Below are 240,321 nucleotides of genomic sequence, written 5' to 3' on the forward strand. Positions count from 1 at the left end.
CCACGGAGGAGGCGGTGTCCTTAGCGAGTGACCTTGGGAGCGCGTGAAAATCAGGGGACGTGTGTTCGCCGAGTTGACGTGCCAGTCGGCCGCTCTTCTTTGCCATCGGTTGTCGTGACTCGGTCCCTCGACGCTGCCTCGAATTTGTTTGACAAAATATTCAAACTACGCGAATCGAGCGGAGACACGAGGCAAGCGGTGTGCTTGCTGCAGTTTGCCCGAGCCACTGCCCCCAGCCTCCGCTTATCCCTTCGCTAATCCCCATTGTTGTCGTTGGGCTGCGATGCATGGTGCGTGCTTGACATTACCTAACACCAGCTATTTACGCTCGTTGTTTTATCTCTGTGAGATTGGAAATGAGTAATCTCCATAGCATTTAATGCGATTGAGTCCAGACACCAAAACACTCTCGTTGTTTATGCCCGTTATCATCTTTCTAGCCAGACTGCCGCGGCGGATAAGCGTCTCCGCTCTCTAATCCGCTAACTGACCCCGATTGTTGTTGGCCGCTTGCGAGTCGCTTGCTGGCCGAAATTATACCTTCACCAAATCCACACCCTCGCTGTATTTTAAATGCCAGTGATCCATAAAATATAAAGATTACATAAAGAATATAAAGATCCATAAAATATAAATATTGGCGGCCTCGGTGGCGACGGGGTTATGTCCTTGCCTGCCAAACAAGAGGTTGCGGGTTCGAGTCCCGCCTGGGTAGTTTCCCCTATTCAGAGTATGGTTGTTAGTGCACCTAATTGTTAAGACTATTAAAAACCTCGATGTAACTGGCCAATTTGCCCTATTTTGGAGTTATGTGAATAAATAAATAAAACTACTACAAACACGACGTACTGCTGCCATCATAATAAGTGCTCACTCACTCAGTGATTCAACGCGAAGGTTGGTTTGGCAAAGGTCATCCAAGACCACGGGCATATGGAATTCACATGTTTGATAATATCGAATGTTTCAAAATTAATCGTAAAAGATTTCCAGCATTGACAGAAAAAAAACTGGAAAAGAGCATTTTCTCGGAAGGAGTATCGGGAAACTATTCAGGGAATTAGAAACTGACGCGGCTCATAAAGTGGTATTGATGACTTCTGAGGATGCAGCGAAAATATTTAGTGGACCACCGTATGGAATTTTATGAGATGTGTGAAACACGTGAAGTAGAGATTCAAACACTTGGACTGCTGAAAGAACGCGCGAAGTGTGCGCTTAAAAATTGAGACTCCGAAAGTGTCTTACTTCCGTGATGATTACATTTTTTGCATCTCAAGTTGTTAATTAGTGCGGTCATCAGGTGAAGGATTTTATAACTCGTTCGTGAGATTTTCACCGGGGTATTTCGGGATTACAATTCCATTCCGCCACCTGTAAAATCTTTGAATGCAGGGACCATTGCTTAATTTCGACAGGAACAGCGTACCGGCACCTCTCGTAAATAGGGTCGTATAAAAATTTCATCATTTGTTTTTATATCTGGTGTAGCATCATTCCTCATTGTAACTTTCACCACAAGTTTTTCAAATCGAAAATTTTTGGGGAATGCTTATACTTTAAAATCGTATGGAAAAATGTGCAAGTATCTAAAATCCGCTCCGGTACCTACCTAAAATTTTTGAAATTAACCACTAGCAAGGACCATACCTCTATTACCTTAATTTCGACAGGCACAGCGTACCGGCACCTCTCGTAAATAGGGTCGTATAAAAATTTCATCATTTGTTTTTATATCTGGTGTAGCATCATTCCTCATTGTAACTTTCACCACAAGTTTTTCAAATCGAAAATTTTTGGGGAATGCTTATACTTTAAAATCGTATGGAAAAATGTGCAGGTATCTAAAATCCGCTCCGGTACCTACCTAAAATTTTTTGAAATTAACCACTAGCAAGGACCATACCTCTATTACCTTTATATTATAAGCGGATGAAATGGTGGAGGAGAGATTTAATCGACGAATGCAGGCAAGGTAAAGCAAGTACTTCAGTGACGAATAGTTTGGTTTCGGGAGAGGGAAGTCAAACTGCAATTAGAAGCAATGTGGACCCTCGTGGAGAGGAGACCACAATGTTGTATGTATGAATGCTTCGCATTTTTGTTAAAAAAAGCAATGATATAGAGGCATGGGTAAGGCTGACAGGAATTATTAAAAAATTATGCATAGATCGGAAGGGCAGGCAACAAATTCGAAAGGCGGCATGAAAAAACGGGTATGTGGAATCTAGTAGAAGTTTGAGAATAACCAATAGGTGCATGGGCGTACCCAGCGAGGGGCAGGGATGCAACTGCCCCCCCTAGAAGCAAAAATCGCAAAAGTCTTTGAGCAAAATCAATACTGAATTGAAATGAAAATTTTCAAAAAAATTTTTAACCCACCAAAGATGACATGCATTAGATATGTAACTAAAATAAAACTATTTTTCAAGGAAATAATCTCATAAACTAATAAAGCGCTGTTATAATTTTCTTAAAATGTTGGTTTCATTCTCCTTTTCCATGCTAAAATGTTACAACTTGGCTTGCCCCCCCCTTAGACCATGGCTTGCCCCCACCTAGACCATGGCTGACCCCCCCCCACCCCCCAAGTTATGATCCTGGGTACGCCCTTGAATAGGTGGGGGCAATAATTGACGCGTTAACTTACTTACTGGATTTTGAAGAAGCATTTTATTGAGTGAGCTGGAAAAAGGTAATGAGAATCGCTAAGAAATAAGGCATTCATATCAATGCAGATGCCTTCTTCGTCATCTATAAATGGCTAAGACCTCACTAGTGAGGTTAATCGACGGAGAATCGAGGTAAACAATGATAGGTTGGGTTATAGATGAGGATATTCGCTGTCGCCCTCCATGTTCAACTTCTATGCCAAATAAACTGCGAATGAGATGTGGAGGAACTAGGTGAAGAGGTTACAGAGGGCGATTTGATTTTTAGGTCACTTAGGCTTGCAGATTACAAGCCATTCATTAGCCAGACGGCGAAAGGATTGAAGTCTCTTGATGACGCCTTACTGCCCGTTTCAAAATTAAAGCGACTCGAAGTTGTGGGCTTTTATCTAAGTGAAAATAACCACACAAAGACTAAATAGGCATCAACAAAAAGCTTTTTTTATATTTTGTGGAGGAAGACGGAGTCAAAAAATATTTGTCGCAATCAACGTTTATATTTTTGCAATATGATTTGAAAAAGATCCAATTTTTTGTCTCGGTGGCCGAAGGTGACGCGAAACTTCACTGTTGTCTCGTGCAATACAACATCCCTATCAAATAAAACGTTAGCATTAATTTTAATAAGATCAAAATTTTTCTATTCTTTGTTTGCTATCAAGCAATTGGAAAAAAAAATTATTTCCGGAATCGGCGAGTCCACCGTCACGGGAAATAAAACTGAGCAAGAGCAGAATGATTGTACTAATACTATGTTAAAATATTTACCTCAGAGAAATTAAGATGATCAATACTGAGTGGCGGATCTAGAGAGGGGCTATGGGGGGCTGTACCCCCCCCCCCATAGTCTATCCAATTTATGCTAGATAAAATGGCAATTGTGTTCAGTTGTCGGATATATAAAGGAGAGGAAAGCCTTTTTGGACCTTTTATAAGGAGGAATTAAAACTTTATATGTCATAGAAACTTAAAATGAGGTAAAATTAATTAAAAAAATGACATAAATATTTGTTTTAAAATTTAATTATTCGGAAAATTAGCAATGAGACAACCTTTAAGTGTTGTTACAAGCTTCGCAATTCTCACAATTTTCGTAACCTCCCTGACCCCCACTACTGCTGGGAGGTTACCCCCAGCCTCCCCACCTAACTCCCCCATTGTCCCTATCCTGGATTCGCAACTGTCAATACTGGATTTTTTCACCTGCGTCCTAGGTTTTTAAACTGCTTCTGCCCAGGTAATGCTTCTCACATGAAAGAAGGCCTGTGCTACGGGTTGGGAGGGCCTTTAATCCGGCCGCTGCGGGGTAATCAGAACAATCAGTGGGAATCATGTGGTATGAAAATTAATCATTGGAGGCCCAAAGTCATGCAGTTTTGTAAAGCGTCGAGAGCAAATAACGTTAGGCTCAACAAAAGTACGAGGTCATTAACTCGAATGGGTAGAACTGTGGACGGTAATAAAGTACTTCACCTGAAAGAATCACTGTTGACCATGGCAATATTCTTTTTCCTATACAAATATTGACGATGAGCCACTTCGAACTTTCACTGCACTCTTAAGAGGAAATGCATCATTGTATTCACTACGACAAATATTCCATTTTAGTGCCGATATTGAGGAAAAGCGGACTAGCAATTGATGCTTTATTTCGTCTGTCAACATGATTTCATAATATTTCTAATCACAAAATGAAACATATTACGTTGCGAAGTAAAATATCGATACTTCATCTTTGTAACAGTTTATTAGGTATATCCACGAAATAGTATGAATGAAGTAATTAACCAATCATTAAGGAAACAATTCGCAAAATATATGACAAGAATATATCGGAAGGCTAGAAAATAATAATGAACGCCTGACCTTCACCAAATTATAAAATATGGATTGCGTCAAACGTATGTATCCTTCTTTACATAATCTATAAAGAAATCGTGGAGAAAAATAACCGATGTGTAAGGCAATATGATCCTCATAGTGTGTGTAAGGAATGTTTACATTAAACATGCGCTTGCACAACCAGGGTTTCTCATGAAAAATATTAACCAAATTTCATTTCGTAAACTATCCTAGATTGGCGCAAATATTTTAAGTGCAGCAATGTAGCCAAATCAATCAGTAAATTAACTCCGAAAAATGGAAAACGCTTCAACGCCAAAAAAGGAAGACTTTTGTGGTGGGGTCATTTGATCCATCGATTACCGTTCCTCATGAAAATATTTTGACGTTTGAACCAATAATTTGCCATAGAAACGCACCAGTTGATGACATAATCGAACGTTATTCATGCGAATACGTAAACGGTGTGACGTCAGTTGTAAATGGTGAAGTGTATCAAGGGGCGCATCTTGCATGCATAATCGAAGGTTATCACAACAACTCCATTCCCCTGGCGAGGAATGGGCCAAGGAAGAAAGGTGGCAATGGCTGCTTATGCGGACAAATAGCCAATGGATAGGTGAGTGCAGCTACAAGCTTCCAGGCAAAGCCTTTCCAATCTGTCCGTTGGCGGCTGGTTTGAGACGGAACAAATCAAGTCGTTTCCAAGGTATAATACAGAAAACATATTTATGAAGGTACTTTTGCCAGAAGTATCACTGAGAAACACTAAGATATGACACCTGATTTAGACTAATCTTGGTTGCTTCTCAAGTTTGCGCGGATCAGGTACACACTTGGCAAAGTTATGTTAAGGGGTGTAACCCGATCAATAGAAAATCAATATGGTTTTTATTTTGAATCCAAAAACGCCCTCAATTTAATGTCTATTAGGCCATAGTTTTAGTTGGAGGATACCATCACTTTGTTCAAAAAGCAATTTGAAATTTACAGTATAAGTAACATTAAGAAAATATTCACAATTTAAAATATTTTCTAGTAATAATTTCATCCAAGAAATGCTAGATATCATAACGATAAATCAAATTGAATCGAACTCAGCATTTTATAAGCATATAACTCGCCATAATTTACATAAAATGAACTCATTAAAACTAAAAGAATCTACAGGTAATAACTGTTATTCCCACATTTGAATTTTACATCAACTAGCATAAGAAAGAAAATAAATGTGAATTTAATAGCGATTCTTGACTACAAGGTATCAAAGATATATCCTTATTAAATTTGTCGGAATCTGCTCGCAATGGTCGCTAATTCTAGAACATGGTCTAAGAAGCGTATTATTTTTATTTTATTTTTTATTTTATTCTCAAACCACCGGATACAGCTCTTATTGGCCATTTTATACCGGGGTGTTCAACAAATGTAACAAGTAAACGTACACAAACGACCATGCCCTGGACCGGGGAAACCTACCCAGGCGGGACTCGAACCCGCGAATCATTGTTCGGCAGGCGAGAACGTTACCCCGCCGCCACCGAGGCCGCTCAAATTTTATCCATTCCAATAATCTCTCATCAAACAAGGATTATATCCTAAATTAATTATAATGTTCCTATATGCAAAACTGGGGGTTGAGCTTCTGCGGCCGGGAAACTGTAAAAAGGAAAATACTCAGATGGCAGTATAATTCTCCCACGGCTCGTCCACCTTGCAAGTCAAAATTGTCACTGTGTTGGTGTGCGGGAAGGGGGAGAAATTCACCGCAGGGACCAAACACCAGCCTCTCAACTGGAAAGCCCAAATCACACAAACATTCACTGACAACAAACATACAAAACAAGATCCTTTGTGGGGGCTTTAGGGACCTCCACTAAGGATTCTTGCTCCACAAAAAACCGGGAATCTTCACAGGTCAGGCCTGCTAGGGATAACCAGTGATTTGCGGAAACACACGTACTCAATAAGTAGTCACACTCACATTCACTCACCCACAGATGGCTTTAATCTTCCGGGAGAAAAAATAGCTCCAACGAGAGCGTGGTCGAGGATCAGCAAAGGGACGAGGAACCACACGTATAGGTACGTATTTCGGCTACAAGGAAGCCCTCTTCAGCGTGCTGAAGGAGAACCATCAGCACTTCCAACACAAGGCTGAAAGTGGAGAGGACATACACACATTTACATAATGTTCCTATCCTTATCATACGCAGGCATGGATTACAAGTTTTTAACGCATAGCAGTTAGTAACTACTTCAAAAACTCAAACGTTCTTTAAGGAATTATTAAAACGACTCCTCCTGAGGAAAATGAAGGCTGATAAAATCACTAAAAAGAGTCAGCTGTTAATTACACAGTTAAAACCCAAGACAAATTTCAATACACAGAGTTGATTACAAATCCTTGGTGTTTGGTTGGTATTTGCTTGAAATGGGCGTAAAACATGTGAACATTTCAGAGAAAAGCCTGTACCGTGTGGCTGGATTCTAACGTGTGTACAGATAAAAGCCCAATGAAACCTACATGATGAATAAATATAGGAAGAATTCCCTGGAGTTGTGAAATTAGAATATCAAACGCGTATATTATGCATATGCACCTATGGCGCACCTATCTTCAATTCTATTATATGCCGTCGGGGTGATTTGATGACTAACTTTGAGGACAACTGCCGCTAACACTAATCACTGCGTAAAATTTTATCCCAATCATTAATGTGAAAAAACCATGAACGCTCCCAATTAGATTGAGTAACTAAATGGTAATATGTATTTAATATGTAATAATGCATCGCTAAAGTTCCAAGTAATTAGCTACTAATATTATGCGACAATTATATTCTGATCTGACTTGCTACTCCAATATTATTCATAAAACGGAAAACTGAGCGGACCAATGTGATTGATTCCCTTTTGGCACCACTGCAAACTGGCTTTAGACTTCGATGTATATACACTTGTATACACCCTTGAATATAGTTGTACATTTTTAAAGTACTACATTTATTTTATTCAATGAGTGACAATATTCCCGCTAGTACCGGTAGTGATGTGAGATGGCGAGATGCTTGATGACTCCTACACAAAATTCGTAGCTACATCAGACGATAAAAGCACAGATGTAATATGGAAACACTTCCTATAAATTCGGCGCCTAAGAATCAACGAACATATTCCGCAAAAAACTGAAATGTAATAATGAAGAACCACCCTGGTACAACAACGATGTGAGAAGGCAACTTAGGAAATAGAGAAAACTATACAACGTGTACAGAAAGCCCATTGAGTTATGTAATAAATTGAAGGAACTTGAAGCTAAAGAAAGTTACTCTACACAACGTTGAATAACCAAGAAATCAATACGAACTGCAATGCGAAATTCCAAGAAAAAAGTAGTCGTTGAATTACTCGAAGAAAATCCGAAATCCTTTTGGTCGTACACGAGAGCGCTTCAGGGAAAATCTTCAACCGTAGACTCGCTATTTGAGAAAGATGGTAAACTTGCCACCGAAAATATTGACAAAGCTAACACGTTAAATTCCTACTTCGAAAGTGTATACACTACATACCATACTGAATTTAATTTAGACGTCCCATATACTGAGGAATCGATGGAAGAAATCTCTGTACAACGTTATGGGATAACTAAACAACTACAATCGATTAAGAATGGTAAATCTCCGGGTACAGGGGGAATACCCGCGCGTGTCCTCAAGGAGTTAGCTCCACAGATCGCGCCTTACTTAGGGATAATATTCAGTAAGTCACTATCTGAAGGAAAATTACCGCTAGACTGGAAAATTGCTAGCGTTACACCCATATTCAAAAAGGGAAACAGACCTGACCCAGGCAACTATCGTCCAAATTCATTAACATCGATTATAGGAAAGATATTTGAGCATAACGTCGTTAACATTATCATGACTTTCTTGCGTAACTTGCTCCATGGCTGTCAGCACGGATTCCGAAAAGGTAGATCATGCGAAACACAGCTCGCGTTCTTTCTTCACGATGTTCTAAAATCTGGTGAATCGAAAAGACAAGTTGACGCATTATTTCTAGATTTTAAGAAAGCTTTTGACACGGTTTCTCACAACAAACTTTTTTACAAATTACAGTCATGCCGATTGAAAGAAACAGTGGTTAAATGGATACGCGACTTTCTGAATGATCATAAACAAAAAGTAGTTCTTGATTGAAAGTAGAATTAGCTCTTATGCAGTTAAAGTGACATCAGGTGTTCCACAAGAAAGCGTAATCGGCCCCTTTTGTTCATTATATGCATTAATGACCTCTTCTCCCGAATTAGCAGTAAAATACGTTCATTTGCTGACAGCGCTGTCATCTATCGCGAAATGAGTGATTACTCTGACTATGAAATTCTATCATCGGATTTCAGCAACGCTCATTTATGGAGCCAAGAGTGGGGACTCGACCTTAATTTGAGCAAATGCATGTCGGTACATATCTTGCGGTGTTCGTTCTACTACAACCATGTTTATGCTATGGATGACATTTACATAAAGGCATCAGACGAAGTGAAGTACCTGGGAGTAACAGTAACCTCGAACCCCTCGTGGGGAACATATATAAGGAATATTTGCGGCATAGCCCTGAATAAGTTGGGATTCGTCAAGCGTATTGTGGGAAGATTTTCGGATGAGAAAGTAAAAGAAAAGTACTATTTCGCATTCGTCCGACCGCACCTTGAATATGCAGCGAGCGTATGGGATCCGGTTCAGAAAGACTTAATCCACGAACTGAATAAAATACAAAGGAAGGCTGCGCGGTTCGTCAAAAACTGCTACGAGCGTACAGACAGCGTCACCCAGATGTTTAACGAATTAGGCTGGGAGCCGCTGGAGACTCGGAGGCTGCGCGCTAGTCTTAGATTGCTTGAACAATTTAGAATGGATATCTTTAAGAACGACTCGGAGAAGATATTAGAGCCCCACTATATTTCCAGGTCCGATGGAAGCGATAAATGAATAGAGATGTTTTGCCGAACGGAAAGATATGGGAATTCGTTTTTCCCCCGAACCATAAAGGATATTAATAAATGCTAGTCGTAATTTCGTTAGAGCACTTCATTTTTATATGTAAACGGCAGGTGTCCTAATACCCCCAGCCACACGCCTTTTAGGCGGCTTGCGGGGTATTATGTAGATGTAGATGTATACTATGAAGATCCAGTCACAAACATAAAACCGGAACATCAAACTAAAATGATCACTTTGATGAGCATTGCTATTTGAGTCATAAACTTAACTGTTCTCCACTAAAACTAAAACTAAATTTTGCTATTTCCTTGCGTTATGAAGTACATTTGTGAGCAGCTCTTAAATCTAACAATTACGTCGCGAAGAATAAAATTGATCGCCTTTTTCACAAGATTTTTAATGTCATAAATTATGTTTTCTGAACGACCTCCTTACCGGCTAATAATTCATGGATCTCGTTATAATGTTAATTTATATATGAAAACCGAAGATAAGGTAGACAAACGATTTGAGATATTTCAACTTTTAATCAAGGAAAATTCTGATAAACATAAGCATTGTGTTACGCATATCGCCACAAACTTAAATAAAATATTCTTATTAATATTTTAGCATTATAGCATTTTATCATAGCAGCATAAACATTGAGATTGAAATTTGTACCAACGTTAAAAAATATTTTTTGAAACTTTATTGAACCAACAGTCTCACTCTTTTCCGTTAACTGTTTAGTGAATATTATTGGACCAAATTGGTAATTTTTCGGCTTGGTCATTTTTAGCTAAATATTTAGCAACTTCAATAATACCTATCGCCGCAAAACTCCTATAATATTTGCAGTATGAGTATGATTTAAGTCTGTTCCATTTGATAAAGGAGAAAAATCTTGATCCAGCCCATCTTTGTTCTCGCGATTAAGTTGGGCGGTTCTCGCATCCCTTTATTACGTGCAATTACCTTTACTGCATACTTGTCGCACAATTATTTATTTATTCATCTTAATTACACTAGCGAAACCATTTCTCCCGTTGGAAAATTATACAAATCTATTCCCTGAGCAGTGAAAAATGCAGCAAGGCGGGATTCGAATCGAGTCGTACAGGTTAGTAAACTAGGACTTCAATCATAACTCACGAATGTGAACTTTTGAACATTTCACATTGTGAAATCATCCAAAGTCTAGTGTCGCAAAACAGCATTGAAATAAAACTATGATTACGATGGCCACTATTCCCCTCTCCATCCAGATTAGTAAAGTTACTTGGAATATGTGCACATGTGACAGCTTAGAAAAGGCTTTTCCAAAAAAATGATACCTATCTAAGAGTTACCGAAATGTTGGTGATCGTTTGCGGGAATGAAATTTATGAACAGAATCTTATGATATTCTGCTGGGGAAATCAACGAGGCGTCAATATCAGCTCACTATGTGTACTGCTATGGTTATAGAAATATTATACGAATAGCGCCACTGCCCGCGAGAACGTTTTAGTATTGGTAATGTTTCCTGATTGTCTCCAGTCATGCCCTCGATTAGATGAGTATGGGCTATTTTTCTCTTAAATGACGTCTGTGCTACACAATGCGACACTATCCCAGAAGTTGGCGCTTCCTTCGTCCATTCCATTTTTCACAACTTCACTCCTTTGCGGCAGAATTCGGTCATTGTTTCCTCTTTTCCGCGTACATTAATAATGCTTTTCTTCTACCTGATTTCCATATTGTAATCCTGAAATACTTCAATTATGTTCACTGAGGTCTCAAGATGTTCCCCGTTTTCTGCATCGATAACGATATCATCAATGAAGTGTGGCATTTTTATTTCATATCCAATTACCTTGAATCAGTTTCTTGTCCTTAAACCTCCTTCATTTTTTTCTTAAGATTAACAATGTTGTTAAATTTCGCGGATCCGAAGTCACATGATGAGCCCGAGATTCTCTCCCGCAAGATCATAAGCATTCCATCATTTGGCCAGGTTTGGCCCGCGAGAACGTTTTAGTATTGGCACTGTTTCCTGGTTGTCTCCAGTCATCTTTCTTTTAGCTGAGTAGCCGCTATTTTTCCCTTAAATGACGTCTGGGGCCTCGTTCTCGCAGGCCATCATCCAGGTTTGGCCAGGTCGGCTGGTTGGCGATCGCCGAGGGCCCCCAGCTTAAAGGGCCCCCACAACGCTCATCTCTATCTTGAAGCGTATATGAAAGACGTAATAAAAATACTTAGATTACTTAATCCCTATTACTATTATTACTTAATCCCTATTACTATTTTTGCCCTCTAAACTTCCTTATTCTAGCGTGCATATTATAGCCACATGTTACCGGTAGAGCTGGTAAATTGGACCCATTGTTTTCGTAGTTTGAATATCTTATTCTATTGATCCTTATCAAAAACCTTATCAAAGTTCTAGAGAGCTCTATCAAATTGTTTTTTTTTCTGTGTGGGATTTGCTACTAGATGTTACTGATTTTTCCGTCCATCATGTTGCCATTTCCGTTTCGCATTAGCATTCATCACAGTTCTCTTTCCCTATTTTTCGATTCTCTATTGGTTTGATTCCATCGCTTATAGCGGAGCCTTCCGTTTATAAGGAATTGGAGGAAAAATCCTTTCTTCTATAGAGAAGAGAAGCAGCTCGTATACGAATGTTGAGAGTGGAGGAATCGTCTAAATAGCCACCATAGAACTCTTGAGGAAAATGTAAAGAATGTGATTGAATAAGATTAACAATGTTGTTAAATTTCGCGGATCCGAAGTCACATAATGAGCCCGACATTCTCTCCCGCAGGATCATAAGCATTCCATCAGGGGCGGTTTGGCCAGGTCAGCTGGTCGGCGATCGCCGAGGGCCCCGAGCTTAAAGGGCCCTCACAATACTCCCCTTTATCGTGAAGTGTACATGAAAGACGTAATAAAAACACTTAGATTTATAAAACCAAAGATTATTTGCAGTTATAAAATACTACGCTTTCATTTGTTGCTTTATTTGCAGCATAAGGTAAAAAGATTATAAAAATTAATAAAATAAAGGTTTCAAAAGAACAAAGAGAACCTGACACTTTTTGAAAGAGGTATTCGCAAAGGCTATTCTAAAGGTTTTAGTTTTTTATATTTCAGCGCAGTTTCGAACAACAAATTCACTAAAAAGATAATATAACCATAAGATAAGGGGGGGTTCAATAAGTATTGCAACAATTTTTTTCACGGCTAATGTTGGTTGAAAAAACACAATTAACTTCTTGTGGAACATTTTCCAACAGTCCCGCTTCGTCTCGCATAGTCGCATTGACTTCCGATCGGTGATCGCGCTAATCGGAGCTGTTAAAATGGCGTATGTAACCGAGGTTCGTTAAAAACAACGGGCAGTGATTGAGATTTTTTTGGCGGAAAAGCAGGGTATCTCACATATTCATAGGCGCTTGAAGCATGTCTACAGCGATCTGGCAGTGGAAAAAAGTATGGTAAGTCGTTGGGCAACGCGTGTTTCGTTATCGCCGCTTCGGGGATGATGAAAAAGTAATGGATGTTGTACTACGTTGGCTCCGACATTGACCAGTGGAATGGTACCGTGCAGCAGGGGCGCAGCCAGGAATTAAGGATAGGGGGGGTTTCAAGCACAACTAATACTGGGGTGTCCTGGGGTATGGCATACCTGCCAGGGTAAGCGGGAGGTGCGAGGGCTCTCCGCCAGAAAAAATTAAGATAAACGGTTAAAAATTGTGAGTTTTACGGCCTTATGAGGGATATTTTATTAATACTTAAACTATTCTATCATTAATATTAAGTAATCCAAATAAATAAAATAGATTATTATTATTAGTATTCTACCGATTAAGGTAGGTTTTCATGGAGTATTCAAGAAGTGAGCTGGGAGCCTTCCTTTCCTTCCAGCACTACCTTCTTTAATTCACTGTAAGGCCTACTCCCTTTCAATCTATCTAAAAATCCTATTCTTTTCCTTCCCCTCCCTCGTTTCCCTAACATTCTACCCTCTAACACCATTTTCAACATCCCCTCCCCGCTAAGTACTCGCTCCATCCATACCTTCTGTCTCCTCCGTATCTCATCTAAAAGCTGCCTCTCTTCGCCAACCATATCCAGCACTTCGTCATTCCTTTTCCTCTCCGTCCATTTCACCCTCTCTATTCTTCTCCATACCCACATCTCGAATGCCTCCAATCTTCTCTCGTCTTCTTTCCTCAGTGTCCACGTTCCCGCACCGTAGGGAGCTACACTCCAGATCAAACTCTTCACTAACCTTTTCTTTAAACTCTTACACAACGATCCTCTCAGAAGCTCCTTCCTGTTCATGAATGCCTCCTTCGCTAATGCGATTCTCTTCCTTATGTCCTTATTACTGTATCCGTTTTCCTCTAACGTACTGCCTAAATAGTTGAATTGCTCAACCTGCTCAAGTTTTTCACCACCCACCTTTATCTTGAGTCTCACATTCCTCGCTCGTGATGCTTTACAAAACCGCATTACCTTAGTTTTCTTGTGATTAATCCTCATCCCATACTCCTCGCAACGCTCGTATAACGCATCCACTAGAGCCTGAAGCCCCCTAGCTGACTGGCTAATCAACGCCTGATCATCCGCGAATCTCACTGATTTGAACATCATTCCTCCCACTTTTATTCCAGCTTCTAACTCATCCCATGCTTCCCTTACCATCTCTTCAGCGTACACGTTAAAGAGCAGCGGCGATAAAGGACAGCCTTGCCTCACACCTCGGCCAATGCTTGCCCACCAAGATTCTCCGTCCGCTATCCTCACTTGCGCAGTCTGGGCCATATACAGATTACGAATCAGTCGTCTATCCCTCCAATCTACATCTATTCTCTTGAGAATGTCCATTAACTTAACCCAGTTCACCCTATCAAACGCTTTCTCAAAATCCACGAAACACGCATATACGTCCTGCTCATATTCTAGGTTCCTCTCCACGAGGGACCTCATTATTGCTATTGCATCACGAGTTGATTTCCCTTTTCTGAAACCAAACTGATCTTCGCCCAAATACTCGTTTGCCCTCGCCTCCATTCGTCTGTTCAATATCCTCAGCACCACTTTCGCCGCATGCGATATTAGGCTGATAGTCCTATAATCTCCGCATTCCACAGCTTTCTTCTTTTTCGGAAGCGGAATTAAAACCGTCTTCACGAAATCCTCCGGCCAACATCCCTCCTCATAGATCCTGCGCACTAGTTCGAAAAATCTTTTCTTACCTTCCTTCCCTAGATTCTTCAGAAGCTCACACGGTATATTGTCCACGCCTACTGCTTTCCTAGCCTTCATATCACGGAGTGCTCTCTCTATTTCCGAATCTAATATCTCCAGTCCAAGATTATCCTCCTCCACTGCACTTTCCTCCTCTAGAGTCAATCTCTCTGGTCTGTTCATTCCGTCATACAGGTCCTCCACGTATTCCTTCCATCTACCCTGTACCTCTTCTCGCTCGGTTAGTATCCTCCCATCTTTAGCCTTAATTTTAGCCATGGCTTGTCCTCTTTTGCCGCCCGATAGCGACTTCACTTTGGCGTACAACGCGCCTACTTCTCCATCCTTCTGGAACTTTTCCATTTCCTCACACTGTCTTTTCCACCAAGCCTCCCTTGCTCTCTTTGTTTCACGTCGTAATCGATTATTCAGTTCCCTATACATTCTTTTGCCATGTTCTGTGTCCACGTTCTTCCACTTCCTCCTCTCCTCCATTTCCCTTATCATGTTCTCCGTTATCCACGGCTTCTTTATCCTTCTACTGTCAGCGTAACCAATTGACTTCTCCGCCGCTTTTACTATTTCCGTTTTAATATTATCCCATCTTTCCTCAACAGTCTTGGTGCTGTCAATGTCCCGCATAGTAATGTCCACTAGTTCCTGATATTCTCTCCTCATACTCCCTTTCAGGGCTTCTACGTTCCATTTCTTCGTCTTCCTAACTCTTATAAGTCTTTTGAATCTTACGCTGCATTTCATGAGCACTAGATTGTGGTTCGAATCCGCATCCGCTGCAGGGAAGCTGCGCGAGTTTTTCACACTATTCCTAAACCTCTGTCTTACCATAATGTAGTCTATTTGAAATCTCCCCACATCCCCTGGACTTTTCCATGTGTACCTTCGCCCTTTATGATGATTGAACCACGTGTTTGTGATGAATAATTTGTTTCTCCTACAAAATTCTGCTGCTTTCTCTCCCCTGTCGTTCCGTATCCCTAGACCAAAATCTCCTATTTCGTTTCCATCCCTCCCTTCCCCAACTGAGGCGTTCCAGTCCCCCATCACTACCAGATTTTTCTTACCCGGTGTGTCTCTAATTATTTCCTCGAGCTGTTCATACACCTCATCTACTTCTTCCTCCCTATGATTGCTAGTGGGCATGTAAACTTGGATCACCACAAGGTTTGTGGGCCGCGCCTCAATTTCTACCACCAGAATCGTATCGCTTACCTGGTCTATGCCTACCACACGCTTACCCATCTTCCCGTTTAATACTAAAGCTACCCCTCGCTGGCTTTCCTCCCCACCACTATATATAACTCTATACCCATCACTCCAATAGTCCCCCCCATCCCTCCACCTCACCTCGCATAATCCTAAGATATCTATCCTCCCTTTATCCATTTCCCTTTTGATATTTTCTAACTTCCCCGCCCTCATCATAGTCCTCACATTCCACGTCCCTACATTTATAGCCGACTTCTTCTTCTCCATCTTCTTGGTCTTCTTTTTTCTTTCTTCATTGCTGCTGCTGATGATAATGATGATGATAAGTCTCTGCAAGGATTTCGCATGTTGGCGACCCCGAGGACCTTGCCGACCTCGCTGCCGTGCCCGACACCCGCCCTTGCGGACGGGTCCCGGGCGATGAGATTCCGAGGCTCATTTGGTTGTACTCCATGTTTTCAGGGAAGAGATAGTTGGTAGGGTTTCCCATTTCCATTCCAACAGTGTTTTTCACGTGACACCATCACGTGGACTACCTTTCGTCTGGCTCCTACCCTTCGACCTATCTGGTAGCCCTACCGGGAATAATTTAGAATTAATCCCGCCAGTGCAGCTCTAGGGGTCATAGGAACGCGCAAGCCTTTCCACCGCGACAAGGTTGTAGCCCAAGGGAAAGGTAAAATAGATTAAACTTAAAAATTGTCTGAGCTCTGGGGGAGTTTTATCCCCCAAAACCCCCCCTCGCTGCGCCACTGCCGTGCAGCAGTGGTATCATGGTGCCGGAACGCCGTTCCGGCACTGGTTAACGAGAGGAATAATAGTAAGATAAAATACTATCAATTTTTTCGCCGCAAAATTTCTAATACTTATATAAATTCGTAACCAAGAACAAAATATTTTGTAATAAAATGTAAATGCTAACTTGCAATAAAAAGCACACATTAAAATTTCTCTTCTAAAAAAAAAGTTAATAAAAGCGCGCCCAGGCAATACTTATATAAATTCGTAACCATGAACAAAAGATTTTGTAATAGAATGTAAATGACAACTTGCAATAAAAAGCACACAGATTAAAATTTCTCTTCTAAAAAAAGTTAATAAAAGCGCGCCCAGGCACTGCTAATTTTGCCATGACGTCACTGCCGCGCAGGCATGCAGGCCCTCCTTTCAAGGTGGCGCCAAGCCCTTTGCATTGAATGGAGTTTACGTCGAAATATAGTGTGGTGTAGCTAGAAGATTGTAAAATAACATGGTGTATTTGAATGCTGAATAAAACAACCCCTGTTTCAGAAAAAAATGTGTTGCATTACTTACCGACCTCCTATTGTACATTATTAAATTTAGAAGCTGTGAAATTTTCACTTTTCACAGTATTTTTTCTTATGAAATTGCTATTTTTTTACTAACTTTTAACTGGTTTTTAAGAGACAGAATAGCGTCAAAATCCATTAACGAGCATGCAATTTCCTAAATATTTCCAGGGGAGGTCCTCCGAATACCCGTTTAGGAGGGCCCCATAAGGAGACACAACCCAGGGCCCTCCATCACCCCAGACCGCCACTGCATTCCATCAATACAAATAACAATTTATTTCTATGAGAATAATTATTAATTTAAAAAAAACTCAATATAACATTTACTTACAAGCTAAAGACATTTATTACTTGAAAGCCATGTCGCCATATGACTCCGAGTCTAGAGCTTGGCAAAATTTCTTCGTTAAAACTTTCACGGGTGCTCGTCATTATGATTAAAAACTTTTGGGCTATGTCGCCGCTTCAATGCTTTGGGTGGCCCCAACGTTTCCCGACCGATGCTGGACGCTTTTTCAAGGAATTAAGATCCCTTGAAAAAGCGACCAGCATCGGTCGGGAAACGTTGGGGCCACCTAAAACATTGACGCGGCGACATAGCCCAAAAGTTTTTAATCATATTGGCAAAATTTCTTCGCGATCGGTTTATCGTATCATATGATAATCGGATTGGTAACATCGATTCAGTAAAAAATTTTGAAGAGGGAATGGATTATTTGAATTGTCGGTAGAATGTCATAGTATTCTACGCTGGATAACACAGGTCAACAAAAAAATATTATTTGAAAACTTTTTTATTTTAATAGCTGATCTTTATAGATTTTATGTGCCGAATCCAAACCTAGCCTTAGTTTTTTTGTATCACCCATAGTTTCCAAGCAATATGTATTTAATATTTAGTGTAATACCCCTATACGGTATGTAGGGAAATCAATGAAACACTGTGTTAAGTACATCATAAAATTGTCTGTATTTACTGTTCACTACATCGTGATAATATTGTTTGTATTTACTACAGTGTGATAATACAGGGTTCACTTGTCAACTGGAATTGGTGTACATTTTCTTTCCCTTTTTTCCTTGAAGCGTCTTTTTTTTCTTGATTTCAAAAAGGCATTTGATAAAGTACCCCACGGAAAGTTAATAATAAAACTGAAATCTTATGGTCTAGACGAAGATGTCATTTCCTGGATTGGAGAATTTTTGAGCGACCGCGTCCAAAGAGTAGTATTAGACGGTGCAGTCTCCAATGAGGTTAGAGCCACTTCTGGCGTTCCTCAGGGTAGGGTCATTGGCCCACTCCTATTCCTTCTTTATATAAACGACATTGGCGAAGTAGTGCAGAGTAAGTTACGATTATTTGCAGACGACGCTGTAGTTTACAGAGAAATCCGTTCCAGCAAAGATAGATGAACTAACGAATGACCTTGCTGCTATCCAAGCTTGGTGCGATGCTTGGCAGTTAGAATTAAATTTGGAAAAATGCGTCGTAATGAATTTCTGGAAGAAGAATAACTCCCTACAGCGTAACTATATCATTCGGGGCATCCAGTTAAAGGCAGTTGAATCCGTGAAATATCTAGGGGTTAGACTCAATAATGATCTATCGTGGAATAAAAATATTCGAGAAAGAACCGGTCAAGCTAATCGTAAAATGGGTTTTGTTAAAAGAACATTAGGAAAGTGCGACGACAAAGTGAGAGAAATTAGCTACTTTTCCCTCGTTGGACCACATTTAGAATACGCTGCCAGTGTTTGGGACCCTCATGAAAAAGGCTTAATAACAGAGTTAGAACGCGTGCAAAGAAGAGCTGGCAGTATGTCAGAAAGGTCGTTACGATAGTCTTGTTAGTGTAACTGACTTCTTAGATAAACTCGGATGGGAATCTCTGTCGGACCGTAGATTGAAAAATAGACTACTTAAACCTTTTAGATAAATTCAAGAGCAGTGTCTTTTCTGACGAAGTTAACCATATCTTGCGGACGACAACGTACTACGGAAGATCAGATCATATAAATAAAATAAGAGAGATAGATTGCAGAACAGACAGATTCCGAATGTCATTTTTTCCACGATCAATAAGAGATTATAACGGCAGCAATAGAACTCGTAAATAGATTGCATGACTTGTAGCCTACTAACCTATGTAAAACTTAATGCATGTTTCTGAATTTCTATTCTATATTCTATTTCTAACAGCATATAGTAGTGTAGTTTGTTATTATACGGGACGTTTTTTGGACGGTGTGGTGTGCATGTGGGAGTCCAAATGCATGCTGCATGCTGGTGATTGATCACCCCCTGCCAAACACCATAGAGGTGGCTCGCAGGGTATTATGTAGATGTAGATGTGTAGCTTTTTCTGCGATGAATCGCTAGCTGAACTTCTCGGTGAAGTACCAACAGCAATCCCCCATTAGCTTCGTTCATTAGACCTACTTTTTCAATTTTATTGTAAGTAACTATAAAAATCAGTTTAATTCTAAAAATATTGCTTGATTTCATAAATTTAACTGTAAAATGTGAATAAATGGTGGATGATACAACTTTAAAACCATCATATTTGGATTCAGCTATTTTTAAAACATAAGAATAAGGTATTTTCAGTAAAAAAGTTTTTTCGTTGTTGGCCTGTGTAATCGGTGGGCAATCTCATGATTTATTTGTAGAAAATCGCTTGATGGATCATATGATTTTTCTTTGGAAAATTGGCTGACTTATTCTATGATTATTCTGTGGAGAATTGATCGACTAACAATTTGATTATTCGTTGGTGAATCGGCTGACGGATAATGGCTTCTCTTTTGAGGGGAGGCAAGCTTTTCGCAAGATTTTCTGCGGAGTTGAAGTATCGTATAATCTTATAATTTCTTGGAGCGGAATCGATTGACTTATAATGTGATTTTTTCTTTGGAAAATCTGTCGACCTATCATGTGCTTATTGTATGGTGAATCAGTTGACCTAATACATGGTTTTTCTGCGGAGAATCGTTTGTGAAGCCAATGATTTGTGTTCTGTTAAAAGCTTTACCAGCGGAATAATTTTGATTCTGGTGGAATATCGTAAAGTATATATAAGTCACCCTACGGTTTAGACCATTGATTATTCGAAAAATCAGTGGTAATTGTTTGATTTTTGTTTATGTGAAGAGGTTCTGTGCGTGATAGGTCATTAGGCGGGGCCGAAAGGGATAAACCCTGAATTTTAGGCTGAAGCCATTGAGCGGGCGAAAACAATTAAAGTTGTAAACGCTCATAAGGTGCCTCATAAGGCGTAAACTCCTCTTTTCAGCTGAGTAACTGAAAAAATATATGATGTTACATCGAATGTGGTGGATACAAATTCCGCATATTTTAAGTAGAGCACTGATATGCATAAGTATTGTGATTTTTCTTCTTCTAGGAATTGAATATAAGGTTATGTCGACTTTTATACGACATCTAAATCCTTCATCCTCTACAATCTACATTAGAGTAAAAGTTCTTTGCAGATCATATGAATTACAGAGTTGGTGATTTTCACATTTTTACTACCACTATGTGATTGATAAGAAGAATGGATAATAACTAATAATTGCTATGGTAATTAACGTATCAACCAGGGACGGTCTGGCCAGGTCGGCTGGTCGGCGATCGCCGAGGGCCCCGAGCTCAGGGGGCCTCCAGAGTCCTCTGGATTGTCAATAATACACTACCCAGACGGCACAGGAATTTTACGTATCTGAATACGAGGGTGGACCATCAAGATACAGGAAATCGCGCTTAAGAAGTTGCTAAAAAGTATTGTTTCTTTATTTCCTTTAACGACGAAAAAATATACAAGAGAACTGGCAAATTCATATGCATCGAAATTTATTTACTACAAAATATTTTTACTATCGTAACAGAAATTGCCATAACCTTTTATATATCACAGTTACGTACTCGTATTCATTCATAGCCATGTTGAAGGAAGGCAAAAACTTGAATTGAAAACTCCTCAAGACCTTTACTGCAAGACTGAATCAACATTAATTGATTATGTTGCACTACCCCTTTGAGATATTAACCCATTATTCCCCAGACTGTAGGTAGGGCTTTTAACTTCGGTAGTTTCTCATTTTCCGATTTATTCTAGCATAATTAGGACGAATTTTTGGAAAAAAAATGATTTTCATCATTATTTTCATTATGATTTTCATAACACTGCGTATACGCAACGCTGGGAAAACTCCGGTAAATAAATATTTAAAAAGTAATTTTTTAAACTTGGGTTACATCTTTTATTTTTTATCTTGATTTGCACACTCGACATCTTCGCCGGGAGTTATCAGTATTCCTTTGGACGAAATGCCCCATTCTGCCTTGACGGACATGCTGGGGTATGTGTCTCGTATGTGCACGCCGATTTTTATGCTGAACGCCATCAGTCATAAAAATACAATTATGTAAATGAAAATGTTGGTGAAAATGACAAAATTGGTACTAGAGATGCTTAAAAAAGTCAGTAAATCGAAGAAAAAATTATTCCTAAGTAGAAACTTGTTCTGAGAATGAGGATTCAATAATGTTGCGTTTGCGCAACGCTGGGGATTAATGGGTTAAATAAATTGTAAGCTGCTTTGGAAACTCCAAATTTGGGAATCAGAGGAGGAAGCCCAAATTAGAAAAAAGCGAAAGGCAGAGAGGTTCTAATATTCAGGAAGAATTTCCAGAAGATACTACCCAGACGGCACAGGAAGTTTTCGTACCTGAATACGAGGGTGGACCATCAAGATACAAAAATCGCGCTTAGGAAGTTACTAAAAAGGTTTTGTTTCTTTATTTCCTTTAATGACGAAAAAAGATGCAAGAGGACTGGCAAATTCATATGCATCGATAAAAAAATATCTCATCGATAAAACTGTATTCGGTTTGGGACTATTTTCTTTCGCGGGTGATGCCATTACTCCTAGGAAGAAGGCCCGATCAAAGCCTGCACAAGCTTAGGAGATGGCGATGTTTACGAGACGTCTCAACAATTTCAGGGATTTTTGTGGTTAAGTTGGTGAATAATAGAGTGTCTGGTAATGGTGAAGTTTCCCTTATTTTTTAATTTCATTCACTGGGCTTCAGAAACGTGTTTGTGAGGTATTGTTTTGTTAAAAATGCCTTTCGTGCATGACATTTTCTCTAGGTGGCTGTGGTATTGTCGGGGTGTAAGGGAAACTCTGGGACATGGTTCAAGTTTTAGCTTTCCAAAAGATCGTTAGTTGAAGAAGAAGTGCATTCGGGCGATAAGAAGAAAACATTTCACCCCTACGAAAAACAGTAAGGTATGTACTCTTTCTCGCTGTAATTATTTGGATGGAATTGTAAGTTAGTGGCTTCGGGATGTTGATGTGGTGATGTGGTGATTCAAAATTTTGTAGCAGCAATTCATTTGAAAATTCTTGCATTTTAGTTGTCTTTTTTGTACTAATTCATTCGGTAAACGTGTGGTTAAGGGAGAAAATAGGAATAAGCAGGCAAGTATATAGAATCGAATATTGTTTCATAGCTTCCCCAATGGTTTGTTATTCGTCGGCTTTCATCATTTCAAATTATCTTATACTATAGTTAAAAACAAAGAAATATACAGGTTTACAATTATTTACTCTATTTACGAGCCTAGTAATTTGATTTCTCATGCAGAAATACCAAAAATTGGAAATGATGTTGTTGGAATGTATAATAGGTTGGCAATAACCTCAGTGGGATAATTTTGTATAAGTAGGGTTGGTAGCACTATTCTAGTGTGTGTTTTGTTTTACAATGTTTACATGTTTATCAGTGCGTGTGTTCTAACAAAGTAACTACATCAGTGAGTTGTTCTCTATAAGTGTTCCCTACCTTTATGCAATAACTGTGCCAATTAACAATACTACGACAGATGTGACCTAGTAAGTTACATGGTATTTTTATTAATTATTAGTTTCAGGTGTGAGGGCTTCACATCACACCTTGTGATATCAGAAAATAATCTGTGGTCTTGGACGAGAAGACGGGGAGAAAATTCTTGTTGAATTGAAGGCGCCCAGATTGGAGGAAGGTGCCATTGCTTCGCTGTAACCTGTCGTCAAGAAGAAAGACTCGTGGCAGTAGTGACATATAGATCTAAAGTGGATGTGGAATTGTTTTGTGCAAATGGATACTGTGATAGTGAACGTTCATCGGAGGAGGCATTGAAGATAGTTATTATGTATCGGCCGGTCCTCTTTTAAATAATTTTCATTTCGAAGAGAATAAGAGTAGGTAATTGTTTCGCCAAATTAGATGTGGGTTAGAAGAGAAAATTGGAAATGTTATTGTGATTGACTAAAGAAAATAAATAATATCTGTAATGTATTTCTGTGGTTTTTTTCTTTCCTGCCTCGTAAAAGGGCCTAGGGTATATAAGGGCCATGGCAGGTAGTTATCGATTGTGCTGCGTTCGACACATTTTTCGATCGTGCCGTTACGATATATCTAATTTTCGACTTAAACGATTGAGATTAGCCTAAGCGCTGTGTTCCTGCGCGCTTCGTATCCTTTCGAAAGCACTTCGTAGCGGACATTCACATGCTACGTACGCGCTTCGTCGACAGGCCGTGAACGGAAATTATCCATGACGAAAAGCGACGGAGCGGCATAGTATCCCCGTAGTCAATGGGTACTATGCACATACGAATTAGATACGGAGGTTTCTGTGCCGTCTGGGTACATAGTTCATAACCCTATGAGGGAGTAGTGTATAGAACTGCCATCCAGAAGATACTGGGGACCCCAAGCTTCGGGGGCCCCCACAACGCTCGCGTAAATAATGAAGCACCCTTTCAAACCTATGGTTCGACAGGTTGGTTGTCACGATGGCCCAACGTTTACCTCTATGACCTTTGACCTCCGTATTAACCTTGGAGATCAATGAGTGGATTATACGGGTATTAGGACAATACCATTGACTTGGGCACCCTTTAAAATCCATGGATCGACACCTTCGTCGGTATGCTATTCTTTTTGCCATCCTTATGACCTCGGCTGTGACCTTACTGGGTCAACGGGTGAATTTTCGCGATTGAAAGTGTTATTTTTGGCTTTCTCGTTTCCGAAAACCTAAGAATTAATATCTTTTTTCTATCTCAATTTTTTTGAGACTGAAACCCTGAAACCCCATAAGGCAAATTCAAATTTTTGGTTTGGACCCATATTGTGAAGTCAAAAGGTAAAGATTGTAAAATTTTGCTTACACTCAACAAAACTTATGACCTTTCTCCATAAGTATGCCAATTTTCATTAATATTGCTCAATGCAAAGCTACTAAAATTAGGGGTCAAAAATGAAACACGACCAGTGGGACAGTTTGTAAACTTTGGGTGCCACCTCGGATCATGTGACATTCCATTTTTTTCCTCGTCCACTCTTCCCAAAGTCTCTAGTTCCATAACGAAACCCGATATCCCCGCAGGTGCTTCTGGGAAGTGGATAGTAATTCATTCATCGAGAAAAATATCAGGTTACAAAGTTTGGTTATAGTTACACATCTCACTTGTCTGAGTTTTTGACTAACAATAAGGGGTATCAATTACCGTGGGACTCAGTGCCACGGACGGTAAGCGTTATTGGAATAGGGAAGTTGCGCGACAAATATTCTCTCTTTCTCCTTATACAGCACTCGAAATCCTTAGTAGTTCAGTGAATGCTGGTTTGGTTAGTGAGAGTTTCATCCTCTTTGAAGTTTTAATATGAAACGTGTTTACAAAAGCGGTGCGCAGAAAAGAAAAGAGAAGGAGAAAACTGTTTTATACTAATAATATCTCGAAAAAATTGAGTCCTTCTCCGAACAAGAACAGTGGTTCATGTATCGATTTACTACACAATAAGAGTTTAGATACAGATTCAGGTAAGTACGTAGGAATATTCGTATTTTCATTTAAATAATTTAAAAAATACCGTCTTGTGACGTTCCTCAAGTCAACTTGCCGCGCATCCCTTTCTTCTCTCCAAAATTAACGTTATTTTTTTGCTCGTTTTATACATATATTTTAATTTTTTGTGCGCTTAGTTTCAATTTCCAATATATTGCGCCAAACGCAAACAAAGGAAAGAAACTAAGTATCTACAAAGCCTGCAATAATACGCCTGATACCAGAGGCAAGTCTAATTTTGGACCAAAGAGGGGGGAACCCCCTTCCAGTGGCGCAGCGAGGGGTCCAGGGGGTCCGGACCCCCTTCCGAAATATAGAAACGCAGTTAATTTGCTTCATAAAAGAAAACATAATATTGAAAAATAATGAATTTACAAAAGATTTATTTGAAAAATGAAGTTATTTCGATTATGAAAAGCGTTAAAATTAGTTAAAAACCCTCTACTTACTATTCTGTTTTTCCACAAATTTCTCCTCTGGTTTTGGACCCCCCCTCCCGGCACGAAATTCCTGGCTACGCCACTGCCCCCTGCCAAAGGGAGGTTTGGGGATATAGGATATTTGGGGTTTTCAAGACTCAAAAACTGCTGTTTTTGGCTAATTCTTTGATAAAAAAGACACTACTGTGCACATGTACGTAAAAGTTTATAGTGGTTATCTACATCTACATACTATCCCGCAAGCTGCCTCAATAGGCGTATAGCATTTAGGGGAGACCGGGGCACGTTGGCCCGATTTTATTTACTTTTTAAATATTTTTTTTTTGCATAGTAAACTTTATGAAATTATCGCTAAATAATAGAACAACTTTTCTGAATCTGGATGGCAATAATTAAACTTGAGTATATGAGCTATAAATTTAAAAAAATTAATTAATACTGGGCATATGACAGGTGGGCCAATCTGCCCCTACATCGGGGTAAGTTGGCCCAGCGGCTGGGGCACGTTGGCCCATGTGTTTTTTGATAAGCTAAACTAGTATGATTTTAGGAAATCAAAATAAAACTAATAGTTATCAAGAAATACATTTCAATATATGTAACCATTTTACTAAAACAACGGGAAAGCTTTAAATTATTAGGATTTATGGCGTGCTAATACAAGCCAGTTAACTTTTGTGACTGTCCAGATACAAAGGATCAGCACAGTTATTGCACTTGTGAAATAGTACGCGGATTTCATTGTTCAAACATGTCTGAAGAGCCCAACGCTTGCTATTTGTGCACTAAATACATTGCGCTCAGGCTGACCGTCGAAAAAGGCACACTTTAGGCTCAGTGAATCTTCATCTTCGGACTCGCGTATTTTATTTTTTTTAGCTCCAGTTGACATGCGTTAGATTGTGATACTATGTTACGTTAAAATAGATGTCTGCCTTCACCACTGCGCTTATATTTTAGTAGCCTCTGTGAATTTAATTTGAGCCTTTGTGTCCAATCAGTTCAGACGCAGCCCAACGCTCCCAAAGACGACTAATCGCAGACCCAGCGGCACCTTTGGAGTGGACTATTGATGCTAGCTTACCCTCAAATGTATCTAACAGAAAATAATTCATGTAAGTGGGAAAGGGGTAATCCAGCTTTCGAGCTCAATTTAAATTGTAATCCAATTCTTCCTACTGAAGAGGCAATAAAATGCGTAAGTCCACTCGACTTTTTTATTTTTCTCGGACGAACTGCTTAAGCACATTTGCATTAACAGTGACATATATGCTGACCAGAAAAACGTAAATCTAACTTTGGAGAAGGAGGAACGTATGACATGATAAAGTCAGGCAATATGACATGTAATGCTGACGCCATGCTACGATAAATACCCTAATAAACGTATGTGTTGGTCCATAAAGGTAACAAAACTTAATAAAAGGTACATCCCCACACTCTTGTCGGCAAGTATGCATTGTAACCAATTTGAAACAATATTAAGTCATTTACACCTGAATGACAGCTCATTTGATGATGGAAGTGACCGTCTATTCAAAATTAGGCCATTTTTGATGAAGGAATGTATAGGACGGGGTATGTTGACCTGGGTGGCCAACGTGCCCCGTCGTCGCTGGGCCAACCTGCCCCATCGCCATGTTTACAATAAATTCTATTCGTTACAAAACTCAGTGAAGCAATTTAGATTGTTTGCCACACAGAAGTTATCCTTAAACTATGATCTTTAATTATAGTACTCAACTAGTGGACCCAAATTGATCAAAACTGAAATAACACGCATTTAAGCTGGGAGTAGAATTTTACTGAAACACGCGCAAATACAATTAATCACTACAACTTGTCAAAAACTGCTCCTCCAGTCATAATGGTTTTGTGGAGAATGGGGAAGTGTGCTACCAACCTTCTGATAGATTCCTAGCACGATTCAGTGTCTATTGTATGAATTAGCTCGACTGGGCCATCCTGCCCCTATGGCCAACGTGCCGCGGTCTCCCCTACTAAAGTCCGTCGTGCGGGGAAAATAACGAATTCCCGCACCTATCCGTTCGCTAATATCTCTCTTATTTTATCGTTTTTTTTCGTACCTGGAAATGTGGTGGGGTTCTTACAGGATGATCTCCGTGTCGCTCTTAAAGATATCCATTCTCAATTACTCAAGAAATCAAAGCCTAGCGCGTAGTTTCCGAGTCTAGCGGCTCCCTGCCTAATTCGTTTAACATCTGTGTAACGCTTTCTGTACGCCCAAAGCAGTTTTTGACGAATCGGGAACCTTGAGGCCTTCAAGAGGAAGGACTCCATGGAAACCTCTGCGGTCTATCTTAAATCTATATCTGAAAAAAATTATCCTAAAAAGGTAGGAAATTGACCTCCTGAAATATTCTTCTGGATTTTCAGCGGGCGCGTTGCTTGTTTCTTTGACGTAGGCATACATGTTCCCTGTGTTGATATTTCAAACCCTAGCTCATCTGCCACTTGAAGGGAGTTTTCGGATAGACTGTTGAATCCAAGTACGGCTTCGCTTCAAATATCAGAAATATTTAAAGAATTTCAATATTGCAGAGTTGACCTTAATTGCTTATTTTGTATTTGCTACCTTAAGTGTTTAGAAGTTGGTAGTATTAATAAAGTTGTATTTATTTATAATGCGAGTGTTTTTTATGAGTCCCTGTACACATAATCGCTAAGAAGGAATTCACGAAAATAATTTAATAATCAATTAGGTCCAATAATATTTGACAGTTACTGATTAAAATATTTTTTAAACTGCAGCTTCTCTAATAAATAAATCAAAATAAAAATAAATAGAAATATTAAAAATGTAAGTAGATATACTAACTAATATTTTACCTGTTATTTTCTTCTCTACCCGACAGCTTTAATAGGGTAGTTTCCTTCATCGTAGAAAACAAAAGGAATTGATTGCGATTCGTTAACCACCATTAGTTTATTCATAATACAGTGGAACTTAGTTATAACGGCATAGGCTGTAACGTCAACTCGGGTTTAACGTCACATTTTATACAGACCAGCCAAAATTGAACATTTTATGTTGTACGAAAACCCGTTTATATCGTCAGCAAATATTGCGACGCTCGGGTATTGCGTCAAATATTTTGCGGTTCTTAGGTTGCAAAAGTGGTAGCGTGATTTTATTATGTCCCAAAGTTCATAGAAACCATGTGTAGAAACATCAAAAGCAAAAACAGGTCACAAGCTGGACGTTGAGCAGGTGAAGGGATGCAACTCTTTTGTTTAATTGGTGTCTGGAGGGAGCGGGGGCCCTCCCGCATACCTGGGTCTTATCCCTTTCCACCCCTACATTCTACAAGGTCACTGACACAGGCACACTGCATTGTATTGTCTGTTTCGTTAGTTACGGTAGATCATCAGTCACATCACTACCTACCTCCGTTTTAGCATCGCGTATGTTGACAGTTGTTTTATACGTCGTTAGTTGTGTTGTGTTTGTGCAATGTCAAGTTGTGATGTCACTCAGATTTAAGGCTGCTTTTTTATAGCGTCACTCGGATATAACGTTAAAAATCTTCTGGTCCATTTGATGACGTTATAGCCAAGTTCCACTGTATACAAATTATTTAGTTTTAGAAATCCCAGTTTATACCAATGTTAATGGTCAATTTTAGCCTCATTTGAAAAAGGCCAGATTGGCGCCCATGCGATTCCACTCCATGTGACATCACAGGGACCTAGTTTCTATACGAGTAGATTGGAGTTTTACATCGTCTGAGATTGCATGCATGAGGCACAGAGCTCAGGGAAACGTCTCTTAATAATCATCTATTAAAACTGCCTATGGTCGGAAATTTTCCTTCGCTTGATAGGGTAATAATAATCCTTATTTAAGCCAAGCGCTACCTGCTAGCTGGGTACTCTGCTACCTGCTAGCAGCTTCCATCGTAGCGACGCTCAAAGGCTCGCACCAAGGTGGCCTCACACGGCGGCAGCAGGAACCAGAATGACGTCACACGGGCTTTTCCCAGCATTCATACTTAGCCGTCGCATTTTCGCGCGATTGAAAATTTTCACTTTTCATTTAAACGCGAAAAATAGATATCGCCAGTTAAAAATTTAAAAGCATGAAATATGTACTCCGGGGGTAATAATATTTCGATTTTGGCAATAAAAAATAATAAGAAACCTCCCTATTGGCCAGCTGATTTATATGGACGAAACAAATTGTAAATGATTATCCTTAAAAAAAATAGTTTAAGATATGTTTGTTAATTCAAGCTTAAATTTTTCTACAAAATTAGTGCCTCAATCTTTGCAAAAGTTTTCATCTACACTTTAAAACAATAACCAACCAATATATTAATATATAAAAGCCACGTACTTGCGACTATATGTCATGCAAAAATTAATTAGACATAGTTAATTCATAACAGCCAAAAGTCTTTATCTAGCCCCAAAATGTGCTTCGTAATATTTTACATTTTTACTTTTGCTTTTTGAAAGGATTATTCGAAAAGGTTATTTTAGAGGTTTATTAAAGTTCAAGGAACAAATTCACTGAATATATAATCGAACCATAATACTTAATTAAAGTTTATGAGCTGAGAAGCTAACACCTCGCGGAGTATTTTATGCCACCCCATACGGCCTCTACTTCAGTGTGACGAAGCACTATTTGAGCCAAAGTTTGTTTCAAGTAACTAGTAAGGATTAAAATGCTGAGAAGGTGAGTATGATTCCCCTTATCCTTGAACTACTTTTCCTAGTTCCTATAAGTAAGTAAAGGAAGTAAAAATTGTCACTGTGCATCAATACCTTAAATTTTTGATGGCAATGGCTCATGCCTTTAAGGATGGGTACGACTTGGATTGACAATACATCACTATAGACACTACATCACTACTATACAGTACGCTATTATTATTTTTTGTTTTTATGTCTTGAATTCATATTCTTCTCATGCATCGAGGGGCCGAGATAAATGATAATGTTATTGCTAAGAAGAAGTTTCATACATTCGGCTGTATCCAATTATGACCCCAACCAGGGGCGGATCCAGGATTTTTTTCTGGGGGGCACAAGGGTCAGACAGATTTTCTCACATTTGAGATTAAAGACAAAATACAACAATTACGGTAGAAAATATTCTCTTTTCTTATGTGAAAGTTATTAATAATAAATTAATTGATTGAGGCTCCGTAATGGAAAAAATTAAACAAATTTAATGATAGCCGTATTAAAAATCTTGTCTATTTTTTAAGCGTCAGGGGTGGGGGGCACGTGCCACCCTAAATCCGCCTATGACCCCAACTGATATCAACTATTCAGTATGTATGCATAACAAAACACAAGCCTTACCTCGCCTCTCATTACATCTGGATGTATCCTATTCATGTGGATTTTTAAAGTATTAACATTTTCACACGTAAATTTGCCACATGTGCGAAAATTCGCACTTTTGTCCAAGTTTTTCTGAAATAATCCCAAAAAAGGCTTTTTGGTGGTATGGTATTTGGAGGAGGCGACCGACAGCTGAGGTCATTTGCGCCATGAGGGAAGGGTAGGTGAGGAAGGGTGGAGAGAAACCCGGCGTCGGCATTAGCCTGCTCTTAACGAAAAACGCCAAGGGGACCACGGCTTAACGTTCCATCCGACGGACGGAGTGTTGCGCTTGAAATGTCCTCCACACAACATTCAAGCAGGGATCGGGCAGTCTCTGAAAATTCACTGACTCTGCCGGGATTTGAACCCGGGCCCACCGGGTGGGAAGCCAACACTCTAGCCACCACACCAACCCTATCCCCAAATGGCTTTTTAAGGGTGCCATTTGAAATATTTGCTGTCGCCAGATATTCAAATACTTCGATATAAAATCAAGGGCGTACCAAGGACCAAAACTAGGGAGGGGGGGCAAGCCATGGTTGTTCAAGTCGTAGGTAAGATTTGAGCATGAAAAAGGTGAATGAAATCAACATTTTAAGGAAACTGTAACAGCTCTTTACTAGTTTTTAAAATTATTTGCTTGAAAAAATATTATTTTCCTTAAAGACATTTGCGATTTTTGCTTCTGGGGGAGGTGGCATCTGCCCCATCCTGCCCCTCGCCCATGTATGATAGCATTAGATGCTGAAACCCGGGTCGTGCTATTTAAAATAAAGTGTGGAATAAAAGTTATTTTATTCAATCTATGACCTCTGATGTATTTATAAATATATTTTCAAGTAGTGAAGTGGACACTGATAACAGTGCATTAGAGAATGAGTATCCCCATATCAGTTCAGTTTTTTTGCTATCGTGATTGGCTTTCAGCGGCGGTATTGTGAGCGCTAGTTGTGTTGCCACTTCGTTGTGATCATAATCAATACGCCTTACATTTAGGTGGGGTATAGGAACATTGGCCAATTAAAGTAGACACATTTTCTGTAGCATCAGAGTGATCCTGAAAAAACTTGGGCAGAGTCATTCACGGTGATAAGTAGTAGTAGTAGTATTTAAATTTAGGGTGCATCGACGGCTAGGTCATTTCGCACCACTACTCTGTTATTTATTTCCAAAACTTATGTAGAAATAGAGCCACCGCATATAGTGTCTTCGTACAAAGAGTGAGCATAATTAGATTTTATTAAATATATTTATTTCTTTGAGGAACTGAAATGTATAGTTTAAGTTGTTAGGGTGTTCTCCTAAAAGGGCTTCTAGGTTTCCCCCTAGATTAATCCGTCTTCGCGCGTCGCGGTACTTAACACAATCTATCAGGATATGTCTAATATTTAACGGGCACCGACAATCATCACATTGATAACACATCAAGGTGACAACAAAGAACATTGGGTGCATTCAGGGGAAGTGAGAGCCAAAATTTCTCCCATTTGCTATCAGTGTGGTGGAGCTCATTGTCAGTGAGAGCTCTTAGGCCCGTTTCACATGGACCCGGACGGACCGCGCTCAGCGCGCGAATAAGGTTCATCTTCCACATTAATTTACACTCATCAGTGCGGATTAATAAAATGGCTTTTGGGTATTTTTAGAACTTATATTTTGTAATAAATTAATGAAAATATTTAAACATTATCTTGTCCCATAGTTTACCCCGAAAGATAAAGGAAGTTGTAAATGGAAAAAGAATGGAATCCAGAGTTGGTCACAAAAAATGAATCGCAGCATTCTTTGATTTTATTCTACGCCGTTGCTTGCTTTTCAGAAAAAGTTGAGTCACAAGAGGAATGTTCCGCGGCTCTTGATTTGGAAACTGTGGAGATAGAGGAAGACGTGTGGATCAGCAATTTCCATTTAGTTGGTTTTCAGGATAAACCAAGGATCCATTTAAAGGTTGTCAGGCCATCGTATAAAGATAGGACTGATGTGCACCACAGGGGAAATGGGGTGTTTGAGGGAAAGTCAAACTCAAAGTTGCTCAAAGAATGTGCAGTTCTATGTTGCTCTTTCCCCAGTTAAAACCAATTAGAAATTGGATTGAGATGATATTTTCACCACGGGTTCCAGGGATAGTGAAAGTGCAGGTGATCACGGTCATCGTCGAAGGTCATCCCTCAAGGATTTCCGATACGGAATTTTTAAGTGACAACAATGACGATGAGCTCGCCTTTAGAGTAGGTTTCAGATATATCGTGAGAAAAGCTCCCAAAATGTATTAAATACTCTGTTTGGAAAATATTCACATTTTAATGCTACTTTATGAAGGCTTTCATTACAAAAGTAACTTCTTAACACCTGAAGACGTTGTGTTTATTATATTGATCGAAGTTCGATTGACCGATTCTTTCTGCAGAATAGGAAGTGGCTTCGGGGTTTTTGAGTCACAAGATGGTAGATTGTGTTGGAAGTTCGTCTATATTATCGCTACTAAATTGAAACATTGATAGTCTGGCTTCCTCAGAGCTTCCTGTCGCCCTCCAGGCAAGGTATTTTTAAGTTGAAAGTATCATCGACAGCTTCGAGGTGGAAATAAGTTCACCATAAGAATCTCTACCGGACTGCCAAAAGAATACACATTTCACATGAGTATACGCTTTCGTCAATATTATACGCAAGTCTCACTTTGTTATGAACAATAAAACATTTCAGATGCACATCAGCTACCTTTCCATTTATCGGCATCGACTTTCGGCGTCGACGAAGTCTACAGTTTCACTAAAATACCCTGTTATCATGATGGAATCTGTAATAGGAAGCTTTCTAGGATCAGCCTAAGAATAACCATATTCCTTCATCTTTACGCAATCTATCGCTTTCAATGGAGGAGAAATAGATCAAATAATAGCCCTGAAGTCACAATGAACAACTCCGATACGTCTGCACTTCAATAAATGAATCATAACCACGCCGTCGCATGTATTCAAGTATGCAACCTCTACTATGGCCGTGCCTCCTCGTACTGAACTATGACGTCACTTTTCTACCAGCCAATCATCGGGCGTTTTCGCTTCTCACTTGCATTTGAAAATTATCGTGAACTTTGATGCATTAAATATCGCAAACCACGTCATAAAATAATTAAAAAACTTTCACCGAGGTATGCAAACATATATTTTTATATAATTTTGGGGCTATTGATTATATCTGAAATATATGCAAGTTCCCTATTAGAAGCTCATGTGGCACATAGCTCACTTCAAAAGTAATGTCAGATTTTGTTAGTACGATAACACCAGCATTTTTTTTAATTTGACCGGTTTACCAGCACTTCCTCAAAACATCCGCAACACTACGTCCCATAATGCTGAGATATAACTTCATCATTAGTCACCCAATGTTTACAAACAGTTTATTGTGATAATAATAACAACGTCTACTGACGTCTTTGATCAATTATTAAATCTCATTCAAGGAACTATAAGACGAAGCGGATTTCACGGAATTAGCAAATGTGAAACTATTGCTTTCTAAACATGGGAAAGACGTCAATTTTAGTGCAAAGACCTCTTTTTTCAAGACTTCATGTCAGCCGCCAGATTCTCAACGAAATATTTGGACGATTGACACAAAAGGCATTTCCAATAAATATCACGCGACTCGTAAAGAACTGTTAGCGATAAATCCTTAAGGCCCGTACATTTAGAGTGATATATATTCGGGGCAGAGTCACAAGGTATGAACTTATCACAGGAATTAAAGGATATTTCGCAGCCGCTACACGAAAGTATACACAAGTGCTGGGCGCCATATTGAATGTTTTGCATTTCAAGTTCCCCACCAAAGCGCTCACTGAGCATTCACCATCGACGTTAATGGAAGTTTAACTACGAGTACGGACCATCCCCAAGTGGAGGAGCCACCCACGTGGCCCCTCCGCCCCGCGGATCATCCGCGCGCGTACGGGCCACGGAGACAGATTTGCGCTTGCACACAGTGCTGTAGTTGGAAAAAAATTTAGGCGGTACTCACCAAAAATTCCAACAGCTGAAAATGTATTATACATCCGGCCACGAAGGTGTTTTAACCGGTACGCTTATAACGAGTTTGGATTTTCGGGGGTACGCCGTACCGGCCCAACTACAGCTTACACTGCTTACACACGAACGCGGACGGCTGATGCGGACCAAGTAGATTTGTCAGTAGAATTAGAGCGAGCTTGCAGATAGCATGGCGAGTGCGTCTTTTCGCTATGGATAGTCTAATTCACACTAAGAAAATAATAGGGTAGTTTCCTTCATCAAAGAAAACAAAAGGCAATAATTGCGATTCGTTACCCACCATTAGTGTATTCAGAATATACAAATTATTTCGTTTTAGAAATACCGGTTTAGACGAATGGCAATGGTCCATTTTTATCCTCATTTGAAAAGGGCCAGATTGGCGCCCATGCGATGCCACTCCACGTGACGTCACAGGGACCTAGTTTCTATAGGAGAAGATAGGAGTTATACATCGTCTGAGGTTACCAATGCATGCATGAGGCGCAGAGCTCAAGGAAACATGTCTTAATAATCACTTATTAAAACTGGCTAAGGTCGGAAAGTTTTCCTCGTTTGATAGGGTATTAATAATCATTATTTAAGCCAAGCGCTACCAGCCAGCAAGGTACTCAGCTACCCGCTAGCAGCCTGCGACGTATCAGCGCTAAGCCTCGCTTCAAGGTCACCTCACCGGGCGGGAGGGGGAACCAGAAATACGACGTACGGAGTGATTTCCCGGCATTCATACTTACGCGTCGCGTTTTTACGCGCTTGAAATTTTTCACTTTTCATTTAATCGCGAAAAATAGATATTGTCATTTAAAAATCTAAAAGCGTGAAATACGTACTCCAGGAGTAATAATCTTTCGATTTAGGCAATAAAAAAATGATATTCATCAGCGCTTAGTTCAATAAATAAGGTCACTAAAGCGGCTTTTAATGTTCTTCGTGCCACAATAGGGTGCACCTAAAACCTCCTTTGACGGGCACTTTTCTTCCGTTTTTTCGAACTTGGAATACAGCAATAACTTGGATTGCACTTGGCTGTAAGACGTTCTTCTACCTTGGCAAGCTGCACACAGCTGATATTGTGCCGGACGCGGACGGATTTCGCTCGCGCCTACGTGAACAACGGCGACCGCTTTCCGCGCCCCGTGTGCGTAGCGCGGACCGTCCGCTTCCACGTGCAACGGGCCTTAGGCATTTATTGAAGTCACTCCATTACCTGTTGTCTCACCGCAGCGCTCAGCACTGATTGGTGGGAGCTCAAATATTAGTTATCTGTCGCCTATGATGAGTGGCAGGACGATTCAAAAGCCCCTACATGGTGCCCACTCAAATTTTCCCATTCAGGAAGGCTGAGATTATTCTATGTAACGGTCCACTTTCTTGGTGAGCAAGAATGCTTCATCCCCATTCATGCTTCAAGACTCCTTGGGCAGCCCTGGTTCAAGCAGCAATTTACCCGAGGAATCTCCTCTTCTTGGTCGAAATTTCAATTCCTGTCTACATTATTTGAAGCACTTATTGAAGATAAATCGTCTAAATAAACCAGTTTTCATAAAAGGAATGCTTCAACATACGCTATAGCAAATAAAAACAAAAGGATGTTTCCACAATTAGAGCAATTTCTCCTTCAGCCTAAATTACTAATTTATTGACACCAAAGTAAACTTTCAAACGTTCAAAGATACAAATGAGCACTTGCGCCTCAACAACAATATCCCTTGGTCCACTTCATCCAAAAATAATTCATTACAAATATATATCTATATACAATTAAAATTTCACTGGCACTTGAAACTGGATGAGGTAATCTTCATGGATTACCATTAACAGAAGAAAATCACTTTTTCAACCATTCCAGAATTAATGGTGTAAAGTAAGTAATGATGACATCTCCACCTGAAATAGGTATCATAATGTCAATATTCATATAAAATAGCTGATAAAATATGAGAGAGCAGATCTAGACTAAGTTTGGGACCCTGTCCTCACTCACAATGAGCACCGAGCATCATACATGTGACTAAAGGCTTTCCGAGAAGCCTCTAGGGTGGTAAACTGGAGCCAACGCTCCATTAATCAAATCATTCAATGAAGACATGAAACCTCTGCCATGAATATTACACTCCTGTGACTCAATGAACCACTTGAGACGCTCCTGATACACTCAGCTGAGTCCCAGTGGCACTCATAACTTACCATTAGTATAATTAATTTTCTCTTCCACTGCAAACTTAATAAAAGGAGGAATTTACCCATCATATATGCTCAGTTACATAGTCAGGTGGAAGGCTTTAGTAGCACTCCCATTGCCCCTCTGACACTCCATTTATTGATATAATTACAGTTCATAGTCTGCCCATAACCAATAATTAATTTAACTTCCAACATAAAACATATTAAATATATAACTGATTTAATGAAGTAAATGGTATTCTGATGCATACATATAAGATAAAAATCAGTTGAGACAATCTACATACCACTCAAGCACATAAAACAAAAAGGGTATAAAGCACTACCTAAATATTTAATGGGAGAGTTTCTTATAAGAAAACCTGCACCCACCTGCTCTTCTCATGCAAGTCAGAATTTCCTGGAGAACTGACTTCAGATCAAAGCACCCAGCCTTAGCACCATGATGAAGCATAGCAAATTCTCCAGAAACCTAGAAAACATTTAAGATAATAAAGTCAGCCCAAAAATAGCCTCATAGGTCATTTATAGGACATTACATACAATACAAAATATAGCCTTATAATATCAACCACATTCTTAGGTTTCATGTTAAATCATCTGAAACAGCCTAATTATCTGCACAAAAGTAATTTTGTCGGCATAATCATGAGATTTCACAAAGAATTACACTTCAAACTCAAATCCAAGCTATTTTTGGCAGAGGATTCATGCAGATACTTTATTTTAAGTACCGTATAAGCTTGTGTAAGAGGCGCACACGTGTAAGAGGCGCACCCCTATTTTGAGGAAGGAAGCTATAAAGAAAAAAAATTTTACGGTATTTTTTTATCCTATCGTGCGGTGTTGCAGACGTATGCCTGGAATTTCGACAGTTATCGAAATTTCCTCTTTCAGTACTATTTGAAAGAGGAAATTTTGATAACTGCGGCGGTAATAGCGGCATAAGAGGGAGTAGAAAGAGTTCCGATCCTCTCTTCGCATACGTCATCGCTCTACGTTGCTTGTCCTACTCACGAACAATTTCGTTTAAAAGCTCTCGCAGGAGTATTGCAATAGAATTGCAGCCGTGGAAATTTTTAAGGCAAAACACGACAGGCACATAGCATGAACCTTCCCAAGAGATAGGACAACAATCGGGGCAATCTCAGCGCCTTAGGATAATAACCACGTCGTAGATTTAAGGCCCCTTGCACACACACCGATTTTGGACGGCCGGTAAAATATCGGCCGTCCACATTCCAATAGTGAACAATGGGAGAGCATTGGAGCTTGCACACGTACCGAACACGCGCCGGCACCGGCTAAATGCCGGTTAGCTGCCGGCCATTGTCACTGTGGATCGCCGTCGCCGGCTCAAAAACATAGCAACTTATCGTTTGACCGGTAAAAATCCGGCGTGTGTGCAAGCATCGCTTCGCCGGTAAAATATCGGCCGATATTTTACCGGCCGTCCAAATTCGGTGTGTGTGCGCTGGGCCGTTTTTTTTCCTTTCCGGGACTCCATAGGAAAATAGGAAATTATCAAGTTACAGGGGATCAATGGAAACGCGTTTCATCCCTACCCCATCTCACCAACTGACCTTTTTCGGTCTACCAGGTTCAATTCTCCGAGTTTCTGGAGGTCAAATGCTAGGTGAGTCACCTTCTGAGCTCGAAGATATCTCGATATCTTTCAGCAATTGTATGACACGCACGAGGTTCTAAAAAGAATTAGACCTAACGCGACGTATATCTGACAGCATTTAAGTTTTTTGAGCTCTAATTGATTGACACAAAGATTTATAGCTAAAACAAGGCTACTAATATTCAACATAGTCCAAACAGCACAATTTCGGAAGAAACAAGCGTAGCATGAGCGCATTCAAACAAGACGAGACGGACTGGAAACTTCAGGCAACGCAAACTGCGTATATCACATTGCTGTGCCTTCGCCTCTTCACTTCAACGACGTCACATGCAAGATCGGACGTGTTCTTCCCTTGCTCCTTCGCTCATAGCCTCGTAGCTTGAAATATGGAGCGCGCTCCTTCCCCTCGACCTCTCCTTCAGCGCTAGTCCAACAATGAACACACTCGTTCGAATTTTTTAAACCGCAGGTTTTGACACCAATATAATTTTCAGTTACAAAAATCCTCATATTAGCGTCTGAAGATAATTTTTGAAAAATCAGGTGCTCAGCGTAATGGAAATTGCTCGGCAAGATAGATGTTGACGAATCAGGTATGTCCTTCAAAACTACGCGTTTCTATACGTTTGATAAGCGATTACTATATGCAGTATAAATGCCGCGGGATACCCACTCGTGGCAGTAAATTTAGCGCGCGCTCCGGAGCGAATCACCCCGCGCGATCTTTTCAATGTTCACCTCTGGGGTACCGACGTGACGGCGCGATGCTTACGAGAAATTCAAACAGGAGCATTTTAAAAACACGTCACTAAGGGAGAAACTCCCCTACCTGCCGCTTGATTTTGACCCAGGGTTTCAGATGACTGACTCACGCTGTAAACCAAGGCCCCTCAGTTCCCCTTGGACTTGCGACCGGGTAGGGGAGGGGGGAAAGATAAGAAGTTTGTGTAAGAGGCGCACCCCCATTTTCCGCTGCAACGTTTGGGAAAAAAGGTGCGCCTCTTACACGAGCTTATACGGTATTTTTTTTATACCATAGGCAATAACAAAAAAAGACACCGATGAGTCATTCATGATGCATATTTCGATTGCTAATCAGGGCACAAAATGCAGTCAAATGAAATAAACAACATACGTAAAGACCAGGAAAGATTGAGCATTGAGTTACGGTGATCAAATGGACCTGATAATCTCTTCAAGACAGGGAACAAAACTGTGATGAGGAAAAGCCAACTGACACAACGTATACCTGGCAGATGGGTACTGATATTAAACATCTACATCTACATAATACCCTGCGAGCCACCTCTAGGGTGTTTAGCATGGGGTGATCAATCACCAGCATGCAGCATGCAATTGGACTCCCACATGCACACCACACGGTCCAAAAAACGTCACGTATACCAAAAAATTATACTACCACATGCTGTTAGAAATAATAATAAACGTCGTGAAAGACAACCGTAGAAGACTCAAATTTTGTATTAGATGAATCTTATAGAATATTAATTTATAGCTTAGGGGTGTGGGCAAATACCCCGAATTACATTAGTCTGCATTCACTGAAGACTTGATCAGAGTTGAAGTCAAATTTTAGTTTGGTAAGGGGGGAGAGTTTTTGCTGAGGTATACTACATGGATATTCATAAAAAAAGCTACTTCAATTGCTCCATATTTATAATTATTTCATGTTAGCTTTTGGCATGAGCCAAGCATGAGGAGTGAGGCTCATTTTTTTTTACTTTTCTCAGATTTACAATTTCAATATTTTAAAATATGCTGCAGAGCAGAATCAATATGCTAAAGAAATCATGCCAATTGAGAGACCATGATGAGGTCCCTCAAGAACCATAAGTTCAAAAAAAATATTGTGCTGATCATAAAAAGAATCAATTACTTACAGAGGTTAAACTTGGAGTAGCAAATCACAGTCACGGTCAGCTGATCGTGGCTGAACACCCAATTACCCTATAATCCCCATCTAAATTACCCCCAAGGTACTACTACCTACTGAGAAGAAGAAGCTACCAATCAAGGAAGCAAATGCCTGAAGGGAAGGCTCAATGCTTCAACCCGAAGGTTGGCTACGATAGGTAAGAGAGAATCTCACTCTTGACTAAGCCACAGACATTTGGATTTCACATGATTCCTTGGGCCCTATCAGATTGTGAGGATTGTTTTTTCGATGACTGGACTTGGTGAAGCCAAGCACTTCTCCCACTTCCCTCCACCTGTAACTCTTCATAATTAAAAATGTCCAGATTTTGTGCCATTGCAAATGACTAAACAGCTATTTATGAGGCATTCTAGCTCAAATAAATACAGATACACTACAGTGGAAAACCTTTATCGGCAATCATTATAATTTACTTCTACACCATAAGTCCATACATAAATGGTGAGAACAAACTCTAAAAAATAATGAAATTGTAAAAATATTGTAAAATACTGAATCATCAGGGCATACCTGGTATACAAAGAGAGGATATTCTGGATACTTGTCCTTTGTTTCTTTTACTACATCAAGATATGCAATACCTGGTTTAACCATTAACATATCTGCTCCTTCCTCCACATCTCTTGCCTGTAAGTAAAATAATTACAACAGTTTAAAGGACATCATTAATGTTTAAAATGAAGGAAAAAATCAACTTTAATCTTTATCACCTCCTCAAATGAGATATCTTATTAGCTATAACAATGATATGCACATTCAAGATACTAAAATAACTTAGTTATTATGCATTTACAATTAATTACAGACACATAATGTTTACACATAACAGCAAAGAGTTAATATCCACAGGTATTTCTGTTGGAAAACTGTGCCCCAGCATCTTCCTCCTCAAAACAGGGCGGAGTAAATGATAAAAAATACTAACAACAGCTCTTGCAGCCAATCCTGCACTTCCAGGAGGTAGCTGATAACAACGACGGTCACCAAAGGCAGGAGCTGAACCTGCAGCATCTCGAAATGGTCCGTAAAATGTAGATGCAAACTTTGCAGCATATGACAGGACTGCAGTGCAGTGGCTTAGGTTAGCACTTTTCAGGGCAGCTTTAATGGCACCAACTCTTCCATCCATCATGTCAGAAGGTGCGACAACTTGTGCACCTAGTTTCAAAAGAAGGTATCATTTTCATAAGGAAATACTAGTTTTTCTGGTAATTTTCACTTTTGGTAGTTGAGGCTACTTGGTGTAAACTTGCACTTGCGACATTCAAGTATAACGTCAGCACCCTAAGGCGATGTGTGGTTGTGAGTTTGCTACTTTTGGTGACAATGGAAGAAGGGGGAGGGATGGGGAATTGCTTGAGTAGAACAGGAAAGCCTTAATCCTCGTGGTTATGAAAACCATAGGGGTTCCCGAAGTAGAATAATGAAGATCAAATGGATAAACTGTATGAGTGATGAAGAAGTCCTAAAAAATGATGGAGAAGATGAAAGCCTTCCAAAAAAAAACCAGAGGAACATGGGAAAATAATCTGCCACACAATATGGCATGATGGACTGATGAAGATAATGGTCAAAAGTCAAGTGAACAAGAAAAATTGCAAAGGAAGGCCCATATTTGATATATAGATCATGTGATATATGGTGCTAAAGATAAGACTCTGACTGACAATGAGGATTTGATCCTATGATGAAAAGATCAGCCTAAAGAAGACTTAATAGGAGAGATGCATCAAGCCACTTTAGAATAATAATGACCGAGGACTATAAAATTAAATCTTACCAGCTTGAGCATAACTGGCCGCTTGTTCAGCAATCCTTTTAATGCTTGCTTCATTGTCGATGGAACCATCTTTGTACAATATCCCACAATGGCCATGGGATGTGTAGGCACATAAACAAACCTTAAATAGAAATTAAAAGTTTTTATTAGTATTCTTGAAATGAATTTGCTAAGGCATATTTTTAAGAACTTGATTAAGAAAATGATAGATCCTTACATCACATGCAATAACGAGATTAGGAAACCATTCTCGCAACTTGGGTATTGCTCTTATTACTGGATTTTGAGAAGAGTCTGCATGAGTGGCTTTTTCATCCTGTAGATGAGAATAAAATCCTTTATTTTGATGTCATAAATTAAAATATACAAAATAAACTGTAAAACTGAATCTTCAATTTCCTAGATGGAATTAAATTTAGCTTAAACCCTTGCTTCGCATATAAAATAAAATTCAATCCTTCAATTGTGTTAAAGCAAATTTTTTAAGTTATTTATTTCCTAGTAACCCAAATCAGGTCTTTACAGCCTTTACATTGGGGTTAGCAACAAATTACAAGGAAAATTATAAACACCCATGCCCTGGATAGAGTTAACCTACCATGATGTGACTAAAACCAGTTCAGCTGGTGAGGACTTTAACTCACTGCCACTGAGGCTGGCAATTAGATTCAAAGTTCAGAGTTTATAAGCTGTCTTTTACGAAATGTACTTAAGAATAGTAGGGGAAATTCTTCCTCAAAAATTACCCAAAAAAAAACTAGATGATAATATGTAACCAAGACTTGCGAGAGTTTTCCATCCTCAAAGAACCTCACTTGGACCAGAGAGAGGTCATAGCTAGCAGGGGGAAAAGAGAGGTGACGGGGTATAAACCTCCCAGAATTTTGGGGCAGACAGTCCACCATGTACTCTCTATGTGGATACGCCCAGTGGCATAGCCAGGGGGGGCACAGAGGACACATGCCCAGGGCCAGTTCTAGACATATTTCTAGTGTAAGTGAACAAAATTCCAGTGCCCCCTCAAAAATGTCCTGAGGTGTAGTAGGGTTTCTCTCTGGACACATTTTAAAACAAGTACAAAAAATTGAGGAATATGTGCTTTAACACGTTAATTCTATGCTCTTGTAGGCGGCAGAAGAGAAGAGCGGTGAAAAATAAACAATTCCATCTGTCAGCTGTGGCTGAGCATACTTTGCCTGAACTAGGGCACAACATCAACCGGGAAGAGACAAAAGTTATCGCCAGAGAATCCCGATATTTTCCCAGGATCATTCGAGAGGCGATTGAAATATCTAAACATCCTCATAATTTCAATCGAGAGGATAGCTACCAACTCCACAGCACGTGGAAGCGACTCTTTGCCCCATACTCCCATGTTATTGGGTGCAAGGCGACCAATCAGCGACAACACACACCACCAGGCTGCCTGTATAACAGCGGCCAAGATACTGCATCTAGCACTTCAACCAGAAGATGCCTGTTAGAATGCAGGAGAAACTGTTGTCTCCATAACAATGATGATGCGGTGAAACCCGAAAAAATACAGCCTTCATTATCATTGCTCCACGGAAGCCTTCGCACCGACCCATCAATAGTGTAATATTAAGAGCCAAAATAGCGCCATATAGCCAAGTTGTGATTTCTACAGATGAAAATGTTCACACATTCCAGAGAGAAATATATCACTTGACCATGAATCGCACCATGGATTTAGGTTTTATGTGATCTGTACATGTACAGTGGAGGTCTAAATTTGAATTCAGAACCTCTTTCCTGGAGCATAGCTGACTCTCTGGAGCACCAGTTCACACTGACTGCAAGGGCTTAGGACTGCTTACTTGAAGCACAAGATTTTTTAAATATTATTTAATTTATTCAATACAAGTTGCCGACATGACTGCATACAACCTTAATAGTTCAATACGATTCTTTGGAGCCATTAATTTGGTTCAATTAAGGATTATTTTCATTATTTCCAGGGTTGCATACTGTGCTAATTTTAAATATTCAACCAGTAAAATCTTGATGCATGATCTTAGGTTTTCCCGGCCTATCACTTGCAGAAAAGTTTCTCAGGTTTTCCACCGGTTGATTTCCCACCGTTTGGTCTCCCATGGGAGACATGTACAAAATCAACCAGTGGAAAACCCGAGAAACTTTTCTGTAGTAAAATCTTGATTTTGACAAATCCATCCCTAGTTATCAGTGTATCTTACAATCATTTAAACCATCTTTTTTATACCCCAAACCTATGTCATGCCATTTTCCATCACCTTTTTTTACAGATCATTAAAATATTTAAAATTGACAGAGATCATGGGATAGTCAAAATCCCATCCAGAACACATATCTTAACCCAATCCAATCCACCCTCATTCTTAATCACCTTACTCTTTGATTGAACAAATCCATCAGTGAGCAGTTAGCCTTGTAATTCTCCAGCCAGCTCCAATTTTCATTATCCCCTTGATTAATATTCCTGAATGAAGTATAGAAGAAGTAAAATCTTGATATCATAAAATACTTTGATCATATTCCATATTTGTAATTAAATGGGTCATTCCACGATGACTTGAACTGGAGCTACCCCTTGACCTTTCAGGTTGTGATGAAAATTATTATACATGCACGCCTCCACAAATGAAAAAAAATCCAAGTGTTTTGCAATAATCGAGAAAAACAGCTAAATGTTGGGTATCCTCAAACCTGTGGTTTTTCAACTTGAAATTTGAGACACCACATAATTCAATAAGGAACAAATGTTTGAGGATTTACTTTCTTATTTACTGCATTCTTAAAAAAATCTAGAAGTGTAACCAAAAATGTGGATGTTAATGTTCAAACAATTTATCGTTGACAGATAAAAAACTTAAATTATTGTCATTTCAACAATCTTTCTTTTACTAGCAATGATGCTTTGATCCAGAAAGAATATTATAACAAAAATTTATGAGAATGTTTCTCCATTTTGGAGATAAAAATTCTTCTAATCTCTCAGTGCAATGAGCATATTGAGCCGATATGTAGATGAAGAAACTCTTCATTTTCCTAGTTGTTTGCCTTAACTTACGAGTTTCTACATCCACAAGATAATTTGACTGACTAGGGCAATTTTTGCGCCCATAGACATTCATTGACTACCACTGAATGTATTTCTAATGTGTGAACCGTAGCACCACACAGCAAGATTATTGTAAACTTTGAAATATTTTTTTAAACTCATGTATGAGTGGCAACTTAATTTTACATTTGCAACAGCATGAAGTATTTATCTAGATTTTGAAATAAAATTTTTGGCCGATTATGAAATGGTGTATTTCATACAATTTATTGAAAATTAGTGTAAACATAAATATCTGACCATTAAAATCAATGGCATAAAGTCTATTTAATTCTTCCATGGTAATAGCTCAAAGATTTTGTATGTCACCATTCTAAGAACTATGACAAAGTCAGAAGTGAATGAAAGGATGGGGTTCTTGTGGGTATTATATGATTGACTGTTTATGAAATGACCTTCATGGCTTTCATACTTTTATTTTTTGGTATTGTTTGGGATATTGTGCTTTGGAGATAACTGCCTCAATTTCCTTGGCTACTTAAGCTTTTTTCGTAATAGTGAAAAGGGAGATTGTAGAGAGAGTAATGAGCACAGCAAGAACAGCAATTTTGATAGTAAAATTTATCATATAATCGAATGCATTTTTCTGATGGATGTGCAAACATTGCAATACCAAAAGCTATTGAGCTGATTTAACTATTAGAAGATCCCTAACGATTCAAGAGATAAGGATGAAAATTCTTAAGTAAATAAGATAAGACAGATTTCCCAGAGCTAATATGGAAATTTCTGGGATAAAACCAGTACCTTTAAACCTATACCTAAATCAGAGTCATACAAAACTGACAAAGGAAGTTCTTTCTGAATTTTTTCGCGGCCTTACGGTGATCTGATTCTTACTGCAAGAGTATCGACACTAAACGAAAAAATATAGTTAGTTCTGGAAGGACATGACCTTTGGTAAATGCGATGGTACTCCGAATAAAAGAACAGCCACTAAACCGAGGTCCACTAACGGCTTTAAGGCTTCTTTTAGCTTGTTAATCCCATATCTGGATACTCCTGGCATACTCTGTATCTCAGTGATAGCTTCATCATCGTCACTAAAACAAAAGGAAAGTATTGTAGATGCCGGTGTATTTCCACCGATTTACACGACTATATTTAAATACTCACAGGATGAAAACTGGATACATTAAATTGTGCGCTGCTATACCAACGTTTGCATTTTGCCAATTACGAAAAACTGGATGGAAATAGCCACTATGAAGATTGTGCTTCGGATCTACACTAAAGTTCATGTTGCGTGGCTTTGCTGAATGAGACTTGCTACGACGTGAAAAGGACACTACTCAAAAATTGGCTAACTTCCTATTCTTGCTGTTCTTTTTCGAAAAGTGTGGCAGTATTTAAATGGTTTGATTAGGCCCGTCAATGCGCACGTTCCATGTTGGAAATATTCACGACCTTGACATTGATATCAAACGCTATTACTAATCCGATGCCCTCACGAGTCTCACTAAATCACCGAAATCACTTTTGAAAAGGTCAACAATGACTAACGAATTGAAACAATAACCCAAGGAGACTGCATACAGGAGGCTCAATTCCATGAACATACACATGTATGTTCATACTCGATTCCAACCCACAGATGACGGCTGATTCCTGTCGCCAACCAACCAATCACAGGCCCACAGGACCTTTGACAAAAAAGCATCGCCAAGCGCTGACATACGCGTTAAACCATTTTATCGTCTGCATGATTGTTGTAATTAATAAATATATTTTATGGACACAAAAATAAACGTCGTTGTATTCCACACAGTATGCATTAAAAACCCAACCGTTGGGAGACTCTACCTACCTAACTCTGAGGAATGTGGATGTATACGACCGAGAATTTAGTTCTGTTGTTGTTTTCCGCACAGTATGCATTACAAACTCAACTGGCAACTGGTTTCGACCTATTCAGGTCATTATCATTAACGTTCAACTCTTGATAATAACCTGAAAATGTCGGAACCGGTTGAGTTTTTTCATAAATACTTTGTGGAATACAAAAAGGTTTCCTTTTGTAATGTCACCATACCGCCAAGTGAGCTCGCAAAACATTGATTTTTACGTATACACGTTCATGATCGTCTATTTCATCGCCTGGTCTTCCATGGCCTGGTGTGGTACCAAAAGTAAAATTGAGCAAAATATTTACGTACGTATCAACTACTCGCTTATGAGAGAAAAATGTGATGTCAATGCATGTTTACGGAACTATTCATAACATCGTCTCAAATAATTCTCATCTCGTAATTTACTTGTGAAACTTGGATCAACGTCCATCAGCGACGCGAGTGGCAACTTTTGTAACTCATTTAAATGCGCCGTGGGTGACAACACCAGAGACAATTGAGTATCCTCTTTTGTTATATTCGTGTTATAACTGTAATAACCATTGAGGTTCACTCCCTCCTTTTTGGTAATGACCATTCACTGGCCTGGTGTAATCATTAGCAGAGAGCCGCATCAGTTGTATTTACACGACCATAATAAGGGACTCGCAATCATTGACCTCTGGCGCTTAATGATATCGCCTAAATGAGAATAATTTTCCTCTGGAGTCCTATTCGTCTAATAATTTCTCACATTATCGCCAAAATATGCAAAACTGTTGATTACTAAGACGTGAATCTGCATTAATTATCGAAAGTAGTAGAAATGGTCCTTTTATACTGGTTGCTAATCTCCCGACATTTTCTGGCTCTGAAGTGTTTGGTGTTGCCTCGACGGACGATTTTACCCCTCTAACACAACTCTGGGCGCAGTCGCGCCACCACTAGGGGAATTATGGAACTAACTGCGCTGTACAACTCTGGGCGCAGTCGCGCTATCACTAGGGGAAATATGGAACTAACTGCGCTGTGGGCGGTGCTATATGCTTTCGACAGCGCAGTTAGTTCCATAATTACCATAGTGATAGCGCGACTGCGCCCAGAGTTGTGTTTGAGGGGAGGCTTTTGAGGGGTAAAAGCATAGAGCTTCTATGGGTAAAAGCGTCCGTCGAGGCAACATTCTAGAGCCGGAGATTAGTACCAGGGCCATGGTAGTAGATGTTAACTGGAAGCTAATCGATTGAATAATCAAAACAATCGGGACCGAGTAATCGATTGTTACCCAAGAGTCGATTATTTTCGCCCGTCACAATCCACCAGAATCACAGGAAAACAATGAACCTAAAATGAATGTTGTTTCGTTCACTTCTTTGTCACAATAGGGTGGTTTCCTATTAATTTTTTCATTGCCTAAATCGAAAGATTTTTACTCGTGGAGTATGCATTTCGCACTTTTTAGATTTTTAAATGACGTTATCTATTTTTCGCGATTAAATGAAAAGTGAAAAATTTCAAGCGCGCGAAAACGCGACGGCTAAGAATGGATGCCGGGAAAACTCCCGTGTGACGTCGTTCTGGTTCCCGCTGCCGCCAAGTGAGGTGACCTTGGTGCGAGGCTATGAGCGCCGATACGATGCAGGCTGCTAGCAGGTAGCGCTTGGTTTAAGTAAGGATTATTAATACCTTATCAAACGAAGGAAACTTTCCGACCATTCGCAGTTTTGTGTTGGAATCATCCAAATACTCAGTGAATCAATTTGAGGGTTGGTTTGAATAGTTGAGGATAAAGCTCAGCAGATTCAGGGAAGGGGGACAGTACCTTTCCTAGGTTCACCCCAAACTTCAAGAATTTTGACTAGAGATTCCCAAAGACTCGTGAGGGATTTGAACCAGATACTCGTCGTATGGCAGCCAAGGGCTACACCCAAGTAAAACTGCCACACTCCTTCATACTTATGAATACCATCTTAATATTTTCCCATTTAAATTAGTCGTAGCTCTTGAAATTTATTCATGACTTTAATTTTTGTTTCTTTCCTTTTCATTTGCCATGGATGTTACGGATAAAAAATAGCCAGATAGCACTCATTCATGGAATCCATTGAAGTAGAACTGAAGTCTTATGAGATCACTAAAATGACTTCAGTTTCGTCCATAGAGTTCTAAAGTCTAACTTAAATGAAAAAAATCAGCAAAGAAAATTCGCATCAATAAAAAACATTCCATGTTTTAATGAGATAGATAAAATAGTGCTTCTCGGTATTTTATTGCCCGCCAATCAATTCTGTTATAAATTAAATCCTGTTTGGACTTGAGCTTATACAGGACATGGACAACTCCGACTCGTCCAATTGTGTCAGGAATCCGATCGATGTACATGGAAAACCCATCATGGCAATGCTCATGGATCCGTTTGTGTTTCTGTGAGCAATTTTTATCTTTATGTGTAGTACCAATCAATAATGGATACAGAAAAAACTCAAGGGGGGCAAAAAAGATATTTTGAGCTACCTATATACTTTTACTGTAATGAAAAATAAGTTTCATGCAAATTTTGAGATGCTTTCATTTAAACTGATTATATGCATATTCAAGACAATGCTATCTTATGATATAAAAGAATCAGAAATTGTGATACGGCAATGTGGGCAGCCCCGCTAGCAGGGGAGGGGGGTGCCCAGTGCACCCCCCATATGTATCCACCACTGGTTCCAAAAATGATTGTTTAAATGAAATCAGTTTTTATGGGTGGTCATACGTGCTTTTATATGCATTGAAGCTCCACCAAATTATGTGTATCGAGTCTTACAAAAGGTTAAAAAGGAAAATATACCTCTCTCCGCTAAATATAGGAACGACTAGAAGTCGCCAAGAAAAATTGAGGGGACTTTTTGCACAATCACTGCTGTGCTTTGTGATTTTCGCCTTCTGTTTGTAGAATATGATCCAAGGAATCGTCACTTAAATCTCCTCGATACATTCGGTAGAACTATAGGGCTCCACACCTTGTGGTCGAAGTCATCTGATAAAGCCATTGGTAATGTCTCCTCAGTTGAGACGACACATTGCGCTCAAAAATCAACATGAGGCTCAATTTAAGATCTTCCTATGTGACGAGGAGGTCAAAAAATTAAGTTCAGTTGCACCGCAGCTAACACGATTTATTTCTGCCACCAATAACTTCATCATGGTTTCCTTGCACTGACTGCCAAGCCAACGATCGCACGTCACGTGACCACCACATTTCCTTGCAACAATTTGATTGTTTTCCTCGGCAATTAAAAGGAGATGCATTCTGCTCCCAAGCAGATATTATCAACGGGTAAACAATGTGCTACAGAGAAACGACTTATACAAAAGGCAAACTCATAATTACCATACAGTACGTATGAAGATAGTTATTGGAGTTAAGCAAAGTTGGTCTTGAAGTTAAGTGGTGGCTAAAAAATTAGTTAATGCCGTATTTTATAGCCATTTATTTCTGCAACTACAGATCCACGTAAAAATCAGTCAGAGGAAGTAGATGCTATTGAAGAAATGCCTATGATTAAATCTCATGAGGAAGAAAAAGTTTCTTCGATCACCTCCTTACGCCATAAACTTTTTATCTTCTCCAAATTCATGGAAGTAATGAATTTTCATTCAATTTATTGGGAATAACTCTGTAATAATTACATATAAATTCAATGTGTGATATACTGATATAATTGGGTGACAGATATTGGTACCTGATTCACTACCCGTAAAAGATGCTCTTTCGATGTGTGAATTTGAAATTGAACCGCCTTTTCAGTCTATAATAAATTTTCACTCATTGGCCCTTCACTATAATAACCTACGTGATGGCTGTCTCTAAATGATAAAACTTTTTCTTTACAATCTTTATATCCAATTTCTGATACTTAATTGGATTATGATTCTTACTCAGAACTCACCTTTTAAGTACCATAGTCCTTTGATGATATTAAATCTCAAATGCATATCTTTGTAATAGGGAAAGAAATTTGTTATTTACCTCAGACACCCAATCAAACTGTTGTACCAGTTCCCAACAAAAATCACAACTGAAATTGGTCAGCACAGATAGGGCTGCCCACAGACTTTTTGTGGCCCAGGGTATAGTTTGAGTGTGAGGCCCCCTTTTACTAATCTAAATTATCGGCCCCTTAACTTTGAGGCCTAGGACAGTCCCTGAGGGCAGCCCGGAACACAGATTTGTGGGCACTATAAAAAACTGGTATTATTTTCCAAATTCATTTCCATACATTTCACATCAGTTCTATGCTGTTTGTCAACAATTTTCACAAACAAACATTTCATGTTGTCCAAATTCAAATATGAATTTATTTTTGATACAATAGTGACTAGTATAAATATTTTTTGCTAAAATAACGAGTTACGAATATTGGCTAGGCCTTTCTAGGGTTGGAGGGCATCCCTTAAAAAAAGATTCTATTATAAATACCAGTAATAATTTCAGACATCTGATAGTCTCTCTTGAAATATCAGACGTTAACAGCCACTATAAGCTTGCTTACTTTCTTATTGCGAAGAGTAAGATAAGGTAATGACTAGATGAATACATGTAGCACATCTGTTACATAGTGGAAAGTTAAAGACAGGCAGGTAGTAAAGGAAGTTACGGGAAAATGATAATGAAAGATCAAAAACAAAAGTTTCATCACCACTACAAATTGATATTCCTCCATAGGATAATTAAGCATTTACATTGCTGAGGCATAAGCTGAGGTTCTATGAGTAGGCAGAGGCTTAAAGAGAACATGGACATGAAATAGTTTCATTAAACTAAGATTATCACAGGAGATAACAGTTGCTTTCTAGAATTCAGTTATGTATCAGTGAAGATTGCCAGGAACACAGAAAAGTTCATTAACGTTGACTGGTAGACCCTCTCTAACCCTTGAAAAAGATTCCTCTCAGATAATAATAATAATTTAAGGACCATGGACAAGAGAGCCAACCACAAAATACGAAAAAATTATTAACTCAATTAAACAAATTAACTATTAAAAGTTATGCCAAAATTCTTGTGTCCTCCTTTTTAATACCATATTATTGTAAAAAATATTGTTTGTAACCTTAAATTTTATTGAAGTATCAATATTGTACACTCGTTTTTCATTTAAAGCCCTGAATGTCGGCATAAAAGTTTTGCATCATTTTGACCTAAACTCCAACATACTTATGATCATTAAAAAATAGAGGTCAAAATATGGAGAAGAAAGACAAAAAATAACTTACTTCACATATAGCCCACTAATATACCCTTTTAAGCATTATAAAGTGTTTTAAGTCCTAATTTTACAAGTAGGATGTACTAATAATCATCATCATCCATCAGCACCTTAGCCCTCCAAATTTCTCCTCTCACCCCTACATACTTGCATTTGTACATTTACGGATATACAATGCACATCCACCTGCTGGTGTCACTGCGTGAAGAGAGCTGGTAGTGAAAAAAATTCCTAATTATTGGAAAGTTACAAAGCTGATATTTACATTCATAACCACCGGACCAAAAGGTTAGAGCATTATGTACTTTGAGCTGAAGCTGATTCCTGGAAATTCAAAGAAAAGGTTTATCACTCAGAGACATATGATGCAGTGGAGTACTTGATACCACACAGACTCTCAATATCACTTTTTTCCAGCAATTACACAGCCATCAATTTAGGAGATTTCAATTTTAATTCATTATTAACATGTTATCACACCATTATATTCACCTCCCACATCATGTAACACCAGCAAGAAGTTTCAACGTCCCACTTGTATGGCCAGCTCCATGAGGGGAGCTTTGTATCTTCCATTTAGCAACTCTAGGAATGGCTGCACTAACCATGTTAGGCCTCTCTGAACCCTGACTCAAATATGACACATATAGCCAGAGTGGCAAACCAATTGCATGCCCCTAAGAGGCACATGGAGCAATTACTTTGGCATGCAGAGCTGAGAGTGGACTAAGGTACACATACAGGTAAGTAAGGTAAGGGTCGGTACATGAGTCAAACAAATATTATTTATTGTCCCGTGTCCTCTTGTGTGGAAGGCAAGGACTTAACCCAAACGCCACCTGAGGCCAGTGGAATCGAGAGAGAGTAGGGAAAAATTCTGAATCATTTCCTGTCACCAGCTCCTGTGCAAAATTTCAGCCCTCCAGTTTTTTTGCAAGTGGTCAAGAATTACATCTATCAGTCAATCCTAAGTCATGCAAGGGGCTGAATATACAAATTGAACAATGGAAAAAGCAGATTCATAAATAATAAGTACACATTTCCTTGGAAAATCATAATGCAGGCTCATAAAAATGAGTAAAATATACACATATACATGGAATGACATGATAGTATGCACTTAGAATTTGCCACAAAGTAAAAACAAAATTAAAACTGGAAATTAATTTTAATCTGAATACTATAATATACAGCATTATTACAAATGAGTTTTAAATATATAAACATTAACTTTTTAACTCTTGAAAATATACAATTTTGTCACAAAGTGAAAAAATCACTGGTTTTGTGCATCCTCAATGTAGCAAAGTTCCAAATAATTCATAAATAGAGACTCCATAGATTTGTGTCCCCTTCAAAAAAATTTAAAACTGGAATGTCAAACAACCTTTTCCGTGCTGCTACTAAAATACTGGTAATTAAACTGTGGGGTAAACCAAGGCCATAGCAAGCAGGGGGGGGGGGGGTCCAGGAGTTCAACCTCCAGAAGTGTTAGGGAGATGAGGTCTTAAGTGTACCCTCCCCAAACGTATCCTCTCCCCACATAAACCCCCCAAAATTTATTTATGGCTATAGCTTTGGGGTAGGGAGGGCTCAACACTCCATACTGAATGATAACACCAACATCATAACACTTCAACACAAGCTGCTAGACAGCAGCCACACAACAGGAGACATCGACACTGGACTCAAAAGCAGGGTTCTCATCAGCAGCCACACAGCCTAGTCAATGACTTCCACTTCACTCCAGATTATTTATCACAAATTAACCTTAAATATAGCTTACAATAGCCTTCTGGGTCTCATAAATTAAATAAACAAATCAATCAACCTGCCTTAAATTACTTACCAAGCTCACTCAATATCTCATAACAATACTTTATCCTCTTTAACAATAATTCATCAAGTCAGCACCCAGCATCTAAATACATAAAATAAAAGACCTGTACAAAAGAAGAGGGAATATGCTGCACCATACTTGCAGCCTAACCAATGAGTACTCAGACATCAGATTGGTAGAAAGAAAAAACTGTATAAAGACCAAATGTTCAAAAGCTGTTTCCGTTGATACGTTGACCAGGCAAATTTTAGAGGGAAAACAAATTCAAGTATTTTTGCATTTATAGTAAGAATACATCAACTCTGCTTCTGCAATAAGTTATGCTAGCCCAATATTTAAAAAACAAACTTAAAAAGTATTTGGTCTACAAGTAATACAGATAATAGTTATCTGTGGCTCAAATGGCACTTCCGACAAGCACCATTCCCATTATTGATGGCTCAATCCAACAGAGTGGTTTATCCATAACAAAAAAGTGTTCCGAACCAGTAAATATTACACAGAAGGGAAATAAGATACTTCCAACACTAGTCTAAAAGTTCAGGGTTTTCACTAAGTTCATGCAAATTTTTATCACCTACTTCAAACAATTAATTTTAATTTCAAGGGACCTGACCATAAAAGGACCTGCTCCAGACGGGAGTCATTTTATGACAAAAACCTCATCTCTAATTTCCAGATGCCTCATAGTGATTATCAAATAACAGGAAGACAGGAACAGTAGAATTTATATATTACAGATAACATCACCCATGTTAGTAGAGCAATAAAGCTGAATCATGTGCAACTGGCACATGCAGAACATTATAGTAAAGCAGCACACCTACAGCATGTACTCCTGTGATGAGCCTTCAAGGCTTAGCCAGGTAGAAAGAGGTCAAACACAAGACAGCAATGTGGGGCATTACTTTTAAGATGCATGCTTTTTGAGAGGAAGAGATATGAAACAAATTGAATTTTAAGTCTCCGTTTTTGCTTGGATAGCTGACACTACTACAAAAAGCAATTGATTACATAAACTGGATTAAAATAGTAGTGACAGAGCTTTTTACAGTAGTCATCCTGAAGAAATCTTTAACAGTATATTTTTTCATTTAACAGACTGACTCTGTCCGACAACAAGGCTCTAAAAGAAGGAAAACTCACATCTCCTGTGTTCTTTGTAGAAATCATTTGCATTGAGGATGCACTGGATTTCAAGAAATATGTAAACCTTGATTTAAAACTTTTATCACACAAAAACTTGCATGGGATTTGAATGCCTGTCAGCTGAGAGAAATAAAAATTCAATATATCTTCACAAAAAATAGTAATAGATTTTTTGTATAAAGATTTGAATTGGTTACCATGTGACTTTTAGGTGCAGCCTGAAAGTCATAAGAACTCAATATGGATAAATACACTTGAGGGATCAGCACCATTAAACACAGTCCTCCATTGACATTAGGAGTGGATTGACATACTCGAAGCCCTCAAACTCAGTCTGATCAATCTTGTCAATGACACGTCTGGAAGGAAAAAGAAGATGAAATAATGCTTACAGCAATCAAGAGGCCTTTGTAAAAACAATAATAATATAATATGGGAAACTACTAGAGATCCTTTAAGTGGTTTTAATTTTTTGCTAAATTGCATTTTAAAACTAAATAATGGATGCATTAACGAAAATTTGGCAGTGATACTCATTTTTCTATACTAAGAGAGTTATGTATTGTTATTTTATCATATTTGTCAATGAATTCATATAAAGATTAAAGTCATTAACTAAGCTGATAAATGAATAATCATATTAAGACTTCTCTTAGGCTACAGGAATACCTTTTTTAAAATTGTTCTTGATGATAGGTACAATACGAGGGCTTATTCAAGATAAAGGGAATTGTCAAGCCTCTTGTCTTGGACCATTCACAACCCACTCATTACAATATAACACTGACTACATCAGCACTTTTTTGACTGAATTCTACATTGTGTGGCATAATAAATCCATAGATTACAGAGAATTTCTTTTCTTCAGAATTACATATTTATAGTGCAACTTTTTTCCATGGTATAAACATACCCTAATGCTAATTGTGGATTCTAGGGGATTAATATGGACTTACATAGAGCCACCAATCATAGACAAAATGCTAGCAATGTGTCATCTCGCATTTAGTCTCAAGAATTTGTACCACAATACCAGGAGTGAAATGCACTTCTAGGCCAGATGAAGTAATATCATTATTTATCTTTTACAACAAACATGATTTTTCCATATCCATACACAATGGAACCTCGATCTATCATTTTTCAAGGGGATGGAGAAAAAAAACTAAAAATGCTGAAATGTTTGACCAGGTTGCATATGTCCCAGGAAACACATCATTTTGGTAATTATGATATTCATTTAAGGATTCAAACAAGATTACTGCTGTTTACAGGAATATTAATACTTCATGGAGACACTTAGGGCATATTGTTGATACAACTAATATCCTTTTCAAATATCCTAAAGGAACAAGCCACCTTGCTAAAAAATGTTTGCACTCCATCTCCAAATTGGCACTGCTATTATGGATTTCTGTCTGATGTAAACATTCTTATCCATCAAATGCCATTTCAAGTACACGTATTTACGAGGTAAATGTGCATGTCATGCCTAAAACAACCGCTCTTCCCGGCACAGTGATTGATAGTGAGATGGATCACAAAGGTCAAAGGACAAAAATAGTCCATTACATATCCGAAATGTTCCTTTCTGATAAGTAAATTTGAAATATAGTTGAGGCAATTGTGTAAAGCATTAACAATGTTATGTTAATCGACAGCGGCATGCCCACCTGATCCTCGGCATCATCCCACTTCTTGTTTTCACCAGGTAGCTTGCTCTACCCTCACCCCTATCGTCATATGCTAGCTGACAGCCTGAGGCGTTTTGCAATATTAACATGCTTCTAGCCCCAATGCTTCTCTTCTTCTTCAGTTACTTTTAGACTGTCTTTAACATTCTCACTTGTCTCTTCAGAAGGGCCATGGTCCAAAGACGAATAAAAATAAAACTAATAAAAATGAAACCTGACTCTATTAAACCCACACGGAAAACACTCACTGGTTTGAAGTCAACCCACCCTGGAAAGTACAGAACCCCTTGTATGAGATGAAGTTCGGAACTGATGCTATCGGGTGCAGCATATGCAAAGCCAACTGCAGAGGGTGAAGCAAGACCACATCACTGTGCCATGAAATATTTTGTCCTAAGGAGAAGGCACATTACCCACCCATTTCTAAGTAGCGTAGCACCAGATAAACAGATAAATTCAAATTGCTATTAGGGAGAAACAAAAAAAGCTGAGAAGATATCCCTTCCTCAGAAACTCTGACAAGTGAACTTTATAGTATAACTCATAAATTGTAACCTGACATCCTGTTTTCGGAAAAAAATGCTGCATCAACTGCTGAGAAGCTCAGTGCGAGTAAATCAAGTGTAGCAAGAAAGCTAAGTCTCCGTTGCATTTCTTAAAACTATTGCATTCCTTACTTAAAATTGTTAAATAATGTCAGAAACACACCGTGTATGGTCTCATTCTTTTATGAATTATGTGTACATAACTAATATTTCAATCTAATAAAAGTAAAATAACAATTGCCGAAAGTCATTGTTAGACACCATTAGAGCTAACAGATGACTCATGCAGCAGTTGACCTCCAGACACGGGGAACTTTGAAGCAGGTAGACTGAAAAAGGTCAGTGGGCGAGAAAGGGTGAGGCATGAAACTCGCTCATATTGCTCTCAATTAACTTGATATTTTCTTTCGAAGCCAATCATTTATGGTCTTTGTAATACGATCCTTGCGCAAGCTGTGACACTTTGTTTGATTTCTGAGATGAGGAAAGCAACAGAGGCGAGGACTGCTGATTGGAGGGGGATAGTGGATTTTGGGAAATGCACAAATGTTTGCGTGTTACTATTATACGGCACTGGGCTTCTCCATCTCTTGGGGGAGATTCAAACTAAATGCCTGTCGTTATTAGCCATAAATGAAACATTGTATACATTTCGTCTCATTTTTGTCAAACGAAGGATGCAGGAAAATTAAACGTTGGCACCGCGATCTTCAAACAATCATGCAGGAAAATGGTACATTGGGGAACGATTGATGCAGGAAAAATTACATTGTCAGTATAGAACTTAATTTTGGAGCAGGAACAGTGAACGATGAATGCAGAAACGATAGATCGGGGTTCCACTGCATTTATTTTTTGTTTCTAAAATAAATTTTATTAATTAATTTAAATTATAATTTAAATGAAAAATTGAGCTTAGCGGTAACTTACAGGAAACTCATCAACAATGGGGAATTCCTCTGAAAATGCGATGCGATAAAAAAACATCCTCCATGCTGAAAATTACAGTGAAAGCAGTTCTCCTCTAATCTGTGTATTATTCGTAACCTTCCACTTTGAAAATTGTGTAGTAATCTTGCGCTCCAAACGACCCATCGCCATGTTGGCTGAGTGTGACATCAGAGTCCAGTAAACAATACGTTTACGTGGTGCCATTAGACTATTTGTCCCAGTTTTAGAAAAACCTCTGTATTTCTCGGTATAGTTAATTTTTTTCATAGCATAATATGTCAATTTCATCATCGGTAATGTGAAATATTTATCCTTAATTATGGAGAGGTTTAAAGAAAGTATGCATACTGGAAGATGAAGCACAGTCTTGACAAATAGCGCTTATTGCTTTTTCATCCTCCTCATCCACAGCGATTTACACAGTATAAGATTATTGTTCTCACTTTATGTTCTGGTGTCACCTTAGCCCCAAAAGTGCAAACTTTCAAATTTATTGACAGTTGAACCTATCCAACAGCTGAATCACTGTATGTCTCTCTTCCAGACCTTGGGAATGCTAAGTTAATCGGCATCAAATATGTTTCATTGTATTTCTCCAAAACGTTAACTTCACATATTTCAATATTGCAACAAGTACACATTAAAAGCAATGAGTAAATGACAGTAGTTAAATGAGATACAAACCAAGCTTCAGATTACAAGCGAACGAGATGGTTGATTTAACCTATGTTACATTTCAATTTTGCGGCTTCTCAAATCCGCACTGAGAAATCTCCTTCACTGGAGAAGAAATAAGCGACCATGAAATAATCTACCTTCAGAATGTTTCCTGAATGCATCTTTACGAAGTCGGAGTCAGCCATTGTGCAATGCGTGCACCGCAAAAACTTTTAAACTATTCACAACTGTTTTTGACACACCCTTCAAGTTATGCATCAGTATATTCGTAGATGTTTGTTATCGTTGTTACTGTTTTGTTATTGCCATGGAGCAAATCTGCTAACTCGCATTCCGACGTCAGAGGACATTCTTGTAGCACAAAAGAATTTAGTAATTTTTGCAAACTTTGAAGCTATGTAGCAACAAGAATATTGAGAATTATGAAGTCATATTTGGCATAAGTTAATGACTTTAACATAATTATCTAGACATGTAAAAAAATTACCTTTTTAATTTTATGAGAGCACCCCATTAATATGATTTACCAAAAAAAGAACACCATCAATTGAGTTGCATAATACAATTTTGCACTTGGACCTGCATTGCTTCTGATCTTTTTCCTTTAATACATCATCATGGAAAAGCCCCATTAAGTTACAGTCCACTATGTTCATTTTAACAATCAACACCAATACTGGCCATAGCCAAGTGCAGATTCAAAGTTTTTGGATGTGGCTGCTCACTCTTTTTTATCTTTACAGATTTTTAGATTTAAATCTGGTTAGCATAGGTGTATAAAAACATTATTTTTTCGAAGGAAATCTGAAAGACCCCTAATATTCTGATATTGAATAGAAATTATCTCTGCATTTCTTCAGGGTTTTCTTCCGCGACAGCTTGCTTAGAAATATTAATGAGTAATAAATTTGAGACAGCATTTTTAAATCTATAGCTACATTTCTATGGCATCTAATATTTTAACCATTTTTGATAGCTATACTTTCAACAGCACAAAAATGGTTGGTTGGCGGAAGTTGGCAAAACTTTCCTTTGAGATGTGATTCCCACCAATACACTTATCAGAGAAAGTACTTACATTAGGGCTAAAAATTGGAGAATTTTCTAACAAAAAATACCACTAGCAACTGAGAGAAATTACAAGAACCTGAGATAGTGTGGGATTCCCCAAAAATTAACAGACTTGACAGGGGATTATCAAAAAAATTAGCACAGATAGGTTTAAGTTTTAAAATTTACATGTCGTTTACCAGTGGGTAAATTATGCCAGTGACATAGAAGTCATGTGTGTCAGTTGTCATCAGTATGGACTGAGTAATTCCGAAAGTCAATGCACAATTCATTTGACAACCACATTGTGACAACAATAGATTTCATGCTAAAGAAATTTACATTATTGACCCACAAGAAATCGCCTAATAATAGCAAATGCATTATAATATTTATATTTACTTACATGTCATCAGGGGTTAAATGTACAGGCTCATCAGTGAATTCTGGTGGGAAATTGGCCAAATCACGATCAGATTCTAATCTTGGCCGATGGGGTGGTGCCACTTGCTTCCGCTCCAGCTAAAAAATAAAAAAAAATCATTAGATTCATAACAAAAACATTAACAGTGAAAGAACAACTACCAAGCAAGTGAAGAATAACTACATACATGTCAGATATGTGGGAAAAACAGGTTTTTAACTCAAGTCGAGTTGGAGTAGACTCTGAAATCACTATTTACAAGTCAAGTTCAAATTTAAATACATACAATACTTTACATTTTCAGTGAAAATGAAATAACTTGGCCTATTTGAATCAAGAATAACCTCCTATTCACCATCACAAAAAGACCACAACCTTACATCATTAAATTATGCATCAAAAATAGCATGTTAAGATTGACAGCCTGTAAGTTACTTGCTTGCCTACTGACTGAAGGGTCCCAGGTTCAAGTCTGGGTGGTAATTTCAGACACCCTAATATATAACTAATAATTTTAATTGCCAGGAGGCACAGAGAAAAGGTACCATGAATATGATCATGCTTAGGCCATTTCCAAAAGTCTCAACAATTTTATATGCAGTGGCATACCATATCTAAGGCCTCAAGCCACACACTTGAGTTGAGAAAAGTTGCCTGAGAGGCAACTGTAGTAGGACACAGTTCTGTGATCACAACTATGTGCTTCCTCAGCCTGCATTGCTGGAAAACCAGAAATACAGTTCTCCCGCAAAGACAACTAAAGTGCAATCGATCAATTGTACAATCCGAAATGGATAAAATTACTTCAGAATTTGAGTCGTAGATATTTCCATTGGAGGTCATTTTTCTGCTAGGGTAAGGCTTCCGTTAAAATTCTATTGAAATAGTTATCAAACTTGGAGTGGGGATACTGAATCCTTGTAAATGCATTATATGATTCAGTCTTATATTAATATAATTAATTAGTTGCTCTCATGATTTCCAGGTTTCCACTTAGTTTCAAATCAGATGACGACAGTTATGATGGCATCTTCGGTTGAGAAGTGAGTTTTACGACAAATGGGCCATTATGCACGCCAAAGTGGTGGTTATTCAGCAGTTGTTATTCAGTTCTACCACTTTGGCATCAATATCCAATTCTGACATGAAGATGCAGGGGTGATTGCAAGCAAAACTGTCATCATGTAAAACTGCGGTGGAAACCCAGAATTAGAGTACATACTGCTCATTGCAAAGACCTTTGCGAGTAATTAATAAGTTACCTATCAACACTAATCTCTGCTCATGGAAATAAGTGAAGTTTTTTCTAGTAAAATTCTTCGAAAATATTTCAAAACATTGAAAAATGGTATTATCTATGATAAATTTTTTTATGATCAATGAGCTTATGATCCCTCCCAAATCAGTTCCAAATCAAGGGTGGATACCTGGTGACCTATAGTAACCCCAGTCATACATTCAGACAAAGCCCTTGAAGCTCTGTCACTGGAAAATGATGCCACTGAGTCTCATTTGTGTTTCCACGTTTTATTTAAGGCATGAAACTTATGCTTTGCATGCCAGACCAAAGAATTTATTTGGAAAAACTAACTTCAAAATGATAAACACTATGTACAAGGTGTGTTCCATAAGTAATGCGACCAAATTCATAAAAAATTAATAATAATAAAAAATATTCAAAATAGCACCCCCTTGCATCGATACATTTGAGGAGGCGGTGTTTCCATGCCTGAAAGGCATCCTAAAACCGGCCTTCACCGGAATGTCCGTTATAGGTGAATTAACATGCGCCTTGATGCTTTCAATTGTGTCCCAATGTTTTCCTTTCATGGCCTCCTTTCACCGGGGAAACAAAAAGAAGTCAGCGGGAGTAAGGCCTAGACTGTAGGGGGGCTGGGGAACCAATTGGTTGTGGGCCCTGCCCAGGATGCCGTTGACCATGAAGACGCTGCGACTCGGCGCGATGTCATGATGAACTTTCCACGTGACATTGATGTCGCTTCGGCAGCTTGCGACCCTCCTCTTCAGTTTTTTTTAAATCTTCCGTCGTCCTGACCCTCCGGCAGCTTGCAGCCGAATGAGACCGGGCACATTTTGAATCTAACAACCCCCTTCACCTAGCCCAGTAGGTAAGAACACCCTACGGCAAACTGTTGCGTCAGGAAAAATTGGGTCACATTACTTATGGAATGCACCACGTACGACATGAGTTTGAAAGATTCATTCTGTTGGTAGTCATGGAGATGAGCAGACTAAAATTTAGTTCTGCCCCACCCTTTATTCAACTGCTTTGTTCAATAACCCAACCCAAGTTTCAAAAAGTGGTAAATTCCTTTTGTTTTAAACCCTACTCAGATTTCAAGTTGCTCCCAAATCCCTAAGCATAATAATAAACACACTAAACAGAAGACACATTGGGCTCACCATTTCCCAATCTATACTCTTAAAGAAGGAATGATTTGCTATGTCCAAGAATCCAGACTCAGGATGGCAGCCCAATCGGTCCACAGGACTTTTGTTCAGGAAACCTTTCAAGACTGAAGCAGCTTTCACAGATAGAGAGCGTGGGATACGGATGGTCTTATCCAAAATAACTGCAAGAGAGGAGATGCAGCAAAATAAAATAAGATATGAGTTTTTAGTGAATATGACTAAATAAATACAGGCAAATCAAAAAATCATTCAAGCATATTTAGTACCAACAAAATTACTAATCAATATACAAAATAAAGAAAATAAAACAAAATTTTGCCTCGAAGTGGTACATCAGAAAAACTTCAGGACTTTGCTCTGTCACCAAAAGCATCCAATCCAGCAAGATTTCTACAATTCACTTGAGTTTTGTATGGCTAATTAAGATCCTGCCCTGCAGTAGCAACTTGAAGAAAAATGCAGTCACCACAGAGGGAAAGTATAAAAATAAACTGCACAAATGATAATATTTCATCAACACACTAATATTTATAAAGAGAACCTCAAGAAGTAAACCCCAAAAAAATCTTGATTACTAATAATACAAATAAAACTTATGATCACATGATAGCGAAAAAAGATGATCACATAATGAAACCACCAATAATTTTTCATTTGACTAAGTAGCCGCTACTATTCATTTCATTACACAGATATTTAAATCAAGAAATTCACCTTGAAAGAGATAGTCCTCTGTGTTCTGGTCAGGATTTTCTGAAGCACCCGCTATATCAAACGGACTCCTACCAGCCAACATCTCATATAAAAGCACACCCAAGGCCCACCAGTCCACACTGCCAAAATAGTAACAAAAACCATATTGATCAATACGCAATCATACAGAAATGTGACCATGCACCTTAAACTATAGCTAGCATGATACAATCAACACGTACTCAACTGGTATGACAAAGAATGGACACATGTTCTATTAAGATACCAAGGCAGTAAAACTTCAAATAGTATACAAACTCAGAGCTGCACACAGATCACAACATTGAGGTGGAATCTGATAAATTTTAGCCCAATCCATATACCTATTGCTATCTTCCTAGCTAATTTACTGAAAAAAATCAGAGAAATAGGGTTGAGAATGGAAAGATTAACACCATTATTTTCTGCACAAATAACAAAAGACCATAACAGAAATTACAGTGGAACTTGGTTAGTACGTTCCCCCTTAGTACGTTTTCCTCCTTAGTACGGCGATTTCTCTTGATCCCGGTACCATCTGAACAAAATACAGGTAAAAGTATTTGGTTAGTACGTTTGAAAAAGTTGCGCTTTCCTGGTTAGTACGCTCAATTGCTTGCCGCGACACAACCCTCAATTCGTTCTCTAGTATCTGCTTGAGGGTTGTAAGCCTCCGATTTCATGATTTAATTTATTATTATCAGTCATTGACTTTCTTACATTCATTCCACATCTCTCTTTCTACGACCGTGATTTATCCAAAGGCATATCTCAATTCTTTTGATGTGATGAATAATAAAATGCGGCCATTTTTCGGGAATGTCTGACTATGCAAAACTGCAGCCAATGAGAAGCCCCAATTCTCCCCACCCCGAGCTCCTCACCTTCTGTAGCCTTTGGAGTGCCACACACTGCACAAATTTTGCGAGTGGGCAGTTGTAGCTATTGCACGAGTTATTAGTGATGGGTCGATCATGAACGATTCGATCAAAAAGATTGAATCACTAGGTGAATCAAATAACTCATGATTCATTTCGTTAAACAAGTCGATCATCAATCATCAATCACTCTGACTTCCGGTTTCATATCAATCATCCTGGTTTCCGGTTTGTTTCAAAATTTGGAACGATCGATGCTTGATCTCTTTTCGTCAGGGCAGAAACAGTTGTGAGAAAATTAACTACAGTGGAACCTCGTTAAAGCGAGTACGGGCTATAGCGACACCCCCGCTATTACGAGAGATAGCCGATGCACCGTCAATTGACCCTATAATAAGCGTGTTAAAAAATTCGTTTTAACGAGACCCTTTCGGTGTTGGCTCTCGCCATAGCGAGGGTTTCACCGCCGGAAGACTTTCATGAAGACTCCTTAACCTCTGTAATTGCTAGCGATCTGTTAGAAATGAAGTTAATGGAGTGCTCAGTCTCAAATTTATGTGGTAAACTGTCGTTCAATAAATATAATGATGACGAAACAATGCTTTGCATGATTTTTATTCAGTGCGGCGCTTATAAATTGTTTGAATAGTTAGTCGTTATTTGAGTAAGGAAATTTAGTGATGCAAAAAAACATCGCCTTTCGTCTGGATTTATGCTTACGTTCATCGGATAGATGTTTATCTGTCGCCGCACCACTCCTGTTCCTGTATATCTGTTCGCAACAGGCATATTGGCTATTATTTGCTCCACCTCCGGTAAAGCGACAATTCGCTATAGCGAGTGTTTATTAGTGCACCGTGGGGTGTCGTTATATCGAGGTTTCACTGTACTATGTTATAAAGAACTGAATACTTGTGTAATCTTTTGCTTATATGTTTTCCAGCAGTTATTAGTATTAATAACACCACTACACACAAAAGGAAAATATTAAGATGACTCTTGTAGGAGAATGTTAAGAAGTAGAAGTTGCAGCTGTTAACATTTTATTGTGCTGTCCATAAAATTATCCTGCAGATCAGATTCATGCAAAGTTTGTGGTGTATTTTGTGTTGTAGTTTGAAATTATTCTATTAGTGTTAAGAAACTGTGGCAGTTTTGCCTTCCCAAATATTTTCACGACACTACTTCCTTCATTTTTGCCATCTCATTTACTCATATAGGAATTCACAATCAAAATAGTATATGAAATGATAATATGGATAGCAATCAGCGTTACCAATGCTCTTCGCAGATGGGGCAGTATTTATTCGATTATTCAAAATGATTTATTACATCCATTGATTGAGTCCTTCAATCTTGATTCCTTTGAGTCTTTTCAATCATGATTCCTTTGAGTCTTTTCAATCTTGATTCATTTGAGTCTTTTCGATCATAATGATTGAATCAATTGATTGAACCATTTATGTGACTCGAGTCAAAATGATCGAATCACTAAAATGATCGACTTTGCCCATCACTACGAGTTATCATAGCTAGGGCAGTTAAATTACAATTGAAATGGAGAGAAAATGAATAGTGAAGCAGATTACAACTTTAGAAAAGATTGAAATTCTCGAGGAAGTGGACCGAAATCCTTGCTGAAGAGGTGAATTTCAACGAGTATTGCGAGTGTGATGATGATCTCACTGTTTGCCAAACCATGCCAATCGATGAAATTCACGAATAGGAGTTGAAAGAAAACAAAGATGGAAGTGATGAAGATGATGCTGAGGAAGGAAATGAGTATTATCCAATTCCCACTTTATCTAATGCAGTCGAGTCTATGGAGTACGCGCGTTATTATTTGACTACTATTGCGGGAGCAGACGATGCTCTGGATCTCCACGCGAAGCTTAGCGTAAAAATACTTGATCTCGGCACGAGAAATAGAAAGCAGACAGCATTAGACAAATTTTTAAAATAAATTTCAACTGTATAATATAAAAATCTTCATGTAATGATGTTGTAATGTAATTATCTCGTAAGTGAGTTATTGATCGATATATCGATCGATATCTAACCTAAAAAATCAAACAGGAAGAATTAATTATTGCATGTATAAATTACACTCTTTATATCTCCCTCAAAATTATGACTAAGGATTTAATGGTTTCCACATTCCGTTCAAACATTCCAAGAGAATTCCATTTGAAACCACAAACTTTCAGTAGGTAGGCAAGGACTTAACCCTGTCAGCACTGAGGCTGGAGGAACAGAGAAGCAATAAGGAAGGAGTAACCAAGTCAAATGATGTAATCCACACAAATGTGTAAACAGCACTTGTACAATTAAATTAGTTCTTAAAATTACCTGAATCCATAGTCCTCCCCACGTAGAATCTCTGGAGCTATGTAATTAGGTGTGCCACAAAATGTGGACGTGGTATCTCCAGGTCTGATGCCTTCCTTACACATCCCATAGTCAGTAAGTTTAATGTGACCTTCATGGTCCAGTAGCACATTGTCAAGTTTCAGGTCACGATAAATTATTCCTGAGAACAAATAGAACAGTAATTTTTCACGAGCAAAAATAGCAATGAGAGCAAAATATTTAAATAAAAGCATACTGGGCATGGCTTCGTCATGGCCACATACATGAAAAAAATTAACCCCAGTTATTCAAGGGCTAGAATTTGTTTCACTCTTATGAATTCTTAATCAGTGAATCAATCAAAATTCCAAGTAAGAACATGCAATGAGATTGAGAGCATAACACTTGCCTTTCTCATGCAGGAAGTTCAGAGCCAGGGATATTTCTGCAGCATAGAAACGAGCATGCTCTTCAGGAAGGCGTCTTTGCCTCTGCATGTGAAACATAAGGTCACCCCCACGAACAAACTCGATAACAAAAAAGAGCCGGCTTGGAGTCTGGAAACAGGAATGTAGGCCGACAAGGAATGGATGATTGGAAGCAGTTTCAAACACATGTTTCTCTGTCTGGACCCAGTCAATGTCCTACAAAAAAAACACAACAGTAATTTCAATTACTCATTTCACAAAATGTGCACCATTGGTAAGATTAATCTATAAAAAATACTAATTAACAAGACAATAACATATGTATTATAATACATATATTGCTATAAATCAATATGACCAATATAAACAATATAAATAATAATATTTAAAATCAAAGAATCCATCAATACTAATTTAGTAATAACAAATTAATACATATTTCTTTTGGATACCTGTAGCTTTTAAAGCGTTTATGATGTACTAAGTAATTCCTTAATATTTGTGAGTGCAGCATGGATGGCAGTTTTAAATATGCACAGCTTATGTCTTAATGAACTCGCGAATATTGTTAGTGCGTCTGATTTCTAGTATAGGAGTAAGTCTGCATTGGTTTGCGAGGTAGCATAGAGTTTTATTTTGGAATTGTTCAAAGCGTTTGATGCTACAGTGCGAAATATTGCTGAATATTTTGTACCCATAAAGCAGCTGAGATCTGATGGATGACTTGTACAGTGCCACCTCATTCTGTCGCAAAATATGCAATCTGCTGTTGAGCATTAGGGTGAGCAATATTCTCATTCAAATAGCATTCAATTTACATTCATTCGAATTGCATTCAATTGCTCGCTTTACATGTCAAGTCCAGAGTAGTTATGTGTCAAAGTGCAACCCTAAGAATTTGTTTAATATCCATTGGCATTTTTGAAGCATAAAAGGTTATTGTTAAGAGAGGTTAGGTAAAGGTAGAAACCTATAAAATGCGAAAACACAAAATTTTAGCAAGCAAAACCAGCCATTTTAAAAATACATGTAACCTGTTCTTTGCAAAACCTTTGGAATGCTAAATGCTATAAGGAGAGGTCATTGATTGCACAATTTATATCAACACCTGAGAGGTCAAGGGTCTACTCCAGTCTCATGAGGCGTGGCATAATATTGATACATTTATTCAAATAGAAATTATAGCTTCTAAGCTTCCTTTCTTCTTTCATTTTTCATGCTCAAGCGATTCAATAAATCAATGAATAACATCTTGCACAACCATATGAGCCTAAAATTTTTGATCATTCCAAATGGGCAAAAAGGTAAACCTGTTGTACCTATTTTCCATTGTTGCGAATGGAAAATAGATGCAACTGTTAAAATTTGCGAGAATACAGAGGCACAATGGGTTAAGCTAAATATCATACGCTAAAGAAGAATATCTTACCTCATCATCAGTAACAAGAGCTTTCTTGATCACTTTCATTGCATATATTCTTCGTGTTTTTTTCAGCTCAACCATTAAAACCTTAGCATAGCTGCCACGTCCAATGACTCGAATCAAATCAAAGTCATTCAATGAATACTGACGCTGACCCTCTGGTTCTAGGGCTTCTTCTTCTAAAATGAGATAATCAACAATTGACAAAAAATCACAGCAATTGAACAGATATAATGCTAACCATAAAGTGAAATACAGATACATAGAGCCATGATACATATAAAGAACTTGTAAAAGTTAAATCAAACTTAAAATTTTTCCTTTTTGTGCTGAAATTTTATTCTCATAGCTTTAACATTTTAAATTTTAAATTTAAAAAATGTTAGGTAGTGCAACTAGTTTTTAATTTACAAAATTAGATTTAAAATATTTACAGTGGAACCCTGATCTATCGTTCCCGCATTGATCATTTTCCCACATTCATCGTTCGCCGCTCCTGGTCCCATCTTAAGTTCCATAAAGACAATGTAATTTTTTCCCGCATCTATCGTTCCCCGAAGTATCGTTTTCCCGTATTGATCATTTGAAGAACGTGGTCCCGTCGTATAATTTTCCCGCATCCATCGTTTGACAAAAATGAGACGAAGTGTTTACAATGTGTTATTTATGGCTAATAACGACAGACACATAGTTTGAATCTTCCCCAGGAGATTGAAATACGATAGGGAGAAGCTGAGTGCCGTGGGATAGTTACAATAGCGCATTTCCCAAGATCCGGTATCCCCCTCGAGTCTGCACCCGCCTCCCCCCTCTGAAGCTTTAATCTTCTCCGAAATAAAAAAAAGCGGTCCCAGCTCGTGCTGTGATCGTATTACAAAGACCTTAGCTTCTAAAGAACATATAGTTACACGAGAACAAAAGATACCTTTTTCACGCCTCCCCCTTTCTCGACCGCTGACTTTTTTTTAGCCGACTCGCTTCAAAGATCCCCTATTCTGGGGGTCAACTGCTGCATGAATTACCAATTAGGCCAAAAGGTGTCTAAAAATGCATTTCGGCAATTGGTATTATACTTTAAATAGATTGAGATATCAGTGATGTGCACGTAATTAAAAAAAGAATGATACTAAACACGACGTATTTCTAATGTTATTTAAGCATTTTAAGCAAGGAAATAGTTGGAATAATACGATGGTGATTTCTGGCGAATATCGATATCCTCGCAGATGATTGTGAGCTTCACGGCAGTTGATGCAGATTTCTTTTTCGAAAATAGGACATCTGGTTACAATTTACGAGTTATGCTACAAGTCTCACTTGTCTGAGTTGCTAACGAAGCGATGTCTTCTCAGGATATTTTGTTTCTCCCTACTAGCAATCTAAATTCATCTGCTCATCTAGAGCTACCCTACTTATTGTTAGAAATGAGTGGGTAAGTAGCCTTCTCTATAGGATAAAAAATTTCATAGCGCAGTCATATGGTCATGCTTCACCCTCTGCAGTAAGCTCTGCTTATGCCGTACGCAATAGCATTAGTGCCGAACTTCACCTCGTATGAGTGGTTCCGTACTTTCCAGGGTGGGTTGACTTAAATTCAGCGAGTGTTTTCCGTGTGGGTTCAATAAAGTCCGGTTTCATTTTTATTAGTTTTATTCTTATTCGTCTTCGGACCATGGCCCTTCCGAAGACACAAGTAAGAACTTTAAAAGATGGACTGAAAATAATTGAAGATGAAGAAAAGAATCTGGGCTAGAAATGCGTGAATATTGCAGAACGCCTCGGTATGTCTGCTAGCACATGACGGCAGGGGTGGGGGTAGAGCGAGATCCCTGGTGAAAACAAGAAGTGGGATGAAGCCAAGGATCAGGTGGTCATGCCGCTGACGATTAACGCCACATTGCCTCAACCATATTAAAAATTTAATTGCTAGAAAGGAACATTTCAAATAATAAACTATTTTTGGCCTTCTTGATCCATCTCATAACCAATCACTGCATCGGCGACAGCAGTTGTTGAGGCGTAACATGCACATTTCTCTCGTAAATACGTGTACTTGAAATGGCATATGATGGATAAGAATTTTTATCGTGAAATAGCAGTGAAAATTCCAAGTGGAGTGCAAACATTTTTAAGCAAGGCGGCGTGTTCCTTTAGGATATTTGAAAGAGATATAAGTCGAATCAACAATATGACCTACGTGTTTCGATAAAGTAATAATATTCCTGTAATCAGCTAAAATCTTGTTTGAATCCATTACTGAATATCATCATTTGAAAAAAATCCAGCGTTTCCTGGGACATAGGCAACTTGGACAAACATTCCCACATCGATCGTTTTCCCGCATTCATCGTTTTTTTCGTCCATCCCCCTGAAAAACGATAGATCGAGGTTCCACTATATTTGTGCAAGCTGAGAGCCCATCTGAATGGAAACTCAGGATTCTAGCCATACTAAAAGCTTGACTCACCTATTGTGTCACAGAAAAGAACACTACAGAAAGAGAAAAACTTATCCCTTCACTTGAAATTCAATGGATAAAATGCATTTGCAAATACCAACCTTTTGATGGGTCTTCAACTGGCACAGAATCATCTCCGACATCAGAAACCTCAGGAAGATCTTTTGATATTACTGATGCAGCTTCAGGAGCTGGGGCTGAAGAAAAAATAAAATTATCAATGAAAGTAATACACAACAGAGGTGGGCCATATAACTCCTTCTAGTAACACAAGTCACACCATTCACATCACGTCATTGACTCATTCATTTGAGTCACCTTTCTGAAGAAAATAATTAATGAGTCCGATAACTGAATGAATATAAACTAACTAAAATGTATTGTAACTCTCTAAAAAAATATAGAAAGAATAACTACACATACGAAATCTGATAAAAATGCATGTGTTAATAAGACAACTTGATTGAGAATAAATTATATTGAAGTTCATGAGCAGGAAAAATTGCAATAAGCTTGATAATAATTCAAGCATGGCATAATGCTATTCTCCCTTCATAATGATAGATAATATACAAAACATTATGTATGATCTCTAGAGTGAAAAAAACAATGATAATAATTAAAATTCCAAAATATATTATTTTATAAAAAAAAGCTTCAAAATTCTACCAACCCCTTTATCCTACTTTTACAACCATTACGTAGATATCAAAATTCCACTTACCAACAGGGACCACTTCACCATTTGCATTTTCATTGACAATTGGTTCTACACGCTCATCACTGCAAGGTCTCTGCACCAATTTATGGCATTTCTTATGCACTAGAAGTTTACACTGGACACATTTAAATCCTTGACGTCCTAACCCCCAGATGCGGTCTTGACAGAATGCACAGAAGGCCCTCTGCAAAAAGATAATCCTATTTTTTTAGTTTCCAGACAGAACTCATACTGAGCTGTAATTGCACTAAAGATTCATTGCATAAAATTAAAAAAAAACACATTTAAAGGTTTCATGGTATTCTTTTACTTCCTAAGTACCAGTTTAAGTACCATAAAGTGATGATGGCACCTCATGATGTACTTAAGAATATTGGATAAGATAAATTAGTGAGAAAAAAATTATCTTTTGGCAATTTACCACATTTTTAGCAACCAGGTTAATCAGGTTAATACTGGAAGGATCACAAAATGGGTCCTCTATTGACAAGTTTGATAAACTGCTGAATTTGCTTACTGATTACTGTACCAGACCAACTAAGACATTGGCTGGAGATTCAAATTGTTTGCTTTTAATTAATGGTCATGTAAAAAAATCAGCTTTTGCATGTCTTCCACAATTACAATTAATGAGACTGCTATCAGGATTACCCTCAGTTCAACCGCTTTGCAAGACAAAAGTACTGCAAACCAAAGGTAAATCCAACTGTTTTTGACACTGCAGTCTAGGGCTAATAAATCTATTCTATTCCAATACCCTATACTACCAAAGTGAATACAGGGGTAGTTTTAATAAAGCTGCATGAACTTTTTTTGAAAACACACAAGCCTCTTACATATAGTATCATAGACATCATACCCTATTAAATCTTTTAGCCTGGAAGTTGTGTCCATTTACTCTATACAGCTTGCGCCATCTCCTGGCTCCTCGTCTGTATATACTTCCTGAAAATGACCAAAACATCCAAGCATTAAAATCCTTTCACATATCCAAAACAATACTTGGTGAACCAAAAAGAAATTCTGAGACTAAGTAATCTTCAGTTTTAAAGCTATATTTGGTTTGATCAATGTGGGCAAAGCTCATTCATTAGCCCATCTGTGTATTTAAAATCATCAATGATCACACTTCCCTTACACATTTTTGAAACAAAAGCAACTGTGGTGTTCAGCTATGACTGACTCCACCAAAAATCATAAAAACAAACCAAAAATACAGTAAAAGAAATTACATAATCATATAATTTGATACTGAAGCAAAAAATATTATCAAATGATTTCAATTGTTTCATGTTCTAAAAAACCATGGCCTTAAACACTATGCATAAGAAACACAACCCTTCACACACACACATAAATTATAGAAAACCCTTACACACACATTTCAACACCAGTGTGTCCCCAGACAAATGCATGGCAAGTCTTTTGCCTTTGAAAGCTAAATTTATGGCTGATGCTGAATGAAAGATAAACGACAAATTTAACCTCTTTTCTGAGCATGGTACGGATCCAGATTGGGCCAAGGATAGGGGATATCTCCATATCCATGATGAGGATATCTCATCATTCTTCGATCTTAGGGTCAGTTGTAGGCATTTAAAGAAGTTATTCTTGCACAATTTCTCAAGCTATCCATCATTTACTCATTAATAAAATACAGAAACAGAACACACTGATGTGTTTCTTGTATTACTGGAGCAGCATTGCATATAATGACTTTCTTTGAATTCTTAATATATTCATTTTGCTCTCCTGATTTTGTGGCTGCATTTTATTGCAAAATTTCTAAAAACAATAATTTGCACATGATTGCAACCTTGTTAATAAGCCACAATGTTTTCCTTTTTCTCCAGGCTATGACACAATCTTCTTTTGAGAGTGAGCCTACACTAACTACACGGTGAGATAATATTGGAGTCAAAATGACCCATTACATCTACAAATCCAAAGCATTTTCATCAATGAATCTGTCACTATTTATGGGCCACTTCATCACCGACAACTATGGTACTCTGTCATCAAAGCTGATGTCTAGAAAATCGGAATCACACTGTTTCTGCAAAATAACTATCAGATGAAGCGCAAAAGTTTTGATTCTCAAGTACTCAAGTGCATTAACTATTGGTAATTCAAAGATGCATACTGTCTATTATCAGCACTTTATCTGGATAGTATATGGTTAAGGAGATGTAGGCTAGAATGGACAGAGCTCTGTGTTTGCATTCACAGGAATATATTTCACAGAATTAAAATGTTTACAGAATGATGTTTTTTTAGATTTCCCGATTTTCCCTGTGAGATAAAACATGAGCAAAGTACTATCACCCTTTTCCTCACTAAAACAAATAATGATTATTCAAAAATCAATTTAAGAAGTTACATATTTATCTGATTCAAAATGCAGTTCTTCAACTACAATGTATATTCTTCATTCATTGTAAAGTGCAGATGAAAAAGAATTCTAAACAAATTAAAATTTCCAATACATATTAAAGTAATCTTCCATTCTCTTAAAATATAATTTGTGAAGTACACGACAAAACACTTAAATTTTGGCATGAAAGGTTTATAACAAATTACAAATGTATACTGACCACAATACTGACCGCCTGTTACACTTTGAGAAAGATGCTGCCATTTTTGATAAAAATCAGATTACAAAAAATAACAATAGCATAATATTTCCACCATAGCTATTTTCCATTTTCATTGACAAGTACGGTCCAAATCAATGGAATTGCAATCCTTCCTGTAGCTGCTTACCGGTAAATTTCACACCAGACTTCAAGAACCAGTCTCCTTCATTAGTTATCTCAGGAAAAATTTCAAAAAATTGAAAAATAGAAGTTGATAACAGTAGCCTGGATATTTTTGAAGGGTTCAGAAACCCTTATAGATAATCACATTGCAAGTTCCAAGAGCTTCCAGGGAGTTGGCAAATACACACTAGGAAACCTAATATGTACTGGAATTTCCCCAGAATTAATATTTATTTTTGGTACTAATAAAAGATATGGATGCATTATTTTTTCGACAAAACTGTTCTCAGTGACAAAGATGGACATCATAATGAGTTCAGTGAAATGGCATGTATATTCAGCTCATTATTTTGATAACATTCCAAATATTGAGAAAAATCAGCATTTGAGTGGTTTGCATCACAGTCTGCAATACTAGGATCATAATTAATAGGTTGTCTATTGCTAAAAACTATGTTAGTTTAAAAACTGTTAAGCAGTACCACCATCAAATTTTAACATATGCCATCTTAAATTACATGAAATGCAATTGGGAAAAAAATTCTAATAGACCGGGAATCGAACCACAAACCTCACGATCATTTTATATTTTCACCTGAGGAGCCCATTTATGGCATGGTTTCGGGGTATATATTTCTGCATTGAGCATATACAGCCAAATTCATGAGCAATGAGACAAGAGTGGTCCAAAGCAGGTTCCGTCCTCATGAAATAGTTTTGATGTTGGAACAAATATTTTTCCCTTGTACCACAGCTACTGTTTAAATGATTAATTTAGGGAAATCAGAGATTTTGGATGAATTGAATATACTGCTTGAAAACCATCCAAAACCTTCTGTGAAAATAAAACAAATTCTCCTTACTATGTACCTACAGTGCTACTTGCTCACTCTGGCTTGGGATGTCAAATTGCCAAGGTAGACAGATTTCTACATTTTTCAGCAGTCTCAGCAACTCACCCCACTATGTTGCATTAATTCTTACCAGGAAGGTAAAAATTGCACTAAAGAACCCTTTCATGTAAAGCGAAAAATTCTGATATGTCATACTTTTCTAACAAATTATCCACTAATTTTAATGAAATTATTAAGGTATATAATAATATTACTAGTCCCTTGAAACATGAAGTAGCACTTTGAATACTTACTATCTTCTCCTTGACAGGGCATGCCTGGAGCTTCAGGTATATTAGGAAACACTGTAGGAAACAAAGAAAAACGAGATTAACTCTCCATAATATAGAAGCCAAACTTTTAGACATCTTCCATGCAGAAAAAACATAAAAATGAATTTAAACTTCCACAAATATATCTAACTTACAAGTATCCACTTGATTTGATAAAGGCAAAAATATTACATCATGATAATACATAATTCAGTAGCTAACAAATCCTTATGGATAGTAATTTTTTATCATTGGGTGTAAGGTAGCAAAGTGACTAAAGAATGGTAACGGTAAGCTACCATAGTTTTTCTCAACAACTTAATCAATATGTACTTACTTAAGAGTACAATTCTTTACAGAGTTTTACTTGGAAACAGAAAAGCCAAATTTTAATATTTTACTAATACTCAAGTATTATCATACAAAAACTGGCAGAGCCACAAAAACACACTTTGGCACTCCAAACTACTCAGATCTTTCTACCAACTGTCACAAGTATAGAGGAACAAAACTGGATGCTTTTCCCAATCTCTTGATATATGAAACGTAAATCCAACAGGTTTGATATGATGATAAATGAGATACAGATACATCTTTTATCAAAATATGTCCTTTTTATTACCACTGAGGACCTTTACATCTATATTACGACCAAATATGGTTGAAAGAAAAATTCATGATTCAACATTTTTTTCTATGTAATGGCTGAGTTATGGCGAATAACAAACCAGGGTCTCTCTTATTTTTATATTTTTATCTGATTTTATGACCACACAAGGCCGCAACTGCTATAACTACAGTGCCTATGGTGCAATGAGCTGCTAATTCTACAACATTCCTTAAAAAAAACTGGCCCGGAAACCGCAATGATAGAATTTACTTTGGAAGACGCAACTTGATTACACTTTCCATAATTTTCTGGGAGAGTAATGGCAATTTGCATATTTGGACAAAATCTGACAAATAAGAAACCACTTCTCATACCATAGTACACTACATATTAGGGGACCAATTCCCACTTCTTGGACACCTTTTGTTGTAACCGTAAATCCGCCATGCAGGAAATTTTCCCATCTCTATCTACAGGAGCTCAATTTTAGCTTTATTTTTATTTCCCTTTCAAGTTTCATCTCATAAATGAAGTGCATGGATATTAGGAGAAATAAAAATAAATTTCGCTAGTCACAACCACTCTATACAGCATTATAGCACCTTCTTTCTTCTAAAAGTCGATAGCAATGGCACAATTCTAATGTTACACAGGAAATGGAACAAGAACGCCAAGACTTGTTTCACTGTAATATGTCAGATGGCAATGATGTTTGATTTTGCAATGACAATCTTTTATTGTCGAGTTAACAAGTTCTTAAATACAGTGACATATTTTGTAAATCATATCACTAACGGCAGACTGATGAAAATTGTCACATCTTTTTGCTAATGAGGAAATGATTGTTGAGTGATATATATCAATTATTATTTTGAAGGGTTAATAGTTTTCCTGGGGCCTAAAATTAATCAAGTCCAAACAATCATTGACCACACTGTTACTATACTTTTCCAGACAAGATTTTTTGGTAACCGAATAAGAATTATTTTCAGCTATATCTAGCTTCTATTTAACTATCACTTCACTGTTCCCATGACTGTTGTGGTCATTACCTCTAGCCTAGCCATCCTTACCACCTTGTAAAATTGCTCTGCACCTCTATTTTTTCTCTGGCATAAGGAAAGTTTTCGTTTCTCGTAGATTCATTATTTGATAGTGATGGTAAACTTGTCACCAAAAATATTGACAAAGCTAACACATAAAATTCCCACTTCGAAAGTGTATACAGTACTGACGATACTCAATTTAATTTAGACATCCCAAATAATGAGGAATCGATGGAAGAAATATATATACAACGTGATGGGATAACTAAACAACTATAATCAATTAAGAATAGTAATACTCGGGGTCCGGAGGGAATACCCATAGGGTGTCCTCAAGGAGTTAGCTCCACAGATCGCACCTTAGTTAGAGATAATATTCAAGAAGTCACCATCTAAAGGAAAGTTACTGCTAGACTGGAAAATTGCAAGCGTTACACCCATATTCAAAAAGGGAAACAGAAATGACCCAGGCAACTACTGTCCGATTTCATTAACATCAATTATAGGCAAGATACTTGAGCATATCCTCGTTAGCAATATCATGACTTTCTTGGACTTCCTCCATGACTGTCAGCATGAATTCTGAAAAGGTAGATATCATGCGAAACATAGCTCACGCTCTTTCTTCACGATGTTCTAAAATCTGGTGACTCGAAAAGACAAGTTGACGCACTATTTCTAGATTTTAAGAAAGTTTCGACACCGTACCTCATAATTAACTTATATACAAATTACAGTCATGCGGATTAAACAAAACAGTTGTAAACTCGTTATGCGACTTTCTCAGCGATCTTAAACAAAAAGTAGTTCTTGACGGAATTAGCTCTGATGTAGTAAAAGTTACACCAGGTGGTCCACAAGGAAGCATAATTGGCCCCCTGTTGTTCATTATATACATTAATGATCTCTGCTCCCACATTAGCAGTAAAATATGTTTATTTGCTGACGACGATGTCATCTATCGTGAAATTAGTGATCACTCTGACTATGAAATTCTATCATCGGACTTAGACAACATTCATTTGTGGAGCCATGAGTGGGGACTCAAATTTAATCTGAGTACATTTACGGTACATTTCTTGCGGAATTCGTCCAACTATAACCATGTTTATGCAGAGGATGGTATTAATATAAAGGCAACAGACGAGGTGAAGTACCTGGGAGTTACGATAACCTCGAACTTCATGTGGGGAACACATATAAGGAATATTTGCGGCAGAGCCCTGAAAAAATTGGGATTCGTCAAGCATATTGCGGGAAGATTTTCGGAAGAAAAAGTAAAAGAAGAGTGCTATTTCGCACTCGTCCGACCGCACCTTGAATATGCAGCGAGCGTATGGGATCCGGTGCAGAAAGACTTAATCCGCAATCTGAATAAAATACAAAGGAAGGCTGTTCGTTTCGTCAAAAACTGCTACGGGCGTACAGTCAGCGTTACCCAGACCTTAAGCAATTTAGGCTGAGAGCCACTGGAGACTCCGAGGCTGCGCGCTAGGCTTAGATTGCTTGAATAATTGGGAATAGATGTCTTTAAGAGCGACACGGAGAAAATAATATTGGAGCCTCAATATATTTCCAGGTGCGACAGAAGCGGTAAATAAAGAGAGATGTTTTGCCAAACAGATAGATATGGGAATTCGTTTTTCCCCCAAACCATAAACCCTGCCACACGCCTTTTAGGCGGCTTGCGGGGTATTATGTAGATGTAGATGAAAGGTTAAAGAGTAAGTTTCCCTTACCGAATGGTTTATAGCCCATCAAAATAAAAATGTAGCATATGTTTAAGTAGGCACATAGTACAAAAGGAGTCAATTTGAAATATTAAGCTCAAATTATTAGATTGGTATTCAATGTCTTTTTTGTAATACTACTGAAAGATATGATGAACCTAGGGCACAGAAATGCAGCACAAGCAAAAATTATAAACTAAAAACATTTCTATCTAAACATCAGCTGATTTACATCTAAGATGGTCTAATGGTCAAATGGTACTCAAAAACCACAGCCATCAAATGAAAGGATATTTCATCTAACCCGGAGTGGAATTAAAAGGTATGCTTGTACATAGAAAAACTTAAATTTGAAATGCTCCTTCTCTTGCTAGGGAAAAATTTGCATTGCAAGTACAGTAAGCCTTCAAAAAGTGAAAATATTCAATGACAGCAGATGCTATTAATGTTATTCGTAAATGTAAACCTGACTCTACCTGTATAATTGGAAAATAATATTTTAGAAAGACTTCAGGAGGAAATTTACAGAGAAAATTCACATACTGGCACACTGCCAGGGATCAAGAGCAGGTATGCCTCAGAATTTTATATTCCAATGTAAGTGAGGCATAAATAATGCAATTATATTATTTATTTATCTTCAACTCCCCAAAAACGGCACATTTGAGGCCAATACATCAGGTAATTCTAAGAATCAATAACGATGAACAATCACAAACACCCATGCCCTGGGTAAGAGCAACCTCCCCACACAGGACTTGAACCAGCAATCTTGTTGCAGGTGGGTACGTGAGGAGTTCACCCCAAGACAAAAATTATTAAGATTTCCACAATAAAGCATCATTGAGACCCAATAATTGAAAATAAGCAAATTTTTAGGAACTATTTCTGAATATGTTAATACAAATAACATACCTTTTAATTGCCATTTAATGCAGTGTTTGTAAAAACCAAGAAAAGACCTTACAGCTGATGGTTATCTATTCAGAGTGAGAGTTTGACCTCAGATTGGATGAAATGCTTAGAAATCATGGCAGAAAGATGTAATCAGCAAAATGATAGGGACAGTAAAATATTGAAAACATTAGCTGAATGAAAACTTCAAATTGTAATGTGGGTGGCCTAGTTGAGAAGGCCTGTTGTTTCCAGTCTGCCTTAACACAAGCATGCATGAATAGTTACGTAGTGAGCCTAGAAAAAGGCCTGATTAGCTTTCAGTCAAGGTTAGAAAACCATTAGAGGGACAGAATAGAGTTCATTTACCTTAAAAACTGAAGCTGAAGCAAATTACATGCACATTTTTTAGGGTTCCTACAGAAAAATAGTAGCTCATGCATTCAAAACATCACTCTTTTATGTTATGAGAAGCAGAGAAAATAGAATATTCACCAGAACTCGGCTAAGAGCATAGGTGTTTGGCAGACTGGAGTCAAGAAAGAGGGAGAGCAAGTCAATGGCACATGTATCAGCACTCAAAACTGTGGTGTACTTGAGAAAGGTGAAAAAGGAAAAGGGCAATCTCAATCAGTTTAATAAATAGAGGAAATATTATGTAAAAACAATTGACCAAAGTTGCATATGGGAAACAAAGAGAAGCACGAGATATCTTGGCTGCTGACCATTCTCTTTTCTGATACAAAAAAAAATTAATAACTGTCATTAACAAAAAAAATAACCCCTATTTTACCTCACTTTATGAGCCACCGCGCAAGTCGAGAGTGTGACTATCCGGTGTAACTAAGGCAGAAAATTACATAGGGTTAGCTAGTTCTATTGTCCAGGACTTTAATTGTAAGATGCAGTGTACTGTATCTACAGTCCAGTAAGCCAGATATGTCCCACGACAGGTAGAGGGGTTGAGCTAAGAGTTCAAGGTCACATAGAGGAGCACCCACAGCCAGAAACAAACAAGATGCTCCACCAAAGAAAGGGCTTGGTAAGACTGATACTGAAAGAAATAGCATATCTGATGATTCATTTCCAAGTGATGACGGTGAGCGGCAAGGTATGGCTGTGGGTTGCAAACGGGATAACAACTGACCAAGGTCTACGGGCCTCTGTTTGTGCTATGAGAAGCTTGCAAATGAACATATCCATTCAGTGGACATCTCCTTCGGTTAATACTTCCCTCCAAAACTTACCCACTTTCACTTTCAAATAAAACACTATTTCTTACTTCCTGCCATGAGTGATTTTTGGTCACAGCAATGACTGCTCAAGCGGGTTTTACTTCATTATCAATAGTATGTGACAGTAAAATTCTAGAAACACAAATAAAAATGCGAAATGTCTACAGATTCCCCATCATTTATTCTAAAATAACTGAATATAACATAAAACAAAAATTTCTGAAAATATTACTTTCAAGAACCATGATAATTATTATTACAGCATAGAATGCCCGTAAATGTTTAATATTTAACTTTTACTTGGGGGAAACACTACCCAACTATATATCAAGATGCCTACAGATTCCCCATCATTTATTCTAAAATAACTGAATATAACATAAAACAAAAATTTCTGAAAATATTACTTTCAAGAACCATGATAATTATTATTACAGCATAGAATGCCCGTAAATGTTTAATATTTAACTTTTACTTGGGGGAAACACTACCCAACTATATATCAAGATGCCTACAGTGCATGATTTATCAAATTTAAGAAATGACAATCGAAACAAAGGAAACAAGGATACAATTCCCAAGAAAACTGCACAGATTAAAAGCAGTAAGTTATTCGCATCACAAGAAAAAAACAGCTAGAAAGGGCGAGAAGGGAAGAATAAACACAAAAATTGGTCGACCCTCGCCACATTCACCGATGCTTTCGCGCGCCCGCGGAAATACTGACCGATACCCATTAACGAGCTCCGGGCCACTTCGGCGGGGCGGGGAGACCCGGGTTCGAAAGGCGCACATAACTCTCGTGCACCCGCGTGAGCACGGCAGCAAGGGGCACGATCGGCCAACACTCAGAGCAGTGGAGCCCACGCGGCCGGCCGCGGGCCGTACCTGGGTGCTCGTCGGGAGGCGCGGGCCGGCGCGCCGCCTCCCGCCGCGGCGAACGGCCGCACTCGCTGCCCGCAGCCGCGCTCCAGTACCCCCACGCCATCGACTCCGGGACGATGCCCGCGCGCGCGCGCGCCCGGCCCTTACAGGGGCCCGTCCCCTACCCTTCCCTCCGCCCCGCCAACTTCCCCTCCACCCTCCCCTACATCTCTGCCTCCCCTCCACCATCAGAGCGCCCGGTCGATAAAGACTAGAGCTGCGTTTTTCGATTCGTGTCTGTGATTCGAGTCATGCGATTTGGTTCATGCCATTGAACCTGATGACCACTGCATCAAAAAATGAAAAAGCGAACCAAATGGTAGCAGCGATTCAAAATAATACAAGCAACGAATTTATCGCATTTACATATTTTCTGCGTGAATTGGTTTCATGCGATAATTCTTAATAAACCACGAGATCGATATGAACCACATAAAATTCATTATGAAGCATTTAAAACGAATAACGCAATGCAATTAATTCGGTTCATAAAAGCGAATCATTCATCAATTATGAACGAATCATTGTCATGAACGACACAGCTCTAATGAAGACACCACTGACGCAGCGAAATAGACTCATCCATGGCCTTCATCGCCCCCGTCCCGGGCTCGAGGCCCACCACCACCACGCACTCTCCTCTGCGCTGTTTCGGATGTCACTCAGAGAGGCGATCGATATCAGTGGAGGGGATGGATGGGATTCCTTTAGATCGATATGCGTCTCCAAAGCACACCCACGCGAGGCTGCCGCATTGACCTCCGCGATCGAAGCATTCGGCCCACGCTAAAATAAAGAGTGCGGTGAGCTCTACCCTCATCTGTCCTTCCAACCTCCGGGATGAACACTGAAATCGTGAGTAAAATTTAGGATTCCCGGGCGAATGCGGCAACACATTCCGGCGCAGGGGTTACGTTAAGTCAAATGAAAATAGTAGTTACCCTAAAAAAAAAAGTAGTTGGCAACAGACTTTGGAAGGAAAAAAATACGACGGTAGACGGTTTATTTGAACCGAACCGGCAGTAACAATACAAGTGACCGTAGGAGGGCCTTGACGAAAATGAGGACGACGAACACAAGCTGTAAACGAGGAATTTTCGAAGAACTTGAATTTTGAATAACTGGATAACAATGATTAGAATAGTTTAAAATAACAGATTAAATCACTATGCATAAAACCTTGCTTTAATTACAAGAGGTATGTTCAAGGATAGACTCCAGCCGCGGTCACAATGCGATAAAATTTTAGCGCCGCAAAAACGGCGCTTGTACGGCGGTACAAAATTTTTCTCGTTTTAGGCTATTATGTTCGAGCATTCGTACACTACGAGCAGCTTCCGCCAATTTCGAAGGCCATTGCCAAGACAACAATGCCAAGGGGAGCGCGCTTCCAACACGTAAACACGGCTATGAAAATCCTTTTTCTCTTTTCGGTCACCAACTCGCTTCTTCGCTGAGAGAACTCTTACAGGTCCGCACATTCAACACATGTCCCAGGCACCGCAACGGGGCTCAAGGGACGAAATGTCGACGAGACAGACGAGGCGCAGATCCCGAGAGGCTCCTAGGTAACAAACATAAAATTCCCGAGTTTCTGGAGTACATTTTAATTTTTTTCACCGGTTATTTCGCATTGTGTTCCTATACGTTTTCCATTCATAAGGGAGAAGGGAACAATAAAGGCATTAAGTGTTACTCCCAATTTACCTGATACTCGAGTGGAATAGATAGCGACATTTATAAGGACAATAGCTAATTATTTTTAACGTTGAGTTGTTGGACAGTATGCTCTTTAAATTTTCCAGATTTACTATGTGGAACCACGAAATAGGAAATGAAAATTCATTTCGTACAAACCAAACTGACAATTTATTCCAGACCATGGTTTCATGTCATATATATTGATAATGGTATAGTATTGTCAAAACCACCGTCGAAAAAGAAGTATTAGTGTGGCATGTACGAGGTAAATTTTCATTTCCTTTGCCAGTATCATTTCAAATTTTCCAACGACACGTACGGCAAGCAGTAGTGAGAGAAGCAGACAGTATAATTAGATGGCGATAATAAAAATAAATCAGAATTTTTTTCAATAATTCCACTGGATTCCTACGTTTCTTTCGAATTTTTCTCTCTTTTCTGGAGTGGGTGGCCCGACTGCAGATTGCTGACGTGGCCGAAGACTCGAGAGCGTCGCTATAATGGCCCAGGGAAGCGAAACGCGAAAGAAAATTCTCTCAAGAGGTGTAGTCGGTTGAATGCGCCCCCACTTGAGAGGAAAAGGGAAAGGGGAATGCCCGCGGTGACAAACGCCACATAGATGCGAATCGAGCCTCTTGATTGCTCCACGTTCATTCCCAGACGTGACTGAATAATTGAAACCTGGAAGACCAAACGACCGCATTCATCCACCTTCACAGTGGCGTATACAGATCCTTATATTCAAAGGGGGGTTTGAAGAGAGGGGCTCCCTTATATTCGCGAAGGAGGGGACTACCATTCGTAACTCTAAACAGTGGTTTGCAGAGCGTAACGTCGGTGACGAGAGTCATCGCGCTAGGACACTTCAGGAATATTTCTAAAATTTAGTTTGGCGATTAGGGCTTGCCTTTCTAAATCGCTCGCACGTGCTCAGTCTAAACAGCAAAAACTTAAGATAATGAATCGATAAGAGTAGGAAACCACATGATATTTTGTATTTAAATATACCTGCGAATAATAATATATCATGTGGAGTATTACTACAAGCCGCGGTCATGACCTCGCGCATTACAAATTCTGAATACGATGCTTGTATTCTACTATTACTTAAGCGTCACTACGCGTGTTCATGCATGTTCAACGTTGGAGATAATATATCAAAAATATATCCAATAAATTAGAGCTCAAAAGTAAATATTGGGTAACACATGGTGTAAGTTAAAAAATGAAGCATTCTGATGAATAACACCCCATAAAAATGATTTACGTCAAAATTGAGTGAATGCTTGACAACAAATACGACTTAGATACGATAAGTTGGATTGTAAATGCTGTTCCTTATCGTTTTGAACTTTTTATGATAACCTATCATGACTAGATGAGGATGAGTACCTATTCAACATGTCATTGCTAAGATAATCAAAGTCGTCTGTCCAAAATATGACCAAATTCACCTAAATATGACCTTGATGAAACTGTCCGAAATAATTTACATTGCTGCCATCTCTCTTCAATGCCTCGATTCATTTAACGTTACTGCGGCCCACCTATCCCTCTAGGTATTTTAGTTTTGTAGCGTGCCAGTGGGTCATTATGTATATATTTTGTTATTTTCTCTCCATTTTCTTCTTTTCTCACTCAAGTTTTAAACTTTAGTAATGAAGTTTGGTGCGTTTAATGCAAATTATCTCTCTTCTTGAGTTGGTTGTAGTTTTGGATAGTCATTAATCGATGGAGCAGAGGATAATGTAAAATAACGTGATAATTTTACAGTGGAAATGAGAACGTATTGCGTGACCTGCAACCCGCGAGACTTTCCCTCCTTGTGGGCTGTCTAATCGCCAGGAAACCCGATCCCTCGCAATTTCAAGCTACGCTCTATAGCTCACAATTTGTGAGAGTGCGCACAGAAAAGTCTTTCGGCCCTGCGGGTTTACGCTGGGCCAGAGGCCGAGTCCATCACTCATGGAGGTTTTCTCCCAGCATCCTTTGAAGATTTGGGAAAGATTAACGGTAGGGGTGGCCGACCAAAATGACCTCGCGAGCCACTTTGGAAATACATTCCACATAAAAAATGATCTATTTTGCTTCACTGCTGTGCCTTGGTAGTACACCAGGGAGAGTCTATCTGGAAAGCAGGTATCAGGTCTGCTAGTAGGTCATTCATTTTCCCACATTATCTACACCGTTTGGCGTGAGTATTTCGGTAAAATGTTTTACCTAACCCATTTTTTCTATATCGATGCAAAATTTCATTCATTAATCAGTATGTCCACAATAATCAAAATATATACTTCAAGTTTAGCCTTTAAAACGTAGGATTATATATTAAATATATAAAACTACGTTTTAAAGGCTAAACATTTTAAGAGCAAGTATAAAAAACTCTCCGGGCCATATCATTTCGGTTTTCACAGGAGTGTGACTATTTCAAGTATAACGTAAATCCGTGATTACTCCCAGTGACTGCATTTAATTATGCACAAAGTAGTAAAAAAATTTAATTTATTCTACGTAATTTCGAATTTTTACTCTCTGATAAACCTTTATCCAAGACCAAAAGTAAATTCATTCAAATTTAATTTTAAAAATGCAACCTTCCTCAGAGTACCAACACGAAAATAAAATTCGGCCGAAATTACTTCGCTAGTTTTTCCTTAATTCACATTTGTTCGAGCATTATTGACTCACATTAAGTTAAGTCCATCATATCATTTACTAAAGTAGTCTCTATTTACTAAAGTAGTATTTTACAAGCAACAAATATTTAGTTTTTGTTAACTTCATATCTTAATTTAAAAATTCACGACAACAAAAAGAAAATTGAAAATATTTGAATGAAAAATCCCGGTTCTGAAAATTCCAAGCATAATTCTTGGTTTTGAAGGGCCCGTGGATACACAAACAAATACAGAGTAATATCAAAAAAGTGGGACTAACGGATACGCCAGCTAAGGATGCTCCTTCGACTTTTTCTAAAGTAGCTAATAGAGCATAAAATATAGCCATGGTTTGAGCCACTTGTCCACTATTTCAAGGATTTAAGTTACGACCTTCATGCAGAGAATTAGAAGTTAGGGAATACATTTCTGATGAACGACCAAAAATTAGTTAATTGATTTACCTGACATTTCTTTGTTTAAATAACATCGCTGGGATAAATAATTATATATATATTTTTTTTAGATCACGAGATGTGGGTCGTGATCTAAAAAAAATATATATATATAATAAGGGGTCGTGAAACATAAAGTTTGATAAATAATTATACAATGTCGTAGATATATCATAAGAATTACCTCAGTTTTGATAAGTTCTCCGTGTAAAACCAGTAAACCAGTTTCTTTTCGCGAAGTAAAAATAAATTACTTAAATTTCATAAATATTATTGAAATTTAAAAATATTTTCAATCAGTAGCCCTTTTTACGGAATAAATATAATTTTAATAATGAAATATCGTTTGATGTATTAATTAAAAGGAATTCAAAATAAATACACGAGACGAAAAGAATTGAGGCTACGATAAATCTCCATCCCTACAGAGACGAAACCCCAACTTTCGGCCCTTTAGACTTCATTATTTTAATGGAAGGGTTTACGAGTCAGCACTCCACCTAAATCGATTCTCTGGGTCATAATACATTCCCGTTCGTCGGCCACAAGAGCGGGACGACACAGGCGTTACGGGAGGGGGCGCGGAGGCGAAGCCGTTTGGGAGGAGGCAAGCGACGCAGCGGCGACGCGGCGCAGCCGTACCAGTAGATACCGCAGGTCCCACCACTAGGTGCAGTACAGTACAGTAGGTGCCGCGCAGCCGCCACAGGGGGTCTAGGGATCGAAGCGAGTAATATCCTGAAGGTAACCTTGCCGCAACAACTCCCTACATATTTGTAGGAGTTGAATAAATTATTTTGGACCGCCTGTCATCATCATCATTAGTCAACTATCTTAAAGACCGTTTCACACGGGGCACGTCTTTGCGCAGGTTAGCACTGAAAACATGTTGAAATTGCGAGAATGAGAGCTTAGAATTAGATCAGGGGCTATGATGCCGTCTCTCATCCACGCATTCTCGCATGTGTTCCAGCAATTCACCGCTTTACACGACGCAATTTTGATTGCGCCTTGCACACCTTGCAATTAAACACTACCAAAATTTAAAATAATTTTGATGAGTTTTTTTCTCGCGTCCAACGAGGTAATATTTCTTCCCACTTCGTCGTATGATCGTGCAAATCCTTCACAAGGAACGTCCACTTTTTTGACGCAAAGTAAGACCAGCGCTTTTAATTTCTCATGCACTGTAAGGCATGTTTACCTCAAACATTGATCCACGTTGCATGAAAATGAGTAATATCATCCTTTTCGGTAAGATTGCTTCGTTTCCCCACCCAGTCGCAAACACAGAGCAGCCTTGAGAGGAGTCAAAAGGGGGAAGTTCGCCTCCGGACCCTATGAGGCGCCATCCATCTTTCTTACTCACTGAAGGTGAGGAGGGGTGGAGCGGAGGGAAAAGGTTAAAAAGCCCAACGGAAAACATTCCACAAAGCCTAATGTCTCTAGCAAAGGGCACTTCAGAACCATAACCGGGACGCGTGTATGATATAAAAAGCATTCCTCCTAAAAGAAATTGCTCATGTTAACGATTTATAACGAGTCATATTTTTTGTCGGGCGGATACTTTTTCACTTCTGATCCCAAACCCATTATCCGACACCATATTTTACTCAAACAATCCACTATCACAAACTACTGATTTCAACATCCTAAACTGGTCTATTTCCTTAGTTTTTGCAGGCAACTTATGGACCTTTCGACGCTTCTTTTCCTATCCAGTAAGGATAAGACAGAGATCACTGAGTTTCCTTCGAAGTTTCTTTGCACGTTTCAAAAACGATTGGTAAAGCAACACATTAAATATACAACGACGATTAAACAACACAATAAATATTGGTTCCTTTTATGGCTTCTCAACTTTCCCCTGACTCCTACTTTGTTTTGAACATGGCGATGGAACTAATTTATGCGGCAAACGCCTTCACGGCTTTGATAAACGCAGAAGACTACATTGAAATAATTAATCACTTACGATGAAATCTTTAAAAGGCCTCTAAATATCGGGTTTGTTACAAAAATGTTCAATGAATTTGTATATGAGTAGAACTCTCTAAAATAAACTTGTTATGATACTGCGGATTTTCTCGGAATTTTTGGGAGCTGTGGCGGTCACGACCACGTTCTTTTAACAATCAGCTACGGAAATACTATCAATAATTATGAAATATTATCATCTACGAGAATGTTATTAAATATACAGACCTGCTCTGATTTCTATATAATAAAGGAGATATTATTATTGCATGGAAAATATTTCATCTTCTCTGAGTTTTGGGGAAGTAAAATGACACTTTCGACATAGGACAGCTACCTTAACAAGCAAGAAAAAAATGACGTCTAGGAAGCCGTTGGTACAGTATTTGCTACCGAGTGTAATAAAATAAATATCCTTCAAAGGGCACGAGGATCAATACCAACTTTCGCATGCGGAAATCCATGCCCATCTCACCGATTGCAACTACATTAACGGCTGAAGGCCCTGTCCAAGAATCCGTGCTACGTTTTGGGGGCAGTTGGCGCTGCTAAAGCAGCGTAAACACGTGCATTTCGTTTTTTTCCGACGTTTTCAACATTGTATTTTCAACGAAACCTTTCTCGGGCACGGGGTAGGTGTAATATTTTACACCTAAAATGGCCATTTCTAAATTTCGATGTCATTTTGATGACTTGGACACCTGGTTATCCGAATTTGTTCCCACCTTTTTTTAGCTTTAGACGCACACTCTCCTTACAGTAAAAATGGAAAGTCAAGTTCTAAACTTGAACCTTTCTTAAGAAACTTTTTTTTTATTTGAACTTGGATTCAACTCTGCTCTCCAGGTCAGACTTAGAGCCCCAAAAAAACCATCAAATGAAGCAAGACAAGGATGGTTCACAAGTTATACAACGCAGGAAGAAAAAGGTAACAAAACCGAAGGAAAGATGGAATTTTTGGCTCTAATTGGTAGTTACGGAACATTTATTTCACTCGTGTTTCGTGCCGTTCCTCTTCGTAAATCAGAAAATAGAAAAAGCCGGTATATATTCTAAATTACATAAATGGACAATTTCCACGAGATAGGTTCACGGGGGTGGACGGTTCATTAGTAAGTCATTCTGTTCGTTCAGAATAGATGTGCCACTAAATATTCGCGACGAATATTTGATACGAGATATTTGACCGAATGAAGAGTTCGTCGGCGAATTTTATTCACCCAAAAAACTTGCTTTCTTAAAACATGACAACAAAATGATGGAGTATTTGATTTATTTAAACACCGTGAGCGATATCCTTTGGACATCTTCTATTATGCTTCGCGATACACGGTCGCGCAAGATTCTGACTCAGAGGTACGATGGTCTTCAGGTACGACGTTTCGGAAACAATTTGGACGGATATATTACGATTATGTACCGCATATGCATCTCGATTTCAATCAAAGGAAACAGATGGTCACCTTCACAGCTAAATGAAAGCAATAAAAATGGGCAGAAATGAAGTAAGTTTGGCGGGTTGCATTCCCTAAAATAGCCTCAATTTCCCGCAATAACCTTCCGCATTTTCAATCGAACTTTTAAGGAAATTATAAAAACCGTCCAAAATTCCGTTTGCATCGTGTCATTAGACCGGTTTTCCGTGATTTCCAGAAGGACACCTGCGGTCCGAAGAAAAAAGTAATTTTCCCTGCCCTGTACTGTAAAGCTACTCTTGCTGAAACACATTTGTTCAACAAAGATGTTATGACATAACAGGGAACTCAGTCGAAGTTATCATCATCTTCAATCGCCGAAAGCGCAAGGGTGAAAGACATTTATGTGATTAAGTGATACAATAAGGACAACACCAGCAGGCATACTTAATTACCTAAATGGAAAATTTCCATGAGAAGGTTCAAGAGCAATGATGCTACATTATATAAGAATATGTCACTATGCTATATATAAAATATAGAATAAGTGATCAACAGCTCCTCTTCGATTGAGGTTATACATACGGGCTTAATAATACTCCCATGAAAGTAAGGCAACAGAAAATTTCATTTTCATTATTCCCCACTACGGGGTCACCCATGCTCACTTTCACATTCTATAGTTAATTATCTGCAATGGAACAGGCTGTCAGGCATTCTTTTGGGTTAGGGTATCTTAAAGCGACAAATTTCCCCAGCGACTATGTTGGTGCCTTAGATCAGAATTTATGACCAAAAGGAGAAGATCTCTATGGTAGAGGGAAGCCTCAAGACCTACTCCATCATCTCGAAAAATTTTATGCATAACCGCAGGCAGGAATTTTCGTCCCTTAAGAAAACATCCAGACAGGATTCCATATCATCAGCTACCTTAATGAGTCTCATCTTCAATCTTTGTGGGCGCCTCTCTCATCCTGCTAATTACGCAACCCTCACAACACACCAGAATGACGAACCCTCTAATTTTAAAAGCCGTTTTACACGGGGCACGTAATTCCACAATCTGACTTGTTTACCAAGGCGCAATCGAAATTGCACCGTGTAAAGCGGTGAATTGCTAGAACGCATGCGAGCATGCATAGACGTGAGATGGCAAAACAGCCCGTTCCAATTTCGTTAATGAATTCGCGTAATTTCACGCAATCATGAGAAATTAATGCAGTTCTAACCTGCGCAATTACGTGCCCCGTGTGAAACGGCCATTATACAGTAATGAAAAAATGGAAAATGATAGTGATTGAAGGAAAATGTGGACACCTGTCCAACTTTCTGAGGGTTAAGTTTCATAAAAATAAACTTTTCAATCAAAATAAAAAATATGTAAACAAACACTGTCGTCAGCCTGTAAAACAACCTCAACAAGACACTATTTTCCAGTCCCATCAGGAACAGCCAGAAATTTGCTCTGGGGACCTCGAGTGGTCTGCGGGTTGCTTATACCAATATTTTGTAGTCAATACGCAGGCATCATTTAATACATACATTTAATCGAATCGGTACAAATTTTGTTTGCAAAATGCTGAAAGTTAAATTCATCGTTTGTTACTATCAGACATTATGAAATATAAATACATCGAAAAAGGGAGTGTTAGAGGATATCCACCCTTGGGCTAGTGGTCTCCTCAGCATATGTCTTGTGGGTATTCGCTACCAGAGAAAAAAATCAAGGGGGTGAGGCAGAAGCCCCCAAATCCCCCTACCTGGCTACAGGTCTGAGTCCCATTGTGTGTGATGAATGGAGATTTTCCAGTAATTCCTTTTCTATAAAAATTCCTATCAATAGAATCATGCCTTTCCTTTACAAATTGTCAATTCCAAACATGGAAACATAAATCAAGTTTACATATTTGACATAAAGGAATATCTAAAAAATGCAATTACAATTCATTCGTTTTTATTCACCTCATAATGTATATAGAGCTGCAGGGAATACCATCAAGTGACAAACAAATAATAGCATAAACCAGAAGCCTACATCTTTTACAAAAGTTTGCCGACCTTGATTTTGAAAGACGAAGACAGTTGATCGTTTAAATCAAAAGCTCTGCCAATTTGGTGACGTTAACAGTCTATAAGCATTTATTAAGCCAAATAAATAGGTATATGTATCTCAATACTCCTCTTTTAATTCAAACCTATGGATGCCAAAAAGAATAAAAATTCTTCTGCCAATAAATTATCTTCTGGAAATGATGTGCCAAAATACCATCTCTATCTCCCCTATCCAATGCCTTCTCATCAATCTGAAATGGTCATTTCCCAAATAATTAAATGAGTACCTTAGTGTTTCCCAGTTCACAAAAAGGGATCTTCCAGTGCATCAAATAATTATATATCTTTTGCATTCCTCTATTTAATCTTCAATTAAGAAAACTTTCCTGCAATCATACAATCAACTAGCTGTGTAACTTAAATAGTGAAAAACGTAAGATACAATCCATAAATCATTTTTATAAATGAATTACAAACTCACAAACTAAGCATTGGTAATACCCTGGAGTAAGGCTTTTCATATTAACCGTTAGCAGATGTGAGTAAGTGCTGAGATATAAACAATGACTCAACGCTGAAAAAATTTTGAATATTAAATAAAAACAGCTACATAATTTTCACAACAAATTCCATCCCTCAGCATTAAGTCAACTTCTTGAAATTAGCGTAAAACAGCAACGTCATAGGCTAGCTCCAATCAATTCAAAAGATTGAAATGAATTGATCTTATATCAGGAAATGCAATAAAAAACACATGATACACAAAAAACACCAACTACGTCATCTGACTTTCTGAAACTGATATGCTATGCCAAAATTCATATCAATTTGACTTGTGGTTTTGTATAGTAATGTAATATAAGTACACACCTAGTCATTTTCAACTTACAAAGATAATTGAAAGACATGGCAAATGATTACATCAAGATGCCTGAAAGGATGCCCTACTATTGTTAAAATTCAATAAATATAATAACTTTATCTAAAATCCACACTCTTCAATGCACCTAATTTTTAAAGAATAGCCCCTATTTTTTTGCCTCACCCACACATGCATGGGTATGTAACCTGCATGGGTAATATGTACATATCAATCAAGCAATCAGATGTAGGGATAGGACCAAATTACTTGCTCTTAACTATTATTAACCATTTACCAAAAAAATCAAAGAAAAATCCAGCTAGGACTTCTTATAAAACTGAGCGCAAGACTGAACACAATACATGCTACCATAAAAATGATTATATTGTGCTAATGAATTTAAGTCTGATATATGTAATTTAGAAGGAGAGAAAAGGCCAACATTGAAGTTGAAAATCTCAGGTACAATAGAAGACAATAGTACAATAGCCTCGCCGGCCTTGGTGGTGGAGGGGTAAAGTTCTCTCCTGCCAAGCGAGAGGTCACAGGTTCGAGTCCTGCCAGGGTAAGTTTCCCCTATCCAGGACATGGTTGTTTGTTACTTGCAATTGTTGAATTTGTTAAATACCCCGATATAAAATGGCCTATGAGAGCTGTATTCGGCGGTTTGGGAATAAAATAAAAAATACGAGAAGAGGCTGAGGCCAACCCGGAACTAGGAAACCATAAACTTGAGGAGAGAAGGAGTTCTGCTTCTTAGGTAGCCGAGTTATCAGCTCTGGACAAAGTAACAAAGAAATATTTATGTGCATAGTAAATAGCCTAAGCAAAGACAGCATTCCTAAAAAAGAGGAGTTCCTTATCAACTGCAAATACAGGGGCTGAAGTAAGGAGGCAATTCATTAGGACTAATATTTGGAGTATGCTTCTTTATGACGGTGAAGCATGGATGATGGCAGCAGCAAAGAAGTCAAAGCTGGTAGCTACAGAAGAATGATGAAGATCAAATGAATAGATCATTTGTGAAATGTTGAAGTTTTAAGAAGGATGGGAGAGAAGACAAATCTTTTGAAAGCCTTGGGAAGATGACTAGACAACTTAAGCAGCCACATCATGACACATGATGGTCTGATGAATATAATTATTGATGGTCAGGTGGTAGGAAAGAATGGCAGAGGAAGGATTCAGATGAGATACTTTGAACAGGTGATCAAGGATGTAAAACCAAAGAAATGTGTGTATTAAAAGACTAGCTGATAGGAGAATTAATGGAGAGCTACATCAAAACCAATTGTTGGATTTCTGGCTGCTGCTGATGATGATGTGATTCATTTATGTCAGTCACTAATTTATCTATCATGCAATTTCTTTAGATTGACCTTGTTCTGAGCCATATTGAGCAGCAGAACCATAAAATATTTAATTATTATCAAAACCAGTAGTAATTCGAAAAAGGAAATTATAAAACACCACTACCTATCAACTATTAAAAACAATATAATTTTACTAATGGACTCACCATGGATTGTAAGCTCCGAGTCCTTGTTCACTTCATAAAGACGGATTGCTTCATCCAATTCCAATTGAGTTGATATTGTACATGGATCCCCTGTGATGAGAAAATCACATTTATTTAGTGCAATAAGGCATTAAAGTATTCAAGGATATATAAGGAATCCAAACAGAAGTAAACCAAATATGCAGCGGCTTACTGAAAGAAGTTTTAGTCACGCAAATCCAAAAACATCGGAGGCATTACAGAAACTCTTCACAAGTTTTTGAGTAAAGCCAATAAAGAAGAAGCACATGGATAAAATATACTTAAATTAACATACAATACTATCAAGAGAACATTTTTGTGAGTGAGGCATTATGTATATTAGTTTGACTCAACTGGTTGAAAATCGAAGGAGAAAAGTAATCTACAGTCAATCCACAGATACCACAAACAGCCATTATCATGAGATGCATGAATATTGTGATATCCACCCAAAAAATAACAAGAGAGCATAAATCATCAAACATGTAATTGTCTTACATGCATGAAAGAGTACAATTAATCTATATTTCAACCCATGTGTAAATTAAATTTGAAGAAAAGATAACCACATACAGTCACAGGCAAAACTCTGTGTGGATGAATGTGGGTGTGCTCACTTGAGAGAAGTTGCAAGGCAAGTTCAACTAGGTAAAGTGGATGCAGTAAGATGAGCAGGATGATAGGGTATGAGGCAGAAGAAGTGAGAGGGAAAGGTAAGGAATAAGCATAAAGCAAGTCATCAATTGGAGTTGAATGAAAGTAAGCTCGCCCCAGCTAAGTAGAAAATCGATAAATTTGTTTCGTGCCTTCAAAATGAAGCATTGACCTTCCTTGAACCAGGTTAATTACTTCCATTCTTTGCACAAATATTTACCAACATATGCCCATTTAAGGGTGGATTTTGGGATAGGATTTAGATTTAGATTCTCAAATTCTTACAATTCTGTAAGTCAGATAAGTTAGTTGGATATCTGTGGCACGGTTAAGATAAAATCTAAGTGTCATGAGTTTTACATGGAAAGTAGCAAACGTCAGTCTTCTGAGGAAATTGATTCATTTACTCTAAGATTAAAATCATGCTTAAAGCAACATGGCTCCCATAATAATATTTAACTTTGACCCAGGTAACTTGGGCTTAAAATATTTGAAAATGTTGATTTGATGTGCGAGTAAGTCTAGGTAAACCATTGTTCTTGGCCAGTAGGAATGATAACTGGGAACATTTAAAATGTAATAGCATTTTTGCATCTCCTTGAACCTTCATAGCAAGCCCAAATATAAAAAAAATTTCAATAAAAAACCAAACGAGATAACTGGGACCACAATTTATGAATTGAAGGGCATGGAACAACAAGAAAGGTCGCAGACGACAAAGGTACGCCACAAAGTTATTGGTTATGTACTCAGCTTGGGCCATCTCACTTCCATTCAGCTCCTACTAGACAGCTTACTTTATGCACGCCTTACTCTTTGCAGAAGGGTAGATTTCCACGAGGTCATTTGGATTCCGAATCAGGAAGATGGTAACACACTTTCCAGCACTTGGAAACAAGCGTGTGTTTCTGGACCCCAGAAAGACCTCCTCCTTCCCATACTTAGTGGACAGAGGACCAATGAGTAATGAACGTGCCTGCACTCTCAGTCTGGCGTTACCGTTCAAATACCGGACACCCTAGAAGCACTCTTCACTTCAACCTGGCCTGAGGATGCCTACAGCACAGTAGGTGAAATTTCGCCATCAAAATGAAAACATGTACAGAACCCAGAAGTCTAACCTACTGCAAACCTGAAGGCTACAAAAACTTACATCAGATGCCTTTCTATTCCTCACTTTCCCTTTCCACTTCTCTTTCCCCTGCCCTGCTCACCATCTCTAGTTTCAATACCATTTCCAACATATAAGTTGTTTTGAGAATTTGATGCCCTTCCGCTGAACAACACCAAATCCATCTACAAACACTTTAGACTGTAAATACATATTCAAAAAAATCTCTTATTGCCACCAGGGGCTATCAAAAAGACTTCAAAAAGTGCATTACACATGAATATACTCATTTCTAAAGGCATTGATGGATTCACTCACTGGATTGGAATCACTAAATTGCTAACATATAACTAACAATAAGTATAAAGTTTCAATTCTAAATAATGATCTACACATGTGTACAATAAAACAAACCACACCCCAAAACAAAACTGGAAACATAACAGAATGAAAAATTAAACCAAGACATATTCACTGGAATTTTTTAAAACTGCATCATTTGAACTCATATTCATATAGTTACATAATTACAGAGTTTTCATGTGCTCAAGCCCCGGAATTTGCTATTACGGAATTGAGCGGACTCACTGGCTTTGGAAGGGGGCAAGGTTACCAGCTTGAAAGGAAACACAACATTATGAATGTAGTTTCCTTAAATTTTCAATGCTTGGAATCAACACTCATAGGGTCCATTCATCCTCTTCTCACTAGTTCAGAAACCTATTCACCTAGACATGAAGCCAAAAATTTACCCACGCCCTGAACTATAGTTCACTTCATACACAATGCAATTAAGATTGAAAAGACCAATAATTAACCATGCTCATGCATGAAAATTATCCTCATATCAAAGAAATTAGCACTTTAGTTAGAGCCAGAATAATTAAAATGCATCATCAAAGGTAGCAGTTTCAGGTGAAATCTTTTTGGTGGAAGGGAGGGGTTGTAGTCCACCCTCTTGGCTATGAGCCTGATTTTACAATACCTAAGATTACAAATATACCTGAAGCTGAGACAGATTTACGAAGAGCATAAGTCAAGAGAATAAAATAGGAAGGGGCTGGAGACAGGATTGCTCCCATAGAAACTCACCTGATTAAAATATTTGGGACACATTTTACCAATAGGGTAGTTTCCTATTATTTTTTTATTGCCTAAATCAAAGCACTTTTACTCCTGGAGTACGCATTGCAAGCTTTTAGATTTTTAAATGACAATATCTATTTTTCATAATTAAATGAAAAGTGAAAATTTTCAAGTGCGTGAATATGCGACGGCTAAGGCCCAGCGCACACGGTGTGACTGTTTTACAACTACCGTTGCAAACCAGTTGCGCGCGCAACTGTTTTGTGACATCGACAATGTATTTGAGTGGGGAGGCGCACACGACGCGACTGGTTTTTGACGATCTCAAACCAGTCTGAAACCAGTCACATGCAACCGTGGGCCCGCGGTTGCAGTTGCGTTGCAGACTTCAGTTGCACGAGACCACGTGGTGTTTTGGTGGTATTTTGGCGGCCGTATAGTGTCGATCTCAAATTGAATGATCAAGAAGTCAACATGAAGCTCGTTGGAGCAGTAGAGAAGCATGAAGTCCCGAACAAATGCAAATTATATAACGTCTTTGGTATTGATAATAGTTCACAGCGTCTTCTTCTCCTGACTCAGTGTTAGTAAGCGCTGACGGCCAAGGCAAGGGCTAAAAAACAACACGGACCACACTAAATAAACACTTCACTGATTGCACAATGGACGAAACTGATTTACAACCAGCCCTTTGTCATTACACCCGTGCGCGGACAGAAGTTTTGTTTCAGTTGCAAACTGGTTGCAGACGCAACTGATTCCCAACTGTGGTCACAAAAGAGTCGCTCCCTGTGCGCTGGGCCTAAGTATGAAAGCTGGGAAATGCCCGTGTGATGTCATTCTGCTTCCCTCTGCCGCCGTGTGAGGTGACCTTGGGGCAAGGATGTGTGCGCTGCTGCGATGCAGGCTGCTGGCAGGTAGCAGAGTACCCTGCTAGCAGGTAGCGCTTGGCTTAAATAAGAATTATTTATCAAACGAAGGAAACTTTCCAACCATAGGCAGTTTTAATAGGTGATTATTAAGAGATATTTCCCTGAGCTCTGTGCCTCATGCATGCATTGGTAATCTCAGACAATGTAAAACTCCTATCTACTCGTATAGAAACTAGGTCCCTGTGACGCCACGTGGAGTGGCATCGCATGGGCGCAAATCTGGCCTTTTTCAAATGCGATTATAATTTACCATTGCCATTTGTCTAAACTGGGATTTCTAAAACCAAATAATTTGTATATTATGAATATACTAATGGTGGGTAACAAATCGCAATCAATGCCCTTCGTTTTCTTTGATGAAGGAAACTACCCTATTATTTAGATGACATTCTATACAGCATACACTCCACACCAGATGTGTGCGTGCATGAATTACATGCATCATGTTGTTTTCTGGAGGGTATATTAGTGGCGTTGAAAGTGTACTAATGAGCAAATGTAATAAAATTAAAAGTAAGAGAAAAGAAGAGAGATAGAACAAGAGAGCATGATTGAAGCTGAATGCGGACCACAGTGAATAAGCTGGAGACAGGAGAAAAACTGTTGGGCGAGTGACTGGGATCAGCCATGAACCATTGGAGCAGGCAATCCAGTCCTCATAAAAATTAAATGCAGTCCAAATGGATCAAGGAAGAATACCAAGGTATCCTGCATGCTATATGACCAATTCATCCGCAACCGCCTTGCAAGACTAATAACTTTCACATACAAGACATACACAGTCAAGAGGCCCATATGTTTCCATTTATTATCTATTGCCTAATTCTCGAGCTATTCACAGTCAACAATGAATGGCCTCAATCCTTTCACATGTAAGTTGATGACATCACACATTCCTGGCTAGCTGGTCACCGCTTGTCAGTTACTCCTTGACCTTGAATGGTGTGTTGTTGCTTACACACTTATGAGCAATTTATTTCTCAATGATCAGTAAACCAGTTAATGAACCATATTCCTGAGGACATCACCAACTCATGGGAAGTGGGATGCAACTTTTGATTTTAATTTTTAATTTATGAGAGGATGGTTAAATGAGAAAGATTTTCACTCCAGCAGCTGATTTATTTTTTGACTGTGGTTAGGCATAGACCTTTTTATGCACTGAAGATAGGAAAGTCTGCAAGAGTTATTGCCAGCGAGCATGCATGCAAACTGAGCCAGGGAGGCAGGCGGTGCAATAAAAGCCAAATTGCAAATGATCATTGGTGTTTTTAAATTGATTCCCGCGTTGCTTTTGAACCTCACCCACAGACTATACTCAAAATTTGAGGCTTTGAGGTACTCTATACACAGACTATACTCAAAATTTGAGGTACACACTGATGACGAGAAACTAAACTGGGACGTCTGATCCAGGGGCGCAGCCAGGAATTAAGGGTGGGGGGGGGGTTTAGGTGCAACTAATACCGGGGTGTGTGGGGTATGGAATACCGACCAGGATAAGCAGCAGGTGCGAGATTAATAAATTGCGGAATTTTAAGATAAATGGTTCAAAATGGTGATTTTTACGGCTTTCTTCTTATTAATCCTTTCACTATTATATTAGTAATATCAATCGAATTTAGTAAAATGGATTTAACTTAAAAATTTCTCTGAGGACTGGGGGGGGTTTTATCCCTCAAAACCTCCCAGTGCTGCGCCACTGGTGTGATCCATAAAGGTACTGCACAAACTATATAACGCAGGCCACTTTCAGATAGATAAAGTGAAAATAGCTTAAGATGAAAATTAATTCCATCAGAAGAGGGGGTATGGGTGACCTTTGGGGAGACGGGACCTGACTGCAGATGCTTCTTCAGCAACTGGGTACATTTAGAGGAAGTGAGGCATGGGTGAAGACGCACTATTATAATTCATTTTCGGGTATACGTCTGCGTGCTTAATATTTAACTCAACGTTTCGTTCCACTTACTGGGAACGTCGTCAGGAGAAATGGGTGAAGACCCCTGGAGTAGGAGTATGAAATGATGATGGTAATGCTCAGGGATGAGAACCAAGGGTGTGGAACAGCATGCATATGCCTGATGAGGGTGATAGTGAGGTTTAGGGGATGCAGAGATTGGATGCTGAATCCCCCTCCAGGCCATACTGTACATAAGTACAGCCCAAGGCCATGAAAAAATTCTAGACCCTGTGGCTACTTGACTATTTCCCACCTTTTCCTTTTAAAAGGATTGGGTTTTTCCCAACATTCCCATTATGCCATCCTTTGACACATGGCCTAGCACTACCCATACAGATAATTTCCTACTTCCTGGTTGAAAACTGTATGATACAGACAATTCAGTGCTGGCTTTTACATAAATTTTAACCTGAAAAGTTTAATACCAGCTCGGTCTGAAGTGAAACAGATAATTTGTACTTTGCCAAACTAGTCACTTAACTTTAAGTTCCATACCAGATCAAATCCCTGCTATAAAGTAGTGTAGAATTCCAGACATCTCTGGATTCCACTCATCCTGAATGTTGGTAGAAGATTGTGAAAAGAAAATGGGACTGCTCCATAAAAGCAAAGAGAAAATGGGGGCAATACTATAATGCCTAGGATCTAATATATTTTCTAACCTAGACTGAAATTTAAAAAAACTTAACTTCTACACAAGCTGTTAGATTCAGATTTCTACTCTTGCATGCTTCAAATTATAATGCTAAAGCAAGAGTGAAATATTATTCAAAAAAGTACATGATTTCCAAAGCTACAATCATGCTGATGCAGTTCACCGCTAAATGTATACAAATATACACCATTACATATTAACTGTGGAGCATTCCTAATGATGTGGTGTTGATCTTCTGCCAGAAACAGATCACATTCATTGACATGCTGAGTCACTTTCATAATAAATGCAAGTGGAATAAAAATCAATCAATAATTTAATCCAAATAACTGCTGCACTTTACATCTAATTTTAAAGACAAGACAAGAATTTCGTATTGCAAAGTCAAAGTGATTAGCAGCAATGAAATGATTTCTCAGGCTTATGCATTAGTTAAGTCATCACATTACAGATTCTTATTCATGTTTATTTTACCAAACAAACCCTTTTGGCCTGTCTGAAAGCATCCAGTGATATTTTAATGATTCTTTCTACCCTACACTTGGAATTCCAAGTATTTTTGTAAACTAAAACAGGCAATATTAAACATAAAATTTAGCTTTCAAAGTAACTTTCCCAGAATGACCATATTTTCAAATATGTAGTCACCAGCTTGTAGCTGTATAGCTCAATTATTTGACATTTCAGTCATCATAAAATTATCTACAGCTTTGGATAAGCATTGATTGGCTTAATTGTATATATACATAGTTCAATTAAATGTGAGCCTCAGCTTGGAGTTGATTATTTAATAGGAAGATACTTCAACTTGATACTTACATAACATAATGAGAGAATTGAAGTTCTCAAATCACTCAATTATCAAACTCTATGATTGCCAAGCTTGAAATAATGACAAACACACTTTTCAATTTAATATGAAACAATATAAAATACTATCAGTAAAAAAAAGCATGACATCCGAATTCGAGGAGCTAAATTATCTAAACTAAGCAACTAATTTGAATGTGAAGAAAAGCAAAGAAGAGACCATTTATTTATTCCTTAGGTCATATACTTTAAAAATATCCTCTGCTCTGCAATATTTCTTATGCTCAATTTCTTCCCAAAAAATACCCCTTTATAGAAGAACAATCATGCACCCAACTTTGAGAATTTAGTATTCCCACAATTAATAGTTTAGAATTATAGAAGCTAGAGCTATTTCAAACACACTTCGAGAGATATTGCTTACACTAACATAATTAATAATATTAGTGAATATCTCTTGGAGTTCACATCGGGTAAGGTTTTCCATCCCTCCTTCCTTATACGTTTCGACAAGCTACAATATTTCGACAAGCGACAACAATGTTTTGACGAACAAGATCTTCAATACTTCATTATGGCAAAGCATACGACATTACTTCATTATAGATGATGTTGTAAATAATGCAAACCTCTGCTAACTTTGAAACCAATGCTGCAATAGCAAATTGATTGCTAATGCCATGTACTGAAGAATTTAAGCAATGTAAGTGCTTGGAAAACTTTAGATCAAATAAAAATGTCACAGCCAATATAGTTTTTTTTTATACAAATGCATGTTTTGCTAATAGCAGCTTGGCTATGGACGTGGGATGAGGAAAGACTGGCGAGGTTGCCAACTACTCGGCAATAGCTAACAGTTCATGATTCATATGTGGCCATGGCTCTGTGCTTCAAAATGCACATTGTGGGATCTACCCATGGTTCTGAGAAACCTTCTCCTTTACATTGCTTTGTTTTGATCTCCCTTGCTAGGCGAAGAAAAATTGATATCCATCACTCAAAATATAGGTAAATATCAACCAATCTTAGACATACAACCATTATCCTTCCTGAATACTCTTTGTAAGTGCATTACGTACATTATACAGCACACAACGGATAGATAGATACAATTGAAAAAAATACCAATAGATTACTCAATACCAATAGATTACCACTACCAATAGATTACCAATAGATAAGTACCATTAGATTTTCAATTCAGTGGTTATTGGTTTCAAAGTTGGCAGAGGTTTGTGTTGTTTGCAACAGCAAACTTAATTTTGGCAGTATAAAAAATTTGTTTCCAGAAAACAGGGATAGATCTATCTACCTTATGTCACAAACAAGTTATAGGAACAAAAACTATGGGAATGCCAAAGGCTCAAATTTGGGCAACAAGATTTTGCTCACAAAAAGGGGTACCTTTTTGAGAAAAAATTAAGGACAAGAAATACTAAGGAGCAACAAATTTTGTGAGGTGTTTACCATCGAAATAAACAATCTTTCTTATGCTTCTTGTTGCATGTTGATATTAGTTGCTTAGTTTAGACAATAAAGCTTCTCAAAGTTGGGTGTCCTGCTTTTTTTTTAGAGACAGTAGGCAGTCATGGTGACAAATGTGAGATACTGATAAACTACACGGCTGTCAAAAGACTTAGCCTGTACTGAGAACAGTTTTTTGGATGTGGGTCAATGTGGTCCTTGTATTTTCTTATAAATAATTATGTACTAAGAATTGATTCCCTGTGTTTGAACAGTAAATGAAAGAGCCCCAAAATTCGCTTCCGTGCAAAAGATAACAAATGCATATCGGGGCCAAAAGTAAGCATGCTTCACACAATGCAAAAAAGGCTATAATACTGAGGCCACATTTTTGCCTTATGGCACAATAACAACTCAAACAAGCCACATTTCCATTCACCAAGCCCAATTGAGCAGCTGTGAGCAATCGTGAAACATTGATAGAGGCAAATGTGAGCCGATGTCAGCTGCTTTGATCATAAAAATACATTAAATACATCAAGAGCTTACAAAAAATATAGAAAAAATAGGTATGTGAAATGTTGGATCCCTAGAGCTACTGCCTGTATTGACGACATGGCTTTAAAGTGCCACAGAAAATAGAATTCAACTATTAATAATTCTTCCTGACAGAAACTGCTGTCACTCATATGTGAAAAAAGATTTCGATTACCAAAGCAACTGGCTGTGGCAATGCCAGACATTACCAGTTCATTCACTGACATGGGCCATTTGCAGCACAGGTGCAACACACTATCCTCGCACACTCAGTCCTCAATAGAGATATTCTAAAAATCACACTACTGCCACTTCATTGTCATGTTTTAAAATAGCTTTCACTGAACATCATATCCTTAATGATCTTAGAAGCTTATCAACATTATATTGCATTCAAGGAGATACCATAACACCGAATACAATACAAAGAGCTTGACTCAGGGCAAAACAAGTTCACAAAAAAATTAAATAAAATAGATACCTCGCCAAAAATGAAAATGTACATGTACTAGAGATCAACATTTCAAACATCATAATAAATAAATATCAGCAGAAAAATTATTCTCTGGATGCCATAAACATATATTTTTAGCTTTTAGGCAAATTATTAGGAGACAGATTTTATTTTCAGGTCTAATACCAATTGCCTAGTGACTATTTCCAATTGCAGAGTGATTATAAACCAGTTAGTTCAAGGATTCTGTTTCCACAGCCACTAAAAATGACAACAACAATTTCATTCTGGGTGAGAAAAACAGTGTCAATGGCAAGCATGCAGATATCAAAGAATTTAAAATGGAAAAAATAATGACAGAACAATCTACAAATCATAAATCACAGTTACTGTTATTCATCTGTCTGACATAACATTTTGTGCAGTTTACCTTTGACAGGGAATTTTCCTAAAACGGGTTAACTGCTTGTCAAGAACCTTCAAATCAGCTTTAAACATGGCTGTAACTACTTCTACATACCTGGGAAATACAAAAGATTACATTGATGATTTACTAAATGTGGGGAAATTATTTTCCTTGAAATGACCAAAAGAATACACCCTTTGTAGGAAATTGACCACCATTTCAAAATTTCTTCTTCTGCCTTGTCTTCCGTCACTTATTTCAAAGTAAATGAAGGCTTATGGACTGCAAAGTTTTGGGGTACAATTAAGCAATTCATTCAAACATCCTTATGATACTTGGAAGTTACTCCATTCATTTCTCAAGTGACACCAAATGAAGAGTTCCTGGCCCACACCTAATAAGAATGGCAAGAATTAGAATATTTGGATGGTGCCATCTATAACCTTTTTGAAATGGAAATGTCCCCAAATTACTGTTAAGAGAACTAACTTTGGAAAACTACAACTATGAGAAAGGTACACTATACTTAGTTCCAAATATCTTTACAGGTAAGGGGGTGCAGTTACACTCGGTTGGCAGGTTGTCCTTTGTTCAAGTCTGGATGCTGCTATAGGGCTCCACATATGGGGGAGGGAGAGAGGGTATTTCCGGCCATTTTACAAAACAATGCATGAGGGTCCACAATTGGAGAGGAGAGGGCATAATATCTACTCAGTTGGGTGCGTGAGTTGGCAAAAAAAAAATTTAAAGAAAATCATTGCCCTGACACAATTTTTCCCTTTGAGTCATATGAAGAGAATTATAAAATTTTATCTCATTAGAATGTTATCAACCCGTGCCGAATTGAACGCTAAATTTCAATAGGAATCCTAATAGAAAATTGGGAATAATGTTTTCTTTGGCTTCAGTAAGGGTAAGAGTTGGTTATTAGTATGTTTTAACTCTGTTTTTGTCAGTTCCTTTCCTGAGCTACCTCACACTTAAATGATTTTATTGGGGGCATCCGAAGGCTTCACTACGGATTTGAACACGGAAACCCTCGATCAGCGGACAAGGGCTCTAACCACTACATTACCACACTCCCTTTTTTCAGACTATGCTACAGAAAAAAATACATCATTTAAAACTATTTTCAATTATGTTGATAAAATACACAAGACTTCTGATGAATAAAGCTTGTAGTGCTTTTATTTTCTGAAGTTACTTCTGTCAGTGCAAAACTCAAGGATTTCATAACTTAGATATACCATATATTAAATAGATATTTTCAATACGCTCCACAGAAAATAATACAGCCTCACTATTTAAGGTATACTATTCAGTTGGCTGTTAGCTTTCTAAGGGGATGAAAAAATGTTACACCAATTTATGTTTTACGGCAATTTTATGTCCATTCTTCCATATGCACTTCTCATTTAATTCTGCATTCATTTACAGAGTCCCACAAAAAATATGCTGGCATAGCAACCCAAATAAATGTGTAACAACTGACAACCACAGAACTGCTAACTGCAATGTCAGCAACTCATAGTGGCAGGCCCAAATGGGACATTTCAAACACCTCTAATAGACATAGTTTCCAGTGACTTTGTGTTCAATTTGGCACAAGTTGGAATGTTCCGATTTAAAAAAAATTCAAAAGAATGTTTAACAAGTATTGTTACAAAATTGGCGTATAAGAGCTAAACAGTTTTAAAGTCGAAAAATAAGTAACACCCTAAATTTCTTCTCCTAATCTTTTCTAAATCCTCATGCTCAGTGGCCCAACAAAGTGTCAGCAACTCCTCTGAACCCAGTTCATGGGAGAGTAAAAGGCATACCAATCTTGAGGGTTTTGATGGCACAAAGGCAAAGGTAACACCGATCGTTCAGACAGCACGGCTAGTAAAATCAAGAAATTAAATGACAAAGATCTGAGAGGAACTGAATGTACAAGACCCTCGGACACACCTGTTGCCATCTTGTAAGTTATGGGCACGTAATTTGTCATGGAATTATCTCTTCCTTCAATTGCCTTACTTTAGCCAAACCCACAAATATATTTGAACAGAGAATAGATCCGACACATTTTAAAACGGTGTATTTAAATATGTACGTACAGCAGTTGAGACAGCAGTCAAAACAGAAAACAGAGTGGGAAGAAGGCATAAAATGACTGATGAAGTGAAGACATGAGAATACATGACAAAAAAGAAAGAGGATAGGAGACAGGAGATAGCTAAAGTTTGGGTTTAAGGACTTCTGCCAAGCCATCAAAACAAAGAATAGCAAGAAAAGAATTACTAACATCCCTCACTTACATATTTCATAAAAATTATTCTGCTTCAAGAAACAATACTTTTCAATGTTGAAAATCGAAAATAGGTGACAAAAAAAGTTTGATGCATGAATGAATAGTAAAACTATCACTTTCTCAGCTTTCTGTGCAACACCATTTTCATTTAATTAACACAATTTAACCTAAATTACATCATAACATTGCTATTGACAAAAAATTGATATGTACATACAAGGCTCATAATGCAAATGTTGGTTTTGATGTAGGGTTTGGTAAGAAAAAAATACATAACAATACTGGAAAGGTACAATATCATTTAGTGATGGCAACATGCACTCAAATACTATCAAAAATTTAGAGATCATTGATTTTTCAATTTAACCATCAATTTTCAAACCAAACTACAACCAGACACATCAGAAAGAGCTTTTGGATAGGACTACTTCCATCAGGGTCCCCATATCTATTGGGTCTATACTTATGGGATCAGAGGGAGCTATGGGTTGCGAATCCCTAGCTCACAGACCCACTACAGTGTCATAAAAAGACAAATGACACAATTTTCATGAAATATAACATTCTATTTCTTTGTATTCTTAAGTGATCCTTAGGCAATCCCTATGATTTCAGAAGAATTAATGATTTTTTATCAATAAACGTGGCTAGATGATTTAACCCCTAGGACTGAAACGATGAGTCATGCTTGTCATGAACTTGCGATGCCAAATCACACAATGACAAGTATACCTTGTCATCAGATTTTCCTAATTTTGGAACTACAGCAGACTCACGATTATCCGGCTGTGGTTTATCTGTGCATGAGTTTCACACTTCTTCGATGTTTTCCGCGATAATTTTTTGTGCCGGATTAATTTTGTTCGATAAAAAAATTAATCGGGCACAAAAGCACCAGGATTTTTGCATTTTAATGTAAGGCTACACCGTACTTATTATTTCCATTAGAATTCTCTTCATAAAAGGGAATTATTATTGTTCATTTTTCACAAGGAATGTTTCAAGTTTGCTTGGGCGTCTGCTCTAGCATGCAGACGACGATCAGAGGCGGGGAAGAAAAAACTCTTGATTAATTTTAGGAGATTATTCAATGGTTAACCAATCACAAATTAAGAGAAATTTTGTCTAAAGTCGATAATAGTATATTTTATATCGCAAATGCCAAATTATTGCTGTGGCCTCGCATTCAGTTGAATACGGCCCAAAGTAACAGGAGTTTCATCACACTCAGACATATTTACGCCGACACTATTCAAGGTCAAACTGGAGAGGAAGGGAATAGTAGAAGTGATGGAAGCCGGGGAAATGGAAGTAGAGAAAGCATGAGTCATAGCCAGGCACTTGCCTGCATAGACAAATTGCCAAAAGTGATCACGGAACCGCATCCCACATCAATTGCATACGACAACTTGCGCAAGACATGACTACGCAGCATGGTGCCTGACAGTGTAGTTTCCAACGTCGCACAGCAGTTTGGAAGCATTCCCGCAAACCAATTTACTGAATACATAATCTTGCAGACATGGGTGTGCAGTTTCGGAAACCAGGTATTACATGGAGCAGTAGGAATACGAGTACAATCACGTTTTCACCGCTAAAAAGATCGCAGTTATATGGAAAAGATAGCTGTGAATGATTCAGAAAAGCAACCTAAAATAACAGGCAATGTGCATAAATAATAATAAATTGTTTTATTCACATGAATTAAGAGAAATACATGAAATTAAAGTGAAAGTTTGGATAATTCCTGTTTTCCAATTATTCGTGCCACCTTTCCCCATCATTAGCCCAGATACTGGGGAGTATGCTGAATTTTGAGGAGCAATATAAATATTTTGAAAGTTTAACAATGTTAAAACATACATAAGGAACTCATACCTCATAAATAGAGATGCGTGAAAATCGCAAATGCAATAAATGCAATATAGATGTGATGAGCGCAAATATATGCGACATAGATGCGATGACTGGACTTTTATGATATTTTTATGCAAATTTGCCATTTTGACAGGAAAATTCGTAAATTTGGTGCCGAGTGCAGTTTGTATGCTCCGCCGACACTCACCGCACTGGCCAGCTGCTAGTTGGCTGGGACTCTACGTTTAATTTAAAAATTTAGAGTAGCTCACCATATTTAAAAAAAAATCATGGAAAGGAATTTTATGTTTACTAAAACAAAAGCATTACTCTAAGTACCAAGCACACACTTTGAAATGGTGAATCACTGTTTCAATAGAGGTAGATAGGGCATTAAACATAACAGAAAGAGACTCCAATGTAAGTTAAAAATTTAACATCTTAAGAAAGCTTAAAACAGTTAATAGCAAATTGTATTGTCCACTACACCACAATTAATTATCCAGTGGTAATGTTTAGTTTGCTAAAGCCACATACACTTGAACGCAGAAATCCCAGTAAATTGCACCTAGAAGATTTTGGCAAAAAGGAGTATCCTTTATTCAGAAAATATGTACATCAATAATTACCAGTCATACATATTTTATCTACTTCATAAATTCATAATATCTAGTTATGCAGAGTCCTTTTTAAACAACTAGCTTTCTAGGTGGTCAATTAGAATTCTTTATCAACTCCACTCAACTCCAGTTTAGAAGTGACCATGGGAAATTAAGAAAATTTTCAGGCATTTAAAATGTTTGAGCTAATAATAGTAATAGTTGTAGGATAGCAATAGTAGTAGCTGTAGGATAGCTATAGTAGTAGGACAGGAAAACAGTGAAGACTGCACCCAAAACTGCATACGAAAGATTGAAAAGTTGGAAATTAAGAAAATAGAAAATATGCAAGAAAAAATGTAAAATTTGTCTTTCAACTTTTCACTTAGGTTGACAGTTGGATGAAGGAGAATAACCTCATACGTAATAATAAAACATACTAGATTCAAAGGAATCCATTAATGAATTAAACATTCCCTATTGAGTATTAACCATGCAGGTACTATAAGTTGGTAGCTTACTAAAATAACTGTGGTGCAGGTACTCCCCAACTTACGCACAAAACATGTTCCAATTAGTTGGTTGCAAGTCAGAAATGACATATTAATGCTGGTATTAAATCATCTACAGGCCAAAATCTACATTAAAAATAGCTGGGCCAATAGATGTGGATTTGCTCTAATTAGTAAACATAATTTTTTATGCATGGTCCTTTAATAGATGTATAGATAAGGAAGAAAGACATAAATAAAAATAAAGAATAATATCGTGACAGAATATCCTGCCACAATATGTGCAATGTTTGTAGTATCTTCAGCAAGAAACAAAAGGGATTTTTCAAAATTTCCCCTTTAAAATAATTTAGGTCATAACTTTCGATTGTCGAAAGTTGGACAGATGAAGTACAGTATTTTAAAGAGACCCATAATCAGCAACAGATGCATAAATTTAATACAGATAATACCCTTTTACAGTGCAGTATTTTAAGTTATGAATGAATAATGAAAGACACTCGTGCAGGAATCTGGCCGTGACTTTGAGGACGACGAAGTGCATTTTAAGTTTGGACACAAAATTCATATTCTAGTCACTGCTTCATGCCGGTTCCAAACTGCCGACTTCATGTAATCGGTTCTCGTACTGGTTCTCAGGGCTAATAACCGACAGTACTGAGAACCAGGTGCCAGAACAGAATCTCTAGTATGTACACATCTAATTTGACCAGTAAAATAATAATAATAATTAATATACAGCAGGCTCCCAGTTATCTGGCTGTGGTTCATCCTTGTTGCGATTATCTGTGCCTAGGTTCACACAACTTTGACATTTTCCGCAATTTAAAACAAAAAAAAAAATCAGAACCAGGATACTTGAATTTAAATGCAAGGCTACACTGGACTTATTATTTCCATTAGAATCCCCTTCGTGAAATAAAATTACTTCATTTACCCCATAAACGTGTGCACCTTTATTACCAGGAATTGCAGCAGAAAATGGGGGTTATATGCATTTCTACGGTCGCAAATCCAAGGGGAACTGAGTGGCCTTGGTTTTCTGCGTGAGTCAATCATCTCAAACCTAGGTCAAAAACGAGCGGCAGGCAGGGGAGTTTCTCCTGCATCACGCCATCGCGTTGGTACCTCAGAGGTGCACATAAAAGATCGCGCAGGGTTCCTCGCTCCGGAGGGAGCACTAAATTTACTGCTACGAGTGGGCATCCCACAGCATGTATACTGCAAATAGTAATCTCATATGAAACTTACAGAAACAGTTTTGAAGGACAATACTTCGTTAACCCTTACGAGACGGTGGAGTTCTCTCCTTAGCATGACTGCTGTACTGAGCCCAAAGAGACTATTCCGTCCCATCTTTACGGAGCATTTTTGCAGGACATTTTGTTGAGTAGGGTCTTGCCGATAATCATGATGCATTCTCAGCACCAACCTTTTTCAACCCTTCCTAGCGGGGACTCCGCATTATCTCAAACTCCGAGGGGAGTTGGACTCCCTTCTTTCGGCGTTTATAACCCTACCAGCAGCAATGGTTTGCAGTCAATCATGCTTTGTTTATTTGAATTAGCTATATGGATAATTGTTACTTGAACGTAAATTGCAGACTTCGAATTGAGTTCCTCGTTTTATTCTGAGAATTTTCAAATTTTGAACAAAGCTCTACCATCAATATTAATGCATTTAATGCAGCAATAATTTCCATGTTGATGTTTAAACTGAAATCGAGATATAAGTTAATATTTATCGTAGAATTTCGTTCAAAATTTGTAATCGCTGCTCGAAAGACAAATAAATCAATTCTAAGTTTATATTTTTTGAGAAAGGAACAAATATTTATTTTGAAAACTGACTGAATGAACATTTGAATAACCCCGGTCCCTGACCACCAAATCTTAGGCTGTACCCTCTTAGTCTTAGTTTCAGGACTCAGCAAAGCGGGACTTAGGCTGTACCCTCAAAATCGAGGAGCAGGTACCCTGCTCCTCGATTTTGAGGGTACAGCCTAAGTCCCGCTTTGCTGAGTCCTGAAACTAAGACTTTGCGAACCCGTGACCGTTATAAAAGGGGGAGAATAAGGCAACGTATATGACCAGCATTCGATCGCTTGCGTAGGAAAATCTCCAACGAAAATTTGCAGCTTTCGTCCCCCAGGTCAGGAAACGTCCTGCCCGCATATTTTCATCATTCATAGGGAAAGGGTTAATAGTCAATATTGGTTTTACTGAGTAATTTCCCTTATGCTAAGGGATGCTGAAATTATATAGGTGTTAAAACCTACAGTTTAAAAAATTCAAACGAGTGTGTATGATGTTGGACTAAATGGTGGATAGTAGAAATTTGAAATGCTTGTAAATGAAGAGTGATGGAAGACAGGGAGAGGGGAAGGAGCATGCTCCCTCCGTCTTTCAAGCAACGAGGCTACAAGCAAAGGAGCAAGGGACAGACACATCCGATCTTGCATGTGAAGTTGTTGCCTTCAAAGCGAAGGGGCAAAGGAGCAGTAAGGTGATATACGCAGTTTGCATTGCCTGAAGTTTCCAGTCCATCTTGTCTAGTTTGAATGCACTAATGCTACCCTTATTTCTTCGGAAATTGTGCTGCTTCGATTATATTAAATATTAGTAGCCTTGTTGTAACTACAAAGACTTGAGCCAGTCAATTACAGCTTAAAACTTGAATGCAAAGCCCAGGCATACGTCTGCAACACCATGCGATAGGATTTTTAAAAAATCAGCAAAATATTTTTTCTTTAGCTCTCATGCAGAAAATAGGAGTGCATCTCTTACACACCTTTATAAGGTACTTGCTGATTAGGAATGTTTCAAATTTACTTTGACGTCTGCTCTAGCATTTCAGACGACACTCCTAGCGGCGAGAAAAAAACTCGTGATTAATTTTAGAATATTTTTCAATGGTAAATTAAGAGAAATGTTTTTTACGATTTTTAATTGCATATTTCAAACTGCAAATACGCAATTATTGCCATGGCCTCAGTTGAATACGGTCAAAGAGAGCCGGAAATTTTGTTGCACTCGGGCATATTCACAACGTGACTAGTCATGGTCAAACTGGAGAGGAATGGAATAGTAGAAGTGAGGCAGTGTGGAAAGTGGAAGTGGAGATAGCATGAGTCACAACCAGTGCTGCGCTATGGTGTGATTGCACCCCCGATGTCTTCACAGAAGTTCCGTATTCCTATTTCCCAAGCATTGCGGTGGATGATCTTGCTCAGGATGATTCGCATCCCGCAGGTGTTGCATCCCCGGCAACTTGTAGGGAGACTAAGCAGCGTGATGCCGAATAGAGTAGTTTCTGACATCTCGCAGCATTCATGCAAACCAGTTTTATGTCTCCGTGATCTTGAAGCCACGGATGCGTGGTTTTCGGAAACCAGGTATTACTAAGAGCGTTAGGAATACGAGTGCAATCATATTATTGCTGCTAGGAAGATTAAAGTTGGGAAAATAAAGGTTAAGATGATTCCTGAAAGCAATCTAAAATAACACACGATGTGCATAAACAACAATAGAATGTTTGATTTATGTAAAAAAGGAGATTTACAAGAAATTAAAATAAAAGTTTGGATTGTTTGTGCTGCCTCTCCCCATCATTAGCCTGGATAATCGTAAGTATGCTAAGTAGTATACAGTGAGTCCTCGTTCTACATCACCCCGTTTAACGTCATTTTGCGATAACGTCACGAAAATTTTGAGACCGCCATTCGTTAATAGCTCCTTCGCTTCGCGATAACGTCAAGGCTTTTAAATTTCGCGCTAGAAAAAAACGCGAAGCAGCGGGCGTTGAAGGTTGTTCGTTTTGTGGGCGGTAATACAGTCAGTCTAAACGAAGTGTAAAACGGTGCGTTTATTGTTAATTGCGACTACGGTTTTAGCAAATTTTCTGCAAAATGAATTCTTAGGTAGGTGCGCAAGGTTTTACTTGACATAATGGTTTTCAGGAACCTAAAAAGTGATTTCAAGGAATTTTTCCGTGTAGAACTCGGATTTTTTGTCACCAATTTTTTCGCCGTGTTCACAATAATTTTGGTTCCTGTAACTACGACGATGTTTCAGCGATGATGATGCCCAGGCGACACTCGCTCGGGCGACCACCATAGCGAAGCCGGAGAGCAAATGCGGGAAGATACAAAGATGGAGAAGGATTTACGTCAGTGCTGCTATTGTCGTCGATGAAGACAGGAACTCGTATTTATGCCATAGCTTGGCATTCCCATCGTAAAAAATACCCCAGATATGATATGCTAAAATTTTTTCGCTTAGGAGCCGATATTCACTTTTTACATTGTTTCTTATGGGATATTATGTTCCGATTAACGTCATTTCGTATATTGTCACATTTTTCAGGAACAGTAAGTGACGTTAAACGAGGACTCACTGTATATCCAATATTTTTTGCACATCAAACTTGATTAGAGACAATGACCAAAAAGTTGGTCACAGTTCCCTCTGCGACATCTAGTTCCCTCATCATCTGGTGGTTTTTTAAACATTTCAGTTTGGGAGTTGATTGCAGTTGATGGTGTATCAGAGAAATTTTCACTTCTACCCTCCCCTCCATTCCTCTCACGGATAACCTATGCTCGGTAAGCCATGTTCTGAGCCGTTCTTTTCTTATCCGGCCATCCCACGTAAAAGGTCCTGTCTGCCATGCCACCCATTCCACCCACCATTGGTAAGTGCCATGTCACTCCGCTGTCGCAACATCCTATGACGTCTGATGTGCTTATTTGAAGGGTTGGGTTCATGGGAGCAAATTTCGAATAGATTACCCATTGGGTCCACCATGTGGCAGTAGAGGGGCCCAGTCTCCTCTCATGAAGGAACACCACAGCACCGTAATAGCTACCTGCTATTCCCACTTTCATTCTTTCAACGTGTTACTCACCATGTAATGTGTCAGTAAACTCTTAAGGAGTGTGATCTTGGTAGGATGAAAAAAAATTGTAGCTCCATCTTAGTTAGGGAAATAATTATTGTATATTATCCATTTTTTGTGTTTCCAGAATATCAGTTGATCTAATCCAGTGTCTGACTTAGTTACATCAGTGAACTCTTTGTGTGAATGCCAAACCTCTTTTGGCAGTGCATCCAGAGTATGCACCTGGCACCCTGTTAGATAAAAGCCAAAGAAAGGGGACCTTCCACTCTACCATTGGTGGCACGATCACCACCTCTATTCTGAACTAAGCCTGGGCAACAGACGTGGAGGACTAATTGGTCATTCTGACTGGCCGGAAGATGAAATAATAGTCTTCCTCTTATTCACTCTTAGTCTACTAATCCTAAATCAATTTGTAAAAAAAAACTAAGTGAAGCGAGGCTTTCAAAAGCACAATAATGTGCAGCTTCTAGGAATAACATCTATATGATGTCACTGGATGAAATTTGGCAAGTAAAAGGAACAATAGGCAACCACTGTGATCCACATGACTCACATAGGATTATTGAATTGATGACATAATTAGTGCGATCAAATTAGAGCCATTCTTATTGTAAAAAATACAACTGTGGCAGCTAATATTACCAACTAAAACTATGTCAATTAATTGAACTCCCCACAGAAAAAGGTAAATCAATGCACAAAAATTTTTAAGCAAAGGAAAGACAAGGGAATAAGACAAATCATCATTCCTTAATAGCTCTATTTCTCATGAAAATTTTAAACTGAGGAATCCATAACTTAATGGAGAAAGCAATAAAATGCAATACTAACCTTCTTCGTCCACCCACTTCATAGTAAAAGGCTGGTCTGGGGTAAAACGGCAAATATCTCTCATTTCCTTACAAAGCTGGTCCACAGAGATGCGTGGATCAATGTATGTGATCATAATTTCTCTGGAAAGAAAAAAGTTATAACATGAGACTCATTCAATATGGTTTTCATGCCTCTTCATTCTTGCTTATGACTTCGTTTCATTTTAGAGAACATTATTCCAGTGTTTTTAGAAAACCTTCGACATGCAACCTCACAACAAACTTTTATACAAATTGCAGTCATGTGGATAAAACGAAAAAGTTGTAAACTAGATACTTAACTTGTGAGTGATTGTAAGCAAAAAATAGTTCTGGACAGAATTAGCTCTGAAGTAGTTAAGGTGGTATCAGGTGTCCCACAAGGAAGCAAAATCAGCCCTCTTTTGTCCATCATATACATAAATGATCTATGCTCTCCAATTAGCAGTAAAATGTGTTTATTAGCTGATAACATTGTCATCTAACTAAAATATAGTGATCACTCTGACTTTGAAATTCTATTATCGGGTATAAACAATATTCATGTTTGAAGCAAAGATTGGGATCTCGAACTTAATCCAAGCAAATGTACAGCAGAACATTTCTTGCAGAGGTCATCCAACTATCCCCCATGTATATACTGTGGATGGTGTAAACATTAATGCGACAGATGAAGTAAAGAATCTGGGAGTTACAACAACTTCAAACCTATCATGGGGAACACGGATAAGAAATATTTGTGGCAGAGCACTGAAGAGACTAAGATTTGTCAGGCATATTGTGGGAAGATTTTACGAAAGAAAGAGAGGTGCTATTTCACACTTGTCTGGCCACACCTTGAATATGCAGCAAGCTTATGGGATCCGGTGCAGAAAGAGTTAATCCGTGAACTTAATAAAGTACAAAGGAAAGCTGCACGGTTAGTGAAAAACTGCAGTGGGCGTACAGAAAGCGTTAGACAGATGTTAAACGAATTGGGTTGGGAGCCGATAGAGACTCAGAGGCTGCACACTAGGCTAAGATTGACTGAGCAATTGAGAATGGATGTTTTTAAGAGAGACACGGAGATCATCATATTAGAACCATATCAGAGAATCATATTTTTTGCCAAACGGGTAGGTATGAGAAATAGTTTATTGCCTGCAAGATAAAGTGCTATAACAAATGCTGGGCATTATTTCGTTAGAACATATCCATTTTTTATGTAAATGGCTGGTGTATTAACAATCCCTGCCAAGCACCTATTCATGCGGCTTGCAGGGTGATATGTAGATGTAATTTTAATTAACAAGGGGCTTTGATTTGAAGGAAAACCTTCAAAACCTAAAGGAATATAAAGAACTATTACAAATAAAATATTTATTGCAAGCATGGCAGAAGGTATTTCCCAAACCATCATGTCACCAATTGGCCACAGGTTGCTTATGCTGCACTTGGTACACTCACTTCTTAACCTCCTCAGTTCCCTGTTCTTCCTATCCTTAACAAGCATTACAATGAGCAAAAACACAATCTGAGCAACAGGTATATGATCATATATCTACCATGTATTGTGCACTGCGCCTCAGAAGTTTTCCATAGGGTAGCAGCATGAGGGTACAGAGTGCTAATAAAATTGTGCAGAAAAATTAATATGGCTGATTCGTACACACGGCAATTCTCTGGGACAGTACTACACCCAAACCTTACAACTTGTATCCATAAATGTAAATGTACAGACTGGAGTGCAAGGCATGACATAGACTTGCAAGATAAGTAGTGGGTGGGAAATTAACGATATACAAAGCCGTGTTCCTTTTGGTGGTCAAGAAGTGAATATTCAGAGCATTAAAGATGTTTTCAGAGAGTACCTCCAACAACTATGGCGGAAAATAACCAAAATAGCACTGCACCAGTAAAGGCAAAATTTTCTCAACATGATTGAGCCGTTCCAAGGCTGGCCTCCAGATAACAGTGACACCTTCCTAGAGAATCACCATGTAACCAGCTCACTTCAAGATAGGAAAATTTTATGACAGATTTTAATATCATTGTATTCAGTTCATTCATCAGTTTTCACAAACACCAGAAAAGGGAAAAATTTACCCAACATATCAGGGTGAGGACTCACAAAATGACAGTAATAAAATTGTCGAAATATTTCTTGGATTACCTATATAAGTTCGACATTGGCAAGTATATAGAGTCCCAATTAACACCAGCCCTGTTGAATTCGTTTCATAGGGAATTTAGCAATGGTCCTAGCAATGGGCTACTTACTAGGATTTTACATGTCCCAAATTGAGATTTGAGAGGAAATTTCAGTAGCATCAATTTTAGATTACAGATGTCTGCTGAATTGAATACAAAAACCAAAGCTGATACTGCTACAAATGAAATAAGTCTGTCATAGATAGTGTGACACTGGTAAGACCGGAAACACATTTAACATTACACAGCGTATTCAGAAAGTACTTACTTAGTTTACCATTGATTATGTACTATGTTCATATGCATACTATGGCTGTCACAATTTCTGCTCGCCACGCATCTGACACCCTTGTCACATTCTTAGCACAGTCATAAGGCCACTCTACACACTGAATGATCATGCGAATGAAATCACTTGCCGTGTATGATGGAAAAATTCACGAATGAACTGTCATGCACATGATAATTCAGTGAAAATTAGAACATGTTCTATCTTGGTCGCATGATCCTGTGAATGATCACGTGATCATTCAGCATGATCATTCGCATGATCATTCAATGTGTATAGCAGCCTTTAAGATCTCAACACAATTTATTCTCACTACCAGCGGCACAGCGAGGGGGGGTCTTGGGGGATAACCCTCCCCCCCCCAGAGCTGAGAGAAATATTTAAGTTTAATCCATTTCACTTAATTGGTTTAATATTACTTATAGAATAGTGTAAGGATTAATAAAATATCCCTCAGAAAGCTGTAAAACTCACCATTTTGAATCATTTATCTGAAAATTTTTCTGGAAAGGGCCCCTGCACCCGCCGTTTACCCTTGCAGGTATTCCACACTCTCAGACCCCCAGTATCAGTTACACCTAAATTACAACATTAAAACACCACCCTTAATTCCTAGCTGCGCCCCTGCTCACTACTGAATTTTTTTTTTTTAGTTCTGGTCAGTTCTGAATTTAGATGAAAAGGCCCTAGGTTATTCCACTTATGAGGCTCTTTCACCTCCCATTTCTAAGTCTGTAAATTACATAAAATAATAAAATACATCATTGCAATGATGTATGTCAATGTGTCAATTTTTTCGAACAGCGTAATTTTAATTTTGCAAAACAATTTGAATGTAGGCCCCCTTTGATCTTGAGGCCCTAGGCTGAAGCCTAGACAACCTGTAGGAAAATCCGGCCCTGGTTTTGGAACTCTTAACACAGACTATTTTCCCATACCGCCAAATATATAATTCTGGATAGCATTGTGTTTAATAAGAATGACACCAGTATTTTACATGCCAGTACTAAGCAAGCATTGAAACACCTATCTTTTCATACTGTAGGAACAGGCCAGTCTAATAATAGGAAAGGAAACAGCCCGACCGATTTCCTTACAGGAAAATTAATGTTAAACATAGTCAGGTACTCTGGGGAACCATGGATTACTGACGTACTAAAGTGAAATAATACATCAACAACAAGATACATAACTTTTGCGCTGACTTATTAATAATGGCACGAGATGTAAACACAATGAGATGAAACTTATGAATGGACAGTAAAACAGGTTTAATTAGGCACTCATGATGTACATCCTCAACCGTATAAAATTGTAAAGCTAAGATAAATATACAATAACATGCACTACTTATCAATAAATTTCTGCCCAACTAAAATTGAACTAACCCATTGTACGCCGTCTTCACACGAATTTCAGTAACATCTGATTCCACAGCCATTTGAGTGGGCATCTTGTCAATAGCGCTACCAAATCCAGAAAGTTTTCTTCACAGACATCCAATGGATAAAGTACAATCGCAATTCATTCACAAATAAGAGAGATTTCTAGGTCTGAAAAGGAAACCAAAACATGAATTTAGTTTGTATACAGCATAAATATTGAAATAGAACGAGTGACAAAGAATCAAGAACTTATTTTTGAAGTATAATTTCACATTATCAATCATCCAAAATCAAGAATCCTTACACTATATTTCCGAAAGTGGTTCTCACTCCTCGTTAAAGCGATACTCGATGGTTCATATTAATACAGAGTAAAAAAAGAGTAACTGTCACAATTACCTCATACCAGAATTAAGACCTATACACAATTGACTAATTATTACGATGACTCCACCCCCGTTTAATCCCAAGGCATCTCGACCTGCAGCGCCTACTCATAAACGGAATTCGCTAACGACTACGGTTGAGTAGTTTTTTCGGCAGCAATTCTTCTCAAAGTGTTTGGCTCATAAAATTAAATAACATTCACGTTTAAAATTGATTGACAGCAATGTGATTGCGGTATTTCATTCTCCGCTCTTCTAGTTGACAAGATATAAGGAGACGGCTTCAGACATAATAGTAAATCAGTGAAAATTGTTTCACTATCATATCAAGCCCAAAGAATTAAAAATAGCCTTATTTAAATTTATTTGGAGTAATAATAGCTATTTATCAACGTACAAACATCAAAGTTCTTCAACTTCAAAGAAAGAGTACTCCCTTTGACTTTTGACGTTATTTCCTTCCACCGACTGTGTCCAAAGATATCGAGTAGATTCCGGTCGTCAGGTGTTTAGTGTCGTTGTGAAACTGGATAGAAAGAAAAATGGTATGTTTATATAATTTATAATTATATATCTGAATTTCAAATTAATATAATTTTTGTTACATTTAGTGTATCATTTTGGTTCTGTATTTCGAACTCAGAACTTATTATTTTACTAGAACTAGCTATTGTTGGGTCAGGCAAAGATGAGAATGAAATTTTTTTTCCTTTTAAACTATTGTAACCTGTCGATGTCTCTTTGGGTATTTATGTAATCCATTTTAATGCTTTTTGTATCTGCACAGTGTAATGAAAGTGCAAGGACACTTGGCTGTTTTACTAAAATGGTAATTGTCATTGAGAATGTTATGGTTTGAGTACGACATATATTTTGGTTCTTAGGGAACTTTCCAGTATCAGTAATCAACTGTTGAATAACTGCTCGGTTATTAATAGTACTGGGTCGATCTATTAGTTACCCATGTGAATGTTACTGTGGGGAATGTGTTAGTAAAACTTGGGACCAAAGGGGTGCAAATGAGGAATCGCATCATCTTGTTTTTCTGGCATTGTTATGAAGATTATAAATACCCCCCGTGAAGTTGCGGTGTATTAATGTTTCATCGCCATTAGATACTTTTATTTCTTACTTTTTTTGTCCTTAGACGGAGCAGCAATTGGACTGTGCTCTGGATTTGATGCGGAGACTTCCACCTCAGCAAATAGAAAAGAATCTCAGTGATTTAATTGATCTTGTTCCAAGCTTATGCGAAGACCTTTTGTCTTCCGTGGATCAACCGCTGAAAATAGCCCGAGATAAGGAAATTGGAAAAGATTACCTTCTATGTGATTACAACCGTGACGGTGATTCATACAGGTGTGTGATGTTTCCATTTTATCATAAGTGTGTCAGTATTATCCTTTAGGTTGATTGATATCAATTATTGCTCATGGTTTAATATTTTTTGCCATTTTTGTTAGTTGTTTGCATATGATCAAGGCAATTGGTACTATCTTCCACTGTTACAGATACTTTTTGTGCGCAAAGATATTGAACTTTCTATCGTTGTCTCTCTATCTTAGTATGCATGTTAAAAAGGGAATATAGTGAAAATTAGTATAAGAAATACTTTTTTTCATGAACGGTTTTTAATGCCGCTTTACATGCCCATGTTTTTTTTAAGAATTTGCTATTGAGTGATAGGACATTGTTACCTAAGGTCAAGTGTCACTAATCAATGTATTTCATTAGTCTTTGCAACAGTGGGAATATTTATTATTCAATTCATACTTCTACAGGCCACTTATAATTATTACAAGGTTCAACCCTCAATTTTATAAGAGCTTCAATTCGAGTCAGTCTGACATGTCAATGGTATATGTTAGATTTAATTGGTATCAATTGTTGGTACTTCAATACCACTTGTTTTATATTGGCCTAGTTTCAGATTGATTTTTTTTGCTGATGTCTGTACTGTGATGATTGCTGCACTCTTAGAATTTTTCATTGAATTTGGGCTTTGCAAGTGTCCTCTATCCAGTCATCTACCTCTCGATCAGAGCTTCTTATGTAGTATCTGATTAGGAATGTTCGAATTGCCATGATGTCACATTTATGGGAAAGCGACAATATTTGTTCATTTCACTTAGAAAATAGATGCAGAAGTAGATTTATATTTTGGATCTCTGAATTAATACTAGAGTGAAATCTAGTGACCCAAATGGACACAAATATGAACGTGTTACTTCCTTAATATCACAATTGAACCTTTCTCTCTTCCTTGTGAATTAAATAGTTTTTTTTATATGGCAGTTTATTTAAAAAATAAATTTACAGTGACCATAAGGAACAGGTTTATATTAAATTGTCGAATGTATCATTTTCTTGCTGTGAGCTTCATGCATTAGCATATGAGAGTGCAGTATAATGTAACTCCTCTATTCTGCTGTTTGGTTTGCTGCTGCATAGTTGTTATTTTTCAGACAATGTGTCTCCTCCAGTCCTGGAGGCCAGGGCCACACACTGGTGGAGGTCTGGTGCAAGTTGCTCCATGGAATAAATTTAGGGGGGAACACCAAATTTTGAAGAATCTTTGACCTTAAGATGCATGTTATGTTATTTGGAACTGTGTTTAACAATTTTGAGACAGAAGATAGTCATGTTATTTACGGAAGCAAGATTATTTGGAGCTGTGTGGAATCATATGGGAAGGCAATATCCTGCAATTGGAAAGGCAAATGTTGCCAAGTACAATTTCAGTGCATGAGTTTCAGTGCAATCAGTTACTTCCCTAAAGGAGTGAAGACCTAAAAGAGACATGCCTTTGCTTTTGACTGAATGGTCCACAAAAATCAACATATTATCTTTTAAGCAACCTAAATATTTCACAGTGGAAACTTCAAGGAGAGGTTCTTAATTAGAGAGGCTTTTTTTATAAATAAATTGACTCAGAATTTTATTTCCTGGAAATGAAGTTGAGCTTCTGAGTATTGCACCATTTAGCAATCAAATTTTTTTTCAAAATTTTTCAAATTCAAAAGTTTTTCTGACTACCTTTGCAGTCTAATTTTTTGGAAGATTTTACATCCATCACCATAGAGTACTGTATTAGCTTTGGAGTAAACAATGAGGGAGCTGAGTTTGTAAATGAATAGGTTGAATAGATATGGTACAGAGACACTACCCTGTGGAACACTAGATGTGTTCAGGAACCAGTGAGAAGAAGAACTTGAGATTATTACCTGCTGCATTGTGTTGCTTAAACGATTTCATTTGATAGAGAAAACTGCCATGCATGTCGAACCTTAGGCAGGGTTTGTACTGGCTAGGGAAATAAATATGGGGGCTGCAAGTCATGCAAATGCCAGGGAAACTAGGTAATGGTTTGGGAAAAACTCCAGAAGCATAACATATAGATGTAAGTTGTGGTTGAATGGAGCATTGTGTTGGGCATTATGTTGCCCTTCTCACTGAAGTTGCTAGAGGTAGAACAGGCCTAGCACTACTTTACTTTGATTCTTCAACTACTTCCTGAATTTATTTTATAATATACCTTCCTGTATTTTTCCATAAACTTCCTGTATCATTTTTACTATGTCAGGGAAATTTGAAAGATTTGGACTAGAAATCAGGGAAATTTATGGAATGTTGGTATGAACCTTGATAGTTTCCAAGTAGGCTTCCGCGGTGGTTATGACGGTAGGCTGCGATTCTTCTGGGTTTCCTTCCGAGTTTATCTATTTTACTGGACAGTTATTTTAAAATCCAAAATTTATCCAGTAAAATAGATAAACAAGGAAGGAAACCTAGAAGAATCACTTCCTACCCAATGAATCTTAGTAGACTGAATTTGCAAAAAAAAAATGTGGTTAAGAGATTTGAAGGCTTTCGATAAATCAGGAAAGATCTTATCTTGGAATTGTTTGCTATTAAGCTGACTCTATGGTGTTGATTGATTGGCAGAAAAGGAGATAGTTATTCAATTTGTTTGAGAATAATCCTATGGGTGACATTAGAGAGGTTTGGGAGTAGGGAAATCAGGTGATGGATTGAAATTCTAGCTTTAGGTCTAGTTTTATTATTAGGAACAATGTTTGTTTGCCCTCTTGTATTGGGGGAAACTGACAAAGAGTAAAGGAGCTATTGAGCAAAAGAATTTTAAGTATTTGTCAGAGAGGACGCAATGTGAATTAAAATGTCATTGTTGTGTATAATGAGGCCATTGGCACTTCAGAATCAATGGTGAGGTATATTAGAAAGATACCTCTTGTGAATCAGTCTCCAATCATTTTAGACAGTGCAGAGCTCTAGACTTTATGGAATGGCCATGTGCATTAGAAGTATAGCATACATGCATTAAACGGTGTGAAAAACATTTAAGAAACAAATGGGGATTGTTTGCACTCACAGAATTGATGGTTTCTTAATAAATGTACTCTGGGTCATGGGAGTGAAAGTGGGTCAAGTCATACTATTTTAAAATTTCTTGAGGGTATAGGTAATTGATGAACGCACCTATACTGCTGATATTGGAGTATGATAGTCTTTTTTTGGTCTCAATGAAAATGTGCTCTGTATGGTCATTTCGAGTGGCCGTGTAGATATACTATGCTTGGTGTTTGTCTTTTAAAATGAGCAAGCTGTTGACTTTGAACCAAGAGGGAACTTCTTGCTTCTGGGTTTTATCAAATGGATAAATTCCTTTATGGTACTTTAGGTGATAGTATACAGGAAGTCTACTCTTTTGGATAGGAGTGAGGAGAGGACAGACCGGAGAATGAGGTCAAGGGAGCAATTAATATCCGTGCAGTAGACCCTCATCCAGTCTGTTAAGGGTTTTGGGGGGTGGGTCCATTTTAGGGGAAGGAAAACAAAGTTGAATCAAGGAACTCATGGTTGAAGTCTTAAACCTGAATCACACGATCATTATTTTCATCATTTTCGAATCCTCACTCCAACGATCACTCTAGTGATCACTCAGAAATGATCGTCGGGTGCAATTGTTTTTCCCGATGGCTCCAGTGATAAGGATTCCTATCTCTTTTTTCATCACTCGGCCCGTCACTTTTTCCGTACTTGAAACCACGTATCAGCCAATCAGAACACATGGCTGTATAGAGCAATTGCAGCACAATGTTTGACAATCATGGGAACGACATAGGTAAACATGAATGACTAGCTGTGAGAACACCAAAAATTGACGGATGGAGTAATGAAAAGAGTGACTGAAGTAATGACCATGTGATTAAAAAAAGTGATGTCTCGAGCATTCAATTTTCTGTCCCCGAAAAGCAATCACAGGGGTGAGCAATAAGAAGGACAAAACAAATGACCATGTGATTCAGGCTTCAAATGTTTCTGCTGGGAGTGATTGTCTGAGGGAAAATGGAGGATGGGAGAAAGACCATCATTGCCAATTTTGCATCCCTCCATGCAAAACTGGCGAAGAAAAAGAGTACACATGAAAACTTGCAGGAATGATCATCTAATGTGTCAGATGGATACCCACTTGTTGGAGACCCTCTATGGATTGATTTATTAAAATCACCGAAAAGGATGAGTAAACTAAGGTTAATGGCTCTCATTAGCAAACCAAGGCAGTCCTCTTTGTTGGTTGGTTGGTATCATTGGTGGAGAGTCGAAACAGCCAACTAGAGTTTTTAGTGGCTTAGAATTTTAGTCAGAGATCAAAGAGACTTTATACCATAGGATGTCCATACCAGTCTCAGGTCCATATGATGTTTTGATGAAGAATTGTTGTTAATGGCAACAAGTACCTTTGAATGGTCTATCATGGTAAATGGTGTAAGGTGGCCAGACACTTAAAATGGGTAATGGTCCTGAATTCACTTTAATCCTATTGTTGGTGATAATCTCTCATGGGAATCTGTTATAATTCTGATGCTGTCAATCCTCCCTAGACAACTCTGTGGATCTATGAACCCTTTTTTCAAGTAACCAAATGTTATTTGGGCCTTTTTGTATATCATTCAGGATTGTCTCTTCCTTTCCAAAATACCTATGAAACACTGATGGCCCGAGCCACCCTACTGTCATGAATGGGCTGTTGACATAAAACTGTCCATTTGTGTCCTTGTGGAACAGAAGATGAATTGATACTTCGGAAGATTTTAATGTTATCATTTAAAATCGAATGTTTTTGAGTCTGTGGAGTGCTTTGACTTGAAATTTTGAGTTTTTAAATTTAATATTTTCCGATTAAGTATGTGTCTATTTTACTCATTCTGGAACAAATGAGGCAAGCATGTCATGATAATGAATTGTGCCTTATCCTCCTCCAGATCTCCGTGGAGCAATGCTTATGACCCTCCCCTGGAAGATGGCTCCATGCCATCGGAGCGGTTGCGCAAACTGGAAATAGATGCCAATCATGCCTTCGATCAGTACAGAGAAATGTACTTCGAAGGTGGTGTGTCATCTGTATACCTTTGGGACTTGGACCATGGGTTTGCAGGTATGTCTGCTTCCAGGTTTCATTTGTGGTTCACTCTGAACCAGAATAGTGCATTCTGGTCTGCCTAACTTGTATTAGTTTTTAGTAGTTTTGTACATATTTTAATTATTTTCTGTTGGCCTTTTTTGCATTTGTATATACCGACCAGTGGCACTACCTTAAATTATTGTTTAGGCCATTAATAATGATGAGTTGACTTTTGATGGGTTTTGGCTACATTGAGTGTGGAGTAGTCATTTTCTGTAATTAATGAGCTTGGGTTGCAATGTACTTCTGTTGTAGTTCTTGATGTCATTTTAACTCTGAATTAAGACCATGAATCTGAAAAATACTGAAAAGAATAGTTTGAATTAGCCAGGTTGGCATCAAACACAGGAATACTAATATTGTAAAATCCCTACTTCTTGTAAAGCAAATTGTGGTAAACCACATTTTCTTATAATAGTCTCACCAAAATTCTAGCATGTAGCGTAGGGGAAATATTTTCATACTGTCCATCTTTTTATAACCCCCATATTTTGTGTAAGAAATACACCTCAAACTAGGAAACTGTCTTTAATAGTAAATATTGTGCATTAAATGTTCATCATTACATTGGGATGTTCCCACTGCTATGCTTGTAAAATCCATAATTTTAAGATCCCTTCCTACTTACCATTTGTTACTAGTAATGTGCCAGTACTCGAAAATTCTAGTGAAGTCAAGTAGTTGGTACTCGATTCGAGTAGTATTATGAATGTTGAGTCAAGTAGTTTTCGTTTGAGAGCTGCTGAGGCCCGTAAGTTCAGAAATCTGCCGACAGAGGGCGTTATCATGACACTCGCGTACTAATATCATTTTAAAATTCATTCAGATGCCTTCACCTAGGAGTTTCAGCTTTTTCATACATAGCAGTCTACCACTATAGTAGTTGCTGTGGGTGCCGAATACCTTTTTGTCAGCCGTGGCATGCGACCGTCTTCCGCCCCGGTGGCGTAATCATAGTGGATCACAGCATCACTCATACTTTCTTATGTGATACTTTTATACCCTAGCATACTTTCTTCACTCAATCGCAGAGGGAATATGTAAAAATTGTTTGAATTCCTATTGAGAAATGCAAAGTTTCAGCGGGCAATGCCGGTTTTTCCCGGTGTTTGACGTCACAAGTGGTGCCATGAACGGACAGAAAATAGAGTCAATGGTTGATTAAACGAAGTAAGAAATAAAGAAAAATTCTATTTTTGATCTGCAAAGCTAAAGCTAAGTTCTATAGTTCATTCGCTTCGTCCACAAAAAGCCATGAATATTCAAGATCCAAATAAATCCTTGATGTAACTTTTAATAAAACTTCCCAAACCTTGCAACTTTGGAAAGAAACTACTTGCCCAGCTACACAAGTGTGTTGCGGTAGACATTTCTCAGCAGGCAGTAATACTGTAACGTGGAGACGTCAAAACCTGCTTCCTGAGCATGTGGAACAATTGGTTTTACTGAACTGAAAATTGAGAATTTGAAGGGATCAAATATTACATGATACATTTACATATACAATCTTAATTACAATTGTACAAATATCTTTATTGAGGGTTCTTATAAGCAGTTCGGATACATACATTGATGACATGTTACTGGAGGTTACTTCATTTCAAATGTGCTTATGGAACTGTTTAAGACACATTGATTTTAATTCATCTCCTAATTGTGACTCAATTACCATCAACGTTCGTAATTATCTTTTCCTTTTTACATCAAGCTAAGCATTCGAAATGAAAAATTCGCAACAGGATTGAAAAAAATGAGAATATGTTGGAGCATGCTATGCTGTATTGCCTAGTTCAAGAATTACCATACTTGACTCGATACTCACGAGTAGTTTTCAACTCCACTCGATACTCAACTTGAGGTCAAAAAGTACTACTCGTACATCCCTATTTGTAACCATTCTAAAACATTCAAATCCACAATCAACACAATGCAGGCCAACAACTAAAGTCTTTCACATTGTCACTCTAATCTAAACACGAGGCTATGAAATTGGTACAGAAACCTGAGGGGACAACAACCTAAAATTGTTGGTTACTTCTCTTTGCCAATCCCAGGATTTGCCTTGTTATACCTGTATCATTTAAATGGCTAATATAGCCCAATGGCAGAACCATGTGACCTTAGATTGTGGTTGTAGGGAATCGGGTTGGTGTGGTGGCTAGAGTGTTGGCTTCCCACCCAGTGGGCTTGGGTTCAAATCCTGGCAGTGGCTGAGAATTTCAGAGACTGCCTAATCCCTCCTTGAATGTTGTGTGGAGGACATTTTCAAGCGAAACACTCCGTCCATCGTTTGGGACGTTAAGCCGTGGTCCCCTTGGTGCCTTTCATTAAGAGCAGACTAACGCCGACGACTGTTTTCTCTCCACCCTTTCTTACCTACCCTTCCCCCATGGCGCAAGTGACCTAAGCTGTTGGTTGCCTCCTCCAAATACCGTATCAGATTGTGGTTGCTTTTTGTTTGCAGATGCTTATTCGAGCTCATCTCATGCTAACCTGCACATACATATATCTAGAGGCCAACCAGATAACATATTAAGTAAAAATATTTCAAATAAATGCTCAGTCATAAATTATGCTTTTCCAGAAAAAAAATTTTGAATCATTGTCAATAGCCAGTGGGGAAGTATTAATTTAGAACTATGGGAAGCATGTACCTGTAAAATATGCAACCTTCCTTATTTTTTTCTATGTCACTTCTCATGCATAGCTATTAATAGTATCACATGTGCATCAGGAAACTGACATGAAAATTGATAGATAGAAAACTGACTTTACTACTGAAGAAGGCTGAGTTCAATATGGTGGATTGCGTTGGATATAGTGAAAAGAGCTGTATAGAATGAGTGATCAATTTGAGCAACAATGTTTATTTCATTTAAATTAATATCCTGCGTAATTAATCGTAACGGGCGTAACTTAGTGGAAATCCATAATCGCAGGACTAGGAAGATCAAAAACTTTGCTATCTCCACATAGTGATTTATTAACACCGACCATGGTTTCGTTACAGAGTAACATTATCAACGTGAAAATTCAGGTAAATTGACGATATATATAGCAGGAGCTGTTGGTTAGGGGGAGGTAAGACCACCTTTACCCTTCTCGCTCCCCCCTCCTCCACTTTCCCCCTTACTCATCCACCCCTCCACCCACGCCACCCACAGTGACGCCAAACCCAGCTCCAACCCCCAACCCTTACCTCCCCCTAACCAACGGCTCCCACTATATGTACTCTCAATTTACCTGAATTTTCACCTTGATAATGTTACTATGTAACGAAACCATGGTCGGCTTTAATAAATCACTTTATGGAAATAGCAAAGTTGTTGATCCTTCTATTCCTGCGTAATATCCTACAGTTTAACTTATGCAGAATCAAAGTGGAAAGGTTTTGTTTTGTTTATGTTGTAATGTTTTTTTTTTCTCTGCTTCACTTCACTTACAAATATTTTTATTACACTTTAAATAAAACAAACTCGGGAGCAAAGAAACACCCGTCCGCCATAACTATCACAATCCAACTACCCACTTCACACTCCTTCCCGCGCCATCAACAACCACAACAATTACCTCACTCCACCTCTGCTGCTTATTGTTGCCCGCTTCATGTCACACCAAAATCCAAAACAAACAACTCAAAATTAGGTGTTACAATGTAGTATGTTTTCTTGGCAACAGCCTGTATTAGAAGTAGTTGTATAGTTAGTTTATTGTGCATTATTAATTAATTAATACTATTCAGCTTATCATTTATTTTTATGTGATTATTTTAGGTGTCATCTTGATTAAGAAAGCTGGTGATGGTTCAAAAAAGATAAAGGGTTGCTGGGATTCCATCCACGTGGTGGAAGTGCAAGAGAAGTCAAGTGGTAGGAGTGCACATTACAAATTGACCTCCACTGCCATGTTGTGGCTGCAAACGAACAAAGACGGTTCAGGGACTATGAACCTTGGAGGAAGTCTGACCCGCCAAGTAAGTTTTTTGTGCTCATTTCTAGTTATGATCACTCAAGCTACTCTCTTTGAATCAACATATCACACTTTAAATAAATTTACTCATGTTGATTTTATCAAAATATATGGAGCTAACCTGCTCCTTATATTTTTATTGGACAAAAAATCTACTTGATCATCATTGGTGTCCACTGCAGTATTTGTGTTTGAAAAAATTAAAGGTGTTGAATTTGCTGTCAAGCCAACTTGCCTTTGATTCTTGTGTTGTGGTATTTCCAAATGTCTGTTGTACAAACCATTGCAGGATTGGCTAGGAAAAGCTTGTTCTAGTCAAAGAGAAGGTTTATTTGTGCATAGGTGATGGTTTTCCTAGAGGTTTTCATATGTTAACCATTAAAAGGGTTTTATTTATGAAAGTAGAGTTTGGAGAAATGACTGCTGGTAGTGGCATACAAAAGTGGAGATTCTCTTGGTGGGAGAGTCACAGTACAAGAGTTCTGGTTGATCAGTATACACCCATGTCTCGTATAGCGCAATTTCGATTAGCCCAATTTCGATATAGCGCAAATACGTTCCTCGGGGAAACATTGCAACGCAGTGTAGCCTAATCAAAAATCTTAAACGCTCTCGTGATAAAACGTGAGCTTGCGCGAAGTACACACAAAATTTCTATCATTTTACGCATATTAATATTATTGCTTGCCTCAAAGCTTCTTTTTGTTTATATATTAATCGAAATCCATTGCTGTGCAATTGCCAAAAGTATTACTCGTCATTGGGTCCAGATAGCCGGCCTACCGAAGTAATTTATCTCGCCTCCTTAACAGAATGATAATAAATAATTTAGATCGTTAATTAAGCGTGGGGCTAGTGGAAATGAATTTTTTTTTCAGCAATACGGTTTGAGACGTATTTTTGCCGTCATAGGTTATCGGGCGATTGACTTCCAGGTAGAGGGTCTACGCTAAAGCCTTCAAGGTCATCGGTATTCACGGGGGAGAAATGGAGCGGTGGCCGAGTTGCGCATGAATAGCATCAACACATAAAAGGGTCCGCTATAGAGTCTCAAACACAATGGCTTCGTTCCCTCCCCTCAGTCGTAGGCCTTCTGCGTCTCAGGAATACAGCTCAGCAGTGGAAGGTGATTTAGATAGAGCCATACAGAGTAAAAACCAAGAGGTTATGGCAAAAAATAGGAATGCGTGCAGAAAAATCAAGAATTTATTAAGAAAAACCATAAACCTAGAAGAGGAATTGAAAGAGGTCAATTGCTTTGAAAATGGAGAGCGTCAAAGCGATATTGCGTGGAAGTTTAAACGCACGATGCCTTATTCTTAATAAAGACGAAGTTAAAACATCAGTGACCTCAGCCGCACCAACTTCAACCAAGCGGTCTACACATACGGAAAGTTCATAGAGAATCAGTACAAAAAGACGAGAGAGGTAATCGCTCCGAGACATTAGTGAAAGCTCCGGTTGGTTCCAGAATTTAAACGGCCTGCAGGTATTTTCAGTGCGGCGATATCAGGTGAATATGCAAGTGTTGATAGCACTGTCACCGCAACATTTTCTGATGAACTCCAAGCTGTGATTGAAAGTGGCTCCTTTCCCCCTCAACCAGTTTTTAGTGTTGACGAGACGATATTGTTTTGGAAAAGAATGCAATCTCGTTCATTCATTTTCAGGGAAGGATAACCTGGGTCAGATTTCGAGGCATTTAAAGACTTTCACGTAGCTGCTAATGACTCGGAGGACTTCAAATTAAAATGATTTATCATTCATAAACTCCGCTAGCTATGAAATGGCTAGCGGAGTAGCGGCTTCAAAGTAGCATTTTCCTGTCATTTTAATGAGCGACAAAAGGGCCTGGGTGACACAATAGTTGTTTTTAGACTAGTTTGAAAAATTGTCAACTGCCGGCAACGCATTATGATCCCCTGATATAGCAGATGTTAGCCCACCCGCACGACAGGAGGGAATTTCAAAAGCACGTAAGAATTTTTTTTAACGTGAATAAAAGTCTTTGAATGCGTGTATACTATCTTTAAAGATGTTTTAAACTATAAACATTTATATAAATAATGTTTTCTAAGGCTTTTTATGGGAATATAGATGTTTTAGAGGAAATTCAATACCCAAGACCTATGCTACTAGGAACGCATCCCTATCTTCCCAATGATAAAACGCTCTCGTATAACGCAAATTCGTATAGTGCAAAGACCCCGAGGAACGTATCCCTTGCGCTATACGAGACATGGGTGTATCTTAGTTTGTGTTTTGGGAAAGATGTGAAAATGAGGTGTATGGATTAGGAGGAAAAAGGATAGGCATATCACCATAGCCCATTTGATGGGTCAGTATCTGGAGAATTTTATTTTGTCTCTCTCTTTAGGATTTGGGTCCAGTGAGACAAGTTTAATAGAGAAGGTGCCACTTGGCTATCTTATGACTTCTGGCTTGTTATAATTAAATAATAAATGAATATTCTTTGGCAAATAATAAATAAATAATCTGGAATTGGTGCCAAGCACTACGACATAAGCACTGTATCTTAATTGGTAATTATTGTGTCTGGTTCATTGAATAGTCTATTATGATTGAGCTAATGCTTAGGTTGGGGAAAGAATGTGATTGGGGTCTATGGAATTATGGGGGAAGAAATGTGGACTGAAGCGATTAGTGAAGATTTCAAGTGGGTGATTGAAGGGAATGATTTTGAAATCAAACTTGATGGGGAGGTTTGAGTTAATGAAAGTCAGTATTATCTGGATTAACCGACATTAGAATTACCGTATTTCTCCGAATATAGTCCCCCTCTGAATATAGTCCCCCCCCTAATTTTGAGGCTTCAGTTTCGCGAAAAGTTTAAAAAAATTTGTTTTAATATAGTCCCCCCCTTTACTTTTAACACAGGCATTTTTGAAAAAAAAGGGGGGACTATATTCAGGCATATACGGTACTAAGAAGGACTTCTTGTTTCTTACATTAATCATTATTTAATGTGTGTTGTTTCTCCTTGTCAAAAATTGTTGCAAATGTTTTTAGGTATATTTTTTGGATAATCGAGTGAGTTCTTCACTCAGTAGACCTGGTCTTGTACCAGATGATGGCTCTATGCAGAGGCGCAGCTAGGATTTAAGGCTAGGGGGGTTTCAGGCGCAACTAATACTGGTGGGCCTGGGGGTGTGGCATACCAGCCAGGGTAAGCGGGAGGTGCAGAGGCCCTCTGCCAGGAAAAAATTAAAATAAATGGTTCAAAATTGTTAGTTTTACGGCCTTCTGAGGGATATTTTATTAATCCTCACACAATTCTATAAGTAATATTAATCCAATAATGTAAAATAGATTTACTTTAAAAATTTCTGTGAGCTCTGGGAGGGGTTTTATCCCCCAAAACCCTCCCCTTGCTGCGCCACTGGCTCTGTGAGCTGAAACACATTGTATGCAGTAAAACAATTCTGTGGAAAAGTGCTACGATCTTTTATTTATTTAAATATGTATGTCTAACTTCCACTAATTGAAGCCTGAATTTGTTGAACAAGTTTTAATTCTTAACAACCGGGTTACATTTCACATAGTACAAGGGATGAAGGCACCAAAAAAATCCTCCAGCTCTTCCAATGAAATAGCTTGATGAAATACTGGTGCTGACCTGTTTAAACAACTGAGTGGATGGTTTTCTCTATGGCAGAGACAGCCATGGCCATTCATGTTGAGCATTTCTTCCTTTGTTGTGTTTTGCAGGTGGAGCAGGATGCAAGTGTCAGTGAGGCTTCTCCACACATAGCAAACATAGGTCGAATGGTTGAGGATATGGAGAATAAAATAAGAAATACTCTGAATGAAATCTACTTTGGGAAGACAAAGGATATAGTTAATGGCCTTCGTTCTGTTGAGCCGTTGGCAGACAAGCGGCGTGAAGCTGCCTTACGCCATGACCTTGCGGCTGCCCTGCAACGGAGACAGGCCAAGGGGGAGTCCAACTGATGAGGCTAGCGAGGAGGGTGCCCCTGAGTGCTCCCTCCCTGCCTGTGCACAATGGATTGTGTTTGAAATGAAAAAATTGATGGGACATGAATGCAGGAGGACAGGTGCTAACTTCTCGTTTGGTTGCATCTTCACCCAAGGACTACTCCACGCCTCTTAGAAAAGCTGAAGTTTGAATGTGCGATTTTGTACTCATAACATTATTGCCAATTTGTGGTTATTGTATAATGGGAGAGGTTGGCCATTGAGAAAGCGGTTGTGTTGATGGAAATACTTGCCCTAAGCATAGTATTTATGTGAAAGGTATGACTGAATGACATCCTCATATAATGGTTAAATTTGCAATTGTTGGAAGGTGGTTAACTAAGTCCTCTTAAAATTTTGAGGATGACTTAAACGAACTGATGAGTTATCATATCTGTTATGGTTGCATAGCTAATCCTGCAATAGAAAACAATTAACAAATAAAATTATTTTGAATCATACCATTATTTTGTTTTAGTGTATCTAACCTTAATTTCTTAGGATTGAGAAAACTTACTCAAGGTAAGTTTTAATAATTAACATGCACTTTTGTTTCTGTACCGTCATGTGTATCATAATTATTATTATTATTATTATTTGAAAAACTTAATAATTTAAGTGTTGTTGAATGTTCCAGAATTTTAATGTTTTCAAGTTTTGTTCCTACAGTGTTAGGCTTCCATATAAAATTGAAGCTGACTGTTATGCCAATTTTATGTGTTATAAGCAATGCATTAACAAATGTTTTCTTTTATGATTTAAAGTGACATTAAATATCTTTCAAATTTTGAATGACTAGTTTAATTTACCCGTTATTCCTTATTTAGTTATGCTTTTTTGTAAAAAGACTTGTTGGGCTTGATAACTGAGTGGAATAATTGCACCGGCCCCCATACTGAGTATATCAAATTTGCTCTCTGCCTTTTATTTTTTTGATTTTTGTGGAAGGTACATGATAGTTACATTATGGTTACAACTTTAGTTTTGTGCATGTGAGAGCCCTCGTAAATAATATGCCATTTGCCTTGTGGTGTACAAATGAAGAAGAGGCATGATTTGTCATCTGTGAAACACACTGCAGCATGACCATGCAGTGCATCTTTCTGTCAAACTGCATGCTCTTGTGGTTTTTATATTTTTGAATGAGAAATCAATTTAGGGAGTTCAAAAACTGATTGTAATCCCTTTGCATCTGGAAGTTCTATTTAATATTTTCAGAGTTCAAGCCTATAAATGTTATATTAGTACATATATAATTTTATTGCCATGTGAGTATCAAGTTAATCATTACTGTGCTATCATCATGGTCTGCCTGTCTTTGGTAGCCTTCATTCAGAAATCTTAAGAAATTGGGGTGGTCTGCACTGTATAAGTTTATGTGTGTAATTTACATCTTAAAGTATAAATTACAGTGGTATGTGATGACAGTTTCAGTAGGTGAAGCAGAGGCCCATTTCTGTGCTTATAGAAAAGAGCTGATGTAAAAAGTTTTGAATGATGTGCAAAGACATACATATTTCACGGCTATTCATTGCAAGTTTAATTATGTTATTGCCACAAACTTGAATGCACCAGAAGCAATAGATTGAGACAGACAGTAAACGATCATGCTCACAACATGTGTTCTTGTCTTTGAAGAACCCAACTGAAGCATGCTTCAGTAACCATTCATTAGGCATAGATCCTCCTTACCTAATGAGGTTGAGGGTATTAAGAGAGTGGCTTTTGGAGCAATGGTGTAACTATAGATCCCCCCCAAAGCCTCAGAGAAATAAAAAATATATTTAAAACTATGTATTGTCTAGTTTTGACATATAATAACTATATCTGCTTAAAATTCAAGTTTTAGTGCCGAAATGATGCAAAATGTAATTCCAGGCATGTCATTTTTCAAAAATTTTACCAGATTTTGCCTGGGGGAGGGATCGCCACCCCGGGCAATCTCATCCCCCCCTAGGGCATATTGCTAGTTACGCCACTGCTTTGGAGCATATATAAGTCAGTGAATCGCTCTTGCCAGGGCTTCGGTGAAGCATCTTAGCCTCTGCTTCAGATGGCTTCCTAATGGATGTCATCAAAGCCTCGGAGAGCAAGTGTGGCTCATGAATGGAAAGTAATGTCATATTTTTCCCTCGAGCCGCATTGTATTTATAGCATAAAATGCAAGTTATTTTAGTATCGAGGCTGTTAGTCCCTCGAAGTTCCTAGCCCAGAAGAAGGTGGTTGCACTCGCTACATCTGAGTTCAGGCCACTATAGTTCATTTAATTTATCACTAAAACAGGATTCCGTTATTCTTGGAACTCATCTTTGGAATTTTGTTACAATACATATGCATACTTTAAAACATGGAGGTATGCAATAGGGGACCAGGGCCTCTCCCTCTGCCTCTGAAATATATATAAAGAAAAAATTATGTAGTGTTGTCTGAATCAGTTTTAAGAATCATGTACAAATGCATGGCTGCAGCTTGCGGTGATTCTGCTTCCACGAATAATATTTTAATACAAATTTCAATTTTATGGGGAAATATATAAGGGAGAGGGCTCCTTTCTCACAATTGAATACACACAAATGCTAAAGATTTAAAGTTACACGTTCGATAAATGGAAAGGTCTGCAGGGGGTTCACATTGCATCCATTCTAGTAGCAGCAATTTTTTCATGTTTTAACTACATGTTTTTAACGTGATTGATACCAGCATATAATATTCTAAGTTACCTAACGCTATTCTGCCATTATTGATTGGTCAGTCCTAAAATATAAAGCCTTGGAAGTTGTAAAGGATTCTCAAGTGTAATATGTGAAGCAATGAGTTTTTAAGGATGTAAAAGTGGATAGGAAAATTTGATTGAAGCAAACAACATTTCATGGTCATGAAAACTAAAGCCTCTCCAATGTATGCCACCACCATACATTCCAGAAGGTTTCAGTCGTCTCTTCTTTCATTAATAAGACCATCTCCATTGGTGACGAGGAGAGCTTTCTAAAGAAAATACAGCATCTGAAGAAAATTTCTTGCAGAAAATCAGTAGTATACCCACAATTATGTACGCTCTGATTAGAGCTGTAAGACTGGAGGGCAGTGGCGGCTCGTGAGTCAAATGCTCGGGGGGGCACACTTCACCAGGGGGTCAAATTTTTTGAATATTTTGGGTAATTTAGTGAGTTTTTAAGGCTATCTAGATGTTAAATTTTTTTAATTTAAAATAATATAATTTAAATATTTATAATAATAAAATTGAAATCAAAATAAGGTATTCTGCGACACTGCAGCACCAAGTAGACACAAGATGCTGCCAGCTGTAGTGGCGATGTTATCTCACTAGATACATCGCTCTGCACACGCTCGGGTTGCGTTTCAAGACTTCCATAAGGCACAAGCTTAGACGCGTCATTGCACCAGCAGCCCCCACCACTACCACTCTTCATATAACTGCATGGCGATGGATTGGGACGTTCTGGCCAGCACCCCGCGGCTACAAATGCGGACTTGTCGCGCTATTTTTGTGTTTTTCCTACATTTTTGATGAATGCGATTGAAAAATACACTTTGGTTAATTAGTTGTATAATTATAATTGAATTGGTATTTTTTTTCCTTTTTCAAATCTTTGGGAGGGGCAACATCCGAGAGTCCTTAAGGGCAAGCCACCACTGCTGAAGGGAACAACCTCACCTAAGACTCCACCATAGGCGGATCCAGGGGGGGGCACGGGGGCACGTGCCCCCCCCAGACCCTCAAAAATATGCAAGATTTTTAATACGGTCCCATTATCATTGCGTTCGTTTTGTATTACGAGATATCCTTGTGCCCCCCCCTGAACAAAATCCTGGATCCGCCCCTGGACTCCACCCTGGTAACCAAGTATTTTATGTTATTTGTCTAGGACATATCAATCAAAATTGCCGTATTGTAAGGAGATTTGATATAAAAATTATTCACCTTCCACTGTTACAATTGAGAAATAAGTTAGTGTGAGAGAACGATCAAACTGGACTGATGTGGATGTTGACTGAGCTGTACAATGGAGACATTGTATAACTCAGTCGACATCAACATCAGTCCAACACAAGTTATTGAAACTGAAAGAGAAGTAGATGAAGATGATATGGGAGTCCCAATTTTAAGAACAAAATTTGACTCAACATACAGCAAACTTAAAGAGCAGCAGTCTTAAGAGACCTGCAGATGAAAAAAGTATCGGAATTGACAATATTCCAGCAGAACTAAGTACAAATGTGGGAGAACAGACCATGAACTAGCTGTACAAAATCATAAACAAAATGTGTTCAATGGGAGAGTAACATTTCTATCATTCCAATTCCTAAGAGAAAAAGAGTGGAGTGCAATGTAAACTTTAGGACAATAAGCCTTTCAAAACATGCATCGAAGATACTGACAAGGATTATCTTCTAAAGAAAAAAATGATGAGCAGAAGAATAGCTATATTATGATCAGTCCAGTTTTATTTTATCGTTCTCCAGAACTTATCTCTACAAAATATAGTCAATGGTACAATTGTTATTATTACAGCTGAACATTCACTACCACACAATTTTATAAGAGATGCACTTTAGACATGAGGAAAAGATAGAAAACATCCCTGAGATCTTAAAAGATACCATAATTCTATTTGCTGTAGACGATTGACCACGATTCCTCTTGTCCCTGAGTACACTTTCTGTCTTTCATTCAAAAGGGTAATTTTTCTTTCCATAATCGCTAGTCTATTTTACATTTACTTCTACTTAAATGATGTATTTTTGTATTAGTTTATTATATAATTTTAACACATTTACAAAAAGATTTCAGCCAAGTTGAGTTACATAGCACATTCAAAAATAAATGTTTTCAGTTTCTAGTTTTGCACCTCTGGTTTCCATTTCCTCTGACTAGGAAATTCTTTTAAAATTCATGATTCATATTAGCGTTCTTATTAGGTGCATAGTTATGAATATGGAAAAGGCTTCCACAGACAAGAAACATGGGAAGTCATGGGGATAGGGTAAGGCAATGGAAGAAGGAGGAAAATCCTCCTAAGTCGGAGGCGGTAAGGCCGCGGTCCCGCCGTAATTCGTGGGCTAAAAGTTTTACTTACGACGCTAGCGCCAAAGTGCCAGAGCTGGTACTACGAGCGTTTATTACGTTCTTAAGTTAAATGATAGTGGTGGGAATTTTGAAACGCTAAAGAATCGAATTTATATCAGTTGACCAGGTCCTCTTGACCTTACCTCTTGTATTTCTGGCGACGGATGGTTCAAATTTAACTTATATTGTCATCTTGAAATTTTCAGAGTGAGTAGAATAGATAAAATTTAACATTTACGTGCATATATCTACAACTGAGGAAAATGGCATATTTTCAAACTTGAAATTTCTTTGGATTTTTTTCTTCCTTTATTTCAGATTTGTTACTAAGAATGAGAGGCTGCGTGCACTTGGAATTCATTATTTGGCAGAGTTGACAGGAAAAAATAATTAATAAGGAGTTTGTCGATGGGTTTAAAAAATATTCTGATCGGGGTCCTTCAATGTTCTCAATTTTCTTCCAGATCATGGGCTCCTTTTTTTCGCCAACGCTTCATTTTCTGATTGATTATTAACTACCTCCAACCCTATGAATAAGGGCAGATGATGATACCCATGGTAGAGATAGAAAATATGGACAATGAAGAGCTCTTGACCGAGTGAGAAACCTACAATGAAATCTTAATCGATTAGGATCCTACATACCATTTATGATTTTTTACTTGCGCGAAAAACCTCTCTTGGTGAATCTTATAGTATTGCTCCGTGTACCTGTGCGGATGTTTTAGTGTGAGCACTTGAGTTCCAATTACTTCACTCAATATCATGCCTGCATGAATCTAAGGTGATAATTTTTCCTTCAGCAATCATGAGGATTTGTGAGCTTTTCTTGCGGCCTATTCATTTGATAAATTATATCACACAAATTCCTTAATGAGCAATGGACGTATTTTTGGAAGAATACCAAAGTAAACATTTGCCGGTATCAACACAGTAAATTCCTGTGTACGTAATTATACTCATTATGAATACTTCCAATCTGAAAAAAGTGATACGGCGGTGAAAGACAAATCAAGTAATTCGACCCCTTTTCCTCATAGGATAGCGGATCCTACAACTCAAAATTATCGACAGGAAGGATATTGACTACGGAACCACATGATATGACCTCAATTGAATGACTCATATCTTTCAACAAATTTTACCATCTTCCCGGGGAGTCCGCATGTGTAGAGAGCTTCCTTGCAATACGCTATTGCGCAAACAGTGATTCAAATTGCGTGCAGTACGTTCACAGGCATCACAGGAGTCGCAGCGATGTGTGACTGTGTGTGACTACGAAAGTCAAAAACATTATGATGATTTGAGGTAAAATTTCAATCCTTCATCTCTTTAATAAACTCGCCTATTTTCAATTGGTCCGTAACATCGCTAATGCAGCAGCATTCACCTCTTAACTGCCAAATACATCAGCATTACTACGACAGAATACTTGTATCGTATTAACTTGGTGAAATGTGCGTCCAGTTCTTCTGCTGTTGTTCACCTAATTCCAAAAGTTACTAGTCGCTGCATTCACAGGACCACAGCAACAATGTTTTTGTCAACAATTGCAGCTATCCGGCCTTAGTAATGTGCATTGTGGGATTTCCTATCGATGTTGTCGTGGTCTAAGAAAGAAACCAGTGCAGAATTATGGACTGTCTAGATGATATTGCTGTGGAAATTGACGACCGAAGTTACATTTGCTCATACTTGCTGACAAAAGACTGTTCAGGCACATGAGAAAACGTCGTTAACGCAAGTTTTTCATGTTCTACAATTAATAAAGGTAAATATTAGCTAACTTTCGTATTATATTAATGTAGAAAGAGTTATAACTGTATGCGGCGGTACCCTATGTGATCATCAAAGCCAATAAATGGCCTTTGTTATGGTTTGCTTTCAAGGTTTGTAGCATTACTAATTTCAACCATTATTCCCTTGAGGGGTTGTCTTGCAATATTAGGATCTAGTGTGCAGGTTCAACAAGAGTACTTTGTCTATTTATTCTTTATTAACTTTTCTGTTCGGTATAATGCCCAAGTAGAAACCGTGTATAGGGGATATCGTTCTTTTCATTGCTCTTTAAAGTATACCTCTTTCATGGTGAAATGGTAGTGGAAGGGAGAAACTATTTTTATTTCTTCGTTAACTGCGATGACTTATTATGTTAAAGTTAATTGTAAAAACAATGTTATGGACTTGCTTGTTAATCCCATGCAAATTGCATTTATATCTTAATGACTGGCTTAATTGATGGCTGCTGCTGCATTAGCAACGCTTATTTCTGAAAAAATATTGCTCGATTAAACATGCTTTTTATAACTAAGAATATTGTAATTAGGTCATAGAACATTCAATACTTCAATATGTCACGACATAGTGGATGAAGAGGATTGATGTTGTCTGTTCATTGTAATTGTATATGTGGTGCTAGAATGTGTGATGTTTCATTTAAGGTGCTGAACTCGCGGTATCATTCGATGGCTGAGGGATGGCTTTCTCAGGCCCATCTCCAATGTCTGGTGAGTAGGTGAAAAAAAGCCTTTTAAGATACCTTGTATGGCCATTCATTCCATTTTTGTGGTGGTTTTGTGTGAACGGCGGAAGACTTAACCTTGCATTTATTATCAGTGTGTGCCTACTACGTTACAATGAGTGCCTAGAAAAGCTTAACAGAGAAATCGTTTGACTGCCGCGGAATTTTGTGGGTTGAGTGTCGTCCTATTACCATTAGAGTGCTCTAATATTTTTCCAATATTTTCTCAAACCAATTTTCATTGTTGCACTGATATATGTACGTATATTAGCTTAAGAACGTGCATCAAATGCCGAACATTGAAGACTCTTTATGTTAATTAGAAGACTTGGATGTTCTTTTTTCTGTTTTCCCTAAAATTATTAGTTACCTTCTGTTTCATCGGCTCTGAGACAACTGGGTTAATGAATCAATCTCACGAGAAAAATTTTTTCATTGCATGGAAAGAGATGCTGAAATAATTATTCAATCACTCAGTATTACTGTTGTGTGTTGAATTTTGGGAATATTTCAGAATTAACTGTAAACTGTTGTAGTTTTAGACGAATCTTTTTACTAGATAGTATTATAGTTTTATGAATGCCGTAAGGAAAGTAAATAAACATAGCTTAAAATGGGAGTATTCATTTAAAAATGATATTCATTAATTTCTGGGTATTTTATGAGCAATAAACGGCTTGTTTTGATATATTGTGAATTAATTTGGGTATGCATTGACTTCAGATGCAGAATTTGGCTGATGAAAATTGGATTGTTTACCAATTTTACCTCATTGATGAAAGCAATTGATAGTGAGATCCGTATTTTTCTGTTTTTTTTTGTCCTCTAATTATAGAAGTGAGAAATTGACAGTCTTAACCCTTTCACTCATTATTTGATGGCAATAGCATGAGATTATCATTTTCCCCTCATATTGAGAACATCAGAGTAAAAGCTTATATAATGTTGGGATTTGTTGGTCGATCCTGGAAGTACTCCAACAACTTTAATTGTCTTAGATACCTGTATCTAGCATTAGTGAGACCCATCCTTGAGTATTGTTCCATTAGTCGAAGTCCCTATCATGACGAATATGTTTAAGGGCGTAGTCCAGTACAAGCTCCCAGTGCTCCGAAGCACTGGAAGCGAGTCTTTTCGTGGTCCAGTAGAAGCTACAAAAGCTCCCGTGGCACTCTCGTACGTCACGCATGACGTCACTATATTCGCTTCTCTCTCGCTACAAACGCTCCCAAGAAATAGGTAGGGCGGCTGGAGCGAACCGGTTTTCAGCGCGAATTTGAACGGGAAGGAAGGCAAAAGAAAATGGTGTTCATAACAATTGTGGACCTGGGCGGCAATAATATGACCATTTGGAGTTGATGGAAGAAGTCGCTAAGATAGCCTGGATAGTAAATGCTAAAACCAAATGGTTAAAGAACTATTCGGGGGATATTACGGTGAGGCAAATGGCTGTAACTCAATGGTTTCACAATTCAGAGTCGCCACGGGCCAGATCGGGGAAGAAATTGAGCGGCAAGACCAAGATATCTTATAAAATTTGTTGTGATAATTAATTATATATAATATTATTTAATTATTAGTGGTTTAAGCTTGAGCTAGCGAGAAGGGGAGATAGAAAATGGCTATTCGAAATTAATAAGACATGTAGTGAGTGAACTTTCCGGTCGAAGCATTCCGTCCGTTACATAAGAATTATGTTAATTTTGTAAGTTATATTGATTTATTTGTTATTTAGATCAATTATTAGTTATTTGAACTTGATATTGCGTGAAATTGAGATAGAATATGACTTCTTAGGTTAGGGTACGTGAACTTCTAGTTAAAGCATTCCGTTTGTTGCTTTTTGGCGGCCAACCTAGGTTTTCTTCAAGCTTTCCCCATGAAGATTGTATTCTCTGTTAAATGATGATATCTTCCTCAAATCTTCAACTGAAGTTTAATCAATTATTGATGTTCGGTTGTATTTTACTTATGTAATTTTCTTAAGGTCAGGTTGACACGCATTGCATTTATGCTTAAGGCTCGTTGTTGACGAGATTGGTTCAAGTGTAGGACTGCTTTTGAGACTGTCATACAATGTCATGAGTGCAATTGATAAATCGCATAAAGGACACTCCACTTAAGGCCTTTTTACACCTACATAAATCCGCACAAGTCTAAATGTATGAACGCGAGAAAGAACACGAAATGTACCGTACGGTTGCGTTGTTGCACGTTAAGTGGTTACACGTGTAACCACTCAACTTGTGCAAATGCATGATCGGCAAATTTAACCTATTTTAGCTAGGTTCAAACATTCGTACATGTTCCGTTTCGGTCCACAAAAATAATTCACGCAAACAGGCATTAACTTGTACGTGTATCGTTTAAACGCAGGCTTTTAGGTGAGTTAAGTTAATTAGGCTTATTTTTGGTTTCATTGAAATTTCTCTAATAAGGTATTTAATCGGTCTTATCTTCTTTTATATGTATCATATGATCTGCTCTTTATAGTTTAAGTTTATCACCTTGCTGTTAGAGGATTTGCAAACCAGTGGGTAAAATCTTCAGGACAAGCATCGGTCTGCTGTGGTGCCCGATCATGGTATCCAATGAAGATCTAATATTAAATAGGTTTCTTGTGGTGTACCCCATGGTCATATTCTTTTTTTCATTTATATTACTGACCTCTCTAACACGCTAAGTAAAGTACAAGGGGCTATAACAATCCCTAATTCAGACGATCTAATATCCGAGCAGACGATACTAGTAAAACAAACGACTAACAAATGCTACAATCGCTCCAGCTGTGATCCAGTAGGGTAGCACTGGGAGCGATAGGAGCGAAAGTGGACCACGAATCTGTAGCGTCTGAAGCGGGAGCACTCGGGAGCATTGGGAGCGTGTACTGGATTACGCCCTAAGTCATTGAGTAATTGCAATATAAGTTCCTGAGATTTATTTTAAAATTACATCTAAATAGGATTAATGGTGATTACATTGAGCTAATAGCATGTATTAATTTAGCCCCCCTCCACCCCTGGAGAAAGCAATTTGCCATCATTTTTTTAATATCGTATTCTAAGTAAGTATGCTAAATGCTCATTTTTGTTATCTCTTGTATCCCTCAGAGTTCCAATAGTTTCATCTTGGAGCATTTCGCAATTCCATTTTAAGAAACAACTAGTCTTTTTTCATGCCTATTTTTCATGCAATGAGAGATAGCAATACGAGTTGTGACATGGACTTTTTGCTACACCAATTAATATTTATTTCCATACCACTGAAAACAGCTCTATATATCGGGGCTCTCTTTTATATCGGGGTTATAAACTAGTTAACAGTTTAACGTAAACAAACAATCATGCTCAGGATAGAGGTAACTTAACCAGGTGGGACTCGAACCAGCAACCTCCTGATTGGCAGGTTAGGACTTTACCCCACTGCCACCAAGGCCGGCAAATGCACAATAGCATAGTAACTATTGCTTTCTTTCTAAATTACCTTGTGATGAGACTAGGTGAATTTGTATTGTCACATCGAGTCTCCATTTTTTTTACACATTCTATGCGGGCCTGATTTTCATGAAAGTCGTCAGAATCGGCTGTTAAAATAAGAAAGAGAAAAAGGGAGTTTTCCGTGCCATACCTTCCATTCAAATACTGCTACATATTTACAAATGGCACACATGGTATTAAAGAAGGAACCTTGCTGAAGGCCATACACATGATGGAAAAACTCGGGAGTGGATAGTAGTTATGTCTGGAGGTGGAGAAAGGTCTCCCGGCCCGAGTGGCTGAGCACGTCAATTGACGTGATCCGCACTGAATGTGTTAATGGCTATTCTTGTCATGCCACGATTTTGTACTATTGTGTAGTAAGTACATCTTGTCAAAACCACACTAAGGTTAAAGGCCTAATGCGGCACTACAGCATAATATACCTCATGCTCATACTTCGTACTTCCATGCCATCAGTTGCAGTTTTGGTGCTCTCTGCTTGCATGCTTTGGAAGGACCTGTTTGGTTGGGCTTTTGGAGAGTCACACCATTGATACCGGTCTGAGTTTAATCATGCTTTTTTTCGGGATACTACACCAACTCAACTTGGTGTTATTGAGAAGCATTCCAAAGACTAAAATATCAAAAACTCCCATGAATACATTTGACTCTCAGGAAAACTGTTGACATAAAAAAGAACTTTCACATGTGTCATATATTCTGGAGTCCTTGTGAATACATTACATATGTATTACTTGAGTGGTAGATTTAAAGACCAGTCTTTGTGTTTCCCTATTGCAGGAATTACTCAAAACATTTTTATTACAGCAATACTACAATAACTATTTTTTTGCTGAATGGGGGCTGATTAAAAATTTAGCCTTTCATTTTTACAGTTTTGTATTTATTGTATTTGTTAATATTTTTGTAAATGCATGTTATAGTAAATTGTTGTTCAGATACATCTCACTCGGAAAGATGCCTTACTGTCATTATCAGATTATGTTCAAACTTCACAGTTGGCAAGAAAATCAAATTTTGAGGGGTAGAGATTTTTGCTAAAGCTTCCAGAACCTTAGTTTTTCAGATATTTATTATAGAAAGTACTTGTGTAAATTCTTCTAGTATTATGCAACCCACACTAAAGGCAGTAATGCCTATGAGCATATCTTGTGGTCTTCCTTAAGTCTAATGATGAATTGGATGAGTCGCTGTGAGTTAATGGTAGCCAAAACAATTTCTCTGAATATGGTAATGGCACTACATTGCCTATTGCCATAAGAAAGGATGACTTGATAAAATGTTGAGTACTCAGTAGATGCCTTTGGTGGTGCACAAAACTTGTTGAAGCAGTGCATTGGTTCACGCATGCGTATCATTAATGCATAACATTGGTGCATGGCAGAAAACCCATAATATATATTGCATTCTAGTGGCTTACTCTTAGGGGAAAATTGCTCGAAATTGCCTTCATTACTTATTGCATGGCACTGACTAGAATGTATTGCTGAGCAATTAAAATTTTTGCATTTCTTATCTTCATGGTCTTAGAAAGTTGGAATTAAAGTTTTATTAAAAATTTTAAGTGGTTTTTTCATCCTGAAATTCTTTTCATCTTTGAGTTTTAGAGTGTGGTAGATTTTTTCCCTATATTTATGCCTCAATACGCGTGTTGGTACTTCATAGTTAATACCATCAATGGCAGTTTAGTGCTCTCTGCAGGTGTATGCAATGGAAGGATTTGTTCAGTTGGATGTTAACCAGAGTCACAGTGTTTCTCTCTGAGTTTTCTTGTGTTTTTTTTCAGGAAGAGGCCTATTTTCTTTACAGATTTTGCATTCAAAAAAACTCTTGCTTCTGCTTGTTTTTTATCTTTGAAACATGTCCATTGCCAGAGGTGTGCAGTATTTAAAATACATGTACCGTATTTATCTGATTATAGTCCCCCTTTTTTTTCACAAAAATGCACATGCTAAAAGTAAAGGGGGGTCTATATTCAAGCATATTTTTAAAAATTTCTCCCAAAACAGAGGCCTCAAAATAGGGTAGTTTCCTTCATCAAAGAAAACGAAAGGCATTGATTGCGATTCGTTACCCACCATTAGTGTATTCATAATTTACAAATTATTTGGTTTTTGAAATACCGGTTTAGACGAATGGCAAGGGTCAAATTTTATCCTCATTTGAAAAAGGCCAGATTGGCGCCCATGCGATTCCACTCCGCTTGACGTCACAGGGACCTAGTTTCTACACGAGAGGATAGGAGTTATACATCGTCTGAGGTTACCAATGCATGCATGAGGCACAGAGCTCAGGGAAACATGTCTTAATAATCACCTATTAAAACTGGCTACTTTCGGAAAGTTTTCTTCGTTTGATAAGGTATTAATAAACCTTTTTTATGCCAAGCGCTACCATCCAGCAAGGTACTCAGCTATCCGCTAGCATCCTGCGACGTATCAGCGCTAAGCCTCGCCTCAAGGTCACCTCACCGGGCGGGAGGGGGAACCAGAAATACGACGTACGGAGATATTTCCCGGCATTCATACTTAAGCGTCGCGTTTTCGCGCGCTTGAAAATTTTCACTTTTCATTTAATCGCGAAAAATAGATGTTGTCATTTAAAAATCTAAAAGCGTGAAATACGTACTCCAGGAGTAATAATCTTTCGATTAAAGCAATAAAAAAATAATAGGAAACCACCCTATTAGAAGGGGGGACTATATTCAGAGGTGGACTATATTAGGAGAAATACGATACCTAATTGAATTGCATATATTCGAGACTTTTGTATTTTGTTGTTAAAATATATTTGAGAACTATTTTTATAATTTCAAAATGCATTCAAGATCAAAATGAATGCACAGTTTGAACCAGTTTCGATTACACTGCTGTGGTCACCCCTCTGGCTCCTTGGACATTTGTTTGGCCCGCTACTTGCACAATGGATTTTTCAGTGGAATTAAATATACTGTTGCCTCCATTTCAATAATGACTATTTACAATGTAAATAAGTAAGTTAGAGCTTACAATGGGTGGAAAAATATCACGCCATAAATTTTATGCCTACTGCAGTTGTACCTTATTTAATACCACTGGCACCGACGATAATTATACTATCACAGTGTGGACTGATATTAAAAAAAGGTTAGAAAAATTATAAAATGACAGCTTTCTATCATAAATTGTTGATTAACCTGGAATGGGTTGCCAATTGTCATGTTCATTTGCCATTCTCTAGGTACAGGTATGTAAACATGAACTTCTTGAGAAACTGTGGTTTTCAGTTTTTTTGAAAAACCTTATAGATAAGTTGCTGCTGACACAGTTGGAATTAATTTTGCGATAATATCGGTTTCATTTATTAATGCTATACTTATTCTTTATTTTTACTGACAAGGGGAGATCATGTACCTTGCTTGCCTTTTTCAATGCCATATTTTTTATGGCATTCGGATTGGCAAATGTACCGTATAAGCGTGTGTAAGAGGCGCACCCCTATTTTGAGCATCGGAGCTATAAAGATAAAAAATTTGCGGCATTTTTTTATCCCATCGTTCGGTGTTGCAGACGTATGCCTGGAATTTCGACAGTTATCGAAATTTCCTCTTTCAATGCTAATTGAAAGAGGAATTTTTTATAACTGCGGCGGTAATAGCGGCATAAGAGGGAGTAGAAAGTTCCGATCCTCTCTTCGAATACGCCGTTGCTCTACGGTGCTAGTCCTACTCATGAACACTTTAGTTTAAAAGCCCTCGCAGGAGTATTGCAATTGAATTGCAGCCGTGGAAAATTTTAAGGCAAAGCACGACAGGCTTTGCCTTAAGCCTCCTTCAGCCGATGCCTCTGCCATTTTTTTCCCTTTCCGAGGCCCCACAGGAAAATATCAATTTACAGGGGAACAATGGAAACGTGTTTCATCCCTACCCCATATCGCTAACTGACCTTTTTCGGTCTCAGGTTCAATTCTCCTGGTTTCTGGAGGCCAAATGCTAGGTGAGTCACCTACTGAGTCCGAAGATATCTCGATATCTTTCAGCAATTGTATGACACGGACAAGATTCTAAAAAGAATGAGACCTAACGCGACCTATATCTGACAGCATTTAAGTTTTTTAAGCTCTAATTGATTGACACAAAGATTTATGATAAAACAAGGCTACTAATATTCAACATAGTCCAAACAGCACAATTTCGGAAGAAACAAGCGTAGCATAAGCGCATTCAAACAAGACGAAACGGACTGGAAACTTCAGGCAAAGCAAACTGCTATATCACATTGCTGCGCCTTCACCCCTTCGCTTTGAAGACAACGGCATCACATGCAAGATCGGACGTGTTCTTCCATTGCTCCTTCGCTCATAGCCTTGTAGCTTGAAATACGGAGGGGAGGGAGCGCGCTCGCTCGACCACTCCTCCAGTGCTCTTCACTTATAAGCATTTCCGATTTCTTCTATCCACCATTTAGTCCAACAATGAACACACTTGTTCGAATTTTTTAAACAGCAGGTTTTGACACCAATATAATTTTCAGTCGCAAAAATCCTCATATTAGCGTCTGAAGATGATTTTGAAAAAATCAGGTCCTCAGCGTAATGGAAATTGCTCGGCAAGACAGATGTTGACCATTAACTAGGCGTGCCCTTCAAAACTACGCGTTTCTCTATGTTTGATATGCGATTACTATAAGCAGTATAAATGTCGCGGGATGCCCACTCGTGGCAGTAAATTTAGCGCGCCCTCCGGAGCAAAAACCCCGCATGAACTTTTCCATGTTCACCTCTGGGGTACTGACTGCATTTTCTTGGAAAAAAGGTGCGCCTCTTACACGCGCTTATACGGGTATCTCAGAACTGGCAGTGTTTCCATTGAATGGGCCTTAGTTGGGCTGTAATTAATTAATTCTCATGCGGTATTTTTTACATGCCTTATATAATTCCCAAATACCTCCCTCCTCATCAGACCGGTCAGTTGGTGTAGTGGTTAGCAACGTTGACTCCCACCGCGGGGGCCATGATTCGTGGCTCAATGAAAGCATAACACTGTTTTCATTTTTATCATTTTGCGACTAGATAATACTTAATTTTTACTGTAGAACGCATGGTCAGGAGAGACCTTTTTTATCAAAATGACTTGGGTATTTAAGCAGTGTTATTTCGAATGCAAAGATAGGAAGACTACGTTAGAAAGGGATCCCAAAAAAAACTTTTACTGAAATGGTTGGTATCTGATTTTGCTATGTATTATCTATGCTATGCTATGTATCAAAACCCTGATTGTGTTCAATAAATTTATGTATAATTACTTAGTTGCTGCATTACATATATTTTCTGTGAATGCAGTTGACTATTAAAACATATGATTTTGGCATTGATTGTTTTTAATTTCTCAGTTCGAAGATGGACTTTATTTTGTATTTATAGACAGTATTTTAAAATTGCAATTGTATTTCAAATACTAGAGATACATTTTCTTGAGTGCATAATTTGCATTTTGCATTCAAAATAAAAATTTTAGGAGTATTTTATATCAAAAATACTATTTAAATGTAGGTATTTTGTCCACCTCTGCCAATGCTCATGTGCCCTTTTGCCTTGGCCTCTAGTGACATGCATGGAAAGTGCCTCCCTAGTAAACTTTTGTCAGTGAGTGGAAAGCACTCAGTGAAGTCCTCTGTATACCAAGCTTCCAGGGATATTGTACCATTTAGTTTTTTTTCTTGTGGTATTTGCCTCAAATCAGACTTCAAGGTGTGGTGACACAGTATATTAACACTTACGAGTGACTGTGTGGATGCATGAACAGAATGGAACACGTATGAATGCATGAATCAAATTGGAGTAGGTTCTATTCTCTATTTATGCATTCGTACAAATTGGGTAGTTATACAATGCATTTTTGTTCTCATTTTCATACATTTAGACTTTAAATCCTTGTCACATATCATAGATGCAGTGAGCCATGTTTGGAATAGTTACAGGAGTAGCTGGTGGGTTAGTGGTATTTAGTATGCAAGTGATAATTGTAGTTCAATATTTCTAAATTGTGGCTTATCAGTGACAATAGTCTTACCATATTCTTGATTTTTGCAGCAAGAGTGAAACCAGTGCCTCCTCCCAAGCCTTCAAGCCAATTGGCTCAATCTTCATCCCAAACCAAGGTTTTTAGTCAGCAGAGAACTCCATGGGAGAAATTGGCAGCCTTTTCAAATGTGGGGGATTCGAAAAGGTATTGATCATATAGTAGGCAGTAGATAATACCATTTACCAGACTTGGTGTTCTATGTTACTTACTTAACATTGCTACAACTTTTTGGATCAGTAACAAGCGTTAGCTCCACCAGGTAACAAAATTTTGTTGCATGATATGTATAAGATTGTTTCCTTATCAAGTCAGTCTTATCACATCTTTTGTTACATCCATGGTCATCAAGCTTGTATCCCTTGGGTGGTCTACTGTAGTGATTCGGGCCCCCCATTACTAACCAGGGCTCAAATGTTAGTTTATATATTATTGAGTTCTTGCCTTAGTTGTCAGTAATCAATGAATGAACAAAACAGGCTGAATTTTAATGAAAGAAATATGGGGAGGGCATCAATATTTTGGTGCTGTCTGGTGAAGGGATGGTGTTGGTGTGAATGGAATAAAAACTCTTGAGGGTGTACTTAAGGAGCTAACCCAGACACAATAGCCTTAGGGGCTTCCAGTATTTCAGAACAGTGTTGATAAGATGGAATGGTCTTAACTCTGCCACCTGGCAGTGTGACATGCAATACAAAACAAAGAAGCTCTGTTTACAGTTGTTTGTGCACCCTTTAGTACCCCATTCTCGTTTCATTTCTTCTTCCCCTCATTGGCCAGAGAAGCTTATGGACACTCAGTTTTTAAAATGAAAAATAAAAATGGAAAGTTGAGTATCTGTAAAAAAATTCTGATGGCTGTGCTCTTTCTTCAATAACATATTTTCTTGCCCCTGTGTCCTTCCATTCCTAAAGTGAGTGCAAGCACCCATTGCCTCCAGCTAGCGTTGCACTGGCCTTTGTACAGTAAAACCTCATCTTAACATACTACCGCTAAATGAAAAACTCCATTTAACAAACAAATGCTCTTGGTCCCGCCAATTGCCTAAGTAAGTGCAGTAGTGAGAAACCCCAATGATAGAACTCCTCTTTTACAAAAACTCCCGATCAATGAAATGGAATTTTGGTGCGAACGTGAAATTCACCTCTCAATAACCAATCTTTCCAGTTAAATTTTTATTTTCATATTAATAATTTAATATTCATAGCTTTGGAGGGCCAATCAGAGACTTCCACTGAATGAGGCAATCAGAGTTGTCGTTATTAACGGTAACCATATCCTTCTCTGTGGTGTGTTTCTGCTGATGGCTTTGACTCGTGGCGACTTATGAAAAATGTAAATGCTGACTTTCATAAAATCACTCAATGGCCCAATATTTACACGCTCAAATGTATTAAATCTAGATCTATGTACTTCGATCGCATTCTTCTGAAGGTTGTTAAGGATACTTCCCAGAATTGCAACCCGTCAATTCCCAGAAGCATTTTTTTCACTCGCCACCATCTTTGATAACTTCTTTAAATTATGGAAGATACAATGTGTGTGCTAGACGATGAAAGTCAACATTTGCCTCTTAATTATCTTGAATATGACTCAGCAATAACTCTTTTTCCATTCTCATAGTTTATTTCAATATCATCTCAAAACTAGGAGAAATGTTCGCCTTCGCCGCAATCTTGGACAAATAAATATTCCCACTTAAGCAATGAAAATTAGCATTTACCCTTTGCTCTAGACATTATCTTTATTGTAGCCCTGTCCGAACGCGATGTGAAGCATTGTTGATTTTCTTTAGAGGAAAAGGTTTTCGACAGCCATGGATCGTTGCATGAAGATGTAGGTTGCAATTAAGTATGACATTCAGTCATCAATACTGTAGACAATTCTTGCTTAATGGTCAGAAATAGTTAACGCAGCATCCCAGGGGCCTAATCCAAAAGGCATCCTTACCAATGTCAATGGACAAACGTCTTCAATTGGCTTTCTGGGGCTGATTCCCATTTCAGGGCCCATCTAGCTGGAACAAGCAAGTATAGAGGCCCTGAAGTTGGGAATGGATAGATTCATGGCGTCCAATGGGTGGCTTCACAAATTCAATAGACAGTGGAATCTGACATCATTAAAATTTGTGGGGAGGAAGCTTCTGTGAATCTTAATGTGGTGGAAAGTTGGAGAGAAAAGTTGAAGTTTTTAATAATAATAATTTGTCTTTATTATACAAGCGAATTTAGGACAAAGTTGTCCTCTCTTACAATTAACTTGTTAGACATTCACAAACATCCATGCCCTGGATGGTAGTCAAGCCACCCAGGAGGGATTCGAACCCGCGACCTCTAGGTTGGCAGTCGGGGACTTTACCCCGGCGCCACCGAGGCCGGCGAGGGAGACAGCAGTAATTGGAGAGGGCAACAGCATTTGCTGACGAAGCATTTTTTATAATTTGCATCCTGACTGTACTAAGGAAGAGGCGTGCGATGGGGTATAAATGAGCAAAGAACATTTTACGGTACCCTTGTGCACCAATAGTGATGGCTCATAAAAGTTTCCTTTACTTTTGGTGGGTAGTACGCGAAACCCCGCTGTTTTAAAAATGTTAGAGTGATGCCTTGTCCTTGTGGTAGTAGCAAAAATTCATGAATGACAGCGGGATTATTTCAGTGGCAGTTAGTGGGTATTGATGCTCTCATGGGGAAAAAGATTTCTTCCTTGCTTGCTTGCTGCACAGCCCTGAATATAGGACTTACAATAAGAAAAGTGTGCATTATTTTTTTCCTCCTCAACTACACCAGCAAAGTTGCAACCTCTCGACCATCATATACCGGGATCATTTCTGCAACTAAGCAGCATACCCATTGAATTTTAGTGGAGTTTTTCGTTTGCCAAATGGATGTAAGGTATCAGGGAAATTTGAAGTAGACTATTTTTCAGGTAATGCAGCAGCTTCGCGAAGCTTGGAAGTGTATCACATCTGTCACTATTTATAATTATTTTGCAAAACCCTGGTTTGCAGTGAAAAGTGAAACCTGCGACCACGGGATAGAAAGTGATGGCATCTATGAATTCTGGTAGGGTTTCTCAAAAGACGTGAATATTGAAGGGTCATTTGATGAGTTCACCAGAGTAGACTCAAAGGTTTAGCAGGTTAAGATGTTGAAAAGTGCCCCCAGATATTATGAAAAATGAAAAATATACACGTGAAGTGCATAAAAAATTATGTGTTTCCCCAAAGTTTCAGGCCTAACTATGTAAATAAAAAAAATTAGAACACGATTTTTAGTTTTTAACCATATCTCCAGTTTTTATTTTTGTAAAATCATTTTCTTGGTTTTAAAATGTGTATACAATTACATTCTACCATCCTGATTTTTTTAAAGAAATTTTTTGACTGAAAACTAAACTTTTACATAAGTTTTAAATTTGCAAAATTAAATTAAAAAATTTAGAAAACAATGGGCACGCGGAAAAAGATATATGTTGTCCTACATCAAAGTACGTTTCATCCTAATTTTTTTCAGATTTTTAAAATTAATTGTTTGAGGCGTAACTTGGTGAAAGCGATTCATAATTAAATTAAGAAAGAAGAACTTTGTACTTTCACATTAATATTTATTCACGACCATGGTTTCAACGTTAGACGTCATCATCAGGTGAACTCTACAGAGTTCCATCACATCCTTTTATACCATCCTCCCCCCCTCCTAGCCTGGTATAAAAGGATGTGATGGAACTCTGTAGAGTTCACCTGATGATGACGTCTAACGTTGAAACCATGGTCGTGAATAAATATTAATGTGAAAGTACAAAGTTCTTCTTTCTTAATTTAATCAGATTTTTAAAGTTGGTGGTACATGGTCAAAAACACAATTAACTGCTTTGCGCTTATGTATTCCAGAAGTATATGTGATTTGATTGTTGAGAGCAATGATTATTGATCAGTTCATAATAATATTGATTATGAATAAAAATTGACATAAATAATACCTATCACACTTCGATCAATACTAATTATTATTAATGTTTATAACTGTACTGTTAAGCTTTAAGTTAAGCTTCGAATATGCATCTGCCAAAAATGATTTTTTTCATATCTCCTGACTCTAATTAACCATAAATTTATTGCTTGCATTTATATATGGTTAATAAACTATGCATATGGTTAAAAAACTAAAAATCACGTTCAATTTTTTTGGGTTGATTTCCATTGTTAAGGCCTGAAACTTTGGGGAAACACAATTTTTGATGCTGTGGGTTGAAGTGGAGACTGACAGGAAGAAGGGCCAAAGTCCATCAATTACCTCTGTTCAATGAGACCCTAAGTTGCAGTTCATTTAAGGGGGTAGATGGCAGGGAAAGATAAGCTGCGACTAAAAAATTCTTCCCCTTTCAGAAGTTTTCTCATGAGCTTAAAATTAAATGGAAGAATTGCCGCCCACTTTTCATGAGTTGCTGATGTCGTTGTGGTTTTTGCTTCATTTGCTTGTTCAAGAAGAAACGTTCATTGATGGAAGGAATCGCTTGCAAGAGTGTAAGTAACAATGAACAACAAAGCATGAAGCGCGGAAGAAGTGACCCACTTGATGGGATTTCATGATGTGATCAACTTATAAGTGTAAGTGTTTAGGCCGTTGATTTTTCTTTGTCCATAGCTGAAGAAGTAGGTGACAGATATGGGTCTTGGCTTCCGGGCGTTCCTCGCGTATAGATGTCCATAAGTGACGAGTTCTCCCAGCCATCCTGCTGGCGTCTTTAGGTCAGAAGTACCTGAGGATGCCAGCAGGATGGATGGAGAAACTGTCGTCACTTATGGACATCTAAACGTGGAGGAACGCCCGGAAGCCAAGACCCATATGAAGAAACGCCGCGGAAACCTCAGATCAAACTTGAAGTAGGTGACAGATCAAGAACTGGAAAAATATGGGTCTGTTTGTTTGTCAAAGCCTGCTATATATGGGAATTAAATTTTTTTAAACGAGCCCATTGTGCTTTAACTCTCTCCTGTAGCAGCATCTCTACCAGGCACATAGCTGGGGAGGCTTCTGGTGCTTCAGCCCCCCAAAAAGTTCCATCGCGGCTTGAATATCCATGATACATCTGCTTAGGAGACCAGTAGCTCAGGGACATCTATCCTTTGACTCTCGATTTTTCAATATACATAATTACATTTCAGAATTTCCGCCTGGATACAATGCAGTTGTATCTGGATTTTGTATACATTAATGTAAAACATGATAAAATAGGTAGTTATTAGAATGGAATTTGGTCCTAGTTTTTTGGGTTTAATCCATTTATAACCGATGAAAAATGTGAGACCTCTTAGCTGTTAATTATTCAAACCACTCTTAACTTCGTTTGCCTTCTTTAAATCCCTTTTTTAGTATTATCCATTTTTAGTATTCATACCATAACATAATGGCCCAAAAGGAGCTCTGGTGTTATCCACTAACTGTTATGTACTTTATGAACTCTTTATCATCTTGAGAAAGGTTAAATCCCTCCTAATATATAAATTTAGGAAGTGTGTGAATACTGGTTTGCTAACACAGTTTCTTGAGTAGAGGTTTTGGAATTTAGATTTTCTGGCTTGTCATCATGAACAATTTTTACAGGTCTTGCCTGATATTGGATCAGTTGGTAAGTGTATTTCTCTTTCTGCATTCATACTTATTCCAATGAATTTGGAATCCAAAAAACATTGACTTCACATTTGTTGGCATTGTGTAATGTTAATTGCTTAAAGAAGCCCTGTGTAAGGCAAAATGAGTGTGCTGCTTCGATGATGATTTATTTTGTTATGTCGGGTTGCAATGTCCAGTGGTTTCTTTATTTGACGGCCAGTCCATAAGTCATTACATTGGTTGTAGCCCATTCCCAATTGAGTACCTTGGGCAATGTGACATGCAACCTGTTTGTTGAACATTTATGCTTTTACTAATTTTTGCTAAATTTAGAATATTTGAGAGCATTTCACCATCTCTAATATTGATTTTATTCATCAGTATTTAGTTATGTTTTTCCTCCTATGTATGCCTAAAAAGAGCAAATATACTCTACAAAGCCCCAATCCTTTTGCATTTGGAATTAGTCTATTCCACTGTCTCTGTTCTGGGGTTAAAATTTTTGAATAGCTGTTCAGTATCATCTTGATTTTTATTTCTATCAATTGAGGTTGGCAAAACAAAAAAATATTTTTCATAGGAAGTGACATTGTACAGTTTTAAGAGAAAATATGATTGGTGCTATATAGTTGATGTTGTGCTGTATTTCAGCAATAGAGAGCACAACAGGTGAAAATTCAGTCATTTCCATTAGGGACCATTTAAAAATGTTTATCCATGGTATAAAGTGAATATTTAAAATAGATGTTTGAAATTTGTTCCATTTAAAAATAATGCTGGCTGTAAAGATGGTGTGGGGGGGGGGGGGGGTTATTTTAGAGCATTTTCATATCCTTGCTGGTAGAATAATGCATCTTACCAGCAAAAGATAAATTTAACTTCTTGTTTATGAACATTTTGAATGTGTAAGGCTATGAATTCAACATGATCAATTAAATTTCTAAAAAATTACTGTTTACTAACCTGTTGATAACCGAGTCACTTCCTAGTGCAGTAAAAGTGCAGAAATTCCACAGAGCATAATTCTGCTTTTATGGCATTGAATGTTACACAGCAGGGGTCAGCACTTAAGTCCTGGTCAAGTCTAATTTAATGTCCCCTGTGGAAAATTTGAACCCTTAGGTTCTACTGAACTTTAGGAATAAAAATTTCATCTCAAATCATTTCAGATTTTCTCTGGGTGAGTGTGTCCTTACTAATATTAGCGTCCCATGTGTAGCACCTTCCTTCCACATAATCTCTAATTATAGACAATTTATTAGGTCTTTCTTCAGTCAAAATCTTCATAGTCATGGTCACTTGAGACAACTGTTACTTAGTGTTTATTATTGGTGCTATTTAATTTTTCAATAGTCTTAAATAATTTCACTTAGCCTAATGTTGATTTCTGACTCAGTGAAATAATTCCTTTGTTTATCTTGCTATTTATTTGTGTAAGTTAAAATGGTCTCATAGAAAATTGCAATTTTGCTTATGTAAGATTTCTTATTCATGGTAATAAATGGCTACTTGCAGTGCGAAACCTTCAAGGGAACTTAACCTCAGCTCAGGGGATGGGAGAGAGGATGCAACTGAAAGCAACTTAAAATGGTCTCCATCTAGAGTCACCAGGGCATCTAATACTCGTCCTTCAGCATTATGGAAGAATCCTCAGGAATTTAATTTGGTGACTCCCTGCAAGTCTAGTCCTGTTGAGGCAAGTGCTCTTGGGAGTCGATTACCTCTGAAAGAGCCCAAATCACTCCCATCTGGTGTAGGTGACAACACAAGACCTCCCCTCCTCCCTAAGCCCTCTTCCCTTGCAGCAAGGAATGCTCCCAAGCCTCCAATTCCCAAGCGACCAGATGCATCATTCTTGGCGAGGAGAACAATTCAGGAGAGTGGCACGCAAACTTTTCCACCTGCAGAAAATGCTGCAGGCAAGCGAGAGCCATTGGGTAAGTTGAACATCTCTCGGTCGTCTGTGGCAAGCAGTAGTCAACATGTTGACAATGCTGACAATAGTTGTGGCAGTCCCATTAGGCCTCCCAGATCTCCAAAAACAAAGCCTTTTTCTGGAATGCCTTTTGACTTTGCCAGTACCAGGCATAGTCTCAGCCCCAGCCAAAAGATATTAAGTCTTCCTCATGGTGAAAGACAGAAGTCATTCTTATGGTCATATAGAGAATCAGAAGCAGTCAAGCCTGGTTTTGAGGACAAATCCCAAGTGCGAGCCAAGTCATGTAGCCTTGAGAGGAATGCGACCTTGTTTTCGATGGGGAGTGCTCTCTCTAGGCCTGGAATCAGACACAGGGATCCTATTCCTCCACCACGAAGGTCAAAGAAAAAATCACCTGTAGTTGAAGAAGTTCCATTTCTAAATGTGCATGATCTTGATAACTACAATCTCTGCAGTATTGATAACTACAATATCAACAATAATATTCCTGAATATGCCGTTGTTAACTATGAACTCAAAAAAAACAGAAGGTTGCTGGTAGCCACTAGTGAGGAAGCCAGCAATGAAATCTCTAGTCATGAGGCAACTGCTGAAAGCAATGAACGAAGTCCACCTCTCAGCACAGGCGACTTGGGGAAGTCAACATGTTTCCAAGAGGGAGACAGCAGCTGTGATTTTCAAGTGAGCAGTTCTGAAGCTATTGCTGACAAGGTAGCTCAGTGCCCAGGAAGTGATGCCTCAGTTCGTATTGCTCAATCATGTCCTAGTGAGTGGGACAAAGAATGTGGAGAGTTTAGTGCTAAAAATGTGATAAATGGTAGAGAAGAATCAAAGACTGCAATAATAGGAGCTAGGCTCCCCAGTGATGAAGTTATTTCCGATCATACTAAATTGTCAGCTACACTAGTGAATTTAGAGATCAATGACATTTGCTGTAATCAGTTCTCCAATAAGAGTGAGCCCTGCCAAGAGGGTGGGGGAGTGACGACAAGCACTACTGCATCTGCTGTGGGGCAATGCCCGCATGAGGAAGGCAGAAGTTTGACCATCTCAGAGACAATCACCAATCGGTTCATCTCAGAGTATGTGGACAATAAGCCACAAAAAGAGGTGATTGAGGGGGCTTTATTCAGTTCAGATAACAGTACTGTTTCTGCTCTGGAAGTGGATCGTTATCAACCCTCTGTAGGTGATAGCTTTACAGTAATCAAGAGAACTAAGTCACTGGAAACCAAAATTACTAATAAGGCTCAGCTTCCTGAATGTGATTATTGTTTTAGTAAAGAAAATAATGTTAGTAATATTAGTACAGTGGACATTGACATTGGTGAAAGTGAACTTGAGCAGTCGAGTAAAAGCACTTTAGTGTCTCATGAGCAAGGTAAGGAAGCATCTCCACTTCCATTGAACGTGAATGATGAGGAAAATTTGAGGAAGACTTCATCGGAATCAGATTGCTGTGCATGGGCTGATGCTGTGGAGAGCAAGCACAGTGATGAAGATGACTATGGGAGAAATGACTCAGCGACACTTCCTGCGAGGAGCAGACTGAAGGCAGATGGCAGTGATGATCATTGTCGAAGGTGAGTGGTATTTTGGGTCTCTGAAATTCAGGGTCACTAATGAATTTTTAGCTACAGATCTGCATAGCAGCTCAGGAATAAATACTTTTTTGTTCAAAAACAAATGTAGTTAGTGGACTTAGCATTTTTTGTATGGCGCATTTTTGGATTTAAATTACATTTAACCCTTTCGAGATAGTGGAATTCTCCTCTTAACATGACTGCTGTACTGAGCCCAAAGAGACTCTTCCGTCCCCTCTTTACGGAGCATTTTTGCAGGACATTTCTTAGAGAAGGGTCTCACGGATAACCACACTCTCTCAGCACCAACCTATTTCGACCCTTCCCAGCAGGGACTCTGCATTATCTCAAACTCCGAGGGTAGTTGGGCTCCCTCCTTTCGGCGTTTATAATCCAACCAGCGGCATTGGTTCATGGTCAATCATGCTTCTTTTTATGTAAATTAGTTATATGGATAATTGTTGCTTGCACATAAATTGCAGACTTTGAATTGATTTCCTCGTTTTATTCTGAGAATTGTCAAATTTTGAACAAAGCTCTACCGTCAATATTAATGTATTTCATGCAGCAATAATTTCCATGTTGATGTTTATACTGAAATGGAGATAAAAGTTAATATTTATCATAGAATTTTGTTTAAAAATTGTAAACACTGCTCAAAAGACAAAGAATTCAATACTTAGTTTATATTTTTTGAGAAAAGAACAAATATTTATTTTGAAAACTGACAGAATGAACAATTGAATGACCGCAGTCCCTTACCACAAAGAGGGGTAATATAAGACGAAGGGTCTGCGTACCTGCTCCTGGATTTTGAGCGTATGGCCTAAGTCCCGCTTTTTTGGTTCCCGAAACCAAGACTTTGCAAACCCACGATGGTCATAAAAGGGGGAGAGTAAGGAAACGCATATTTTTGGCATTCGTTCTCCTTCGTACAAAAATCTCTGACAAAAATTTGCAGCTTTCGTCTCCCGGGTCAAGAAATGTCCTGCTGTATATTTTTGTTATTAGTAGCGAAAGGGTTTAAATAGCACATAAAACAACCACGAAGAAGAAACGGATACAGAAAAAAGACAAGGGAGGGGTGCAAAATGTATTTTGAGCTGCCTATACTTTTATCGTTATGAAAAATAATCAAGGCACATTCAAAGTATAAGATAGTTTTATTTAAACGGATTGCATGCATATACAAGGCAATGGTATCTTATGATATAAAAAAGTTACAATTGTGGTTCTGCAATGTTTGGCAAAGTGGGCAGCCCCCCATATGTGTCCACCACTGCCACATAGTGGATAGGAATCTGGGAGCTTTGAAAAATAGAAGGGCAACAAAAAGAAAATCCAGAGGACAGTTTAAGCTAAGTGTGTGCAGTTTTAAAAGGTGTTAAAAGAAAGAGAGACAACAAATAATTGCTAATATTATATTGAATGATGAAAAATTCTTTGGCTTTCGAGGTGAGAAATAAGAAATTTCATTCAGGGATAAGGAGTGAAACGATATATTAAAAATAGCGCACATATATGTTATGGATATTGATTCTGTGAATCATTCACAGTTTTAAAAATCTTCTCAGTTTACAGGTGAAGGTTATGAGACCCATTATATTCTTAAAACCAGCTGGTAGTTTGAAGGAAGGATATTTATGAAATGAATTTTCCAGCTTTACTTAACCTTTTGAGGGGAAGTGAATACTAATTCACCTTTCATCTTGAAATACTATATTTGCTAATTTTATTGGGTATGAAAATGTGTAATTTTCTCCTCAAACCTGATTTTGATTTTGTTTATGTGAAATCCCCAAATTATGTGTTAATGCTTTACATCCACTCCTTTCAATTTCACATTTTTTCTTATTTCTTTTATTTATGTATTTATACACATATTTTCTTATTTCGAAAGCCAAAGCATTTTTCAACGTTCATTGTAGTATTTGCAATGATTTGTTGTCTCTCTTTCTTCTTAGGTCTTTAATTCTGCACATAAGTACTTAGCATATGCAGTCCTTTGTAATTTCTCTTGTTGCCCTTCTATTTTTCAAGTCTCCTAGGTTCCTATCCACTAAGCAGTTGTTGGTTGTAATGAGCTAAAGGTCATACCCACTCCATAATAAAATAAAAGTCTTATCATCAGTACAGTTACTATTGGACAGCACATGAAACTTGGCATGTTGAAACACACTATACTATAACACAATAAGCCATGCAAGGGGTTATGTTTTTTATTGGCATATGTATTTCTTTGGTCTGAAAATCTCAACCCTTCAAAAATATGCCCCAATAGAGGTCCACTGCAGCTGATATATTTCTGACTCAAGCCTAAGATGTATGTGAAATCTGTGCTCATCCTGTGACAATGCAAATTGCAAAGCATGTTCTTGTATCGATTCCCCTTACAACAGAGTCGCCATTTCCCCTGACCTATCCATTTTGATATACAAGGTTATACTGCATGTAACAGCTAAGGGATAATGCACTATGTTGCTCTTTGTTGATGTTGATTTTTGAAAGAATATTTTATATTTCAATTTCATCCTAAGTTTAAGTTCATGTCCAAAGTTTAGTCCCAGTATACATTAGAGGTTTCCATAAGACAATTTTTTATTATTCAAAGCTCTTCATTTATTTGCAAGACAACAAAAGCACAAATAAAGTCAACATAATACTATTACCAATATGATCAGAACAAGTAAAGGAACTTCTCTACAAGAATGCAATATTCCACTAACGTATGTATATTTTCAAGTACTTTCACACACTGTCATTGTTTTTGTCAGATGTACATGTGGTGATACACATGTTAATGAGTGGTGCTTCCATGTTTTGCCTAGACAATCTTGGAGTGACAGCCAGAAGAAGGAAAGTGGAAAGCAAAGGCGGAAGCGCAGAGGGAAGTCCTTGTGGTGTGATGAAGGCGATTTAAGCAGCGGGGCTCTTGGCGATCAAAGCTCATTTGAGGACGTTCCCGTTGATGATAAATCTGGGGAGTCGTCAAATGTACGCCGTCGCTTGTCAGCCCTTTTCAGCTCATTTGGCAAGAATTCTCGAAAGTCACATGCTGTGGGACATAAGCATAAAGAGAAGAAGATCCGAGCTATTACCAGATTTCACTGTGATTTAGACGATGATGGAGGCAATTTAAAAGTCGGCAAGTAGAATTTTAATGTATATTCATATCAATATTTTTTATTCATGAGATGAGTGCGGGATCGTCTGCTTCATTCTATCTTACTTTTCCCTTTTCCTTTGTTTTCATTCCAATTAAATGTATTTCCAATGAATTTCAATTGAAGTAAATACATTTTATGCCCGTACAATTATGTGGTATGCAATTAAAATTCAAATGTGGTATGCAGTTCACACTAGTTCAAATTAAAGGTGCTTCAAAAGTTTCCTTTTTGTGGCTACCATTTTCCACAATTCTTCACCGTGATGGCATTAGGAAGTATAAAGTAAAGGTATTCCTCATGCCTCATTCCTCTTTCCTCATGCCATGCATCAAATATAGAAGTATGGACATCTACCTAGTAATCCTCAATTTTGCTGTGGCGACCAATGGAATGAAATATAGCCGTGTAAGAATTTTCGACAATAATTAGCCCTCAAACTATTTTTTGGATATTTAGAAGAACATACAGCAGACTCCCAATTATCCGGCTGCAGTTTATCCGGGTTGCATATTATCCGTGCATGATTTTCACTCTCGCTTACTTTTTTCCTCGATCTTTATAAAAAAATTGGACCCAAAATCATCGGAATTACGGCATTAATGCTAGGATAAACCGGGCGTATTATTTCCATTAAAATCCCCTTTATAAAATGGAAGTGATCACGCGCTAGCACGGGAGCACCCTGTTCGCTACACTGTGTTGCGGTGTTTACCCGAGGAACAAATTTATTATCTATTAAGCTATATCGAAATTGGGCTATGCGAGGCGTGGGTGTATATTCCTGGATATGGTACAGAAGCTCCACAGTGTCATGTAAAAACTATCACTATACTAGGCACTTTATTTAGCTTTCATTTCTATTTTGTTATTTCCCTGACATATGGCTATAATATCCTTCCATATTCATTTAATGCTTCCTTGAGACAAAATAAACCAAGTTACATGTATATAACCTCCAAATTTGATTTTATTTTCATGCATTGTTGGATTATTGCCATGGAAAGTTTAATTCGATGAAGATTAATTGATGTGCCCTTCTTCATTGGAGTAGTTGAATATTTATACTACAGTAGTTTTTCAATTAATATTTCTATTTTTTAGCATATTAAGATTTTATTTGGAAACAGATATTCATGCTACAGAGTTCTGTGAGTTTGAGAATTTAATGTGATGGTCTCCTTTGTCTTTGCAGAGAAGCCAACATCTGAGCCAAAGAACGTAAGCGATGATGAGAAGGCCTTGTCTCCTTCTATCCAAAGGGATGGGAGTTTGAAAGAAATGGACGGGAGCTCTGCATCCTGTGCCGACATGGAGTCGAGATTGTGTGAAAAGATGGACTCATTAGACATGAAGAGGCAGTCTGGGGAATTTGGGAGTGGGTCACACTTTTCGGAGCAGAGTTTTGACAATGCACCCTCTGAATCAGAAAATGAAGAGATGTTATTTCCTGAAGAGAATGCTGATGCATCTCTGACAGAGGCCCAGAGGAGGGAGAGGAAAAGATTTTATATTGCCCAGGAGATGATGTCTTCGGAAAGAGTTTTTGTAGATGCTCTGCGACTGCTGTGCGACTTTCGTAATGTGATTTCCAAGGCTGGGTATGGCTATTCTTAAAATATTATTCAATGATATGTTATTTTTCCGATTTTTTTTCTAGGGCAATGTATCAGAAATATAGCACTTGATAAACATGGCCAGTTGGAAAGTACAGACGAAACAAAGTTTAGTTTTTTCTTAAGGTATTTCTTATTACCAAGAACGAATGACACATAGGGCTGTATTGTTTTGGCTCTTGGTCTGTTGTTTTAAATTATATCATTGGACTCATTGAGAGTCTTCTTCACCTGAAAAATTATCCTATTGACAGTGGTAGTGTCATAGTATTTGTCTCTTTCGTCCAACTCTCAGAACTTGTGCCACTGACTTTGCCTTTGGTTTTGCTACCTCCAATTTTGTTGAAATTTGTGGATGGACAGGAATTCAATATAAATTGAACTCCGTATGATGTCCATTGTTCATACTGTACTTCCCTTCATCTCCTTTGCCATGAGTCATTGGTTGAAATTATGCAAAAAAATTCTTTTTCACTCGTGTCTACAATTGTATTGTTGAATATATCATTTTGGTTACCCATGCTCCTTATTAGAGATGGGTCGGTTCTGATACCTGGTTCTCAGTACTGCCATTCTTGGCCTGTGGAACTGGTATCGAGAACCGATCGCATAAGGTCAGTACTTGGGAACTGGCTTGGAACGGTGGTGGGGATTTGAATTTGGCGCTCAAAGCCGAAATGGTTAGCGGCATATTAAAGGCCAAGAAGTGGAAAAAGATTAAAAAACGTGTATATTACTTTCTGATTGCATGGCATCCACGTTTTTTTCTTTTGAGAGTTGCTCGCTTACACGCGCATGTAAGGGTCGGTTTATTGCTCTCACTAGCATTGTAACATTTCAGTAGCTGCGGCCGCTTTCAAACGAGCTTACTTTTTGCCTGCCACCATCCATGGCACGGCTCCGTTCTTTCAACTTACCATAGGCCTCTTTGGATGTCTTCAAACGTGTCGAATCGCGCTGTTGTTGACGGCATGGTGCCCATTTCCATCTGGCCCAGCGATGCACCATCTATGGCATGAAATACAGACAATGCTACATTGAGGCTGCTTTCAGACAAAACGACTTTTCGCTGGCCGCCGTTCTCATGCAATTCAGGTGGCTTTCAGATAAGGCGACTCCATGCAATGCCGTGTGCCATGCCGTGAATGGTGGCCGGCGGAAAATCATTTCGTCTGAAAGTGGTCTTACGATTGAATCATGTACGTATACAGTAATTCTTCAACATTTGAGCAAGATGAGTTCCGGGAGTTTGTTCGTAAGTTGATAAACCTATGAAAGGCATCGAAAAGTGTGGTTATCTGGCAGAATGCAACACTGTGTTACAATTTTGCGTTATCTCACAGCCATTCAGTTTGTCCATGGTTACGCTGTAGCAGTGTGTTGTGCAGTTTATTGTTGAGGTTAAAAGAACTCTGACAGTGAAGCATGTGAATAAGTTGTCAATTAAAGTTACAATTTAAGCTACATTGCGGGATACAGAATATATGTATTTTGAACTGACACACAAGTTACTACAGATTAACGGATGGTGTTGTCAGAAGTTGGGGAAGTTTCACTATTGATCCTGGTGCTATGCCAACTATCTAAGCAGTATGTAAACTGTACTCCAAGTATATTTTGCCTGGCCCTTCAAAATCAACATTGTTTTCAATCAACATCAGTGAGCTGTAGGCAATATTTCTGCCAAAAAAAGAATAGATTAGACCGAGATAGGGTGAAAATGTTGAATTTTAAAAATCAAAACCTGGAGAAGGAACCAGTGGCTACCTGATGTAATGTGAAATATTGGTCGGTCATGCTTTCTTTGGCAACGTTTTATTGAAACTGTTTTACTTGTCAAATCTAATTATGGAGATGATCCTAAGTATTTTTTAGAGCTTTTCTGCTAATTTACATCTTCAATGAAATTATTTTCATTCACTATTTGTGATTTTTCATTTAAATTTGCCAGCAATTCAGGTAATGAGAAATCATCCTTGGAACAGAGTATCAAGAACTGAGAACCGATGGGGAAGAACCGCACCGGTACTGAGAACCGAAAAATATTAAGAACCGACCCATCCTTACTCCTTATTATAATGGATCAGTTATGAATGGCTCACTTATAACATATCTTTTTTGGGACAAATGGTTGTAGTAGAAAGTTGGTGCATCCAGCAGAAGAAATCAATTAGTAATCGATTAGTTATAATCTGCTGAATGTATTATTTTGAAACTGATTAGTAATCACTGATGTGATTACTAATCAGTTTCAGTGATTTGTTATGATTAGTTTCTACTGTTCCCATGATTTTCCAGTGTATTATTTTTGATAGCATAAACTATTTCATAGTATGAAGTACAGTTTGTCAATGAGTGCAGTATTTATAATGGAAAAATGAAAACTCGTCTTTACTGATTTTCCTTACTGCATGATGTCCATATGATGCTGTTTTGTTTAGTACTTTATTATTTTAAACAGAAATAATGGAATTTGATTGGGTTGAGACAAGTAATATACCTAACATTGGGGATATTGTACCTAATGAGAATTAGACCCTACCTCAGTGAGAACTTTGGAATTTTCTGCATCAGAATTGGGTCTATGGAATCTGTGGATATTTTTCCAGTTTTGCTCATAGTTTTCCATTTTTGTGGCATAATTTACTACAATTACTCCTATGCTTCTTGTCTTTCCTAATGTATATTTTTTCCATTACTGTTACTTTCAGAGTGGAGCAGAAGACTGAAATTATATCGGAGGCAGATATGGGAAAGATTCTCCATAATCTTCCCCAGCTTCTGAGATTTAATAAGGAACTTTTACATGATTTAGAAGAACGCATTAGCAATTGGAGTAATAATCAGAAAATTTCTGATATTATTGTTCGGAAGGGTCCATTTCTTAAGCTTTATACATCGTATTTTCAGAATTTTGAGACTCAATGTCAGTATTTGGATGATTGTTGTGATAGCAATACTCGATTTGCACGAGTAGTGCGTGAATTTGAGGCATCACCTCGGTGTCAAAGGTTAGCTCTGAAGCATTTTATGTTGAAGCCAATCCAAAGACTGCCTCAATATCGCCTTCTTCTTGAGGACTACCTTTCAAAGTTAGATGCTGATTGTACTGATTATGCTGACACCAAAGTTGCCCTTGCTATTGTCTGTGATGTGGCTGATCATGCCAATAGGAGCATGAAACAGGGGGTGAGTACTCCTCTTGCCATTGTGGCTAAGCTACAAAATGCATCTTTTCTTTGTGATGTAGTATCAGTTGTAAGGTATGATTCCTCATTAGAACTTTCATTACAAGTTTTAAAAAATCGGAAGTTACACGGGGTATTATATTTGAAAATCATGTAGATTAAATGTGTCAGCATGCGTTTCGGTACCTACAATTTTAGGTACCCAAATTTAGCAATCCCAAATTACTAAAAAGACCACTGCAAGCAAGTCACTTTATCTCTTGTGTAATCATTAAATTGCGTGTAGATGTTCCCTAATGCATGCATGTATGTTTAAACACTTAAATATGATGGTTTAAAAGACAGTAGTGCCTTTCATGTCCGAATGATATGAAAAAAATGGTGTCTATCACTAAAACCTCTCTGTAGTGAACCTCCATACATCAAATAACCCAAATTTTGGTCCCCTCCAGTATGATATAAAGAGGTTTTACTGTATATTGAATGTGATATTTGCAGAGCTTGAAAAACAATTATGTACATATTGGACTGAGCACTTAGGCACCCCCTTTTGCTTGGCGCCCTATGTGGCCATGTACTTTTCTTACTGCTTAAACCGGCCCTGTACCTGAACCTTAATGTAAAGAATTGCTCCTTAGAGTGTTAATGACATGAAGCCACATGAAATGAATTCATGAGGGCGAGGAATAGTGGAGAAGGGGTGAGGTGCATGACAGGAGTTAGTGATGTTATTAACTTTTCTGGGAATGGGTTAAGTCCATCAATTTCTTCACTTTAAATAGCTCCAGAAGTAGGAGATGGGCTGAAAAACAGAAAAATTCAGGGCTCTTTATTTTTCAAACATCATCACCATTTACAATAAAAATATTTTGGTGGATGAGCCCATTTGTGATTTCACTCATATTTTATTTGTTCTTTAGCATAAATATTTTAGTTTAAGGGCTGATGAAAGTCATTTTGCTTCTGTTGTTAATTGTACTATGCAGTTATTATACATAGTTACCCCACCTGCCTAGAAAATGTTGTGAGTTGATTAGGAAATTGCTGCTTAGTAATGAAATTGATTGCTATATTTCTTTCTACCTCCAGGATGCTTTATCTAAACTTCTTCAGCTTCAGTCCCTTTTGAAGAATTATGCCATCATTAAACCTGGCCGCACTTTTCTAAAGGAGGGTGAACTTCAAAAACTGTGCCGAAAAGGAATGCAAAATAGGTATTTTATACTGGTGAGTATTGACTTAAAAATGTTGTTAATGTTGCGTTCTAAGTTGGGCTATTTGTTGCTGAATGAGTTTTGTGAGTACAACATTTTACGAGAATCGCATTTTTGTGAGTGATAGTCATTGTATCTCCAAATAGCCTATGTTTTACATTTAAATAGATTTAGGGAGGTCAAAAAGTTCCTTCCACTGTGTATACTTGGTTTTACAACAGATATTTCTTGAGGGGGATGCACCGCTGAGCAAGCATTAACTATTATGCTTTATATTTTCTGTTTATTAAACTAAAAATACAAGATGTGTGTCAGATCTATAACACCTAAAGCCATTTACGTCCAAGCATTTACAGTAAAACTTCGATTATACGCACTTTGATTTTACATCAAGTCTTGTTTTTACGCAGCGACACTCAAGTCCGGCCGTAAAGCATAGGGAATTGCAATGGTGAAACTTCGATTTTACATTTTTTCTTGATTTTACGCAGTTTTTCGATTTTGCGCAGCATAACCCTAGCCCCAAAGAGTTCGCTAATCTTGATTTTACGCAGTTGTCTTTCAGCTTGTTTTAAAAATCCGACTGGAAATATGAAGTTAGGTTATTGTTTCGTCTCATTGAGTTGCAAAAATGAATACAGGAACGGTTGATATAACGTCGCGCTGTTGAACGTGAAACTAAAAATATCGCGAATCTCATTATTGCTTCCCCGTACGCCCTCTCAGTAATATTTCAGGCTCCTTTACGAACGTGAATGTCGCTCATAGTTCAAATTCGCCGTAGAAGGATATCGAAACCTAAAACACACGGCAATCGCCATGCATGCGTACGTAACTACTTTTGATTAAGACAGATGATCGCTGGAGAAATTAACATTATCACCTTTTGCTTATTATTCGACGCTGTTTTTAACATATTTATTGTAATTACAGTAGATGGTTGTTAATCCAAAATTACGAACTACAGAATATCTATCCCTAACGGAAGGTTTTCTAGAATTTTGCCAATGCTATGTTTTCCGTCGCCCCAGCGAAATATAACGGCGGAATGAGTCGTTAAAAATCCTCCTGTGCCAAAATTTTGGCTTCCAAGGTGATCCAAAAAAGATAGTCGTACTTCTAGTATGGACTAAGTTTAAAAGCAGCATGCATTGCCTCATTCCGCGGGCTAACCCCACATCTGCGGGACGAATGGAGGTGAGGGAAAGTTGCTTGCGCGGCGCACTCATCAGAACTGACTCAATTTGAATATCATTGTCAGTGGGTTTAAATGCAACATGGTTGGAACTTGGATAGCTATTAGCTTAACTCTGCTTGGTGGCAAGGATTTATTTTTAATGGAATGGGAGTTAATGCCCTCAGAAAATAACTCACGTCGTCAATCGTCATGTAATCACTGAAGTAAAATTCAAGACTTGAATGATAAGGCAGTCCCTTTAAACTCAGGAATGGCTTAGTACCATTAAATCGAAATACATAAAGTGTCCGGTGTTGTTATCAGATATGAGGAAGCAAAATATTACGTGAAGATGAGTCACACGGCTTGTGAGTCAAAGGTCCCGGCGCTGAATTCGCAGAAGAATGCCCACAAAGAAGCTATACCCGGCAGATTCAATCTACTAATGCTAAAATTTCACGGGAAAATGCTTTTTTAATGCGTAAAAATTATAAAGTGGGAAAATTGTTCCAGACTATTAATCATTTTTTTACTTATCACTGGCGGCATGACGGTAGTTGCGCGGTTATGTAAATAGCTCACTTAAAAAAAAGTGAGCTAAACCCCGGAAAAATCTGAATTTCTGAATATCCCGGGTACTGTGAGTATTATCTATGGTATGCTATTTGGAGGTAACCAACAACTGGGGTCATTAGCGCCATGAAGTAAGGGCTGGCGGGATAGGAACCCTATGTTGGCATTAGCCAGGTTGTAATGATAAGCTCAAAAGCGACCAGGACTTCATGTCCCATCTGATGGACAGAGTGGTGCACTGGAAGTGCCCTCCACATTACACTCAAGTAGGGATAGGGCCATCTCTGATAAGTTTCTGCTACTGCCAGGACTTGAACCCAGGCCCACAGGGTGTAAAGCCTTTGTGATGTATTGGCGAAATTTTGCTCCCTGTTAATGGGGTTAATTTGGATGACTATCCTCAGATATCTTATTTCTTCAATCCCCAATCTTTGTTTGTCTGCAGGTGGTTAAACTGATATCCTGAAAACTGCTTTTAATGAGAATAATTTCGAAAATAGCTTCTCTGCGAGCATTTAGTATCACCATTCCAAAATTTCTCCGGGGTAACAGAAGTAATCTTAGTGCCAGAAATGCAGGCGATTCAACAATTTGGTTCAACCATGGGAAACATCGTTCAGGAATGCAACGTTGTTTCTCTTAAGGTAACACGTCATCTGTGGTGTTGCTTGTGAGTAAATAAGATTATTAGGCTTCATTTTCTTGCCTCCAAATGAGTAATTGAATCAGGGAAACAAATATCTGATGCGATTGAAAAAGATTTCATGCTCATTTACCGTAAAACCTCACATATGAGACTTTTTCTGGTTCCGGTTCTGGCTTAAATCAGAACTATACACCCATGTCTCGTATAGCACAAGGGATGCATTCCTCAGGGTCTTTGCGCTATACAAATTTGCGTTATACGAGAGCGTTTTATCATTGGGAAGATAGGGATGCGTTCCTGGTAGGATAGGTCTTGGGTATTGAATTTCCTCTAAAACATCTATATTCCCATAAAAAGCCTTAGAAAACATTATTTATATACATTTTTATAGTTTAAAACATCTTTAAAGATAGTATGCACGCATTCAAAGACTTTTATTCACGTTAAAAAAAATTCTTACGTGCTTTTGAAATTCCCTCCTGTCGTGCGGGTGGGCTAACATCTGCTATCTCAGGGGATCGTAATGCGTTGCCGGCAGTTGACGATTTTTCAAACTAGTCTAAAAACAACTATTGTGTCACCCAGGCCCTTTTGTCGCTCATCGAAATGACAGGAAAATGCTACTTCGAATGCCATTTCATAGCTAGCGGAGTTTATGAATGATAAATCATTTTAATTTGAAGTCCTCCGAGTCATTAGCAGCTACGTGAAACAGTCTTTAAATGCCTTGAAACCTGACCCAGGTTTTCCTTCCCTGAAAATGAATGAACGAGATTGCATTCTTTTCCAAAACAATATCGTCTCGTCAACACTAAAAACTGGTTGAGGGGGAAAGGAGCCACTTTCAATCACAGCTTGGAGTTCATCAGAAAATGTTGCGGTGACTGCGCTATCAACACTTGCATATTCACCTGATATCGCCGCACTGAAAATACCTGCTTGCCGTTTAAATGCTGGAACCAACCGGAGCTTTCACTAAATGTCTCTGAGCGATTACCACTCCCGTCTTTTTGTACTGATTCTCTATGAACTTTCCGTATGTGTAGACCGCTTGGTTGAAGTTGGTGCGGCTGAGGTCACTGATGTTTTAACTTCGTCTTTATTCTGAATAAGGCATCGTACGTTTAAACTTCCGCGCAATATCGCTTTGACGCTCTCCATTTTCAAAGCAATTGACCTCTTTCAATTCCTCTTCTAGGTTTATAGTTTTTATTGATAAATTCTTGATTTTTCTACACGCATTCCTATTTTTTGCCATATTCTCTTGGTTTTTACTCTGTATGGCTCTATCTAAATCACCTTCCACTGCTGAACTGTATTCCTGAGACGCAGAAGGCCTACGACTGCGGGGAGGGAACGAAGCCATTGTGTTTGAGACTCTATAGCGGACCCTTTTATGTGTTGATGCTATTCATGCGCAACTCGGCCACCGCTCCATTTCTCCCCCGTGAATACCGATGACCTTGAAGGCTTTGGCGTAGACCCTACCTGGAAGTCAATCGCCCGATAACCTATGACGGCAAAAATACGTCTCAAACCGTATTGCTGAAAAAAAATCATTTCCACTAGCCTCACGCTTAATTAACGATCTAAATTATTTATTATCATTCTGTTAAGGAGGCGAGATAAATTACTTCGGTAAGCCGGCTATCTGGACCCAATGACGAGTAATACTTTTGGCCATTGCACAGCAATAGATTTCGATTAATATATAAACAAAAAAGAAGCTTTGAGGCAAGCAATAACATTAATATGCGTAAAATGATAGAAGTTTCGTTTGTACTTCGCGCAAGTTCACGTTTTATCACGAGAGCGTTTAAGATTTTTGATTAGGCTACACTGCGTTGCAATGTTTCCCCGAGGAATGTATTTGCGCTATATCGAAATTGCGCTAATGGAAATTGCGCTATACGAGACATGGGTGTATGTACAAAAAGGAATGACTTGTGTGTGATTTATGACCTTGAGTACGCTCCGCGCGCTCCTATTTTACGGTCTTCTTTTGTTAGGCTCAATTATCAGTGGGAGGGGAATGGGAGGAAGATGACAGTGGGAGATGGTTAGTTCCCCCTCCCTTCCTTTTTGGCGGGCTTCGTCATTGTGGGCTACGTCCTGAGCGTGGCAACTTACATTGTAGTGAAACCCCCTCCATCTCTTCCCGTGTTATGTAAGTGGAAAGCGCAACATTGTCATAGTTAGATCCGCGCCCTTACATTGACTTTAAACTAATGGAAAGCTAGAGAAATGCTGCCTGTTGCTGCATGGTATGGGGTGATGTATATTTCAATATTACATTAATGTAATGACAACGTGCAAAAAATTTTGTTTATTTTTGTTAGAGTCAGGGGGAGTACGTGCCCCCGTTCTTTGGTTATTCCTAATTTCACGGGTAATTATCATTTTTCATATCACGTGGGCCCTGGAGATGGCAGTACTTGCATGAAATTTGTCGTGATACCCAGGGTGCCTTCACAGTACGCCGTGGCTTGCGAGCCAATCAGAGCCTGTCTTTGACAATTGATAACGTCATGTCGCCAGCTGGCTGCGTCATCACAGAAAAATCTCGCCCTGTCTCTGCGTGAAGGCGGCAGTATGCCGGCGATTTTGAATTAATATTTGTTTATGGGAAGCTTAGGTGTACAAATAAGTAGGAGTGGCTCTAACAGGAGTGATGTATGTTATTAATTTCCACTATTCACTATTGATTTTAAAGTTTTAAGCATAGACATTATGTATCTTTCCGAAACGTAAGACAAATGTTAACCCTTTATGAGGTTACAATCACTTAGGTGCATAGATTAGCATAACACATACCCGTCAATGGTATCACAAGCTAAATGCAACGTGAGAGCTCCTTCCTGGTGACTACGGTTGTTTAAATTCCTATTTATAATTTATAATTGTGCCCTCATGATCTGCGCAGTTGAAGCTATTTAAATAACTTGGCTGGAGCAATCTGTTTGAGCTACAGTTTTCATAAATATATCTTCCTGATAACTTTTCACATTACTCATGTTCACCTGGCATATTTCATTTGATATTTTTCATATATTCAGGGAAAGGAAATAAAACTTAAAGGTCATAGTAATGAATAGGCAAGGGTCATCACCACATACATGATTAGGAACTTTATGGTCGCCATGTTAACTTCCAATGCTATTTATAGTTAAGAAGAATATTTTAAGAAATGAAATTGTGTGAAAATGCACAAAACAGCATGTGTATATATTTTGCGTTTGTCTCGAAATCATAAGATGATATTCTACTGGGCCGATTTTTAGGAGCCGATGCTTTTTACCTTTCATTTGTTCTTGCAAGGCAGAGCTGTGAAGGCACCCCCAATTGACTGAGGTATTTACTTTGAGAGAGGTTATTGAATTTGACTAATAGAAACTGCCAGGAGAATTATCTTCGACCACCAAATCATGCCATATTTCAGTGAATGTTTCGGCCTATTTTCCAACTGACGGATTTACTTGTTAACATTCGAAAACTGATATTATCGTCTTAATAAATTCCTATAATTATCCAAAAACTTCCACCGCGTACCAAATATATCGATTCCGAAACTGGGGGAATTAATATTTTATATGATTGAAAATCCCCTGTTTATTTCTTTTGATACTAACCAGAATGTGCCTGATAAGGAATCTTTACCTGTTTAACTTCCTTAAATACCATGGAGACAAAAGAAAAACTGTAAATACGAAGGATTATGGGACTTCGGTGGGTTTATTCAACACCTTTGGATACAATGAGTGCTTGGTTTTGCGAGTAATTTCCGAGGGATTATGAGCACTCATAAAATTGGGCTTCTACTGTATTATTAATCTAAATATTTTTATTTTGTGTCTGTTGCATCAAGTAGTAAGACCTAAAAGGGCCCCATAGTGTTTCTTATTGAGGGTAATGTTTTAAATGATGGCATCATGACCCATGTAATTTTGAGTATCTACCCATGGCTATGCCCATAAAATCCTTACTTTATCATTTGTTACAAATTCTTTCTGAATTAGCAGAAAATAGTCATCAGTAGGATGATGTCCCACCTTTAGTCTGTACTGTGGAGAGTCCTTCATTGACAGAATTAGGAAAGCTAAACATATTTACTTTCCATCTAATTTTGTAGTTTCCTTTACAGTTTGGCATGCGTCACATTAACACTTATGGAGCAAATGCCATTTCACTCTTTGAAAACAATATAAAACAGTTTTATAAGTGAAGCACTTAAATTACCTTTGAAATTTTCTATGTTGCAATCAACACCACTTACATTTATTCCAACTAACCGCCTTAGAGGATCAATTCATCACAAAAATGACAGCATTGCGAGGGGTTTCAACAAAATCAACAATGGGTAAGGGAGCTCGGAGATATTGCTAATCATCATAATGGTAGTGATGTCAGCATGCTTACGAGCACCAACACTGAGGCCTTAAGTCAAGGTGGTGTTGGTTTGGCCCCCTAGTATTTAAAGGTTCCACATGTTGACTTATTTGATAATATGTATTATGGAGTGGATGATGTGAATAATAACACATTATTCCAATTTACAATCCTTTTTCCTGATTTTACAAAGTGTTCATTCACCTCGTAATTTACTCAAAGTTAATTGTTGATTCTAATTTTACTCTTGTTCATTGTCGTTATGATTCCAGTTGAATGATTGTCTTCTGTATGCAGCATATGATCGATCTGTTCAAGCTCCAGGCTCTCTCAAAGTGAATAATGAACTCCCACTCAATGGAATGAAAGTTGAAATACCTATCGCTGAAGGCTATACCAATGAATTCAGCATTATTAGCATCACAAGAAGTTTTACATTATCTGCTAGGTATGTATTTGTGATGTATTTTGCAAGTTTGGTGAAGCCAACCAATCAGTCTTAATGCTGCAGTTTATTAACTTACCATTATTGTCTACAGCTCAGCGCAGGAGAGGGATGAGTGGGTTAATGCATTGCAGAATGCAATACAAGAATATACATCACGGCAGCAAACTTTCCTTCAGATGAAGCTGGCTCAGAGTAATGCCAATCAAAAGGGCAATGAACATTTTCAGCTGGGAACTGCGGTAAGTTATCCTTTTTCTTTCAACTATGTACAGTAATGCTCCTTTGCTATCGTGAATTTTTACAGAAATCTTATGACAAAGTCATAGCCCCAGTCCCAGGCCCTATCATTAATGCATAATGTGTGGAAGGAAACCTCCCTTAATGAACGTCTATTATTACGTTTCCTCCCAATGATGAAATACACAGGTGGATTTCAGTAAGGGAAAAAAGCTCTCTTAAGCAAAAGTTTTCATTTATAAATTATTAGCCATTTGATCATCTGCAATTTCACTTCCAAATTCTTATCCTAAATTTTTTTACTGTGATTCATAGCCTTGGTTCCACGTCAAGCATAACTGGCTAATTTGTAGAAGTCACCCCATAATCGATACCTAGTAAACAGACCCTTCATAAATTAGACATCTTGTACCACGACATCTGGCTACCAAACAACTCATAACTTGCTATTCTGTTAGCGTGCAATTCAGTACATGACCAACATTTTAACCAGAGAAGACATAGGCTGCCAATAGGAAGGTACGAGAATTTTTCTTGGGCCAATGTACATTTATTCAAACATAGATAAAATGAAGCAGATTTTTGAGACTGGTTGACTTGGGAAGTAAAAGAACCATCAGCAACAATGTGTATTGCTGAGACGTATGACAAGATTTTATGTAGTGCATTTTAAAAATGGGTGGGCACTATGAAAACAACGAATGAAAGAGTAATTGATATTATATAATTGTTTATAGGATCATATCTTATGAACTAATTATCAAAAATACAGGTGGGAAAATGCTATTCGGATCCAAACTAATACACTGAGCCCAAGCCACTCTAAAATAAATGAGGGTAGGGCACCAGAAAATAAGGTGACATTCTTTGATGGATAACTATACATCACAGGATACAAGCAATTAAATAATGTGCTAGGTGAATGGCTAACTATTCTAACACCATTGTAATTCGTTTATTTAAGAAGTAAACAGTGGGCCTGATTGGCAATAGCCCTCTTGGAAAGCTGAATTATTGTTTAAATGAACATTTCAATCAGTAATAAAAATTAATGCATGTTGTAAATGGTATTTGGATGGAATCTAAGAGGTTGAGCTCAGGCCACACTTAAAATTGATTCAAAATTGTTTACAAAAGCTCATATGACCCAAAACTAGCTATAAATCTATCTTGCTGATTGAGGTTATAACTTATTAGTTAATTTTTTTGCTGTATTGTATTTGTTGGAGAAAATCAATGCATAATATGTACACAACATTCTTATTTATGTGATCATAACCAATACTATTAGTTTTTATACCTATTATTAGATATTCTTGGGATGCTATTATTTTTTCAGGCCCCAGTTTGGATTCAAGATTGCCGTGTAACTATGTGCCAAAGTTGTACATCTGAATTCACAGTTACGTTCAGGAGGCACCATTGCCGAGCCTGTGGAAAGGTAATTAGAGTAGCTGTGTTATGTATATGAATTCAAGCTGAGAAATTCAACCAAAGAGTTTATATATGGTCAAAAAGTTCTCTTCCTAATACAGAAACTATTATGACTGGATAGAATTGCTGTTTCATTAGTTATATACTAGATGATTTGTTGCAACATTTCAGACTTGCATATTTATGTTATTGCTTAGTGACCCAGTAACTTCTACAAGTTTCCATGCTAGTGGAAACAGATGAAACTGAAGTTTTGTGCCATCCTAAAATAGTATAATTTTTTGCCCCCTTAGACATGTTTTAAGAGTTACTTCTAAGTGTCCTTGATACTTGGCCTTACAACATTAAACATGTATGAATGACGTAATAGTTAAAAAGGTAACATACATATGAGGTTAAATAATGAATGAGGAAGTGAAATATGCGGTAAAAGAATAAAAATTCATATTTTTGCATTAAGAGTCCTTATAGCTCAAATTTCCCCGTGGTGGTATACCTGTAATACTTTTTAAATCAGCCATGAATTCAATTTATTTCATGTTGTACTTTCTTGGTGTTATTTCTCATAACGCACATATTTCGAGGAATATAAGTCTGTGCTCGGGTGCTCCGCTGGGTAATCTCCTCCGTGGCTGCCAATGTTTCGGGGAACGAGTCATACTTCATCATTTGGGCTGAATATTGTGGCTTGGAAAGTGGTCGCCTTATATACTGTTGTCGGGGTCTCAGCTTTCCTCTGATTGTTCCTTGGTTTTGTTAGGACGTAATCGTCACAGAATGGGTTTCAAGTTGTTGCTCAGGGAGTAACGGCCATCTCTATTGATAATGTTTTCCGATAGGCGTATTGCTATGGCCTCCTAACTAATTCTTTCCCAATATTTCTTCCCTTGGGATAAGACCTTCACATCTTCCCATTGAATGGAATGGTTTTCATTGAGGCTGTGTTCGGCCAGTGCAGATTTTTCTGGTTGACATAGCCTGAAATACCTCTGATGTTCTGAATATTAGTTTTTAGTATTGAGAGTGACTGGGTTATGAAAATATCAGTACCAATATAGTTGTTGACTCAATCGAAGGTCCAAACTAAGTGAGAAGGATGGTTGCTTGCATTATTTGCCTGTTTGCCAGCCTCGGTGTTGGCAATGGTGATAAAGTCTTTGCCAGCCAAACCAAAGGTCATGGGTTTGAGTCCCACCTGGGTAGGTTGTCCCTATCCAGGGCATTGATGTTCATAAATGTTTATTTCTAGCTTTTTGCAAAGCCCCTATCTACTAAGTCCAATAAAGTGCTGTTTTTGGTGGTATTAAAAATAAACAAGTTAATGAATTATGTAAATTTTGGATTTTGTTGATAAACCTTTGTGTATGTATTCCTTTAGGGTTTTATGAAATCATATTTTGTCTGTTATTTTATTAGCTTAGATTTGGTCCGTGTTATTTTTCCTTCTGATTGTAATATTATTGAAATTTTGATAGGCATTAGAAGGTCAACTTGCAGTCTTCTTAAATGAGCATAAAAGTAAACATCCATGTTTTCGATAGGTTTACCTATAGACCACCTATAGATTTCTGTTCACTTAATAACGGCTTTCAGGGAGAGTGCTAACAGTTATGAATTAATCACAAATTTGTATCATGTAAGCTCACTAAAAATATCATTCCAGTCTTCAGGTTATAACTGCTCACTGTTTTATCATCATCATCATCATTTAAAAATAAGAATTTGAAATGCTTAAAATAGCATTGCATTTTCTCAGGTTGTCTGTGGGAAGTGCTCTGCCAACAAAGCACCGCTTCAGTATATGAAATATCAAGCTGCCCGAGTTTGTGATGAATGCTTTGAGAGTCTACACCAAGGTAATATTATTTTGAGATTTGAGCTGTTTTATGTGCTGGTGATGGTGTATCTTTGGTCATTCTATTTTTACTTGAGATTCTAACATGAGGGTAACCTCCATGGATCGATAATAGCTTATTCACACTGAAGCAGTCTCAGATTGATATGCTTGAAATTTTGCTTTATACTTGTTGTGTGTGCTGATGTATCAACTAGGCTTTTAGTTTCTAATCGTAGATTTATATCTTGCAAAATATGCAAGACTTAAATGCAATATGGGGAAAAGTTTGTGAAAAATTGGTTCTATTGGTTTCCATTTTGATGTCATGTTATTTTTGGGCCTGATTCAGGACAGTAGAAACTCAAACATGCTGTATCATCCCTCTTTTTGTCATCATGTACGATGGAGACATTTTCAAAAAACTCTCTCTCCATGAGCAAACTTTGCTCTGGAGCACGTCAGATAATGCCTTTGAAACATACTTTTCAGCTCTCTAGCTGAAAATTCCCCCTTCCTCTTTTTCTTCTTCCCCTCTTTTTGTTACTCCCTTGCTCATACTATACCAAGTACCTGCGATTCACTGGAGTCCATCTCTGCATCTACACTCTTCAGTCTTTGAATATGCAAAGAAGCTAATACTTTTCCGACATCATTGAGAATCCATTTAATTTAAAGTATTGGAAAAAATAGGTAGTGCAATATGTAAACCTTAAAAATCACCAGAATAAAATAGCATAATCTTATAACCATTTTAGATTGCTCCACCACGGAGTATTTTTAAGGTAAAATCAGTAGGTGCTAATATGCTGAATGAATGCAAATTAAATAAAATATTACAGGGAAACCTCCCTGAAATGAAACTCAAGAGGCCGAAATTTTGCAGTTTCGTTAAATGGGAGTTTGTTCCCTGGAGGTGATTCGCACGTTGCATCATTCCAGGGGCACACAAATTGATGCAAGCCTGCATGCGTTATCTTTGTTCTAGCTTTGCATACTTCATAACCATGGAAATACAATGCTAATTCCTGCAACTACAATGAGAGTCACGGGTAAGGGGCTACATTTAGGAAGCCTCACTTCATATAATTCTCTCACTTCGCGGGCTTCGTAAACAATATGTTATTATGGTATCATTTCCACCTTACTCCAGATAGACTGCCAATGACCTAGCCATGAGTCAACACTGTAAGTTGCCGGAAACACGTTAAAGTGAAAGTTATGGTTACCATTTATAATGACGATTCTAATTTGCTTGTTCAGTGGAAGTCTCCGATTGGCCCTCCTAGGCTATGGATACAAAATTATTCATATGAAAATGAAAATTTAGCAGGCAAAATTGGTTACTGAGAGGTGAATTTCACTCGATGGCGCCAAAATTTCATTTCGTTAATCGGGAGTTTTGGTATAAGAGGATTTAGTTCATCAGGGTTTCTCACTCCTGTGTTGACATAGGTGGTTAGCAGGACCAATATCATTTGTTTGTTGAATGGAGTTTTTCATTTAGTAGGAGTTCGTAAAGTAGAGGTTTTACTGTAATTAGTTGCTGGTGGTAATTTCAGCTCAGTATTTATTACGTATTAATAGTAATTGACATTACTATTAATTTTTTTATTTAACTATGACTTTTTGAGAGTGACTAGTGATACAAAGCTCACGATGGATGGATTAGGACTGCTCTCACTCAACAGATGCTGACTAAAAAATAGAAGTGCCACTCTGGGTAGTTTTATTCTTACGGGAATGGTCTTTCACTTCAATCTCCCAGGAATGGCACTGCCTATTGGTGTTTGTGAGCATTTATTCGTCCTTGTTTGCAAATTATATTTTCTTTTCATGGACATTGCTTTGTATATTGTACTATATTCTTCCAAGTGCATGAAAATATGGTTGCATACTGAATGATTTTGGGAAAGTGTTAGCTTTCTTAGTGTGATCAAAGAAGATTGTCGAAGATTGTTAGCCTTGACTGAGTGTTAGCGTAGGAAGTATTTATAAAGAAAAAATGTGTGAATTATTTGTATGAGAGGAAATAACGAAAGTTTCCAAACCATAAAGCAAGGATAGTCTAATGTGCTACCAATCAAATAACCCGAGCAAATTACACTCAGGACAGCCAATATGCTGGCATTCTGTGTCTAACTTCTCCAGTGAAAAATAAGTGATGAAAAGAGTTTTTATTTCCCTAGAGATGAGTCAGGCTTATGAATGAAATGCTATCATAAAGGAGACTGATTTTCTTACTGTGTTGGGAAAATTTTCCCACATAATACATAAAAATCGGTTAACATAATAGTAAAACCTCTTTATAACGAACCTCCTCCTTGAAAATTTTTAAAGAAAACCTCCTTATTGTGAAGTTACAGCTTTAGTCCTAGGGCCGTCCCAAACATAATAAACTACAGCATGGTCAGGAAAGAAATTTTGTTGTCCAAGGACATCCTAATGCAAAGAATGCCTGGTCATGTGTACTCTTTTGGTTTTAAAGGCATTTGACTGGAAGTTTGCCCAGAAATGCCTCATGAAGGCATTTTTAAATCTTCTCTGGGGAAGGAGGGAGCATTAGAGTATTCAGTATTTTCCCTGCAAGAAAATCCAGATGGCAGTTTTACACAAAATTCCCAATTTACAGTGGAATTGGGAGTTATAAGAAAAAAATTGTATAATTTTGACTAGCAGGTTGCATACAACTGCAGGGTATGTGGCTGGCCCATTGAAGTTTAGGGTCGAAGCCTTGCGTCTCCTGATTCTAAGGGTGAATGAAAAATAAAACACCCACAAAGCAAAGTACTTATTTTCCCCCTATCCAAATAATTGACTTGTGTTAAGACCTCCTGTGTACATGTGACATTGGAAGCCGTCAACTGGAGGCATGCTGGAAGAAGTGGAATTGGTGCCATTTTCATTTTTTTTCTAAATTTGTGACTAGCCTCTTCAATCTATACAAATGCGACAAGGCAAACCTCAAAGCACCTCTGTATACCAAACCCCCTTGCATACAAGATTTTGCCATTTCTGGTCCCATCAAATCTGTTTTAAAGAGTTTTTACTGTACCAGGATTAGTATTATTAATGGCTTGTCTAATGTTGAGATATCATTAGTAATTGTTACTTAAATAACTGGTGCAAAAATTCTACTCAGGAAAAATCATTCGCCTTGACTGAGATGATGATGCAAATGAGTTTTCCTCTGTAATTTTTGCAGATTGTTTGTAATTGCTGGTGGCTATTTTAAGGTACACCGCTGGCTAGTCCACAGTTATTTCTCTGGAAATAAAATATAGTAAATCTGGGTTTCATGGAAGAACATAAAAATCTTGTTAGCATAAATTAATGTGGTGGTGGACATTTTAGTTGAGGCGGCATTAATGAGTGTCTATTTTCTATGTATGTATAATGTTTTCATTTGTAATTTGGGAGTTAATGATGTTATGTTTAGTTCAGTTATCCACTGGCCGTGGTATATCGGGATGGCCTTGGAATTTTCCTGAAAATGACGTTTCTTGGAAAAGGTGGGTCATATCATGGAAACACAAGGAAAAATTTCACTTCCAGGGTGCAATAGTTAATGTTTATGTGGCCCTAACTTAAAATTTGAGTGAAGTAAATTTATTTTGGAAGAAACTAGATTACTTATGTCTTTAATTGTTCACAATTTTAAAGTCTCCTTAAATTTAAAAAATAAAACATCAAGTTAATGGTTAAATAAGTGCAATAAACTTTGTAAATATTTGTACTTATTTCTCTTGGTAAAGACACTAGAGTGTTGAAACTGGTGGTCCAGAAAGCCAAAGGTTCATGATTCAATTCCTGGTTTAGGGGATTTTTTTTCTGCGGCAATATTCATGAACTTCACCACTGTTTATGTGGCAGATTAGAAATATCTCACAACAAGCTTGAATGTTGAGTTGCAAAATTTGGGTGTGCTTTGACAGAGTGTTCCTGCTTGAAGCATTGTATTGGTGTGACTAGACAAAGGAATCAGAATGAGTGTTGGGGAAATTGTCAAAATACTGACATAATTGGCCGTTTCTTATGATTCAGCTTATTTCGGAATGGGTGTGATGGGTTCATGTTTAAATGTTTGCATGTGTAATAATGAATCTGAAACTTTCCGGCAATTGCTAGAATATTGGTATTGTTTTCATCTTGAAGCTTTTGAGAAGAGTACATGTGAGCCTTTGGATCTTGAGTTTGGTCTTGATGCTGCCACCATCGCGAGCATCCGAGCGTCATTCAAAAAATTGGGGCAGCCTGCCGCTGGGAAAAGAATAAAATTTGTGCCACAGCGCCTGAAAGAGGTAGGACAAAGAGATGGATGGTTGCTTGTTGTGTGTAAGTTCCTTCAGAATTTCTCTCTTAAGATGAGGAATTATATATTGTAGAGATGGGTCAAATAGCAGATTTCTCGAACTCGAATATCGAATTCGAGTATCAAATCATGGCTCAAATATTTGAATACCTCGAATACTAGAACTGCGCAAAGCTTAATAAACGTACGTTTCTTCTTCTATTTCACTTGATGAGTGTATAAATAAAAAGGTATGCAGTGGAACCTCGATCTATGGCTTTTCAAGGGGATGGACGAAAAAAAAACGATGAATGCGGGAATGTTTGACTAGGTTGCCTAAGCATCAGGAAACACAAGATTTTGGCGAGTAATTGTGATTTCCTTCCTTAATGGATTCAAACAGGAATTTATCTGATTAATGGAACATTCATTTTATGGAAACAATTTGGGCATATAGTTGATTCAACTAACATATCTTTCAAATACTCTAAGGGGACACACCACCTCGCGAAAAAATGATTGCATGCCATCTTGGCTTTTACACTGCTACGATGGATTTCTGTCTGATGTATACATTCTTATCTACCAAACACCATTTCAGCAGCACGCTCATCTGATACTCGGCTTCATCCAACTTCTTATTTTCAACAGGTAGCTCGCTCTACTCCCTCTCCTACTTTCAAGTGCTAGCGGACAATCCGAGGCGTTTTGCAATATGCACGCGCTTCTCCGCCACATTGTCTTCTTCTTCAATTATTTTCAGTCCATCTTTGGAAGTTCTCACAAGATAAGCAGATGAATTCAAATTGCTAGCAGGGAGAAACTAAATATCCTGAGAAAATATCCCTTCGTCTGTGACTGTGACAATAGAGAAGATTTATCGCATAACTCATAAATTGTAACTTAATATATGTTTTTGGAAAAAATACCACGTCAACTTCTGAGAAGCTCAGCTGCAAGGATATCGAGTTTTGCCAGAATGCTGAGTCTCTGTCATATTTTGACATTTATTTCCTTCCATATAATGCTTAAATAGAGTCAGAAATACGTCGTGCTTGGTCTTATTCTTTTTTAAATTATGCGCACATTACTAATATTTCAATCCAATAAAGGTGTAGTATCAATTTCCAAAAGTCATTGTTAGACACCTTTTGTGCTAATAGATGACTCATGCAGCAGTTGACCTCCATAAATGGGGAACTTCAAAGCAGGTAGGCAGAAAGAGGTCAGTGGGGGAGAAAGAGCGAAGGGTGAAACACGATTCAATTATTCTCCTGTAACTTGATATTTTCTTTTGAAGTTTTTGATTTATGGTCTTCATAATACGAACCCTGCATGAGCTGGGGCCTTTTGTTTGATTTCGGAGAGAAGGAAAGCGTTGGAGGAGGGGCCGAGGGCTGATGGATGGAGGGAGTAGCAGATTTTAGGAATTTTGACACGTAGTTACTATCCCAAGGCACTGATGTTCTTCTGGTGGGGGAAACCGGGGATTTTTGGATTTTTTCATCCGATCATTTTCGGTTCCCCACGTCAAACTCTTTTCACCGCTCTAATCTGCGAATTTGATGTAGTTTGTCAGCTTGCCTAAAACGGTGCTGCATGCACTAAACGACTAGAGTTTTCTACATTTTTCCGAGTCAACTACCAATGACATGCGTGTGACTGAGTATGGCGCGAAATTCAAAGTATTCGAGGTTGTACCTTTAGCATAATTATTCTAGATCTCGCATATCGAACACTTTCTAGTATTCGAGGTATTTGAGTATTCGCGGATAATATTCGCACATCTCTAATATATTGTTTTCATTTGAAATGTTGTTTCCCTCTGAAATTGGTGTTCTCATGGTGCTCTATGCTAAGGATTATTTGTTGATACTTTAATTCAAATCCCGTTTATAAGAAGAAATGGTAAAAACATTGTCCTTAGTCATGAGTCGTAGTGTCCTTATCCAAGATTTGTGTTAAAGTCCTGATTTTCTTTGCGTATAACTTGTCAAAGGTTCTCAGACACAGTGAGTCCAATAATAATAATATGCCAATCTATGTCCTATTTGTTGTTATATTCATGTAAATTTAATGTAGTACACTTAAAAATTCACGGTAGACACAGATAATTCACAACTTAGACATGTTTTAATCATATAGAGGTACCATTATTTTCTTAAGGCAATTCTGTCTACTGGTTTACAAAGAAAAAGAAAATTATCAATGGATTTGTAAAAAATTGATATTAGGAGGTCGTGAAAATCTGCTTCTGTTTTATGTCTTTTCAGTTTTCATCTCTGTGCACAACTGTTATATAAATCTATCCTGAGCTGTAATTCTACTGATCAGGTGGTCTTTCTGAGTTCATTTCTCTACCTTGAGTCACTGAAGTACTGAGTTGAGCCTTAAAGAGACTTTTTAAATGAATCCATTCACCAATCAGTATGATGATTTTATATGATATTTTTATATGATGCATTTATGTGATATGATATTTGAAAGTCATAAAATGGTGTATTACAGCTGCCCCAGTTCTTATATAGTGTATGCGTGCCCCGCATTCATATGTATATACTTATTCACGTAACATGTCTTAGCTCTGTTGATGGAGACTTTTGGGGGGTGGTGCAGCATGCATAGCAAGGTTTTCGGGTTAACCTCTGCGTCGTTTCATCTTCATGACGACAGTTTCGCCGGCGTTGCAGCTGGCATCTTCAGGTTCGAAGTGTTTGATGCAGGTTTTTGCCCATCTTATATAGGCCTTGGTTTGGGCTAGGTGCATTCTGATTGGTCCGTTTGGGTAAAAGTCTCTTCCAGGTGTTTGAGAGCGAATAGCTGTCCTCCCTGTTGAATGTGGATGTTTTCGTTATTTCGATAGCCTCTCATATGAGTTGGGGAAAGTAATGCTTTTCTCTAGCGATGATTTTTGCATTTCCAAAGTCCACATTGTTTGTTGTTTGCGCTTCTTCTCTTTCTTCGCGACCATGAATACCCAAAGCAGAATACATATATGAAGTTAAGTGCTCTTGCGTAGACTCATACATTGGCCAAACATCAAGAGCCATGAAATGCAGAATGCAAGAGCACCTAAGGGCCACCAAAAAGAGACAGTTTCGGTTATCTGCCATCGCTGAGCATGTATGGGAAGGACCAACAGACCATGTGGACTTTGGAAATACAAAAATCATCGCTAGAGAAAAGCATTACTTTCCCCGACTCATACGAGAGGCTATTGAAATAATGAAAACATTTACATTCAACAGGGAGGACAGCTATTCGCTCTCAAATACCTGGAAGAGAATCTTACCCAAATGGACCAATCAGAACGCACCTAGCCCAAACCAAGGCCTATATAAGATGGGCAAAAATCTGCATCAAACACTTCAAACCTGAAGACGCCAGCTCCAATGCCGGCGAAACAGTCGCTATGAAGATGAAACGATGTGGAGGTCAACCTGAAAACTTTGCTACGCGTGTCTTAGCTCTGTAATAAAATGCATTGTCTTATTTCTTCAGCTAGAGAAAGCTGCTAGTGGGGATTAGGTGATTTAGCAGTCTTTTTTTTTCCTACAGTAGTGTATCAGACAATTTATGTTCATCACGGCAAGTTGAAGTGTTGTGAAAACTATTGGTGCCTAGTTTAAAGAATTTGGAAACTAATGTGTATCTTCTCTTCCCCTGAAAGCAAATCTTTATTCACAGCCACTCTTATCTTTAGATAAATCATAGACCCCCTTGTAGCATATTTATTGGCCTTAACCAGTACATACTCAAAATAGTTTGATAATCATGCATAATCTGATTCTTGTATTATCCTTTCATGGATTCTTTGGAATATGCTGTAGCACATGGTTTCCCTGAATTTTTTGGTATTGGTGGGAAGATATCTTGTAGTTATATTATTTTGATAATAGCTGCTAAAGTATAAGCCTAGCTAAGATTGAAGTGACAAGCTTTTAAATAGAAATTGAGGTATTGGTTTAGGCATTTGCTACCTTTCATCTGGACTAACTCAACTGGGACCCTGGGGAATGCCTCGCTTTTTTGCAAAGATAGTGTTTATGGTGGTGTGGTGGTTATGTTTTCAGCTAATGGTGGATTATTTATATGCTTTATTTGAAAAATTAAATATTGCTCTCTACTTACTTTAGTTATTCTTTCTAAACACTTGAGGTTTTCTTTCACCCTGCCATTTTCTTTCCAAATGGATAAATAAGGGGAATTGATTTAAATCCCTGCTGAAGTGAAAATATGTCACTTTTTTCCGATTGAATATTTCTCTTACATCCTCTGTTAAGAAATAATGATTTGTGGATGTGCTTTTTTGCCATCATATGCTTCATTCTTCTTTACAGGTTTGTGCTAATGACACTGGTTCACAGATGTCGGGATGGTTACAGTACCGCAATCGAAAATCTTGGAAGAAAATGTGGTTTGTTCTGAAAGATCAAGTTTTATATATTTACAAAGCTTCAGAAGATATAGTGGCATTGGAAAGTATTCCAATTCTGGGCTGTCAAGTGTCCATTCCGTGTGAGGTAAGCCTCCAGCATATTTGATTGAACTCATTTTTCTGTTAGTTTATTTTTTCCCTTGAATTTAAATTTAATGAGACATTAAAGTCCTAGCTTGCATACATTCTTGTATAAGCAGGCAGTGCTCTTTTCCAGCAGATCTATTTCCTTTGGAGCAATTCAATCATTGCTTCATAATCATCTATGATAGATCTCAAATTTTAGAATCTTGTTGAGCTATATGTTTGTAATGAATCTGCAAAGTTTTGTTAATGTAATATTTCTTGCAAGATAGAAAAAAAGCTAACTGCTCAATGCATAGTATTTTTACCTGAATTTGTTACTCTCATGTGGCTCCTTTTTCCAGTTGGAAAATATGAAGCAAGAAGAAGCTGAGAATGGGGTAGCCTTTAGTCTCACTCACAATAATAAACAGTTTTTGGAATTCCAAGCTGAAAATCTTCATTCGTCTAAAAGGTATTTAGAATGTAATGCATGAAGAATTTTTAAAGAAAATTTATTGATTTGAAACTTGAAGTGTGCTATCCCTTAATTGTTTTTATCATGTCCTCAAAATAGTATGAGCACTTACTTCAGTGCTTGGATCATGGTTGGAATGGTTTCCATCTTAGATTCTATGGATGTGTTGCCTTGGAAGTCCTACTTGAGTATAGGGCACCTCTTCAGAGAGCACTTGGTTTTGGCAGACCTAATTTTGCCCTGGCTCACTTCTAGTAGGGTGTGGATTGTTTTGTAATATTTCCTTGATTCTTGATTTCAGCCTCAAAAAATGTACTAAGGGTTGTGAAGTCTACATACTACAAAAATCATGTCAATTTTTATACATTTAAAGGTCAGATTGTTCAGGGTGAGTTTTTACCCTCACCTATGCCTACCTTTCTGTTGAATCGTTGAGTGAGAGTGAGGGTGATGAAAAACCATGTTACAGCAACATATTTTAATGTCTATGAGGTGTGTGTTTTGCTGGGGAGTAATGGATATACCGTATATGTCTGAATGTAGTCCCCCCTTTTTTTTCCAAAAATGCCCAAGGTAAAAGTAAAGGGGGGTGGACAATATTCGAACACATTTTTTAAACTTTTCCCGAAACTGAAGCCTCAAAATTAGGGGGGGACTATATTCAGAGGGGGACTATATTCGGAGAAATACGGCATCTGATGTGTGTGGCTGTGTCACCTTTATTGGTCGTGAATTGTCGTCGTCATGGTCGTTTTACAGCAGATTAGATTAGGCTTTTCGTCGGGACTAACGATGTTCTTTGTAAAAACGAGAACTTCGAAATAATGTTGTTCGTATTATCAAGGGTCTACTGAATGCAGGTTTTCCAACATGCAGGCTCAAGGGTTCAGTCAGAGAGGAGTTTTGGGGATTAAAGTCCCTTACCCAGAGCTAAAGTGGCTCCTTGTAAATAGAGGTTGTCTTTGGAAATTCTTTGTTTTAAAATCATTTTTACTATAGAAAATGAAATAATAAACTTTGTTGGGTTCACTTATATATTTGAAAAGCACCACTGAGTTTCATAACATAGATACATCATCAGGTTAATCACCTGTTTTCATAACATAGTTATACCTGACGATGTGACTATGTTATGTTGGAAGGTCGCACTTTTTCAAATATTTTAGTGAACATAACAAAGTTTATTCTTTCAGTTTCTATAATGGAAAGGTTTAAAACAGTTAAGGTTGAAATGATCCCTTATATAATTTTTTATTGATTTAATAGTTAGTTGTATTTGTAATTTTATATCTTCATTCATATAATCAATTTTAGGGGCAGTGATAATATTAGGGTGGTTTCCTATTATTTTTTTACTGCTTTAATCGAAAGATTATTAACTCCTGGAGTACGTATTTCACGCTTTTAGATTTTTAAATGACAACATCTATTTTTCGCGATTAAATGAAAAGTGAAAATTTTCAAGCGCGCGAAAACGCGACGCTTAAGTATGAATGCCGGGAAATATCTCCGTACGTCGTATTTCTGGTTTCCCCTCCAGCCCGGTGAGGTGACCTTGAGGCGAGGCTTAGCGCTGATACGTCGCAGGATGCTAGCGGATAGCTGAATACCTTGCTGGATGGTAGCGCTTGGCTTAAAAAAGGTTTATTAATACCTTATCAAACGAAGAAAACTTTCCGACCTTAGCCAGTTTTAATAGGTGATTATTAAGACATGTTTCCCTGAGCTCTGTGCCTCATGCATGCATTGGTAACCTCAGACGATGTATAACTCCTATCCTCTCGTGTAGAAACTAGGTCCTTGTGACGTCATGCGGAGTGGATTCGCATGGGCGCCAATCTGGCCTTTTTCAAATGAGGATAAAATTTGACCCTTGCCATTCGTCTAAACCGGTATTTCAAAAACCAAATAATTTGTGTATTATGAATACACTAATGGTGGGTAACGAATCGCAATCAATGCCTTTCGTTTTCTTTGATGAAGGAAACTACCCTATTGTTAAATTTTTTCCATTTATGGTAATGAAACACACCTCTGAGCCATTTTATGTCAGTACTACTGAGTAGAAAGGTGGGCTGAAGAAGATCTTTTTCAGGATTGTAGTGCCCATCGCAGAAAAATTGCAGATTGGTATCGGGGTCTCAAATGCGAAAGTTTTTCAAAATCTAATTGTTCTAACTACCCTAAAGTTATAAATTTTGCGACAATTGTAAAGGTTTAATTATAATGATTATTTTCTTCCTTGGGATCATTGAAACACATATAATGTCGAAACATCAGAAAAAATATTTAATTTACCATGCATTTGGCTTACAAAAGGCAAAATGTTAAGTGATGCCATGTGTTTGCTAGACATTTTGAGGGGTATGTCGGCAGCTTACTCTAAATTTGTTAAACACGATGGTTTCAGGCTTAACTTTGTGAAAATCCATCGTAAACAATTAAAAAGGTATGCTACTTTTTCACGCAGTTTATTTAAGACGGCCGGTTTTATCGCAGGGGCGACATCCTCAGGTACAGAAATCGTTATTTTTGTTATTATTTTGTTGTTTATTTGGCTGAAACCGGTCGTCTTAAAAAATGTGTGAAAAAGTACCATACCTTTTTTAATTTTTTCTAAATTTGTTGGTCATTCACAAGCATTACTAAACCAGAGATTTCATTTAATGAACTTAAAGCTTCATTAATACAATGCTTTAAGTTTTAGTTTTTATTGGCCTCTACTAAAATGACCTCAGTTAAAATGACTATGCATGTCTTTATGCATCTATGTCTTTGTATATTGTAACCCCTCGTGATGACGTGTCGCCCGTCTTCCCCCTATTAATCGGGTGATCGGCGACCAGCCTTCGGGGCACATTCAGGGAAAGGGGAATTGGAGGGCAAAAGGGGAGGGCAGAGGTGTAGCGGGGATATCCCATGCACCTCAGGCGAGGGAATGGGGTTTGGGAAGGGGAAGGAGGGGAAAATTTAGGTATGACGAGACCGGAGATAGGAGCGTTCGGATAAAGAAAGCCGTTCGACTGCATAGTTCACTCAACATAAATTTAATATGTTTTTAAATATGATCATTTACAAATACAATCAAGTCGATAACAAAAGGAACAATTAACTTCTTTTCCTTGGATTTCAATGAAATATAATGCATAATTCACTAAGCTGCAGCCTCTCAAATATCCACAATAGAAAAATTTAAGTCCTTAACCTAGACCAAAAAAAAATCATGTTACACGTTTTTCACATTCATAACCCATACGAAAACCACAAGAAAAGGGAACAACAAAAAAAAAAGAAGCAAAAAAGAAAAGGGGGGGGGGAATGGAAATATAAAACAACAAAATAAATGCTGCACTGAAGTTCACACTGTAATAGGGGTAATACTGTCATCTTCTCTACTTGTGCGAGGGAACTTCATAAACCTTTTTAGTGAATTCTCTTCTTGACTTGGTGGGGTAGGAGTTCTCTTCTGTTCTTTTGGGGGATTTCGTGGGTTTTTCTCTTAAAATTTGTTGAATTTTTGGGGCTCTCGATCTGTTGATGGTGGCGATTCCGTTCCACGGCGTAGGCTGCCCTGCACCCTCTCTGGCAGGTTCACGGGTGGGAGATGATCTCTTGGCAACAGTTGGGCGATCCTTTCCTTGGTACCAACGAGTCTACCGTACAAACTCCTACTCGTATCTAGCATCCTCTTTCTCTCTCTCAGGATCTGTCCATCCACTTCGTTTCTCATGCCGTCTCCCACACTCCGCCTACTCTTAGGAGCGTTTTGCTTACGTGGAAAGGCCAAAAAAAAGAAGAAGCTCTTTTTCTTAGGTACACCACGTTATATAGTCTTTGAGGGGAGGGATCACCAGGGGGGGGGGGATCAGGGGGAAAAAAAGAAAAAGGAATGATGCACGTGGGGATGGACGGTTACTTCACCAAGGACACGGGGGAGGGGGGGGGAAACCACGTTCTTCTTCTTCTTGACCGTCTGATTGGCACACTTATGGAGGGAAGGGGAGAGAATTTCACATTTTTGTGGGGAAGAAAATGGGGAAACATCAAATGGGGACCCAACTGACTCATGTCACACACTCAAAACCCTCTTACACTCACTCACACATACAGACGAACATATATCTAACCAAAAAACGGCCTTCCTTTACCGTCGCACTCCCATCTCCCACGTCCAAATGTAATCAGGCAAACGGCACTGGTTACAATATCTTTGTTTTAAAATTCTCCCTGAATATTTGCCATGTTTTAAATTCAAAAGTATGGCGGTAGTGGTTAATATTACATGATTTTGGGAAAAAAAATGTTACCTGAGAGACTGATATTGGTCCGTAATCTTTCGACTTTGTGCAAATTTGATCCCCTAAAAAAAAATAGCATTTTTTTGCCTACCCTAATGTGCAGGAATGCTTTGCTTGTGATACAATTGAAGGTCTAAGCCAGATGCTATCACATTTGAGCAGAGAATAATGTTTTTATTTCATGGAGCTTATGAAAATGAGATAAATTTAAATAATGTGATAAGTTTACCAATCAATATTGATCACTATCAGCCAGACCTGTTACTGTATACCTTTCTTACATTTAAACTCCTTATTATTTTTGCAACATTTATTGGTGCCTCGTGGTACATGGTTTCTTTAATGTGGATAGGCACTTTGGAAGCATAGATTATCATGACTGTTTTAAGTTTAATGGATGCTAATAATGATAGTGATGAATGCCATAATGGTGAAAAAGATGGTTGTAATAATGATTATAATAAAGTTATTGCGATCTTGACAAGTGCAATTGCATGTCTATTGTCAATGGGATCAGATAAATAATGGAAAGCACAATGCTCACATCAGGAGAAATGGCTTTGAGATAGTAAATATCCCTAAAAAAAAGTACAATGCTGTAATGGAAAATAAGAGAAGCTGCTGAGACAGTTGCACAAAGCAAGTTGCTGGAAGTGAGGGGTTTACATGGAACCTGACGAGGTGAAAGGGAATTAATGCATATAAGGCTACTCAGGGTAAATTAACCCCTTCCACTTAATTTTTTCAGAATATCGTGCTCCTATCCTCTATTTATTTTTTCTGTGGTTCCTTTTAAATGGAATGGAATGGTCGGTAATGCAGTTGTGTATATTTTTTAGTTTTTAATCAACGTGGAATAGTGAAATAAAAAGTGATTATTATATCATATTGTAAATAATCTAGTTAAATACATAGAGAACACATTTTTCACTACTTGTAAAAGATAATTTTATTACTTCCAATGCATAATATTTCCTGAAATATGAGTTCTTTATGTCATTATGGATGTTTTAACATTGTTTAACTCTGAAAATATTTATATTGTTCCCCTAAACAGTGCTAAAGTTATGAAAATATGATGACAAGCTACAATCATCATTGTGCGATTTGGCATTGGAAGTTCAGGACGAGCTAGATTGTGATTTCAGTGCAAGGGGTTAATCTGAGAGGACAAAATAACTATTATCACATTAGTTATGACAGCTATTAACTGGAAAGGGAAAATAAACAAGTAACAGAATTAAGTCCAGGGCAGGAAACTTATGGCTGGAATTCTGTTTGTGGGGTTGAGAAAATTCTTTACTGCAAACTAAGGATAAGATCTTTTTCTACATACTGAATAATGTTGTTCTTTTTGTATGACTGCAGTCAAGGTACTTAGTAATTATTGATTTTTCACTCCTTGTCAGGTTAAATCAATAAGTATGTTAATATTGTTAAAAGATGGCTACTTACCTCAGATAGCCATGATGATGTTTATTTAAGTTGACTATAATGGCATTGTATTTGCATGTTCTTTATTGTTAAGCCAAAATTTGATGAAACATACTATGTACTTTATGAACAAAGTTTATTGCTTTGAATCTAGGGACTATGGCTAAAACTTGGTGCATGCATATTTTTATTTGAATCATTCAGTATCCTTTAAACTCTTGTTTTTGTACTTTCAAGGTGGATCACTGCCATGCAAGAGGCTACTGTATTGAAGTGATTCCTGCCATGAAGTAATCTACTGATGAAGTGAATTGGAAATTATTTGCTTCTTTTTCTTCTGTCAAGGCATGTATAATGATTCACCTCGAGGCTAAACCAATTTATGAGGACATCTGTTGGCTGAATACCTCATGTAAAAGCAAAATGCCCTTGCTTGTTGTAGCTTGTCTTCCATTTTCATTGTCTTGGATTGTTTCAAAGGAGATGTCCAGTATAGATTATCACCCATGATCATCTCAATGGGCATTGTTATTTATGGATTTTTGGTACATATTCATAACATTAACTTTACAACAGTGAAACCTCTCTATAGCTATCTCTTATGAATGGTTCTGCTCCAATTTTATTTACAAAATGTTTATCTGAATTTCTCCAACTTATGTGTTGGAATAGTTTTAATATAAGCCATTATCTTCAGGCAACTTGTAGCCACTTAAATCTTTTAGAATTTTTTTACCTAGAAACATTATGGGCCTGTACTAACATTACATATTGAGCCAAAAAATGTTATCCACCATGACTTGATGCTTCAGTTGAAACTTCCCCGGGTAATGATTAGTGGCCTTGAAGTGCTCCTACCCGTGAGATTTTATAATTGCCCTGTTGTAAAATATTCCTTGTTTTTAAACTTAACTGGCCACTGATAATGGGGGCACTTGTAAATTTTATTTGTTCATCAGTTATTGGATTGGGAACAAGATAATCTCTGAATTCTGGAAAATACAGGTTAGGTACTTCTTAAATGTTATATTTTTTATTCCATTTTAATTATTATTTTGTTTTAAATTGCATAGCATAGCAATGCATAATGGTAACCAAATATAGTGAATTAGGTGTTGAAAGAGACTATTTTATGTCTTAGTTCTGTAAATTTGTATATTCATCATATTTTATACAGAAGTATATAAGCTCTAAATGTGATTTCTCTTATATATATTGCACTTCCTGTTCCCCTGCTATATTGTATATCTTTTTTTAAAACAAAAAGCGTGTATGCAATATTTATGTGATAGCAATCACGTTGTTGTTGTGAATCTTGTTGGACTTGAATGTTAGATCATTTAATGTAATAAAATTTTAAAAATAGATGCATAAAAATAGGAATGTATTATATATATTAACATTACTATTTAAGACCTGACCACAAATCTAATGTCCAATTCATGATTAAATCACTTTCTTCAGTGTAATAATGTGAATGTGGTGGTAATGATTGATTACTTGATTTTTGTTCGTATTATTCGTATTATATATTCCTCTCGGACACAGTATGCATGTATGAATCATGTATTCCATACTATGAGCTAATGTGAAAATCACACAATATTATTCCCATGCTCAAATTTAATACCTAAGCGTATTTGTCTGTTTGACAACTGTAATTAACGCCTTAAATAACCTTGGCAGAAATAGCATGTGACAATCTGATGGTTAAATCTACAAAACTATGATTCAATGAAATGAATGGGACCCAATAATTAATGAATTCATTAATGCAAAATTCTTTCTTAAGACGCTCAACTCTTTTTCCCTTCATTATGTTTCTTTTCATAGTTTTCATAGGCCAGAGGAATTCATTAAAATTATGTGCATACTTTTCTCTTGAAATTCACAATAAATTGTAAAAAACATTACAATGTTCATAGTGAACACAATCTATTGTTGGTCAAAGAGGTACATACCCTGTCTGAAACTACTTTGTGATGAAAAATGTTTCTACTCTAGCTATATGTGTGTGCTAGCTATAGTCAGGATTGGTGGCAGTCACAGTGGCTATTTTTGTGGTGGCACTGTACATTTGTAAATATCATGATTGAGTATAATTCAAAGCAGTGCTGTGTAAAAGTGAATGCTATACTCTGTAAGGCCACTCATTTAACGTGATAATTAATTATTGTATGGAATAGTGCAATTTATTTTGCTAATAATGTCAGATATCTTTTCAAAACTGATGCAGTCAACTTTCATGTAGTGCAATCTTACTCTGAAAATCATTGTCATATTATTTCAGTGGTATCACAGTCTTCCGATTACCATACTAGAAGTCATTATAATCCCGAAGGTACTGGCATTAATTCTGATGTTTTTATTTTTTTAGCCATAAATTTGTTTACAAATTAATATTGATAATCATTGATGACAACTTATTAACAGATCAATATTAGCCCACATTTAGAGGTTGTGAAACAAAGTAAAGTTGTTTTTACAAGCCATGTTTCACTCTCTACCATAGTTAGTAATTTTTACATAATGATGTAAGAATCATTTTCTTAAACTGTCTTTATTTATTTTGATTCTGTGTGTTCCTCTGGGTATGGAATAGGGAGATAATTCTTCATCCAAATAGCCTCCTATTTGTGGATTTTCCTGGATGTATGGTTTACATGTTACATACCTGATGCTTTTTATTTGTTGCTCAAAATCTTTTATGCTATTGTTGTGCTTTGGTAGTATTGGTTGTTGCATTTTCTGGATTTTATGTGCTTTTTTCCATAATATGAAGGAGTTTCATACAGTATCTGGCATATTGAGCCCTGAATGGGCTTGTTCGCCAGATTTTAAAAATGTTGATTGTGTTAGAGTTTGAAAAGTAAAGAGACCCTTATTTTTCTTATTTTTGCTCCATCTCTTTCCTCTTGTGCTATTTGTCAAAAGGAATTGACATGTAGCTCAAGATTTAGAAAATGGAATATCAGATACTCGAATATGTAGATAAGTTGATAAAATCATGAAATCATATCAAGCTGGTCACCAAATATACATCTACCTAATTCTTTCGATTACCTGTGGTTTTGGGTGAGAGTGAACAACCCCATTATTCTTTATGACCCATTGCAGAGGGAATGAATTCAATTATTGCTTTCATGTTTATCATCATCCACTGGTATTCTCCTTTAAAATGTACCCAATCCAGTCTCTCATGTATTGTTTTCTAAGGTGGGCTTTCTTTCCCTATTCCTCCCAGCTGTTACCTCGACATCCATTTTAATATTTTGACAGTATCAGCATTCACTTTAGTTCCCATTTAATATGGGCACAGTGTCAAACATGTTAAGGCATTCATATTATTTTGTGAACTACCTTGCACTTCATCACATTTGAACTCTTTCAGATGCTATATTTTTCTTTAAAACACATTACTTATGGGTGGGAAAATAGCCATCTTAATGCACTTCGACTTCGTCAAGTTCCAGTCAGTGTGCGTTGGTGTCACTTCGTTGACTTTTGGGACTCATTAGTGTTGGGATTCCATCTTAGGTTTGAGATAATGTTTTGATCTTTTTGTTGATGGAATTAGAGTTATGGTATTTTTTGCAAAATTATTATAATTTATCTTTATTCTTGGCCCTCAGTATATTTAACAATGCTTTTAATGAATTGTTTGTGGCTTGATTCTATGGAAAATTGCATGATGTATTTAACTCAGTTACCTGTGTGTATTTACTGTGCTTATGCACGTGTTGAGTTTCATGGGTTACTATAAATGCACATATTTATGATGACACACTACATTCATTTTAATTTACAGTAATATGCAAAGATTAGTGTTGCCTGCCAATTTTGAGTTTGGTACCATCTAAGAAGAAGGTAGCAATCTTACGTAATACTTTTAATGGACCGATCACTTATCCAATCATTTGCATCAATTGTATGCCCTTTGTATGGAATGAAAAAGATGAACTTCTCAATGAAAGTAATTTCAGTTTTATCTCTGGGATTGGTATCCATATGCTTTACATTTCCTGGAAATCTTCACTAAGTTTTAATCTCTCCCTAAATAAATGTGGGTTTATGTTATCCACTTAGTGAATTTTGGCCAAGTATTCTCATGTTTGTCCTTAATACTAAAATAATAAATAATTTTAATTTCTCTGTGGTGCCCTGCTAATAGTAATCCAGTATGTGTTACATTTTCTTAATTATTAAGTTAAGGTCACACACTATCGTCTCCTGGTATTGGCTTCTTTCTTTGCTGATGTCTTTTACTTTTTCGGTCTTGTCTTGCTGAGGCCTTTTTACATGGGGAAAACCTTGTAGGCACACTCAATGGTGGGGTGCTGATTTCAGTGAACTTATTTTTCTTGCAATATTTTGGTGCCTAGCCCTTTATTTTGAATTTATATTTTCTGAAAATGCTGTTATACTCCTCAGTTATGTGACTTCCTGTGCGGTAATGAGACCACCCCTCCAAGTATACATGCATGCCACTCATTAGATGTAGTCATATTTGTAAATGTGCCCGAATACGCTTACTCAGCCATATTGTAAACTTGAAGTTACTGCCAGACATTTCACTGCCTCAGTGTCCTATTAAGAGTTAACCAGATATTTTTAATCCAAATTTTATCCTCTAAGTAATTAACGCACAACTATCCTCCTGTTTCTGGAAGACAAGGAAGATGTTTTATGCCCTTACGCCTTGTTATGAACCATTCAACCCAGATGATTTTTGTTCACAATGGCTAGGAAATAGATGTTAGTTAAGGGTGGAAATGCATGTTCTTTGGCATGTTTGCACTGCCCATTGGACACACATTTAAATCTTTTGGGTTGAATATGTTCATTGATGATGTAACCACATGTGTCAGTTGCTCAAATTCCTATGGTGGGGGAAGTTTTGAAGTTAGAGTGGAATAAGGGCACTCCCTAGCCCCTCCAAGCACTTTTAATGAGATGGCAAGCATTTTACTCACTGTTTGTCATGAAATTCTGACACCCTATAGCAAAAGATTACTCCAATTTTGTACTTGGCTTAAGAATTCTCTCTGTTGAAGTGGAGGTATCTCTTCAGACAAGTGATATCAATCATTACGTAATCAGTGGTCAATGGTAAATTTTCTGAAGATTCAATGTAATAACTCTCATGTAGATGTAGGAAGCTGGTGTAATACAAAAATAGAGTTGTTATGATTAGAGTCTAGCATAAGATTAGGGATGACTCTGTGTTGACCGTAATTTTGGTGTTGATGGTATTGACCTGAGGAAATTATCATGAAGGGTGGTAACTGAAACGAAAGTCCATAAATGATTCCTATTTTGGGCGAATATAGTATGGTATGTAATATTTCTATCATAAACATCTCGTGTCTTGTGGTGGAAGTATTTGTTTGATTTTAACATTTTTAAGGAGATCAACTTTTTTGAAAGAACTTGAAGACATTAGCAATGCAATTCTACAAGAGGTACACACTTTTTTCCTGCTGATGGCATGATTTTTAAACATAACTTTGAGCTCAATATTTTATAGATAGGTTGTATGCTAATGTCATAGAGACTGCCGGAAATGTTAATACAATTGAATCATGTGATGAGATTTTCCTATCATCTATTCATGCGAAAGTGTTGTAGTTAAGAAATGTTTTGGATGCCACATTGGCACTTTGGAAGCCTAGCGTTTTCATCAGCAGAGAGTTTAATGTTTTCATAGATGTTTAATAAGTTTTTTAAAGTGAAAACTTACTTCTATTATATACCTATCCTAATAGTTATTCAGGTTCAGAATATTGAATTGAAATTTTCATTGCATTGCTAATTAAAATTCACAAATTTGAAAAGATCTAGCATGTTATCATTTTTAAGCTACTAATTTATTTTTGTGTTTTCAAAAAGTAATTTTAAAAACAAAATAAGGCTGAATAAATGAAATATTGGAGAAAAGGTTAAGCTCAGGAAATAACTTCATATTGATTGCAAGTAGCTGATAGAGAATCGGTAGCTTTTCATTGGTGTCAATGGGAACTTATTTGTGTACTGTTGTAGTGGCTGAGAGTTTAAAGCTTATGTATGTTGTGTCTCAGTGATATGTCCTTCATGTTGAAGTCCTAGGGATTTAATATGGAAATTGGATAATCCTGAGCTTTTAACAAGCAATGGTAAATCCATCTTGAAATACATGATCTAAATAGATAACATTTTAAAGGCATTTTTTTGGTAGAAACTGTCATCATGATTGCAATGCTGACATCACAAATATGAATTCATAGTTTATTAAAGATGTGGTGGTTAGTGATTGCATTATGTCAGCCTATATATGATTGGCTCTCAGAAATGCTTGGAACTCGCATTTATTTATTGGAAAAGAAGCATTACATTCAATTAATATGGCTTTAAACTTATTTTTCTTTCGAAATTTCTCTTCTTATTTGCATTTCCATAGTACTTAGAACCTATATCTCCAATAATATTTGTGCTGTTGCGGCACATAAAGCCATAGTGGCATAGCTCAAACTAAGTTCATGACACAATAAATACTGAAAATGACCTTCTACAAAATATACCTTCTAAAGGACTGAATTTAAGTAGCTGAATAGCAGTTTTTATTGCCTTCATTGCAATTACAGTAGTGAATACCATCCTGACTTTCGTGTACATGCAAGAGAGCTTTGACTCTCTGTCCTAATGGGCAATTCCTACCCTCAATGATCAGTTCTTCCTGACCAAGTTAATGAACCAGAAATCTAATAAAGCTGCCAATGAATCAAAAGTGGGCAGCAACTCTTGCCTTTTTTAATTTTAAAGTTGTCTGAAATGGTTGGAAGGGGAAGATTTTTTTCATCATAGCTTATCTTTCCCTTCCATCTACTTAATTCTTTTGATGAATTGCGATTTGGGTCGGAATATTTTCTTTGGTTTCCATTTGTATCATGCTTTCCCACATCTTTGTTCCTATTCCTTGGTTAGACTTGTTATTTTCATCGGGGAAAGATAGGGGAGTGTTTAGGGGGACTGGCTTGGGATGTGACAAGCCAGTAATCTAATAAAGGACTAATTGAATGACAGACAGTCAAGGCTCTACTGTATTTGTGTACTGTGGGAGAAAAAACTATGTATATCTACAAAATTTATGTCACCACTATTTGCCTGTGTGAAAATTCTTTTCCCTCGGATGGTATGTTATTCTCAGGCCTAATTCATGACTTTTCAAGCACTTCGCATCTTCCTCCTCTTTTGTCTGCACAAGTAGTAGATAGAATACTCGCAGCTTGCCTACCTTGAGTGTGATTTTCACTGGGTCACTCGAATGGTGGAAAATTAGTTAATCAGTAGGTACAGTGTTCTGTTTAATTACCTTGAAAAAAATCCAGTTTTCCTTTTCCCTTTTATCATTATTTATCCATACCTTTAACTTTCTCCCACACTCTGGCACAGTCCAGGAATTCACTTCAGGAGTCAACTCCTACTTTCTAGGTGAAAATGGAAGATGATAAGATCTGCTTGCATTTCCCTCGTTGGAATTCAACATGAGAATAACATGCCTATAGGAAGGAAACTGATTCACTCGCAAACTGATATTTGCGATATAAATTTTGTGGGGTTAATAAATTAACTGTTCTTATTGACTTAGTGAAATGTAATGGTTTTGATAACTTGGAGATGGAAGCTTTTGGAGGTTTTCACTGTGGTTTTAAGGAAAAAGAAATCAGGGATGGCATTTTTCTATCCCCCATAATAATTAAGTCAAAAGAACTGAGCAGGGATTAGGTCACATGCTGAAGCATGGCACTGAGGTTGGGTTGAAGGCACTTGTAAAAGATGGACAGCACTATACGTACTAGGATTTTTGGAGGTCTTGCCACCTGCCTCAGAATTAGGAATAAGAAGTCTTTAAATTGCACATCTTAATATTCGTGAGCCAACCTGGTTGCTGTGTTTTTGTATGCATTTATGCGAAGATGTACAATCATTTGTATTTATTTGATAATCATGGTATTTTTTGGCTTATGGTGTATGCCAAAATGACACTGAGAATTATAAACAACACAAGTAATATATGTACTGAAAAACACCTGAGAGGGAAATTTATTTATTAAAGTATTTCTCTTCATCTCTGTTTAGAAATATGTGATGATTTTTCTCATTGAATTTGAAGTTGTTGTGTTGGACACAGATTTTTTTGTCCTAACAGTTGGTGCTGATGTTTCTGAATAATGAAAAAATATTCTTGAATGAGTCCTAGATTCATAGCATATGGGTATCAGATTTTTAGCTAATGTGTCAGTGATGGTATTCATTTCAGATAATGTGAAAGGAAATTAACATTTTGTGAAACCTAGGCACAAGCTTGTGTGATCATTATCCAAAATAATAAATTAATTGTTCCTATTTACTTAATAAAATGTAATGGTTTTGATAACTTGGAGTTTGAAGTTATAGGAGGTTTTCACTGTGGTTTCAAGGAAAAGGTAATCGTGGATGGTGTATTTCTGTCCTTTTTTCTATACATATATTCATACCAAGTTTTGTTAATATTGTTGTAAGCTGAATGAAATGGTTGATGTTCATCTATAATTGTATATTTACTGATGTTATTAAATAATTTTTTATTTATTAAAGCAATGTTTAAATGAATACCTTCAGCGTGAAATAAGTTTCATTCTCATATTATTACCATTAAGCAATACTTTATTCCTTGAAGCTAATTTGATGGAAATAAAATCTACCTGTTGATTTTCTTCAAATATGTATTCTTTCATGTCCCAATATGTTACATTGTTGAAATGCTGAGATGTTCATTGGGAGCTTGCTGAGAAATAAAGGGAGCTCAACCAGTGGCGGCTGGTGATAATTTATCTAGGGTGTGCATTAGAGCAGATATAGGATGATTTAATTATATTATGTCAATCCTAATCCATGAGCGTCATATTTTGTCGTAATAGAATACATAGCAAGCAAAACATATCACTGGTACACTCTACCCTTAAAATTGCATGAACAGAAATAATATTAGCATGTATGAAAATAATTATTCTCAACACACCTTTACAAGTGACAGTAGTTGAAATTCATTCTCTTTTCCTTACACCCTATGAGGAAGTAGTGTAGAAACGGCTATACAGATGGCTCTGTAGACGGACTAGGATCCTGGTCGCAGGTAGTGTAGGTGGCGGCTACACCACTACACTACCTGCTAGTCAGTCACCAAAAATATGCGCGTGCGCATTCGCATGGTTTCGAGTCTGCTCCCATTGCCCCTTTGAACAGCACATACCCCCCCGCTTACCTCGTCCCGCCAGAGCTCCCTCAAGCGATCGCACAGACCAAAAATGCGCCCGGCATGATGCCACGGGATCGCACACTTGTAGAGCGGTGAATTCGAAAAGGAGATAGCTGTAGCGTTCGGAGGCTCATATTTCTTGCATATGCAGACAGTACTTTTATCCTTCGCGTTGCAAAGGAATAGATTTCTTTTATAATTTATTCATCTTTGGGTGTGCACTTGCTAACATGCGTATACGCACGTGCCGCCACTGAGCTCAACCACTGAGTATTTGTGCTAGAGAGCATAATTAATGGTGTCACATGCTAGTGATTATGAGTAAAAAGGTGGCTATGCATATATGTACCGTAAAGCTTTGACAGAACACCCCTTCATTTTACATTGTCAAATCTAGTCTGGCTAGAAAGCATAGAAAATTTCAATAGCTTCAGTTGATATAGCACAATTTATTCCCAAAGAAGAAAAGATGTTGATTTTAACATATTGTTGCATCAAGTTTCTCAGTTATGTGCATGGTGATGGTTGGGTTCTGCCCTTCAACTGCCAGCAGGCCAATGTATCGACTCTCGCTGGTTGTGCAAAAATTGCAACGGGCTGATATATCGGCCCGACTTTTTGGACTTACTTTATTTCATGATGGCTGCCATTTCACAGGCTGCTGTCTCTTAAGTACCGTCCCATAGCGTATTTGTGGTTCTAAGTTCTAAATATGTATACCTTTAGTATTTGAAAAAATCTAGATGCATTAAAATTAAATGAAGTATGTACTTGCAATAATTTAAAATCTGAAATCTTGCAGAGTCCGAAAAATGGCTTTGCACATACCACCCGAAATGGGCTAGCACGGAAAGGGTTAAAGGATGGATTCGTAACATATCTCACTCTAAGTACAGTCAGTTCTGATACTAAAAGTGAAAGATAGAATTAGTTAAAGGGAAGTGTTATCATTATTATATGTATTTGACAGATTGGTACTATTGGATGGTGCGTGAAACCAAAACAAAACTGAGATATAGAGCTTGAGTTAATTTATTCATCTTTGCAAGATATCACGGTCTATAGAATTAAAGGCTCTACTGAGATTAGACAACCAAAAAAGGTATTTTTATTCCATCCTCGACCTACGAATATCAAATGTTAATTTGATAAGGGCCAACTGAGTGTTACAGTTTTGTGATAGCCGAATAACATATTTGCCAACTGGGATTCCCTTCTTAACCCTAAAAAGCTGTGCTGAGGTAAATGAAAAATTATCAATCCACTGTAGAGTTCAACCATAAGGGGACTTCCACTTTGTTGGAAATGCAAATATGTTTGTTTTCCAGTTATAAGTATTTATGATTAGAAGTTCATTAGCAACTGTGGGGTTTGATTTAGAAGATATTAACATGCAGATGGGCATTTATGGGGTTTTACAACATTTACTGTCAAATAAAGGTGAAAATGGAGTAAAGAGCATAGGGCAAGAAACAGTAAATTGTATTTATTCTCAATTGAAGACATTCAGTGGATGCTGACAGACAGTAAAGAGGCTATTAACAATGCCTTTTCTCCTCACATGCCACGGTTTGTGTGAAAAATGGGGTTGACTGGGTCATGTCATTGACTGGATGACCCTATGGAAATATTGCAAAAAGGTTAGGGGTGCAAGTTGTTAATTGTGGACACACGTATAAAGGGTTAGGATCATTATTGTTCAGAGAAGCGTTTAATGACTTCAGCATTTGATCCGTTGACAGTGGAGTATTTGGAGGAGGTGACCAACTACGTAGGATACTTGCACTATAGGGAAGGTAGGCTGTGGAGAAACCCTGCATTGACATTAGGCAGCTTTTAACAAAGGGCACAAAGGGGAGCACAACATTCCATACGACGGACTGAGTGCTGTATTTGAAGTGTCTTCCTCAAAGCACTCATGTAGGGCTCATTGGACTGTCTCTGAAAAAACTATGCCATCACTGGGATTTGAATCAGATCCCATCAGTTGGTTGAGGCCTAATGAGTTTAATTTGAAAACATTTACCATGGAGAGAGAGTATTCAAGCTTTTACCGTCACTTGAGGACAATTGTGAAGGATGAGAGATTTGGGCGAGAGACAGTGAATGGTGGGGAAATATGTAAACCTTCAGGATGGATTGCCCTCATGCCTCTAGGTATCTCTTGCCCTCAAAGCTCCATCTTTCCCTTTGAATTTGATGGCTTACTCTCATTCACAGGTCACTTACACTCCTTTTTACTATCAAAAACCCTCCTTTCACCAATCTTGCTCCTGACTCTTGGCCTCTGTCCTTCCAGCAGTAGTTTCAGCAACAACCAGGGAGAGCACCTTCTCAGTACTCTTCCCTTCCAACCAATTCAGTGTTTCCATTCTCGTAATTACCAACATCTAACCCATCAAGACTAGAAGTCAAAAATTGTCAGGATCTGGGTTCAAATCTCATTCAAAGCATATTATGTTTCCTTGATGGAATTTTTGCACATCAAGTACACTTGCAGGACAATGCTTTGCAGCTATGTTATACATATGAGGCTTGATATGCATAGGGAAGTGGCTTTCAGATATTCATGTATTAATTTTCAATGTAAGTTTGCCAAGCTTGCTGTTTAAAATTATAATTTGATTTTCTGAAAAAATTGGCAAGCTAGTAATATTTTCAATTTTTATAGATTACCAGGAGGGCAGTCCCCCTCCCAAGCCCATCTTTGTTATCTGCTACTCTTGTCGTACGAAATGTGTTAAGTGGAAATTGAAACCAAAATTTCTCAATTTTTTTCTCATCATAAAGAACAAGCCTTAGATCAATCTATTTTCACAAGCCACTTCCATGACTCATTGAGCATAGTCTGCAACAACCCATACCCATGAATACACAGAACATCTGATATAACACTTCAGGCCCAGAAATTGGGCAGCAAAGAGGGGGCACGTGCCTTGGGCAGCAGATCTCAAGGGACAGCAAAATTTAAAAAAAATTATTTATGTTTAAAAAAGTTATTTAATTTTTATAATAAAATTATTTAATGACATAAATTTGTTAATAAATTATTAAATAATATTAATGGAACTTCTAATGCCGGCCTCAGTGGTGGCGGGGTTGAGTCCTCGCCTGCCAAACCGGAGGTCGTGGGTTCGAGTCCCGCCTGGGTAAGTTGCCCCTACCCAGGGAATGGTTGTGTGTGATAAGGTCTGGTTACACGATACATTAACACGTACGGGTTAATGTCTAAATGTATGAACGCGAGAATGAACGCCAAAATGCACCATGTAACCACCCAACTTGTGCGAATGCATGAACGGAAAATAGAACCTGTTCTAATTTGGTTCATGCATTCGTACATGTTCTGTTCTGGTCCACCTTGTGGTCTGGTACATTAACTTGTACGTGTTAATGTACCGTGTAACCAGGCCTATAGTCGTTCAATGTTATTTCCCCCGATGTAAAAGGCCTTGAATGAGCTGTTTTCAGGGAGATGAAATTAAATAAATAAGTAGCAAACATACAGTGTGTAATTTCAACTACCGCATCTCAAAGAATAGCTTACGGATGTATTATATTTTATGTGGAGGGGGAAGAGGGGAGATGCTGGGGATAAGGGGAAGGGAGGCAGCAAATCAATCTTTGCCCCCCTGATAAGACTCCCAGTTCTGGCCCTGTGATTTTTTGTTCATTGACGAGAAACTAAAGCATAATTTTGGCAGTTTCATTCTTGCCCTTGGCCTTTTTCCCTTCCTTTCTAACTCCACTCATACACCGAGGATGTTCATTTTGTTTTAACCTACCAATACCCTTTACCATAATTTTTCTGGGTCATAGAGAAGCTGAAAATTTTTATATCACTAATTTTTCAATATTTAACACCCCAATCAGACTCACTCGACAAAGTGACGATGTCAAAAAAATTATGATTTAAGAAATTTCAGGCTACCTTCAACAAGAGGGCTTGATAGTGACATACCAATCATTGGTATTTATTTTCACTCTTATCTGTATGGAAGCATTTACGCTCACGAAGCAGTTGTAATGTCAAACACTTAGCTAGTTTAATAGCATTCGAGTGAGATAAATTACTGCAACTCCAATGGCACAGAATACAATTCTAGGCTTTGAATTCATTAGAATCACAGGATACCGACATAAATAAAAGGTATGCTTAAAAAGTAATACCAGACAAGTAGCATACTTTTTAAGCAAAAAATATATAAAAATTGATTAATGACTTGCAACTATAAAGAGAATTCCAGAGAGAATACCAAAACATTCCTAAGATAAAACAGTAAATTCATAATTTCTATCACTTCCCTTCATGGTCGGTTACCATTCGGAAAGTATTCGGACACCAAGTGATACCAATCAGGGGGAGATAATAATGCACCACATCAACGTTTAACGATAAGTACGAATATTTAATGATGCTCAGACAACGAGAAGTTTACAATTGCCATACACAAGAACCCCAAGAAAAAGAACAGCACCTTGTAAATACGGTTTTTGTGCGATAAAAATTCTTCTGGCAAGAGTTCCATGAATGTCACATGAATAAAAATACCGGCAGCAAGACCTTGGAACAAACCAGAAATAATTTTTCCATACAACCCGGTAGCAGTTCCGCACAGAATCCCAATAATGATGCCGACAGGAATGCTACCGGTAACCAGCACAATGTACTTCAGACTAGTAAGGAGACCCAAATTATATTTGGCAACATTAACTCCGAGTGCAAATGCAACCAATGACTCGTGAATTAATACTGCGAGAAAAAGGTGAAGAATTTTAACAGTGTCTGTTTGCAAACCCAATGCCATTCCTTCAAAAAGTGAATGAATACTCACAGCAAATAAAAATATTAAGTTTCTCATAGACGAGTCTTTTTGGAAAACATACACAAGGTCACAATGATTATGGCCTCCTAAACTGGAGATTGCCCTAGATGAATTAAAGTTTCCACATTGCTGACCCAAAGCTGAAGTTTTTTTGGTGGACAAACACGGGCTCGAAGATGTCAGTGGATTCACTGTCTCCTCCTTCGATTTCCCATCAAAACATTCTCTATCAGGCGATTCTGACTCTAGTAAACGAATTCGAGATTCATCGGCACACTTCTTTCTGTTCTCACGAAAATCACTGTCTTCAATATCGGACATCTTCAAAGAAATATTTCCCCCTGAAATATCACAGGATTCTTTATTCCCACGGAAAACGAGGAGAGTTTGTTCGATAAAAAGAAATAGAATAAAACTTAAAATAACAACAAACTCAGCGACAGGAAAAGAAGTCTTGACATTCAGTTCCACTAGTATCTCATCAAACTTCTCTCTCACATAAGGAAAAAGCCCCAGGAAACACATTCCCAGGAACACTCCGCCAGCAAGACAATTACAGAGAGATATTAGAGTTGAAGTTATTTCACTGAAATTTGTTATTTTGCTTTTCCATACAGCGACAACAGGGATCAATCCACACGTTGACAAAATAATAAACAAAATCACCATACAGAGGATTTTTAGGAGTGTGGCTTCCATTTTAGTTGACCGATGATCAAAACAATGAGGAACTAAACTACATACGTTGTCTCTAAACCGTGGAACTTATGTCCACTGACATTGTGCTCTCAACTTGAGAACGATCATTCCACGATCTTTAGCACAACTTTCTCCATCAGCACAAGTCCACAATTATCAATGTTTTTCCCCACTTCCTTCACTTCTACGAACTAAACACGCCCTTCACCATGCCAGAAAGTACGCATTTCGATGCTCTCCCCAACTTCAGAATAGGAGGAAGTTTTAAATCAATAGCCAGCCGAACATATGGTTTCACATAACTTTATTGATAAAATATTTATTTGAAGCTATAAAATGGTAGTTTCCTGTAATTTTAGCGGGTGGGCGAGTATTTTTATCGCTTCGATGGGACTCAAGAGCTTGAAGAGGAGAAAGCAAGGCGGTGGCACTATTGGCACCATGATTAGTCAGGTTGCTTCAAACAGAAACGACTGTTTTATTAACTCCACATTTTTTCTCTTTGTTAAAATATTCAATGTTTTTTGAGTAAATATGTAAATGCAATGGGCAAGACAATATTTAAATACTCAAGATAACATTTAAACGGAGCTAAAATTAAGCAGGACATTATAGCTAAAGTAATTTGCATTTTCTTTGAAATTGTTCACGACGAAACCATTTTTATCTGATTTCTGATTTTTCGCGAATTAAAATTTTGTCTCCTTGGTTGGCTAGTGAAAAATGCTTATGCTGGGTGCATTATAAAGTGTTCCGTTTCAAGATTTTTATTGCAATACCTGTGGCTGAATAAATTATCTCAGGGTCGATTATATTACCAGTTAACAGTAATTCTATTGACGCACAATGATAATACACTACACAATACTATACCTATGACTCACAGCTATGGATCAGAAAATATTCTGTTCGTTCAAGCTACAAACCGTGGGATGGTATTCTTCGAGCAGAAATGAAGCCGCGCTCCCTCGGCTTTCCTCTTGAAACTATATCATCACCGCTTCCCACCATTCCACTTTTCTATTCAAAGTTTTTGATCAATTACTTCTTCAGTGGAATTAATACGGTAGAGACCATTTTATCCCAAATCTCTGATCAGGAATTCAAATTGATTGCCAGGAGAAAAAAAACCCGCTGAAGTTATAGCGAGGTTTCTGGTGCTAGAGGCTATATCCTCGCGATCCACTATAAGGACGACATCGCAAGGGAATGAAGGCCGTTTTACACGGGCCACGCCATTGTGCAATCTGACATATGTGCGAAGGCGCAATCAAAATTGCGTCGTGTAAAGCGATGAATTGCTAGAACGAAAGCGAGAATGCATGGATGCGAGATGCCACAATAGCCCCTGCTCTAATTCCAAGCTCGCATTCTCGCAATTTCTAAGTGTTTTCAGTGATAACCTGCGCAATGACATGCCCCGTTTCAAACGACCTTTAGAAAGAATGGACTTCGAATGAACCAAAATCAACTGAGAATCTCATACCATCGTTGGCCGCGCTTGACGTTAAATATAGTGCGTTTCGAACAGGGGCGGATCCAGGATTTCTTTCTGGGAGGGGCACAAGCAAGGCCGTATCCAGGATTTTGTTCTGGGTGGGGCACAAGGATACCTCTTAATACAAAACGAATGCAATGATAATGGGACCGTATTAAAAACCTTGCATATTTTTGAGGGTCTGGGGGGGGCACGTGCCCCCGTGCCCCCCCCCTGGATCCGCCTATGGTTTCGAAGAAACCAACGCTTTGGCGAAACTAACTTGCACTTGACGAGAATGTGATTCATTTCGAACCTGCCGCTTGCACGACGGCAAAATTCACATTAAATCCGCCGAGAAAAACTTCCCCTGGGTGTTAATCGATCTTTGGACCATTTGGACGAAATATCCGTGGTTCTACTCGGTTTTATGCCCAACACCTGCAGGAAACTCACTTTTGAACTCTGTTGCTCGTTGCAGGGGCGCAGCTAAGAATTAAGGATGGGGGAGGTTTAAGTGCAACTAATACCGGGATGTGTTGGGGTATGGTATACCCACCAGGATAAGCGGTAGGTGCGAGATTAATAAATTGCGGAATTTTAAGATAGATGTGCAAAATGGTGAGTTTTACGGCTTTCTGAGGGATATTTTATTGATCCTTACGCTATTCTATTAGTATCAATCCAATTAAGTAAAATGGATTAAACTTAAACGTTTATCTGAGCTCTGGTGGGGGGGGTTTATCCCCCAAACCCCCCCCCCCCCCCTCGCTGCGCCACTGGCACGTTGAGTCCATTTCTTTGTCTGTTGCATTTAGATCACAATTCCTTAAGAAATGTTCCTTAGTTCATCGCATTTTAATACGCTCCTTCCCAGCATGGAATTTACGGTAATATTAATTGGATTCCTTTAAGACTTATAAGTGATTCAAATCGGACATCAGTTTGCAATGCTGTTACTACAAAAAAAGAGTAGATTATAATTGATAAGCATTTCCAACGCCCCACAATTCTTCAGCCTAAAGATGACCCTCCTAAGAGACATCTAGTCAATGCTATAACTAATGTGGGGGATGAAGGGATACATCCTTCCAAAGCCTCAGAGAAATAAAAAAGTTATTTAAAACTATTGCCTAGTTTTAGAATTTAATGACTGCATCTGCTTAAAGTTAAATTTTTAGTTCCAAAATGATGTAAAATGTATATCTAGGCATGTCATTTTTTTTTAATTTTCCCGGACTCTACGGTTCTGTGGGGGGGGGGATGGGATAGCCTGTGGTCGCCACCAGGCCATACCATCCCCCAACCCCCAAAGCATATTCCTAATTAAGCCACTGCATCTAGCGATGAAGCATTAGGGCCATTTCATTTTCAATTTTTTTCATGGAAATTGATAAAAATTATTGTAAACGACCATTATTAAATTTTGCTTGGAAGGGACATCATATTTCCAAAACTCGAAGTTACCGAGTCGAAGGAACCATTTCTCTTCATGAGCACTAATGTATTTATCTTTTTTCCGTACATAATCTAACATATGACGAATGTACGTAAGTTTTTTGTAAATTGATAAAGCAGAAATGCACAAAATTTCAGATGGTGTACACCTTATTTTATTTACCTTACCTAACCGAATTGGGAGATTCAAGTTTGAATCCCGGCTGAGCCAACTGATTATTTCATGGCAAATTTCAACCAAGGTGTAATTTGGTTGGACGTGCCTAATTTCTTCTGCCAGTATCCCATTGCATACTTGTTCATTGCCGACTACTTTCTAACCTATCTTCCAATTGAATACCAGAATACCCCTCGTTCAATTTCCTACCCACTACATCAATCTCATGGGCCTCACTGTAACAGCCTATCCCAAAGATTATATACTCTAGAAAGATGTGTATGTACGTGTTAAAAATGACGTAGCAAGTTTTGGCCGCCTACTGTAGCGCCATCCTACTTTTGCAGCGGCCAAAAAAGTAACTTCGGCTATGCTAGAGCGCTAAATTCAAATTGAATAGCCTTTTTCCCCGCCCCCCTTTCCTAAGGATTACCAATATTACTATTTATTAACAACTCGGGCCAATGACCCGTTGTCATAGTTGATATCCATTACGGTTCGCTAGGGTGAAAACACTAAAAAAAAATAATTGAGTAATACAAAGCACATTTATTAAGATTTCTTGCATATTACATTGTGATCACACTGCAGTAGCCTTTGACACAGAACAATAAAATGATGCAAAACAATTATACAAAAAGATGGGATTATATCCACAAATGTGAAGTAACAATCAAATGTGCAACAGAAAAGTTTGAGAACTGCACCTCAACATTAATAATGAAATGAATCCCTAAGGGTGCTATTCGTAGACGGCACTTTAAGCTAAAGTATACATTAGCTGGGCTAAAGTCTACTTTAGCCAGGCTAAAGTCTGCTTTCTCTGTTTCATAAACACCACTTTAGAAGAAAAATGGCAGAATTGTCACTTTACCGTAAAGTGCCCAACCGGAGCTCACTTAGGGTAAAGTGTTCTTTACGGATGAATAAATATGGCTGCTTTTGAAGTTGAAATATGAAGATATTTGGGTTACGGAAATTAATAGGAATTAATTCTTTGGTGAGACTCAGCAGAAGGCAGGCATATTTCAAGAAATAACCAGACACGTAATGTGTCTCTCTTTCCGGAAAATATATCGAGTCAGTATTGCTGGAGATGACCCATTACTTCTGCAGTTGAACTCTATTAGTTGTTATACTACCTAGGACATTTTTACGATTATGTGATAATTACAGCACAGTAAGTGGTTGAATAGGTTGGCATAATTTGTGTTGATTTTTAAAACAAGCTAATTATGTTCTTAGGTTATGCATGTGTTTATATTCTAGAATTTCCCCCCTAGAAATGATAGCAAATTTCTGTTTATATTGGAGCCAATGGTCCTCTTAAGCAGACTTGATTTTCATATCGTTTGGCAAACCAAATGCTATTTTCTAAACGTTTCATTGTATTTTAAGCGTTTTCATTCCATAATTGCTTTATGTACTCTTTCCACATGCCTCCATATTATGTTAACATTTTCTTGTTTCTGTCATTTTGAAACTAGAGAGTTTTTGTTTCGTTTTTCGATTAGTCATTTGAATGTTTACAATGATGAAATAGTATCTTGCCATGAAAGGCAGCAATAAATAAGTAAAACATACTTTCCTTCATAGTCATATTATCTGCAGCTAAGCAATATTTTATCGAGGATGTATATACATACAGCCGCATACATCAACATCCCAAGAATTAAAATACTGGTAAGAACAAAAAAATTCAATAAACACCAATACCTACTTCAAAATATGCGTCCACCTGAGACAACCACTGATTGGAAAATCTTCAAATTGATTACTACAGTTTCAAGTTAACGTGAGAGAATTTCACTATTTCACCCACCTTCAATGAACTTATACCATCAAACTTCGACTAACATGTAGTCCAAACAACCGTGTGCAGTTAAACAGGCAAGATTATCATAAAATGATGTGAAAATATCAGCATTTGTATCTTTACTTTGCTGAAAACATCGAAGTGCATTTCCAATGCAGGAAGCTAATTAAAAGTGAGCTTTTATTCACCTAACTCAGTCATTATCATACAAAAAAGTTAGTGGGGAAAAGCTTCGGACAACGCAGTATTAATTTACATCTGCACACAAAATGAGAGAACGAGAAAATGTAGCTTAATAAAATCTTTGCACAATACAACATGGAAACCTAGTCCCCAAAAACCTGTAAACAACTTAGCAATTCATATCCTGAGTCAACTTTTTGTTAACCTTTATGAAGCGTTCATTGCCAACACTCAAAATTTCAATGCCTGATCGAGACTTAAGCAGCTACAGTTCCACTTTATAAAGTGTGATCCTGGGGATGCCTTTGAAGTGAACTTTAGCTAAATTCTCACTTTACCGTAAAAAGAGACTTTGTAAAGTGAGGAATTTTAGTGTCTCTATGAATCGCACCCTTAAATGCTTTTTTACCCCAAAAACACTTTGTATGGCACTGCATAACATAATAAATAAAAATGTAAATGAAATACAAAGATTTCTTAAAAATCTAATGGCACAATTAAGTGGTCATGATCCCAATTGGTTACGCATCATTGTAATTCCAAATACATACAGCTACACCATTGATATAAAAACACTGACGATAAGATGGCCTGTAGGCAAAGATAAGGAATACCTTAGATGTACACCATGGCAATGTCAAAAATTTTACTTTTGCATATTTTCCTATTAAGGTTATTAATTTGGTTAAGAGCAAAGCTTCATTTCCATGTCCATTGCCGCAGGAGAAATCTGCAGGTTGAACAACTTCAGTTTCAAGATACTGTCAGAGCAAACAAAAAATATATAAAAATATGTCACCCAATAAAAAGCAGGTACTCATAAAGATGAATGCGAAAGTACATTAGCAATCCCATCAAGTTGATTACATACCTCTAAGCTCCATGCCTTGGAATGTTAGAAATCCAATGGAATTTTTCAATATTCAATCCCATTCATCAGTTTAACTGCTCCATTATCCTGATCTAAGGTTTCACATTGTACTTGGGTGATGAATGACATCAATTCAGATACTGTCAAGGTAAAAAAAAAGATAAATGACAATATGTTACCTGGTAAAAGAGAGATGGCCATAGATATGAATATCAAAGTACATAGTCAATTCCATCAAGTTCAACACGAGCCATTCCATATCAATGCAAAATAAAGTGTTTACCTCACCATTTTAGATTTTGTGGAAATTTGTTACGATGATTGCAAGTGCTGGAGCAATAATTACCAAATTTTCAATTTTTTATCTGAAGCAGTTACAGAAATATGGCTAAGTAATATTTTCATAAACTGACAAAAAAGGGAGAACAAATATTTTTCATCACTCTTTGTGCTGTCTTAATTGAGCTGCAGAGATGGGAAAGGTGTCATATACCAACATTTTGTACACTATTTCCAGTGAGATACAAGTATTAGATAGAAAGTTTTGCAGAAGGGTTATGCAACATTCTTTCAAGTTCTCTGCTGTATTTATCCATCTGAAGATGGCATGTATAGCAGGCATTCCAGTCTGCTTCTTCAGGCTGGAAGTCAAGGTTCAAATGAAAAAAAATGTCAACCGAATTAAAAAATCAGCTTGAGTTGACATAAATAAAATGGACAAGTGCCTATTCAGAAACACCTAAAGTGGGGGAACTTGAAAATTTGGAGAGTGAGATGTTTCAAATTTGATGACTCTCGACATTTAAAGAATATTCTTTTGACAGGTGGAACATCTAAATTAAGTCATAACTTAGGAGTTTGAGACATAATGCAATAGAACCTCTGATGATAAAATAGATGCACATGACTAAGGGCCTATCTGAGGCTTTCGGAGTCCGTACTTCACAAGACTTAATCTACAACCAGATAATGAACGACTATCTTGTTTCTCTGTTGGTGAGACTTTTTCCTTACATTTTTATTGAAGATAAAATTAAGTACCACATGGCTAAGCTATTACATTATGTCATGATGATGATCAAATCTGTTGAGTGATTCATTTATTAGCTTAATTATTAGCTGGACTGAGTGGCCACACCCCACTTGTGAATATTCAACTCAACAAATCATAAAATGAATGAGTGACAATGCCAAGCAAAATGTGGCATAGAAAATAACTTAAGTAATAACAAGCAATGCAGTGTAAAATAGCATTTCAACTGATCACCAATTGATTGAAACATACGTACATAATTCTGAATATTGCCCTTGAGAAACTGTTACACCTAAAACTTTGCAAGACTCCCTTGAAGTAAATTTAAATTTAACATGTTCCACTCTGACTGTAAAATTCAGTTCATTACTGTAACCTTACTCAGACTAGATCATTTAATGTGATCTGTAAAACTGGAATTAGCATAAAATAACCTGCAACATGGCCTCCATTAGGCAACCAGCTCTCTAGCTCCATTAGGACTACCACAAGTATAGCTGAAACAACACCATTAATGTATGAGCCAGTTTTTCCAAACATAAGAATTCTTATTCCATAAAGAAACTTATATCAATTTTAAAATTTGGTAGATATTTAGTATCAGAACCAGCTATGGGTGTACCACTTTTGAACAATATTAAAATTACGATTTTTCAACAGTAAAGGGCACCCAACAGTTCAGAACCTCAATCATACAAATCCAATGTCTCACGATAGAAGAGGATAATGAATGAAACCATTGACTACACAGCGAAGAAAAAAAGTTCTACTAGAGAAAGACTCCAGTTCAGATCAAAGGGGATGTAATCGTAAAATTAAATTTCAAAGATCATTACCTATTCCATTGCGTTGAAATTTATCCAAAAATCACACCCCAACATGATAGAAATCCAAGGGCATTTTACAACAGATCTTGCCAATATTCACTTAACCATGTCCAGCATACAAAGCCAATGTCTCATGCTATACGCGACTGATGAATTATAGCATAAATTTCACTGTGAAGAAAAAAAATAAGATAGGTTCCCATTCGAAGAGGTCATATTCATAGAATGTAATTAGAGTTCTTACCTATTTCATTGAGTTGATCTTTATCCCACATTCACACCTCAACGTGATAGAAATTGAAGAGCTTTTTTCAATAGAATACGCCAATTTTCACTTAACAAAATACACCATACACGTCCAATGTCTCATGCTATATGTGATTGATGAATAATAGCATATATTACACTATGAAGAAAAAAAGCAAATGGGATAAGGTGCACAATCAAAGAGGTTCTAGTCATAGAATTTAATTAAAATAATTACCTATTCCATAGAGTTGACCACGTCCAACATTCACACCTCAACATGATAGAAATTCAATTCAAGGGCACATCCTTCCTTACTCAAATATCGAACATCCATAATTATTTCCACTTATTTTCATGTTTTAATTGTCCAGATAACGAGATAACTGAGTAATACTGGTAATACCTCGAGCAAAACGAATGTTTCTGTCAACAAAAACATAGGCAGGTAAAGCAACTGCACAATGTTCGCATAGTACAGTGGCGTAGGTTACTTTTGCACAATATGCATTAATCCGTATAAAATATCGTTCATATGTATCCGCAGATAACATTACACAATATTAAAATATGTTTCTTCCGCTGCACTGCTCTTTATTTTGCCAATGAAAAGTAATTCACACTAAAAGGAGTATGTTGGTAATAGCATGAAGGATATCGAATAGGATGCTGAACTTGATGAGTTTTCACTAGCGCCCCAGGTCTTCACGCGGTGTCTTATCCACAACATTAGGTAAGCCGGCGGCCTATACTTCTTTCACGGCCTTGGCCTATCCTTTCCGCATTGACCTCTATAAATTACCGCGGGAAGTATGGAACTTGGATAGCTTAGTGGTCTGCGCAGTGGCCCGATCCGAGTGGCAGTGGTCCGCGGTACGATTCTATGTCCAGGGGAATATTTTCTCCTAGTGATTAACAAGAATTTTCCTCGGTCAGATTGATATACATCACACTTCATTCTCATAATTTCGCACCAGAAGTAGGACGGCCTATAAATTCTAACTAGATGATATTTTTAGTCACGTTATCGTGAAATGAAGAAGCGAGTTGTAGCACTCTCGAAACTGGTCATCATCAAGTCACACCTCTAGGGAGTAATCTTGAAAGGATCGTAACGGAGGGTAAAAGCAAACCCAATTTTTTCGCAAAAAATATTTCTTCGTGCGCGTATAAATTGTAATAGAAATATATCCTAAAGATTCCACTGTTGTACCAAAATCAGGTTGGGTTGCACGATAATTGGCAAATGAATTAGTCAGCCAAGAAATTTCCGTTTATGTAAAAGAATCGTATTTTCAATGGAGACAAATAGTTCCGTTTGAAACTGAAATAATTTAATATTGTCGATATATCTCACATTAAATTTTGATCGGGCAGAACGGACTTATCAATTCACTGCAGGTTTCGTCGCCTCGAGAGAAATTTTCCAGTGCGTCAAACTCTTCAAATCGATATATAAAATGTTTAAAATTCTATTCAATCGGTATTTTTTTTATTAAATCTTTCTCCGACAGGATAGCTACCCTCGAGTCTAGGAAGTATTTCCGGTGTATGATCATATTAAGAAGGCGCTAAAATTATAATTCCCTTCCTCGCGGTATGGGAAGAGTTAGAGGCGTGAGTTGAAGTGCGCGGATTGATGCTTTAATCAGTGAGGTTCGAGGATTGTCCAGCATTGATCAGCCAGTCAGCGAAAGGGTTGCAGGCACCGGTGGCAGGCAGGTAGACAGGGGAAGGAATGTAGTATGAGGTTAAATCACAAGACATTAGAAGTTATGGAATTGACTCAGTATCACGAGCAAGGAATGTAAGGCTTAACATGAAAATAGGTCGACAAAAACTTGAGCAGCTGTAGCAGCGGAAATATTAATGCTAAGCATTATAGGGAAACGGATATATTGTTTATTTATTTATTTCCAGACCAATGAAACAGCACTGCATCGGCATTTACAATAGGGCTTTGAAACAAGCTAACAATTAAGCGTCCACGATTTTCCATGCCTTGAATAGACGCAACCTACCCAGGTGGAACCTGAACCCGCGACCTTTGGCTTGGCAGGCTAAGAATTTATCGAGAAAAGTCTGGAAGTCTGCGAGATGTGGGTGTGAAGGAGAATGGAAGTGATATAGTGGATAGAGCAGAAGAAAATATGACTAAGAGCTGGACATTGTGGGTGAAGATTGGAAACTTCTAGATGAGATGCGGAATACACAGAGTTTTGATGGAGCCGGTCCTGAGCGAGAGGGCGCCCTACATAATTTTTGAAAAAAAAACCGAAAAAATTGTTATCATAAAGGTGGCTCTTCAATGAAAGTTTTCATGTAACTAGGCTAAAAAAGGCTTAGAGAGAAAGAGAGAGAGAGTGATGAAAAAACCCACCCGAAGAAACAACGACCTCTTTTTGCTCATGCTTTCATGGCACGCTAAAATCTTATTAACCTGGGAAGGCTCATCAGGAATTATCGCTTATAGGTAAAAAACAAAAAGAAGCTTTATTTGAAAAGATACTTACTACTGACACAAGAGAAATGTCGACTGAATATATAAGAATGAAAAAAACACGTGGCTTAAAATGATGTTTAACTTGGAGCAGAAATAGGGATCCTCAGTGTTACAATGACAATTGGCAAGTGGAATTCAAGGTTTAGAGTGGCCGATAAAAAATAAATAATTTTACATATTTTTATTTTTATAGGAGATAAAACTATTTGAAGAGAAAAAGGGCAAGTAGAGCAAGTGACTTAAGGGATATTTAGTGGCTAGGAATTCCCAAAATCCGTATTATAGAATGAATGACGGTTTCAGGAGATACGAGAAGTATAAAATACCCTGTTTAACATTCTGAGTAGGAGAAAGAGAAGTAATAATAATAATATTTATTGTTATTGGAAAAATCGTCCATTCAGAACATAAGACGAATATTACATACAAAAGAGATCACAAAATAAACTTGTACAAAATATATCAAATATTTCCGAATTGAATTCGGCACAACTAACACATCAGGGCATAGAAATGAAATCTTGAAGTTAACTCAATCAATCATAGCAAGAAAACCTAAGTATGCACATATGCCCATCACAACATTTAGGGTAGAATATGAAAAAATAATTAAATAACTAAATAAGTAGAACATGAATAATGATAAATCATTTACTCCAACAAATATGGCATTCGATTTCAAACATACCTGAGGTTAATGTTATAAAACATTAATTATGACTAGTTGAAATCTCGATGACAAATAAATAAATGCACACTTAACAAGTTTAAAAATCAGTAAATACTTTCCAATAGCATGGACATAAATTTTTAAACATGCTAATGGTATTGCAACTGCGATATATTATGTATTTCACATTATTCAAGAGTTTGCAGGTGTTTTTTTTTAGCACCATCATTTATTGCTACCAAACCCACATCTATACAAACTAAAAATATTTATAAATGGTAACCACAGGAGTAGGTAGACACATTACAATGAAAAACAATACAAGAGCACAAAACGAGGTCATACATTTTCAAGGGTTTTAATGAATTGAAGAAATCTTTGCTTGAAAGAAGACCGAGACATAGAATCTTTTACATTCTTCGGAATGCTATTTTAGTAAGTATAGCGGAAGTAGGGTCTTTTCTGGGATGAATAATGCGTTTAAGGACACACTTCCGTTGGTGGTGAAAAAATTTGCATTAATGTAAAGCTTCCGTGAACAACAGTTAGCTCAAAAAACGAATCATTAATTAAATTATAACATTAAATATCAACCAAAATTAATAACGTGTCGTTCATGACTACTTATGATCCCATTAAGGAGAAGGGGCTAATTGTAAGACAGGGTTCTTCAACCTTTTTTAATGCAAGGGCCGAAAATCGATCTCACATCGTCCGGAGGGCCATAATGCTCCACGTCACTTTACCACCATACCAATAAAATAAAAAAACACATAATTTCAAAGTGCGATGGTCTTTATTGGTTAAAAATTTCAATCAATCAATGCGATTTTTAACATTGTTTATTTTTTACAAGTGTATCGATGTATATTTTATATTGCGTGGCGCGATACAATATTTTCTCAAGGAGCCGCAAGAAATTAGCCGGCTGGCCGCGGGTTGAGGGCCCTTGGGCTAAGATCTCGCTTACCTTAGCTGAAAGTTGGGAGGGGATGCCATAAAATTGATTTACCGAAGACAGGAAGGCCTCAATCATCACCGAAGAAAGGAGTAGTAGAGTAGAACGTATTGCTTAGTAAACACTGTATAAACTTATCTGAGAGACCTGTATACGCTACTGGTCTCAAAGATAATTAATTAGCGTTATGCGTACTGATAATAATATATTAATGAATACTATCAAAGTACGCTATTTATTGTACTCATTTGTCAATGCTAAAGAAACACTGCAGAAATGGGATTTTTTTACCTTTTTGTATAAAGCATAAATGAATCATCGATAAATCTTACGTAAGAAAATGGGGTGGGGGTTAGAATAGAAAAATGCTAATTTTTGCCGACAATGGGAGCGGAAAGGTCATAAATGGCCATAAAATTTGTTACGTAATAACTGAACGCCATCTAAATCACTTTATTTGCCCTCGGACCGGGAAGTATGGACTGGGCGCTCAATGTGACTGGGCGTCAGATCCTGAGGGCAAAATTGTAATTCTCAAATTCAATATTTTTGTAGGAAATTTAAATATTTTGTAATTTTAATACTTGTAAATACATTCCATCAAAATCCAGACAGCTCTCCTTCTTCGTGACGCTGGATTTAACGGGAATAAAATTTTAAAATGCAATTTACAACATGTAAGTAATAGCTATCGTCAGAATCAGCTAATCAGCGATCCTTCCAGAATGGTCGAAAGGAAAAGGGTGTGGCATCACGTGATCTGGGATTTTACAATCTTGGTCGAGCGGGAATCCGAAAATTGTTCTCTTTTATTTAATCTGAGGAGATGTTGAATTGAGCCGAAAGTTTATGACGATGTTTTTGTATTTTTTGCTTTATTTGGACTCTTGGTCCAGCTTCTACAGTAAATCAAAATTTTTATCGTAACATGTCAGCTTCGAGGACTATATTTTCTCCAGGCGGGATTCGAATCCGCAGCCTTCGGTTTGGTAGGCTAGGAGAAACGGTTGTGATAAAGGAAAAGTGGTTGCAAACGATGGTGAGGTTTTTTCGCTAATCGTCACAATTGAGTAAAAAATCGATGGCCCTTGCGTGAAGAAAAAGTGAAATCTAAGTGAGTCGGAGTAAAAATTTGTTTGGGAAATTTCGTTGCTTTAAGTGGGTGTGGCTGAACAGTATTTTCATCCTCCACGACTTGGGGTTCCCAACATTCTGTTTTAAATCGTTTCAAATTCACCATCCCTGCAAACTAAATCCAAAGACGGGCCACGAATTTTTAACCGAACTATGCAAACTTCGCGATCTCCCTTGAATATTGGGAACATTCCGGTGCCGGGTGGTTTGGAAATTTTAAAGGTAAGTGCACTGATAAAAAGCCTGAGCGGTTCAAAGTTCTTGATTCACGCCATCATCTACGTTCTCCTTATCCTGTCGAGTCTTTCTTATCTTTCATTTCGTGCCATCTATCTCCCTTATGACTCCTCAGTTCAGTGCTTACACATCGTTTATCATTGAAATGACACTCTGGGCGACGAAAGTAAATCCACTGTCTCTACTTCCAATGATATAAAGAGCTCGATATCGCTTCGAGGACATAATTGAAGATATTTTTTGAAAAGCTGAAGTTCTCCTTTTTCATCGAGCTCATTTATCTCACACGCCTTCCTTTTTCGGTTCGACTGATTTTTATATGTCCACGAAGGTATTTGCACGTAGATGGGATGCCAGAAAGGCTGATACTCTTCGAAGAAGCTCAAGCCGCTAGAGATAAGAAAAGTTTTTTATCGGCCTTTCAAACTCCGGTTTTCCTCGTTCACTTGATTCAGAGGATCTAGCTTAACTTCATGGCCCTATGTGGGAGTGAATAATGGCTGCCTGCCGTGCTGGCCGGATTATCTGACAGAATATTTTCAGAGTTGTCAATTTTGCGTCCGGAATGCGTCATTTTTTCGTCAGATTTTTGCAAAGTCGTTGCTACACCGATAGGTCTAAGTCCCTCGTTATAAATTTGTCAGTTAATTTTCAACTCTCAACGCCCATATTTGGTTATGTTCCATGTCTGAAATTATCAGAAAGTTTTCAGATCTTTTTCACAAAAGCTCAAACGTGAAAAGAAAAATTACCATTCAGATTCGCATTGATGAAAGTTTTACCTAAATCCTTTTCTTCTCTGACTTTCGTCATTAACATCCTTACGGTGTTTAGGTTGAGGAGGAACCGTAGCAGAAATTTTGTAGAAAATTGTGTTGAGTATTTGAATCCAGAGTTTTCTAAGGCATTGCATATGTTATAAGCGTGTGTCATGCAAAATAGCCACGCAGATCTCGAAACGTTTAGAGAACAATCACATCAGGCCCATTACCGGCTAGACAAACACACTGATCCACTAAATAATCGGTATTAAAAACTCTAAGAAATATTCTTACTCATCTTTACCGTCCATCTCCCACAGTGGCTATGGATAAAATCCGCCCGAACTCAAATACGGTGTCAACATAGCTATAATGAGATTTACAGATTTTCTATTTCACTGAAAAGTGCCAGTCTTCACACACTGAAATTTTCAGACAACTTCGCATTTAACTATGACTAGGTCGTTTCTGGCGTTTCACTGAACAAAGTCTGATATAGCTTTAAGGCTGCGTTAACTATAAAACAGCAGGTTTGGGTCTGAAAAGACACTTGAGGTCAAACATAGATGTCACTTTTATATTATTTATTTTAATTGAATATTTAACATTACTTATTATATCAAGTTATTATTTAATGAAAAATATGATACAATGCAGATAAAAACCTGTAAAAATGTAACTTCCACGAAAGCTGATCTTGACAGGATATTTCTGAATTTCCGTAATTTTTTTTCGCGGATAAAAATGACTCGCGGGCCGAAATTTGGAGACCCCTAGTATAGACGGAAAGAAATAACACTTCATTCTTTAAGCGTGACTACGCGAATTGAATTGTCTTGGGCTAAAAATCTCGCCAGATGAATTTTATTAGGAAATCCTAGGGTAATGCACAAATGGGAGGACCCTCCTAAAAATTGAATAAAAATATTATGGGACCAAAGTTCATCCAATAATAATAACCACTTGATGTACAGTACTATAGTAGAACCAATAATAGAAAATAGTGGTGAAGTTTGGCCTTGGAGATAAGTTGGAAGTTAGCTTTAGATATGGACTTTTGGAGAATAAATATAACATCCACAGGCTTCCTCTCGTAACTGTCATTCATTTTAGAATATTCTTTGTCATAATCACTGTATTTTTCATTACGTTTTATCTAGAGAAGAGCTACAGCATTATCCTGTTTGAATAGAATCTGCAATTATTGCATTATAGAAACATTGGGTGTACCACAAAACTTCACGGACGAAAATAGAGAGAAGTTAGAGAATTTGGAATTATGATAAGGTCTCAACCAGGATAGGTCAATGGCGCAGCCAGGGGGGGTTTTGGGTGATAAACCCCCCCCCCCCAGAGCTCAGAGAATTTTTTTAGTTTAATCCATTTCACTTAATTGGATTAGTATTACTTGGAGAATAATGTTAGGATTAATCAAATTTCCCCCAGAAAGCCGTAAAACTCGCTATTTTGAACCATTAATCTTAAAAAATTTCTGGAAAAGCTCTCAACCAGGAAAAGGTCTCAACCCCGCAACTCCCGCCACCCTGGCGGGTATGCAATACCCCCACACTCCTAAGTATTAGTTGCGCCTAAAACCCTTACTTAAACTTACCCTTAATTCTTAGCTGCGCCCCTGGGATAGGTAGCCTAGACAAATCCATCAATGGATCCCAGTTGATCAAGAGGATCGAGGAAGGACCAGTATGATACGCTGGGCACCAGGGTTATCACTTACGATGAGGGATAAGAGGAGGAATGACTATGGAAATTAGTAATTGGGGGTCGGAGTACACCACGAACTTCATTGAGGGGGAGTCAGACTCCCTCATTACCAGCCGTTTTTGGTTACGCATTGCTAGTTTAAAATTATGCTATTGTCATGATATGCTTAGAGTATTTCAAGTAGACCCGGTCAAAATTTTTCTGAATCTCATATTTGAAAATGTTATCCCAGTATTTTTTACAACTTGAAATACAGGAAAATTTTGAGAGGAGTCAATTCCATGTGCCTACCTTAAATTTTATATTGAGAACATAAGTTGTAAATGAGTGACCGCAAAAGACATAATACGGCAGGTGGAGAGGGAGTGGCGCGTCCTTCTAACGATGGCTTTATATTGAATGAAATTAGCAGTTCCCAAAATTTTACAAGGCAGTTTTGTAATATTAGACTGAATTGTGTACAGTGCGATCTTGGTAAGCCGACAGTCGTGGCATAGCCGGATAATCGGAAACGCCGGATTATTGAAAATGCACAGGAAACAAACACCATGAACAAAAAGCTTTTTAAGGTATAATTTTGTAATTATGTATAGTGACGCCAACTCTCCCTACTGCATAGGTTTTGTGTAAAGGTAGATAACCAAATTAATAATAATGATTATAGCCGATAGAGGCATAATCGCAATGCTTATCGATTATTATTGGATGTCCTTCGGTCTCATAACATTTACATTGGGTATATAAGGTTCGATTTTTAGTAGGGTCCTCTCATTTGTACATGTCTCTAGAATTTCCTAATTTAGCGCATCTCGCGAGATTTTTAGCCCTATGCAATTCAATTCTTGGCAGTAATACATGCGCAGTCCAGCTTATCGGCAAGGCTTCCAATAGTAAACACATCTGCGATTCATGTAAATTCTTGCATCCACATTGTCCAGAGTATTTGCCTGGACACCACTATGACTCTGCGAACAGTTCATTTGCTTACCCGATTCACGGTTGGGTCACGTTATCAAAACTTCATGCAAATTATGAACTGACGAACACCTGCATACATAATAATACAAAATACTTATTATGTATAAAAAATCTTTTATTTTAAGCTAAAAAAAATATATTAGCCCAAGGGAAATCGTTAGCCCTGCATGCCGGATTACTGGACGTGTCGTATTAGCGCAAGGCCGGATAACAGAGATTATACTGTACTAGACTGTAGGTATTATGCTGTACCTGTGGATATTTGTTATTCTCTTTTCGTGATCTACACTTCCCCGAATTAAATTCCGGCAGATCATCTAGAGATGCCATCTTAGTCTTCCTTTCCTCAACGCATCTCACGTGTCCTCATCATGAGGTCTTATGAAATTCCTCGCTAATCCCTCCGCGGAATAACCCCTCCATTCATACTTTCAAGTCTCAGAAAACTGCTGGATGATTTGGGCAAACTGCCCCGCAGTTTCCATGTAGCGTAATTTTTCTCCTGATGGATGGAATCCGGTGATTGGCCACTTCATATAAGGCATCCAAAGAACCACTTTCCAACCGGCACTGCCGTTTTCTCCTTGACTGCAAACATTTATTGTACATATGTATGTATATTATTGAATACTGTATTTATATTCTTGCACTTATGCTGTTGTTTCTCGCAAATTATTTGTCACCGAAAGAGTCAATTATAGCAAAGAGTATGCATTTCAAATTAATAATAGAATGGCGTGAATTTTAAGCCTTTTATGGCGCTGATATTTTGACTTGGCGGATCAGCGTTCGTCCCCAGGAGAAGCCGCGGCCACCGATAGTCTTTTCGCTGATCCATTCGTTGATCCCTATCGCACGATTCGACTCTTAGCCACCCAAATCACCAAGCACTCGCGCTTCAAACTTATAACTTTGTCGCAGTTATTCAGCACGATCACTGATCCACAAAAAATAAAGAAGAATGAACTAAAGTACGATGTATTTCTGACATTTGTTTTTCACATTAACAATAATAGTATTACATAATGACAAAGCTAAATGATGTCAAAATTAAGTGTATTTGAGAATAGACCTCCTTTAAAATTCGAGTATTTTTCCAATTTTGAGATCTCATAGAGATAAAACCATAAGTGTGAAATGTTAGCATTTTGTATTATTGTCGTTGGTCCGGAGACAGGATTAGCAATTGGCACAAGATTTGCCAGGGGGTATGGAGGTTCGCAGGCTCTAAAGGTCAAACTACAAACGATTTTCTCCGACACTAAGAGTAATACAGGGGCGCAGCTAGGAATTAAGGCTGGGGGGGGGGTTAAGGTGCAACTAATACCGGGGTGAGTGGGGGTATGGAATACCCACCAGGATAAGCGGTAGGTGCGAAATTAATAAATTGCGGAATTTAAAGATAAATGGTTCAAAATTGTGAGTTTTACGACTTTCTGAAGGATATATTTATTAATCCTTTCACTGTTCTATTTGCAATATTAATCCAATTAAATAAAATGGATTAAACTTAAAAATGTCTCTGAGCTCTTTTATCCCACAAAACCCCCGCCCCTCGCTGCGCCACTGCATACATACATATAGGAGTATGAATAACGAACAAAAATACTCGTATCAGACGATACGATTCTGCAAAGGCTCTTGCTATTTGTCAGTTTTGATTTGCTTATACTGTCAGCTTTATAATTTTAATCCATCGATAAAATTACTCTTTCGTGGATGAAGGTGCAGGCGATCAAAAATTCGCCTCAAATGATTCGTGTGTTGCCTTTAATACGTTGATCCGTGCAGCCCTCACCTTGCCTACAATCTCGCAACGGTGCCTGCATTGCGACACGTGTCCCATCTCCTTATCACACTGAGTCGCACTATCTTCCTCGCCTTCTCAATCACTGGTGATCCAAATCCCCAGATAGGGGAATTCTTCTGGTACTCTAGTTTTTGCTCTTTCGAGCATTGTGGTCAATTTTTCCTTGACACTCATTCTCCGAGCAATTAATTCGGTTATCTTTTCGGATCATCTATCTGCCTCCATATTTATTTGTTTGCATCCGGACAAAGGCTTTTGAATACTCTAGATTTTTACCTAATTTAATTAGGACTCACACATGGTTACCACATTTTTGATTCAAATAAAATAATGGACGAGATACTCACTGACCGATTAAAATTGACCCAATTTCCCGTCGCTAGGCACCACTTTCAGCTAGCCTAGCCTCACCTATCCGAACCTCCCTTCGGGTTTAATCATCAAGTGAGTGGGAGGTCACTTTCGAGGCATTTTATTGTGTATAGCACATTATAAACCGTTCTCAAGTGTCTCATCGTGGGAGCAGCCCATTTGACCTCTATCGACGTTTCGATGACGCAATCTTGCCATGGTGTGCAGGGTTGAACATGAACCCTGAAGATGATGTCAGACTGCGTCATCAAAACATCGCCAGTTTCAATCACATACCCGGTGGGAAACCCGAGAACAGTTTATCATAAATATTCTCCGGGAAAGCAAGAGATTGTATGTAGATATCACATTCGAAATGGCATCTGGCCGTCGCACTTTTATTCGGGGATGCATCAGCGTCAGTTTGAATCGACGTCGTGGGAAAAAACGCTTGAACCAAGAGACGAACAAAACAGAATAGTTTATCCTGAAAAATAATTATTCATTTATTATAAATTAATATAAAATCAAAATTCCATCAGGGTAAATGCCTGTCAAAGTAGTTTGCTAACAACAATTCTGTCCAGCTTAAAAAGTGATAAATTTTAACATATTACAAGGCAGCTGAGGCTTGTATAAATAGACTAAGATCGAAAATAATAATGATAATACTAACAATAATAATTTTGACAACTAATAAAAATCCCTTTGGAGTCTTGGATTTGACCAATTCGGTAGTAAAACAGGTAAGGTGAGCAATACAGCCTGAATAATGAAACAGAAAATCGTCTCCAATGGCCAAAACGCTAAGCGTTATCGTTACGGCCGAAAATGATTTTCTGATTCGGTGGTGCTCCCACACCCAGCAATTGGATCGAAATCCTTGGGGATTCGGCGGGTATACACTCTTAAGTCGGCTCGTAAGTGAGCTGACTCGTAAGTCTTTAACGCCCTGATCGGCTCACATGGAAGAGTTGCTTTTTATGAATGCAATTTTTTAGTAATTATTTAACTTATTCGGTACCTAATAGTTCTATTATAGATTTTTCTCTCACATATTAATTATTTCCTTGTATATTCTTACTTATCGTGTGTCTTAGTCCTGCTGAAGAGGTGCGTTTGTGAACTTGTGAATGAAGAAGAATTAATCACGCAACCCTTTCCGAGTTGGAAACCCCATGTATCTCATCCAAGTATCTTGTTTTAAAAATGAATCAATCCAATTTGAACTTTATAATTAAAGACAAAAGTAAGAAGTCGTAATTTCTTCCTGAGGGAGAGGAGGGAGAGGGTGGGAAAAGGATAGAGAATCCGGCGCCGTCACTCGGGCGACACAAGCTACCACTACGGAAACTAGGTTTACTATTCCTGGAGTAATGGAAGATGGAATGAAAGATGGAAGAGAATTATCCAGAGATTTTTCTCTAGATATATTCACTCGGCAGATGTACGAAAATCGTGGGCGAACCCGCAGGGATACCCACACAGCAGAGGTATATCCTATGAATATGATGAGGATATTCTCGAAGGGATATTGGAATATTCTAAGAATATTCTCATTGTTCTCAGAATATCCTTGGGATATTCTTGAAATATGTAATACATCCGCTCTAAGGAATATCCCCAGAGAGCATTCCTGGGATGTCCTCGGAGTACTCCAAGTCTCCGAGCCAAGTCTCCAAGCCAAGCAAGAATCTGCGAATACTGAGATTATTCTCGGAACATAAAAAAATCCCAAAATTATACCTGTCTGCTTTATGGGATATTTTTTGCATTGCATTGGGATGCTTATGTAATCCTTCTGACTTTAACTAAAAATGTATGCAACTGATTATATGCGAGCTCTGTATAATGGGATTCTTAAATTCTCATAAACATTATTGACATGTAAGTAGACAACAGCATTAGAGAATGTTCCCTAATGGTTGGCAATGTCCCTGAGACCAAATAGGGGTATTGGAGATCAAAAGGAAATATTCATGGACTATCATCTGCTGTGTGGATACACTCCTACGACCAGGACCTTAAGTTCGAGAATTTTATTTCCGGACCCTAGATGCAGTGGCGGGTTCAGGGGGTCATGAACCCTCCCCATAATTTATGAAAAGGTTTTATTATTTAACTATTTTTAACTTAAAATTGGCTATTTATTCCTTCTCCATTGTTAAACTTCTTAAATGTCTAAAATTGTTCAATTTCATCCGTTATTAATAATAAAAATTAAATTTAGGCTCCAAAATGCGTTTTCAAATAAAAATAAAAAATTGCGATTAAAAATTACTCGGGAGAACCCCCCACTCTCCCGGAGGATATTCCATACTCTCCGGACCCAGGTCATGACCCCCCTCCGAATTTGATGCTGAATCCGCCCCTGCAGAGGAGGTGGCACGACCAAGGTGAGAGGAAAGGGAGGAGAAACCGCCGCGATGTAGGAAACCGCCGACGCCTCTGGGGACAAGGATAGGAGAGTAAAGGAAAGGATGGAAGAATCTCTCGCCCTCATTCCCTCGAACTACCACTAGCAAAACCAGATTTACTATTCCTAGATAAATGGAGGCTCATCCCATGGGAGAATGATCCAGAGATTTTTCTCTCGATATATTTACCCGACAGATGTACCGGAACACTGGGAGGGCCCGTGGAGATACACTCCTGGGTTTGGGCCCTCAAGTTCGAGAGTTTTATTTCCGGACCCTCGGAGGAGGGAGAATCAAGGTAAAGAAAAAGGGAGGGGGCACCGTCGAAATTTACGAATCCGTCAATAGTGATGAAAAAAATGTCGGTTAAAATCGATTATTGTAGCAATTGATTTTTAATCATAATGAAAAGCTCGAATTTTCAACAAAAATCTAAATTTGATCCAAAAGGTTGAATAATTGAAAGAATCGACGTTATTTTATATTCAATAACATTTTTTTGGAAAGATCAACTCTAGGAGATGCTTTCTTGATGATTAAGGGCGTAGCTTTTCAATTTTATTGGCCTTTGTGAAGAGTCTTTCGTACGGGACGGATGAATTTGTCATAGACTGGTAGTGACGCTGCCGAGATCAAACTAAATGTTCTAGATCGAAGTTGAAAAATCGAGTTTGGATCGAAACTCGATGATCAGATCTCGTCAATATTTTACTAGTAAAACTCGTTTTTCAATTTTTGAGCCTCCAGAGACGCCGAGGCTGCGCGCTAGGCTGAGATTACTTGAGCATTTCAGATTGGATATCTTTAGAGGGACACGGAGAATATTATGCTAGAACGCCACTACATTTCCAGGTCCGACAGAGGCAATAAATTAAGGGAGATATTTAGCCGAATGGATTGGTATGGGAATTCCCACGATAAAGGACTTTAAAAAATGCTAGGGGTTATTTCGTTAGAGCATTTCCTTTATATATGTTAAAGGCTGATGCCCTAGCACTCCCCACCACACGCCTATTGAGACGGCTTGCGAGGTAGTATGCAGTTTTTACCCTTTACCTAACAAAATGGTCGCACAGTTACTTATTTAACCATGAATATGATGCTGGTGGTCATATAAATATCTCGAACATTCATACATGCAATCCCTCTTCATCCATGGTATTAATATTCCAATGTGAATGTGTTCGTTGAAATTCAACACAAATTGAAGAGGAAAGGGTTGTGCTGAAAGTTTGGCCGAATATTTAATTGCATTCATTATTATTTTTGTTTAATGAATTTTGTTTGCGACATATGAATTTGTACGTTGAATTTTTTCTCCATCTGCAAGGTATGATCTCAGTGACATTCTTTGTTATTACCTCTCCTTCTAATTAATCAGTGTCTCTTGAAACTAGAATCCATCCGGTAGAACGAATATTGGGGATCCTTCTCCCATTTATAGGGATCCAAGCGGCTGGTGGCATACAGCTTAAAGGCTAAAAATAATTCCTCTTTTCGAGGGGGGGCTGTGCCCCTAAGTACTTCTTATATAGACCCCTGTAGACAAAAGTCATCTGTAATTTTTTTACGAAGGCGTTTTTCCAATTTTTTATCGAGAAGGAACCTTGTACGTAGGGGAACGAGGGGCAAGAGCACGCATCTAACAAAAATTACAAAAAATTAAATTAAGGTTCAAATAATAATTTCCATTTCCAAACAATTTGTTCACTGTTGCATACTCTGCAATATTTATCGTCCGTTGCTGCAGAAAGAACTAAGGGAAAAACAAAAGAGAAAGTTGCCCATCACGTGGGGCAAGGGTCCTCCCTTTGTGGGGTAAGAGTCCTAATCACAGTTTTCAAAAGTAAACGCCCGAACCACGGATAAAAATTACGAGCTCCTAAAATTTAGATAAAAGTTGCATAAAAATAAAAAATAAAAAATATTCTCGTTCTGTCGTCCGTCGTTTTCCACTGAACGCACCCATGGGCTACAATCGGTCATGTGGATGAAACTGATTGACTACAGTGTAACTAAAGTTGCAGATTGACTAAAGTGATGTAATTAGGGCATTTAGAAAACTATTGCGGGATAGGAATCTTGCCCCATGCGGACTCTTGCCCATTAATACCCTGCGTCTCGCACCCCTGGTGAGCATCTGGAGGTGTGGGGGGGCAGTGAAGGATAAAGATGGGGGGCTCAGGGGGATGGGGGCCCGCGACCCCCCCTTGCGGGCCCGCCCGTATTGCCAAACGTTGCAGAACCACATTTATAAATTTTTTATATCATAAGATAGCATTTTATTATATATATGTATCTAGCGATTTGATCGTTGGATTATTCTTCCTCATAGAATAATCCTCCAAAATCGCCGGCACAGCAATGGTTTTCCTGGTTTCGCTGGTGGTAGGACCCGCCCGCCTTTGTGACGGTACGGAATTACTAGTCCCATCCCTTCCTTCCCTATCCCGTCACAGGAGGCGTCGCACAGTGGGCTAGAATCGAAAAAAGCTGGCCAAAGCCTCAAAATCGATTTTTTGAGCTAGGAAGTTGAAACTTCGCATATATATTCTCAAATAAATTGTTCATACCTTTCGAGATCATTTATTTCCTGTCTTTTTACGTTAACAATATATGTGAGGTCAAAGTTGAACAAATTTAGCGAAAAACGACGACCCTCGATTTTTTCTGAAAATTGCCGACTTTATCCTCGTGCAGTGGTTTCATGAATAGTTTTATCGACAAAACTGTTATACCATCTTAATCGAAACTTCTTTTTCTTTCATTAAAAGGGTTTTTAAAGATTTTTTTTCATCAATAACCATAGATATATAACAAAATGGCGGAGCCTGTTTTCAGCCCTTTTTTTTACATAAACGTAGAGAAAAAGTAGATATTGTCATCGACTTCCTCTAAGTAACTTATATCATGCCGTTCTTTGAAGCTCCTATATTGTGAATCTAAAGTAAAACCTTGCACCAACTTGCAACCCTGAATTTTAAATCGTTTTTTCGAGCATGCGGTCGACTCCGGTTCTGGCCCGCGGCGGCGGGGAGTACGGCGACGCGGCAAGCGCGTGGATGCAATATGGTCTCATTCACTTTTATATGTGGATAACAGATATAATAGTGATAGAAAATAATCACCAGAAAGAAAAATTAATAAATATTACTACGAATGACTCTTATTTTGCAATCGCTGGGCACTGCAAGAGGTGCACTGAAAGGTTTCTTTTTTTTGAGTGCATTCCATATACTATTACGGAGAATGGACTTAAATCGTGTGCTTAAAGTAGGGAAACGGACTCTTTTATCAACAAACAAACTCTATTTATAGGCAAGAGCCGTCGATGATCCATGGCCTCCACTTCATAAACTTCCATACATATTTAAAGGCTGATTTTGAAATTTCACTGCTTTTCCCGGAATACCTCTCTTAGTTCAGAAGTTAGATAATAATTGATTTGAACTCATTTGTCTACACGGAGAATAAACTTTGATCCTTGATTAAACTTTTGGATCGATTCAAAATGGTAAAAAATTGGGTTTTGGTCAGCTTTTTTTCGATTTCTGCCCACTGTGCGCCGGGTTTCTCTACTCTTCCCTCTATACCCTTTCCTCTTGGCGCAAAAGACCTCAGCTGTCGGTCGCCTCCCCCAAATACCATACCATAACGCGAAGCATTACGCCATATGCCAAAAGTTATCAGAAGTGAGTGATACTGCCTTGCGCAACATACCTACTGTTGGAATCTACCACGAAAGCATTTTGAAAATAACGCTGAAGTAAAAAATAATAAGGCAATGACCGAAGTGTTCCTTTGATATATCCACGAAGAGTTAATGTTTTACGTTTAGGATTATTTTTTAAAATTATGACAATACTTTGATCCCTCGGATAACTAAAATGGAAGATTCTCTTGATTCAAGGCTCTGATAACTATTTTTAATAATTTGGCATACAAGATTTTTAAAAATTGGCACGAAATATTCCGCACGAATTGTCACACTTAATCAAACCAAGTGATGCATTATTCAATGATCTGGACATTTCTGTAGTATCGTCAGTTTGCTGATTATATATTTTTAAACCTTTTTGAGTTATTCTAATAATATTCCATGCATCAACTATGGCCAAAAAATTTATTTAAAATTTTACCATCAGGTAGATAATTTTATCAGGTGAATTTCCACTAACTTTGAAGAATTGAAAGAAAAATGAATACCGAATATTTTGATTTCTAGGAGAAACAGGAGTGGAAAGTAGACTAGTGGAAATATATTGTCTAATGTGTATCCTTCAAATTGAAAAGAAAGACTAGTGTGACAAGAAAGGCATGCAAATTTCATTGAAAATTATCATAATTTGACATTTTGGTCAGTGAAGGTAAAGCTATTAGTGGTCACGGAACTGAAGAATATGATAAATGACAATATTCCTTGGTACTACGCCCTCTTCGGTTCTTAAGAGCGATGCGTTTGAAGGGATATGTAATTTTTTCTCATATATTCGCCATTGCAGTGAAAATTCATGGTGGTAGGCGCTATTTTCATATTATTCATCACCGCAATTTGCTGCAAGTAAAGCATTTTTGTGCTTTTTATCGTGTTTGTAACGAAAAAAGCACTCGTTTTGCGAATGGTCGAGGAAAGAAGCGACTATGATATGTGATCAGATTTATAAACCGTATGAGTGAGAGGATTAAATCAATACTGAGGTGCCATACCGCGTCGTAGAGATCTGTTCTTGGTACATGGACGTACCCAGCGAGAGGTAGGGAGGAGCAGCCCCCCCTCCCGCCGCCTAGAAACAAAATTCGCAAAAGTCTCTAAGCAAAATCAGTACTGAATTGAAACAAAAGTATTAGACAAAATTTCTTTAAACCCGCGAAAAATAACATGCATTAATATAAGATATGTAACTAAAATAAAACTATTTTTTCAAGGAAATAATCTCATAAAATAATAATGCGCTTTTATAATTTTCTTAAAATGTTTGTTTCATTCACCTTTTCTATGCTAAAATATCACAACTTTGCTTGCCCCCCCTAGACCATGGCTTGCCCCCCTAGTTATGATCCTGGGTACGCCCTTGTCTTGGTAGTATCGTAATCCACATTATCATTATTATTTTCCAGCAATTGCAAAATTGATTACAATTAGATCTCTGCTGAGTTCTGAGCTTTCAAGTTTTGAGCTAATTGTTTTTCTTTCACGTCCTCATCACCTGTTTCTCATACTTCATGTGAGATCTTCTTTTGCCGATTTTCTTCGTCAGGCCATCATCCTCCTGATGTGGTAGAATAATTGCCCCTTTTCTTCTTAGGGCTTTCATGAAATTTATCTTTTCTCTCGCTCCCCCTTCACTCCTCTCCGATAGATCTATTTGGCCATCATCATTTTTTTGAAGCACCACATTTTGAATTCTCCACCCTTGCTTTCCCTGCTTAAGTCATTGCCTGAAAAATGTTTAGCTGATGGCCGGAGGATTTTCGATTTTTTATTTGTGAGATATCGAGTCAGTGAATGGCATTAGCAGGCTTAAATAAATTTTAAAGTGTTTGTTTACCTCGAGCCACCGACCGAATTGGGAAACAAGGCTGATACTCGAAAAAGGCTGAAAGTAAAATATGTGGTATATTGCGCTGTGAATACGGCTACAAAGAAGTAGAAACGAGAGGCTTCTTTACGAAGAGCTGCGAGAATGCGCAGAGTTAATCGCATGTCTTTGCTTACATGTGTTGGTAAACGTGATAGCCGTGGTGAGGGTGAAAATGAAAGCATTGTCAGCATGGGTTAAGTTGCTCTCAACAACAAAGTTATTGTTAAGTTACTTAACAAGGCTAATATTTGGCAAAACGATTTTTAATTATTTACTATATTTTATGTACCTCACTATGAGTCTTTTCTGAATGTGCATGGTTTTACCAATGAGAAATTCCTGGAAACACGGAAAATCGTATCAATTTGGGCTTCCACACTTTTTCCCTGATGTCATAGGGAAGACTGGGTACGGTTGTGACAACTTTCATTTGATCGCCCTTAATTCGGTAAGCAGGCTAGCAAGCTGAACAAAGAGTGTTTCTTAATATAATTTGTACATTATACTCAGTTAAATATTTGTATCCCTAAACACAATTGTTAGCTCATAGGAGAAAGTTATTTTTTTAAATCCATAAGTGTCACAACTGACCACACCCCAAGGGCGGTTGTGACAGTACTTCGGGTCGGTAGTGACAGGTTTCCGAAACGCTCTAAAATGGTCTGAAATAATTTTAATTGCATAAATATTTGACATAATACAGCATTACCTTCTTTCTGAAAACATTGCAACTTAATAAAAAATAAATAAAATCTGGGAACACTTCAATCATTTACAACTAATAAGGTAGTATAGCGTCTAAAATTATTACGTTAGGCATCTTATGTACTCTAAAATCAATTGATCAGTCTTCATAAACAATTAATTGAGAAGTTAATTAAACAATTTCACTTATACTGTAAAGGAATTCTATCGAAATTTAAAGTCCAAAATAAATGTCCGCGCTACGTGTTAAGTATTTTGATAGCTGCTGCTGTTGTTCTGCCGAAAGGCGAAAACACTTTGTTGAGAGCAACTTAACCCATGCTGACAATGCTTTCATTTTCGCCCTCACCACGGCTATCGCGTTTACCAACATATCTTAGCAAAGACATGCGATTATCTCTGCGCATTATCGCAGCTATCCGTAAAGAAGCCTCTCGTTTCACTTCTTTGTAACCGTATTCACAGCGCAATATACCAAATACTTTTAGCCTTTCTCACGCATATTCTGGGCATCTAAAACAAGAAAAAACAACTTTTACTTGTGTCACACCGTACCCATAGCACCCTTTCAAAAAAAAGAAAAAAAAACGCGATGTCGATACAAAATAACTTCGTAACAGATTAATCGCTGCTATTGAGCCACTAATGACTATCTTATATCGAGGAAAAATACTCAACTTTCCATCTATATTCATGTAACAAAAATAATTCAAAGAAATCGAACAATAATATTTACTTTTGACTTTTGAAAACCAAAAAAAGCCCCTGCTGGGGTTTACGTTGCGCGATGGCTGACGCAATACTGTGACATATGTTCATATGGGCAAGCTGCTCCCCTATCCCCTTGCATAGTCCGCTAATCTCAATAGTTTTGCTAATAGGACGACTGCCACACTCGTACCCAGGCACAAACGTACCCAGTCTTCCCTACGCCGCCAGTACAGAAAGGAACCCGAAATTTTATTATATATTATAAAAATTAAAAAGGAAGAAATAAGGAATAATATCGTGAAAACAAGATGCGAGCTTATAGATCACATTCTGCGTCATGGAG

At 37.8% G+C, this 240,321-nt stretch overlaps 5 protein-coding genes across 12 annotated transcripts; 2 read left to right on the top strand and 3 right to left on the bottom strand.

The window, feature by feature from the left end:
* Positions 1-36,621: 36,621 nt before the first annotated feature.
* Positions 36,622-47,289, bottom strand: LOC124171017 (delta-aminolevulinic acid dehydratase-like). The gene is made up of 8 exons (XM_046550150.1): positions 46,818-47,289; positions 46,597-46,744; positions 42,798-42,896; positions 42,581-42,701; positions 41,726-41,958; positions 41,311-41,427; positions 37,586-37,685; positions 36,622-36,916 (listed from the first exon to the last, which is right to left on the bottom strand). The coding sequence occupies exons 1-8, from the start codon at positions 46,940-46,942 to the stop codon at positions 36,858-36,860; spliced, it is 1,002 nt and encodes a 333-aa protein (XP_046406106.1). The 5' UTR covers positions 46,943-47,289; the 3' UTR covers positions 36,622-36,857.
* Positions 47,290-55,560: 8,271 nt separating this feature from the next.
* LOC124171663 (atypical protein kinase C) lies at positions 55,561-121,385 on the bottom strand. 7 transcript variants are annotated; one of them, XM_046550889.1, is made up of 15 exons: positions 121,297-121,385; positions 120,517-120,681; positions 116,630-116,751; positions 95,543-95,632; positions 76,445-76,495; positions 73,398-73,483; positions 72,542-72,722; positions 71,919-72,014; positions 69,366-69,538; positions 67,918-68,152; positions 67,509-67,689; positions 64,264-64,382; positions 63,541-63,710; positions 61,099-61,214; positions 55,561-56,133 (listed from the first exon to the last, which is right to left on the bottom strand). In XM_046550889.1, exons 2-15 carry the CDS (start codon positions 120,579-120,581, stop codon positions 56,046-56,048), a joined length of 1,773 nt encoding a protein of 590 aa, XP_046406845.1. In that variant the 5' UTR covers positions 120,582-120,681; positions 121,297-121,385; the 3' UTR covers positions 55,561-56,045. The 7 variants fall into 7 exon arrangements, with proteins under 7 accessions (XP_046406845.1, XP_046406844.1, XP_046406846.1 ...); XM_046550888.1 differs by lacking the exon at positions 121,297-121,385 and adding an exon at positions 120,913-121,281; XM_046550890.1 differs by lacking the exon at positions 121,297-121,385 and adding an exon at positions 120,818-121,281 and having other exon boundaries at positions 69,366-69,535.
* LOC124171665 (F-actin-capping protein subunit beta) lies at positions 121,354-136,140 on the top strand. The gene is made up of 5 exons (XM_046550894.1): positions 121,354-121,444; positions 122,047-122,258; positions 127,184-127,356; positions 131,157-131,356; positions 135,082-136,140. The coding sequence occupies exons 1-5, from the start codon at positions 121,442-121,444 to the stop codon at positions 135,322-135,324; spliced, it is 831 nt and encodes a 276-aa protein (XP_046406850.1). The 5' UTR covers positions 121,354-121,441; the 3' UTR covers positions 135,325-136,140.
* A 5,525-nt stretch (positions 136,141-141,665) lies between these two features.
* LOC124170493 lies at positions 141,666-205,200 on the top strand. Of its 2 annotated transcripts, none has more exons than XM_046549245.1 (16): positions 141,666-141,745; positions 142,879-142,944; positions 152,528-152,663; positions 159,647-161,653; positions 164,482-164,798; positions 166,013-166,418; positions 169,145-169,622; positions 170,711-170,848; positions 177,890-178,065; positions 178,157-178,304; positions 179,642-179,743; positions 181,493-181,592; positions 185,726-185,871; positions 190,202-190,384; positions 190,728-190,837; positions 196,810-205,200. In XM_046549245.1, the coding sequence occupies exons 2-16, from the start codon at positions 142,914-142,916 to the stop codon at positions 196,847-196,849; spliced, it is 4,518 nt and encodes a 1,505-aa protein (XP_046405201.1). In that variant the 5' UTR covers positions 141,666-141,745; positions 142,879-142,913; the 3' UTR covers positions 196,850-205,200. The 2 variants fall into 2 exon arrangements, with proteins under 2 accessions (XP_046405201.1, XP_046405200.1); XM_046549244.1 differs by having other exon boundaries at positions 141,675-142,208.
* A 5,030-nt stretch (positions 205,201-210,230) lies between these two features.
* On the bottom strand, positions 210,231-211,602 carry LOC124171389 (zinc transporter ZIP3-like). Its single transcript, XM_046550559.1, has one exon. The coding sequence runs from the start codon at positions 211,369-211,371 to the stop codon at positions 210,256-210,258; it is 1,116 nt and encodes a 371-aa protein (XP_046406515.1). The 5' UTR covers positions 211,372-211,602; the 3' UTR covers positions 210,231-210,255.
* Positions 211,603-240,321: the final 28,719 nt, after the last annotated feature.

Source organism: Ischnura elegans, chromosome X (assembly GCF_921293095.1).
Source record: "Ischnura elegans chromosome X, ioIscEleg1.1, whole genome shotgun sequence".
In the NCBI taxonomy this organism is placed as follows: Eukaryota; Metazoa; Arthropoda; class Insecta; order Odonata; family Coenagrionidae; genus Ischnura; species Ischnura elegans.

Coding starts and splice junctions, on each gene's coding strand:
- LOC124171663 (XM_046550889.1), bottom strand. CDS start 120,581: ATGCCCACTCAAATGGCTGTGGAATCAGATGTTACTGAAATTCGTGTG. Junction 72,015..72,541: donor TGGTGAAGTGGTCCCTGTTG/GTAAGTGGAATT, acceptor TTTTTTCTTCAG/CCCCAGCTCCTGAAGCTGCA. Junction 61,215..63,540: donor AGAGTATAGATTGGGAAATG/GTGAGCCCAATG, acceptor TTTATTTTTTAG/CTGGAGCGGAAGCAAGTGGC.
- LOC124170493 (XM_046549245.1), top strand. CDS start 142,914: ATGGCTTTCTCAGGCCCATCTCCAATGTCTG. Junction 161,654..164,481: donor AGTGATGATCATTGTCGAAG/GTGAGTGGTATT, acceptor TGTTTTGCCTAG/ACAATCTTGGAGTGACAGCC. Junction 170,849..177,889: donor AAAATAGGTATTTTATACTG/GTGAGTATTGAC, acceptor TTATGATTCCAG/TTGAATGATTGTCTTCTGTA.
- LOC124171389 (XM_046550559.1), bottom strand. CDS start 211,371: ATGGAAGCCACACTCCTAAAAATCCTCTGTATGGTGATTTTGTTTATT.
- LOC124171665 (XM_046550894.1), top strand. Junction 127,357..131,156: donor CTTGGACCATGGGTTTGCAG/GTATGTCTGCTT, acceptor TGATTATTTTAG/GTGTCATCTTGATTAAGAAA. Junction 131,357..135,081: donor GAGGAAGTCTGACCCGCCAA/GTAAGTTTTTTG, acceptor TGTGTTTTGCAG/GTGGAGCAGGATGCAAGTGT.
- LOC124171017 (XM_046550150.1), bottom strand. CDS start 46,942: ATGAACTTTAGTGTAGATCCGAAGCACAATCTTCATAGTGGCTATTTC. Junction 42,897..46,596: donor TACCATCGCATTTACCAAAG/GTCATGTCCTTC, acceptor TCTCATCTACAG/GATGAAAAAGCCACTCATGC. Junction 36,917..37,585: donor GACTTGCATGAGAAGAGCAG/GTGGGTGCAGGT, acceptor TACCTATTTCAG/GTGGAGATGTCATCATTACT.